At 42.4% G+C, this 270,402-nt stretch overlaps 9 protein-coding genes across 16 annotated transcripts; 4 read left to right on the top strand and 5 right to left on the bottom strand.

Annotated features, from left to right (window-relative positions):
• Positions 1-11,362: 11,362 nt before the first annotated feature.
• Positions 11,363-19,836, top strand: serbp1a (SERPINE1 mRNA binding protein 1a). Of its 3 annotated transcripts, none has more exons than XM_029254971.1 (8): positions 11,363-11,735; positions 13,079-13,343; positions 13,823-13,963; positions 14,053-14,121; positions 15,096-15,170; positions 15,280-15,454; positions 15,990-16,169; positions 16,286-19,836. In XM_029254971.1, the coding sequence occupies exons 1-8, from the start codon at positions 11,462-11,464 to the stop codon at positions 16,343-16,345; spliced, it is 1,239 nt and encodes a 412-aa protein (XP_029110804.1). In that variant the 5' UTR covers positions 11,363-11,461; the 3' UTR covers positions 16,346-19,836. The 3 variants fall into 3 exon arrangements, with proteins under 3 accessions (XP_029110804.1, XP_029110803.1, XP_029110802.1); XM_029254970.1 differs by having other exon boundaries at positions 11,364-11,735; positions 13,826-13,966; positions 14,050-14,121; XM_029254969.1 differs by having other exon boundaries at positions 11,364-11,735; positions 13,823-13,966; positions 14,050-14,121.
• A 513-nt stretch (positions 19,837-20,349) lies between these two features.
• On the bottom strand, positions 20,350-35,172 carry LOC108935377 (interleukin-12 receptor subunit beta-2-like). Its single transcript, XM_029254972.1, has 16 exons — positions 35,095-35,172; positions 34,149-34,317; positions 32,934-33,185; positions 32,077-32,191; positions 31,718-31,890; positions 30,888-31,030; positions 28,797-28,938; positions 27,486-27,565; positions 25,412-25,616; positions 25,001-25,186; positions 24,802-24,903; positions 23,043-23,192; positions 22,694-22,831; positions 21,941-22,043; positions 21,387-21,474; positions 20,350-20,842 (listed from the first exon to the last, which is right to left on the bottom strand). The coding sequence occupies exons 2-16, from the start codon at positions 34,228-34,230 to the stop codon at positions 20,384-20,386; spliced, it is 2,418 nt and encodes an 805-aa protein (XP_029110805.1). The 5' UTR covers positions 34,231-34,317; positions 35,095-35,172; the 3' UTR covers positions 20,350-20,383.
• A 2,742-nt stretch (positions 35,173-37,914) lies between these two features.
• il23r (interleukin 23 receptor) lies at positions 37,915-47,385 on the bottom strand. The gene is made up of 17 exons (XM_029254844.1): positions 47,382-47,385; positions 46,591-46,639; positions 46,033-46,313; positions 45,737-45,860; positions 45,467-45,636; positions 45,254-45,390; positions 44,746-44,905; positions 44,524-44,606; positions 43,826-44,030; positions 43,415-43,597; positions 43,206-43,304; positions 42,910-43,065; positions 40,732-41,077; positions 40,627-40,637; positions 40,423-40,510; positions 40,036-40,126; positions 37,915-39,651 (listed from the first exon to the last, which is right to left on the bottom strand). Exons 1-17 carry the CDS (start codon positions 47,383-47,385, stop codon positions 39,091-39,093), a joined length of 2,748 nt encoding a protein of 915 aa, XP_029110677.1. The 3' UTR covers positions 37,915-39,090.
• Positions 47,386-53,476: 6,091 nt separating this feature from the next.
• Positions 53,477-62,250, top strand: LOC108935375 (uncharacterized). Its single transcript, XM_029254843.1, has 9 exons — positions 53,477-53,732; positions 53,946-54,039; positions 54,281-54,444; positions 54,778-54,917; positions 56,121-56,182; positions 59,986-60,139; positions 60,254-60,353; positions 60,453-60,552; positions 61,283-62,250. Exons 1-9 carry the CDS (start codon positions 53,698-53,700, stop codon positions 62,153-62,155), a joined length of 1,722 nt encoding a protein of 573 aa, XP_029110676.1. The 5' UTR covers positions 53,477-53,697; the 3' UTR covers positions 62,156-62,250.
• A 4,999-nt stretch (positions 62,251-67,249) lies between these two features.
• On the bottom strand, positions 67,250-76,661 carry LOC108935318 (mesoderm induction early response protein 1-like). The gene is made up of 13 exons (XM_018753823.2): positions 76,599-76,661; positions 74,111-74,138; positions 73,853-73,998; positions 73,505-73,675; positions 73,267-73,396; positions 72,890-72,948; positions 72,728-72,800; positions 72,405-72,556; positions 71,946-72,027; positions 71,628-71,722; positions 69,673-69,800; positions 68,306-68,433; positions 67,250-68,228 (listed from the first exon to the last, which is right to left on the bottom strand). Exons 3-13 carry the CDS (start codon positions 73,949-73,951, stop codon positions 67,924-67,926), a joined length of 1,422 nt encoding a protein of 473 aa, XP_018609339.1. The 5' UTR covers positions 73,952-73,998; positions 74,111-74,138; positions 76,599-76,661; the 3' UTR covers positions 67,250-67,923.
• A 101-nt stretch (positions 76,662-76,762) lies between these two features.
• On the top strand, positions 76,763-84,607 carry dnai4 (dynein axonemal intermediate chain 4). 2 transcript variants are annotated; one of them, XM_018754141.1, is made up of 17 exons: positions 76,763-76,927; positions 77,152-77,320; positions 77,524-77,705; positions 77,806-77,918; positions 78,382-78,538; positions 79,584-79,723; positions 79,812-79,985; positions 80,108-80,293; positions 80,596-80,762; positions 81,270-81,356; positions 81,535-81,686; positions 82,258-82,415; positions 82,687-82,811; positions 82,955-83,053; positions 83,177-83,403; positions 83,600-83,750; positions 84,482-84,607. In XM_018754141.1, the coding sequence occupies exons 1-17, from the start codon at positions 76,878-76,880 to the stop codon at positions 84,530-84,532; spliced, it is 2,388 nt and encodes a 795-aa protein (XP_018609657.1). In that variant the 5' UTR covers positions 76,763-76,877; the 3' UTR covers positions 84,533-84,607. The 2 variants fall into 2 exon arrangements, with proteins under 2 accessions (XP_018609657.1, XP_018609658.1); XM_018754142.1 differs by having other exon boundaries at positions 83,600-83,829; positions 84,482-84,500.
• A 992-nt stretch (positions 84,608-85,599) lies between these two features.
• LOC108935374 (relaxin-3-like) lies at positions 85,600-88,841 on the top strand. The gene is made up of 2 exons (XM_018753944.2): positions 85,600-85,819; positions 88,227-88,841. Exons 1-2 carry the CDS (start codon positions 85,648-85,650, stop codon positions 88,367-88,369), a joined length of 315 nt encoding a protein of 104 aa, XP_018609460.2. The 5' UTR covers positions 85,600-85,647; the 3' UTR covers positions 88,370-88,841.
• Positions 88,842-89,817: 976 nt separating this feature from the next.
• On the bottom strand, positions 89,818-144,299 carry sgip1a (SH3GL interacting endocytic adaptor 1a). Its single transcript, XM_018754136.2, has 27 exons — positions 143,998-144,299; positions 139,837-139,979; positions 133,902-133,946; positions 113,198-113,261; positions 112,343-112,367; positions 111,671-111,733; positions 110,875-110,929; positions 110,142-110,323; positions 108,060-108,071; positions 106,355-106,366; positions 105,529-105,553; positions 105,348-105,423; positions 105,103-105,185; positions 104,456-104,542; positions 103,998-104,072; positions 103,348-103,878; positions 102,018-102,142; positions 100,771-100,924; positions 99,742-99,801; positions 98,138-98,197; positions 96,985-97,096; positions 95,203-95,358; positions 94,632-94,764; positions 94,047-94,249; positions 93,819-93,883; positions 93,268-93,432; positions 89,818-93,016 (listed from the first exon to the last, which is right to left on the bottom strand). The coding sequence occupies exons 2-27, from the start codon at positions 139,877-139,879 to the stop codon at positions 92,994-92,996; spliced, it is 2,634 nt and encodes an 877-aa protein (XP_018609652.1). The 5' UTR covers positions 139,880-139,979; positions 143,998-144,299; the 3' UTR covers positions 89,818-92,993.
• A 6,901-nt stretch (positions 144,300-151,200) lies between these two features.
• pde4ba (phosphodiesterase 4B, cAMP-specific a) lies at positions 151,201-262,499 on the bottom strand. 5 transcript variants are annotated; one of them, XM_018754080.2, is made up of 18 exons: positions 262,413-262,499; positions 262,161-262,222; positions 237,728-237,823; positions 230,767-231,005; positions 184,637-184,831; positions 183,997-184,033; positions 183,801-183,871; positions 181,243-181,292; positions 166,702-166,814; positions 158,704-158,797; positions 155,844-156,022; positions 155,641-155,739; positions 155,294-155,458; positions 154,890-154,989; positions 154,583-154,737; positions 154,351-154,473; positions 154,056-154,238; positions 151,201-153,926 (listed from the first exon to the last, which is right to left on the bottom strand). In XM_018754080.2, the coding sequence occupies exons 3-18, from the start codon at positions 237,767-237,769 to the stop codon at positions 153,552-153,554; spliced, it is 2,220 nt and encodes a 739-aa protein (XP_018609596.1). In that variant the 5' UTR covers positions 237,770-237,823; positions 262,161-262,222; positions 262,413-262,499; the 3' UTR covers positions 151,201-153,551. The 5 variants fall into 5 exon arrangements, with proteins under 5 accessions (XP_018609596.1, XP_018609597.1, XP_018609598.1 ...); XM_018754081.2 differs by lacking the exon at positions 262,413-262,499 and having other exon boundaries at positions 262,161-262,284; XM_018754082.2 differs by lacking the exons at positions 230,767-231,005; positions 237,728-237,823; positions 262,161-262,222; positions 262,413-262,499 and adding an exon at positions 223,745-224,556.
• Between the last annotated feature and the right edge of the window lie 7,903 nt (positions 262,500-270,402).

Below are 270,402 nucleotides of genomic sequence, written 5' to 3'. Positions count from 1 at the left end.
AAATTTCTGGCCTGGTTATTTTAGTTTGTAGGTTGCACAACACTTCACAAAAGAATCTCTGCTAAAATTAATATTTAATTTCTTTTTTGTTTTTGTCATGAAACAAATTTACTATTTGTTTTTTTGTTTTCTGTTCCTGTTTCCCTCCCAAATCAGTTACAAGTTCTTCATGTGTATTTTAGCACTGGAAGAGAGGCGGTGCATTACTGGAAATTACTAAGTTTAGTTTTTTTAGATATAGGAACAGTTATATAATATTCATAGTTGTACTATGAATAATCTTTATATTTGATATAGAAATTATTCATTTTTATTGTTAACAACCAGTTAAGTACATGGATAGTCGAACTAAGCACCCTGTACATGACAGTACAGTCCATATGTATTGACGTTACACCTGTGTTTATCAAGGAAGTGATGCAAGGCATTTAGCAAATAATGAAACGTGGTATACAGTATATATTTGGGCATCAGCCCTTAAAGTGACTAGTTGTTCCAATAGAAATGACTGTATTCTCTTATTAACTAACATGTAAATTGATCAGTCTGAAATATTTTAAGTAGCTTTGTGCAGTAGGAATGCACTGTAAACTTTGAATCAGTACTTTCTTTTTAATCATTTTTCTGTGTAGTGAATTCAAACACAACCAAGTCCAACACTGACAATGTTGTTCAGGTGGCTTTGAATATAGGTAAATTACATTACACATTTGACCTGTAGTGTAAATGTGCTTCTTTATTTTTATGGATGTGGGAGAGGCTCCTGCCTAGATAAACTATAAACCACAACCTTGGTTTTAATTTTGTGTCTTTCATTGTTCACTCATAGGGCAGTTCAAGTACCTTGCAATAAAAATGATTGTTTTTCATAGTTAATATTGATTATTCTAAGTAGTTTACTCAGCAGTTTAATTCAGATTTCTGGCATCTATACTTTAGTTATTACCGGTTTAAGGTATTCCCCATCGGCAGAGCTATCATCATCTTGGTACTGGTAATGGACCTCTACCTGCTTTAAAACTTTCTATGAGGTCTTTATACATCAGTCAAAGAGATTTAAAACTCTGTCTCTGTCTCATTCCTCTTGTAAATAATTTCAGGACAATTACATGAATGTTCTGCTACTTTAGAACCCCTGGTCACAACTGACAGGTGACAGATCTGAAAATCAGACTGAATCTTCTTCATACTGAAAGTATAGTGTAGTTTACTTAATTCAGTAATAATAATCTTTGGAAAGTTTATTTCCTTCCTAATCCTTTTATATATTTTAAGTTTTGACAGAATCAATATTTTTTTTTATTCCATATTTCAATGTTTTGTGTCCCACTTTTTTAAATTTCACGTTTCAGTTTGAAATATTGTCCACCTTTGTCATTTAATATTCTTACCTATTACAAGAGATACTCATGAGTAAATCAGAAGGCTAATTATAAAACATTTTCATGCCAGTATAGCTCTTGGATGTAATAGAGGTGAACACAGATGTACACCTCTTTCAGTGGATGTAACTGGTGAAGTGTGTGACAGTGAAGTGTAAGGGATAAATAAGGAATATTGTCAATGTATTTTGTTTGTTGAAGAGCAAGTGTTGTAAGTTTGCATGTGCAGATGAAAAATGAGAGTGACACTAATTTAGTGTAATGTGTTTAAGTGTTTTGTTGTTGCTAGGCCTTCTCAATGGTGCACAGTTAGACTGCCATACAGCGGGCACAAAGGTGCAGATCTCTGCTATGCCTCGCTAGCTACCATGCCCTCTGCCCCTGGGTAGCTGTGCCAAGTTAGGATGGGCATCATACTTCAGAGAGGAGAGGCAGGTATGTGTTCTCAGAAAACTGGATGTATATTGACAATTGTATGACATATAATCAATGTGTACATGAAGTACAGAAATAAAGTGAATAGTCTTGTTTTTAGAGGTGAGAAAAAATGTAAGTGTACCAAACATTATTCACAGTGAAATGGATGTCAAAGGGGCCCCTAAATGTAAATATCAATGTAAAAAGCTTATAGCATAGTGGTTAGAGCTACTGCTTTTGGACCCAAAGGTTGTAGGTTCCCTCCTCACCTCTGGGTGGAGTACCCTTGAGCAAGGTACTTAAACTAAATTACCTAGTTGTATAAATGGGTAAATGACTGTAAGCATGTAATAATTGTGACCTTATCATTGTAAGTTGCTTTGGAGAAAAGTGTCAGCTAAATGAATAAATGTAAACAAATTATTTGTATGACTGATAGCCTCTCATTCAGCAAAAAAAAAATCCCAGTTCCACCAACTTTGTTCTGGAAGTCTTGAATAGTGTACAGATTAGTCATTTGATTTGCAGTTCAGCTACCAGCTAAGATCACTTACAGTCCAAATACTAGTTAGTCCCACAGAGCCCTTGACTGCTGAGATTATGTGAAAACTAGCCAAACCCGCAGATTTGGAAGAACAGTACTGCCAACCACAAGACCTGTGTTCACTTTACATATCAGAGCTTTTCTCTTAAAAAAAAGAACAGAATGCCACTCTGAAAAGAGTATTTGCTGGATAGTGAATTTCTGATTTGTCAAACTGCACAAATGAAAGATTTTTAACATATTTTCAGTTTTCAAATAAAAATAACTTTAAACTTAGGTCTCAAATTACATTTTAGATTATTACTAGGAACATAGATTCAGTAATCAGAACTTATTACACTTCTGGGTATGAACAATTAGCCTTTATTACAATTGTATGTTCATTTTAAATGTAACAAATAAAACAGTTTTTGTCTTTTAGCAAAGATGTCAGCAACTTATTTTTTGTTTCATCATGATAAAGGGACTCATAGTCATTGAACTTTTTCTATTTGTATTTAAATAGTACTTAATTAATCTGTCAAAGTAGCATTCTGTCAATTTGTACAGTGATAATTATTTTATAGACCTTATTGATTGTTATGCACTAAACAAAAAGTGATCATTGTTTTGTTTATATTATTTTAATCAAATATGTGATTTATTCAAGCAAATTGTTTTGCTTCAGAATATTGGAATTTGGCTTGATATGCATTGGTCAGAATTTACAAATGACAATAAATGCTTTAAATTATTTTTGTGTTATGGGGTTGTTATTAGTATAAAGCTGAGAAAAAAAAATCAAGGATGTTTTGTTCAGTTGAGTTGCTAGTGTTTTACACATGATTGACATCATGAATCACCCAGAAAATGGGAAGCACAGTGGTGATGGTCACAGACTTCAGCCACTACAGTGTAACCCTTAAGCAATGTATTTACCCAGTTGCTCCAATAAACTGTGCAACAATACAAGTGGGTACATTTATTACTTTTGATACTAGTGTTTAAATAATTAATAGATGCTTGTCCTGGTCAAGGTCTTGGTGAACCAGAGCCTATCCCGGAAGCACTGGGAGCAAGTTAGGGATAGTGTTTGTGTTAATGGATGAAATACTACAGCATAAAACAATCATTCTTTGGACTGTGGGAGGAAACCCAAGCAGAGATGGGGAAAACATCCAAACTTCATGCAGAGTGAGTGGGGATTGAACCCATGTCCTCTTGCCCCATTCAGGTGCCATGAGACAACAGTGCTACTTACTCTACCACCTATTTTAGGTTGCTTGTTAGGTTGAAAATACTGTCCTTTAGGGCATTCATCATATTTGGTATTGAGATTTTGATTTCTACACTTTGTATGGTTAAACGAAAAGAGAAACAAGTCCTTTTATTTTTTGTGTGTGCTCAGAAGCAATAAAAAGCTGTTCTTTTTCTGCTTTCAATATTTTTTTTTTAAAAAAAAAAGAAAACAAATGAAGGCACTGTAATTCACCTTTTGTTTTTCAAATTCAAATGAAAAAATGAATGAATACAACATGCATGGACCGGGCTGGACCATTCTCCTTATGCCTTCCACCTCTCCTGAGGCAAAGGCCACCAACATGTCCTTGGCAGAGTAGACTGGGACCATTAGTGACACAAAACTAGATGGTTCTCTCACACACACACACACACACACACACACACACACACACACACACATACACTTTCTGAACCGCTTGTCCCATATGGAGTCATGGGGAACCGGAGCCTAACCCGGCAACTCAGGGCATGGGCTGGAGGGGAGGGGATGCACCCAAGACGGGACGCCAGTCCGTCGCAAGGCACCCCAAGTGGGACTCAAACCCCAGACCCACCGGAGAGCAGGCCCTGGTTCAACCCACTGCCCCACCACACCCCCCTTAGATGGTTCTCATTTTTGTTATAATGCCTAGTAATGTCACAGAGTACAAGTTTAGGGAGTATGTATGTATTAAATGACAATACCTCTATTTCATTCGGGTAGTAGAGGGTCAAAGTTGCTAGTTTAGTAGTAATTCACAGTATACCTAATATTGTGTAAAGCAAGGAATGTTCTTACGGTTAGAAAGTACTGCATGGGGGAATTGCGCTTAGTGCAGTACAGGTATTTATCTTTTCTTCAACAGGGGCACCATATGTGAACTTTGATGTCTTGAGCACTGAATTCTTGAGAGTGTATTGACGACTGGGCCTTTATAATCATTATTATTATTATTATTATTATTAATCTCATGACCAGTTTATTTCTGGTTTTTGATGTTTCTGAAATACCATGCAACGTCGTATGTAATTTCCTTTTAAAATGGTGTAGTTAATGAAACCAGACAGTAATGTGATTTACATGATGTTCCTTCAGGTTCATTTCCAGTTCAGATCGGTATAAATTCAACACACATCAGTTTTGTGCCCAAGAAAGTTACAAAAACATAGACAAAAATAAGCTTCTAAATGAAGTTTTGTTACAGATAGGCTTGAAAGTGACTAATTCTGAACGTACGATAGTATCCTGGAGGGAGAAAAAAAATCAACACACACCAATCTGTCCAAGTTTCCCTAGAGCCATGAATGCAAAGCTAATGTGTAACACTGTTAGAACACAGTCTATAAGTAAAAGGCATAAGTGAATGCTGTAAATAACAGGTGTAAATAAAAGGTGTAAATTACAGGCGTAAGTAAAAGGCGGAAATAAAAGTTGTAAATAACAGGTGTAAGTGAAACGTGTGAAGTACAGGCGTCAGTGAAGGGCGTAAGGAAAGGGCATAAGAAAAAGGTAAATTGTGTAAATTACAGGTGTAAGGAAAAGGCATACATGAAAGGCGTAGCATTGTTTTAAATGAGATGTTATTCCTTAAATAAAGAAGAAAACATGCAGGCTAGACAGACTCATGACATTGCAAGAACGAGAAAATAAGTGTCGACAACGCAAAATGATTCATTAAACCAAAGAACACAAAACATGTCGGGGAAAATGTAAATCTAAATGTATTAATGATTTTTTATTTACCATTTTGATTATAGAATCATAATGTAGTGTTAAGTGCACCACCTCTCTGTATTAAGTATTTAAACGTAATGTTTAAAAGTATTTAAAAGAATGCACATTTGACTGCTCAAACCTAAAACAGTCCTGCAAGTTGGTCCAACCCTAGACTACAGTTCATGGAAGTGCTTTCAACTCATTTACAATATTAGTACTGTATAGAATTTTTAGTAAATCAAATGGTGCAGAAAAGGCAGTTAAAAATAGACAGACATGTTTGTGTCTTTGATAATTCATAACTTCATTGTTCAAGTATAAGTGTACCATATTCTTGGAGCAACTTGTTCAGAAAACACACAAAATCTTTCCTGCTATCTGGTTCTGTTATTGGAAAGGATCTAATTATTTCACATTATGTTCTATGTACAGTTATACACAACTATGTGTAAGTAACATGCCTTGATCTGACGAAAAAAATAACAGATAATGCTTTGCATGAGATCAGCCTGTTTAATTTAATATCAGTAGTAATTATTTGGAAAAGACAGCACAAATATACGGTTATGTGAAAATTCTTTGAAAAAAGAAAATTTAGCTACCTTGAGATATTCTCCAGTGGAAACTTCACATACAGTTAGAATGTGAGAAGCATAGAAGGTGTTCTGGGCTCTGTTCAGCCACCTCACGGCAATCTTTTCATTGGTAACCCACTTCACCATGGCAATGTAATATTCACTAGAAGGAACAAAAGCCTGACAGTGACTTATGAACTTCTTACATTTAGTCATATCATGTTGGTGTTGATGAACATCCGGGCAAAAGCTGGTTATGTATCTACATTACATTTTACATTTATTCATTGAATAGCTGCTTTTCGCCAAAGTGACAAACTGCATATTTCAGAGCGAAAATAAGGAGTGTATTACAAAGAGTGGCGTTACATACGGTCCAAATATAAATAATCAAAACAGCACAGTTATGGTGTCACATTGTTTTAAAAAAATGTTTGTCCCCTTTCCAATTTTGTTCCACAGCTCTTTAACATTGAATATCACCAGATTTTTTGTCCATTTTAAAAGTACACGAATTGAGCCTGAGAGAGACAATAATACACCAGCGTTGTCTTCATGTCATTTCCTTGGTGTAAACGACCATGAATTTTGCAAACACAGGTATGGAGAGGTTATTGCCCCTTTATTGCCCCTTTATTTTAAAGGGGTATTAGAACCAGCTCTTTGAATGCAGTCAGCTTTTCAACTACTGAAATCCTTGCTGGCAAAGGTCAAGATGACAAACATAAATTCATCAGAAGAATGCCTTTCTAGAGGAAAAAAAGGGGGTCTGAAGCCCATATGTGTAAATGGCACATAAATTTGGTAAAAGTTATGCAAATCGCACAACCACTGCACCTCTACAGAGCAAAAAGAGCCCTTTAAATAGCCTCCCTTTTTTCTTATTGGAAGGACTGAACCATTTCAACCAAAGAGGGTATCAATGATAGACATGAACTCAGTGAAACAGTGAGCTACAGACAGTTCAGTTACAACCAAGCATTAATTTCATTTTCCCTTGTCTAAACATTTCTCATTTGCCTAAAGTATAATGATTAATGAAAACCAGTTCATGACACAATTCCCCAGTAATTTCTTTTGCCACTTCCATCACACTGAACATGGGCCACCCCAGAAGAGGCAGTATTTAAGGCCACCTACAGCAGTGCTTGGGTCTTTTTCCAGGACTGTAGTGACACTACTGGATAAGTGGTAATGTAAGTGTGTTAGTAAAACACAAGCATAACAGGAGGAATTTACTGTGTTGAGTGTTTGTGCAATATGAAGAATGTTGCCAACTCTGTCTGTGTGTTCACCCACTAAGTTAACTAGAATAAAAGAGTAATTTTCCTGCTCACTCTCAACTGGGACAGACCTGCTTTGTCACAAGGTGCCATTAAGGAAAGGATCGGTGGGGGGGGGGTCCCATGTATGCTGCATTCATGTTTTTTAATTGAAAATTTAAAAACAAAATGTGAATTATGATGCCTTCATTTGTTTAAAAATTAAGTGAAAATAAATGAATTTGTTAAAAATGAAAAACTATGAATTAACTGTTTAAAAACTATTTTTTGCTCAATTTAAAGTATGCCTCATTTATAGTTTTGTTCCATCTTATTTTCTGACTTTACCACAAAACGAAATAATTTACTCTTGAACACCCCACACGTAAATGAAGTGAAATCGCGTATAAGCCATCAGTGGCTTCTTCGAACACGCTAGCTCCGCTCCGAGTTATTCATTCAGCAAGGGAGGATGACATGTCCACCAAGAAAATCGGCAGGATTTTTCAGGCGCTACTTCATAATCTCATTACTAAGTGCAGGTGTTAAAAGCACCATGAAGTTCTAGTTTACATTTATTTAACAGATGCTTTTCTCCAACAAACTCTTAGTGTTACCAGCCCACACACCTTTTTCACCGAGGTGACTTACGCTGCTAGATACACTACTTACACTGGGTCACTTATCCATACATCAGTGAAACACACCCTCTTCACACTATGGGTGAACCTGAACAGCATAGCTCTTCTTAAGATTTTGCTGATAGTTATGGGCTCACATGTCACTGCACTATCAATGTTCACACACATGCAACTATCCATTCCCTGACTGCATCTTTCTTTTTACATTTACATCTATTAAGTTAGCAAATGCTTTTTCACCAAAAAGACATACAGCTCAGTGGCACCATCTGAAGAGTGTGTTAATATCATAAAGTATTAAAATGTATCCATAATGAGACCAGAGTCTAGTGTTTTAATTTAGGTGTATATTTGATTTTAACTGGTGGTAGCGTAGTGGTTAGAGCTGTTACCTTTAGACCCAGCTTTGATCCCCACCTCTCGTTGTAGTACCCTTGAGAAAGGTATTTACCCTAAATTGCTCCAGTAAAATTACCCAGCTGTATGAATGGGTAAATAATTGTAAGCTTGTGATACCTGTAACTTTAACATTTAAGTTGCTTTGGAGAAAAAGCATCAGCTAAATTAATAAACGTAACTGTCACTTCTGCAACACAACTAAGAGTATTCCATCCAGTGTCTCATCACTTACCTTTATACTTAAATAGTATGTCTCGCCAGACATCAAACCTGCCTGAAGTAGTCCCCTGTAACACAGTCCCCTGATAAAAGCGGTCTTAACGGATTTTCCAAATTTCAGCCATTGCAGGACAAAAACATGATGTGCAGAGATAAAGAGCAATGCTTCGGCTCAGTCCAATAACCTCGTCTCCAGGCTGTTGGTAACCATAACGAAGAGCCATTAAAATCGTTGACTGTCTGTTTGAAATCGTGGAAGTTTTCACTGGACATCATTGCATCTCACTTTTCCAGTAAGGATCCTCAGAAGTGGCACTCAGTGAGTTCATTGATCTCATGTGAACAGATGTTTTAGAGCTTAGATCATCTGCAGGGAACAGCTGGTGGCAACACTGGATACTTACTTTACCTAGTAATCCAAAAGTTTGAATCCCACTCTGATGGGAGTACCCTCGATCAAGGTGATTACACTGCACCGATGCAGTAAAAAATACCCTGTTGTATTAATGGGTAAATTGTTGTAAACTTGCTTCTAACCTTGTCACCTTGGGGAAAGGCAAACGGTTCACGTAAGTTGGACTGTGATTATTATTCCTGGTGCAGATCATACAAGGTCTTTTATAAGACGTCTTCGTACATTGTTATATTGTTCTGAGAAGTAAATATGTGAACTGATGTTGTGGTTACATTGATATTAATAAACTTCCTACATGAGATGGGTCTGAACGTCTCACATGTGTGGTGTCTTCAAATTACACACACACATTTTCTGAACCACTTGTCCCATACGGGGTCACGGGGAACCGGAGCCTACCCGGCAACTCAGGGCGTAAGGCCGGAGGGGGAGGGGACACACCGAGGACGGGACGCCAGTCCATTGCAAGGCACCCCAAGCGGGACTCGAACCCCAGACCCACCAGAGAGGAGGGCCCGGACCAACCCACTGCACCACCACACCCCGTCTTCAAATTATTTTTAATCAATTACCAAAAAAAGGGTAAGAGATGAACTGAGTACGTTTTAAACAGAACTATACTATACTGCTAACAGACGTGCAACAAGGGCAGAGACGCGACGAGAGGTCATGATGGGTGATCAATACTTGGCTCAGTACCAGGTGCGCAGAAACCGGAGCCGGACGACGGGTCCTCTGTGCCTAAAAATAGGCCGTGTCTGATGAATGAACAAGGTACTATTTCACAGCTCTCTGCACAATTTAGAGGTGAACATGAGGATAAGAAAAAGAAAACTCATGTCTTTCACAATCATAATATTTCTACACATAATGTTCCCGCATGCGAACCTGGAACTAGAGCTACTTACTACATATTTTCAGTACGCAAACTATTGGTTGACTTGAGTAAATGTAGAATCTAAGTGCTGCACATCTACATTATATGATAGAGGACTTCAGCGTCATTAAAGAGGTTATACATGATTAGAAGCTATAGATAAGTTATCGACATTGATTGATACCGTCTGTTAAAATTCTTTGATCTTCATCACTAAGTCTTATTAGGAGCAAGCGTATTTCCTGTAATTTCAGCGTGAGCCTAATTTTATTACGCTTACTTCACGTCACGTGACTTAACTTGATTATGCACTGATTTCCTTCAAAGTGCAGACAACAGGGCTGTAATCGAAGTGGAATCTCACAGGCTCTCCCGCTGAGATCATGATCTCCAGGTTCTCCTGAGAGCCCCTCCAGCCCGTGGGTCTTTGCACCTTTTCGTTTTGTAAAGAGTGCATGATTTGCTCCAAGGAGGACTCGTGCGACATTTCTAAAGTGACGTCGCCGGGATGCGTCCTCGTCGTGTCCAGGTCCTCCTTCGGGTTGCTGAAAGCCCACACCATTACGCAGAAGTACACGAAGAAAGTGACCATCACGAAGCACATGAGCGCGTAGGACTCGATCATGGCTTCTGTCACGGTGGAAGTCATGCCAGGCAGGCTGTCGCTGAGAGTCCGAGCACCAGGTGCGGTCCGAAGCTCCAGTCCGCAGCCGAGCGCCGCAGCTCTTCGGAAAGTTGAGGTGCGCTGAGATCCGTGTGCGAGTGCCGGCAGATCTGTGTCCCATCTGCTCACTCAGCGAACCCAAACCTGCAGAAATACTCTGTGACGCGTTCCCAGCCACCACCTCATGAATGATCCCCATCATCTCGTGTAGCTATAACGCTCCGGTAGTTGGAGTCCGCGATTTGAGCGCAGAGTGAGGAACATCATCATCATCATCATCATCATGTCACCGTCCAAGTAATACGACCTGCCCACTCACAGTGCCCTCTCCTCACGGGTTCAATCACAGCGCAGCTCCTTCTCGGGACACATTTCCAGCAGTTCTCGTAGGCTATAAAAGAGACAACCGTGATTCACTGTATTTAAACAAGTGCGACTGAAGTGACGCTCTGCTGTTACTGATTATTATACGCTGATATATATAGGTTCGGAATAAAATATCATTCAAAGTAATATCTACTTAAGAAACGGAAGAAAGCTTAAGCGGAAAATAATTAACAGCCCAACTATATACTCTCGAGTACGGTATTTTAAACGCAGAGTGTAAAAAAATATAAGTGCGTCTTATACTCCGGGTATTACTCATAGAATCTGCAGTTGCTTATATGTCAAATAATATCCCAGATGAACGACAATTGTGAAGTGTACACACACCCTAACGTGGACATATTAATAATAATAATAATAATAATAATATTTTACAATATTGACCTTTATGTAGCTTTTCTTTAACAAAACGTACATGTTAATCAACTTTACAGTCGTTTACCCATTTTTGTACAGCACAACAACCTGTAAACGGCAAAACACACCGTGTTTAGCGGAGTTCTCCACCGTGCCCGAACCACGTGCCTCATGCGCCACTCTCTACGCAACACCCCACGCGGCGCCTGGGATCTCAGGACCCGGATGCTCATCACGCCGGAAGAGACGCGACTCCCTTTCCCGGCCATCTTGTGGCAGCAGCAGACAGGCGGTTCGCCTCGGCCTCGTAGAATCGGAGGAGAATCCTGCTGAAGGGGCGCCATCATGCCCGGACATCTGCAAGAAGGTTTTGGCTGCGTCGTAACCAATCGGTTCGACCAGCTATTCGACGATGAAAACGACCCGTTCGAGTTGCTGAAGGAGGCGGAGAGCAAGAAGAAGGTCGCGGCAGCAGCAGCCGCCGCCGGTGGTGGTGCCGCCGCCAAGACCGCGGCTCAGGCTGCCAAGCAACTGAAGAAGGAGTCGCAAAAGGACAGAAAGAACCCGCTCCTGGACAAGAAAGAGGAGACGCAGGCGCCGGTAGCTCTGAAGAAGGAAGGTGAGGTGGCTCCTCCCGCAGGTCGCTGCGCCATGTGTGTCTGGGACCGTGCAGGTGGTGCTCAGCCGTGCAGTCCATGGGCCGTGGCATGAGGTCGGGTGTAGGTTCCGCGTGAAGTCTTGGTACGAGAAATGCGTCGCGCTCTGGCTGCATATGGATATGCAACGTTAAACACTCGCTGGCTGGCTTAGTTTGAAATCGGGAGAGCTGCCTTCTTATATCTTTTTTTGTGGTGATGTGATGATCCGCGGCGCGCTCCTCAGGAAACGACGGTCTTTCTCTCGTCTGTGGAACTTTGAGACAATGGTGCCCCTGGAGTGAGCACGACCCACGGCTCCGAGGACAGAGAGAGAGAGAGAGAAGATGGCTCCTCCAGAGCCGCGTTATCGCCGGGCTTCGACACCACCACGCCTCGTGTCGTGGTGAGGCAGGGCAGGATAATCAGCCCCCTCACAGGCCTCTCACTGTATTAACGATATCGTCGCGATAGATATGCGGGCGCTCTCTCTGGGCGTCACGGCTCTCCAAGTGCGTACCTGGATGGAACTCGCAGCGCGGAGAAGTGAAGTCGCTCTCTATTCGCAGGCTTCGAGCTCTAGTGCCTCTCGCTCCTGTCCAGTGTGACGTTCACTTGCGGTGAACTCGCCCTTTTTTTTTTTTTTTTTTTTTGCTTTGGCGGGTTGGTGCGCGCGCGCGTGCCGTGCTCGTGCACCTGTTACGCCTCGTCAGTCTCCGCCTGTAAGGTTGGACGGGAGCGCGTGGGACGACAAGTTTTCGGCGGAGTGTCTGTACGGCTCGGGGGGGGGATCTCGGCATAGTGGAAGTTTTAACTATGAAGGGAAGTGGGGCTGCACGACCCCCCCCCCCCCAGCGCTGCTGACCTACATGCGCACATGTGGGTCTATTTATAGTTATCTCCCCTAGGCTCAAAGTGCCCTCAGTGTCCCCTCCTGACCAGGACTGGTCAAGCAGTAAAAGTGGACGTTCACTTTGTTAGGAACAGCAGCAGACAGCTCTGCTTCTTCCAGTTAAAGCACGTTATGATGTTAGGGTTTTTTTATGCCAGGATGCTTAGTCATTTACATGATTTTTCTCCAGCTAGGTCATTTTCACTCATGCAAAGTCCAGTTAGTAAAATATCTACATATGAGTCTTTATTATATTGTTGAGTATTATATTGTTAACAAATCCGTTTAGTTTGTACTTAATACCTGGAGCTGAGTCTGGTAAACTTTGCATCTGTAATGCTGGGGAAGTTATGTTACAACTGAGTATGTGTTTTAAATCTAAACCTACGTTTCATAACATTCATGACATTTAGTGTTCTGTTCTTTGTTTTCCAGGCATCCGGAGAGTAGGCCGAAAGCCTGAGCAGCAGCAGCAGCCGCCGCCACCGCAGCAGCAGCAGCAGTCTGGCTCCCACCAGGGGCAATCTGGCTCCCACCAGGGGCAATCTGGCTCCCACCAGGGGCAGTCTGGCTCCCAGCTGGGTGGTCAAGGCGAGGGTCGGCCTGGGGACAGGAGACCAGACCGGAGACCACCTCGTGAGCGGCGCTTGGACAAGCCTGCTGAGGACAAGCCTGAGGGTGGCGAATTCTCTGTGGAGAAGTGAGTGACTTTGGACATGAAGGTCTTTTTTTGTTAAAGAAAATTGAGTTTTTCTTCCACTGCTGATCTGCATTAACATAAGTAAAGGACATGAGTAACAGAGTTTTATGTACCTTATGGCATTAGGGTTTCTGCTTTGGTGGAGTCCAGTTCCATACTTTAGCAGTGTTTTTAGTCTAAATGAAGTCGTCTTTCTCCTTGGATTGAGTTGCTATTGTTGCAGATAAATGTATATTGACATTCTGATTGCAAATGTGCGAGTACTTGGTACACACATTTACCTTTCAGTTTCTTATGGTTTGCCATGGGCTGGTGTGTGACAGAAATAGAAACATGAGGGGAGGAAAAGGACAGTTAGCTTTCAGGGCTTTGGGTGGCTGGAGTCCTGTGATATGCAGGGTCATTTTTCTGATGGTCACAAGTGATATGTGGGTTGGTGTTCAGCTTGTGTGGTGCTTAGTGTTCCTCTTCCATGCCAGCAGGTCCACAGGAGAAAGGCCGCCACGAGGACGTGGCAGCGGCCGAGGAGGTCGTGGTGGCCGTGGGCGAGGACTGGGCAGAAGTGATGGCTTTGACTCCCGCGGAAAGCGTGAATTCGACAGACACAGTGGCAGCGACCGGTCGTAAGGGCTTTTCTGATAAGGTCTGCAGTCTTCTCACATCTGGCATGTTCCACCAGACTAATTGTTTGTATGCTGTTTTGCAGCAGCCTGAAAGCAGAGGAGAAGCGTGGTGGGAGTGGATCCCACAACTGGGGCACTGTAAAGGATGAGTTGAGGTTGGTCATCTGGAGGAGTGCATGCTGCATCAAAATTGACAGTGCTCATGAACCCTGTTACCATCGCAATCAAATTTTATTTTTTAATGAGACTGTTTGCACTTGTGATTGATTTCCACGTGAACTACTGGGATAGAGTATTTTGCTGTCTGTCGGCTGCCCATAGCAAAAAAGGTAATCTGAATATAGTGTTAACATTGAGTTAAAAGTTTGAGCAGTTTTAACCAAGTCTCTGTTACATTGCAGTTGTACCATGTTGTATTCATGAGTCAGTCTGACACTGTGTACCAACATGTTAAGCTAATATGGGTGTGAAGTGTATTACATGTATTCATTTAGCAGATGCTTTTCTCCAAAGCAATGTACATCACACAAAGTCTTGCAGCAAAACTACACATGGATAGTGATCCTCCACATAAATATTGAAAAAAGTTAGTCGATCATTCTCTCGTTTAATGTAATTCAGTGCTTACTCCAAACTATAAGTATTTAAACCAGAATTTCAAAGTTATATTTAAACTTTTTATATTTTTTTGACAGTGAACAAGGAAACATGAAGTACATTAGCTCAGCAGTGTATTGAAAACAGTAGTACCAGGAGGCAACAAACACATAGTAGATGTATGCACCAGTGTATTGTAAGAGGATATGTATTGGCATTGTATTTTGTTCAAAATATTGCAGGTACTGTAATCATGAAAGACAGTATTTCAATGAATGTTTTTATACTTTATGAAAGCATCCTATTATGTTGCCTTTTGCATCCCTCTGGTGTAAATGTCTTATAACATTTGGTCATAAAGAACACCATATCTACAAAACATATTGTGAGATGTCCTGTAATTGTGAACTTTTGTACCAATGTACAGTTTTGCCTTCAGAAAATTTACAATAGTACTTTGGATGCAGAAGGTGAACTATCAGATGTACCTTTTCATTTCTTGATTGTTGTGTACACCGTTTTGAACCTACAGTGACCTTGATCAATCCGCTATTACGGAGGAAACCCACGAAGGCGAAGATCATCCTCCTGCTGATTCCGAAAACAAGTATGTGATGATATCCCCCCAGAGGCCGGTGCTGTTTTCAAAGCACTGTTTCTAAATGTCATTTGTGAACATTTTATATAGTTTGTCTAAATCCTTACTTGTTTTGCAGGGAGAATGAAGCTGAGGAGGTAAAAGAAGGACCCAAGGAGATGACCCTGGATGAATGGAAAGCCATGCAGGACAAGGAGCGGGCCAAGGTGGAGTTCAACATCCGCAAAGCCAATGAGGGTGCTGACGGCCAGTGGAAGAAAGGATATGTGCTGCACAAGTCCAAGAGTGAAGATGTAAGTTTGGAATTTTATTCTTCACACTGCTGTTTTAGTGACAATTTTTTGTTTGTGTTAAAGATATTTGCATGTATTCAAAATGTAATTTGCTCTTATATTCATCACCTTTTTATGGTATGATTTTTAAAATTTTCAAAGGGTTTGTTTGGCAAGGCTCCCAAGATTCAACCCCCCCCGTATAGCATAACTTATTCTACTTTACTACTTGCTGCTAAGGGAATGCTCTGTTTGGCCCATCATTAATAAAATTTACATGCCCTCTTCAACAGCCAGTCTAAAATTACAGCATTTCTTAATGACATTTATAAAGCACTCTAGCTTGTCTCTGGGGATAGCGGGATGGTATCAAATTGTGTATCGCTCAGTGATGAGATGCAAGTGATGTCAAATATAAGTTGGTTTAAAGATCATAGTTGTTAATTATCAGAAGAGTTAATTTTCAAATTTTTAATAGTCTGGGGAAGTACCTTTTTTAAAGACAAAGGCTTTCCTCTAACTCTTCTCATGTTCTCATTTATGGATGCTCTTGTAGGCCCATGTAGATGATGCAGCTGCAGACCATCACTTCCGAAAGCCGGCCAATGACATCACATCCCAACTGGAGATCAACTTTGGAGACTTGGGCCGCCCAGGACGTGGCCGTGGCGGACCCCGTGGTGGAAGGGGTGGGCGTGGTAGCAGCAGGCCAGTGCGTGGGGGCAGATCTGATAAGGTATTCATTAATTCATCTTTCCTGGAGCTTTTTGAATACGCTGTGGAATTCTGTAATCTCATGCATACAGCTCATGTTTCTCAGCTACATGATAACATGGTCTTTCCCCCCCATAGCCTGGTGGCGTGTCTGCACCTGATGTGGATGACCCTGAGGCTTTTCCTGCCCTGACCTAAGAAGGGTCAGCTGTCATCAGCCAAACCTTAAGACCCCTGCCACCCGGGTTCTCCTCTACATGGCTTGCATGCTAATGGATCCTTCAGCTACAAATGAAAAACAAATGGAAGACTGTCATCCATACCATTCACACTTATGGACTGAAAACAATTTTAAAAAGGAAAAAATCGAAAGGACTACTTGCTGCTCTCAAGCAAACTATTGATCAAGGTTTTGTATTTAGAAACATGGTAGCAGGGATGCTTTCATACAGTATTTTTTTCAGAGATTATGCATTCTTCATAAATACTTTTTGTATTGCTGCTTAAAATTATGCCTTTCCAAATATAGGTGTGAAGAGTAAATGTTAGTTCATGGTGTCCCGTTGCTTGGTTTCTTCCCTCGTAATTCAAAATACATCTTCAGTATGAACAGTTGAGGGTTGTCCGCCACTCAAAAAATACTACCAAATATAGGGTTTAAGCAGTTATTTGGCAAGATGCAAGTCTTACTTTTGAGTACAGTACTGTTTTTTTGTACAGTTTTTTTAATTGGGACTTGAAGTGTACATCACATTCAGTTTATGAAGATATTGATGTGGTATTTTCATAGGCTGTTGGTAGATACCTCTGGTTTTATTTTATTTGGTTGGACCACTTTGTCCAAGTGGGTGTGTGTTTGTTCCCTGGCCTGATGAACACTTGACTTTTGAATGGTTTGTGGTGGATTATCCTTTGGATTTGGCTATTCATTCTTGGGGGTCAGGGGTAGACTACAGGTTTTAGCTTTTCATTTTGACCTGTGTTAGTTTTTTCTGTTTATAAAAAAAAATCAAAACTTAAAAATGGTCTACTTGCTGGTATTTTTTCTGCAGCAGTACTACTGCATAATTTTTCTGAAAGAAATGCATAATTAAATGTGGAACAGGTACTACAGAATGTATGAATTCTAACCCTGCTAATAGAATACTTTTGTCCATATTTGATTGACTTTCAGTATGTAGTGTGAATTTTAACACAACACGGGAAAAGTTAAAATATGGCCATAATCACACTGAAGCTTTTTATTTAGTGTTGGAAAGTCGCTGGCGATGAACACAACTTACTCCTGCGGATTTTTCTTCTGTACAACTGTTGGGTCCAGACAGGTTTGGGGTTTTGACTTAAAGCCCATTTTTTGCAAACATCCCTGTTCTAATAAATTGCTTAGAGGTGTTAATTTCCTGCCTCAGGCAGAGAGTAGTGTGGAATAATTTCCATTTCATTTGTGGTGCAAAAGTTGGGAGTGACCCCCTGTAAATAATTTATGCTCACTAATTGTATTAGATTTGTCTTGGTTTTCACCACTACTTCCGTGCATGGTTAACCAAGGTATTTTCATACTACTGCCTTTGTTATAAAAAGGCACATTACTTCAGGTTATTTTGTGCACTCTGGGTTTTCCTTAGAAAAGTTTTGGACATGTGATTTACCAGCTGTTTCCTTCAAGTCCTGTGCCTTAATGCTTTTAAGCAAAATTTATTTTGAAAATATTAACATTCAATATGTCTTCATGCTACAGGAACAAGCAGTTTTATTAATATTCAAGTGAGAAATACTGCTTTAGTTGAATAAGATGTTAAAGAAGCTATGTTTCATGTTGGGTGGTTTTTAGTTCACCTATAAAAACAAGAACTATTCCAAGTATGTGCTGGTTATCTCAAGCAGCACTGAATTATTAAAGGAGGCCTCTTTATAGTTTTCTATAAACTGGCTCCTCCATGTACAGTTGGCACTGGAAGTGTGTTCAGAACTTCAGAGCCACTTTTACCCCAAGACACCATGAATAAAAGCTTAATATAGCTGTCTTGTCATTCACTCTTGAGTTGCACATTGCTTTGGACAAAAATGTCTGCTAAACAAATAAATATGATTTGGTCATCAGTTAGGTAAATTGAGCTAGAATACCAGTTGTAGCCTGTAAACTGGAATTGTGCAAAATTTATCAGATCCCACACATACTCAATGTGTGCCTTTTAGAGAGGAAACAGATTGCATTTGCTTCCCTACTGGGATTTTAGAGACTATAACCCTGAAGAAAGTGTCCCATTATTGTGTGAAAAAACATTTTTGAAAACGTGTAGCTTGAGCATATAAAGAGACATTATGGTAAAGATGGAGTGTGAATCACAGGTCTTTTTGGGTGTTAGTGATGTGATAATACAGTACGAATATGGTATACTGTGAGTATAAAAAATTGAATCCTGCCAGAGTTGTTCAGTCAGTTTAATTATAAGTTAGTGATGATGTTGGATGGTCAAATTATATTCTAATGTTATGAGCTGTACATTTACAGAATTGATACTTAGTCAAACACCTAGAAAACAACCACAAATCAATATGAGTGAAGGGTAACTTCGTGGTGGCACAAACCCAGAACTTTACATGCCGATAGAGCTTGATGGTTTAATTAAAATTGAGCTTTCAAAGGAATATGCAGAGGTGTCAATGGGCAGAAGTTTTCTGGAAAGGAACACATTGTTAGGTTTTTCCTTTCCTTGTGTAGTAGCTCTCCACAGCATGGGAATACTGTGTCCTTAGCAGCCACTTTCGTCTGTCGTCAATACACCTTTCAGAGCTGGAGTGGAATGTTTTGGCCATCCTAAAGTTCACATTCTGCCCCAGAGCAGTGAGAGCTCTGCTGGTCACCTCTTATTTTTCACTCATGTGTAATGTGTGATTTTGAGAGATTGTGAAATCATAATGCATAAATTTTTACATTTGGTTATATGTCTAAAATCATCTGACATTGCAGTTGCTCTATTGTGAGCTTCAGATATGGGCCACCAGAGCAATCAAAAGTAGCCATTTGCTACTTTGCTCTTTTACTGGAACTTAGTGCTAATAAACGTTAGTAGCGATGTTGAAGAGATCTGTGCTTTCCATTATACCCTACTGTGATTTAATTGGTCCAAGTAATGGTTTATTTCTGTTCTAAATAGTAGCGCTGAATTTTCTCTTTCTGTACGATTACAGCTGTGGGTTGAGCATTTTCGTTTAAGGCTAAAACATAAGTGGCGTTAAAAGATGTGGGTACAGTCCACCCTTACAAAGATAATGCATTCCTAAAAAACCTTTCATAAGGTGAATTCTCATAACTCAGATGTATTTACCATGAGTTCCAATGGTGAAAATCCTCAGCCCCAAAACTGACTTTAATAGTTAAACTGCCTTATGTTGTAACTAATGTTATCTTTAATGATAGTGCAGAAAAGCCGTGAACTCATCCTCATTCAGGTCAGTATACTTGGCTAAGGAATGATGAGATATGGTGAGAGTAGAGTGGGGAAGTGGAGATGCCATAATGCAGACATTATTAAAACACAAGGCAGCAAGAGGGTACAGCCAGTGAGGATTAATGTAGAAAAATGCCCCATGCAGTAAGTCCATGTGCCTTAGACAGGGCTGGTGCTCACCGCAGGACTGACACATACAGTACGGTTTATGGTTTGCAAAACCTAAACTAGCCAAAACTAAACGTACAACATAAAATCCTCCTGATGTAAAAGTACTTGTAACAAATGGTGCAATTCCACAATTATTTCCCCAATAGCCAAGACAGACATACACATCTTGAAAATATAAATTAAAACTGTTCAATTTATAGTCCAGTTCCTAGAAGGAGCCCCAGACTATCACATGCTGTAATATGATACTCTGTGTTTATGCATTAATCCAAACGGACAGCAGGGTTATTACATGAAGCTCCTTGTAGAGTTGCCATCTCGAACCCTGAATGGATGTATCTTGGGCAATGAGGGCATGAACTGTCAGAAACGTCAGAACGAGCCCAGAAAAGGTTCTGCTGCAAAACTGTGAGCACACAGGCTGCCATGTAATGTGTTTGACACCAAGGGCTGTTTAGTGTTTGAATGCTTACTTAAGAGTCCATTAAAGGTTCAATGGTACGTGACGTCCGTGTGGTGGCCTCATTCGGGGTAACCTGCAAATGTGAGAGACAAACTAAGGCAAGTTCGTCAGAAAGGACGACACGGTGAAGAGCACATAAGTGGGTTCTACTCAATCCAGATTGCTCCAGTCAACCTTCACAACATCAAGAGTCAGTTTTCCCTCAAATGGCACTAAAGGTCCTGAGAAGGGGCTGGAGAAGCTGGGGAAGAAGTCAACAATCTGGCCTTGCTCTAACTCCTCACTGTCCTGCTCCAGCAGCCCATGGGAGGAAATGTAATCAGGAGTCATATCTGTGCTTTTGGACGCCTCGATCCCGTCTGAACTATCCGATTCTTGAGAGAAGCTTTTAATATAGGGGCGCGCTGGCTGAACTTTGTAGAGTGTCCGCTGCTGGAAACCAGTCCAGCTGTTTTCCACTGAAGGCAAAAAAGTGCCATTACATCCACCTGACTTCCCTATGGAGTCTTCCCAGATGTCTTGAATTTCTTGTATCTCCACGGTCTCGGGTTCCTCGTCACTCAGGATAGAACTGTTGAGATCTAAATTATGCTTCAGCATCATCTGACCCTAATGAAACAGAAATATGAACTCATTAAAAAGACCGTTTCTCTTCACTAAAACCGCTTGTTTTTATTCATTGAGAGGTAAACCAACCATTTCCCGACTCAATAACCAGGTGAACATAAGGTGAGTGCACTGACTCTTTTGTGCTAATAAGTATCTAGACTGTCTCCATTTTTACATCTTTGTAGCTACACCTTAGACTGAGTTATGGTCATTAAGATTAATGATAATTTGTCACTTAGCTGATAGATTTATCCAGAGTAAAATGGCATTACCCATTTGCACAGCTTGCTCATTTTAGTAATCTTTTTGCTAAAAAAGACTAGAGGAGTATTGGGCACAATCTTCCTTGATTCAAACTTGTTGCTTTTGGATTTCATGTTTTGTGCCCTGCAAGGTTTTATGGCTTTCCTTTCCATATCAAGACACTGAGACAAAGTGTTAAGAATGTGATAAACAACAAATGCGTTTCGTTTCCAGTACCAGCCCACCTTCCTGAAAGAACTGGACACAAAGTAGGTGTGTGCTTAGTGCTGGACACAGATACCTTGTATGATTTGCATTCCTTAGCCCACGTACTATTAGCAGGGTCGGGAACAGCATCCGGCAGAAGGCAGTAACAGCATGTGGACACTCTGTCAAAAGCCAGAAACACAGTTCTGTGAAGCACTCTGAAGTTACAGTAAATTCACTGAGCACTTGCCAAAAAAAAAAATTCTTTACCGATGCCTGGACAATTTCGGTGGTCATTGACGTTCGGCATAGTGTTTAGTTGTGGCATAGTAATCTGTGTTATGACATCGACTGTGTGACCTCATCTGTGTCTCTTTTGGTATAAACAAGTTGTTCTATTTAGATTTCAATCAAAAAAAATATTCAGCTGACCATGGTGTGACCTAGCTCTGAAAACTGCTGAAACTTGCTGATGGCCCATGGGTGACTGCTGTAGTCACAGAACATTATAATCTGGGTTCAGTGAAGAATTAGAAAGGTTAGCACTGCCTGGAGATCATGCTCCAAGGATACTGTTTTAAAGTATGTGTCTTATTCTTTCCTCATGTTCTCTGTGTGTGAGTGATAAGCGCCAGAGATCAGCTTTACCTGTGGCGCACGGAGGAGGCATGTAACAGGCACCCCAGAGCCAGTAGCACCAGGCCCAGGCAGCTGAACTTGACAAACACCAAATCCTCCTTGTGGTCAACCTCTGTAAAACACACAAGTAATCTTTTCTGCAAGCAGGCCTACACACACACAGGCTGAAACCGCTTGTCCCAAGCAGGGTTGTGGCAAACCGGAGCCTAACCCAGCAACACAGGGCGTAGGGCTGGAGTGGGAGGGGAACACACCCAGGATGGGATGCCAGTCCATCACAAGGCACCCCAAGCAGGACTCGAACCCTACACCTGCCAGAAAGCAGGACCCAGCCAAACCCATTGGGGCACCGTGCCCCTACGATAAAGCTGAAAATACGCACGCACGCACACCATCTGAAACCGCTTGTCCCATGCGGGGTCGCAGGGAGCCAGAGCCTAACCCGGCAGCACAGGGCGTAAGGCTGGAGGGGGTGGGGACGACATCCAGGACAGGACGCCAGTCTGTTGCAAGGCACCCCCAGCAGGACTCGAACCCCAGACCCACCAGAGAGTAGGACCCGGTCAAATCCATTGCGCCACCATGCCCCCAGCAGGCCTATAATAAAGCTGAAAACAGGCAGGCCCATTTTTGAAATTTCTCACGTGTCACTGGGTTTTTCAGTGGCTTTTCACTTTCAGCGACCAGGGAGAACAACCAACAGATCTGCATCGCATGTGAACTGCCTGCCTTTGTGGTCTTCCCAAGACGACGTGACCTTACCCTGCGAGGAGATGAAAAAGACCTTATCGTCCCCCGGGGGGCCCTCGCCCATAGCCGTCCTTCCTGTGATGAACAGTCTGTAGTCTCCAAATGACAAACCACTGATGGTATACCTTCTCTTAGAGATACCTATTGGGCCTGGAACAGAAAACATCAACGGATGATGAAAGCCACAGCTTCCTGTACATTTTCTCCCACAACAACGCATTTTGCTACCATGTTTATTCATTGATTTCATATGCTTTTTATATACAGCATTAATGGTGTTCTTTCAAGAATGACAGCTACTTGCAGAATAGACTTAATATGTGTATGGAAATTCTTCTGGGAGGAGTTTTTGACACCTCACCATACTGTTTTGTTTTCTCTCTTAGTCCGGTGACATAGATGCTGTAGCTCTTCAGGCAGCCTCTCCGATGCTCCCATGGGATCCAGCTCCAGGTTACAGTCACGCTGTGGCCGTTCACCTCTAAGCTGGGGGTTGGGCCTAAAGTTGGAGCTGCATATAACAGACCACATCAGTCCTACAGTCAGCCTCAAGGACCTGGCAATGGACTGCTATCAAACCTCTACATCTGATACGGAAAAATGCTCCCCAAGTTTTGTTTGACTTGCCGAAACGTTCGCGTGTGTCTCCTCTACTCGTTTCTCCGCACTGGCTTCCCATAGCTGCCCGGATCAAATTTAAGGCCCTGGTTATTGCTTACAAATGCATCAATAGAACTGCTCCTAGCTATTTACAAGACTTGATCAACTGCTACACCCTGTCCAAACCGCTTTGCTCTTCTACTTCTGTCCGCTTAGTGGTCTCGCGCACGACAAGTAAAGCGCAGAGGTTCTCGGTTCTGGCTCCGTTATGGTGGAATGACCCCCCCCCCCCGACTGAGAACTGCTGAAACCCTGTCCACATTTAAAAAGGGTCTGAAAACTCACCTCTTCCAGACTCACTTTGCCCATGATCTCTTAAGGTCATGTAAGGTGTAAATGTTCATGCACCATAACTTTATGATCCTGTCAGGATAAGCTTTTACATAGCTGCTACTCCTACATTGTACATAAACATTTGTGTATCTTAAAAAAAAAATTGTAGGAAGGTGATCAGGATTCGCTTATTCTGAGTTTTACGCAGCTACTTATGTGATGAACACTGATGCATATAGTGCAAAGAAACAAACTTTATTTAAGAATCACACGTCTGCAACAATATCTCTTTCTCCTAATGTTATGCACAAATTGTATTTTCTCTGAGATGTACGTCGCTTTGCAGAAAACACACACACGTCTGAAAGCACTTGTCCCCAGCACGAGCATGTAATCAAACACAGTCACACCACCCACCCACCCACACCGTCTGAAACCGATTGTCCCATACAGGGTCGCGGGAAACCAGAGCCTAACCCGGCAACACAGAGCGCAAGGCTGAAGGGGGAGGGGACACACCCAGGACAGGACGCCAGTCGGTCGCAAGACACCCCAAGCAGGACTCGAATTCCAGACCCACCAGGGAGCAGGCCCTAGCCAAACCCGCTGCGCCACTGCGCCCCCCTCCCTTTAGAGAAAAGCATCTGCTAAATGAATAAATGTACATGTGAATGCTGGAAAACAACTACACACACACACACACACACACACACACACACTTTCAGAACCACTTGTCCCCATACAGGGGCGCGGGGAACCGGAGCCTACCCGGTAACACAGGGCGTAAGGCCGGAGGGGGAGGAGACACACCCAGGACAGGACACTAGTCCATCACAAGGCACTCCAAGCAGGACTCAAACCCCAGACCCACCAGAGAGCAGGACTGTGGTCCAACCCACTGCAACACTGCACCCCCCTTGGAAAACAACTACACACACACACACACACACACATTATCAGAACCGCTTGTCCCATACGGGGTCACGGGAAACCAGAGCCTACCCAGCAACTCAGGGCGTAAGGCTGGAGAGAGGGAGGGGACACACCTAGGACGGGACGCCAGTCCGTCACAAGGCACCCCAAGCAGGACTCAAACCCCAGACCCACCAGAGAGCAGGACTGTGGTCCAACCCACTGCAACACTGCACCCCCCTTGGAAAACAACTACTTAAATCTAAATTTCTTACCTGACTGCCAGGAGTAGGCCTCTGTGAAGTTTGTCCCCCTCATCCCATGCTCATACAAGGCATGGACAGCGACACGGTAGCACTCAAATGGCTGAATGTTTTCTTCAAAGCAGACATGGGAAAACGGAAGAGTAGTTTGAGATGGGATCTCCATGTCCATCTTTCAGGTCTGGGGGGGTGGCTGGTGCACTGTACTTACCTGTGATGACGGTTCCCAGTTGACCAGGAGCTGTCCTTTTCCATCGGACGACTCCTCTGCTTCCTTCAGCCGACTGCCACTCTACAAGGTACCCCTTCACCCTTCTAGCAGTGGCAGGTTCCTTCCAGAAGATGGCGATGCTGTGGTTACTCAGGGGTTGGCAGACTACATTCTGAGGGGGTTCAGCTAAGAAGAGACACAGTAGGCTGTTACTGTTACTCTGTTGGCCAAAACAGAAAATAAATGTAAAATGTAACAATCCAAGAAAACCCACTGAAGTATAGCTGCATCACAGCTTCACACAAGAACAGTGTTCACGTCACTGCTTGTATCTCCGCTAACAAGAGAGCAAAGCGCGGATGTGGAAAACGAGGGCATCTCAATCACACGGAGGTCACGTGGCACCAATACCTCTTTGGTGGGACACGAAAAGGTGGGAGAGGGGGGAGCGGCCCTTGGCGTTGTAAGCAAACACAGTGATGTTGCAGGATGAACAGGGGACAGAAAAGCCAGCGCTGTTGTTTGTGGCGTACTCTGCAATTCCCCTTCCTGAAGAGTCCTCAACCATCATCTCGTACCCCAGGATTCTCCCTCTTGCTTCGGACTCACTGAGCTCCTGCAGGCCATTGATGTGGGATGCAACAGTGAGCTTGTGTATGACGTGTTCAGAAGTACTACAGAAAAATTTATTTAAGCAAAAATAATCATCGTATCTGCTGTTGATATCCAAAGGCTGGATCCCGGAAGCATAGACCACATTGCACTGTACACCCTGGATCCCTTGATGAGACTCCACACATTCATTCACTGACATACACAGAGTAAGGGCAATTTAGAATCACTAATTCACCTGAAACACATGCCCTATGACTGTGAGAGGAAATGAGAGCACCTGGTGGAAACCCATATGAACGCAAGCTGAGAAGGCTGACACTTGAGTTGGATTTGAACCCACATCCAAACCAATAGCCCGAGCGCTGTGAAGCACCAGCGCTGCTTGCTGCATCACCGTCCACTATTCCTAATAGATTGTGACCGTTGTTTCATTTAAGTATTTTTAGTGAAAACTTTGCTTTAAAATTTGTTATGAACCTAATTAACACTTCATTTTAAACATAGATGTATATTTAAGCACACATGTTTATTTGGTGAGAGCTGGTAGCGTAGTGCTTACTGCTGTGAGCAAAGTACACACACACACACACACACATTTTCAGAACCGCTTGTCCCTTACGGGGTCACGGGGAACCGGAGCCTACCCGGCAACACAGGGCGTAAGGCCGGAGGGGGAAGGGGACACACCCAGGACGGGACGCCAGTCCGCCGCAAGGCACCCCAAGCGGGACTTGAACCCCAGACCCACCGGAGAGCAGGACTGCAGTCCAACCCACTGCACCACCGCACCCCCTGTGAGCAAAGTATTTAACCAAAATTGCTGCAGTAAAATTACCTACCTCTATAAATAAATAATTATATGTCACTTTAGGGGAAAAAGCATCAGCTAAACGTAAAATGTAAGCAATTATTTGTTGAAAAGCCTGTGACAGAGCTTCATGTTGTTCATGACAGTAAAACTGTCATTCCATAGCTGCAGTTCTACAGTTTCGTTCAGGCACTAGGATGAGGTCAAGGTCCTGGACACATTTCACCTTTGTGTCCCACTGTGGAGGTGCGAAGGCCCGTGGAATGGACCTTGGGGGGCGTGGCCTCATTCATTTCTTCTAAGCAGGTCTTCATTTCTTTGTCTTAGGGCAAAGTGAAACTTTTAACTGTTTCGCTTTGGTTTCAATATCACACATAATTGTTTATGATGCTGTTACACCCCTTCAGCGAATGGGCAACTTTAAGTGACAGACGCTGGGTGGTTTGACACTTAGCTTAGAGGGTCACTGGAGAAATAGCTCCTGAAAGCAAGCTTTTGATGCTGGATATGAATGTGTCTGCCCACCCCCAACCCCGATTCAGATATTTTACAATGGGTTTTTCCACTACGGGTCACGGTTGTTGTGTGACAGCATACAGGCTGTCAGATTGTGTGAGATTCTACTTGCAGATGCAGGTACAGGAATGCAGGATTTCATCTGTCTGCGTTATTTAACCTTTATTTACCTCACTCCTTTGTTCAACGTGGCTTACTACGTTAGATAATCACGGTTATACAGATTTACTCATTTACACAGCACTGTCTTCTTACTGCATACATTCTAGATGAATACTTTGATGAAGAGTACTATGGCAAGAGAGGGTTTCAACCCAGGTACCTTCACATTGTGAGCGACCAACCCTAAGTACTACTACTGCTGGGAAAGCTACTGGAGTCTACTGGGATGGATCCAGCTATAGACAAACAGACAGATAGATTCAACAGAAAAAGTTCACTACTTCGACTGCAATGATTTGGTATTTATTGCAAAATATATTTTTTTCACTAATCAAATGCTAACATTGTTATAGGTCAATGTAGAGTTAAGACACAAGTACTTGCCTTCCAGAGAACAGTAACTAACTTCTCCTCCGAGCCCCCAGATTTCTCAATGTACCAGACGTCCAGATTAGTCTGTGGTGCTGCAACAGAGAAGGACAATGAAACCATACAGAAAGGACTCTTTGACCCTGTGTTTGTCCTGTGCGATTTAAAGGATATGCCTGTTGCGTTAAAGTGTCACAGCAATCATCTATTGTTGAGACAAATTCTGCAACCCTTTGCAACAGCCAGTCACCTAAAACCACACAGATTTGAGATGTCACTGCAAACGACACCCTCAAAACTCAACCACGCAATCATGGGTATGAACAGAGACCAGAATCTAGCAGTTGAAGGCAGCAGCAACATAACGCACTTTATAATGAAGCTTTATAATAATTCTTTAGTAAATTTTACAAAAGCCTGAGCAACTGCACGCGAGGCATATCCGTTACGCAATGCCTGCTGGACCATAGTGTATGACTCCAACTTTACTCTACAGTCATATCGCCCACAATGTGTTAAAAACAAGCTAGTGTGGCCCACGCAAACCCAAAACGTATGCAAGAGATGTTGCCTCGAGAGACATGCTCTCAGGTATATTGGCTTGTGGTAAATTCACAGCAAAGTCAATGAAGCTGCTTTCAGCTCCACTCCTACAGCTGCTGCAGCTTTTTTTTCCACATTATGCATATGTGGAAAAAAATTATATATCCTCCATATTTAGAGAAATGTTCTGAATGTTTCTAGTAGAATCCATGTGCTAAAAATCCTGTAAACTGTTTATTTTCCAGGGGGTTTAACCTCCTGATTTTGACTTTCTACATGCACATCATATGAACTTGTATGTTCTTTTGATAGCAATAAACCACAAGTGCTCAGCAGAGTGCATTCAGGGTTGTTTCATGACATCAGAAGTCACACATGGTGCCTTAAACACGCAGAGCAAATTATCCACTTTGCACTACTGAACTGCCTAGAATCAATTTGAATACATCAGTATTTTAAAACTACATGACAGTCTATTTATGATGGCAGTTAAGTATTCTATAAAATATGTATTCCTATACTCATAGTTCATTTTAAAGTGATTGAAACATACCACAAAAATGATAAATGCTAATCAAATTCAGCTGACTTAGCTTAAATATAAACATACAGTAAGTCATTATAAACACTTATTTTTTCACTCTTTGCATTTGCTGCAATACATTGTTTTTTTCCACTCTTTGGTTTATTTTTATTTCTTCTTTCCTAGTCCCCACCCTTACACTGTACCGGGTAAATGATGCATCTTGATCCCACATCAAAGCATGAGCGATTTAGAGATACCTTCTTCATCGGTGCTGCTGGATATGCCAGTGCTCCACTCACTCCACAGTCCTTGGGTAGGGCTCAACTTGCACTTGGCCTGGAAGTCATACTTTGTAAAGGGCTGCAGACCAGAAATACTGTAATTTTTCTGCGTTTTTTCCTGTCAAGAGACAATAAACAGTTCCTTGTCAAAATACACTAAACGGTTCATTCTGAGTTAAGAAATCTACAGGTCAATATCCAGACTCAGCACTGCGCACCAATCCCTCACACGACAATGACAAATGGCTATTTCATAGAAAGGGCTTATAAATCAACACAATGGTGTCTTTGCCAATTATGCAGTCATTCTGTTTCCAATCCCGACAATGACAGAACCGACAGTGTAACCAGACACGTATGCAGCCAACCTCTCGCAGGGGATTCCCAACAACACAACTCTCATCTCCGGTAATTGGTTTAGAACAGTCATTCAGCACCACAGGAACAAAATAAATAGAAAATAAACATTTGTGGGAACATTTAAGAAAATTATCAAACACAGTGAATTCATTTAAATAATTAATTACTATGGCAACAAATAAATAAACAAATCCAGAAACTTAATTCTTAGTGCAAGGAAACATGGGACAACAACTTCCTATCAAACTGACAACTTCAATCAGTTACAATCATCAATTTACAGTATGTCAGTCCAGTATCACTACGGAAACATCAGAATTCCACCTCTGACTGTATAGCCTTGAGCAAGGTACTTACCCTAAATTTCTCTCATAAAATTACTCAGCTGTATAAATTGGTAAATAACTGTAAGTCACTTCAGAGAAAAAGTGTCAGCTAAATGAATAACTGTGAATGTAATTATTTATCTGATGCTTTTTTCCAAAGCAACTTAGAATGTTAAGCTGCTTACAATTTGTTACCCATTTATGCAGCAAGATCATTTTTACTAAAGCAATGCCGAGTAAGTACCTTGCCCAAGGGTACTACAGCAGGAGTGGGATTCAAACCCAGGTCTTGTGAGTCCTCACACCAATAATCTATAAACACGTGACTCTCAAGGTTCATGCGAAACTTTTTTTAATTAGTGGTTTTACAAAAAAAAGAAACTGATGAGGAAAATCTGGATGACATACCCTTCTAATGCCAAGGAAGGTTTTAATAAAAGGTGACGAGGACACCGTCCCTCCTTCCTTTGTGCTGCTGCAGCCACCCACGTGTGCCACAGTAACTTAAACAGCTTTAATAAGATGAGTACCCCTACACCAGTATACATCTTGTGATCAAATGAAGATCATCTGCCCTCATACATTTGTTTGTAGCACGTCATAGTATAACAGCTCAGTGTCTGCGCGTTTTGCAGAGTAGTAAAAGCACTGATCTCAGGAACTTTATCTCCATCATGAGCATTCATGAGCCAAAGTATCAATCTTCCTCTGTCCATTTTGCCATGTACTATGTCTTACACCCTATGCTTACAGGGTAAACTCCAGACCACCACAATCCTGCAGTGAACAAGCAGTTACACTAACAATGAATGAATAAGCATATCACTAAAAGGCAAGCTAGAAATAATAACTGTTATAATAAAAAATTGGACATTTTAATTGTTATGCATAAAACTACCTTTTACTTTGGGATTAATTAATTAACTTTTGGTGACACATTTTTCATCCACGAACAGATTTTTTCCAGAATAATATAATGTTAATTTGACCACCTCAGAAACAGAATTGCTCTAACAGTATCATTTTGCAGAACTACTTAACCTCAATAAGCAATGAATATGTGTTTTTTAAATGGTACGTGGTATGTTGTTGATATTAGTGTGAAAAGGTTCACAGAACAACTTAGATGCAGAGTTTGAAGCTCTAGGTACTTCCTCTTTTTACTGTCTGCAAACTCTCAGTTAAGATTTATATTTAGTCATCAGACAACGAAAGCTCATCAAGCAGTGAAAAAACATTCTAAAGCTGCATTCTAACACTACAAATTAAAGGCCACTCAGCCTGATCATTTTGATGTTTAATTACTAAAATGTTTTTTATTTGTCTTCTAGTCCCCATGCTTTTTCTTCTTTCTGTTTCCTACAAGGCATTCTTTGGTTACCATGAAGGGGTGTGTGGTCCAGTTTCCGTGCCATGGTCGGTGTCGGACCTGCAGCAGCTGTGCACCGGTTTCAATGGACCAGTACAGGACACACTGCCAAGAGGAACAGTGGACTCGCATGATGTTTGGGGGCATTGGCTTCACTGAAAACACACATATGCAAGGCACAAAATTAGGAGGGTGACAGCAAATATCAGAGGATTCAAGCAGTAACAACAGAATAGGGCAGAGTGTAGTCAGGTAGAAAGGTATTTATCCTGAATTGCCCCCTAAAAAATGACGGAGCTGTATAAATGAGCAAAATATAAAATTAAGTAAAATAAACCTAACACTGTAAGTTGCTTTGAAAGGGTGTCAGCTAAAGTAATAGTGAAATAATAATTAAACTGAAGTAATAATCAAATGAGTCTGCGTGTTAATCGAAAAATATCAGAATAAAAATTATTACATTTATTTATTTATTTATTCATTTAGCTGATGCTTTTCTCCGAAGCGATTTACAATGTTAAGCTACCTACAATTATTTACCAGTTTGTACAGCTGGGTAATTTTATTGGAGCCATTTAGTGTAAGTTCCTCGCTCAAAAGGACTACAGCTCTAGGTGAGATAATAATAATAATACTTATAACAATATTACTACTACTACTAATGATAATAATAATAATAATAATAATAATAATAATGGACAAGCGGTTTCGGCCAGTGTGTGTGTGTGTGTGTGTGTGTGTGTGTGTGTGTGTGTGTGTGTGTGTGTGTGTGTATTTCAATGATATAATCATATCAAAGTGTTATTTTAGAGGTCCCGGGGTGTTTGCTCCACTGCACCTACCTATGTCAATGAGTGTGAAATTCAAAGTTGGAGAGACAGCTGTTCCCAGTTTGTTTGATGCATTGACCCATACAGAGTAAGAGGACTGCAGCCCAAAAATAGGGAATGTCACAGAGCCGGAGCCAGGGAAAGAGACAGGTGTCGCCGTGCCATGATCTCCATGTGCCTTGACCCTACAACCAAACCAGTTATAATGTGTTTTCCACCATTTCTTGAGCTTTGTAACAGCACTCCAACTAGTGCAAATTGGTTTACCCTTAATGTGAATCATCTCCATTACTCTCCCCATGGTTTTCTGTAAAAATTACCAACTAAAAATTACAGCTCATCCTAGATCATTTTGCCTTCTTGATACTCACCATAACTTTGATAAGGTTCCAATATATGTTTCCCTTCCACTTCTCCACGTACATGTTATATTCCCAAACTGTCCTTTCTGGATACAGTTTAATTTATAGGGTACATCTGGTGGGTCTATAGGACAACAAGAGGCATACTTAAGGAGCGACATATACATACATGCACACATGACTGTAAGAAACAGATGTGCTCGGTGTGGAATGGCAGGTGTTTCACAGATGTCTGCTACTGGGAAACAAGTACTCAGCCACTCTTCTGTTAAAATTCAATATTATAAGCACATCTAGTTGTACACACACAGAACCAGTCAAAAGTGAGAGTGCACTTGTCTTTTCCATGAGGTGTAGTTATCAAGTTCGAGCTGGAAATCAGTTGTAATGTCTTCCCAGCTCCTACACCATTTCCAAGAGATGTAGGACACTTGTGGGTGACTTTGATTTGACTTCTGTTCAGTTTGTCTCACATAAGAATTGACCAGGTTGCCCAGATGAACTTGCACTTTTGACTGCTACTGTGTATTTGATAAAGCAGTGCCAAAAACAATTTTCTTAAAAAAAAAAGTAATTATTTTCATTAACCGCTGCCTTTTAATGAAGGTTTATACCACACATGATACTCTGACATTTTCATAATACCACAAACAATAATCTATGGGATTTTTTTATAATATCACACAAAGTAATCTCCGACAGTCTGAAGATTTATCACCTAGTAATGAAACCATACGTTTCCTTTTAGCATGTTTTTTTCTCATTTATTTACAGAAACGCAAACCGAGTCTATAAGTAAGTGTTTTTGGAAGGAGACCCGTCACGCTGCCACGCCGTTCGTGTCACGTCACACGTGCGCTACTCACGTCCCGCCAGCAGGTCCAGTCCGCAGGGCTCGGAGCAGCAGCTGGACTTACACGTGTACGTCTGGTTCTCCGTGATCGCCCTCACGTGCACGGCGATGCTCGTCGAGTTGTGCTTCCAGGCGTCGTACACCTGCTTCCGGTCCCTGTAGATGGAATGCTGGCACTGCTCCTTGAAGAAGCAGTACACAATGAAGGAGGAACCGAGCCGGACCACTGGACCCGCGTCAGACACCGTGAAACACGGCTTGCCTACTGGAAAAATGGTAGAAATACATATGAATACATATAAAAGCGTTACATACATAGAAAAGTAAACAGAAACGGCTGCACCATATATGCGCGTGCAGCAAAGTGGCGCTTCAAGGTGTTTCCTCAGGGGCTTCAGACGTTGGGCGTTGAAAGCCAAATTCGCCTCATACTATGAGTCATAGTTAGCCAACCTATTATCTAGATTTTTGACATTCCATTAAAATACCAAAAAAACCTCTTTCCCTTCACAGAATTATTTGGAAATCAGGGCTTTTTCTTTTCATTTATTTCTCGTAAATTTGTGACAGTTGGTGTGGACAGGACGAGGTACGGTAAGATAAGGAATACAGTAGCAAGGTAAATATGTCTTAAGAAATTCATTTGACTTTTTAAAAAGTATACAAATAGCACAACAGACTGGGACACAAAGTGGATTACACCAATAAAGACAACCGAGAAACTGAGGACACGTATTAATAAGTCGAGTACAAGTGCGAAACAGGAGCAGTATATTTAGCAACAACAGTGGTGGAACGTAGTTCTCAGGTAACGAGATTTCTCAAAATAAAAGAGACATGGCATGATGCAGGTCAAACTAAATTTTGCAGTGTAAGTTACTCCGACATTTGAGTGAACCACACGGAGAGGGAAACAGAGGGAGCTGTGTGTGTGACACTGTGTGTGTGGACCGAAGCGATCATGAGGTGCATTAATTTTCTTGCCAAATATTTATTTTAATTTTACCCAAGAAATAATATTAGCATACATTCGGTAGCCTCGGGGATGCGGTGCAGTAAGTAACGCCACGCATTGCAGACAAAATTTTTTCCGTGTTTATTTTGCAAGAACGAACTTCAGCGTAACCGGGAATTTCCTTCACCTCGAGAGAAGTAAGTCAATCAATCATGATGTGCTCGGGATATGAGCGTGGCGAGCGCGCGGCCAGGAGGAGGAGGGCTCGCGTACCTGCCATCGCCGCGCAGCGCAGCAGCAGGGTGACCGTCACGAGGGCGAGGCGCGCGCCCACTCCGCGGACACCACCAGGCATCGGTCCTCCGGGCTCCTCGCCTTACTCCCGCATTACTCCTCCGTTACTGCTTCTGGGTGGTGGCCATGTGTGGCATGTCCCGAGTCACTGGCAACATCAATGAAAAGCACACAATTTTTTTCCCCAATCCAATCAATGGTCCTGTTTTAGAAATGGAACTTTGCCATCTCGTTCTAATCACTGCAGGTGCTGTACGCTTAAACCACTGGTTCAACCAGTACTACTGAAGTGATACAGAGTAAGAACACCTAACTGAAAAGCATCGGCGATCGCAGTAGTAAGCTGCAACTTGGTGCTACTTTACTGTTGGGGAATTAATCGTGGGTTTAGTTATGAGGGAGCGCAGTTAAAATATAAATCAGAAATGTAAAAAAAAACTAAAGTAGCAGTAGTTTAAAACACGTCGTCATTTAGTTGACACCTCGTTCTCATCTCGATCCAACAGGTAAAACCAACAAAGCGTGTCCGGTTACCAAGATAGATAGATAGCCATCTACTACCTTCACACGTCTCTGAAGTTTTGACACCACGGACGTGTATGCATGCATAAAAATAAAACTAGCCTAGTGCAGTGACAAATCTCTCTGCACCTACTCTGCTCACGGTTTAGGCGCGCGCGCGTACGCACGCACGCACACACTTGTGACTTTCCCGTAAATCTACACCCAACAGCACAAAATCGTGCGCACATGGTGGGATATCCCAGATCAGATGTTAACTTCGAGCCAAGTATTGACTATTGTAGGGTTCGCAGAGAAGTGGACTGAGTCGCCCGTTTTCTGTGTGCCTGCGCGTGTGTGTGTGTGTGTGTGTGTGTGAGACACAACGAGAGTCCGGCCCGAATAAGCGCATCATCGCACTTACCGTCCCGGACGCAGACGCACAGCTCCCGTTCTCACACTCGGGCTTGTACAGTGTGTGAAGCAGTCGCCTGCCCTGCAGCACTCATAGCTTGCAGAGGTGTGACTCGTGACTGTGTGTGTGCGCGTGTGCAGCACACGACGTCGCTTGTTCACCTACTAAAGTGGAAGTAAGACGTGCCTGGGGACCTGAGAGCATGAGTTTGCTTTTCTCTTCCCCTGCCCGTGGACGCTGCCACAGTCAAGTCACGAGCAATTCTTCTCTGTCTGCTTACGTGCATTTTTGTCATGAAATTCTGAAGCGAAATGAAACAACACTTAGCTCGAGCACAAACATTCCTCTACTAGTGGGGTGCTGTCCTGTCCTCGTCAGGCCACATCCGCCTGAAAGTATGAAGTGGGCGAAATAAAGTTTATCCCTGCATTGTGCTTGCTTTATTTCATGATTGCGATTAAGTAAAGGTGTCTGTATATATGCATTGCGGGAAGTCAGCAGGATATGGAGTAAGAAGGCCTTTGCTTAAGGCAACTTGCTATGGTGGGTAACATGGTGGTACAGCAGGTAGCGCTGGCGCGTCACAGCGCCTGGACGTGTGTTTGTGCATGGGTTTGAGTCCGGCTCAGTCTGTGTGGAGTTTGCATGTTGTTTCCATGTTCACATACCTTTCTCCCCCTGATCCAAAAGCATGTCCAGTAGCCATAACATTTCAGATGAACTGGTGACCTTAAAATTGCCAGTTATGTGTATGAATCCCCTCCAATGTGCTGGTGCTCCATTCAAAGTGTTCCTTGTCTCACACCCTATATGTCTGAAACTGTATGAATATGCAATAACACACCCATCGATAAGTGGCTACTCTTACTGTATCAACACAGGGTTAAGCACACTGGTCAAGCAACAGCAGGGATTTGAGCATGGAACCTTCATACTGCTGCTACCCCCCATTGTCCTAGATGGTGTTTGGGGAGGGATTGGAGAGCTGGCAGTTTGGTGTTTCCCAATGTCATTAAATTAGTGTTAAGGAACAAGCTTTACATTCTCTGGGGTAAATTAAATAAAATTTTGGTAGGAGGTCATCAGGATTCATCTATCCTGCGTTTTATGCACCAACTTGATCGATGAACATCGGTGCATCAAGTGGAATGTAACAGATTAGGTTTGCTTAAGAATCACATGTCTGCAGCCATGTCTCTTTCTCTTAATGTAATGCACAAATTGTATTTTTGCTGAGATGTACGTCGCTTTGGAGAAAAGCATCTGCTAAACGAATAAATGTAAATGTAAATGATAATGCAGTTGAAACAGCTGCTACCTTTTTGGATCTGAAGGTTGTAGCTTCAAATCCTACCTGCTGCTGTAGCACTTATGAGCAAGGAAGTGACCCTAAGCTTCTCCACTTAAAATTACCTGGCTGTATAAATGGGCAAATAATTGTAGGTAGCGTTAGCAATTCAAGTTGCTTTGGAGAAAAGTGCCAGATAAGTGTAAATCAAACGTGCAGCTGAGAAAATGATCGGTGGGGAGTAGATGCTGCATTTCAGAGCCAGGCCATGCCAGGAAAATATGTCCCACATTCCACCAGAATGAGTCTAAATATCTTCCTTGGCTTATAAAGTTCCTTAGCCTGCACGAGCTCCTGACTTCTGTTTTTAGTTGCTCTCTATTTCCACCATTTTATCTACACGTATACATGTCACTGTTGCTGCTTGATAATGATAACTTCTTTATCTGTTATTTGCCGTTGGGTCACTGTCCTAATGGATGTTTCTGCTACAAAACAGAATGTAACCAGTAACAGGGCAGTACAGTACACAGGTTGCTCACATGGTGATTGCCACAGCTACCACACATGAATCATTTCTTCCTTCTCTTATTACGTTATTTACTTACTTTCGGTTGCATAAATCCACGGTGACTTATATACCTGCTCATTTATCCATGTATACTTGTTAAAGAGTACAGCTATAGATTCCTTTGCCTGGCTGCACCACAGCAAGGGCCAGCCTAGGACATGAAGGATAATCTTTAAGGTTGCAAGTTTGTAACTGTGTGTATTATTCTATCTGTTACTCTCTGCTGCCTTATGCATGTAAACAGCATAGTGATGTAAGGCATACAGCATCCAGGTTTCAGTCCCAGGAGGGGCCCTTCTGTTGTACACTTAACAAAGCTTTACCATACACTGCTCCTTTAGCATATTCCACTGTGTTAATGGGTGAACATTATGAATTGCTTTCAGTAAAAGCAGCAGCTGTGAAATAAAGCAATCATAATATTAACAAAACATCCTAGTATCTAGGAAGTCTACACACACACACCATCTGAAACCACTTGTCCCATTCGGGGTCACGGGGAGCCAGAGCCTAACCTGGCAACACAGGGCGTAGGGCTGGAGGGGGACACACCCAGGACAGGACAGGATGGGACGCCAGTCCGTCGCAAGGCACCCCAAGCAGTACTTGAACCCCAGACCCACCAGAGAGCAGGCCCTGGCCAAACCCGCTGCACCACCGCACCCCCTTCTCCACTGAAAACTGAACTGTTTATTACAGTGGATATTTGATGAAATAATGGAGGTAAAGCCTTTATTGTACAATGTAACAGTAGTGTCATTCTTTACATTTGTAATGAAATTACTTAAAATTAAACTGTTCAATACACAGTTTGATTGCTCAATTTAGTAAATTAGAACATAGCACTTTAGTCATTTTAGTTGAAAAAGTCCTAAAATACTCTATTAATATTTATATTTTCCTTTCACAGTCAAATAGTTTTCTGCTATGAAAACCTTTTTTGAAAATAATTTTTTTACGGCACAAAGTATACAGCAGCTGTGAGAACCGTGTGACATTTCAGACATTTCAGAAGTATGAGTGTTTTCTCACTTGATCACATGACCCCATTATTGAAGGACAGTATTTAAGGGCTTCAAGTGCAGCATGTTTGGCAGGACAAATGATCTGAACTCACCTGAAGTTTTAGCAGCTAGCAGCCTAAAGGGAAGTGAAAGGGGTATTTTGCAGGAGCTATGAAAACAGACATGCTGTGCATGCATAACTACAAAGAAGGTTGTGAAAAGACTGGTTGTTGCTAGAAACTATTATTCTGGATCACTGAGTCATAACCAGGCAAATAATAGTTTCCTCTGATACATACCAGGGAGCATTTGTTAGAAAGCATAAAAATTAAATGTTGTGGAAAAAATGCAGTATGCATAGAGAAGGCAGACAGGTGAGGATTAATCATTTCCAGAAAAAAACCTCTGAGTTTCTTTGCACCTGTTTCTTTCCAGTAATCTTACAGATAAACTGAAACATTGTGAATATGAATGAAGGATTTGTCTCTGGCTATACAGTAATCAACTAACTCAGCGTGTTCCAGATGTTTTAGGGGAGCAGCAGGGATTTTCGATTGAGATACGAGTTGCTGTCCATGTAATGCATTGAATGCAGGGATGCAGCAGATGCTGCAGATCTAAAAGGGCATGATGGAATATTGTATTTACCAATGTTTATGGAGTACATACTGACCACAGCTGAGTTCTTGCAATGTACTGACTTTATATCCAGTACAGCTGACTTTGAGGTGTGTGGCTAGTTTTGAAAATTTTAAAAACAGAAATAGCAGAAGTGAAACTCTTCAGCTGTCTTTTCATTTTTCATATAGAGTAGAGACCACCATATTAAAACAGTATTAAAATGTCGAAATGGAACAATGTTCCGTAAACACGCTGTCAGGTTCTGTTACTGATAATCTGTACAATCCAGTGATAGGAAGATGACAAATGTTAAAGCAGTTATCATATATGATTGTTTAACAATCATAATATTTTATCCCTTTTAAATAGGGCTAATGCTAAAAATAGTCTTAAAACGACACATTTAGTGGACTGAGGGGATATCCTCAGTTTTGGTGCAAAATACATCACGCTTCCTTGGACTTCATTGGTTCGCACGTGGGCAGCCGAAGATCTCTTATATCTCCAACTGTGATTATGTCTCAGCTGTGGTCTTCTGTGCCAAATAGTCCTTGAGGAAAATAAGAGGTGGACCCTGCTGGCTTTAGTTTAAGACCCATCAGACAGCTCACCAGATCATCTGGCAACAGCGTCTGCCCATATCTCGTTTCTTCCAAGAAGCTGTTAAAATCTACTAGGCTTTCTTGTTTAGGGGCTAGAGCCCTCTCATCACTGGGGTTCAAGGTGGGCCTGATCCTTGTGCGCAGGCCTGGACTGCACCTGTCCTCACTCACACCCCAGGGCCAGTGTCTCTGGAACTCAGGAGTCTCCATATCACATATTAGGTCTCCTGTGATAAGGCTGTCTTCTGATTCAAGAATATCTTCCTCTGGGGTAAATGGGGTAATCTGGGGTTTGTATCCAGAGTCCTGATACAGAACCACTTTTTCCTGTAATGTGGTCTCAGCTACTCCTTTGTCACAGCTGCTTTCCCTGGATACAGTGCTGTGCAAACGGGTCTGCTCAGATGTTGGGACGTCCTTCACAGGAGTGATGGGTGGGTCGCTGTATACTGACGAGCAAGAAGAATATGAATAATTTTCCTGTGAATAAAAAACATAGTTTGATTATATTAGAATGTAATGCCGCTGTTGTATGTGATTTATAATAACTGTGGGATATACTCATTGGTATACCAGTGCTATTATTGTATTTTAACCTTCCAGCCTTTCTCCCTATTTAGTCATATTCAGTTAGTCTTATACTGTTTTCATCAACTCCAGGAAACATGAGCAAATTTGTGTTTCCTGGTCCTCCTCATCATTTCATCACAGATGGCTAGTGGGGCACAGTAAAGACCTCATTTGACCTTGGCTGTAAACCTGTAGTTTACAGAGAAGCATCCGAGGAGGCCCATCGGAAGCTTATTTGTGTTGAGTGGAAAAGCTAGAAGGTTTTCCTCTTTCCATTTGAAGTTATTCATTTACCTGCAGCATTCTGGTCACGTTGCTGTTTTCAACTTTGGGAAATTTTTCAAAAAGCCACCGAGGTCCCAGATTTATACATGTCATTTTAACCCTGTGAGGTAAAAAAAATTGTTATAACCATTAAAAAAATGCAAATAATCACATAATCAATTATTTATACAAAACACAAGCAAGTAAAGGAGAAAATGCCATCACTGGTCTTTAATTTAGTTCTATTAAAAGTAATCATGTCTTATTCCATATTTTCTTTATTTCTGGATACTTTGCAATGTTTTCATTAGGTCATTTACCCATTTTAATTTTGTGTTAAAAAGACAGTAAGAAATTTGGTCATTGTGTCAAGAAAGCTGTACTGGTGTATATATATATTATTAAAAAATGGATTACCTTCTTCTAAAACATTTCCAGTACATCAAGTTTGCCAAAATGAACAGAGGGATAGTGATGGCAAGACAAACTTTAATACTAAAGCCACCTGCAGAAAAACAGATATGATCAGAAGAGAAGAGACTGAAACAGTATTAATTTCTCAGTAACGTTTACGCGATTATGCAATGAATTGACAGTTTTCTGGTTTCTTTTGAAAATGACCTAATGAGTAGCTGTGATCAAACATAGAGAAATACAAGACTTGTACATAACTTTCATAAAATGTCAAAAGAATCCATTCATCGTGGTTAGATATGGGTGGTGAGCAAATACCAAGTTTGTACCCCAGTGCTTGTTCTCCATGTTCTCATGGGTGTATGTAGACAAATCGTGTTTGACGAAAGAAAGAGATGATCCAAGCACATAAGGTCATCATGTATGGAGTTTGTATGCCAGCAAATGTTCATTGACAGATTTTCAGAGGAGACAGGCGGGGTGAATAGCTGACCTTCAGGAGAGTCCTGGAGATAACCTGGTAGGCCTGGGCACTGGTAGAGGACCCCCTCTCCTTCTGGACCTTCTCCAGCTGAGTTTGAAGCTGAGACGTGAAGGACGAAGCTGGTGGCTGGCTTGTCAAGCCACCTTTGTCCAGCTTGAGGACCTTCGAAAGTCACTAAAAGGACAAGATAGTTTTTGCACTTTTGGATTGACTTTAAGGGAACTTTTTGCTTGAGGACTTTCTAATGAATATTTGTCTTGTCGAGTTTTAAAACCCAATGGCTTGTAAATGTCTGCGCAAGGGTAGTGAAAGCAGGTAACACTTTGGCTGATGACCAAGAATGTCACACACACGCACATCGACTGAAACTGCTTGTCCCGAGCAGGGTTGTGACAAGCCAGAGCCTAACCCAGCAGCACAGGGCGCAAGGCTGGAGGGGACACACCCAGGACAGGACGCCAGTTCATTGCAAGGAACCCCAAGCAGGATTCGAACCCCAGACCCACCAGAGAGCGAGCAGGCACAGGCCAAACCCGCTGCAACACTGTGCCCCCTGTTTACGAAGTATGTCACTGAATGTCAAATACAAATGTTACGAATGTTTGAGTTACAATGTTCCAAGCATTGTCCCATTCTCATATTTTTTTTTAATTTTAAGGTTGAAGTTAATAAGAAAATTGAAGTTTAACACTGAGACTGCCTACAGTTCCATCCAGTGTACACCCTGCCTATGCTTGTTGCCTATTACTCGTGAATAAATAGAGTAACGTCTGTACTATGAAGCTTTCATGAAATGTAACTTTGTAGTAAAAGTGACATAGAATTTATGAACAAATGGAATTACGAAGAGGAATATGTACACCATAAGTAGCTTGTTAAAAATTAGTTATAAACACAACTGAACTTGAAAGTAGGGTGTTCAAAAGAACTTGTTGATGTTCTGTTGCTGTCTTTCCTTCCTGTTGGGTTAATTATAGATTCCTTCAGTGTCTGTGACCCAGCTCAGTGCAGGTGCTTGTTATTCAGAGAAGTTATTTTCCCTCTTGTTATACACCAGTTCATATTGCAATCAAACTCCTCTGACTTCACCTAAGAGACCACAAGGTGTTTGGAACAGCATGTTATCGCAATGAAGGAAAAAATAATATGCAAATAAGGCAAAACACATTCAGATGTGGTAAAAGGTTATATAAGTTACAGTAAGTAGGTAGCACAGTCTTTAAAGAACAGCAATTGTGAGAAAAGGCAGCAAATTCAGATTGTGTTGTACCGGTCAGTAGGTATTTAGTCTAAATTTCTCCAGTGCATCTATAGCCTTTTATAAAGAAATTCACTCACACACACACACACACACACACACACACACACAGTCTACAACCACTTACCCCAAGTAGAGGTCACAGCAAGTCGGAGCCTAACCCGGCAACACAGGGCACAAGGTCAGAGGGGATGGGGACACGCCCCAGACAGGGTACCACTCCACCACAGGGCACCCCAAGCAAGATTCAAACCCCAGACCCACCACAAAGCAGGCCCTGGCCAAACCCGCTGCATCACCGCACCCCCTAAAGAAATTCAAGCTCTGCCCTTTTCAAAATAGGACCAGGCCTAACCAGTGTACTGTTTATGGTCTTATAGAGCTTGAACTTAGAATCTTTTAGCAATGTAGGGTTGTTGAGGTCTCCACAAAGGGAGCTTCATTGCACATTGTATCAAGAAAGAAAACCCACCCTTATACCACGGTAACACTGGGTGTATATTGCTCCTCTTGTGATTCAAAACGGGAGGGGAACTGAGTTACTGGAACCAGAATGCACAGTTTCAGTAAATAATAATAATCCTTTTTCAGGTTTTGCACGGTTGCAACAAGTGCAGGTAAGCAGACTGAAGCATTCTGAGGGATTCGTTTGACTAAGAAAGCACAGTGTGAGCGTGCACACGCTTCCCATGCGTCTCTTTCTCTCTGACACAGAAAAGCTACATAGAGCCAGCTTGTGTTTTCTCACCCTTTTGAAGGTGTTGCCCACTGGCGCACTTCCTGATGTGCACAGTGTAATTTGCGATGAAGCCTCTCTGCTGGTGCAGCTCCAGCTCTTCCCAGCGGATTAGTATGCGGCTTTCTTCAGCTGCTTTGATCGATACTTTAGGCCCAGAGAGCGGTGCTGGAAAAGGGTGCAAGTTGTGGGAACTCAATGAATCAACACGAACAGCTTGGTTGCTGTTAAATGTGTAGATGACGGTGGAGTTTGTGAAATGATGCCTGACGGATTGTGTCACTGCGATCATAGACTGCTGAACTTACGTTCCTCTTTAGAGTATACCCAGGCAGAGACGGGATAGGAAGAACCGCTTGACGTTACTGAGTACAAGGAGATGTGAAACCTGAAGCCAGGCTTCAAACCTGCAACATCCAATCAGTATTGTTTAAGTTTTTCCACCGTTTCTTGTTCTTAAAGACATATTATACCATATTGTATTGGTTATTTTCTGTTGACATGCTTTTGTTCTCACCTTCGATGTATGTAGAGTTCTGTTCAGCTGGTAACCTCTTCCATTGCAGGTCCAGAGAAGTGCTCTGCCATTGGGCTATATAGCAGACTATTGATGCAGACTTGTCAGCGTGCACGACCCACGCTAAGAACACGCCGTTGTTACCTGCGGGAGCCAGTCGTGACACCTGAGGACCTGGCAAACCTGCAAAGAACGAAACCCCTGTGAGTAGCACGCTACGCCGCACCGAGTGCCGTATGAATGATGCAACTGGAAAAATCATCGCCTTCATCAAGTCTCAGGTTCATACTTTACTCTTTTAAGTTCATTTTAATGTGCACGGACAGCTGCAGAACTTCCAGGGCCATGTTCATACTCATTTCTTTTGGACTAAAAACTCTCTTGATTACATGGGCAAAGTATGGAGATCACCTGTCTGTCTGAGGGTCAGGGCTGATGGCGGAGAGCTTCCTGCAGATGTGACAGCGGAGACGAGAAGAGCGTTCACTCCACGGGGCAGCTTTATGGTGCACTCCGTGACATTCGCTGCGCAGCTCACTGTCTTCTTCAGCCCGTGCTGTTCATACATAAGCTTGTAACACACCAAGACCCCACTGTATTCTTCATAAGCTAGGGGCTGCACAACAGAAACATGCCGAAAAAAATCAGTCATTGCAGGTTTTTTTTCATATTCCCGAAACATCTGTTCCTTCAGTTGAATTTCGCTGTATTAACATTACTGACCTTTGCCATCTGCAGCATTCGGTGACATCATAAAGCTTGCACAGTCACCAGAAAGGAACAACATTGCCTTTCACCAGAGGGCGCACTGTGATCAACCTGAGCTTTTTCTCCGGCGATCGACGTTAGACCGCAAGTAGAGCAGCTAAGTAGGGCAACATTTTCTACACCCATTTAATGTGGTGAGCTTCTGAACTTCACTGCAGATGTGACTGTTTCGAAACAGCTATAAAACTCACGGTTTGTCTAGACATTCTCAAAAGTATGATTTGATACTAATTGCAGCGGCTATAACGTGAAGCCAATACTTTAATCAAGCTATAGGCTGCTATGTGCTTATTTCTATAGAAACTAACAATGCTTTCAAAGACAAGTAGTGAAACTGTTACCTTCCATAATACGGTCACATTTTGCACCCGCTTGTCCTGAGTGCTTTCAAGTATTCGCCATACATCCAGTTTTCTAGAAGGAGCTGCACACGGGAAATGTCAGAAAAGAAAAGTATTACATAACAAAAAAAAAAGCACATGGGTTTTTTGTAACAGAGAGCAGGCACAGAAAATGGTATTTTTGGTCTGTATAAAAATTGTCCATTATTATGGCTGTGGTACCAATTCCAGGGCTCATCCTCTGCACAGCTGGACTCCACAGGCTGCATTTAGGCCTTTCTCCTTGAGTGCAGCTCTGAATCTGGAACTCGTACTGGGTCTGAGGCTGGAGTCCATCCAGTATCAACTCCCCTCTGCTGGCGTCAGAGCCATTCCTGTCATCCTGTACAACACACCCATATCATTAATCCCAAGTGAGCATATATCTCCTAGACCTGTAAATTCTCAAAGTCTTTCAGAACATACAGTGCTCAAACACAGCAGCAACACAAGCTGTATTTGTAAACTCAGAATACTTCAGCCTAGATCCAGTAGGTCCATTTCTGGGAAATATTTACCTAGTTAGTTTTATACTGTGAGAAATTCCTGTATACGTTGGTTGCTGCTTCTTCTTTTGTGGTGTAAATTGCTTAAGGTTTATGCAGCTGCTCTAATCTGTGAATGTCTGCTGCCATAAAGGACACTGTGATTTTGCTATTTAGAAGTATCTAAAACGTTGCTCGAGGCTTACCCAAGATGTCATTCCATCTCTGGTTACTCCAAGTCTAACTTTTCCCAGCATCACAGATGGTTCAGAACTCTGCCAGCGCAATACAGCTGAATTATTCTTGAAGTCTACGCTGATGATTTTAGGGGTGCTGGGTATTTCTAAAACAAGGAATAACGGAAGATTAGATGCAAGTAATGGTGTGAGCAGTATTAATCCTAAAAACACTGAACCCACCTACATCCTTGGCTGACAGCAGGAATGTGTCGGAGACAGATTCTCCAAGTCCGTTACGAGCTGTCACATCCACAGCGCACTCCCCGCTCACACCAAAGACGGACCATGGGACGTGGAGCTGAGCTGCATCATGGCTCCTCTCATGAAAGTTGTAGGTTCTGTTTTCACTGCTGGTTTGAGAGGGTCCCATTTTTGTTAGTAGTAGCAAAAGCCCAGATGAAAATTGGTGGCTGCCTTTTGTGGAACGTAAAAGCATTACATTGGTCTTACTTTTTAAACGTCACATTGTAGCTGGTGGGTATGTGAGTTTCTTTCCCTTTGTCCCAGATACAGCTCATGTTCTCTGAGTCCCTTGGGCCAAAGCATCTGAAGTTGGTCGGTTTATCCGGAGGATCTATGGAAAAAGGCTATGTTACCAGTTCTGGAATGTCAAGAGAAATCCTTCCATGCTGAAGCCTTTAATACTTTGTTGCGCAAGTTTACTGTAAAACACCACGGCTGAGGGACAGGAACTTGAGGATTTCTTACAATCCCCTTTTGGAAACAGTACTGCCTTTCTGACTTACAGCCGGATCGGAAGTTCTTCCCACAGACGGTCCGCTTGTGGCCATCCTCGCTGACTATGCATTTCAGCTCCAGTGTGGGTGTCCTGATGTCGGTCAAGTGGAGCATCACCGCAGAGCAGTTGAGCACCTTCAGGGGCGTTTGGGCCAACTGGTTGAGGTACACAGAGAAGTGTCTTCCACAGCGCTCCTTTTCTGAGCGGCAGAGCACATTCAGGTCCGAGCCCATCAAAACAATGGGGCCAGCATCCACCTGGAGCACTCCTGCACACGTGATGCTAATACTACCTGAGGGGAGATACAGGGTCTTTCAGTCAGGCAGCATTGCAACATGCATGTTTCTCAATGGTTACAGAAGTGTTACATGTGTCACTGCATTATATTTTGCAACTGAAAAAAATTTTAGTGATGCTGTAATTATCAGTTATGGTGCAATTCTGTGAATTGAAAATAAAAGGTGTCATATGCGCAAATTCCAAATACTCGTTTCAGTTTAATTTTAGCAGTATAATTACTCAGATTTATCTTACAATTTTTACAATAACATTAATATTGACTTACGTCCAGTTTTCCAGTAAAGGAGGCAGACAAACACCATCACCCAGAATTTCTTAAAGAAATCCATTTCTTTACTTTTAAGACATCATTTGGCTGTCCATGTGTGAAAGACAAAAAAAAAAAAAAACATGTTGCTGACATTTTTCCCTGCTTAATCTGACAGTCTTTCTGACAGACACACACATTTCTTTAGATACTTTATTTAGGACTTCTCACCGATTCTCAGTAAAATCCAATTCCATGAAACGATAAAATGTAACTTTTAATTTAGGGTTAAATGGCATTTAATTCATATTCTGTACGTTTTAGAATTTACTGTATTTACTATACAAAAATGTCCCACAGAAGTAACTAAATCTATACAAATCTATGCTAAAATCAGTGGCCAATCAAACAATCTAAAACCGAAAGATTTCTCTTTATCTGAGACATTGACAAAAATGATGGCAAATGCATAAAAAGATAATATCAAAGTTAATAGAACCAAAAAACTGACTCAACATTAAAGGAAATTTCATTTGTTAACTTTCTGAGATGTCATACAAAGGGCAATTTGTAGCAACCTAACACGTTGTTTCATATTTTGCCCTCAAAGTTAATTTGAATAGCCAGCGAAAAGTCAAGCGAGTCAGCTGTGAGTCAAATACTGAATTCACAGCGGTAGTTTGAGCACGATGCTGATAGTGACAAAGATGATAAGAGTGTAATCATGGTAAATGTGGAAGATCTGATGATATTTGAGGATGCAACTATTTGTCCAAACACTAAAAATCGGAAGTGCTGAAATTTCATACCCATAAGTAACAGCCCCAGTTCGAGCACTACATCATCTAAAACTCTTGTTTCCTCACATTGTCTCATTTAAAACATTTTACATCTTGACTTTATTTCGTCTTGGAGGCTACTGACCTACATTGCAGGGTTGTGAGCATAAATTGAAAGTGAGACTCAATCTTCAACTCAGTGTCCTACATTGTCAAACATCTTTTTGACCACAAGTTGAGCTGAGGGCAACCTGCTTTCAAGTTATGCTCTATCCATGTTTAACAAATACAAACAGGAATACTGAGATTTTTACAAAACAAAAGATGACTAGAGTACTCTAATGTAGAAGTCACTGTTAAAAACTATATTTAATTCTACAACCAGCAGATACAACATACAGTAGTTTGAGCAAAGACAGACACACAAACTCTGTGAAGAAGGGCTACCGCTTCGGCGTGTTCAACATTTGGTCCTTGTTCTGGTGTCCACATGCCATGATCTCAAAGAACTGTACCGAAAACCTTCTCCTCAATGAATGATGCTGCCTTGAGTCATAGCTCTCTTTGGAATTCTGCATAATTTAGGTAATATTGTGAAGACAACTGAAGAGCTGGCTTCTACTAAGAGAGTCTAGAAAAGAAGTTAAAAGCAGTACTGTGATCAGAATGAAGGTACAGATTTCGATTTACCAAAGTTAATTGAGATATTAAAGCATAAGAAAACCCCTTTAAATGTAACACCAAGAAAATAGTGATTAAGACACTGGAAAAGTTAAATTTACTACAGTAAAAAATACATATAAGCGCTAACAGAAAAAATGTGTCGGATTGTTCAAGTTTTTACGCGTATAAGAGAAATTTGAGTTTATATACATGATCTACTGCATTGAATGGTGAAATAATGAGAGTGAGACTGTTACCTTGTTCTTTCCATGTGCTTCCCTCCAGAGTTTGTACTCATGTGAACGCAACGCTACAGAAGTCAGCTCTGATAAGCTGCCCCAATTTCCTTATGCTTAGTTTCCTTCGCCAAGGCTGTGGGGAAAGTCCCACTAGATCAAAGATACTGAAATAATTGCACTTTTCGGACCACTGAATGAAAAATGAAAAAAAATTTCATGTCAGCTTCATATTCCGAGGAGCAAAGAAACTCACATTATGAGTGTTTGTTCAAAAATGTAAGCTATTTCAGGTCAGAGGTGCCTTACTGAAGCATACACGAAGACAACGGGACATTAATAGTTTTGGGCTGAATTTGTAACTCTTGCTGTAACGGTAAAACATTGCCAATGGATGTGGACAAATTCTGTAGAACACTGAGATAGGACAGGGGTCTCGGAGGTTATAGGAAACCCTTAGTAAGAGCGTTAAGTCAAGTACTCAAAATCATGAGTGCAAATAATTCTTTCACTTCACATAAGTGGACTTCTGGATTGAGGGAGACCTTAAGGGACCACTAAAAATCAGGGCTTACCGGTGTTCTGGAATATGAACCAACAGTACATCACACGGTTTTTTTATACAGGAAAGGGTTCCTACTATCAATACATATAAGAAAAGGCAGAAACAGCAATGCTGTAAAAGTGTTGTTACAAGCTTACAGGAACCTATTGCTTCTCTGAATTACCGACAGGTGCAGAATACTCCACTTGATCCGAGAAGAATCATGGCAAATAAAATCCATTCGGTGAGGCAGTATCTCTCTCCACATTTCAAAAAACCTGGTTTTGATAGTGACCATGACATGCGGTGAGAAGAACAAATGTAAAAAGTTAGACATTACAGAATCTCAAAACTTAGTTTTTCATCTCGCACACTTCATAAAAATTTGCTTCAGATGAGATTCACAAGTAACAGAAAAGAAAAAAAAATGCATGTAGAGTATAAATAGGATACAAAAGAGCTCACTTAGGGTTTTGTCAGATGTAAGTACCAGACAAAAACAGCTTTCGTCTAAAATCTATTCAAGTCCACCAAATTCAAGAAGTGAAAGTGAGCAGAAGTCACTTGCACAAGAACCTTCTTAATGGATGTTCCACCTGGAGACTCTTGTGTTACTACAGTGCTTCACAGAACTTGTACAGTAAAAGTACAGGCCATGGGATGGGATCACTTCATTTGTCCTCACCAAGACAGAAACCCTTTGTTATTTTGGAGCTCAGGGTCTGTCTAGTCGGCAAAGAGCCACTCTTGTTGCGTTTTGCAGCGTTTCGCTTCACAAAATCAACAGCTCGTGGCTAAAGCTGTTAACATTTCACAGCAGGCCATAGAGGGATTTATTGCACTTTTAGGCTTTCATTCGATTCAGCTGAAGCAGTGGTTACAGTACGAATGCATTTCACACCTCTAACACACCAAGGAAATGTGTGAATGTGTAGGAACCACGCAACCACAAAACAAAACAAACACGAGCATTAGAAGGATATATCTCATTTATTGCTGCATTTATTGCCAAAAAAGTTTTGGAATCCAACACCCTTGTTCAGTTGCTGGCCACAACTATATTTACCATTAATTTTTATGAATTTTTTGACCAACTACAAATTAATTTATTATGTCATTATGAGTTATTTTGACTACATGTATGACTCTGTCATTTATTGCAGAAAAAGTATGTTTTTCTTATTCGGTTAATGTGCAAGTTCTTGATTTACTGGATCAGTTACTTTTTTATCAATGCATCTGGTTCAGCTGACTCATATAGGTTGTCTTTTGTCACTTTTTTCCATGTGGTCTATAACCTTTTCGTTTATTAAATAGGGTAAAAGGTTTAAGTATTCTGAAAAGGACTACTTGAAAAACAGCAAGAGATAGTTACAACATTCCCCTGAAAAAATATACTTTTGTTAGTATACGAAATTAAATGCAAAAGTTTATGTACGTTTAGGAATTGTGTCAAACAAGACTTTGAAGTGTTTTTTTGTCATGACTTCCTGTGCTCGGAAAAACAAAATCAATTATCAGAGAGGTATTGCTCTGCTTTGATGTGGGTGAAGTTGCACTTATCATTTACAGCCATATCAACTTTTTAAAAACGTTAAAATACGCAGATAGTGAGGAATAAATGAAGACTCATCTTAACCTTTCAGCTAAATACATATTGAAGTCGATTTAAAATCTTTAAGATCTTTGCAAACCGATAAGATCTATATCGCTGCATCAGATACAAAAACATTGCATGCACCAGTTACAGAATGCCGTAGAAAAACTTCTGACCGTCACTCATTCTCTATGTATAACCTCCTGTTCTGCTGCAGGGTCACAGTGGTCGGGAGCCGATCCTGGAAAAATAGAGAGCTAGAATAGGTAGGGTACATCCCAGACGGGACACCAGTGTGCTGCATGGTAGCCACACACACACTCATACATGCACACACTACAAGCACGTTAAACTTGCCGATCAAACAGAAATACACACCTGTGGACTGAAACGGATTCAAACCTGAGATCAGTCACACAGTGCACTATTCACACATCTTCACTACCCACTGCACTGGTTTTCTGCCCCTCACTTGTGATTATTCGCAGTTCAGTTTTTTCAACATGTAATTCAAGTACATAAAGTGATATAAGAATAGGCCATTAAATCAAACGGGAGGAATGCTTGAATTTAACATAAATAGCATTTCATTCTATATTAATTAAAACACACAGTGTATGACATGGGGGGTGTGGTGGCGCAGTGGTTAGGAGTGGGTCCTGCTCTCCGGCAGGTCTGGGATTCAAGTCCCGCTTGGGGTGCCTTGTGATGGACTGGTGTTCCGTCCTGGGTGTGTCCCCTCCCCCTCCAGCCTTATGCCTTGTGTTGCCGGATTAGGCTCCAGCTCCCCGCAACCCCGTATGGGACAAGCGGTTCAGGTAGTGTGTGTGTGTGAGACATTTGAAAGACACAGCAGATATAGCTTTCCTCACCTTAACACTTATTCATTTAGCCAAGGCTTTTCTCCAAAGCGACTTCCGATGGACACCATGTAGTACATTTACATTTATTAATTTTGCAAATGTTAAGGTACTGACAATTATTTACCCATTTATACAGCTGGGTAATTTTATTCACCTTATTCACCCAAGGTAACTTACACTGCTAGATACACTACTTACAATGAGTCACTCATCCATTCACCAGTAAAACACGCTTTCTCTGTGTCACTCACTACAGCTACGAGTCACCGATCCACCTGGGAGGAAACCAGAGCACCCGGAAGAAACTCACACAGACCTGGGGTGAACATATAAACTTTACACAGGCTGATTTGGGAATGAACCAACGTCTTCTCACACCACCTAGATTACGTGCCACCCTCCAGTCTTCCTTCCTCAGTCTATCACTATTTACCTGTCTCAGCCATAGCAATCCCAGAGCACAGCGTGACCATATGTGAAATACCCCACAAGAACACGTACAAACTTTAACACAAAAACATACAGTAATGACTTCAGTAAATATCAGCATGACTTTTACAGCTACTACTCTAGTTTTACACTGAATGGTGATCCTATCTCAAAAAGCTGAGCAATGTTAGCTGAATAAAATCTGCTGAATCTTAGGAGTAGAGCAGGGCATTCTGGATACAGTTTTATATATTTAGTTTATATTTACACATGTATACTAAATATAGTTTTATACATACGGATACAGGATGAATCTTATACATAAAACACTGATTAAATGTGAAGTGTTAGCTGAATGGTTTCCTCTTTCAGTAAAAATACACTTTCTTTAAAATGGCTTTATTGGTGATGCTTGATAACATTTCACCACAATGAAATTTGGAAAAAAAAAACTGCAAAAGCAATGTGGTCTGTTGACCCCAATTTAAACAAGTTACATATCTTATCAGCAAATGTAATAAACATCTTGTTTGCTTTGATGCTACCGTTTCATATTTTGTGTTATTTCTTATCGTACAGATTATCCTGATTACTTGTTAGTGCTGGTGAACATGGTTCTGCCTTTGGCAAGATGCATGTTATCCAAAATCGTGTTTTTCGTTATGCATGCAACATATTTTGCTTTGGTATGTTGGCTGGATCATCATAATTCTACATTGATGCTGCTACTTGCAGTGTTGTGTGACTGACTGTCAGTGACTGATACTGATGTTTGATCTTCTGAGTGAACTGTTTCCTACCAACTTGCTGCCTAAATGCATGTGGTTGGCAATTCAGCTCAGTGATCAGCCTTTTAGTACATATTTACATTTATTAATTTAGCAGATTCTTTTTTCCAAAGCGATGTACATCTCATAGAAAATAAAATGTGTGCATTACATTAGGAGAAAGAGACCCTTGGATGCAGACGCGTGATTCTTACGTGTTAGTTAGTTTGTTACTTTCCATCATATGAACCAATGTACTTCACATGAGTAGCTGCATAAAGGTTTACAGTGAGAAGTGTAGCAAGGAATTCTAAGACACCTGAAAAAATATTTCCCTGCACCTCCACAACTTTTTAAATAAATAATTAGGTTGATGCTGGAACTATTGTGAGTCCCTAGAATCATCACATCCGCTCAACCGACTACCAACAAACCTTTTGAGACTGAGCTGCTCAAAGAAATTCAGAAATAGGATTTGTTTTCTATCCTTATTTCTGCAAGATTACTCAAAAACACTAGCAACTGACTACAAAATCAAATTTAAATGATTTAAAAACAATAAATTCACTTTCACGTTATTATTTACTGCTAAAAATTACAGTACAGTTTTCATAGTTTGGCTGCCAGTATAAATCACTCCTCACCGCAATCAGTGTGGTTTACATTTTTTAATACGTACGCAACACTGAACAATATTTATAATTGGTGCGCCGTCGACGTGATTACGCAATTTGATTGACAGGTGAGACCACGCCCCCCGTCGCGTCGATCTTCGCGACGGCGACGCATGAATGGCTTTCCTCACCATGCTCAAACGGGGATGGCAACTTATGAACAAATACTTGATCAGGTACCTTATTTAGCACTGTTGTAACAATCGCTTCAACAACATGTCATGTTATGTCAGTTTTCCGCTTCTGTTTCCTACTAATGAGTCATCGTGTCCTGTTGGAATGGTGTCTCCCGTTGCCATGGAGACACGATGACGCCGATTCGTGAACCATCCATTCCATTCTTGCTCTCAGCCGGCAGAGAAAATTAAAATACTGGCGAATAACGATAAACGAAGCAGCCGGTTAAAAATAATAAGCCACGTTCGAGGATTTGGCGGAAATACACATTCACTGCGTTGTTATGTCACAGCAAACAAAATTTTCGTAGTGACTGAGGCAACGACGATCCAACTGACAGCTGTCTAGACCGTGGCTGGATCAGCGAACCTCAGCCTGGCTTATCGTCCAAGACACATGAGTGCGGAAACCGAGGGTGTGTGTAGACAAAGGTAACTATAATCATGTAGCTATAATCTGTTTGCTTGAAACAACTATTTTTAACTGCACTGCTGCCGATGACTCCAAGCTAAGATGTATCATCATGTACTTAAAAGAATTTTCTACGTATTTTTTCCATTCAGATTATACTTCAGTGTTCTATTACTAATTTACTTGTATGTAATATGTGGTTTGTAAATATCTTTGTTCGATGTGTACGGCAGAGTTTTGCAGAAAATAAAAATGGGAGCCAGAATAGTGGATTGGATCGATTTGTTGGACGTTCGTTCTCACAAGGACATTTACCATCATGTATGGGTGAGTGTGAGCTTAGGCAGCAAATGCTTTCTTCTTCTTGCAGTTTTCTGCACCGACATTCTGACTAAATGATGTATTTCTGTCCACCTTAAACTTTGTGAATCGCTCTCGGTTAAAAATAGTCGATATTCCTGGATCATAAAGGTAAACAGTGTAGCAGAGGAAAAAAAAATGTAGTACAGTAGTCATTTAGTGAATTCTTCAATCTACCTTTTGTAAAGGATGTGCCTTTTTATTCCAGGAAAGCCAACACTTGAGTCCCTGGCAGACGAAGAGCTCTGCACTGTGTCCAGATTCAGATGCTTTTGGCCATGAATTGGGCCTTTCCAGGCCGAGGACAGCATTGTCCAAACCCCGTTCTCTGAGCATCAAAGGAGAGCAGGTTCTCTGCAATAAAAAGATCGGGTAACAATTAACTCTCTTTCCATATGATTCAAACACACATTTTCTGCAGTTTTATTTCTTTTAACTGCGACATTCACATTTCTCACAACAATGCATATTTATTCATTAACCTTCATTTAATCAGATGTAAACCTCTATGGCTATCACTTAATTCATTCTTTTCCTACAAAGTGTTTAAACACATATTTAAAAGTGGCCCTAATCATTTTAGACAAACTGCTTGTAAGCAAAACGCACCTGTGTTTTACCAGAGTTTGTGAACAACATGGTTTTACTTTATGCTGATGTGGGTTCCTAAATATCAGAATGAGTGACACCTGCTTTCTGGAACAGGGTAGAAAGGTATGTTTGTCAACCATTGTCCATGAAAAGAAACCTTGACAATAAAGCAGCAAAGGAGGCCAATGACAGCATCAGCCTAGGACCATCCAGCAGACCTGAAGACCAAGCTCTGAGGACAACTCACAGGAAACGTAAGACAACCACCAGTGCTACCTTCATTCATTCATTCATTCATTCATTGCTGAAGAAATGCCCATTGTTTTAATCACTAGGCAATGTATTTTCAAGGTTTGCATTATATGCTCCAGACAAACTTTGATGGCAGATTAGTGCATACTTTAATTAGTAGTGGTTGAAAGCAGAAGAAATGTAGTAATTTATTACCTGTGTAGTTTTCAAGCATATCTGCTGATGTGCAGTTCAGTGCTGTTCATGTGTCTTTATCTGAGTCTCTGCACTGATAAATTTCTGAATTTTCTGTATACAGTAAACTTGTACAGCACTTTGGAGAACTAGAAATAAACAGATTACCACTATTAACTTTGTCAGTTTTGATATGTATCTATAAATATGAAATATGTAAAAGTAAGCTACTTAATTCAGTTCCGTTATTCTTTATTATTTTTAAAATAGCAATAAAATAAATGCTCATAAGTATCAATGTTAGGTCCCTACATGTCTCCCATAATGCACTATAATGTCAAGTTGCTTTAGTCATATTTAATTTCAAACTAACCGATGCTTTACTCAACAGATAATTCAAAAGATTCTGAAGATGGATTTATGGCTATTAAATCAGGAAAACAACAGTTCCTTCAGTCTGAACAATATCCATCTCCAAAGCTCAAGTGGTCTCAAGAGGTATAGTACTATCAAATCTGAATACACTTATTCCTCACACATTGAGGTTAATTTGTTATGTGAAACTATCTTGTTACATGAATTCCTGTTAATTAGCAATAAAATTGGTTCTCAGACAAAAAAGATTACATTAAGTTCAAGTTGTTTTTTTGCCATTCGTTTATATAGCTTGCATATAGTGGAACGAAATGTTGTTTCTCCGAAGACCATGGTGCAACACAGAACAGTAGTACAGGACAATAAATACACAGGACAAGAAAATGGGCTGTAAATTGAAGGCAGTTTGTAATGTATGAAGTCATGCTGGGTTAGCTGCTTGACTGTTCCAGGTGAGCGTTGGGAGGCAGCAGGGTGTTGAGTAATCTGACTGCCTCAGGGAAAAACTGTTGCGGAGTCTGCTGGTGGTGGCACGGATGCTCCTGTACCTCCTGCCAGATGGCGAAGGGCGAAGAGTCCATGAGAGGGGTCATCCACAATACTGGTGGCTTTGCGGATGCTGATCATAGGAGTCCCTCTACCCACCATCTTTTCAGCTCTTCTTACAACTCGCTGTAGGGTCTTGTGGTCGGAGGCTGTGAAGTTCCCGTACCACACGGTGAGACAGCTGGTCAGGATGCTGTCTATCGTCCCTCTGTAGAAGGTGGTGAGGATGGCATGGGGAGTTTGGCTCTCGTCAGCCTCTGTAAGAAATGGAGATGCTGCTGAGCCTTCTTGGCTAGGCAGGTGGTGTTGAGAGTCCTGACTGTGGAGAGTTTTGACTCTCTCCACAGTTGTTCCGTTGATGCGCAGTAGTGAGTGGTCCACTTGGGTCCTCCTGAAGTCGACAATCATCTCTTTAGTCTTGTCAATATTTAGAGATCGATTGTTGTCTTTGCACCATTCTGCAAGCTGGATCACCTCCCCTCTGTATGCTGACTCATCATCATTGCTGATGAGGCCCACAACTGTCGTGTCGTCAGCAAACTTGATGATATGATGTGAACTGTACTTTACAGCACAGTCATGAGTCCGTAGGGTAAACAGCAGTGGACTGAGCACGCAGCCCTGGGGAGCGCCAGTATTCAGTGTGGTGGTGGTGTTGGAGGTGGAGTTTCCGATCCTGATGGACTGCGGTCTAAATTAATTTAAATGCCAAAATAAGAGGTATTTGGATATGCATGACAGATGATAACAATAACGGTAACACACTTCATAATATTTGTAACTAAATATTTCTAGCTTACGGGGCATGGTGGCGTGGCAGGTTCAGCTGGTCCTCCCTGTGTGGCGGGTCTGGGGTTTGAGTCCTGCTTGAGGTGCTTTGCGATGGACTGGCGTCCCCTTCCCCTCCAGCCTTGCGCCCTGTGTTGCCGGGTTAGGCTCCGGTTCATTGCGACCCCACTCACGACAAGCGGTTTCAGCCAGTGTGTGTGTGTGTGTGTGTCTGTGTGTGTGTGTGTGTCTGTGTGTGTGTGTTAATTGTCAGTGTGGCAGGAAGTAGGACACAGTAGTTGAAGTTTTTTATGGAAGAATTGCTACTGGGGTAATAAACTACTTGAAGGAATATGTCTCCATGTTGTTCATCTTAATACACCAGATTCAGCCAGAAAATAGTCTGACACCATTGAGAGACAAAAATTTCATAGATTTGAGACACTAACTGGGAATCTCTGTCAAAAAGGTCTCATACAAATGTGATATACAAGCCCTTCTACAGAATATACTACATGTTGTGGAAATAAAATGATTGTATAAACCAGGAAAAAACGCCTTTGCAGTGAATAATAAGCCTGTCTTTTAAAACAAGGATTTGTTTTTTCTTATGTCGTTGTACTGGTTCTTTGTTGTACGGGACACCATAGTACGAGAGTGGCATGTGTTCCAGGTGTGTGTCAGTCGGACGTTTGGTTGACATTTGTGTTTGCACCCCCTGCAGGCCCCTCAGGTACCATAATGTTTGTTGCTGACTGCAAGAAATGTGTGTATGGAGAAAATAAGAAAATAAGATCAACATTATCCAGAAACACAAACAGTCTTTGATAGATGCTTCTAGACCGTTCTAGTACGTCTAGTGTTTGTGACACTGATGGATCCAAGCCACAAGGTCGTCCTGATGCTGATGCAAATAAGAAGGAACAAAGAACAATACTTTAACACAATCTGCCAGCAGGTCGAAGCTGAACATGTGCGTGGGAAAGTAGCTTTCCAGTGCATCAAGATGCTAAGACAGAAATTTCAGCCAAGAACAGGAATGCTTAAAGATGTTGATGGAAAGATATTGAATGAACCTGAGGAAATTAAAGAACGTTGGAAGAGTTACGCTGAAAATCTTTACTCTAGTGAAGAGGGTGAGGAGCATAATGATCAAGGCCTAATAGAAGAAGAGCCAGAGATTTTGAAAGAAGAGGTGATTGCAGCCATTTATGCCTTATCAAATAACAAATCTCCTGGAGTGGATCAAATACCGATAGAACTCATTAGAGGATCTGATGGAGCCATTGCTGCATTGCCCAAGCTGTGTCAACAAATTTGGAAAGAAAGAAAGTGGCCAACGGACTGGAAAAGATCTGTTTTTATACCGATTTACAAGAAAGGAGACGCCAAGGAATGCAGCAACTACCGGACAATCGCTCTTATTTCTCATGCTAGTAAGATCTTGCTAAAGATAATCCTGCGGTGCTTACAGCCATACGTAGACAGAGAGTTGCCAGAAACTCAAGCAGGATTCAGGAAGGGAAGAGGAACAAGAGATATTATTGCTGACATTCGATGGATACTAGAAAAGAGCAAGGAATAGCAGAAACCTGTCTACCTTTGCTTCATCGACTACAGCAAGGCTTTTGACTGTGTTGATCATAAAAAACTTTGGTCAGCTCTGTCGCAAATGGGAATACCGAAACACATTGTTCAGCTAATAAGAAATCTCTATGATGGTCAACAAGCTACAGATCGAACAGAACATGGGAACACGAGCTGGTTTTCAGTCCAGAAAGGTGTACGACACGGCTGCATTTTATCACCATATTTATTCAATCTGTATGCTGAAACCAGATTTCGAAAGGCTACCTTAGAAGAAGATAACATTGGAATACGTATAGGTGGAAGACTAATAAACAGTCTGAGGTTTGCCGATGACACAACATTGCTGGCCGAATCAAAGGAAGACATGGAGCGTTTGTTGAAGAAACTCAGCAAAGAAAGTCGAAGGATGGGATTAGAACTGAACATGAAGAAAACCAAGATCATGTAAACTGATAACATTGATAAATTCGAGCTTGATAGAGAAGAAATTGAGATCATTTCTAGTATGAATCTTTTGGGAGCACTTGTGAATTCTGATTCGACCAGCACTCAGGAAATATTACGTCGTTTGGCATTGGGCAAGTCGACCATGAAGTCGCTAGACAGAATCTTCAAAAGCAAGGATATCAGACTACAGACAAAGATAAGACTAGCTCAGACTCTCGTATTCTCAGTTGTCAAGTATGGTTGTGAAAGTTGGACTATCCGTTAACATGACTGAAGAAAAATTTATTAATTTGAAATGTGGTGTTGGAGGAGAATTCTGTGTGTGCCATGGACAGCGAGACGAACAAACAAGTCAATCATGGAGGAAATCAAATCGGAAATGCCAGTTGAAGCGCAATTGATGAAGATGTGTTTGTCATATTTCGGTCATATGGTTCAAAGGGCGGGGGGTGTGGTGGCGCAGTGGGTTGGACAGCAGTCCTGCTCTCCGGTGGGTCTGGGGTTCGAGTCCCGCTTGGGGTGCCTTGCGACGGACTGGCGTCCCGTCCTGGGTGTGTTCCCTCCCCCTCTGGCCTTACGCCCTGCGTTGCCGGGTAGGCTCCGGTTCCCCGTGACCCCGTATGGGACAAGCAGTTCTGAAAATGTGTGTGTGTGTGTGTGTGTGTGGTTCGAAGGGAAAGATCACTGGAGAAGGATGTCATGACTGGAAAGATCGAGGGTACAAGGTGCAGAGGAAGACCACCAATGAGATGGATCAATGTAATTACAATGATGACAGGGCGGACACTCGAGGATCTCATCAGACTAGTACAAAATTGAGCCCTTTTTAATTCATTGGTCTATCAAGTCACCAAGATTCAAACTCGAGTCGATGGCACATGACCACATGACCTGAAGATGCAGGGACCTTTGGCCAGAATAAAATCATACGAGGGGAAAGAAATACTAAACTCTTAAAATAATTATAATTGCATTAATGTGTATTATGCATAAGCAGAAAGCAGTGAACATCATTCATTGGCATCATGCTGTTGACCATGTTATTTGTTGCCATGTATTTGTTTTTTAGGTTTTCATCCAAAATGTTGCCCTGAAACCTGTGAAATTTTCCAAGATATTTTTTCATATTTTCAGCTTGTTTACTTTTTTTTTCCATGTATTATTTTTAAGGTGAAGACAGTGCTACCGTTGAATGTGCTGAGCAGAGAGTTTGGCCAGCATTTTGTGCCTGAGGTCCCTGACTACACATACACATCTCTGTGGTGTCCCAGTTCTGAACAGAAGGCTCAGCTTGGTCCTGCCTGGGCACTCACATCTTTTCCAGGTACTCAAGAAGCTGCAGACAAGGTCTTCTCTGTTATCATGATTAGATCATGTACATCCCTTTCTTTCTCCTTCTATTTACAACTGTCTATATTTTGGGTCCCTATATAAACAGAGGAAGAAGAGTTCAGGATGCTTGGATCTGCTGGAAAGAGGGTGGGCCTACAGCTGCAGCCTGAGAATGTGGGTCAGCTTTCAAGTGCAACTTATAGAAGGTATACGAGTCTGTGCAGTGATTAAAAAATAATGAAAAAGGTAAATGCTTGTATTTATTCACAAATAATTCTTTTTTCTGCCTATGTACTCATGGAAAGACCACAGAGGAGCATACTCAAAGAAGAATACTTCAGTGCTGGAAAAGAAGCCATCTCAGACATTCTTCCTTTCAGCATCCCCATTGAACTCTCTCCAGTGGTAAACAGATATTACAAATTTTACTAAATAAATGTTAATTTTGGTTGGTATCTTGTCCAGTTGTTCTAGTTACGGGATCATTTGGTCTGAAACTGACTAAAACAGCTGAGTTTATACTGGATAAACAAAATATTTAATAGGTGTTATGTTTTTCTCCCTATAAAAAGCAACAAAAACTGTTTTCCACAGTACTTGTGTACATGAGATTAAAGGACTTCTAAGACACAAAGCATGTATTACTGGCATCACGTTAAAGTGGTTCAGGTGTGGTTTCAAATCTCGCTCAGTTTCTGTGGTATTTTCATGTTGTCTCCTGGCTTTCATGGGGTGCTCCAGTTTCCTCCCACAGTCTGAAGGCATGTTTCAGGTGAACTGGTGATTCTAAATTGCCCTTATTGTGTATGTGTGTGAGATTTCTCTGTGATGGACTGGCGCCCTGTCTGAAGTGTACTATTTGTCACCTCGTGTATTCCTGGAACAAACTCTGCAGCCTTGCGGTGGACAAGCAGTCATTGATAATCAGTGCATCATTAGAAATCTCCTTTCGTATGACCAAACTTAAAGAATGCAAACTAGAGCACTGTTCCCACAGTGTTTTAAATAAGATTACAAAGTATAGCCAGTAGTCAACTTCTTCATGCTTACAATATGTTCTAACTATACTTAGTAATTCTGCTTTTACTTTAAACAAAAGTTTATGATTGCATGTGATCTCTTTGTGATTTTACAGAGAATCAGCGAGACATTTCCTGCAGTGTATAACATCGATGAACATCAGAGTAAATCATCTGGCAGTTCCAGCTTCTACACTGCTGTAGGGGCCTTGGGCGAGACGAGAGAAAGCAACTCGGCAAGAAGAAACAGCTTTAATTTGCCTGCTCTTCAAATCACCCAGTTAATCCAAAAAAAGCACATGGGAAGAGGGTCCAAAGAGAGGCAGACTGCAGAGAAGGGCCATAGCTATGGAGTGTGTAAAGAATCTGCACTGAAAACAATCATGTCAAGTGCCCACAGAAGAAATATCCAAGCAATATCGACCAAAAAGAAAACATCCAAGCATCCAGATACAGTTGAATCTCCAAAGCAAAACCATCGTCCATCACGGTATTTTGCACCTCCTCTAAAAAAGGCACCCTTGTGTCCCCTTTTAATCCCAAACCAGACCAGCGTTGCTGCTTCGGACATAGGTCCCGTCGCGAATGGAATGAACCCCAGCTACTCCTTTAACAGCAACCATGTTCCAAAACGTTCCAAAGCTTTGCCAGGCTTGCTGAGAAAGAAAATCAGCTGCAAAAACCCAGTGTCCACACTTTCGTCCAGCAAGAGAAACGTTGGTCAAGAGAGGAAGATTCAGTTCTTGTCTATTTCAAAGCCGCTGAAGCTGAACTGTAAAGAAACCAACGACCCCCCGAAGAAGCAGCACCACGAGAAGAAGGAACAACCTCACGCAGAAAAAACTCAGCTGTTTGCGTATGTCCAAATGCCAAAGACGGTGGTTCGAGACCCTTTGGATGTGTATGGGATGAGATTTTTCTTACCCCTGTCCTATGTGTCAGAACGAGAAAGGAACGCCAGTTTACACACGGTCCTCAGATACCACTGACAGTGCTAAGATGGGCCCCATTGCTTTGCACTTGGAGAGGACTCTAAAGTCAAATAGGTGGGGATTGTGTGACAACAGGGAAGGGTATTTATTGTTTTAACATACAGCAGACTATAGACATACCTTTGGCAACGGGCCAAAGGATGTAAAGACTTATGATTGTGTTTTACGGAAAACAAAATGCGTAATTTTTAATCTTTTGATCTAACACATTTTGCTACATTAGGCAACTTTTTTTTTTTTGTATTTAAGATGATTCTGGAGTAGTTTTTGTCTTTAGAATGACTGCTTTCTGCCTAGGACATTTCTTCACTAATCCTGTTGTGGCCTAGTATTGTTGCTCCATTGTGTCATTTCCTCGGCTGTAGTTCGACTCCACTAGATGGAGGTAAGAGTTGTGTGTCACGCTTTTGGGTGGAAGGGCGGCACAGTGGCGCATCGTCTCGACTGCGGGTTCGAATTTGACTCAGTGTGCGTGGATTTCCCGGGTTTCCCCTCGCAGTTCAAAGACGCGTTCGCGACGGCGCAGTTTTCCACTCACGGATTCACTCGTGAGCTCTTACAGTCTTGTCATTAACAAGCAGTGAATCAAGTCATACGTTATAATATATATCTTTCAGGGGAATTAAAGGTTTTATCACTTCAAGCGTTAGGCCATCATTTGTCTTTGCAGTTTTTGTCACTATTTAAAACTTGTAGTGTGAAACTCGTCGTTATTTTGTGAGAAACAGTCACGAGGTTCTCGCGTTACGACGTGCACAGACGTGCACGAGAACTGACGTCACAAATAGGCGCTGCTCGGCTTGCGTGGTGGTCCTCTTTACCAAAGCGCACATTTTGGATTAAATTCCTGTTCCGAAAAGGCCTTTATGGAAAATATGAGGCGACAGCTCATTATTCAAATTTGACGACACAAACTACATTTCCTCATAAGTCCGAATTCCCATAAAAGGAGCCTTTGTTATAAGGCAGAAGGCTGTATGCACGGAATACCTCCACTAGATGGCGGTAAGGAGCTATGTGGAGGTACCGGGCTCGTGTTCGCCTTTGTTGTGCGGCCGGAACTCGCGCCTTTTAAAAAGCGGGACGAGCACCTGGCAGCGGATGCTGATGCTGTGAGGTTTCGGGATGGCGGATCGATCTGTGTCACTGTTCGCCCCGCCGCCGCCTTCTGCGGACTCGGCTCCTTTCTGCCAAAGACTTGTTTTTGATAATACGATAAATGAATAAATAGCTCATTTCTCATGGCGTTCTGACCGCGCACGCGTACGGCGGGCGGAGAAGAAGCTACTGCCACACCTGCTTCTCTGACTTATTATTCAACTCGGACCGGAAACATGCGAAGCCCCAAAAGGACATTTACAAAGTGGAATTTGTCAAGTCCCGTTTAAATAATCCAGGGAGCGACTTTTTTGCCTTACGTAATTAATTCTGCGGAAGAAGAGAGTGACAGATGCATGCCTACAAACATAAGTTTGTAAATATTATTTTTAAATATTTGCAGGTATGCAGGAATGAACTGGACTGGTTTATGGATTCGCAATTCGGTTTGGGATCTTCATTCATTCATTGTACCGTCATTTTAGCATGTTTTTACCATGAACTGCGGTGATACCTTAGGCTTTAACGTATGCGGAAGAAAAAAAAAAGAAAGGACTGTCCGACACTTATATTCGCTGGTTTCCGTCGTCAGTGTTCCTCGGCATTGGCCAGGTAGCTGTCTGTTCTCCTCAGTCTCCGCTAAATAAAGGTTTATATAGAATTGTTGCACTAGTGCCTTGCTGTCCTTCTGCGCATGCGCGTGGGTTTACTCCTTTTTCCTCTTTAACTATAGACACGTGCTTCAGGTGAATAGGACACTAAATAGCTCTTTGTGTGTGAGAGTGCCTTTTGATGGACTGGCGTGCTGCCCAGAGTGTACCCTACTTCGTGCCTTATGCTTCCGGGAGAGGCTCCGGACCCCCGTTACCCTTCACTGGAATCGTGGCTGTTAATGATGGATGGATGGGTGAAATGAATTGTAATGTGAATACATGTGAAAAACTGTCTTTGGAAGTACACGTGGAAGTTTGTGCAGATGCTGGCCATCGTGGCAGCGCTGTGGGTGCTGAAGGCGCTCAGGGTTTTCTCCTTTCCTCACTTCCACCGGACTACACCAGAGAAGGTGAGGTGTCCACGCATTCGCGAGGCTCCTGCTGCAATAGTCCTTATAAAATCCCTCTTTAAATGTACTTTCACAGTGATGACCCTAAAAGGCTGCATCAGTGCAATTGAAATTACACACACATTGTCTGAAACTGCTTGTCCCATCCGGGGTCGCAGTGAACCGGAGCCTAACCGGGCAACACAAGGCGTAAGGCTGGAGGGGGAGGGGACGCACCCAGGGTGGGACGCCAGTCTGTTGCAAGGAGCCACAAGCGGGACTCGAATCCCAGACCCACCCGAGAGCAGGACCTGGTCGAACCCACTGTGCTCCCCCCATTTGAAGGCAACATATTTTAAATTAAGTAGCATACACTTTGGAGCCATGTTTTAACACTGGCCTAAAAGACTATTGGTAGTACTTTCTGGAGTCTCGTATAGAAAGAAGTCAAAATGTCGATTTAATTCTGAATGTTACAGGTATTGGAGCGAGAGACCTCAATCAGAAAATTCTTTGTTTTGTATCAAAAACAAACCTCTTACAATGTAATTGTATTCTAAGATATATTACATTTTAAACATGCTTTATTATTTGCAGATTTAAAGCAGCTAAGCAAAATGAGTGTATTGGATGAGAAGGCCTGTTTTGTTGTTGACGTGCGGCCTGCAGATGATCAGGATGTTCACCTAATGTCCATGCGTTTCTTTCGTTGCAGATATTCCATCCACCTCTTATGTAGGCAATCAAATACCAGGAGTATTTGGAACAAAAGGCTTATATATGATATTTTCAGTTGTATAACCTTTAGAGTGTTTTAGATCACAGGGCAAAAATGTAAGCTCGTGCAGTTTAGTGTTGGCTGCTGAAGAAACAGTTGTGTGACTGTTCACTGGACTTGCTGCTACTTGACCAGCTCGTGCTACTGTAGCCCAAGTGGTGATGTGTGAACTTTACACTGTATTTTCTAGGAGATGTACATCACTTTGGAGAAAAGCATCTGCTATAAATGAGTAAATGTGAATTTGTATGTGGCCGGACCATTTTTCCTTCTTGCCCCAGTTTGCCCATGTTTTACCAAGTGCATTTTCAGGGGGGTGTCATTGCCATGGTTATTCAGTTCTTTATTGAAAACTGCATCTATTATGTGCCTAGCACTCATAGTATTAAGTGATTTGCTTTTGGTGTTAGAATGAGTTAGGAAACATTAGACTGGTGGGCACTGCTTTTCTCGAGCTTCTGTGGATTATACAAGTAGGGTTAACATACAGTTAACATCAGTGACCATCAGGTGGTGTGGGGATTCTTGAGGAGATATGCATATGAAAATGATTCAGCTTGCACTTGGCAGGAACCCCCAGTTTTCTTTAACCATGCTGAAAATAAGTCTGAATGTAACAGTTCAAACCAGAATGGCACTGGAGGGCACTGACTGCGAGGGGGTCTGAGCAAAGAGCGAAGGCTTCTGGATGCTCCACCAGCACCGATTCAGCCAAGAAAGCAGCTATTAGTGGCAGGCTTCACTTAGCATAAATTGACCATATTACTCAGGCCTAGAGATCAGATAGTGGCCAGATTCCCCCCTTGGAGATTTATTCCTTACTGATGCTATTTTTTTTTTTTTTTTTAATGACTCTTCTCCTGCACAAAGTAGTAGGATTATCTCAAGGCAATGCATCCCTACTATGTACCTGTAATGGGGGTAGCAGGTAATACAGAGGTTAGAGCTGCCAGCTTCAGACTGAGAGGTTGCAGGTCCAAATCCCACTACTGTACTTGAGGAATGTACTTACTCTACATCGTTCCTGTAAAAGTAGCTTAGCACTAAGTCACTTTGGAGAAAAGCATCAGTTAAATGAATAAATGTGAATTATAAATAAAGTTAATAGCTGGTATTGTGTATTTGGTGAGTAAAGACAAACGGGGGCAGAACCTGTAACCCAGTGATCTTCCTTCAGAGTAATGTGAAGGAGTCCTTGGATAAATCTTGTCAGTCTGTGCTGCCTGAAGAACCAGTTTCCTTGGAGTTGTTCATGCAACGTCAGCAACCTTGACTGTTGGATTTAGCGACAAGGTTTGTGTATCTTTGAGTTATTCTCTAAATACCATCCCCTGGCAATGTAACAGATTTGAAAAATGGAATGTAGTTCCAACATGTTTTTTTTAAACAGATATTTTTTGCTGAAAATTTTTTTTGAAAACATTTTTGGATATCTAACAAGCTTTGTTTCAAATATGAAAGTTGGAGGTCCTAGGCAGCTATGATTTGAAAATGCACAATTTGAATTTCTATAATTTTGAATGGTGTTTCAAATCAAGACTCATGACAGCCTTTTTTTGAAGAAACTGTTGGACAATGTTTCAATATCTCATTGAAAAAGGGAAAATCAAACAAGGGAAGAGGAAGACAACATTTAAAGCAGTTTGCACCAGATATGTCCAATTAATAAAGGTAAAAAAAAATGGCACTATGAAGCATTTTGGTAGCATACAAAGACCGAAAACTGCACTGTGCAATAAGTGTCATAATTCAGTAATTTGAGAATTAATCAATTACTTACTTTTAAAAAGGGCTTTACAGAATGCCAGTCCTAGATTTTACTACTTTAAAGAAGCAGGAGCATGATACGGCATGATAGAATTCCTCAAAGCACAGACTGTTGTATTTCAGTGTCACGTAAAAATGACAATTTTTAGGGTGTCACTGAACTCCAAAAAGATGCTGACGGTAAGATAAAAACAACTTTGGTGAGTCATAGTTCATGATGGTAATAGTTAATTTATGGGTTTAACAAATGGCCAATTGATTTTTTTTTTTTTTTTTTTAACAGGCAGACAAGGAATGTCAAACTTAATCACATTTTAAAGCTATATTTTAAGACAACTTGAAACTCATAGTCTGGAGTAATAAAAAAAGTGAATTCCAACAGTAAATTCAGTATATGACTCCGGTAATCAAAAGTAAAAACTGTACAAGATCAGAAAAATCAATAAAAAGTCTATACATTTTTGTTTTTATAAAACGTAAATTCAGTCTTTAGATTCTGGAAATATTGTTTGCATTTCAATGGCCCCATGCCCCGGTAATATACAGGACATCACTGATGTCAGTATCACAAACAAACCAGTTTCCCATTGGCTCATTTTTCCTATAAAAACAACCAGGCACAATGTAAGGCCTCATGGAGTCTGATTTCCTATTTGCTCGAATGAAAAATGCTTGCGGTGCAATTCTCTGGTACAAAGAAAAAAGTGCAACACTGTGTCTGTAAAGCTCTGGTACCCCCTTGCACACTGCAAGTGACAACCATTCCGCCGAACATTCACCTGTTTGAGTGGCTTAAACTTAGCTTCTGCCATCATTCAAAAAAATATAAATATTTCACATACAAAAATAGGAGCTGACAATTTGTTACACCAGTAAGAAATGCAATTCTTTAAAATTCTGTTTTCAAAATCGAAAAGACTCAGATTGAGAAGACTTGTGACTTTGGAACGTAGAGAGACGGGAGGCTGGACTGCGCGTGCCCCACACCCTCTGACCCCTCTTTGCTGGTGAGCCCCAGTCTTCTGGAGGCTCCGATACGTTTCGCACATAGTGGGGGTCTCTGCTGCGTGCGAAGGAGTGTCAGTTGCTGTCTGCTTTGCCCGCACTACTGTTGAGAGGGTCGGCCTCACCCTGGGCGCTACTCTCCGTCCTGCGTCTTTTCAGAGGGTTTTCGTAGCAGAGCTCCTCGTGCTTTCTGCTCAGGTCGTTCTGCTCAGATGCACTCCGGTTACCGTGCAATGACTCTGCACTACCACAGCCATTAGTACTGGTGTCTTTGTCTGAAGGAGGATTCTCCTGGGTGTGAACTGGTCCATTTCTCTGCATCTCTTCACTTCCAGCTTCATTCATATCAGACTGGTCTTCCGCAATTCCGTGACTAATGCCTGCGAGGAGAATGGTAACTGGCGTTAGGTGGTCGACTTCAGAGGGGAACCTGTGTCACACGCTGTGCTTCCCTCACCATTCTGGAAGCAGCTGTCGTCTCTCTCGGAGTGACTTGTGCTGCTGTTGGAGGTTGTGGGAGGCGGCGAAGCTGCGCGACTGGAGGCTGCGCTCTCAGTCTCATCCAGAAGCCGGTCCATATAATCCCTGCAAAACAGGAGATCATCCTCAGGTCACCAAGCACAACATTCTGTCTGACCGTACAGTCCACGTTCATAAAATAGGAAGAATGTAAGGAGGAGAAAACTTGCTCAGTGATACGAAACAATCCCCAGACTTCAAAGCTGTTATTTTCACAATGAACATAACTGCCTTAAACCTAAAGCTGTCCAAGCAGTGGAAAATAACATGAGCATCATCAGCTACATTTTTAGATACTTGAAAAGCAGCACTGGGAAGACTGAACAAATAATACATTTTCATTATCATTTTAATGAAAGAATATGATGCAACTTGGTGTCATTTCAATGGCACAATCAAAAAAATGTATCCTTTCTAACAGTGGAAAACAGGGTCAGAGCAGAGTGTCAGGTAGCAGAGGGCCACAGTAATTAGTCTGGACAATGTATAGAATACAGGACTAAAATCCTATAGAAGATTATTTTTTTTGGCAACAGAGGCAGAACGCTTTAGGCAACAATCTAAAGACAGCTTAATTTACTCTAGAGAACCGGTCACTGAAACATGAGATTAAGAATAAGTGCTTAATAAAGAGAAATATGATTTAAAAAAAGAAAAAAAATCTAATGATCAAAAGGCAAAAACATGGCAGGATATCTGAACTCAGTTCATGTCTGTAAAGTTTATTCATGGCTACATTTCGAGAATAATGTGGGACACCACATACTTTCATGGTGTGTTGCTAATATCAGTGTTTCCAGTGTCAAACATTTGCTACTTTGTGTTGCACAATGACAACATTGAATACAGTAAGCAGTAGCATAATACTGAAAAAACTGGTTCAGTACTTTGGTTTCTCACTTTATGAACACATCTGGGATTGGAGTTCTGTTCGTAACTCCATTTATTAAAGACACCAGTATTTGCTTTATTGCCAATCAATAGCTGTGCGCGGAAACACTGGCCGATTTCCATCCGTGACAAAAGTTTCAGACAAACGGTCAGTGAAGAAATACAACTGAATTTTCCCATCAAAACTAAAATGTTTATAACACGAGAAGCTAGTGTACTGTTGTGTGATATAAAATCAACATCCACAAATTTACCAAGTTTATCGTTGAATCACCACGTGATTGTTGAACATATTGACAACTGCAGGCCTAGGGACTGAGTTTTTCCTACAACTTACAACATATTAAAAAAAAATGCAAGTGAAAACCAGATGTGTCAAAGCTATTTCTTCCATTATCAAAACAACGAACTTACGTAACACCTGGGTGAAGATTATACTTCCTTTTTCCAATTCTGGTTTGCTGTGCAAAGAAATCGTAACGCTCAGATTTCTTCCACATGTAATAAAAGGCCACGCATTCTCCAACAGACCTAGTTCTCACCTGGAAACACAGAATTGAATGCATTATATATCTACGAAAACAGGACAATCATGGAAAGAGCATGTTTTACTGCAAAAACAATTCAAGAAAATCACTATAGGCAATAATCAGAGACATTCAATCTGGAATCAGAAATTGCAGTTAACAGAACGCAACTACAGCTTCGCACAAGAGTTCTGCTTCATGGTATCAGTACTAGTGGAACAGTGATTCTCAGACCTTATGCAGTATTCAAATATTTATGGGTAGAGAAGTTTATCTATCAGTACAAAGAAAACTGAAATTCAGAAATTCCAAGTCAAACTATGTACAACTTAAGCCTCCAATAACAATTAAGAGCAATTAAGATGAATTCAATTTGACTAAGCAGTTATAGCTACACAACTTCATAACAATCTTGGATTTCTTTGTCTTCATCTTTCAGCACTTTTTCTTAAGATGTCCCTTTAGCTGCTTGAGGTTCACCGGTGGCTTTGTTTAGATGTACCCCAAAATGTGGATTCTCTAAAAAGTCATTAACACATTAAATAACCATGCAGTAAATTCAGAATAAAACAAATGTCAAACAGAATGTGTCGGAAAATGGCTGTAGTAACACAGGCACTATCTTGTTTGTGATAATCACATTTGTCCACTTTATTTTACAGTTAGTGAAACTTAACAGAATAAATGTTAAATTGATTTATCCAGGTTGAAGGGTGGGAACAATTTTGTGAACTCATGATTAATAAATCTTACACACACACAGGTTGTATTAAGTAAGGCAAAAATTACAACTGGCTGCATGTCTTATGAACACAACTGAAACTGCAAGTCTGTTCATAACTCAACTTGTTCATAAATCCAACATTTTAAAATTACAATGATACAAGCTTAATACAGATGTCACTTGATTTCTTCACCAGTTAGGTTCTAAAAGTCTCACATAAATCTATATTATATAAAAATACATCTGAGTTACATTTAAAAAAAAGCTAATAAACCTTTTTGTCCAAATTCTTATTAAATGCAAATTTTCCACTGTTTCATCCATTAAACATGCAACACAACACAAAGTATAAATACTATAGAACTGAGTTAAATTAATCACATTCCAGAATCCTATTCCGTTTGGGTGTGCACGTTCCCGTCACTGAGACCGGTTGAGATTTTTTTAATTTATAGATGCACGTTCTGAAAATTCATAATTTGAATGTTCTTAAAAGAAAAAGCCATTTTATTTCACAATTAAGGACATTGAATGAGGAAACAAAAATACCATGAGTCCTCAAGTGCTTTTTAAGTAATTTATTCATTTTAATTTTCAAACAATAGCTTGAAGTTTAAACAGCATACACAGGGATTCAAGTTCTAAGACTTATCGCCATGTCACTGTGCTGTGGTTACAAGCCAAGTGCATATCACCAAATGTCATTCAAAATACTCATTTGGACCAATTACATAATCATCAGGCAGCCTGTCATACTATGATGAGCAAATACACATTACTGAACAATCTGGAACCAATAGAAGCTTTTTAGCTTTCTACAGGCCTTTAATTAATGGACAAAAGCAAACTATTTCATGTGCTGACACAGACAAACATTTTGTCATCACATATTCAAAATCCATTGTATGAAACACACTATCAGTGTCCATATGGAACCAGTTAAGTGTATTTGAATAATAGTTTACTGGCCAGACTGTCATAAATGAATGACTGGTTAACGTTATGTTTGGAACAGGAGCTCAAATCTATGCAAAACAAGTCTGGGGCTCTCTTAACACTTGTATGATACTTTTGAAAAACGAAAACCTCTATAACAAAAGAATGAAAATGAACCTTACCTTGTTTGCCTGTATTAAATGAAAATCTTTGCCATAAGCTTTTAGTCCTTGCTCAAAATTTCTGCATTCTTCCTCTGTCCAAACAGACAGTTCCTCTGCAGAAAAGCAACATGTGACTGCTTGACGACTGAAGACCATTTCCATTACATGTATATATTATTACATGTTCAAAAGTGCCCCTACATTTAACACTATTAGGAAATATAGTGAAATCATATTATGCATATTTAACTGTAAATAAAACTGCTGAGAAACATTAATCGAGGCATGTATGCTTTTGATAACAAAATGATTTCCAAAGAAAGGCACAATACCCACCTCTAGCTGCTTTTACATTAAACCGCAGTCGTCTTAATGCTTCATCAGTATCAAAATTGCATTTTACCAACTCATACAGAGCCTAATAAAGAAAGTGTCAAATGTTAACATATGTATTGCAGAACACATTTTAAAATAAACCTTTACCAAAACAAAACTACATCATAAGCTCTAAAAATGTCTGCAATCAAGCAAATGGTATAAGAATGTTATTTTTGTTTTTGAATTCAAGATTTTTTTCTGTATGATCACACACCCTTGTTATTATCCAAAAGTATATACAGTTATCTGTTACACCTGTATTAACTGGCCTTAAAGAAAGCTAAATGTGAATTGGGACAATGTCCGATCAACCCCTACTAAACTTCCATTTTAAGCAACAAGATCGATGTTTCATTTCTTCTGACCCAGGCCTGGAAACGCTGCATGTGACTTGAAGGGTTATGAACCTGGCCATACCTGCTCGTTATCTTTAATATGAGAGCCCTCTGGGATGGCATCCACCCCCTTCTCTTCACCAGTGCGCTTTGAGGCCTCAGTCAGAAACTCCACCACTTTGTCTTCTGGGAGCAAATCTGGATCCCACAATAACTGGTCTTCATTTTCATAAACTGGATTTGAAAACAAGTAAGTGTTCTATAAGACCCAGCACATACAACACACAGACACAAGGACTATTCACACAAGTTTTTTTTTTTTTTTTTTAAAAAAAAGCCCTTTAAATTCTTCAGTTCATTTTAGGAATGTCCCTTAACCACTAATAAATCAGTGGCCTCAATTACCTTTTTCGTTCTCTTTATATCTGCAAAGCCCAGAAGGAGTTTCAGCCTGGTACATAGTGCCCACCATGATTTCCTGAATGACACAAGTGTTTCAGAATTATTCAAGTTAGTTCTGATACATATTTCTATTGCAAATCATGTTCTGCTGCATATTTTTAAAACCTTTTTCCAGTCCTCAGAGGGAATGTAATCTTCATCATCTTCAGATTCATCTTCATTGCCTGGAAATAAAGTTATACAATCAGTGCAAATACTGATCATTTCTGCTGCTGACAGAAGTTAAATGCTAAATATCAACAACTTCATATATTTATTAAAAGTCATGAGTTTCTTTGTTTTTCTCCATTATGAACATGCATTTACATATGAGTCTCACCGAGTATTACACTTTGACAAAGCAACAGCAGCTACAGTGAAACTGGTGAATTTAACATCCATGCAAATAATCACACTTTTAGAACCTTTTCAGTTACACCCCCATGCTATAATTCTCTCTCACTGTAGTACTTTCCCAGCGTTGAGAACAAAAAGCCACATACTCTCAAAGTACTTGCACCTCCTTGGACGGATCAACTCTGCTGTGTCACGAGATGTGGAAAACAAAGTCCGGTCATCAATGGAGGACTGAGTCTCATCCTCCTGTCCAGAGACGTCCTTTGCTTGTTCACCCTGCAGGCGTAGAACACCTCACTGTGAACTATTAGTCACATCAGCTGTAACAGTTGGAAAAGGAGTACCATCAATATCGCACTGTGAGCTGCCAGAGTGCACACAAACCGGGATCCTTTTCAACTCCTCAGTACTTCCGCTATTCTCATCAGTTGCTATGTCATCCACATACTCTTCCTCTTCCTCCCCATCCTCATCATCTTCTTCTGCCTCCTCAGGCGAGCCACCATTTCCATAACCATACATATTTAATAGTTCTTGAATAGGCATTTCACCCTCCTGCAGTGCAATAAACACAGATTCCATGAATTAGCTTTGAACTGGAAAAACACAACTCCTTGGGCATTTAGCATTAACAAATATCTACAAAAAAATCACGGTACACATTCAATTTCTGTTAAATGAAATCTTAAATTTACCGTGATCAACAAGTTTGTGTGAAAAAATGACATTCACCCGAGCAAGATCATCAATCTCAGTGCTAAAGCTGGTTTCTTCTTCAAGGATCTCCTCTTCCTCCAATGTTCGTTCGTCGTCGTATTCGTGAACAAGCATGTCAGCCGAAGGGTCAAACTCCTGGTCATCTGAAGCAGCTGAACCTCCTGATGACGGGAAAACAAACTCAGAAGACGAGACTGGCATCACGAAGCTGAAAATCTTCCTCAAGCAGTACACAAAGTACAGAAAGCCCACAGAATACTAGAGATGTTTTACCTGCTGGGCTTGAACTCCCAAAAGAAGGCTAGAAAGAAAAAAAAATAAGTGAAATTAAAAACGTACACGTGCTATTCCGGCATAATTACAGTTTCAAGAAATAAACTCAAGTTTAAATCGTAGACAGCTGGTGGCACTGAGAAACCTTCAAGCTGTTATGGTATTTTCCTCACTCACGCACCAAGGTAATCGTTCTGCAAAAGTTCAAGGTCTTTTTACTCATCAGCATGTTCATAAGGGCACAATAAATCCACTTATTTCTACTTCACTGGAGTCCAATGAAGGACCATCTCTCACTCTTCGCGCTGTGATTCAGCCAAGATGCACAACACAAGCTTAAATCTTCCCACTACTTGTAGTGAGAACTTCTACATCTGAAAACTAGATTTTACTGTTCGTTATAACATCTTTTTTCTCAGTAAGTGCTACAAGATGACATGTCTAAACACCTTGTTTCTATACTTTTCCCAGAATGTGTCAGACTTGTTGTACATAAGATTTTTATGTGAGTAACAGTAATCTAGTATATACCAGGCTCAACCACACAGTCAATTGTTAACATAAAGGATCGTGGGCAAATATAAGCCCGAAAGATGATGGTAGCTAATTTAGAATTAGTTTATAATAAAATAAACTTTTTTATTAACTAAAAATCTGAACAAGTAATCCCTGCTCGAGCTCATTATCATCTCAGACTCAGATCTCTCTGAGAAAGCGGCTACTCTCACACCAACGGGTGGAATTTTCTCTGGGAAACATGACGTGAAAATTCTGCCATTTTGGCGGAATTCGCTTAAAACATTTCTTCTTATCGAGGCGAAGGACTCAAAAAAAGGAGCACAAACAAAGCCGCGAGGAACTGCACGCTAAAAAAAGGGGCCGTAAAAGTCAAAAAGCGCGCCGAAAACACAGCCACACAAGCTAACGCTACAGTGCGGGACACACCGACACATCAACACAGAAAACGCTCGGGCCTTAACTGCAAACTAAAATAATAATGTCATAGGAAATAAGGAAAAACAATTGCTTGGACAGGTCAGGAGACTCTGAGGAGTGTATTAGTCTCTGGCGGGTAATGCTCCACTGAAGTTTGCCAATGGTACACAAGTTAACTGCAACAACCAAAAAAGTTTAATCCATAACTAAATACATATCGGTGTATCTTTTCCAACAGTTCAGGCGGAACATAAGAGGATTTCAGCTCAAACACCCTACGCCGAGCTGTGTAGCTATGCAGGTCTTCCCTCCTTACCTCCGCCATGTTTGCTCTGTTTAATGGCATCACGTGACGGGTCACCGTCAGGTCCCGGATGAACCCCTTCCACTCCTCCGCGCACTGTCGCCTTGGATACGTATTTCATGACGTCAGCGTCCCACACGGTGATGCCCGTGCACATGGTGACTCATGCCTTGCACTACGGCATTCTATTTCCATGTATTAATTTAGCAAACGCTTTTCTCCAAAGCGACTTCCAATGAACTCTATGTAGTGTTATCAGCCCACACAACTTTATTCACCAAGGACACTTAGACTGCTGGATACACTGCCTTGTGTCACTACATCACTCTCTCTGTCACACACACACACTATGGGTGAACCTGAACACGTCTTTAGACTGTTGGGAGGAAACCCACGCAGACCGAGAGAACAGGAACACTGCACACAGACTGAGCGGGGATCGAACCCACGTCCTTGGCACCACCCAGACGCTATACTCCCCTTGCCACCGTGCCGCTCGATTTACATCAATTGAGAACGCGGGAAAATGATGAAGTTACACATTTCTCATTACATATTAACAAAGCTAAAAAACGTATAAGAAAGTAGGAACGATGGATTATTGAGGCTTTCCGCTGTTTCTGAATTTCTGGTACTTCATAACCTGAGTTCTCAATGATATACCTGCAATCTGATGTAATGAGTCCTTGGCGGATAAAGACATTTTCGGTATGTGTGCTTCTATAGGACGGGAAATACAGTCGGAAAAAAACAGCAACACACCTTGAGAGGAATCATCATGTCAGCGAGTGATCTATTCTGAGACACGTAGCTAGCAGTTTGCTTTCCATCATGCTTAAGGTCTCGGGATACGGCCAGTCATAAGTAGTCTGGACGTGTCAGCAATCGAGTATCACGCTTGTAAGCTGAGCTGGGAGGTTACTTAACTTGACATTTGTGTACGAAAAGGTAAGCGCTCAATAAACAAAAGCTGTCAGGAGGCTCCCAAGCGACGGCGCCGCCAGGATGTCAATATGCTATATGCTGCCACCTGGTGACAGCGCTGGGTACTGCACACTGTACTTTCTCCAAAAAAACTCGAGTAGAACGGAGCGGAAAATACCCACAATGACCCGTATCTTATCAACACTTGTCACTTAAATATTTTCACGGTACGTGAATCGGTTTGTGGACTTCGATCCAAGAACTCTTCTAATCTACAGCGATCTCTCCAGCCTTGTACGACGAGGCTGCCTAAACGTACTTTACCTTCGCGAATTCCACTTTCACGTCGCAAATGAGCCTTAACAGAGACAGCCCCACGCAGGTGAACCGGAGAACACGCGGCGCATGCGCACAGCTCACAATATGCCCGCTGTTGTCGGGTTTTGGTTGCTATAGTAACATCAAACCATCAAATCTGTTGCGGTGTTCGTTAAGAGGAGGCTGCTCTCCGAAGCGGCATAACGCTTAGTTATCCTTCAAATGCTTACTTTGGAATTACTATTCGTATTATTTTGGTCATCTAGCACGTAAAAAACGAGCAGAATGACTCAGAAAACAGCGAGATCGAAGAAACCATCATCTAAAGTGGCCCCGTAAGTCCAAGCAGTCTCTACCCGTTACTCCTCCGCTTTGTTTAATTTTCAGCTGCTGAAAATGAGCATTTATAGCTGATATTTGGACAGCCTCTGGAGCACTTAATGATTTATGTATTCTGTGCGTTTAAGGTACATAAGGGTGCGCAGGGGACCCTTTGTGCCCATCGGTGAGTGTGTAACTGTTCCCTGGACGATTGAGCTCATTTCCCGCGCTGTTTTAGCTCTTCTAGGGCCACCAATGTGTCCACGTCGGGCTTTCTACGTGTCAGTCACAGCAGGACACACAGCAGGAGTATCAATGCCTCCATGAGCCGGAGAAGCTTCAGCCTGGCAGGGGATGGCAGGGTTCTTGAGAAAGCCCCAATGCAGCCTGCTAGAGCCACAGTGAAGGTACTGCGATCAGCCGTGTCAGGGTGGCTTCATGCTACGGTACGGTATAGTCCGGTGGGGTGTGGTACGCTGTGGTACACATCCCGTGTGGTTGGAGGTCATTTGTGTTCCCAAGCTTTCTAGCTGCAGGTGTCACATAGGTACCGTACACCACGTGCAGGTCTTTGGTGCCCCCGAATGACGATACCCCATTTTCTCCCAAGGTGTTTGATGAAAACGGCACAGATGTTACCCCTCAGCCTCTGTACCGCCCGGATCCTGCAGCCGTGCCGCCGAGACAGAGCAAGATCTTAATGGCCCAAGATGTCTCCGGTGCCACTTTTTCGGATTTCTTTTCCAGCGCATTTCATACGACCTACGCAAGCTTCGGAGGACCCTTTACCAGGTGCCACATGCAGTGCATGGGTTCAGCCACATTTCCTATTACACTGTATATGGTCCATTTTGCATTTCTGTGGCTTGACTGAATGTCGTATGAATGCCAGGTCACTGTTTGAAAGCAGCATTGTATCGAAATCAAGCCAATCTACCATGGAGTCACTAAATGAAGAAATTGAAGAGCCATCTTCCAAACGAGAGGGCATCATCAGCCTGTCAGGTTAATAGTCCTTTTCATTGTCTGTCTTGACATGAAACAACAGGTTGTCAACAGCCACATGTGAAGGTGTCTCATCCAGCAAGATCCTTTACACTGCTTTTACATTAATTGCACATTTTCTGGCTGAATGGGGTTAGGGAGCAATGCAGGACCGTGATTTGTTATTCAACTGCTCCAAGCAACAACGTTGTGTCTGCGGCATTTATTACACTAAGAGACACTAAAGAATGGTACTGAATGAAAATGCTGGATAAACCCTGTTAGCCTTTACAGGTTATCAACCAATGACAGTGTTCACACATGTCGGAAGGGCCAAGTGTGAAAGTCATAACACGTACAATACGATTTTACATCATCTTATAGTAGAATGTGTTTTAATGATGCCCAATCTAGATTTAGTTTTCTCTTCAGACAAACTTCGTACGTGCTGCTAAACCTTGTATTTGCAAATTTGTCTGCGTAGATGTACAGGTGAGGAGGGAGGAAGTGAAAGAACCCACCACAGAAGATGTGCTGAATAAGAAAGTGGACATACACTTAACCGAAACAGAGACACTTTGTTTACTGGACATACCGGCAACCTCTGTGTCTGTGGAGTCCGAGGAAGCGGAGATTGTGAAGTTGGTATCGTTACTTTTTTATTACTGACATCTACTATATGCAGTGACTCTGTGGTATTCAGGGCTATATGTGTAATTTAATATACTGTGTGAATAATGGACAGAAGAGCAAAAAAAAAAAAAAGTATAATCTGATCAGTTCATTTTTGAAAAGTTATCAGATTAATTAACCCATAATTGAGGATTAATATCTACACATCTAAAAACAATGACCAAGCAGCTGTGAATTACGTAATGTACTGGCTTCTCAAGTTACAAACACAATTAAGACTGGAAGCCTGTCTGTAACTTAATTTGTTTGTAATTCTAAAGTCATTCTGACCACTAAGTCACAGTCGTTAAAAACTACATAATAGACACCCCTCTGTTTATTCATCCACTGGGTTCTGTAAAACCCTCCAGATAAATATATAATTAAAACACTAACACTAATTGATTCTTCCATTATCAACAGCCACTTGTACAATTCAGGGAGTGGTGGACCAAGACTTATCCCAGAATCATAGCGATACAATGACTGAAAACAGAAACACATTCTCTCCACAAATGGCTATTCACTGCTGCATTCCTTCCGTAATCCTGTGCAGCGAATGAGACGTGAGATGTGAAAACTGTGAACTGTGGGAATTGAACGAAGGTGGTGCTACACCCCTGTTCTGTTCTATTCCATTCTGTCTACAGTCTAAAGGTTGGATGCGAAAAGGCACGCGCGTCACTTATGTTCTCTGACCGAAATGTCAGAAAATAGGTGAAGAAAATGCAGTTAACAGTAAACAGCAAAATACCGATATCCGAAAATTTTAGGAGCCAAATAAGAGAGGAGCCAGTGCACCTTGAAATTATACAAAAATAATACTTAATATGTGACTTCATATTGATGAAAGCGCACTGCAAACCACTTTGAACCTTTACATACCTCTTGCATTAATAATACCAACCCAGTTTGATGATTAGTGTTAGCAGTTTGTCATGTGTGTTTGTTTTACACAAATGCTGATTTGAACGTTCACACCTTCTACCCGTCCAAATGGGCCACCGTCTGAAGGCAGAGGAATGCTGCGTACACAGAGTTGTGCAAGAACAGGATGGGAAACGATAAGTATGTGGAAAGAGCCATGCAGACGTTCAATGGGGCGCCCAAAGCAAAGGAAGTCCAAACCAAGAGCATTACCAAGGTTGATGCAGGTAAACAGAGCATTTATTCCTTTTATTGGTCTCTGCTGCAATTTTTTGTTACATGCCTGATTTTTTTTTAACGGCTAATCCTTTGCAGCAATAACAGCCACCAACTGGGACATATATGACACCCTTTCCGGCACCGGCGTGGAAGGGGTTGTCAGAGAGCCTCCAGAGACAGAAGAGTCAAATCTACTTGACATTATGTCCAACCACAGTCAGGAATCATCCAGAAACCTGGAGAGATCCATGTCTTTCCTAAGTCATACACGTAAAAAAAAAACAAACAAACCCATATTTCATTCAACATTGTGCTGTGTAAATAGATGAATGTAAAATTATACATTTTTAAGGCCTCTTGCCTACAAAAACAGGAAAATTTTTCTCTTCCAGCAAGCTCCTCAAGTTCTCGTACAGAGATGGAGGTTTTTCTTGTGCCAGTTGAGGATGCACCCGCCCCTGAGGTCATTCTTTATTCGGAAAAGTTTCAACAAGATTTGCTCGTGATGGAAAAGGTTGTTCTACAGAACATATTTCAGCCCAAACTTGCTGCCTACAGGCAACTCCCTATCCTGAAAGGTAACATGCTTTTATAATCAAATTCATTAAACAATGTTGTTTTTTGGCCAAAGAGACTTTGGATACGACAATGCAAGATAATCTCAATTTCGTTCATATTGATTTGTTCACATTCGTATTTCAATGCCATCCATGCTCATGACTTACTGAATTAAATTGACTCAAGTCACCATGTGCATTGACTGCAGTTGGTCAGTTATGATTGCAACCATTTCAACTGCGGACAGGACTTATCCCTAAAATTCTGTTTTGCACCCATTTGCATTTGAGCTTAACTTTGTCTCGTGTCTCTTATTGTTTAGATCCCGACAGTACGCAGAAACCCAAAGACACAGGCAAGACAGAGAAACAGATACAGAAAACAGAGGACATCCCTAGTTCTCCAGCCCTGGAGCCCCTCTGGTCCTTCACCTGTGAGCTGACTGTGGGCCGAAACGTCAGCAGCATGACCTGGAACAAGATGAATCCGGTGATTGTATCATGCGTCCCGGTCCTGTCTTATGTCCTCTCATGCTCAGTCTTATTCCAGCCTCTGCTGTGCTTCCCAGGTTGCTTGTGTTTAGACCTCCGAAAGAAAACACACACTTTGTGTTAAGAGTGAATAAATGAAATTAAAAAAAAGAAGAAAGTGTCAGGGTGCCATAGTGGGTAGAGCCAATGCTTCACAGTATCAGGGCTGTGTGATTGAACTGATCCACAATCAGTCCGTGTGGAGTTTGCATGTTCACCCAGTGCTCTCCTGCATGCTCTGGTTTCCTTACATAGTCCAGAGACATGTGTTCCAGATGAACTGATAAACGTTTATTGCCCTTAGTCTGCAACTCTCGTCGTTGTGTGACCGTCACCGTGTGTTACTTTGCTGTTTTGCGATAAGCTAAGGGTTGTGTATCTACCACTGAAAGTTGTCTTGCACAAAGGCATCAGCTGAATGCGAGTTAATAATAATAATACCCATATATCTGACTTCTTCTCAAAGGACCTTTTGGCTGTGGGATACGGACATTTTGACTTTGAAGATCAGAAATCAGGGCTTGTTTGCTGCTGGTCTCTCAAGAATCTCAAGGTATAGAATACAGGATCTTTGAATAATTATTGTTCTTTTAAATCGTATTAAGGTTGACAGCATTCAGTCAGTCACTCCTTTTGAACTCGTACAGCAATGATTGCTAATGACATAAACATGAGCCAAGCTTCATCTGATTGCCGGTGCATTGACTTGATGGTTTGGATGCTGGCTGTAGTGGCCCGACCGGATATTCCACTGCGAGAGCGCCGTGACCGCCCTGGACTTCTCTGGACACAATGGCTGCCTACTGGCTGTTGGTATGCACAACGGGAGCATTGCCACGTACAACGTGCAGAGTAAAGAGAAGACGCCCATCACTGACAGCAGGTGGGACACTGCCCATGCGGGAAACATTTTCCTATACTTAAAGCCGTTTTCTGTATATAAAAAATACCATAGTAAATATGATTAAGCATAATGCTCTGAAATCACATTTTCTCACCTTCCATAAGATTTGTTATGCCGTAATGCATAAAAGTAAATTAAAAAAATTAATGTAAAAAGTTGAGCTGGAAAAAAATGAATATTGTATTATTTGTACAATATGGGAGACTATGTTGATGTACTGTATATATTTAATTATAGCAGATGACAAGTTAATATAATGTATTTAAGGCAGAAGCATACATCTTTCCTTCATATAGCTGATATATCAGCCTTTTCATTCTATTGTCTTCTTGCACAGTTACTGGATAACTTTGTTTCACCGACATAAGTAATAATGGAAAAGAAAAAAATTGCTGATGCAGAGACATGCAAACAAAAACATTGCATCCTTTGTGTTTTTCCCTGAAAGCAGAAAGAGCCAGTACAGTAGAAAAGTGAACAGAATGCGGTGCACATTTGTTTTCTTCAGATTGACCTGACCTACAGTGTCCTCTCTGTCTCCTCTCTGAAGCGAATATCCACATAAACACACCGGCCCAGTGTGGCAGGTGAAGTGGGTCAGCCAAGAAAGGGCTCATTCCGAGGAAGAAAAAGGCGAGGCTCTGGTGTCCGTATCTGCAGATGGAAGGATCTGCAAATGGGTCCTTAAGAAAGACCTGGATTGCGTCGGTAAACCTTCATTTTCATGAAATTACATCCTAGATCCAGAAAGTTCTCACTGCAATCAGGGGTTCTGCATCTGAGATGGTATTTACACACTGCACTTTAGCCTCCATCTCTTCATCTAGGTTCAACATCGATAATGTTATTGCGGGTGGTGGGGTTATGAACATTCTAGGTATTGATGCCCAGTGAGCATATATGCATTTATTTAAAAAAATAATGACGATTTCATGTCAATGATTCCAGCTCTTCCACGCTGTACTATTGATTTTTCCAGACCTGATGAAGCTGAAGAGAACCAAGAGTGAGAGAACCAGGAGGCAGCTGGGGGAGAGGGAGCGCAGGAGCGAGCTGGTGATCTGGAGGGAGGTGCCTGGGCTGTGCTTTGACTTCCACCCCGAGGTGAGCCATTGCAGACCCACTTTTGGTATGAGAGGAAAGTCACGCTGCAAGCATGTCACTGCTGCAGTGCACCTGACTCATTGTACACTGCTTTCATTCTTTCTACAGTGTCATCCTATTTCTCACTTTCTGCTGTCTTCTAGGACTCAAACATCTACCTGACAGGCACTGAAGAGGGCTTTATCCACAAGTGCTCATGTTCATACAATGAACAGTATCTGGAGACGTATAAAGAACACAAAGTAGGTGTGATTCATTCCTTGTGTTTCTGCACACTTATTCCATGGGTCTACAGCTTAAATAATCTTATCGGGCAGGACAACAGAAGGTTTTCATCAAACTCACTGGACATGATGCTCTTTTAGGGACCAGTCTACCAGATCACATGGTCCCCATTCAGCCCTGATGTTTTCCTAAGCTGCTCCTCTGACTGGACCATCCAGCTGTGGAGGCAGGACCTACTTGAGCCGGTGCTGGTCTTTACTTCCCCCTGTATGGCAGTATTTGATGTTGCCTGGTCACCCAAGTGGGCCACAGTCTTTGGGGTAGTGACTGAAAAAAGGCTGGAGATATGGGACCTTGGCGCAAGCATGTGAGTGTTCTCACCCAATAACCCTGTCGTACTTACTGGAACAGCAGCTTCTGAAAATGAGAGCTACGTAAATGTACACCCCCATTAACAAGCTATTTTATTTTTTGACTTTTGTTTAAAATGTGCACATCAGTTACAGTTCTGCATCATAAATCTGTTCAACATGTGCACTTAACACCGTTGTATTGCCTTTCAGTTTAGACCCTACCATTGTACAAGATGCCAGGCCTGGGGTAAAACTTACCTCGCTGCAGTTTGCCAGCGAATCAGACTGTATTCTGCTGGGGGACAGCGATGGGCAGGTTGGGGTCTATCAGCTGAATCTGAATCTTGGAGAAGGCACACAGGTGAACAAGACTGAAAACACACAAATGAAATGTTACACTTGACTGCTGCAGACCTTCACAAATGCTAGTAGTGACACAGGTAGTTGGGAGTTTTAATACATCTATTGAGAATCAGATATTTTGTTACCTCTTGTGCAAAAACTGAGACAAAAACTAAATACTAAGTACACATATATGGAGTATTTTCACACTGACTGTATTTATCCATGCACAGGCAGTCCCCCAGGTTACTAACATCCGACTTATGTACAACCCGTAGTTACAAACCACCCCCCCGTAAAGTCTACTATATTAAAAATTCAGAGTTACATACAGTGATTTGTAATAACAAAAGGGCGCTACTTTGCGATGTGCAGGGCACGGGAGCCCGAGATAGGAGAAAGACTTCCTTCTTTTCAGTGGGACCAAGTTGCCGTTAACAGTGTCTCGTGTGTTACTGTATTTGGCTTAAATTTTTTGTTTTTACCATACCTAATGTTCCGACTTACGTACAATTCCAACTTTAAAAACAGATTTAGGAACAGAACTCGTTCGTAATCCGGGGACTGCCTGTACATAGACCCTCACAACACAACTGACAGGAGGTCTTTTAGTGCTGAAACCTTCCACTTTCTGTGCTTTATTCTATTGTGGACATTTGTCATTCATCTTACCGAAAGCAATGAATCACTGTTACCTCTTGTGCAAAAACTGAAACAAAAACTAAATTCACTTCACGTCTCATTTTGCAGGTGGACGTATTAGAAGACATCATCAGATCAACCCTTGCCAGCCAGCTATAGCCAAAATAAAATTCATATGATATTTATGGGATGTGTGTATATTGTGAATCAAGGACAAAAGTGCCTTTTTTCTTTACAGCCAGACTGAGAGTCTCCTTTCAGGAACGAGAATAAATTACATTATAACCTGTCTGGTACTTCCGCGGTCATCTTTATTTTCTTTTTGTATTACATTAAAGTAGTACGTATTTGGATTTCATTCCATAATATTGCACAGTAAAACCTAGAGTTGTCAAGAAACAGATGCCCACCATCCATCAGATCAAAATGCATTGTTCAATTTTACTTTTCAATTAATCATTTTCTTGTCCTGGATCCAAAACAAAGTCTAATTGTGGCCAAAAAAACAAGGGTGGTCAATTTTACAAAAAGGTCTTCAAGAGATATATCTTCCAAAACCCTTGGTTCTGTTTTTAACGGTCCATATTGGCTTATGATGGGCAAGAAGCTGGTGTAAGCTTGATAACCATATTATTCCATTCTGATGGTTATGATGTATGATAGATCGTGGGCATCATTACTGGTTATCAGCAAAAATCAATAACCATAAATCAACAGATGTCAATGTTTCACTCCATACAGACTACCTGACATACACACAGAAACAAACTGAGAATTTATGCACTACATACTTAAACGCCTTTAAAAATGGTATCTCATTTCAATCCACATTTCGGTAATAGCCCATCATTAAAAGATAAGTATCCAAGATTTTTGCCAGAATGTAACAAACCTCCGCAAAGAAAGGTATTGATTTTGTACACACTAGGTTAGTGCTGCATTTCCAGTAAATTTTAAAGGCAGGGTGACTGCAGTAATTCTCTATTCAAACTGATGTGGTTGAACTGCAGTTTAGGGCTGTAAAACACATTATCCGAAGGCAGTTACTTTTGGGATATTTAGATGGAAGTATTAAAAATAATCAGAAACATAAAGCAATTTGGATTGTGTAGGCAGGGCACTCAGAGAAGCTTAAATGGATGCAGCCAATGGGGAGGAGGGGAAGAATGAGTGAGACATGTATATATGGAGGAGAGGAGGACACCAAGCAGGAGGCGAACCTGCCACACTTGGAGAGGAATCAACCGGAGCACTTCAGCCGTTCTCAGGTCACCATGAGGCCGCTGGTGTTGTCTGTGCTGCTGCTGTGTGTGCTGAGCGCAGTGGTCTGGGAGCAGAGCGAAGGGACGGCGGTGAAGCTGTGCGGGCGGGAGTTCATCCGGGCCGTCATCTACACCTGTGGTGCATCAAGGTGGAGGAGGCTTCTCCGGGAGCAAGAGCTCTATGGTCAGTCCATCTCGCTCGCTTCTCTTATTACAATTAGCCACTTTAAGCCACCATGCCAGCAAGGGGTTACGCTGCTTGGCCTTACTTTTTCAAAACATTTCAGATCTTTACCTATTTATATAGTCGACTTTCTAGCAAAGCTTCTTCCTAAGGGTTCTTTAAGGGGTGAACACGTCACGATCATTGTTTGTCGAAGGGTTCTCATGATTATTTAGTTATAACAAAATATGGCTCCGTCACGTAATTAAACTATGACAAAATAAATGATCGTAACAGGTCCTCTGATCAGCTCACTTTCTAAAACACCTTCAGTGTGACACCAGTGACCAAGAGGAATGTAACGAAACTATGTTGCTCAGGGGCAGCAGATATTTCCAAAAAAGTGCATGTTGTCACATTATGAGAACTATGCTTGTTTAGCAAAGCATTTAACTGTAATGTTGAAGGAAAAAATAAAACAAGTATACCTTACAAAACTAAGATAAATGCCTACAGAGCAAGGCTATATACAAACTTAAATCTCCCCCCGCATGTTTACACGAAGAACTAAAACCAAACGAAAAACCAAGACTCTTAGAGCAGAACATAAAACTCAATTCACTGTAAACAGAATGTCCAGATGGACCCTGAGGGTGTTCACTGTAATAACCACCTATGCGGAACACTGTAGTTTCATTTCCCAGCTGCTTTACTGCTGGAACAATTCATCTTGTATAATTTAGGGCAGTCAAACAAGACCAAACCCAACGCAACCAGTGAATATTTGTACATATTGTTCATGCTAGAATAGGTGAGGCTAACGAAAGACGTGAAAGCAAGCCAGTTCAGGTACTCCATGAAAAGATGATGATTATACACCATTAGGGCTATGGACCCCTCCCTGCTCATTCTGCAGTCAGTGTCAGAATAAACGATGAGGCCTCAACATCAGCTCTACAGTACAGCCTTCCACCTCCTGAGATTTGAACCATGGAAAAAACAGAACCTTTAAGGTTTTCTGTGAGCCCTTCTGCCTCCTGTGAAAGAAGCGGTGAGATATGTGCTAGATGACTGAAATACGGAAGTGTCATTTTGAGGTTAAATCTTAATTGACTACAAATATCCATGAATAGGTCCAAATTCATTTTAGACAAGACTTACAACAAGCTGAAGGTAAACGTTTTTAAGTTTGAAACGTTGCAAATTTTCAGTACGACGTTTCTGTGTTCTATTATTGCGGCTCATTTTTATAGACCCATCTGTTCCTGTTATTTCAAGATGTTGCTCTGGAAGATAAGTGGAAGAAGAATGTCTGCATCATTAGATTACTTGACATATTGCTGGTGCCAGACATGCTTAACTAAGAATCCAAAGACAATTACCTTATTTGTTATTGCCGTAAGAATTAAGAGTGAAAACACAGGAATAAATCACAGTTCACATGCCTGTTCCAGAGGGCGATTTAAACCATTGCGCCATCAGTGCCCAGACAGAGCGAACACTACAGTGTAAATGCACAGACCTCGAACTCTAAGAAAAACCCAAATATCTTAATTACAGCCAGGAAAATTCAGAAATAATGCGTTAGTGAATATAACATTATTATAAGAGTGGTTACTGTCCAGCTCATTAGAGGTCAGCCCTGGAAACAGTATAAATTCAATTCAGTTCAATTCAATTCATTTTTATAGAGCGCTCTTCTCACGCAGTGACACGGAGCGCTTTAACATAGGCATAAGGCAAGAAAAACAAATACATCAGATAAGAAACAAAGAAGACAGTTGACTACTGACTATCATAGTATAGTACCTTTATAGAGCTATAAGTATGCCTACTGGCCACGAAAGGAAAGAACAAAAGCTACCAACTGAAAGTCGAGGGAGAAAAAACCTCTGAGGGTCCAAGGGCCAGTGGTTGCCCATCCCTCCTGGGCATTCTCGATTAAGTGATGATAAATACAAAATAATGTTCTGAGAAAAATTTTAGTTGAAATAGACAAGCAGAATAATTTAAGGAATTTCATATCTACAAAATGTTGAGTTAAAACAAGTTCCAGTATGAGGGTTTAATTTAGTCTTGTGTATAAACCTGCTACAGTGTGTGCAGTGGTGCCAGCTCTAAAACATTACTAATTTGTGTTGATTCCCGTAGTTTGCGCACATCCTTACACATCTGAACAAACACAATCTTATTAATAATGATTAATATTCTAACAATGGTTCAGAGAAACAACTGAGAGTATAACAAAAGTTAAAGATGCAAAGAAACAAGCAAAATGAGACAGAAAATTTTGTTCAACATTTCTTTAGACACACCAAAGGTAATGTTTGAGAGATGTATCCCTGGTCTGGTCTGGTCTGTAGTAATGTACAAGCAAGCAGTCAGGATGATCTGTGCTGTGTGTCTGTGACCCATGGCTACTGTGTAGGTGCGGTCAACGAGGATAAGGTCCACTGTGAATCATGCAACAGAACCAGAAGGAATCCAAGCAAGAGGGACTTGAACCACGTGCTCGCTAACATGTGCTGCCAGGTGGGATGTCGCAAGACTGACCTGTCTGTCTTGTGCTGAGGGGATAGAGCACAGCACACCTGTCTACAATGCAAAGTCCCCACTCCCATGGCAGGTCCATTGCCCCACACTGAAGTCAACCTCAGCTTTGAATATATATCAGCAGTTCCATAATGCGTCTTGTATGGTTTGAAAAAAACTGTGTGTTGAATCGAGTGTTAATGCTGCATACATTCCCCACCTCTCTCAGTAAACTTAAATCAAGAGATTTCAGTCTTGAAACAACAGTACAGGCACATTTATGATGTGCACTCACTGTTATTGACACTGTATAATAAATGTTACTGTGTAGTTAAGTGTGCCGTGAAAAGTGTCAAGTGTGTCAAGCTGAGTGGTTTTCATGTCACATTTAATGGATCACTTTATTTAAAATAAAGTCCTTTACCCTAAAAATACACTAAATTCCTCACGTGTCGGGTAAATTTATATGAAAATTTATGGAATATTGATAAATCAGATAATCATGCTTTCAATATTGAACAAGGCAAAGAAAGACAGGTCTACATTACCTACTGGGCTGCAGTTACCCTGCACTGCTCCAGTAACAATACCTCAGCACAAATGGGTAAATCATTGATTATCTAACGTTGCAAGTTACCTAGGACAAAAACTAAAGTTAGTAACAACACAATGCTGTCAGCTGAAAAACTACATATGTGACACAAACTTAACGTAGTCTAGAAATCATTTTACCCCTACGTACGCTGCAGAAGACAAAATTAAACTTTGTCAATATTTCCAAGTTTATTTCAAAGTCAACTGATATTAACATCATAAACAGGTGTTACACAGACTGTTCTGCAAGCTTTTAAAACTTTAGGTTGTTTCTTTGATATAATTTTACAATAAACAATTGCAACAATTGCATATTCAGTATTTGATGGATAAAATAATGCTGAACTTATTTCTATACACAAATATACATATAAAAAGAAACCTATATATTTACAGAAGGTATGATTTATCCTTTACACTAACCTATAATGCAAAACAATATTTATACAGGTGACATTTTTAACTTTTCAGACATCATTCAACAGAAGCCAATTCAATGAAGTCAGATAAATAAATGAAAACTGGAGTTTGTCTTTCAGTTAATCCATAAGGGTTTTAAAATTCAGAAAAATATGACATGATATTGCAATTAATAACATGTTTGTACAAGTAGACAGTATCACTAAAAGTATCAACTTCTTAAGGCTTGGTTATTTGGGAAAAGAGATGTTGAAGACAAGCTCAATGAGCTGTTTAAAGGATAAGTAATGCAAACACCACATTACTTCCCTCCCCAAATAAGCAAAATCAAACAGCTGACAAAATGAATTCCATATTAAACCATTTAATTCCAATATTTTGTTACTCAACTGCAGGAAAAAAAAAAAAAAAACAAAAAAAAAAAAAAAACAAAAAAAAAGTCATATTCCCCAAACTGTAATGTTTGTGTCCTTATTAAATTCAGAAAAATTATGTTGCCAGTAAAAAAGTTTAGCGAAAATAAGTCATTTTAAAATGTGTGGCTTGTTTCACCCATAAATTAAAGCATCAATTTTTAGTAAAATTATTAACATTTAATAAACCATTTAGTAGATTTTAATTAAAACAAGACTTCCAGCATGCATATACCGCTCTCATGTTGTTGGGGTAAATGTTAAATAAAAAAAATAAAATAAAAAAAAAACACAGTGATTTTTCTTAAAACAAACTTCTTTATTTTATTTTGAAAATATTTAGCTTTTATTCACTTAGAAGGCGTTGTCTGAAGCACACATATAACTATAAAACAAATTTTGGTCATCTATTGTATTCACATATTTTTCCCTTCCCATCCCACACAGACCATTGATACATAGAAAATAAAGGTATAGGTTCAAGCATTTATAACTGGGTTCATGCGTGTGTTGGATAATATGCCATCAAGGAATCTGGATTAAACACAATGAGATGAATGGTCTCCAGTGTTCAAAACCTCTAAGACTCTCATTACGATCCATTATGTATCAGGTCTATGACAAACAGTGCTGTTCTCAGGCTTGGTGCATCCAGGTAAATTTCTTATTCCATTGTTCCCCCACCCATATACAACAAATCTTACGTTGCACACTTGAGTTAAAAAAATATCAGAAATAAATAAAAAAAATTAGACATTAGCCTTATACTGTACACAAGTTACCATTCTACACATATAACAAAAAGAATTAAAATATTTATAGCTTTAAGGATTCTAAATTTTTGATACCATTCAACTTCTATTCATATACAGGAGTCACTTTTTACAACAAATCAGTCTCATCAATAAATAAAAATATAATGCCATACTGTACTTTAAGTCTAACACCGCTCTCTGAAAAACGAGGCTATTTGACGATACATGGAAACACCTATGCCCTCTTATGATATAGTACCAATTTAAAATGATAATTCATACATTTTTAGGGAAACCATATTTAAACATTGCAACTAGTAAAATGTATTAACTGTTGAAGCTGCCCATCTACTCAATTATCCCAATTATCCACTTCAAAACAAAAATATAACATTTCAATTAATGGAGAAAACACTTCAGGTTCAGATAATGGACATCTGGTTACCTCAGTTTAGTCACAGTGAACAGCTTATGTTCAAATAACATCTGGAAGAAACACAGTAACATTTAAATTAGCTCTGTTCACAAAAACAAAAGACATGATGCATGTCTTTGGATTTGTTCTGCATAGTGTCCTTCCAGAAATTTGCTGCTTGTTCAAGAAGCTTGCATTAGACTTTCAATCACATGAAAGTACAGTTAGTTATCTTATAAAAATTATGTGGGGGAGAGTTGGTTGAGAGCACATCTCATTAGACAATAGTTTGCTTAGTAAAGAAAGTGCAAAAATCATATGGGCATATGTACCTTGCAGCAATTCTAATTTCAAAATTTCAACTGAAAAAATTCTTATTTCAGTGCAAGGCAAATTCTACTTCAGAAAGAGTATTAGGACTGTATCTATTTTTCTGTGTGGGCCTTAGCAAACCTTCAAAATTAATAATCAATTATTCTACCACCAAGAACAGAAAGGGCATTTATGCTCTCAAGGGAAAATGAGTATCAATAAAAACATGAATCAAGATATTCCAATATGTTTTTCTGTAGGTTGAAATGAAGCGTTTTACAAAATATACAACATACAAGACAGAGGAGAGAGGAAACCTCTGGGAATGCCCAGATGCAACATTTCATAAATTAATAAATACCTCAGTTGAGAAACCCAGGGCAGCAATGCATGTAAAGCTACACCACGCCAGCTGTTCATCAGCGTTAAAAAGACAATTTTACCTAACCAGGATTATCACCGTAAGATGCTAAGACATGAGAGCAGAGAGAATTGCAGTTGATCAGTTTTTGATGAAGGTTCAGTGCACTACCCCACAACTAGCACTAAGCTGCCACCACCCCAGTAATACTAGGGAAACCACAGTGCTTTCTCATTTTATTCATTCTATAAATTTAGCATAACAACAAAGAGAGACAGAAACAAAAAAAAGACCTGAGTGTTATCAAACCTTAAGAGGAGGCGACAGTGAAACAGACTACCTGGTTGACAAAGTGCAAACGCAACGAGCTCAGATTGACCACAAGGGCCAGTGCAGGGAAACCTGGCTGTGCAAAAAGAAAAAGCCATTACTAGTCTCAAAAAGGCTAATGATAGTACTTAACGACAAAGTATAAATTAATGTGTATATTTTAAGCATTCTCTGCTTGCTCCCCAGCAAATTGTTTGTGTGACGCTCTGCTCTATGTGTGGTTACTACATTTACATTTAATTGCCTGTCTTTTAATATTAACTTTTCAAGGTTAATTTATCATCATGGCATTGTTTAAATTCATTTCTTAGCTAGGAGATTTTATGCAATCTGTACTAGATGCATCCAGCATAGGGTTAGGGAGCTCTATTTGTGTGTCCGTGTGTGTGAAGGAAACCAAGAGGAGAGTTCCTGGTAGCTGGACTTCACAGCAATAACACTGATTTTTAATAATCTTAACCCATGTTTCCTTTACTAAACATAATTCTTGTTAATAAAATCAAAAAGCCAATTATTAAAAAAGGTAATAGTACTACATTTGATTTCAGACCCAAAAAAGACTTGAACTAAATGGCATTCTTCTCATGGTCAGTCAGCGCATACCACTGGCTGTACTTATGACTATTTTGTGCCGTGTTCATGAGCAAAAAAGAACCAGTGGATACTAATTTTGAGTAGTTAGGCAGTTGCAGTACAGGGTTTTACTATCACAACACGCTTGGGGAAAGAAGAACAAAGGGGGGGACAAACATTTAAAAAAAAAAAAAAAAAGAAAAAAAGAAAAAAAAAAGTTGCTATCATCATAAAGAAATCCAGTTGTCTAAATGCAACAATACAGATGTTCTGGATTGAATACATATTACAAATACAGTTATAACATCCCAGAACTCTCACAATTCTATATGCAATTTATATACTGTAACACTGATGATTTGGCCACCTTGCCTTCTGTGTGTAATTATAAAGGTTTAAAAGCATTTTTGTTGGTTCCTTTATGTATCTGAAACAAGTGTCACTTCAGATCCAATGTGATAATCTTCTTAGTATTCACCATTACAGCTGGTTAATTGTCAGCCAAGTACTTTCCTGAAAATGGCAAAGGCATTCCCATATAAAAGCATGAATTTTGTGGTAATTTACTCAACATAATCAGTAAAAAGCAAGTCTTTTCTAATACTGAGCTTTAGTCTGTACATGATTATTGTGTCGTAGATTACTTCTTAGGAATTTACTGAACAAAGACATTTTCAGTATAAAAAGGTCAACTCAAACATTTATTCATCTCCAGACACACTCAAATGAGCAGACTTGTATCACATACTCCCTGTCTCACTCACCAGCAGCAAATCTCTTCTTGATGAGAGAAAATCTGTAGCCAGGTCCGACCAGCTCAATGTCACAGCCCGAGAGAGTGCTGCCCTCACTGGTGAACTGCACAGCCAGGGGTGAGGGCTTGCTGGGCCCCTCTGTCAGCTGGAACCTGGCGAGCAGAGACCCCACCCCTGGGGAACAAGATTTGTCTTTCTTCATTTATTAACTAGTAATAATTTGTCTTTCTCCATTTATTAACTAGTAACAGTCTACAAGCAGAATGGGGCAGAACAAAGGGGCGGGGTCTGCCATGAGACAAAGCATTCTCCACACTGGGGTTATGAAGACAAATGAATGATGCATTAAGAAAGCCTACACATATTTGTAAGATATTGTTGGCCATGCTTCAAGCCCTGTGGATTATTCACTGGAGATGAACTTTTGCCAAGTCTTATACTTAGTTATCTGGACAAAACTGCAGAAACCTGCATTGAAAATTTATGTAAACCTACACTGAAAATATAATTTATGGATTGTGTGTTAGAAAAAAAAACATTCTGACACTAGATCAGCATACCTCCATTTTCAGATTTTTGCGAAATATCTGGGATCTTCCATAGGATTCTCTGTTGTTCGGCATTCCTTTAGGAAGTCAAGTAAAACATAATTATCCCAATTGTCCTTTCCAACATTATAAATATTCAACTATTCAAGTGGGACAGAAACTAATAAAGTAAAATAAATATCTGTGCAGTGGATGGCTCGTAATGCTGGTTTTACATTGTTCTGAAATGTAAGTACTCACCAAGCAGCTGGGGGAAGCACTGCCTGGAGTTTGGTCACCCCTCCGTTCACAGGGACCAGAAACTGGACATTGTTGAGCGCAACAGGTGTGGTCATGGCCTCCCCATTGTATTTGTAGTCTATCCTGAGGTCTGTGGAGGTGGGTTCACAACGCCAGCTGACTGCCAGGTTCAAAGGTGTGGCCTGAATGCCCTGTGCAGATACCTGCAAAAACCGCACAAGGCTTCACTGTCCATCACTGCATAAATTTACATTCAATTCAAAAATGTGAAAAATGCACCAAACAAAGTAACATACAATAATTTATGCATTATAAAGTCATTTTTACTCAGGGTAAATACCTCACTCAAGTGTTACAGCTATACATAGTACAACAAGAGGTGGGATTCAAACCTGCACCCATTGAGTGGAAAGCAGCAACTTTTATCACTACACTAACAGCCGCGCATACAACTTCAGTGGTACGCACTGAACTGCTGTAGGTAATGCGGGGGGGCCAACATTAAGATCACTGAAATTAACCTTGGGTTACTCACTTACCTGCAGAATTCCCCTTGGGGTCAAAAAGCCGGCTTTTTGTACTCACCTGATATTTTAACATATCCACATTGTAGTACGTAGCCTGGGGTTTCTGCTCGGCAACTTTTTTCAAATGTATCATCAGATTGGGCATATTCACCCAAAATTCCTTGGAGTTTGGGCTAGACTGTGGGGTGTCACTAAGAAAGGGATAAGAAACATTTTAATTGAACTCTATACATATGTCTTCTAGAAGAAAGGTCATCAAAGGTTTTGGTCAAAATATTCAACTGTTGAAACTTGCAAACAAATAGAAAAAATGTTCAGCAACATCAATGCATGCGTGTGCTTTGCGATTACAATCTGACATACTATTGTCTCACAACGTGTATTTCGCGTGGTACGTTAAAAGGTTAATTAAAACAACGAAAGTTAATAATGATCTTTATAATTAGTGCTGTGACATAAAACTGAATTTTTGCAAGTGTTGCCTTGCAGGAAAAGCAAAAACAGCAGCTAGCGAGTCAGAGTGACAAGGTGAGGTGTGTGTGAATGTGGTGGGAATCAGGGAGGACTCCACTGATGCCGATATATGAGCGGAAGGGAACCATGCAGTGAGTGTGAATGTATGCCTTTACCAGCACAGCAACTGGGGGTTAGGGAGGACGTGTTCCAGCCGGCTGTAGTTTGTTATGCTGAATGTTAGGACGGCTGGGGAGGGGTTATTGGCAAAGTGCCTGGTGATCCCGGCTGGGAAGGACAACACCATCTCCCCAGTGATCTTCACCACGCACCTTGAGAGGGGGAGAGCCAAACAGAAGGTTAGAGACAGTGGGCTGAAGAGGGGGTGTGGCTCACATGACATGTCTCTCTTGTCAGGTAATCTAGGGGAACTCGGGTATTTCCAGTGATGCTGCAAGCTGAGCTGCTCTCTCATGGGGAGTGGTGTCATGGGACTTGCCAACAGTACTAGAAAAAAATTTCTGGGCCAGAACAAAATTTGAATTAAAATATGTATGTTTCTGAAATAAGGCTTAATAAACTTAAAGACTTAATGGGTAATGAAACTGATTTTATTTTTCGTATCTCACAATTCGAACAAGGTTTTACTTGGACAGAAAACTGCCATCACTGAAAATACAGTGCACGGCTAAAACTGTGCAGGACTGTCACAAAAGATAAATATACTAAAGCCATGGACACAGGCTTCCTTCTCACATGAAGTATAATTTATTCCTGAAAATCTGCTTTTGGCACGTATTTCCTCTGGATGCTTCAGTTTCGGGGGTGCGGTGGTGCGGTGGGTTGGACCACAGTCCTGCTCTTCGGTGGGTCTGGGGTTCGAGTCCCGCTTGGAGTGCCTTGTGATGGACTGGCGTCCCGTCCTGGGTGCGTCCCCTCCCCCTCCGGCCTTACGCCCTGTGTTACCGGGTAGGCTCCGGTTCCCTGCGACCCCGTATGGGACAAGCGGTTCTGAAAATGTGTGTGTGTGTGTGTGTGTGTGTGTGTGTGCTTCAGTTTCCTCACACAGTACAGAGCTACATTTTTCAGCTGAAACTGTAGACTCTGAACTGCCCTTAGTGTCTGTTTGTGTCAGTGAACGTGTGTATGATTGCCCTGTGATGGGCTGGAGTCCCGTCAGCATTGTGATCTGTCTAATGCCTTAGTCATCTGGCACAGGCTCCGCACCACCATGACATTGCTTTGGCAAAATGGCTATTGATAATGGATTAATTTTTTTATTGCGTTAACCCATACAACTTTCTTCTTTACTGTAAAGCACTCTGAGAAGCGGCCTTGTATAAAATAAAAACTTTTGTCATAAAACTGCCTAATGAGGAAATTTGTGGAATGCAATTACTGTAATCACTGGTAACCCCTCTCTTCAATTTCTAAAGTGTAAGCCATCCCACATGTGAGTGGGGGGGGGGGGGGGGCTGCTCACAATTTGTGGCACTCGACATCAGGGTTGTATTTTGAAATGAAATTACTGTTCTCGTAAAACATTTCCCGTACGAGGTGGTAACTCCTTATGTGAATTTTGTTACAGATTACACGTGCTCGTATTTGGCCACGTTTGAACAGTTTGACAATACAGTTACCCAGTAGGACAAATTCTAGGCATCAGCTCGACAAACTTTATCAGCCTTGATACTCTTGCCCAGATCATCTTTGTAAATATAAAGCAATTCGGTGAAAGAAAATCAGACTGAACTGTTGTTCAGTTGTGTTACCAACTGGAGTGAAATCCTATGTAACGAGAGCTGGGTGTCCTAGTTTGCCTGGAAGTAGCGTGCGATCAGCTGCCAGCGTGATGTACAACACACACATTTGCTGGTGCTAGTCAAAAGTAAACGATGGGGATAGGTGCTATCACCTAATGTCACCTAGAGGGCAAGTGCAAGCATTTGTGGACATACTTGCCCGGGTCTGCCCCCTTGAAGTAGGCGTTAACGGTCTCCGTGAAGGCCGCTGCCACTGGGAGGGTGTCTTGGGCACCCATGGTGAGTGGGCTTGGTCCTCGGGAGCAGCCTGGAACACAGCAGTATTCATACTCAGTAGCGCTCCCCGATTTCAAAGGCACGTCGCTCCATGTGGCTAGTGAGAGAAGCCTGAGAGACAGAGCACCTTAGTTTGCAAGAATCACAGGGCAAATTCCACACTCTTCCACCAATCCTGAAACAAATGGTCAGTTTACCCTTACCTGCCTCTACTACAGTCTCATTCCCAGTACAATGACTGGGAATCTCTTTTCTTTGCCCCCTTATGTTTAGTGGTATGCCTAACCTTTTATACACAAAACAAATAAATAAAAAAGAATCTGAATTCTGAACTGAGTATCTCCTTGCAATGGAGATGTTTTCAGGTGAGACTAAAGCCAATTCCCCATTTTTAATGATGTCATGTTGCTTTGCTTCCTTGTTGACAGGAACACTACATACTATAAACATAAAAGCCATTTTTTAGGGATATGAAGAGGTACACTCTTACCTCCAAAAGAAACAGAAGCACTGTATAAGAATGAAAAGGTTCAATAACCATTTTCATTCTTTTAAATTATATGAAATCTCAATCACTGGAAACATTGGAATCTTCAGCGTTACAGTTTAGTTTTGAATGGATCTATTATTTCTGAGGTTAGTTTATTAGTCGGTTGACTGTGTGTCAGCTACTTTGTAAAATGAAGCATTTGTAGCAAGTAACTGAAAGGAAGACTGAATAATTTATAAAGTCGTGCAGGACTGGACCATGCAGTTAATAGGGAGTAACTCAGAAAACATCCGAGAACAAAAATAGAAGGTGAAATGAAAAGAATTAAACTGAACCCACAAAGACAAAATAAAGATATTAGTAAAGTCTCAATGAAATGATTTTATCACAGGAGAGCCAACTGCTGTACGAGAAATGAAACTGAAAAAGTGGAAAACAAAAAACTAGTGACCTGCATGGGATGGTGAAAGATAGATTGATGCAGGGCATTATGGCAGGGACAGGGAGGAAAAGGAGGATGAAGAGGGAGGCTTGAGGTAAACAAGCTCAAACGCACGCCATGTGTCTCTGCACTTGACTTACCTTCAAAGGTTAAATAAAACTTTCCTCTGTCAAACCATACCAGGGAAGGCTGGTCATTCTCTGTGTGGAGGGGGAGTTGAAGTGGGCGAGGGGGTGAGGGAGAGAAGGACAACAGTGTGAGTCACACGGCTGGTCTAGCACACGTCACACCGGGTAGGAGCACGCAAGCCATCAGTTAGCAGGGAGAGAGCGCTGGTGGTGGGAGAGGGAAGACACTGGGGGCAGTGGTTGTTCCTCCCTACTAAGTGGAGCCCGGCATCATGGGAGGGAGTCCAGAACAAAACTAGCAGGGCTTGTGAGTCACTGCCCTGCAAGGAGGGCAACCTTGAGCCTGGGCTGGAATAAAGAGCGTTGATGGGTGTGAGGTTGAATTTGTGAGCTTATGCACATCCTCTGCAAGCAGTTCACCCACAAACATGAATGTTTTTATGCTTTTATTAGTTCTAGGTCACACCGCTGCAGGTCTACAGTCACTGTGAACAGGTACATGTGTCCACATGCTGCAGCTCCAAGGAGGACCCAGTCAAAGGTAGAGGCTGCCACAAGATGACAGAGGGGCTCATTCTGCTGAGTTTTTGTTGTATGAAAAGAAGAAGGTGAAAACAGGGGAGAGGTAGTGACAGAGGAGGGAAGGCTGTGCCAGGGTGGACAGTCAGGGGGGAGGTCACTGCTGGAGATGGAACAATGAATGACTGATGTGGGGGGTTTGTGTCCACAGAAGAAACTGTGGAGGGGTTGTCAGGTGTTGAGAGCTGGAAGAGCCTGTGAGGACCTTTGTGGGTATGGATGAATGGTGGAATGGAGTGAACAAATAACCTTTCCCTAAGACAGCTAACTTGTCCAGGAGACATTCACAGCAGAACTGCTTCTAGCATTTCCTTCTCCGTAGAACAAAGCCAAGCCTTAAACTTGGTTTATTTAGGTAATAGCCTTCATGGATCATATCCCCTTCATCTACAGTCTCGCACTCCTGGCAGCAACTTTTAACAAAAGTTAAAAATCACCAACAACAATTCCAGTTTAATGTGAACTTATATTCCCTCCATCTCTGCACTTCGAAAATTTCAATGAAACTATATTTAAGTAATGGTTACTATGGATACTGTGGTTCAAATGAGGACAAAATAACCAGTGTACATTTTAAATTAATTTAAAGCAAAGGATCCAATACCCGTGTGTGACATAGGAGAAGACGTCTCCCATGAGGGGTTGCCCCAGAATTTAATTTGCAACAATTAACTTTTAAGTTCAAGGGGATGTGACTTTTCTGTCATGTTGCTCTATCAGCATAATGTGCTCACAGAAAAAAGGTGGGGAAAATGGAGAGGAAAAAGGAACGCTTGCAGTTGGTCAAGATTTCGTGGTTTTCATGACTTATAGGAGGTGCAGGTGTTGCTGCAACCTCTGGAAGAGAAATCCAAACAGCTTCTGAATGCTGCTTTCCTGCATAGAGACAACAGGATGTGCCGGAGAGGGCGAAATCAAAACGCATCCACAAATGGCCTAAGTACTGCGGGAAGATTATACTGTGGGGGATTCTGCTGGCACTATGGCTCGTGTGAATCTCTGTATCGTTTGCCGTTCCTGGGGTGGACATACTGTACCTGCAGGGGACTGACAGCGCCTCGTTGAGGCAGCCACTTTGCATACAAAAGCGTCATCTTCTGACACCATTGACAAACAGAGCAACCCAAAAAAAAGGAAACACAAAGAAAACAAATGAACCACAACGAAAGTGAGTTAAGAATGAGCAAATGACCACAGTGAAGGTCCTGATAGTTGCAATAATAAAACAAAAATGGAAAATGGAAGGAAAATGTTTAACTATAAGACTGAAGCATGAAATAAAAAGAAAACCAAAAACACTTGAAAATGGGATCGTCTGCAAAAAGTAGCTGTATACTTAACTTCAAAACTGATTTTTATCTTGTTTATTTTCCTTTGGTCCTAGCATTTAAATCAAGAAATATAACTATACTGTCCATATAATAAATTCAGGGTAGAGATTAGAATCATTTCTAAACACACTGCAATTACAAGACAATCTTGGGTGCAATATGTCTTTAAAACACAGGACCAAGTTTCTGGGTAAAAATTAAATATTCAGACTAACTCTGAAACATAATTTTTGGAAATCACATTCAACAACACTACAGGCTGCTGGGATATTACAGTCATGGAATATTATATTGCAGTATTCCCCCCTTTTCCTCAGCCTGCTGGAAACAAACTTGTCATCCTCTGCTCTGACTGAACAGCCTTATGCCACTATGGCAAAAAAATTATAACATATATTAAACATATAGCTTACTTATTAGGTAATTAGGTGTTACTTAGGTATTATTTATTCTGAGTACAGTTTAATAGGAAACAAGGAGTACCATGGTGTTATAAATATAACACCAGAATGAAACTGATGTATCCCTTCTGCTCCTTCCGGATGCTGGGGGGAACACTCAGTGAAATGCTAAAAAGAACCAAAAAATCTCAAATTTGGAAATAACCTACATATTATAGTAATTTTTCCTTGTATATTTTCTAACGTTATGTAAGTTTGAGGAAAATGTTTGATTCTGGGTGGCCAACAACTAACAGAGCAGAACTATGCTAAGATGATGGAAAGGGCTGCAGACCTGACACAGAAATGGCGAGCTCTTTACCAACAGTAGGCGTCGTGGCAGCGCTCAACGAGTTGGTGGACGAAATGGACGAGGTGCTCTCAGCTCGGGCAAGAGGGGCAATGGGTGGGGGGCTCGAGGAGTGAATTGGAGGGCTGAATGGCCGAGTCTAGAGAAAGAGAGGAAATCGGACAATCAACGTGACAATCTTGGGATACCCTTCACTTCATATAAAGTAATGATAATTCATATGTTAATGCTTTCGGATACATTAGGGAGCAGGATGCTGAAAGCAACGCAGCGAGTAGTACTTCCAACTCACAGTGAATAGATAGTGCAAAAGAACATGGGTTCACTTCCTCCTCATTCTATGTTGAGTTTGTCTTTTTTCCCCTGTGTCTGCATGGGTTTCCTCCTGTGCTCCGGTTTCTTCCCGCAGTCCGAAGATATCCAAATTCAGAGAATCGGCCTTTAGAGTGTGAATGGGTGAGTGAATAAATGTGTGTGGCTACCCTGTGATGGACTGGTGTTGTTTCCAAGGCTGAACTCTCCCTAGCCTTCCACCCAGTGCTTCTGGGATAGGCTCCAGTTGACCACGACCCTGTTCAGGACAAGCGACTATTGAAATTTGATTAATATGTTAGCATACAATGTAGGCACTTTCAGCCTGGTGTCCTCTAGATGAGTTACGACTTAGTCACGCTGTAGTGTTTATTTTATTATATGAATAGCATCATGATATTTTAAGCTGAACCATCATCAGTGGGCTCGCTGTACTTTAGTTTTCCTTCAACAAATATTTGCCCTTTGTGTAAGAAGTGAAATACTTCTAAAAAATGTTTTTACCTTAAGCAGAGTAAACACAAATTTCACTATTTCAATTTAACATCTATTTTCATCATATATTAATCAGCTTTTCAAAAACTCAGTAATTAGCAGCTTGATTAATCCAAATAAGGTTCACATTTATTTAGTTTAAGGCATATGAAGGGTTAAACAAAGAAAGGATGTCATTGGGGAAAACAATTATAAAAGTTTACATTTGGTTTCACAAAATTAAAATCCATTAACTCCTCCAACATCAACATCAAGAGGGTGATGTGCGGCATGTGCTCCCTGAAAGCTCAGCCGCAGTAAATTAATTACGAGTTCAGCTGCAACAAAAACAAGAGCACACAGGGGGTCACTGCACCCAGTGTTCAAAGCCCTGATATAATGTAACAATCAGAGAAATTACTCTGGATGAGACAGGACGTGCTTACCACATCCCCAATGCTGGGTTTCCCAGGAGGTAGTTTGGGTCTCGACGGGGGTCTGGGAGGAGGAGGAGGGGGTGTTGCGCTAGTGCCAGAGAGCGGGGTAGAGGGTCGAGCTGGGGAGGACGAGCCTGTAACAGGATGAACAACCCACTGAAAGTCATCCACGTTTCAAGGAGACTTACAAGATACATGTCAAACATGCTGGACTATGCTCTATTTAATAAATGCGAAAAATGAAAAAAGCAGCCAGATTTCTACTGAGAAAGAGCAAATCCAACTCTGTTTTCCCCTCTTTACTGTCAAAACATGGCTTTCATAAAGCATTGTCCATCTCAATGTTCAGTGAAAAAGGATAGGAACTGCAAAACACAAATACAGTTTAAGGCAAAACATGTTTATCCTTTAGTTGAAGATAACTAGTTAGTTGTTTTTGTTATCCATGTATTATGATGAGTATGTTTGTTAAATGTCTGCACAATCAAAGCACTGTTGTATTGTGATTAACTGCTAATGGAAATGGTGAGACTGGCAGTAAGTGTGGCTTCACTGGCGTGTCAGTTCAGCCCACACAGCATGACATCAGAGCCAGGAGGTCCATCTTTTTCGAAGCTCCCTAGATCCGTCTTCAGGTTATTCTGCCATCCTGCCTCGAAGTGGTGCATTCCCATACTCAGACACATGCAGACTCCCCACTGCCCCTACCCTATCATCACTGCATGTCTCATACCAGTGATATTCTGCCAGTGGCTGTGTCGTCAGGGTGGAATCTGTCAGTCACACTTCCTTTGTGCTAATGTAAACCTTGCAGCAGACAGTCGATTTGTTGGTAGGACAATTTCACACAGGCTTGTTCCAATGAAAATACATGACAGCCAGTGTCTGAGGATCATTTCCCTTCGTAACACTCGACGTCTTTTTACAGCTACACTGATGCAAATGATATACTTTTTATACTAGTTCTAATGCACACTAATCATCATACCTCCATGACAACTTTTTTTGCAAATCACTACTGTACTGCTGTATTAAGACAAAGAGACACAATGAGGACAGCTCTGTAGATTTCAGGCCACAGTGGCTCTGCAGGCCACACATCATCTCAAGTGCTTCGGAGAACTGGGCTATGATGTAGCTTAAGAGTACAATGTAAAGTTGAGAACAGAACTGTGTCAAATAAAACCATACAAACAATCAAGAACATGTACAAGAGGTGCATGCTTTCAAATACAAAATACCATGATGCTTGTAATAAGTTTACAGCAAATAAGAAGCAGGCTGAGTTACATATGTATCTAGTTTAATATCACAAGATGGGAAAGCTGGGAAGACTTACCACTGCCTGTTCCAGAATACGGTCCAGGTGAGGACACTACTGCCCTGTAGGTAGGTGGTGGAGGAGGGGGAGGTGTGGCCTTTGGGCCCTGGGACAGTTCTTTCGGTGAGGCCACAGACTCTGCCAGGCCCTCCATAGCCTGCACGACTTCAGAGCTCCTCCGGTTCTCCTCACTAAGGACAAGAGGTGGGGGGATACTACGTGTAGATGGTTGTGCTGGGGGACCAGTGTTTGGGGACAGGTCCGACACCTCCTCTGTAGGGGGCCCGTGAGGGACACAAGGGGGCGAGTCCGGGGGTGGAACAGTAGGAAGAGGAGGAGCTGGTTCTTCTGGAGTGGGTGGTCTTTCAGGTGACTCATCTGTGAAGCTGACCCAATTATTTTCCGTTGTTGTCTCTTTGGGTGTGGGAGCCTTAATGGGACCAAAGATGTTGTCCAGATCAGCCATCGAGGGCTTCTCGGAGGTGGCATCTGGTAGAGCCTCCTGGGAACCTGAGGCTGGCAGTTTTTCACTCTCGCCCTCCAAAATTTCTGCATCCAAAGAGGAACAAGACAATCCTTTATGGTCGGCTGAAAGATGCCGCTAGGTGACAGCCTTATAAGGTGGAGCTGATGGAATGAGGTGGGAAAGAGGGGAGGGAGCTCCTTACCAGAGGAGTCTGTGATGGGGGAGCCACAAACAAGGGATGAGGCTGGGACAATCTTGGGCGGAAGCAGAGGTGGAGCTGCAATGACATTACCGCGAGTATAAAAACTCTCTCATTCTGAGGCTTAGAGTCTGTTGCTCACCAGCTCGACTTATGAGACTTATTGCCAAGCAAAGTTATTGCTCAATGGAGCATATATGGTAAGGGAAGGTTGAAAGCACAGGCAGTGACTTGGGTTAGCAAACACAAGCATTGTAGGGAAAAAAAGATGCTGACCATGAAGAGTAACCATTTTCTAACAACTCACGAAAATGAAGGCTTGAGGGTTATTACTGCGGGGGGGACGGGACGGTAGACAAACATTTGCAGCGTGTTCAATCGAGAGGGAATTCATGAAATGATCTCATGAAGGCTGCGTGCAGGTTAATGAAAGAAGAGACCCCACCAGAATGAAGACTTACTTCCATGAGGAAAGGGTCTTGTCAAAGATGAGTCAGGGTGCGACTCAGAATAAGGTACCCCCCACACGTCAGGTTCATCTATAACCACTATATCAGAAAGAAATAGAGTACGGCAGCATTTACAGCTCCTTTGAATCCTAAATTACCTAAGCGCTGATGTTCATCATACTTACAAATGAAAGAAAGGAAAGTCTCTGTCCAAGTCTTATAAATATAAATAATATACTGTATATATAAATATTATAAAATGTCTTATATTTTAAAAGATATAAAGTAGTTTAGAGCTTGCATTCTTCTAACCTATGGTTATCTAATTCCAAGGCCTAGCGTGACCTCACAAAGAGCCCAGAACATTCACTAAACCTAGCCGCCAGAACTGATTTCCTGAAAACCCTCATATCCTTCACTCTACAATCCTAAATGCCAAAGCACAAATTTATCCTGAGGTGTTACATGTGTATTACTTTTAAAAGCCCCAAGGCAGAGAAACCTAGAGGTGGTGAATTGGCAGAATACATCTCCATATGTCTGACATACCAACAATTTTGACAGAGAAGCATATATCTGAAAATGGACGACGACAAATCCTAACCCTCTGGAAAAAAAAGAAGAGGTTCCTTAATGCATCAAGCAACCGGCAGTTGTACCTTCTGTTTTCTGTGCTTCGAAGGTCGTCTCTAGAGGTGGTCCAAATAAAGCGGTCGCATCTTGTGGTACTGGAACTTTTCTGCTACAGGAATGCCAAAGACCATGCAAAGTGAGTCCTTCCAATTAAAATAAAATAAAAAAAAACCCCAGACTGGAACACTAGAAACATAGTACTGCACTGCTCAAATGGTTTGCTTATCCATTCAGTGCAAGCATAGAAGCAATGACTGGGTGTGATGCTAACCTTGGGGCCTCTGGAGCAGAAGCTATTGTGGGGTTCACTGTAAGCACAGAGCGCCGTGGCCTTGCAACCTCTTCACCTGGGAGAAAATTCACTGTGTTAACTATTAGATACTGAGCTTCTTCAATAACACAAACAGGGAAAAATTTATCAGTATTTGCACTGAGGATAACAAGATACTTACCAGATGCATTTCTTTTCATCAAGCCCTGTAAGAAAAAAAAAGGAATAAATAATAAAAAAAGTATTCAAACCAGCAAGAGCATGATTCCTGCAAAGAATCTCAACACTTCAAAAACATCTGTTACGTAACAAGTCAACTAATGTAAGTGTATATTATCAAGTGGTACCATTCAGCTGTGATAAGCATAAACAATAGCAAGTAAGCCACCAAGCACAGATGCAGTGGCCTTTTTTGGTAACATATTAAACAATGATGCTCAGTCAAATGACCTTACAGTTTACATATATGCTATCAAGTCCATTCAAGAGAGCAAAAAACTGGAAAACATCACTAAAAATAAGTCAACAAAGTGGTCTAGCAGAACAATGTGTTCCATCGTCACTGAAATGAAAAGTTCAAGTGGAAGAAGATAATTCATTTGATTTATTTTTGGCAGCGTTTAACACTTGACTGAAGGAAAAAAAGGCTTGGCACTCAGCATTTCAAAATCGAGGTTGACGCTTGCTACCGAGCAGAACACTTCCACATGGATCACAACGTCAACCGTGTCCTGTTTCTCGGCGTGACAATCTTTGCCATTCCACCTGATTCTCCTGAATGAAGCTTAAGTGTCAGATCAATGAACAGCAGGATCTGAAAGTCGACATTAAAAGCACCGCTTGAGACTCTGCAGCACAGCAAGTAAGTGGACGGAAGGCCCAGCTGACCTCTCACCTTGCACCTTCCCCTTAAGCCCCTTTACTGTACTACTAACAAGCTAAGAGACAGGGGACCGGGGATTCCTTTAGGCACTGACACACAGTGAGCGCCGGCGGAAGCGACTTACCGGGCTACGTCTCTGTGACCAGCAAAAAGGAAGAGAGAAGAGATACCTGGTCAGAGAGTGACAAATCAGTGAAGACCGTACACTGTAACAGGCATCACTCCAGCAGCATTAACGCATAACACACCCACACAATAACTGTCCTGTGTGAGTAGACACACTAGCAAACAGTGCCATTAACATGGAAGAACAACGAAGAAACACCGATTCGAAATACAGAAGCATGTTCTTGGCTTCCAGCAACGCAAAAACCATCCCTACTATATCACTGACAAAATGGGAACTTTCTTACACGTTAGGTCTGTGAAACTGATTTGGTTTGGGCACCGTTCAGAGAGTCCTGATCTCTCAGGATTGTTGCTCCAGTACCCTACCCTCTGGCAGTTCCTGGATCAGCTCCAAGACAAGAACTGAGAGTCCTTTCCAAGCTCCTTTCCCAAGAAATGAATTGCAAACGATTAGGGTGACGTAAGAGGGTTCGCTACTAGCGAGCAACATAATCCCCACGGAGCAGATTGGCTGGCGTTTCTGCACGTCATCACCAGTAGCACATGGCACCAGAACACACACAATCCCTCTGAGCTCTTACTATACCCGTCCCGATTAAATATCCTTGTATCTCACAGCTTGATGTGGACAGGATTCTTATGAAAAAAGACAAAAGGGAAGACTATCTGTTCCAAAGAATTTCATGCACAAATCAATTCATACCTCATGCACACAATGCAGAACTGAGCCAAACCCAGGGACTGAAATCTGACGGCTACAGAGAGTACTTGCTGTAGCAGGTGTCAAGGCACAAGGTCCTCCTCGGTTGTGTTAGAGATATTCTTCAGGTCACCGTTTCATTCACAAACGCACCAGGCCACATTAATGGAACCCAGGTGATCCCGCCTCAGTCGGAATACGATTTGCGGCTTAGATTTAAAACTAAAGGTTACCTTACGCAGCTGAAATTAAATTAAGATCGGCACGCATGCACAAAAAGTAATTAAACCTCAATCTGTTCTGCTACTGTGGAAATAACAGTAGAAGGTGCGTGAATATTCCAAAAGAATCAGAAAATTTTGTTGCCAAAGAACAATAAATACATTAATCATTTTGCCTCAACAGAATAATTCCTCAGTGTATTCATTGTTCTCTGAATCTTAACCTTCACATAGTGAAATAAGTGAAGGTTCACAAAAATATTCTTGCTGTTCTCGCACAGAACAATGGCTTATTGTTTCAGAAACCAGCCGTCTATCTGTTCTTTCAGAAAATGCGCGCACACACACCACCACTTGTCCCGAGTGGGGTCGTGGTGAACCAGAGCCTAACCCGGCAACATAGGGCACAGGGCTGGAGGGGACACACCCAGGACGGGACGCCAGTCCATCGCAAGGTACTCCAAGCAGGACTCAAACCCAAGACCCACCACAGAGCAGGTCCCGGCCAAACCTGCCACGCCGCCACGCCCCACTCAGAGAATGCAGCGTTTTGCAATTGTGGAACTACGTCCATTACTAAAATACCAAGGATTCTTATTGAATGTAATTTCCTGTGAACGTTCTTGTTTACAGAATCTGTCTTGAAAATTCATTTAAGAATAGGACCAGAATATTAAAAGAAATTGACTTAACACTACTATGTCTGCCAATAATACAAAAAGGAAAAATGGCATGCAGACATTGTCCATGCTGCAGAAGCGAAGAAAGTACAGGCTTACCGGACTACTCCTCTAGAAAGGCCAGAGTTTTGAGAGGTAAAGGGAGAGAGAATAAATTCTCCGTTAACTTAGGGGAGAGCTCATCTCATTATTGACCTGTAAAAGCTCTGGGAATACCTAATCATTTGCAACGCTGTGTATGGTAAACAGCAGGCAAGACAGTTTAGCTTGAAATGTTATACTGCCAAATTCTTTAGCTGAAGCCATGAAAAGCTGTGCAAGATGTTGTATGTTTATTCAATGAAAATAAGCACTGAATGCAAGATGGATAAATTTGACAGACTATGTTAAAGCTGCTGATTAAAGTATCTTTATAACCTCGCAACATTGTAACACCATCTTAGCAGTAAACTAATCTGTAGATGTTTAAGTTTCATGATTATATATATATAATGTGTAGAGATATATATATCTATCTCTCTACACACGCACGCACGCACACATATATATAGACGAATTTAACTGTCCAACAGCAGACTATCATAGACACAAGAGTACCGGGCAGTGCTAATGCCAATTTTGCATTTAGGAGCAGTAGGTTATATTTGTTTGCTGTTTGTTTTGTATTCTCTGCAACAACTGAACAAGCAATTTAGCTAATAAAAGCCTTTCACTACGGTGAAAACCCATTGTTGCTCATATAAGAAACTTGTTACCCTTTGCTCTCGTACTTCCAGAGATTTACTGGTCAATCCATCACCATGGTTACCTTCAGCAAGGGCACATTAATGTGGAACAGATCAGACATGTGACTCATGTATAATTCATACAATGGATGCCAGAAGTTACAATGCCTGAGAATTTTAAAAAAATACTTTTTGTATCGGCTAACAAACATGAAGAAACATAAAAAATGCCAGCCACTCTTACGAAGAGGTAATCAAGCCACTTTGAGAAATCACTAATATCAGGTATCAATTTACTACACTTTTTAATCCCTGGCCATGGGCACAACATAGTGAGGCCAGAAAGAGGAAGCTCAGTTCCAGTAGGCTGAATTAATATGCACAATCCTTACAAGAGCTCACATTCTTTAAAATCAGGTATTTTAGGAAACCTGATGCAATAGCAGGCAAAGAGGTTCCTTTCCTAATACAACACTTTAAAAACTGCCAATGAAAAAAGGCAGTGTACAGAAAAGTACAAAAACAACTAAAATTTATGCAGATTTTTTTTTTTTTTTTTTTTTTTTTTAACTACATTGTGTGCCACCAATTTTTGTGTTAAGTTTCCAGCGATTTGAAATGTGTCTTAGAGTTGAACAGCTAGCAAGATGGAGTAAGGTAGCTGGAAATAAAATAACAGTGCTTGTGAGATGGTAATGTGAGGCAGCTGAGCTGAGTGAGGGGGGTGGCATGGAGAAGAGCAGGTGCGTAGTGAGGGTGTGGCATTGCGTGGAAGGTGAGAATGCAGCACCTAAAGGGAGGGACTCGAATGCATAAATGGAGAAATCAGCATGATGTTACAAAGCAAGCAAAATATGTGCAGTGCAGAACCAGTGTAAACCCAATCTCTGCCATTAATCTTTCTATTTTGGTTCACATAGTGGGATGTTCACTGGACCAGACAGCTGCAATTATGTCCTATAAGTCTGAGAGTCAATCCCCCAGGCCTGAAGTCCCATTATCCTCCACACCGCTTCAAACCCATCCAACGTGAAGTCAATCACGAACACCCCTTTTGCCCCATTTCCTTTCTCAGCACAGCCCATCTCCGCCATATCCTCCCCAGCACAGATACATAAGTTTCGTGACTCACAGCTAGGCAAAAACAACAGCTAACTGATCGATATGAAGTGACATCTGGTTTATGTTAAAGTTCGAGCCTGCAAAAGGAAGAACAGGTCTTGAGGCCAATAATATTTTAAAAAGGAAGCACAACTGGAAACAAATGCAAAACTTAACAGGGCTGCGTAGAGCATACAGTAACAACAATGCCAGAACATCCCATATTGCGTCTAATACGAATATAGCAATCATTATGAAAACTAATCAGAGTAAAATGGTAATATGAGTGTGTAGAGCCTACCTGTTACAATGTCTACATAGAAGAAAAAGCACAGGAAATGTTAGCTGGACTCACCAGTGGGGAAGGAGAAAGTGCTATGTTGCCTATGGAGGCTTTGAGCTCATCTACTGAGGGTGCTGTAAAGTTCGCGTTGTCTTTAGGCAAAGGTTTGATCTTGATTTTGAACTTTTTCCGGTGTTCCTCCTCTTCTTCTGACTCACTTGATGAGAAAAAGTGGCTTTTGGCTTTTGGGGAATGTGGATCTTAGTTAAGGACAAAGTCCTTATGTGAAATTTTCACAGTTTGGAAAAAGTTCCAATTATGTATTTCAACTATTCATACAAACAAATTTTCACTTAAGAATCCTAACTGTGCAACAGAAGGACCACCGATTAAACCTTAACTCCCTAACATTTGGTTAGCAGTGTATTTCCTCAGCAAACACACTTACCGGTCAATGACTATAGTAAATAGTCCAATGCCCTATGAAGCCCAAATGATCTTCTAACTCAAGAAGGAGTGTTTTATGGGAAACATTCATGAATCCCTCAAGCCTTTCCAGCTGTTTTCATCAGCAAAAACTTCTATGATGATAATTTACTCACGTTCAAGACTCCCAAGGCTTTGGTTCTATGGTCTCAAGGCTCTTGCTGCAGCTCAGTACAGGTTGTGCTGGTTTGGTTCCAAAGTATATATTTCTTCAAGATATAAAAAATGCAACCAAATTTTGAAGAAAAAATAAAGCTGAAGCAAACTATTTATACAGGTTATATATTTCTGTTCCTACTGCACACATCACTAAGGATATCACCAAGCTCTTCAGGTCTAATACTGTATCCCTCTTCATCCACCTCCGGGGAGTTCTGCAAAAAAGGAAAAAATCCATTATTATGCACACACAAAGAATCAATAAACACTCATCTTTAAGCAATGGAGAGTTTCTTCTTGGCCTCAGAACTGCTGAACCTTTTTGAGTATTCAAGAAGGATCTAAACACAACTTTGTCAGATCCACCTCACTCCTGATCTCCTGAAAGCTGTATCTGTTGCAATCACATTTGTATTTCCTATAAATTCTACAGGCAGCTACGGAAATAATGTGTGCAGACAAAAACAGTAGTATAGGACACATTAACTGTGCTTCAACAATCCATATCACAGATTAATGTTGGTTGGAATAAGAATACCCTTCCTAAATTTAAAGTAGCACAAAAGAGTACTGAGAGTAATTATAAGCATATTCATAAACTATTAAAAGAAACTTGACTGCATTTATATGGCTGTATATCATTATATTTCAGTACATGCAGCATGTAAAAAAAAAAAAAAAAAAAAAAAAAAAAAAAAAAAAAAAAGAATACTGAATAAATAAGACAAAGACACAGCTAGGAATATTTCTATGTATTGGTTGTACAGGCTGCGAGGCCTTAGAAGCCCATCCAGGGTGTATCCTGACTAGCCTAGGGCCATGTACTTCTGGGATAGGCTCTAGACCACCACAGTCCTAACCTGGACAAGCAGTTAATAAGTTAGTGAGTAGTTGTGCAAGACCTTATATACTTTGTGCACTACAGAGTCAGACTAGAAGGAGAACTTGCAACTTACATATCGCTCCCAATCAATTTCTCCATAAAATCCATTTGGAGCCCCATTACTCTTTTTCTGCAGCTGAACAAAAAATAAGCCATAGTAACCAACATTGACAACAATGCAAACCTACTCCAAAGTATGCTAAGAACAATCTACCTTAGTTAGGTACTAACTAAAAAAGGGTAACTAATGGGACACTACAGCCCTTGCAGGCAGTGGTATAGCTACCATATTGCAGGTGTAACTCAAATCATTTTAGTACCGATTCAGTTTCCTGAGGTTCCTGGTAGGTGAAGATCCACAACACAGAAGATGAAAAGACAATGTGATTATCCACTTTATCACATTCAATGTGTGCACTACTACTTACAGAACAGGTTTATGCCATGAAGTCATGTAATGTACACAGAAACAGAGTGATTTTGCAATCAAATCCTGAGATGATTGATTGCAAAAAACATAAAATGATGAAATAAACAGAATTAACAATCAAAAATGTTTCTTCCAACAATTGCTAGTCTTCTATTTATATTAAGGTCACCCATTTAATGTACACAAAATTTCCTAGCTGCAAAGGTATTTCAGACGTGTGGGAGATGTTGTGAAGTGACCATATACAGGTGAATCTCACGCAAGATGAGGCCATTACCTACTTTACAGTACTGTGTGCGCACATGCGACACTTACGCTTCCATCTCTGTCCGGCGATCCTCTGAAAAGCAGAAAAGGAGGCAGGATCATTTTGTTGAGAAGTATACCCCTCTGGCTCACAGTGTAACTGCTGAATACTTATACAATTTTCTCACAACACATTCTCATTACCCATCATCCCACATCTACCCAATGCAAACCAAATGGACAAAATATCCAGTTACATTTCAGTAAAAACAATAAATATTTATATGCAAATACTATGAAACAAATAAACATCTTTATATTGCGTAAAATTCTCATTCAGGTGAGTTATCGATTTTAGAGCACTGACAGCAGGATGGGAAATTACTAAAGAAGTAAATATAACTGATTTTGATCATGGTCTAATGGTCTTCGCAAATCAGAAGTTTTTTTTTTAGGTGTTTTTTCAAAAGAACATGTAAAATGTTAAGAGTCTCTGCCGTGGCTGGTTGTTAGCAATGTGTGGTACAGAAAAACAAAGGGAATGTATTGTATTTTCCAACCGCTGTGGAACCTGTAAGTTAAACCTGTAAGTCTCTGTGTGTGTGAGTGACACAGAAAGTGTGTGTTGCAATGATGTATGGATGAGTGACCCAGTGTAAGTAGTGTATCTAGCAGTGTAAGTCACCTTGCTGAACAAGGTGTGTGGGCTCATAACACTACATGGAGTTCATTGGAAATTGCTTTAGAGAAAAGCGTCTGCTAAGTATGTAAATGTAAACATATTGCAACTGACCAATTCACACACCAGGATAGATGCTGCTAATGATTATAGAGTGTTCTGATAACAGCTGAGGGCTGTGCTTTAAGTTTTCATTACTTTTTCAGCATGAAACAAAGATGCATGCAAATATATCATGGTCTTACGTGGAATCGGTGTCTTTTTCTTTCTTCCGTATCCCAAAGGCCTTCCTGGTGCGTTTTTTCAATCCTACAAAAAGAGGAGAAGGATAAACCAATTGATATTTTTACACAGCCATGCTAAATTATACCGTATAGAAATGCCGAAGTGAAGCAATTTTTTCGCTTCTAAGGAAGGACCCATGATCCACAGTTTGGATGCAGAATGCAAAAGCTGTATACATGCTTCACCGGAAGGAAACACTACGCAAGTATCTATCTACTCAGATGTTCACAACATCCCATGATATTACACCTGGCAATAACCTTTGTTAAATCACTGGGTCCAGTTATGTACAGCAATGTCATTATTACACACTATGCCTTAAATGCAAACCCAGTTTACACTGGGGAAAACCAAAAGAATTTTGTTTTTTGTATGGCACTCTACTTACAGTATATCTTACTATTAAGAGAATTTTAAAACATGTTTATTGTGAGGTCATTAAAGAACAACTAACCAACCAACGTCTACAACTGCTTATCCCGAGTGGGGCTGCGGTGAGCCAGAACCTAACCCAGCAACACAGGGAGCAAGGCCGAAGGGGGAGGGGACACACCCAGGCGGGATGCCAGTCTTTTGCAAGGCACCCCAAGCAGGGCTCGAACCCCAGACCTGCCACACAGCGGGCACTGCCCAAACCTGCTGCACCACCATGCTCCCCCCTTTATTAAAGAACACTACTGTGTAAATGTGAATATTATTATGTAAAAGGATTTAACAAAACAACTCATTAAATAATTTTTTCGCAAACCTGACATTTCATTCTCATTTAACTTTTAATACTTTTCAGTTTTTACCTGGAAAGTCCTTTCATTTTTCAGTACTAAAACTTTCCCAGATCTTTGTTACTGCATCATTTTTTCCTCAATCTGATGTGTATATGGCACCGTTTGACATATTGTTATTGCATCATTTTCACAAAACGTGAACATCATTTTGAAGTAGTGCTTCAGCTGAAAGCTACAAATACTGTATTCTCAAAATTCCTGGATTGCCAGCATCACCAATTGCACCTCAGATGACCATGATGAAATAAAGCAGTAGCATACAGATGAAAAAAATGCTTTTTGTACTAGATGCCTATATTTCTGTAAGAGTCTGAAGGCTCCGAAGGAACTTCTCCACACTCTTAAGAGGCAATACCGACAGAACTTGGAGTACAGACTGTGTTTCTGGCACCTGGCCAGAGTTGAAAAATAAAATTCATTCCAAAGACTGGCACTACTGACGCTGACAAAGCATTATGTCCTTCAGGAAGATGGCATTCAAATGCCTAGCAAAAAATACCCGTGACAGGATTGAAGATTCCCATCTGTATCATGTTTTGACTGGCAATGCCAGGAATCTACAGCATCAGTCAAAGGTCTAAGTGCACTTGCTGGAAATGAGTCCCACCCGCCAACATATTCAGTTGATAAAAAGTTTGAGCTTGAGTTTGAGTAAATCAGATGCCACACCATGGCTTCCCATCTCTTCAGGGCATTTGTGGGTTCCTTTACTTTCACGCTTCTGTACAGTTGGTCCCATAAAGTATTAACCAGGCTACCCAGGAGGACTCAGACTTTTGAATGGTACTGTATATTGCATTTCTGTCTGACAGCACTCTCTTCTTCTTTTGCATATGTTGATGGAACCCAAGACAACAGCGGGACAGCCTGCTACCACCATCCAGATCCAGCTACAAGCAAGACCACAGAGAAGACTTCAGGCAGAGAGATGCTGTAAATGCAGCCCTTACTAGGCCAAACGGGCGCAGCAGAGTAAACCTGCCAATAAACAGACTAACACTAATCACTGGGTTTCACTTATTTCATCTGTGGATGTCACAAACAAACAAGGGTGAGCACTTTGGTTCCAATGCCATTTCAGCCATCACGACATTAATTAGAATATGAATTTACACGCTAATCTATTGGTACAGTGCGCCTGTCTGCTTTGTGTCTACAGTAGATATTGCCTGTAAACAGGCCAGTGAAGATAAAACCTTAGTATGCTGGATGAAACCTGTTTACACCATCATTTTCTATAAACAAATCAAATACTTAAAAACAACAAAAAAAAAACTCATTAGCAGTGGTGTTTCACAGTGCTATACTCAGAAGACTCAGCATTAATTCCATTTGTGATATGGAATTCTAAGCAAATTCAAACGTCTTTAGTGAGAACTAATTAGTGGATATAACTCTGCCTCCAAAGTGAGCTGTTTAATAGCTTCCGTATGAAGAGTGATGGACGTGGTAATATAATTACGGGGTTCTCAAACAGAGTGAAATTTTATTCTGGAGAGACCATGGCAACTTCAATAACAGAGAAACACAAACATAGTGTGAATGGATGAAAGACATACAGTAACCATGGTCTTAATGGACCTGGCTTTCATGTGAGTGTTCCACAGTGGACGTTGCCATCAGCCGCTAAGTATCTCAGTGGTTGAGGCACTGGAAAAAATACTCCGGTATGGCTGATTCACCATTCCACCAAATGTTGTTTTCAAGTAACCGACTTGCAAGCGGCACGTCACAAGATTGGTTCAACGTGTACAGTAACGGGGGAGCGCGCGATGGCGCAGCGGGTTTGGCCGGGTCCCGCTCTCTGGCGGGTCTGGGGTTCAAGTCCCACTTGGGGTGCCTTGTGACGGACTGGCGTCCCATCCTGGGTGTGTCTCCTCCCCGCCCAGCCTTGCGTCCCGTGTTGCCGGGTTAGGCTCCGGCTCGCCGCAACCCCGCTCGGGACAAGCGGCTTCAGCCAGTGTGCGTGTCTATATAGTAACAGGTAGCAAAAGTTTCTGTAGCTTGCCAATATGTCCTTGTCTCCTTAGGAAGCCATTTTGCAAGATAAGTGCACTTCGTTGCCATCCCACTATGACAAGGCCGTAATCTTATTAAAGCACTACGGAGGAGTATGCTGAAGTCACAATCAAAGGCATTAGCACTTTCATGGTGACCCCAAACTACTGCCAACATCTGGGCTGTAGAACTGAACCAAAGAGAACGTATCATGCGTGTTCAGCTGAAGGACTGTACAACAGAGAGCCACACAACAGCAAGCATCTGCTTCAGATGAACTGCAGGTTGCTCTGGAAGCGGGCAGCAGGTGCCGTTGCGCATACAGAGTGGCAAAGCTGCCCTTTCACCACCGCCGTGGCTTATAAAGGATTAAAATGGCTCCAGTGCCAGAATGACTCACTGAGTTGGAGGAAAGCAAAGCAAAGAGGCATATGTCTGTGGTTCGCAGCGACACAAACTCCACTTCCAGTGACTTGTTTCATCAATAACGCTGTGGTGTGGTGTTAGGTACAGTAGCCCACTCCATCTCCAGAATGTTGAGCTGAGTTTAAGGTAAAGAGAAGAAAACCCGAAAAAATTACGTTCCCGCTATTTAGTGGCGACGGGGCAGCAGGTAGCGTAGTGATTAGCTGTTGCCTTCTACTCAGAAGACCCAGGTTCAAACCCCACCTCCTGCTGTAGTACCCTTGAGCGACGCACTGGAAAAGCTGACACTTTTCTCCAAAACACCTTACAATGATTTACCCGTTTACACAGCTGGGCAATTTTTACCAGAGCGATTTAGGGCAAGTACCTTGCTCAAGAGTACTACGGCCGGAGACGGGAAACAAACCTGCGACCTTTGGCTCCAAAGGGAGTAGCTCTAACCACTATACTACCAGCTGTCCCATAACTTCCAGTGCTACTATTCGATTGACAAAAACTAAACTACAATGCGACCTGGCAATATCAAAATAATAGTCACTTCAAGTAGCCAGGTATTGACAGGGGCCACACGCTGGTTCTGGCTCTTGACATGTTGGTCCTGGGGTTCGATTCCAAGTGCAGGACTGGAGTGCTGCAGGCATACAACACTGGTTTTGTTTGCTAAATGAATGCACAATCTGAAAGATGAATTCATACAGCTTTGAGCTTTCAGCTAATGACGCACAATGCAGAGGAACTAGGTCAGCGGAAGAGCTGGCGCTCCAGCCTCGGAAAGGAATGAGCGCGCTTGCGTACAAAAGTTGCGAGATGGGGAGGACGGTCAGCGACGCGACAGCTCTTGGTGTCCGTTTGGAAGGTGCTGAGGTGCACTGGCAGAGCGCCTCTGAGCAGAAGGGTTTGATGCCTCTGGAGACCTGCCGGCCTCCGCTTTTCCAGCTGACATTTACTTGTTGGACTTAACTAGGGGGTTATTACTCCATACACAGCGATAGCGGTATCTTCTCCAACAGAGATATGCACGTAGTTTAGACACATATATTCACGTTAGCACAAATATTCTTATATTAACAAATATTTGTGCTTGCACAACAAAACCCATAATTGCAAATATCAACAGCTATCTAAACCTTAGACAAAAAAAAAAAAAAAAGGGAGCAACACAGAAACTCAGCCCATTCACTCTGTCTGCTCAGAATTAGCAATCCCAGGCAGAGAGCAGGCCAATGAACATGAATACACATGGGTCATCTCAAAACATAACGAAATTAGCAAATTTAATAAAGCACACTAATCTTATAGGGAGCGTGCGGTAATTTGGTTACCAACATTTGATCATTCGCTTCATTTGCTGTGTATCTATGTTTACTGCATGAGAACTAAGTCAGTGAGAGACAGCCAAATGTAGGTTCAAATGTAGAACTGCAGAAACTCCATCTACGTTCAAGAAGGGTCTGAAAACTCACCTTTTCCGGAACCATTTCGCCCAAGATCTCACCAGCTCACGCATGGTCTAAATGTTCATGCACCGTAACTTCATGAGTATCACCAGATAAAGCCTTTTATCAGCCAATACTCCGGCATTGTATAGGCCTGTTTGTGTATCGACAAATCCTGAGTTTTATGCACCTACTCGAACGATGAACCTTGGTGCAGCAAGTGGTAGGTAAACTAGGTTTGCTTGAGAATTTCATGTCTGCAGCTATGTCTTTCTCTTAATGTAATGCATAAATTGCGCTTTTGCTGAGATGTACGTCGCTTTGGACAAAAGCATCTGCTAAATGAATAAATGTAAATGTAGAACAATGTCACAGCAAAGGACACACGATCACTGCAACATTCCCCCCCTTTTTTTTCTTTTTTTTTAACTACATCTTCATTTTTGAGATGATTCACAACAGAAATGAACAAAACCTCCAACAAAAATCATTCTCATACTCCAGCTAAGAAAAAAATATATATATACACATTTCTAAATTAAAGAAAATATATATATACACCACACATCTACATATTATAAATACACACACTACTGTGTGGGAGTATGATTTGCTAGGTTAACACTGGACCTCCAATCCATCCCCTTCCAAAAAGTTTGAATTCTCAGTGTCTCACATTCAATGGGATAAGAAATACATAGTAAGATGGATGTGGCTGTAAACCTCTTTCAGAAACACAGCTGTGACACAGAGGGCGAGGAACTGAGCCACATGTGCACCTTTTCTCCTTTGTTGCTCGCAGGCATTGTTCACATCTCCAACAGGACCCAGCCTGCTGGGCATCTTGATCAATCTGCACACTGGTTTAAATTTCTGCATCTATGTGGACAGTTAAAGTGACCCAAACAGCACTGATAAGGTAAGAGTTTTGAATGATTTAGACAGACTGTGCAGCTAGTGTAAGGGTAATGCTGATGAAGAGAAAGACTGCTAATGCACTTCACTAAACCCAGTGCAAGTTCTGGACAGTTACAAAATACACATAAGAACAGTTATTTAGAAGTGGATGTACATGTAATATGGAAAATTACATTTGATTACATTATATGCAATTAAACAAACTAAATGGGAAAACAAATCCGTCTCAGGCCGGGCCAAAATAGGACTCACTTTCAGCCCGGGAGAACGATGCTGCAGAGAAGCCCTTAGTACCAATAAAGAGAGGAAACAATAACTAATGTAGCTGTCATGCCACCATAGACTAACTGAACAGGCCGTTCCACATCATAAAGCAAACAGTAATGCGCGCGCATACACACACACACACACACACACACACACACACACACACACTGACTGAAACCGCTTGTCCCGAGTGGGGTCGTGGTGAGCTGGAGCCTAACCCGGCAACACAGGACGCAAGGCTAGAGGGGGAGGGGACACACACCCAGGATGGGACGCCAGTCCGCCGCAAGGCACCCCAAGCGGTACTCGAACCCCAGGCCCACCAGAGAGCAGGCCCCGACCAAACCCACTGCACCACTGCACCCCCCAGTAATGCAAACAATAAATAAAATTTAATAAATAAATAAAAATAAAAAAATAAATAAATAAATAAAAACCACTAATGAAAAATCAGCTCATTTCAGCTAGCATTGCACCAAAAACATGCATTCTGTTCCTTACTATTATTCTTCATTTATGGTGCAGTATCAGGACCGGGCTAAGTGCCATGGAGTCAAATTTGACAGACAGCAACCACCCATTTACACATATATTTATTAATTTAGCAGACGCTTTCCTCCAAAGCGACATACAACTCAGTCACAAAAAGTACATTTCACCAACAGACAGATATACAGTTAGAGACACGCTATTCTTCAAGCGGTCAGTTTAAACCTGCCACTTTTGCCAGCTCACATTACACAAGCAGTTGCAAAATAAAAATATTTTTAAACACATAAAGCACCCACATAGTTTTCTCTCTAAGAGAGGCTGCGGCATGTGATTTACTAATGAGATTGATATGATATGTGATTTACTATTGCCTTCGTTATAACTGGAATGCCACGGGAGCAAACGCTCCAAGTCTGCAGTCTCTGAGCTGGATTCGAACCTACATCTGAGCCAACAACTAAGGAGCTTTGAGACACCGGCATTAGCTGCTGTCCCACTGTTAAAACTGAAAATTGCAAATAGTCTTTTTCTAGAAAAGCTGTTTTGGACATCTACTGGTAAGGTAAGTTTCAAGCTGTTTGCATTTCGTCTTTACAGGCTACTTTTGAAATCCGTACAAATACCTTCGACCAGAAAAGGGTCAAAAGTGTTTATACATGTGTATGTATTATACACATTCGTGCATCAGCAGCGAGCGAGCCTCAACCCCACCACGCTCATCTGGAGCTTCGCTGACACATGTGCGCCTTCAGCTGTGATGCTACCGCTTGTAGTGGGAACATTGCGAGCGCATCAAAATTCTCTCAGAGCTGTGACTCCACTCAATTTCACATTTCATATACATACTGTATATGTTGAATTATTTAACAGTGTTAAAGAGCCCCCTGATTTGAGACAGATGCTCAGGCACTAATGTCACAAAAAGGAGCACTGTTACAGTACATACTACTTCTACAAGCGTTTCACACCCTGTTATTCAGACATCATGGAATAACGCTCAAGCGGAAAGAGGAAAAATCACATAAAAGGCAAATCCATGGAACCCTGGAAAAAAAATATTTAGATAATGTGAATCAAATTAGGCACATTTAAGGTTAACGAGGTAGAACTGAGACACATTGCGCTGTTAAAATTTCCTCTGCTGCTATACTTATTAGTCCGAAGAGTTATGCATTGTCATAGTTAAGAAAAACAGTTCTCTACTAATGCTTAAAATAACTGCAGCCTTTCAGTAATTCAGTAACTTCAGTTGCCCCCTGAGGAAAGGACTGTAAAAGCTTAGGTTTTCTTCTTTTGAGGCACAGAAAGTGCTCCTGGCCATAGAAGCAGGGAGAGGGACAATCGGAAAGCTCTCGCTGTGTACTTTTCATACAGAGAAGCTATGGCTCTACATAGAGCTCTGGAAACAGTGGAACGGCAACACTCTTATCATTATGTACAGTACTGAACATGTCAAATCACTGCTTCTCACCTCATGTACATTAGTCACTGACAGTATGACATCTCAATACATTCGGAATCATAGATGGATATGAATAAAGTTATAGATACTATTGGTCACATCATTTAGGTTCACTGACAGTGTAAATAATGCTGCTTGGAGTATTTATTTACTGTTCCATCACTTAGGTTAGAAATCATTTTAAGCGATGATGCGACAAAGCTTTGTATTATAGGCTAAACATTTACTTAGGTAACTCCCGTCAGACCTAGCTATAAAATAATATCAGAAGAATACTGTTGTGGGTAAATATACTGATATATTTCCACTTCTGCAAATATCTTGCAATTTTCTCTTTTTTTTTTTAAAAAAAAAAAAAAAAAAAAAAAAAAAGGGGTGGAAATTGACCAAAGTATTTGGTCTCCACATATGTTGACATCATTGCTAATATTAAAAAAACCTTTGCTTTTATTGATAACTTAATATATCCTTATAAATCTTAAAAAAAATTGTACCAAGTAAATTATTAACACCCCAGACTCAATATTTGGTTGCACAGCCTTTGGTCAAAATAACTACAACCTGTAATAGTGGTATGAAAGTGCTTCCTGTAGTCCATCTTCCACAGTCCTATATTCTTGTAGTCATCAGTGCGCTACCTGTATGTCTCCACTGGTTATTCGGCCCTCTCTTCTTCAGAAAACTATAACTGATTCCACAGATGACAACAGCCCAATGCTTCGAAAATACTAAGAACACGGTACATGGATTCAGTTAATGCTATTTTTAAAGCTTGATGATTCAACAAAGGAGGACATCATACTATAGGGTAATGTTACTTTTTTTGTTTTTAATTTTTTTTTAAGCTTGTCACTGGGTTCAACAATGATGGGTGTTTTGTTTTCCCTCAGCCCAAGCTTACCTATTCATCAAAACACCAAGAGGTCCATCATGCTAATAGAAATTATGCACTGGTTTAAAGATAGGCAGGAGAAACCTGTTAAGGTTGTTGTCGGTCAAAATCTGAGCTTCCCTCATGCTGTGCCACATACTAATTCACAAAATGCATTGTTATAAAAAAAACTTTAATCACTTTAATGTGGCCCAATCTTAAATCCTTCCATTAATTTAAGAAATGAGGAAAAAAAGAAAAAAGCAAACCACAAAAATGTGGCAATGCGCATTGCATTCTGAGATATTTAAATGCAGCAATATTGGTATTAAATAATTAAATTACGGGACGGTGGCACAGTGAGCAGCGCTTCTGTCTCATAGCACCTGGGTGCCGCTCAGCCTGTGTGGAGTTTGCATGTTTCCCCCGTGTCTGTGTGGGTTTCTTCCAGGTGCTCTGGTTTCCTCCCACAGTCCAAAGGCATGCTGTTCAGGTTCTCCCCCAGTGTGAGAGGGGCAGAGAGAGTGTGTTCCACTGATGCATGAATTACTCATTGTAAGTGTATCTAGCAGTGTAAGTCACCTTGGTGAATAAGGTGTGTGAGCTGATAACACTACATAGAGTTCACTGGAAGTCACTTTGGAGAAAAGCATCTACTAAATAAATACATGTAAATATTTGGAAACCTAGGAAAAAACATTTTTTCTTCTCTTGTGCAAACAGCATTTCTGGATTCCTGCTGGCAAAAGCAGCATATTCAACAGCAAACTTCCTTAGCACTACTGGGAATGAGAAATTATGCTAAAACCTCCCATCTGAAATCTCCAGTAGATCTAGCACATTTTAGAAGATTGAGGTGCTTGTCAGTTGCTGTATTTAGGGCATGAATATATGTCACAAGGTCTCGTGCCCCGCTGTGGAAGTGGTAATCCTGACACCAGCCCTCCTTGGAGCGCTATAATAAAATGTTTGTTTTTCCTACTAACCCACATTAACAACAGATTGCTGATACTGTAGTAAACAATCTTCCCACGCCTTAGAAATGTAACGCATTCCTGAAGAACTCTTCATGAGAATTCTCCTAACTCAAAGTAATAATTGCCATTTGTTCTAAAGTAGAATTTTTTTTTTTTTATGTATTCCCAAGCCTCAAAAGTGGCACACATTTGCACTAAAATATCCAAAGAAATGAAAATGGACAGTTACTTCAACAGTTAACATTACCATAACACAACATAGAAGTTTCCCTTTATTAAGTACTCTACAATACTGTAAGGACGTCTACCTGCGTTCCTTCAGCTCTTTTGCAGCTTTTATGTACTGTACACTTAAAGTGTGAGTTTTCTCCAGGTAGTCTGGTGTCCTCCCAAAGTCTAAAGACATGTTTCAGGTGGATCGGCCACTTTAAACTGCGCGTAGTGTGTGAATGTGTGTTTCTATTACACTGCTCTGCTGCTGACAGTGCACATAAAGCCAAAACCCATGTCTAGCACTGACTCCACATAAACCTTATACGATAAGGATAATCTTGCATTTGCACAAAAATTAATAAAACATAAAAATGTTTTCAAAACATATTGTAATTGATTTAAAAACGAAACCATAAAAGCCAATATAGTGAGAATAAATATTCATACAGATGTTCCTTGACTTGGGATTTTTCCACTTTACAATGGTGAGCTGGCAACAGACATTCAGCAGAAACCGTAGTTTTAATGTTGAATTTAATTTTTTTCCCGGGCAAGCAATACTCTTTCGCAATGCTGGGCAGCAGCAGCGATCTGCATCTGCCAGTCTGCCACATGCTTGTGTTTTGTGCATCCATAATGTTACAGAAATGCCCATCTGTGTCTCCTGCTACTGGTGGGAAGAAGAGGAGGAGGGCAATTAACTCTTGAGGAGCAACTCAAGATAACTGCCCAGCGTGAAGGCGGCAAGCCCGTAATGACCATCGGACGCATGCTAGGCTATGATGTTCGGTAGTTAGGTGTGTTAAATACATTTTCAACTTACAAGACATTTGACTTACCCTGGGTTTCGCAGAACGTAACACCACCGTAAGGCGGGGACCACCTGTATAATGCTTTACACTCCACAAGTGTATTTTCAGGTGCGCTGGCAACTCTACATTACCCATAGTCTGTGAATCTGTGCGCATGTGCAAGAGAGAAGGGTTCTGACACTGCACTGCTATTTAAATGTGTAAGTGACTGTAGGGAGTTTACTGCATTGTGGCTAACATTGTAAGTCACCTGGATAAAGACGTCCTCTAAATACCACATCGTTATTACTGTATGGCACTTTGGAGGGGAGCATCTGCCTAATGAATCAATGCAAATGTAAACATTTCGTGCCGCTCAGCATCTGGGAGGCGAGCGAAATGCAAAAATTAATATCTTACAAAATGGAGTAGGGAGTAGGGATATTAAATGAAACCATGTAAAGTTAAATTCTTGTCATTCGAATAGTTATGTTTCAGGGTATGACTGTAATACTCTCTGTAAAATTTGACAAAATAAAAATAGTTGATTCTTTGCTTAGTCTACATAAGACTATTCACCTGGATGTAATATACATTTCTGAGATTCTACAGTTCTGGAGATCTTTGAAAATTATTACACACATGAAGGTCACAGCAATATTCTGTATGCACTGGGTCCCACCATAAATTACATTCTGCATATTGCCTGCAAGACACTGAATGCTTTCTAAATAACTACAAGAAAAATAACTGTATTACAAAGGCTGATGTTTCAAGTTGTTCAATATCCCCATCCTGTATTTTTATCATTACATTTGTCCAAGGTGACTCACAAAGTCAGGGTTGGTGCAATACAGTAAAGCTTTTACGAGCACAAGACAACAATCACGTATGATCTTAAAGGGCTAATACACAATATTAATTTAAAAGGAAGGACAAAAAGAGAGCATTTGTACTTGAATACCCTTAAACATTGTTCAAAACAAACCTACACGGGTGAAGGCAGCTGGTCAAAATTGTTCGTCCAAGTCAAAATTTCAGTGCTCCCCACTGTAGAGTCTACATGTACACTACAGACTACACAAATAATGTTCAATATGAGAGCCAGCAGTCAATGCAGGTAACATTTTTGGAATAAGGACTTTTCAAGTATCACATCAGATCAATTTGTACAGCCAATTCACCTGGTTTCCACTGGTACAAAATACTACATCAATTACGTTACTTCATTTAGCAGACACTTTTCTCCAAAGTGACTTCCAATGAACACAATACAGTGCTGTCAGAACACACCTTATTCACCCAGGGTGACTCACACTGCTATATACACTACTTCAAATGAGTTACTCATCCATACATCAGTGAAACGCTATAGATGACTTAGTCACCAATCCACCTGAAGAGCATGTCTTCGGACTGTGGGAGGAAACCCACATAGAGATGGGGAGAACGTGCAAAATCCACACAGACTGAGCAGGGATTGAACCCACGTCCTCTGTCCCCACCCAGGTGCTGTGAGACAGCGGTGCTACTCGCTGTTCCACCGTGCCACCCAACTGAGAAACACTGTAGAGTAGTGGTATGTCAGCCAACAAGACGAAAATCACTGATAACTCCTTAACTTTGGAACTCTGTCCTTCTGCTTTATGTAACACGTGGTCAAGGAAAACAAAATCTGCACATTATTAAATTGATGTACTGTAAATAAACACATGAACACAAACTGACATTTCTTGAAGAAGGGATATTTAGATCAATGTTGCCTTGATAATATTTAAGGCTAGATAACATAACTAAAAGGGAACTACTTATGCAAAAAGTTCAAATTCTTACACATGTTAACACATGCAGACAAAACTATAAAAATAACTCAATATGTACTGAAAAACTGAACACTGTACGGTACCTTAGACAATTGCTTATCCCTGCAATGTGAGTGCAAGCAATGAGAGCGAGCGGTCGTGCGGAAACACAACCTAAAGCTAAATAAAATCATGTTTTTGACTAAAGCGAACCATGAAACGTCAGAGTCTGAACCGCTTGTCCCAACACAGGGTGTGAGGCTGGAGGGGACACACCCAGGACGGGACGCCAGTCTGTCACAAGGCACCCCAAGCAGGACTTGAACCCAAGACCTACCGGAGAGCAGGACCTGGTCCAACCCACTGCACCACCGCACCCCCCCGAAATGTCATAGTGGAGAAGGAAATTTCCATTAAATGTTGTTGTAAATACAGGTATGCACCACTTTGACATTTCAAGCAGCGACGGACCGCATATACGATGGTGGTCCTGTAAAATTATAACAGACTGAAAAATTCCTATCAAAGAGCGACGTCGTAGCCGTCGTATGGGTTGTACCGCAATGCATCGCTCACATGTTTTAAGCGTGTTTTGTAAACAAACCAACTGTGCTGCCAGACATATGAAAGTATATACGATTTATGTGTAGTACATAATTCATGATGATAAACAACTTTTTTTTACTGTTTATGTATTTACTGTACAGTAGTTTGTTATTTTAGAATGTACTTTCTAAACTTAAAGTTCTGTAACGTATGACAGTACTGTACACTCCATGCTGTACGCTCAATGACGAAGTCGAACTGCAACTGGTTTCACAGAACGTAATCCCGTCTTTAAGTGGCACATACCTGTATTGATAGCCATATTAATATTGACAGGGATGCCTTTACCTCTAAGTCGTGTTTCACTATTAACTGGCAGAAATTAGTTTTGATTGTCACAGCTTTAACTTGAGTCTAACAGTCAGTAGATTCCCTGGCTTGAGACTGGCAGTTAATAAGTATGTAAATTCTTTGGATGTTTTGGCACAGAAATGAGAAATGTTCCTTCATGTGATACAGTTTCTCAAAAATAATCTGTTGAAGAGGTATTAAACCTATCTCTGTGAGATTAGGAATGGTCTTGAATAAATACTGAAGGTGAATGACAAGTCTGTAGTACACAGTTTTGCTTTGTCAGCTTTACTGTGAAGAAAATTTGATTTTGAGAAAATATAAACTCTCTTGGTTTCCTGTATCAGATCTGAATAAGACCAGGTCTTCATAAACCCAGAACTGACTATGCTTCCTGTCAGGTTCCCACTTCACTTAAAAAAAACAAATCAACAAAAGTTGTTGGACATCAGTATAAAAACACAAACACTTTAAGACCACATGCTGAACATTAGGCCATAATCTTCACTGTAAAGGGTTCCAGTTTAATACTAATTCAGAAACATGAAGAATGGACCAAAATGAATGAACAGAACCCCAGTCCTCTAAGAGCAAACCTGGATCCTACCAATTTGTACTTGTCCCAGCAAGCACTTGGTGCAAAGCCCACATATCTTGGTATTCTTGGTATTTAAAGTATGCAGCTTCTGCACATTACAGGAGTTTACAGTTTGTAAATGTCTTCCCAACAGCTGTCATGCGTGTGTAAAACCAACTGTGCCTTGTTTGTGGTATTCAAAGCCATCATGGATACAATGGAAAACCTTCATGTCTTCACGTGGAGAGTAGTACAGGGATGGTACATGCTTGGCAAGTGCTGTAGTTACTACAGTGATGTCGAAAAACTCAAAAGGACCCCTCAGCAGTGAAGTGATGAAAGAAAAATTGTAGATGCGAGAATAAACTCTGGCTTAGAAAGGAGGAACAGCTCAATGTGGGATGAGCTGGATAGTACAGCCAGCCTGCTTTGCTCAAAGCACTCAAAATACTGGTCAGCAGCTACTTGGAGGTCCAGTCAGGCAAAGAGCACAGGCCCAGAATAGGGAGGAAAGGGGATGGACGTGCATCCTGCATATTTCACAAACTGTCAATTGTCTGTTGCACACTATTTTCAAAATTAATGTGTGCTTTATGTGCTCTATGACTTTTCATGTACAGGCTATACTCTTTGTAATTAGCAGATGCACATGATATGATCTGACAAGTTTCCATCCTGAACATGATTCAGAATTTCTTTCCTCTTCAGACAAGTGTACCAGTTCACATGACATGTTGTCAGCAGCACTGCTAGTATCACACTGGGATTTACATAATGACAGTTAGCAGTAGAGGGATTTTACTAGTCATTAGATATTCTTTAAGCGCTTGCTTCAGATGGGATGACAAGTATATTTCCATTGCTTTTTACTGTAAACATACTGTAAAAGCTGAAACAAGTGGCACAAGATTGCACCAGTTTATCCAACTGCAAAATGATGCATTGAACCAGACAGTGAGATCAAGCAGGTCTTTTGTCAGACCCTCTGTCACAGAGCCACGGTGTTGCTCATCACCACTGACGTGGCACGAAGGCAAGCAAACACAATGCTATCGACAGCGATCAATAGCCATTCTGCATGACCCGTGAGCAATGCACAAGGGTGGCGCTTGCCAAGGTACAACCAAGCAAGTGGTCTGCTCCTGGTCAAACCTCTGAGACTGCATTAATCACAACTGAATTTCAAGAAAAAAAATGAATAAAAGAGTTGTGATATAACCGTGTGTGCTGCCCTACTGCCGACTGCATCGGGAGTGTATGGTGACAGCTGCCTGTGCCAGCGTGCCGTAGGCAGGGAACTGCTGGTGTGGATAAATGCATAAATCCACAGTCTATAAAGAACCTGAATTTATGGTGAGAGCTGAAGCAGGTGGAATTAGACAAAAACATGCACATCAAAAAGTGGGGGCACCTATAAAGCCAGTTTTCATGTACAATGAATTATATATGCTGTATAATGCAACATGTAATACTGTGTTTTGAAGAGTCAGATTTAACATCAATAAACTTGTACTAATTGGAGTGGGAACAGAGAACAGTATTTTATCACAGCATACCTAAGGAAAAGGAACTGAGAAATCTTAAAAACAGTTCAAAACTTTACACCAAGCTGAAGAGAAACTTTCTCTGTGACCACTGACAGTAATACGTGTGGGTGCAGGTTTTTCAAATGCATCAAATAAGCTTGTGGGAGTCTTTTACAGAACAACAAGTGTTTAGCTGTCTCAGTGCTGAAACAAACGTTACATATTAATACAGCATTATCTGCATTTAAAGCTCATTCTGAAGTAATGTTATTAATTGTTATATTATTGTACACTATTCTACTTCCCCCCCATTCAAACCTAAAGTTAATAATCTCAAAACATCAATGGACATGGCATTTAGTGTCACCTGTGATACTCCCCCCGGCACTTTAAAGACTGTGGGCACGTTCATCTGTCAAGACAACCACACGTTACATGTGACACCTACAGCTCACCATTCAAGATGACACCGCTTAGACCGAGAACACAGCTATTCATAAACGCTGCCTCAGGAGGATGGCCTTAACGGGCTCAATCTGTCTAAGCTCCCAAATTTTATTACTCACACTTTAAATTCCACGAAAATGGCTGAGCTCTTCTCTGACGGCTGCAAAGCTGGCAAATTCAAATTCCTATTGCGTTGTACAAATATACAGCTTTGTATAAATGCAGTGATAATCAAACATCTGAGGAAAAACATATATATGGGGGGAAAAGGCTTTCAGCTCAACTTAACTCAGTCTCCTTCTGCATTAACTTTGTGTAATGTTTAGCTATTCTCTCTTTCCAGTGCAATTTGCAGTTTCAGTCATCTAGTATAGCTGGATATTATACTTGAGCATTTAGGGTTAATTCCATTTCTCAAGGGTAGAACTGCACGGTTCCCTTCTACGACTGGCAACTGAAAACCAAGTTACAAGGCTCTTCATACGGACTTGTAATCTTCTACTATGCCGACGGATAAAAAGCTAAACCATGGGGGCTCCTGAATGGACAAACTGATGACAATGCTCTTCTCAAACAGACGTCTATAAGAGTCCTACAGGAACAAGTTGGACCCCTGCCAGCTGCCCCTGACTTGTCCCAAAACAGCATGCTGTGTGTATTGCGTGAGCAGGAGTGTGTATTGGAGCAGTGCCCCATTTTTCACAGTATGCAGGAGAGACACTGGAAGCTGCCAAGTGGCATCAATAAAAACAATGGAAATCTATACCAATACTCTATCAGCACATGCAGCAGCAAACTGGATTTACATTCAAAATTCAGTTCTGAGAGCATCTACCATCCATTATTGCCCATGGTGGTAAAGACAAGAAATGAACTGTGTGCACCATAAATAAATTGTGGAGAGAATAAATAAGTAATGAAGTGGAAATTTTTAAACAATCAGAGTTAACCCAATAGCTGGAGGGTTTATCTAAACACCAACAGGAAGTTGTGGAGATGAGCTAAGTAAAAGCAAAACAAGTGGGCAGTTAGGTGCACGCAAGGACTTACCAAGGTATAGTTCAAAGTCTTCAGGCATGTAGCATCAATGAAGCACTTGCATGGTTAAAGCCATAAAACTGGCATGACAGGATGGCTGTGGGCAAACTGAAAGGTTGGCACCAGTATGACAATTGTTAAGGCAACATGAAAAAAAATCAACATCCTGGAAAGCAGTTGAATATATTACAGGACTCCAGGTTCCAGAAGCCCTGTGGTCCTCTGTCAGACTAAATATTTTTATTTCATGAGCCCTCAGCCAATTTTTTTGGACCGCAACACAGGCTTGGGACTCACATGGGCCCTGAAATGGGGCCTGGACTGCCACCATTGCTGCTTCAACAATGCTAAATGCCCAGGCTCAAACAACACCAGACATCCTTTGAGAAACTTTCTTCTCGCTTAGCCAGCACTGGTTTGCATAATGCTGCTGGGACAAACAAGCCACAGCACATGCGAAGACCTTGTCTGTGAAGAGACAAGGACCTTAATCCAAGCCATATGTTTGGAATGAGCATTAAGCTCATGTCCTGCATGAAGCCATGCTCACAGACCTCCACAAGTGTCCTGAGGCACCACCGAGGGAAAATAGCTGCACAAGTAGTGATCTTTAAAAGCCCTTTAACAATATATCTGCATTCTCCATTTCTCTTCTATTACCCGAAGAACACTAATCGTTGTGGAAAGCTGTGATTTGGACTTTGTCAATAAGTACCAATGAGGAGCTTTTCACTAATTCTGCCATACCCAAACATACTTAAACTGCTAAAGGTACACTAAAATATGTTGTTTTTATCACCACTCATGGTACCCATTTGGACCGTGTCATATACCTATTATCATAGTTATCCTTAATTTTTTTTTTTTTTTTTAATTATAAATACACCACTCAAGCCTATGAAACCTATACCTTCCTACAAAACTGTACATGATGATGGTGACTGTTAGGCAAAGGCAAAATCTGCCATTAGAACAAAATGAGGGAAAGGAGATTATGACACAAATCTGAAAGAAAGAGTTTAAAACATACAGCAGAATCGAATTTAGCAGTAACACGGTCTCTGTTGTTGATGAAATGCAATTCTGTAGTCTACAAACATAACTGTCATTCAACCGTTAGGCCTACGTGTCTCCCAAGGAGTACACGCATGGATGCATTTAAACTCTCGGCTTTCCCTGCAGTGTGAAGTTACCCAAATAAAAATTTCAGCCCACCAAAAAGAGACTATATATCAGCGTTGAAAGTCCTCAGAGGCAAAAAGATAACGGGAGCCACACTGCCCAAACTCGTCAAAGGATCACTTGTGCTTTGTTGATAGACTTATACAACATGCTTGTTAAATATCTGTTGTCATTTCTAAATCAGGCCATTATGTAAGACCTGCCTTTCAGATGGTGAAGTGGGTATATGTTGCGTCACAAAGTGATCTCCAGTGGACAGCGACTTGACACAGATGTGACAGTTATGCCGGGGTTTCTCTTCCATCTTGTCCAAACAACAAGGTAAGGCTGGGCCAGCCTTGGGAAAGAAATAGACCAATTCATCCACATCACAACCAATTTCAAGAACACAATGACAGCCTGGGTCCTCTTTGTTCGGGAGAAGTTCATCTTAGTCCTCTGTCAAATCACTGTCACTTCATAACAATAACCCCATTCTTTGCAACAATATGTGTTTCCTCTGGAGCCTTCATCCTACGTGGGGAAATATAATCCAAATGAGTGTGCTGTGTTTAATTACAGATACACATCCAATAAAACAAACCTTACAGAATACATGCATTTCATTTAACAGTTTTAGAGGATGCTCTGATTGTGTTGCATTACAGCATTCAGATATAAGGAAATAGATCATTTGTAAGCAGTTTTTTGTTATTAACTGGGGGCACGTTGGCACAGTGGGTTTGGTCGGGTCCCACTCTCTGGCGGGTCTGGGGTTTGAGTCCTGCTTAGGGTGCCTTGCGACAGACTGGCGTCTTGTCCTGGGTGTGTCCCCTCTCCTTCCAGCCTTGCGCCGTATGTTGCCGGATTAGGTTCCGGTTTGCCACAACCCCGCTCGGGACAAGCGGTTTCAGACAATGCCTGCGTGTGTGTGTGGATTTGCACTTGCACAATTTCAGACTGACTTTTACACACCTGTGTACACTGCACCAGAACCATTAATGTAGACAGTGCAGTTTTGTGCATACCAAGACAGCAGTCTTCTCCCACTCAAACACCAAACATTCTGACTGACAACTCGATGGGCTGCAGGATAACCAGCTACGTCTGCAGCAGCACAGAAAGAAAATCACTAGCCACAGCCAGGCAGAGAAAGATATCGCAGAACACGAAAAATAGAAGCGATTTCAAATTCCAGAATCATTTTCAAGGGGTCATCTCTTTAGTTTACAATGACAACTAAGATGACACTTGTGGAAGGCAGCAGTTACACCCCTAAATGACTCGACTCAACCTTTTGCCATAACAACAATCTTAGGAGTCTTAGGTTAAAAACATCTAACGCCAGACAATTTTTTGCCATGTACTTCATTTCTAATGGCTGCATTAGACTTGAGAAGGCATCCAGGAAAGAGATTAGTTTTCCAATTTTACACTTGACAGTAATCCAGACATCAGAGAAACGTGGTAGGCGCCCCCAGGGAGGCTAATAGGGCCTCACCTCTGTGTCACATGTTATTTTCAGGCACCATGACTGTCACTTTACTGTGTTCAGTTATCTAAGACCTTCTCATGGTATTCCTGGATGGCTGAAAGTCCAAGTCTGATAACATAAATGTTAAGCTGCACATTGCAAGTTAACAATACATGTCAAATCCTTTACAAAGTATGAAGAGACCAGATACACATTGTCAACTTCATGTTTGGAGACTGTAGCACCAAAGAGTCATGCAAAGACACCATTTGATATCGACCGGCTGATATCAGTTTTACCTCTATAACAGATATAAAATATAGTACAGCCAGTAAGATAATATTCGCAGTCACAATGCATTTGAGCTGCTTTCAACAGTACTGTGGCTGCAGAATTGATGTACAATATCATACCCACCACTACAAAACTATCAAAATGTGTGAAACAGCTAATCTATCTTAAATTAGAGCATGTCTTTCGTTGACTTCAGTTAGTACATGAATCTGTAAAGACTAAAATCTGGAATGTTACAGCTGACTAACTAGAGCTGAATAATGTATGTACATCATTCATGTTACATTACTTATGCAAGGAACAAGCATCCAAACACTGCCAGAAATCGCAAAACACTTTACTCTGATAATGTGCAAATACTGTCAAACAAAGCAATTGACATACATGACTAAGTGACAAAAATAATGTTTTTCCAGAGAGAAATCATTTAATTTCAATCTGTCCTGGGTTGTCAAGGGTCACAATGTAAAATAAAAGATCACTCGCCTTATATATGACTTATCAGATACAGTTCCAAATGTAAGTTAGCCAAAACAGTTTCAGAAAGCAACCGTAACACAACTGTTATGAACGCACTGTGCGCACCTCAAACAAAATGAATTCCTACACTCAACCAAGAAACAGAAGCCTCACAGCACAGTGCAACCAAATAAACTTGAACAAAAATGAATTTGCATCACAAAATTAAAGACACTCAAAGAGTTCTGGTCTCATCAGTGAACGATAAAGTCTAAACGTATGTACTCCAAACAGCCAGGCAGTACGGCAGCTGTACGAGCTAGTGAAGGAGAGTGCAAAGTGAAACAGCTTACCTTCCATCATGATTGCAGATTTGCATTCCTCAATCTCCAAGGAGCCTGAAATGACAGCGGGGGGGAAGTGAAACCCTGGTTACCAGATGCTGAGACAGAGCGGACAGACGCTGCTCAAAGCAGAACCTCCGCCCCCCCACCTCCCTGCAGTGCCCCTCCTGATACTGGGACCAGGAGTCTGTTGTTGTTCTGCCCAAGTCCAACTGGGCTGCGGTCTAGGCCATGGATGCAAATGCACCTCTAAGGTACACAATTAAAAGGATGCTGGGGGGGAAAAGCACATCAAAAAAGAAAAGCGCTCCGAAGGAAAGACGTAGATAGAGCGAGAGAGAGAGAGAGAGAGAGAGAGAGAGAGAGAGAGAGAGAGAGAGAGAGAGAGCTTGCAGGGGGAGGGAGGACTGCTGATGTCACATCCTTCCTGAGCCAATCCCCAGAGCACCGTGCTGTGTCACATGGCCACCAGTCTTCATCTCCTGACAGCATTCCCCTTGAGAATAACAAACCAGATTCACAGACACACACAAACACAGTGTAGAACACACCCCTGCATACCTTGTGTAGCTGCACCATGCAGACTCCACAGGAGAACAGGTAAGTAAGATTGATTATTTCCTGCTGCCACAGTAATTATAGCATGTCTGTTAAATGCTCCTGGCTTTTAAATATGTGCAAGGTCTTTGCATAGAAATACACGTTCCCTTGCCTGCTGTGGCTGTGCTGTTCCGTTCCCATCTCAGTGCTCTAAAATGAAATCCACCCCCCCCTCCGCATGCTGGGAATGTGCGGCGAATGCCACAGTAGATGGCTGACATGGTGACTCCACTTTTTTTTTTTTTTTTTGAAATGCGTGTGTGTTTTTGCTGTGCCTGAAGCTCAGCTGCCCAACAGTGCGCCTGCTCCCCTTTCCTCCCCTGCCACTTGGTATAAACATCAATCATGCCTACATCACTCTTGTAGCTGCCATCAACCAACCAGATTGCAGGTGGGCGGAGCCAGCGGTGCTGCTCTCAGGGAGGGTGGGAGGGGGTGCATCAGTGTGAGCAAGAGACCATGATTCCCTAGGGGTGGTTAACAGCAGCTTGGAATAAAGAAATGTGAAAGTAAACAATCTATATACAGTTTCCCACAATTCCACAGGCTTCAAGCAGTGTCACTATGGTTTCCATAAACACGTAGGGGCGGAAGCAGCATTCCTCACACTCAAACAGTAGCAGTTCCAGCTGAGGAATTTAAAAAAAAAAAAAAGGAAAAAAATTACATGTGCTTTTGAGTTCAATTTCCCTACATTTTACTCTTACTGAACACATTATCTTACAATGTGATTTATTCCTTTTCAATATCATGAGTCACACCCATTGACTGTATGTCCAAAATTCTTTTCAGCAGTGCGAGTACCATCTCAACAATTTTTTCATTTAGCTTGAGAAAGAGAAATAAAGGGGGAGGGAAGGGGAGAGAGAGAGAGGGAGCAACAGAGGTGTGCAGTTAATTGTCCATAAGCAGGTGGACTCGCGCCAGGGGAAAGGGGGCTCCATTAGTGCGGCTGAAACAAAGAGATGTTTGTGTCATGGGGTGGGACACTTCAGCCAAGGTTCACACTAACACACAGAAACCTGCACCACACACTCAGCAGTTTTAACGCAAGAACACAGCGAGGATGTGCTTGTACTAAAAGAAATTTCGGCCTAGTGCTGACAACCAGTTTGTTTAAAATTAAAGAAATGAGACGACCTGTATTTGTCTTTAAATTGCATCATGCATCAAAATCCCAGTCAGCCTGACAGCAGTCTTTAATGAAGTGCACATAGTTTAATCTCAAAGAAATGTAAATGTTTTTAAATAAATGTAAGAATTCTTTGTTTAAACATACATTTACATCATTTCAAGATACTGGTGCTTTTACTTATTCTCCTCCTCCGCAGACCATCACACCTTGCTGACAGTGTAACGCAGCCCGTGCTGTCACACCGCTCCATCCAGTACAGTCATTTTGGCTGGTCTGCAGGCACACTGTGTGTCCATGAGAGAGCCTCTGTTCTCCAGCACAAGCCGTGCCCTTTCCAAAGCCCCACCCTCGAGCACGTCCATCACACAAGGTGCCTTCTGCTGTGCTGCTGGGTTGCAGGAGGCCGATTTAGATGACTGAGAGGAGGGGATTTGCTAAATAAAGCCTAATTCTGTAAGCTGCATCCTGGTGAAGGTGCAGCAATGAAAAGCCAGCAGTTCTCCCATAAAAGTATGAACCCTGCAAGCAGTGTCGGCAGAAGCTCCAAGTCTCCTACTTGTGCACCACATGGTCCACATTTTCTGGATGAGATTGGATCAGGAGACCACAGGGAGACCGGGCAGGGAGCTGAAGAGCAAAGTACCGGTGACTTGCAATTGTACATAATCCTGTCCATGTCTCTTCCCCCCCCCCCATCTAAAGCATGGGTTTCAACAACAGATCTAGAGTCGCTTGCCTTCTGAATATATGACAATACATGCTAAACCAAATACTCTCCATCTTCCATCCATGCATCAAATTTTAAAAACCACTTGCCCTAAGCAGAGTTGAGGCAGTCCGGAGCCTATCTCGGAATCAGCGGGAGCAAGACTGAGTAGGGGAACACCTTGGACAGGACGGGAGTCCATTACAGGGTACTCACTTTCATTTTCAATCTAAATTAAAAACATCTTTGTCACTTGTGTAATACCTGCAGTAATAAAAACATTAGCAAATATGTTTCCTTCTTGAGAAACTGCCGAAAGAGTTCATTTCAATTAAAAGAGCTATGCATACAATTGTATTACAGCATTAGGTTTCAAACATTTCAACCACTCAGCAATTATGTAACAATGACATTCATTCAACTTAGACTTGATATTAACTAACGCTCTTTTGCTGGAGTTTTACAACTGAACAAATAAAGGGAATAATCTTGCTTCATAGCTAATGTAAAAGCACATACAAACAAATTTCCAATTTTGCAAGCATACGTTAAGCCTATACATATATTTTCTAAAAGGCAAATCAGAAGGTATCACTATAGAAATTACAGTAACCACATCATATGTGAAATCCCTTTAAAAGTGATACGAAGCAAAATAATTTTAGTGAGTTGCTTTAAAATCCTTGCAACTTTTATACGAAAGCAACAGAAATCAAGTATGCCTACCATGGCACATGAAAGCATCCCCAGGGTTACACTACAAAGAGCTATAGCTCAAGTATATATAAAAAATATCTCCATGACTACAGTACAAAAATAAATCTCAATAAAGACGGTACGCAAGGACAAATCTCTATGACTCAAGCGAACAGTGTCAACACTATGGTATCCAGAGAGTTTAAAAAACTCCAGTATTTTTGTACTTGGTGAGCATGGTGTAGACAGGCTGCTTGAGAAATAAATATGAACACTGCCTGTTCTCACCAGAACAATACATTTACAGCATTCTCATTTATAGCATCTGATACATTTGCTGCAACACATTTAAATACAGTCACAATATGTAGTTAACAGCGCAACATTAGCCATAATGGGGCACTTACAGGATCCTTGTGCTAAACCATAGTAAACCCCGGGCTCTCTGATGGAACTGACTCATTTATATAGAGGGTGTACATTGCAATATGTTTAATGACACAATAGAGCACAACACTTCTTTACGATGCTTCTCAGCAGTCTCGCAAAAACAAAGCAAGTGAAGCAGCCCTGAGAGGCGAGCGGAAGGCCCTCTGGCAAGATACACTGTACAGACAGTTCACATACTGTCAGCTCATCAGATTAAAGACACACACACACACACACACACACACACACACACACACACACACACATTTTCAGAACCGCTTGTCCCATACGGGGTGGCGGGGAACCGGAGCCTACCCGGTGACACAGGGCGTAAGGCCGGAGGGGGAGGGGACATACCCAGGACGGGACGCCAGTCCATCGCAAGGCACCCCAAGCGGGACTCGAACCCCAGACCCACCGGAAAGCAGGACTGTGGTCCAACCCACTGCGCCACTGCACCCCCCAGATTAAAGACACTCATCTCACATTCACCTTATACCACAGGAATTATCACTACAGCAGAGATAAAGAGGGTACTAGTGACAAGCGAATTCTCTCTATATATATCATATACACATACATATATATATTATATATAGACACATGCACCACAGCAACCCCAAATAGCATTCGAGCCCAAAGAATATATAATATCCATGTTATGTGGGCTGGTATAATGGCATAGCAGGCAGCACAGGTGTCTCACAGCTCCTGGGCTGTATGATTGGACATGGAATTGTTTGCATCTTCTCCTTGTGTTTGCGTGAATTCCCTCCAAGGACTTCAGTTCCCTCAAGTCTAAAGACACGTATATCTGTTGAATTGGTAACTCTGAATTGCTGTTCATTTTCTAATGTACATTCCAGGAAAATGACTCTGTACTCTGGTTTATGCCCTGTACCTTTGAGATCAGGCTCCGAATCAGGATGGATATCATTAAAAAAAAAAAAAAACAAACAAAAAAAGTGAGTATCTATAACAGTAACCAAGCACCTACAAGAACAAGAACTGAGTATATTTAGCAAAGCTGCACTGTCCAATGAACACACTGATAATCTTCACCCCGAAAACAGCAAGCACTTGCACATTGGTCAACATTTTTCAGACTGCTGGTACATTAACATTTCCTAAGCTAACATTCAGTTTCAGCCAGATTTCAAGACCGATAACTAGTCACTCTACTTACTGCTCCAGTGTAGAAACACTATACTGAGCTTCACATTCAATATACACAGTTCATTATAACCATTTCATATGGTTACGAGTTAGGGTTAGCAGGGTTTAACACAGGGGTGGACAGTTGTAAGGCAAACTGGTTTTTACTCTACTGCAGCTCTTAATTGCTTTGTAGAAGTAACTGCTTCGGTAAACTGTTTCAGACAATTTTATAATAAATATAATGGATTTTAATGCATTGAGTTAACACTTGAGTTTCCTTCCGTGATATACAGAAACCTATGGTAATTTTCTTTTTCTTGTAGAAATTTCTCCTCCTCAACGTACACATATTTATACATATTTCTGTAAAACAATTAACTGCCAGCTTCGCAGATTCCAAAAATGCCACTACATGGATATGGTTTCGGTTGGTCGTTGGTGATGTTTGTCAATAATTTGCGACTCCTATTTTGTATTTAAAATCCACCAGAAAAAAAAAAGGAAATTATACTCCCAAAAATGAATGCACTCATATGAAGGAATTCCTAAAATAAATTCATATTTGACTGCCACTTATTGGTTGAGCAATTTATAATTAATCACATTTCCAACAATTCTATTACAGTTCACCAGTGATGTTCGCAAATCTAAAAGGCGCGTGTGTGAAATACACACACACACACACACACACACCACACATACACACGGTGTAAACAAACACCAAGAAACAAACAAACTGCTGAAATTCTATGGCAGTACAGAACACTTGCAGTTCGACAAAACAGCCAACAGGTGGAGCTCTGCTCACACACCAGTGCAACGAGCTCATGGCAGAGAAAGGAAAAGCAGGTTGCAGGGAAATGTAGATGTGTGAGCCCACAGAAGGCCCATCTCCAGTGCAGCATTTTCACAGTACCGCACTGAGCTGCAGACAAAATAGCCTGCACACACATGCACAGAAAAAGACTAGCATCGTGCCCAGCTTTACCACCTCTATAACACTGTGTGCACATGGAAGGAAGAAGATAAGATTTGTCTCATCTCTTGATATTGTGTTACCTTCCTTTTGAGTGAAAAATGATCAGCCACTGCAGCACTTTACTCCAGTATCCTGGGAGGAATAGAGATGTGCTGCTGTGACATTGAAATGGTGCAGGCAAGCACACGGACAGCACAGGTATGGCAAACTGACCGAAACAATGCAAAATTACCCCTCTTACCTGCAACAATGCGAAACCAGCCAGTGCACAGCTCCTCCGCCATTTACAGCTAAATCCATGGAGTGGAGCTCATCTCAGGCAATCGTGAGCAGCAGAGACAAGCAGAGGAGCAGCACGGCCAAAGCGCACCAGTGACAGGGAGCCTGCAGGTAGAGAGAGAGAGGAAGGGAACGGGAACGCTGACTCCCTCTCCTCTTGCAAAGGCACGCACACACACAGGATATGCAGAGATACAGCAATGTGGAAGAAATCATGCCGGGAACTGCATCTGAAGGTGACTCTGCTGCTCCCTGATGGAGTGGTCTGGTATATGTGCTCAATGGAGGGCAAAGGCATTGGTGACAGAGCAGTGCGCTGAAGCTTGTCAAAGCATAAGGGCGTTAGAGCAGAAGACGGGGTTGAGAACCCACAGCATCAGGGTGCACAAAGCAGGGAACGGAGAAAGGGAACCTGGGATGGAACAAGAAGCAAGGAGAAGAAATACAGCAAGGCTGTAAGAAATGCTGCTGTACACAGAGCAGGGAATTGAGGAAGGGAGCAGGGAAAAGCACATGTCGCACAGACTGGTACACATCACTGGGAATACAGCAAGACTCCAAGAAGGGAGAGGTGCAGGACTAGGCCACATAGCTCAGCACCAGAAAGCGGTGAAAGAGCAGAAAGAACATACTGGAAACCACACAGAGCAATAGATCTGAGCTTGTAAGTAAAGGTAAGCAGGAAGGTTTAGAATTCGCAGCCAGTCACAATCTGGTGCATTGTAATTTATTCACTGATTTGGTTAGCTGACTTTTCATTTCTTTCGCCAAATTACAGTGTTAGGGTTGTCAACGGAGCTACAATTATTTATCTGGATAAGGGTGAGAACCTGCTCAAGGGTACTACGGCAGGAGCAGGGATGTAAACTTGGGTCCTTTGAACAGAGGGAAAAGTACAAACTTGGATCCCATCCCCCAACCAGTCTGTTTTCACACCAGATGAATGAGTGGAAAGATGCTGTATTGGGGTTTCAGGTATGCAAATCAGGTTGTCCTCATTATCGCAGTCAATTCATTATTCACAGCGTTCTGAGCTAATTGGTGCCTGTGAAGGACACAGCTCTGCTTCTTCTTACTTCCACAGGTCAAAGAAAGTAGGGCTACGTTTCAGCCGAATGCATGACTCGTCTCTCTGGTGCACAACTGCACTGCCATGTTTATTACCATGTTGTGACCAACAACATTAATTACGCCACAGGAGTCACGCAAAGTGGTGCATGTATAAAGCTGAAGAACAAATCACAACTTGACGAAATTTTGTCACAAAAAGACAAAGAAATCCATTGATATGAACCGCAGTCTACATAAACTAACACTACTCCACCCAAAATATCTCGGACAAAAAATGTTCAGAATCCAAGCCAAAAATCAGTAATAGTGGTACCCTCCAGAATTATGTGACTAGCACGTCTCATAAAATATTTTAAGTTGCCTTGGACAAAGTCTTCAGCTGAAAGCTAATAATATCTCTGCCAAGTGCCTTCTTTCCATCAGAAAGCAAAGCAGATGCAGTTGAAAATATATAACACAATAAAAGTATGTGAATGGTGGTGGTGCTTTACTGGGTAACTGCCAGCAAAAGGAGATCACACTGCTGGCTGGGCCCTCCACTCCAGACCACCGTTATGTAATAAGGTGTAATTACGCTGTGTGAGAAATAACTGGCACCGTTTCTCTGTAGGCAGGCACTGAGCTGACCACACTTTCTTGGCTCTCCACTACAGCAGTATCGCCCTGGGAGCCGTCAGGTGCCAGCAGTCAGAGCAGTCAGACATCTCCAACATAGGCTACATGTCTAGCCTGCAGTCCAGCAAGTGGGCCATCAGTTTGGCAGAGGTGCTTAATGAAGCACTTAGTCCATGCCCTAATATTACCCAGGTGGGAATCGAGGATTTGTCTGAAAAGCTAAATTGGAGGGAAATCCAAAGGTTTTCTAGAGTGTTGACTAGTTATGCTTAATTACTTAATGTTATGGTAATTAAGACAAGGCTAGGTATCCCACATCAGTATATGTCAACAATTAGATCACAAGTTTTCCAAGTTATTTTTTGCCCATATTTTTCCTTTTAATCCTGATAAGTGGTAGAATTAAAGCAAAAACCCTAAAACCATCAATCATGTTTATCTGACAACTCTAAAAATAGCAACATACTGTATAAGTCAAAAGTCTAACTGAACAATCTAAGCACAGAAAATGTAATCTAAGTGTAACAGAAAAACATTTCACATGTCGCAACTAATTAAGCACATAATAAATGCACTAAAACACTTCATATTTTATGTGCTTATTGCTCAACTCTGGTAAGATGTAACTGAGGCAAATCACATTAAATAATGAGTGGACCGTATCACTTGCTCTTCTTAAAAATACCCAACAGAGGACACCAGTGAGCTATGAATCTAACACCACGATTTCAAAGCCTGACAATGTGTGTACTGTACCATAATATGAAATCTGTTATGCATTCATGTGACACTAAAGGAAAATGTTGATTTTACTATGTTGATGACAATGATTCCAGCATAAAGGTACAAATATCAGAAAATGTAACTTTTCTCAGAAAAAATTTCTATATTTTAGGACCAAGATGGTTGAAACAAATGTTATGTAAAACATTTTTGATGTGCAGATATTTTACTTAAAATACGCTATCATGAAGCGAACTTCTAATTGTACTAACAAATGCTTAACATTATATAACAATCCTTGCATTCTTTTTAAAAAATAGTTACAAATAATTCAGGACATTTACTTGTAAACTGCTTAAAAATAGAAACATGAATACATATTTCAGTCTATTAGAATTTAGTAAAGAGAATATAGTTCGTCTTCTACACTGCATAACAGATGTATGCATCTTTTCACAATAACAGGACAGTAAATGCCAACACTACATTTACATTTACGCACTGGGCAAGTACTTTTCTCAAAGCTGTCCGAAGAACCGAGAAACACACGGTCACTACCGATACTACACACGGTTTTGGAGTGTTGAGAAGGATGGAGGGGAGCCCCAAAGACAGGGCTTTCGAGAGCCTTCTCGAATGATGGAAGGGATAATAGAGGGCAAATCTGCTACACGTTGACTACAAAGATTTTTTCCCCCCCAATTTCCTTATCAAATGCACAAAAATGGAAAAGTGGAATATACTTCCCACAGCATTTCTAACAGCCTTCGCCGGCAGCATGAAACTTCCTTACAGCTACAAAACTTCCCTGTGTTTAACGGGAAAGGTTTGTTTGCACAGTAGAGGTTTGCCCCAAACAAACTCATGCTGGGCTGAGTATGTGTGCACTTGTCTTAGGACAGAGCCAACATAAGACAGAAGTGGGAATTAATAAGAGTAAACACCCGGAACAGCATATGCCTAACTGAGGAACACAAACACGGTAATTAACCCCAGGCCTTCATGAGTCTGCCCGCAGACAAGCTCGGGTCTCTGTATGAAACACAACGTAGGCTCTCTGATAAAAGCACCACTCTATCAGTCCTGTAAATCTATTACAGTATCACTGGATACTTTATGAGGGCCGCAAATTGACTGTTGTTCCAAGAGACGAGCAAATAAAGAGCACATACTGACAGACAAGACAAAGGACGTCATGATTGCTTACAGTAAAGCGCCTGTCTGACCCTTCTTTTTAAGTGCTTAAACCAGCTGACACAGCATTTGCTCATCAGATTCGAAAACTGGTCCCACGGAGAATTTGAATCGCACGAGCCCTAAAACCAGAGCAAGATGCCACACAACACGTATGACAGCAAAATGTCCACACCGTTTATTGTGACACACTACCGGCTGTTGTGACCATGTTCCCACACTACTTCACTGACTGCACTTCTCTGAGTTAAAGCTGTATTTTATATGCGTACATACAAATCCACAACAACATAAACAATAAGGTGCCAAAAACTTAAAGGCAGACAGAGCTTAGAAACTGCTGAAGACGCCTGCCAACGATTGTATAAAGTACTTAGAAAACATTTAACATTTTGGTTACAGGACTGTTAGTGCTATTTTGTTCCGCAAAATGTTTACCACATAATACAACAGAATAACTCTACGCTACGAGGGAACACAACGGTTACCTGAAAAAGACAGCGTGGCATATTCTGCGTACCTTTGCAGGAACTCACGGGGTTGCCCTAATGGCCTGAAGTGACAGCAGAAGGGACCGCGGGCTGAAGCGCTCCTGCTGCAGGACTGGTCGGCTCCACAGAAGATCAATGACCTTGTTTACAAGTTTGTGTCCTTGTTTGTGGCACCGCTGTCCATTTGCTCTGCTATTCTGACACCAGTACCACATTATGCAAATTTCAGTCCTACTACACTGGATTTCAGTCTTGCACTTTGCTCACAATAATCGATGGATGACGATCGGCTGCATTTACACAACACCCAGTCAAAACAAAGCTTAAAAATTTTAAAAAAAGAAAAAAGCCACACAGTCACAAAAAGTTACACAAGATTATTATTATTAATCCATTTAGCTGACACTTTTCTTAGTGTTCTTCATATGTGTTCTTTTAATTAAGACAAATCTTGCTATTTCCCAGACTGTACATTCAAGGCAAATTACTGTAAATAAGTTTTTATATAATGGGTATTTTCTCCTCAGGTTATTTAACTTAAGTCCACACAAAAAAATAAAGTTTAAAACACACATTTAAGATTATAACTTCTTTTAAAAATTCTGTCAAATGCATAAAAATAAGAAGGCAGCAGGGCATTAGAAACCTCTGCTATTTTTAAGATGAAGCACAAAAGGCTGTGCTTCCTCTGGTTTATTTCCTCAGCTGTGATCTTTCATAGACTGACTCTTGGTGTCCTTTCATCTATAAAAGTGCATAAACTTTTAACAGCTGCTACATTTACACAAGTGCGTGTGTGTTCCTGCACACAGACTGTGATTACACACTTCTCGGCAACTCTTCGGAGATGTCTTTCAAGTCTAACTTTTCAAAGTTGAAGAAAAGTCCAAAATGTTAAAGCAGCTATCAACCATTAAGAATTTCCAATATTGCTCATAGCTAATAGAAATAATCGTTACACATTTGTGCCATATTATTCTCATCGGCAGCTACTGTTGACAATATACTGGTAATACATACCATGGACATAGAGCAAAATTATGTTATCATTTAAGATACAAACATTATGTACATAACTGAGGTGAGAACTCAAAAATAAACTACGGGGGTATTTTTTTTTTTTTTACATTCAAGGGGAGCGACCGCATACAAATCACTGTGCTGTCTCATCTCTCAGTTCAAACATGCTTCATTTGTGTGATGCTCCCGTCCATCGTCTCCTTCCACTCCCTTTGCAATTTTTTGCACTGTTCTTCACTGTACTGACCAACTGTATTTTTTTTTGCTGCTAATTAGCATGTTTTAATCTATAGCATTAATACTGTAATATATTTTGTTTTTGGGGGGTGCGGTGGCACAGTGGGTTGGACCACAGTCCTGCTCTCCGGTGGGTCTGGGGTTCGAGTCCCGCTTGGGGTGCCTTGGGACGGACTGGCGTCCCGTCCTGGGTGTGTCCCCTTCCCCCTCCGGCCTTACGCCCTGTGTTACCGGGTTGGCTCCGGTTCCCCGCGACCCCCTATGGGACAAGCGGTTCTGAAAATGTGTGTGTGTGTATTTTGTTTTTTTACTGTGTTCATCGTTTTTTGTAGGTAGCTTTGTGTTCTGTTTTATGTAGCACCATAGTCCTGGAGGAATGTTATTTCGTTTCACTGTACACTGTACCAGGTGTATACGGTTGAAATGACAGTAAAGCCACTTTGACTTCGATACCCATTTACTCTTTGCAATGTTAAGTCTGTACACAAAGGTACTTACGATTATTTACCCATTTATAGAGCTGGATCATTTTTTAGTAGGTACATAATCAAGGGTACTACAGAAGGGGCTGGGAATCAAACCCTGGTCCTTCAAATGCAAGGCAGAAGCTTCCATCTCATTCCCCACTATGGTACCTCTGCTCCAGTGATGTGATGTGTGATGTAGGGACTTGTCTGTCTGCCTGTCCAAAGAGAGTAAGGTACCAACTTGGAACCTTCTGACGCATTAGCATTTCACAAACAAAGCTGTCATCACTACATCTTCTGCCAGAGATGCGCTGATAATCACGGCCAATTCGAAAAAAACGAGGAAGTCCCTTCGGCCTCCTCTCGCAGCTAAACTGGGTCCAGGAAGCAGTCTCCCTGTATGAAGGCACAGAGGGCCGCCTGCAGGTCTCCCTCTCCGTGGAACGTTCTAGACAGTAATACCTGTTAGTCACTAATGCAGTCGAGTGTCATAATGCAGTTTTCACAATTCCTTCCCGCCGAGTCAAAATGCTGCAGGTTAATTCCTCTCCACAAGCGAAAGACATGATCAGAGAAGCGCCGTTACATCGTATGCGGAACGGGTCTCCCGTTCACATTCTCACCACAGAGCGCCGAAGGGGAAACGTCCTTCTCGAAGAGCACCAGCAGTTTTTCGAGCGGCAAACTATTCTGGGCAGGAGACTCGCCATTGGTCCACCGTCGAAGCAGCGCGCGCAACTCCAAAACTTTCCCTCGAACACCTACGCAACTTTCCCTGTGCTGTTGGACTTTGCATTCAAACACAGGCGGGCAGTTCAATAACGCAGCCACCGGATACCCGATAAAACGTTGCTCCAGACAGGATGCATTCCCCCTAAATACCTGAAAAAAGGCACACTAGTAAACGGTTAGTGAGGTAAACATTAAGGCTGAAATTCAGCGCAGGTTTCGAGCAAAAGGGGATTGTAATTGTTGATTTGTGCTCTGTGACACAGGGTGGTTAGAGTCGAGAGTGTGTCCTCAGACTCTCAGTACGCAAAGCAAGAACGTAGTCATGATTATTATTAGGCTGGGATGAACCCCCTACCAAACTTTAACTAGGCTTCGTCGTGCTCCCGTTTGCACACATTCGAGCTGAGCAGATGTGCACTTTACACCTTCCCCAGGTCCGTGTCTATCACAGCCGGACGAAGCTGAAACACACACATTGCCACTGCCGCCTGTACTAACTCTGGCGTCACGTCATGGGCGCACAAACACGACACACACACACACACACCCAAAGTCAGTGCAGTAAAGGTAACGTTGAAACACCGGTATTTTCCTGTTTTTTGCTTCGTTAAAGAAAAAAAAAAAAGCCAACCGCTATCACATCACAACACGGCTTTAATTTGCTTAAGTAAAGTCCGTCTGGACGTTACAAATGACTGACGAAAAAAAAAAAACGCTGCCGGCGCAGCAGCTGCACACATTTTTTTCTGTGTTGTATTTTGTCTACAGTCTAGTCTAGCTACATAAATGCACGCGTTTTGTTTGTTTGTATTAGTCCCCGTCTCAACAACCTTGGTTTTAGGGAACTACTGTATAAAAGATCCGTGTGACAGTCAGTGAGTGACTGCTGTTCGCAGCGCGCGCCTCCACTCCCTCAACTACGATTCCCACCTGTGTGAGAGCTTTCCAGACGCCGTCAAAAATAAGGTAAAACCAATGCAATGTTGTTTTTTTTTTGTTTTTTTTTTTTACTGTTTGTAATTATTAGATTGTCCTAAGGCTATGTCACTGGTTGTCTTGACTTGTGGTGTTTAATTTTTTTGGTGTTATTATATTTGAATTTGGAATGTTCTAATAACTTTATATAATTTATTGAGCTTAAAATGGGGGGAACAAACGCATATTCACCTGGGGCTCCAGTCGCGCGCCCCCTTCACAGCAGTACTTTTTTTTAAATACCGCGTCACACTCGGAATGAGAGCCGTCCGCCCGCCCGCGTGCGTGCGTGCACCCTGTGAAGCGCGCCTCTCGGGAGCCCTCGCGCCCTTTCCGTTCCCGGAAACGGGCTCTCGCGAGGGACCGTTTCCAGCGCGGCCGCATTCGCCGCATTCCGATGGAGGAGACAAGCACGTGGTGGCGCGTCCGCGCGCGCCAGTGACACGGTCTAGGGTTGTCATAGTGACGAAAGCTTCGACTGCGTACAGTTCTATGTGGTACAGTACGCTACAATACAGATACAAACTAATGGCGCAGAGAAACTGCAGTTTGGTACCAGCGGGGCCGAACAGGGCTCACACACACACAGCACTGGGGGGCACATTGATGATTGCACTGGAACATTGAGGGTTCAAATCCCATCTCCTGCTGCAATACCCTCCTCGAGCCTGGCACTCGGCCTAAATTGCTCCAGTCAGAAAGTCACACACAGGTATAATTAAATGGGTACAGCTGCCGGCGGTGTAATGGTTAGAGCTACTACCCTTGGACCAGGCCACAGGTTCGATTCCCTCATCTGGTTATACTACCCTTGAACGAGGTACTTACTGTAAATTGCTCAGCTGTATAATGGGTAAATAATTGTAAATTGCTTTGGATAAAAGCATCAGCTAAATGAATAAAGTGGTAAAAAGTTGTAGTTCACTGTTGCTTTAAATGAATTATTGGTGGTAATAATAATAATAATAATAATAATTAATAATAAAACTAAAAGGATAACATTAGTATAAATGGGTAAATAACTGTAGGTAGTTTGACATTGTTTGCTCTTTTGGAGAAAAGACTCAGCTAAAGGGGTAAATGTATGTATTTATTCGTGTGACTGAATTACTGTAACTGGCAGTGACATGTGCACAGAGTTAAGTGCTTTATCCGAAAGGAAAGAGAAGCAAGGCGTGTTGCTTGTGTTAAAAACGTATGGCAGCACGGCCCCAGCTGTGCGTCGTACGTACACACACACACACACACACACACACACACACACACGCGCGCACAGAGTGCGGCCCAGTAGGTCCTCTGGACTTATGTGTGGGCTCCCGCAGGCTCCACTCTGACTGGCAGCAAAGCTGGGTTGGCTGAGGCCAGCTGTTTGCTCGTCCACAGCATCAGGAACCGCTGGAGTTCCGCTGGGACGCGCTCCGATGGTGTCCCCGATGACAGGTCGACCGACATGTCCGCGTCTCACTTTCAGGGACTGGGTTCAAGTGGCGCCGTGTTGCGGTGCACCTCAGGCATAGCTGAGAAGACTGTTGAGTGATGCGTGTTTCCCGCGATGTACTGTGACATTCCTGAGAACGGGCAATAGGCCGTTCCGAATCATGACCGTAACATCACATCGGCACGCTGGCACATGTGCTGTGGGCAGGCCGGGGGCGCTCCACTGACCTAAAACAAATGCCTGCTGAACGCTGATTTGCTAGCCTGCATGCGCGCACACACGGGCGCACAGGCACGCAGGCACGCACACAGCTCCAACAGGACGTGCACAGGTTTTGTGTATTTTGGAAGTGGCCATAATGAGAGAAACACACCCTGCAGTGAAAAACTGCCCAGCCGTCCAGACTCAGTTCGCCCGTGATCTCTTAAGTTAATGTAAGGTGTAAATGTTCATGCGCTGTAACTTTTTAAGATCATGCCTGGATAAACCTTTACGCAGCTGCTCCTGTAATGTAATGCAAATATTTATATGTATCTCTGGAAAAAAAATAAAAAATTACTAGGAAGGTATTGTGGATATTCTGATAAACCTTTATGCAGCTACTCATGTGATGAACATTGGTCCACATGGTGGGAAGTAACAAACTAACTACGTCGCTTTGGAAAAACATGTCTGCTGAATGAGTAAATGTAAAATGCACTAGACTTGACACGACTTGTAGCACTACGATTTCAGTGCAGTGAAAAACGCAAGCGGGATGTACCACACACAACATTGTGTTGCCATGACAATGTTCCCTCTGGGCTGTGCTTGGGTTTCACCAGCCTGCTGTGTACTTTCTCAGTGGCTCCATCTGCTGTTCCTAGAGAGCATTTTTCCCCCTGTGCACCACAGATGGGGTAAAATTCTGTGCTTGCCCTGTGATGGACTGGCATCCCATCTAGGGTGTACCTTGCCTTGCACCCCATCCTTCCAGGATGGACTCTGAGAATGGAGGGGGGGGGGGTGCCTATCCATGTCTAGATCCAGACAGCAGAACACAGGAGCAGCAGGTAGGTGAGCGAGGCTACAGCATTCTGAAGGAGACGAGTCCCCAGGGTTTGAGCATGAATTTTAAGTGATCAATTCCTCTACTGCTTCCTCCAAACGCTAAACCCATACATGCAGAGCTGCTCGTCCATGTAAACTGTCGTATATCAAGGCAGCGTGTGCTGTGGGATCTGGTAGGAAGTCAAACTCCTTGAGATGCAGGGGGGACCACACACAAACATTTATACACAATGACCATAACTGAACTCCAGGAGGGAGCCATAGCCACTATAATCCTGGACAGAAACTTATCCTGCGAAGTCTGCTGGTTCAGGGTACGAGACGCGTTCCTGTAGCCTCAAACAAGCTATGTGACCCCAGTACTGGAGCAGCACATACAGGCTAAAATGTACAGTGGTCTGCCTATACAGCAGACATGCTTTCATCCTCTTAGCTCACAAAGAGTGTAGACTTGCTGACACCTGCAGAATCTAAGATATGTGTGAAGAATACAATTAATTTGCTGGTTTAATTATAAAAATACAGTTACATTTATTCATTTAGCTGATGCTTTTCTCCAAAGTGACTTACAATGTTAAGCTACAATTATTATCGATTTATACAAGTGTGTAATTCTACTGGAGCAATTTAAGGTAAGTACCTTGCTCAAGCATACTACAGCTGGAGGTGAGATTCAAAACTGTGACTTCTGGGTCCAAATGCAGCATTTAGACCCAAAAGTCATGGGTTTGAATCCATACTGACTGACTGACTGATTGCTTTATTAATATTGTACCAGTACCGTAGCTCCAACATTTGGCACAGACTCCTGCCAGACAGAAGAACGTAGCATGTCCGTTCTGGAATGGTTTACCATAGACCCCCCCTTGTCCCCTTGCTGGACCTCTGCGGTGACCGATAGTTAGCGTGTACAAAAAAAGACTAAAAAAGAAACCCCAGGCAACAGAAGTCTGTTCATGCTTTCTCTTTAATCACTTCATAGAAAAAGTATAAGATTTTATTGAACACAATATACAATACTATACCATACATTGTGTGAAACATTAAATATTCACCTGAAACAATGCAGTATTAAGACATACAAACCCAATGGGCATGCAGATTGGGCTAATTCTGGTTAACCATTCGGACACAGTTTGGACCAAAAGCTTTTACAAATGCAGTGTTGTACTGAAGAGGGGGCGTGGTGGGTTGGACCGGGTCCTGCTCTCTGGTGGGTCTGGGGTTCGAGTCCCGCTTGGGGTGCCTTGCGACGGACTGGCGTCCCGTCCTGGGTGTGTCCCCTCCCCCTCTGGCCTTACGCCCTGTGTTACCGGGTAGGCTCCGGTTCCCTGTGACCCCGGATGGGACAAGTGGTTCAGAATGTGTGCGTGTGTTGTACTGACAACTGGGGTGGCTAAACCACTGGTTCCGCAACATCAGCGTGAGAATTACGGAAGGTCTCGTGATATCTCTGTTAAATTTCATGGTAACGGCCGTCAGTTGCTAGAGCAATTGCACTGTGTCACCAGTATGTCACATTTAAAGTGTTTTCAAATAGTTGGGCAATTAAGTGAGTTTCTGACCTCCGGCTTCCTATATTGAGCGTTCCACGTTTGGGTACGTGTCGCGTGGCTCTACAAGTCAGAAAACACAAATCTTAAACTGGTGCTTACCAGATTTCCAACCCTCTCCTAACACCCATGGATTGAGTATGTCTCTTTCAGCAACTGTTCAGGACATTGAATTTTTGTGCGATACATATAAAAACAAACAGAACAATATTTCACTGAATAAAAATACTTAACCCCAGAGCCTTCTAACACATCAGCACCACCCGCTGCAGGTGATGCTAGTGCATATAAATAGTAATCAATTTACAGTGAACACTATTGTATTTACAAATTAATGTAATAAATACACTGTTATAAACAGCAAAGGACAAAGCAGAGTTCAGTTGCAAAGTGGAAGGATGGACTCTAAGATGTTTATGTTGCAATGACAGTAGGACAGGACTGAAACAAACATACATTCATACAAAACACACTCTCAGTCATTAAAAATATAGGCATACAAAGCAGTTAGAGCTGTGAAGCAACATGTCTTACTGACAAGTTATATTAAGCTGACAGTGCACTACACTGTATTTTCAGTACCTCTGTGCATGACAACAGACTCAGGAGAGGAGTGATTTATATTTTTGGTGAAATAATTTCATAACAAAGCTGTCATGAGGGGGAAAAAGAGGTCTGTCGCAAAATTCCAACCCATTACCGACACGTAACGCTTCCATCTCACTGGTCATTTTTGGTAGTGTTTTAGCAGGGTTTCACTCGTCTCACTGATCTTCACAGATGTGTAGCTCTGTGTCGGGCAATCAAATCTTGATGGTGTGAATCCAAGACAACGTGCCACATGCAGAAGGTGGTCATTTGTCCACATGTTCAAAGAAACAAATGGCCTTGGCTTTGGAGCTGCGCTGTCTTTCAAATCATGTACAAGGCCATGTTTTTCAGTCGACTTCCTTTCCCAAAATATTTATTTTACCACTTTCATTAATTCGATATTTTCTTGTACTTTGACAGTAGCTGGAGGTACGGAGATCTGGGAAGACTCGCACTACAAATGCTAGTTAAAAGGGATCACTTGAGCTTATTGGAGCGATATGTAGCACCACTTTATACAGAACAAACAGCAGATTCTCGATGTGAATCAAAGTCACCTGTTACTGCCAGGTCTTTTACTGAAATGACTGAAATTACCCAGCCAAGCTTTTAGCTTCCACTTTTTATAATCTTGAGTTCCTTCATCATCAAGATTTGAATGCTGGAATTATTATAGGCAAGATGAGGGACCATGAGGAGAAGATTGTTTTCTTCATTAAAATATGTACAGATAAAATAATGAAACGAGTCAGTAATTTGCAGCACTATGTAATGTACAGGCAGCATGTCTTGAACGTACTTTGTATACTACACACAAAAATATTCAGAGAAGAAAAATCCTCATTCCCACTTGAATGTAGTGATTAATGTACACAGGAAAAAATAGTCTCTCATGGGGATGTTTTTCTGTGATGGTGAATAGTCCGGTGTTCTGATATTGCCCAGTATCAGTTATTAGGAAGACTCTGTATTCTCTCTTCATTTGAGATACAAAAGGATTCTGCTGATGACTTCTTTGTGTAGAAAAGACGTCTGATTTACATATAAAGTGAGTTCAATAAATAAAAAACAAAAAAAATTCAAAGAGAGTTGTAAAAAAGGCACACAGTCCTCAGACAAATGTTACAGAAAAAGTAAACCATTTTCTTTACAAATACCTTTTCCTCAGCAGTTCATGACATCTTGGTTGAAAAAAGTCACTTGGTACAAAAATCTCTCAGTAGTGCCTGTGCCATGGTGCCTGACCAGTGTGCGTTCCCAGCCGGCCAAAATCCTTCACGTCTTCGCATGGCAAGTCAAATCGGCGTTTACCTGAAAGCTCCATCAACGTTTAGGACAAAAACATCCAACCTCTGAACGTCTGGCTCCAAAAGCAGGTGCACTGGAGGCCTGGCCATCTGTGGCCAAAAGTCAGCCCCGAGGCTAATCTAAGCAGGACTACAGGATTTCTCCTGGCAAAACAAAAAAAAATCTGCGAATGCCAAGCCCCTCTGTGGAGGTGGTTTCTCTAGGACGGGGGCCTATGTGTCCACAGGCGAGGCATCCTGCGTGATGATCTCGATGTGCGTGGGCTCTGTGGGCTCCTCGGTATCCTGGCTGTCGAAGAAGTCGAGTGGGGAGTGTGCCTCGCCTGTGCTGTCATCGCACTGGCTGTGCTCATCCTTCTCCGTGCCCTCTGAGTCTTCCTCCTCTAATGTAAGCTCGAACTGGAACTTGTCGCCACCACCGTGGCTGTCCTTGCTTGGCTCGTAGGGTGGAGACGGGCTCTGTGGGATCATACTCTGGTACCAGTTCCTGTTGTCCTCAAGCGTGTCCAGAATGTCCTGTGCATCCGGGTGCACCAGATCCGCCCACGTCTCCCACAGTGGATGCACGATGTAGTCTATGAAGCCCACCTGCAAAGCCAACACGAGCACATTCCTCAGCACTCTGGAACACATTCGTTTGAATCGCTCATTAATTTTCTTTCGACTAAGGAGGGATGATACACCCCAACGTACAGCTGTATAAAGAGAGATGTTTACCTGGGATTTCTCCACAGAAGCAGTGTGCTTGTCGCACATGGGGCTAATCTCCATGCCCCTCTCGCGCTCCTTGTCTCCCTGGTGGAAGAACTCCTCCATGATACGATCCGTCCACTGCCGGTACAGCTCCAGAGACTTGGTGGGGTTGCTGAGGTCTGCACAGTGTACCATGTTGCGGAGAACCTGATGGTTGCCCAAAGCAGGTAACAATAAGATTAATGAGAAAGGCCAGGTGGCACCTGAAGATGGTCCCCCTTACTGTTCCTAAATGAAAGGCAATAGAATCAGGCTGTACCTGTATCCTGTCTGTGTAGTTGTCCAGTAACAACACTCCAGAACTTGTCACCTTCTTAGTCTCTACCATGGTCTTCAGATCTGCAAGCAGGCTCATGTGCTTGGACATGTCAGTTGCCAGCACCTGGGAGGTCACAGAAATGCTTATTAACCAGGGCCTTGGCTAAGGGATAGCCACTCTCAACACTGGCTGTGGTTAATAGGGATATAAACCAGGTGAACAAGTCACGTACCATGTCAATGACCATCTTCCTGAGGGACTGACGCTGCTTTTTGCTCAGGTTCTGGAAGATGTCACAGTTCTCCTCTTGCAGCAGCTTGAAGCCTACAGCAAGGTGGTGGTTCTCCAGTACTGACTCATCGTTGTACATGAGGGCCAGCTCAGAGTCTGAAAACAAAGAGCAGCCTGGTGAGGGCCTCCAGCATAGCCAGCCCAGGGGAGGTAACACCTCTTATTTAGGTGCAAATGAACACACTGGGGCTGAGGAATGCATGAGAAAGGCAACTGTCGACAGGGGTGGGAGTCAAGAGGACACTCACTGGTGTTGATTAAAAACTGGTTAGAGACTCCAGGGTGGTCCACGTCATGAATTGCAGCAGCAAATATTGCAGCAAGGATCTCAAGGTCAGAAAATACAGCCTGCAGTTGCAGAAGGTAGAATGAAAAAATGTTTTATGTTTCTAATGGTGCTTATAAACACTATTAGGACACAGAGTGGATGGTGAATGCTATATTTTACAGAACTGCAATGCTTAGAAAGTGTCATGTCCAGATGAATAAACATACTAGGTATATGGCTTAGAAAACCTGCCCATACAGAGTGCACTTTTTATGAACACAGCACTAAAAGGCAAGGTTGGCGAAACTGAATGATATCTAGCAATAAAACATATGCTGTACATTGTAATAAGGGTGAAGGCTACATATGGTGAGATGTGCTTACATCCAGAGCAGGTGTAGACAGTAAAATGTGGGTGGACTGAGCCACATCAGCAGCATGCAGGCTGTTGTGGTAGCCCACGTCTGCGTGGTAGTGGTCCTCTAACGTCATCATGTACGTCACAAACGTGTCTGCAGGTATCTTGAACGTCTTCAACAAGTCTCTTTCCTGAGAGTTGAAATGCAATTAATTAGAGGAACTGCAAAATTAAAAAATAATATGCATTAAGAAACTGGTAAATACTGACTTAGCATGTAAGTGAAATTAGGGAAAATGTGTTTGACTGAATATATTTATTTTGGAATGGGAATACATTCCATTATTGGAACTGAAATGAACAGTTTGCTTACCTGAAATATGGCATACATGATGCAGGTTAGCGGTCTGCTCTGGGAATATTCGGACACAGTAAAAATGTTGAGGCCCCACTTGTTGAGGTCCTCCAGCTCCTGCAAAAGACAGGAGAGAGGGTTTGAAGTCTTGGGTTTGAAAAACCTATACGGTGACTCCGGCACAGTTACACTCGGAGGAGCTGAAGGTGGCAAGTTCCCACCTTGGAGAGGAGGTCCTCTTTATCAGTCTTGACCCCAAAGCGGTAGACACTGCAGTTGGAGAGGTTCGGTCCATGTGTCACCTTCTTGACCCCGCTGATCTGCGTCATCAGCTGCTGCTTCTTCTTCTTCTCCCGGGTCTTGGGCGTAGGGGATGGGATTTCCACGTCATTCTGCTTGTCTGTTGGAGTGAGCAGACATGGCCATTGAGTTATGTACTTCATTGAAAAAGCACATTTATCAAATCCTGTGAACTGTAAACAATGTCTCAGAGTGCCAACTAGCCACGGTGTCTGGGCATTTGTTAACTCCAAATGACGCATGAAGTTCAAATTTTGACTGTGCTGTGACCCTTCCGCAGTCGACCAACAATGATAACTGACCTTTATTTTCTTGCACCTAACAAAGCCTGCCTTCCTCTCTAAAGCTGTTCAGTGGATTGAGTGCAAAAAAATTTAATAAATAGCGTATCACATTAGGGAGTTCAGCCTCCTCCTTGTTATTGTTACATACACCAGGAAACAAGGGCCTTTTGTTTTAAAATCAGATTTTTCATCTCCCATTTCCCTAAGTGACGTCAATGATTTGTCGCTGGATAAAAACCATAACAGCCTACACCTGCACAAGCGCAACTGAGAAAATAATTCTTCACTCAGCAAGTACAGTCATGGAGCGCTCTTCTACTTCTCAATAAAAGCAAGTCCTTATGTATGAACAATGGTGTCTTCAGTACACTGCAAGATTTCAGGCTGCATTAGGTTTCATGTATGACGTCAGCCATTGAAACTCCCATTCACTAGTTGGCCGTTGCATCTGAAAAGTATGTTTCTCTGGGAACAATATGGTGCGAATCTGTGTCCGTCGTGACACAGCTGCGGCTGAGATGCACGCGCTTTCTGCAATGAGTCCATTCTTCAAGCCCTGGTTAAAATGTCTAGTACAAAAGTCCCTCCGCAGGGTTACTCCATTATCTCTACCGTAATTCAGGTAATGGGCATTTTTATCCCCCCGTCAGTGAAAGCATCACCGCTATAGCGCGCGGCACCGTGGCAGTAAAGACAGATCTCAGAGCAGAGTTTGGGATGGGGAAGTGGGCTAGCTGTTACAATTATCTCTAGTGGACCTTGGTATCTGTGAGGGAATAAGGATGTGTTCTTGGTCTTTCAGTTGTATTGCAGCAACAATTATAGAGAAATGCTCCACGTCATGTCAAGTAGGGAGTGTGTGATCACCGCGGTATGCAACGCAACATGGTGTGACCAGTGTTGTGCCTTTCCACACGTGCGTCCCGGTAGAGTGTCCTGTCCCTTGGGCATGCATCCCACCCATCTACCGCACTCCTGACTCCTGAATTATTAACCTGATTTTCTCACTTGTCTTCCATGACCCAGATGCAGACGGAACTGTTGTGCTCCTGAAAATGGCTGCTGAATTTCCTCTGCCTACATCATGTGGGGGTGCATAGCACTAGTGTCAGGGTGGGCCTCTTTAAAAGGCATTAATGTGTCCATAGCTTAGTGAAAACGGAGTAACACAGAACAAAGACCTGTTGTCAAGGAGATACTAAGTTATGTCTCATGCCAAAGGTGAAAACTTTATGACCTAGCCCCTTTGGAACTGAGCAGTCTAGACAAAACCAGTATTTTAAACAAACACATTTTTACATCATGTTATCACAAAACAATAGGGAGAGTAAGTGATGCCCCTGTAGTCAGACACTGAGCATCTCCATGGCTAGGTATTTCTTCCCTGGACAGGGGAAAAGGCACCCATCTGTCGCCTTAGCAGGCAGCGACTTGCTAAAGCAGGAACATGGAAAACGGGCAACCTGCGACTGCCTAGTGTGAGCCGCGTGCAAGTCACAGAATGCATGTGACTGGATTCCCACAAGGGGAATCACGGCGCTTGTGTGGTTTAATGAATAAAACCATGAGCACCCCCAGGCTCTCTGTGTGCGCATGCGCCATCACCAGCCTCTCCCCCCCCCAGCCCCTTTCTCGAGTTCTGCAGAGGAGAGGAGCTCCGCAACCAGATGCGAGCGGACTAAAGCCCTGGCGCAGATGCGGTCTCTGTGGAGCTCACCACCAGACCTCACCAAGTTCTCCATCTCCCCACAGGATGATGCGCCACAGGTTCTCTCACACCTAGTCACGACAATGTGCAGGAAGCCCTGGCAGACAGATTCACCAGTAAGATGACTAATGGCGGAGGGATAAAAGTGAGAGTAGGGGGTGGAGGTATCCAGCTCACTGAGCTGTCAGTCACCAGGCAGATAACATGATGCATGAAGTGCGCAGCCACTGATACAGGGGAGAGACTGATTTGACCCAACCAAGACGCCGTTGGTACAACCAAAAGACTGAATCGGTTTTTTCCCCATCCCCTAAAGCTACACTTGTCCTGGGTCAACACAGCAGGCAAAGTGTATTTCACCAGACTCACTGTAAATGCACCACTCAATAACTACCACAAAATTCCAATTCTAACAAAGGCATACATACACCGAGATCAATAAGCCTAAAGAGAATGTTTTTTTTTTTTTTTATAAGTAATGTAAAGGTAATACAAATGTAAAGAAGAGACCAATGAACCACATTTTTTTTTCTTGAGCTTCTGGGCACACACTGCAGTGGCACAATCTACCATTTCCTGTCCTGTGTGAAAGCACATCAAGACTGGAACCGACAAGGAAAAAGAAGAACTTGGGAAGGATGCTTGCATAGCGAGGAAGTTCCTTCAATGGGCATATTTGCTCCCGGTAAGGGGCAGCAACCCAGGGCCCACTACAGCTATGAAAACACTGGTGTACGGCAGTCTGAGGCTCGCTCAGCTCCCAGCCACCCGGCCCCCAGGCGTAGTTACCGAGGAAGGTGTTGGAGATGAACTCGGACACCTGGTTGCCGGAGCGGCTCATCTCCGACAGATGCGTCAGCTCCCGGTTCAGCATTCTTTTGAACTGGAAAATATGACAAAAAAAAGCACAACGTCAGCCATTGTACAATTATGGAGTCCCCTTGACCCCAAAAGTAATAACAGAAATAATTCTTGTAGTCTTTAAATTACTGGTAACTGCACTTCTGCTGTAGCTGAAGGGCTTTAAGTGACCTGAGTCCAAATCATATCCAGCTCAGGACTGTTACATACAATACATGTACAGTTGTCTTCATTTACCTACGTGCGTGAATAACACACTCAGTATAAATTACATGCAGACAGACACTAACAATGCACGCAAAACTTATTTACAGTTAGTCTCATGTCACAGGTCCTAAACGAGTATCTCACATTACCCTGGAACATCATTGACAAGGGTAAGTCATGTAAGAAAAGGGAGATGTCTACGCTTGGCATAGATGCCCCCGAAGAGCATCTGTAGAGCTGCAATCACAGAGTCATTGCAAATGAGCTCAAGATGGAGCTTCTGCAGTGCAAACGTACAGTAAACCGCATCCTGCAGCCCCTACTGTACGGACGCCCCCGTAGCAGCACTGCAGCCCAATTGCGACACCAGGTCCTCTCCATCGTGCACGAAGACCCTGCTGTACACACCTTAATGTAACCCCAGGACACCGAGAGCAGGTAGTTTGCCTCAGGCATTTTGGACCCCGTTGTAGCAAAAGCCTGCAGCTCTCCTTGCAGGAACAAAAAGCAGAGGACGAGATCCCGTGGATGGAATTCCTTGCGTTACACTGCCACCCCCCCCTTCCTCCGCTCCTGTCCGCTCCAAAGATCAGTGGCGCGCAAAGCAGCCGTACGCATTCAGCTCCCTGCTGCCATCCATGTCCGCGGCAGGGCCGTGCTGCAGCGAGAGGGCCGGTGAAGACGAAGGAGCTGGGAATCGAAGCAGGAGCGACGGTTGGAGAAGGACTGAGAGAGAGAGAGAGAGAGAGGGAGGGAGGGAGTCCGCGCGTCTCCGCTGGCAGAAGGGGGGGCTTCCTCGCCTGGATTAGCCTCGTTCTAACAAGCGCTATGCTGCAGCTCTCCCATCCCCCGCCAGCCTGCCAGCCACAGCTATGCGTGAACCGCAAAGGACGATGTGATGGATAATGGAGGAAGTCCCCCTACTTACTTATGTAAGGCAAGCTCAGGATCCCCCTTTCCCTTCACTGACCCACAATGGCAACCCCCTTTATATGTACAGAAATTTTTTTCCTGCTTGTAATTGAAAAGAAATCATTATATAGCTTTGCTGATGCTTCATCATTTTATTGCATTTTTGATTTTTTTTTTTCTTTTTTTAATAAAGATAAAGCTTGCCAAATCGTGACTAACACAGAAGTGGAAAAATCTGCATCTTGTACTTTCTCGTGTCCATTAGATGCGTGGGTTTGTCCTTTCATTCCCTCTGTACTTTCATGCTTGTTACAGGCTAAGATCTGGAATCGGTGCCTGTTCATTATGTGGATTCCCAACTGAGAGATTTCGTCCGGCTATTTATAGCGGAAGGGGTCCCTGTGTTTTTGGGGAGTCTGCTATTTTCTCTGGTGGACAGCTGAGAATAATTGCATCTCTCCCCATCGATGCAGCTCTCTCCAGGAACACTGGAACGCCATAGCAACAGCATCACGTGATCTGCTGCTGCTGCTGCTGCTGCTGACTCGGTGAGGTTTCCCCACCAAAACGCACACAATGACTCTGGATTCGCTACCACTGGAATACCCCCAACACAACACTGAATCTGCGGTCACAAAAAATCGTGGAGGCACTGTGTGTCATCTTTGTTCAGTGCTATTCCTTACAGTGTTGCCACTACATCCCAATAACCAAGCACACAAGATTCAACTGCTCCTCACTGTGGTACATCACAAACCACAGAAACAATGTCTAGGGATCTATTTACCGTTCGGTGTTATTATTTATATTCTAAATTATCCAGTCAGAACTGCGCTGCTCTAAAATAGCCCAGATATTTTTGGAATACAGGTTGCTTTTTGCAAATCCAAACCCCACATTTGGGGGGTGCAGCAGTAAACAAAGCCTCCCGGGAGCCTTCCATCAGGGTGAGAAGCCTCGTATGTGGAATGTAGAGTGGGAGATCAAAGCACTGGAGAAAAGAGAGGATGATCCCTTTACTGTGGAAAGGCCTCCTTATATAACGCCGCATTCAAAAAAAAAAAGGAAAAAGAACGTAGCAGACAATGTGAGAAGGCACAGTGAAGCAAGCAGCACCCACTGATGGAGCTCAGCCCCATTCCCCATGCACACAGTAGTTCTCCATCTGCCACACGCTGACGTTCCGGAGATCTGGTTTCACCTCATCGACGCATCTTTTCGTGGGAACTCCTAGCGCGCTACTGGAACAAACTTTTCTCTCTGAGTTTTATTCTGCCGTAAAAGACACTGCAGGTATTTGAAGCAAAACCAATGTGTCTGTGTTTTAGGATAGATGCTTCAGCGAGGGAGTTATGGCGAGGGGGTTAAGTCACTGGCGCACGATGACCGAAATGCCACGTGAGGCCCGGTCCGCTCCAGTGAGCAGAGCTCAGCAAGAAAGCGCTCACAAAAAGGTGAATGGCCACTCCGTCTCATTCTGTAAACCCCTAGCTGCACGTGGAGGCGGACTCGGCCGCGGAGCCGGCCGTGTCATCGGGGGTGGAAGATAGCGGGGAGAGAGAAGGCTCGTGATTTGCTTCACAGGAACGGTGGAAAGAATGAAAAGCCCTACCGTGCAGAATAATTACTTACACAAGATTAAGTGTGAGTGGTTCTGAGGCCTGAGGGACAGAAGGTACAGTGTGAACTCATATGTAGCGTGTACAGGTTGGGGGTGTTTCAGGATGGTATTGTCCCAAACACACTGCTGATACTCTTTTTAATGACTGTGTTAAGCATATATTGACATTCTGGTTTGATTTGTTATCTGCATAAGCACACATACACTTGCTGAAACCACTTGTCCCAAGCACGGTCACAGGAAGCCAGAGCCTAACCCGGCAACACAGGGCATAAGGCTGGAGGGGGAGGGGACACACCCAGGACGCGATGCCGGTCTATCACAAGGCACCCCAAGCGGGACTCAAACCCCAGACCCACCAAAGAGTACAACCAGGCCAAACCCACTGCGCTACCACACCCCCAAGAACAAACCTTCAACACAATTTAAGTTATGACGCTGGTCCTTGATGCTCTTATTACTATTATTAGTTCTGCCCCATATGGGCCTAGTGGGAGGACAAGCGAATGTTTTTAGTTTAAACCATTTGAAAGAGATCTGAGAAGTTGCTGTATAGAACCAATAATGTAAAATCTGTGGAGAAATGAGCAACTTCACTCTACTCCATTAGTGCCTCAGTCAGTAACGGTCTTAATAAGGTGGTCCAAAGACGTGCTTAAGAGGTCCCAGTATAAGTGTGCCCTTAAGTTGGGAGAAGGTTGCTAATTACATTTAGCGCTGCAGAAATATACTTAGGCTCACCCAGATGCCAGGGGTCATATTCCAGGGTGAGATGAGTTATTTAGATGGGACACAAGGTCAGATGGTCAAATATCAATTTGTGTGCTGTCTCAAAAGTACTGATGTCTGATATGTCCTCAGTTTTCCGGGACATTTACACCTCGTACATACCCTTGTACACCGAAATGTACATTTACACCTCAAACCTGGTGCGCAAATGTACGTATAATAGTGGTATAGTACATTCAAAGACAGAAAGCGACTTTTTATTAATACGTGTGGTACGCTGTTGCAGTATGACCTCATGTTACAATATTGGTTCTCTAGAACAGATCAGCAGGGCCCAGGGGCAAATACAGTGTAAGATTGTTGCGCATAACGCTGCAGATTTGTTGCAAGCCGTTAACGCACATAGAGAAATCCCCGTGTGGCCAACGTGGACACTGATAGAATGTTAGTTCCGTGTATAACGCTATTCTTGGGGAACAGCATCGTTTGCCTTCCGACTTCCTCTCAAGTGATTCAGAGCTACATCAGTCTTCCTCTCTACGAAACGGTACGCAGGTGTGACATCACCGAATTGAGCAATCACTCACCAAGAATGCCAGTACCCGCCAGCATAGTCACGGCTCGGCTCAGCGCTTCCTCTTTCGCTGAAATGAATCGCCTCTTTACTTGTATTGGCCACCCAGCAAGAGCTACTTAATCCACACAGCCTTTATAAAACACAATGAGATGAGTGCGATTGTGGGATTTCTGAATTACTGTTTGTCAGTTAATTATTTAGATATTTTTACCTGCACCACTGTGATGGGTCAGATGTGATGCAGTAGAATTAAATATTAACACTACTCACGAGCCTATCCCAGAAGTACTGAGAGTGAGGCTGAATAGGGTACACCCTGGACGGAACATCAGTCCATCACAAGAGAGCCACACACACACACACACACCATGGGGAATTTAGGATAATCAGTTCATCTGAAATGCATGTTGTTAGATTACAGGAGGAAAGACGCACACAGATGGAGCGAACGTGCAAATGACACACAGACCGAGCTGGATCTGAACCTAGACCCACAGGTGCTTTGAAGTGACAGCACTACCCCGATGTGCCAACATACCACCCCGTTAACATTATTTCTGCTTTAAACTTTAACCACAGATATAATCTGCCGGTGCTTGTCATCGCAAGAGAACAGCAATACGCTCTTCTCTGTGCTGGATCGCCAAGTTTGGCAGAACATCCGTTGTGAGGGAGTTGAGGAGTCATTCAACTTTTCAAACTGCTCCAAAGCCTTTGCTAAATGATGGGCTAAAATAAATACCAGCACGCCCAGCCTTATCAGCAAAGCTAAGGACAAAGCACCGTGACCGCTCAACAGAGGAGTGCAGACAGACCGTCCCAGTCCAGCGCTGCTCAAGCAGAACATACACACACACACACACACACACACACACGCAGTCCCTGCGACAGACACTACATTGCTAATTGCTCACAAAGTGCCCAAACTTTAGAGAAGAAAGAAGAGGTGCAGCTCACCTGTTTCCAGTAATCACTTATCTTGACATTGTTGTCTTTCTTTTCTAGGACAGTGACTCCCATGGTTGTTCGGCCACCCGGAGCGTAGCGTTCTTTAAGAGCTCGCGGCCGCCTGCCTGTTCTGCTCTGGACTGCTCTGCTCTGTCATGAGCCGGCTGAGAAATGCGAAGGCGCTGCACTGCCGCCTGGTTTACGTGTCCCGGTATGACTGTGCTCTGACTGTAAAGCTGCAGGCCACGCCCTCCCCCAGGCTGGCATCGCGCCTCCGGCTCGCAAGCCTCGTCTTTGTTTCTTAACTTGCTTTACCGCCAACCTACAAGCCCCTCTTGTCCTTCCCCCAAGGATGACGGCCACAGCGAAATCCCTCCCGGTGAATACACTCTGTTCCCAGTCCGTAGACCTTGCTTGCGCCACAGAATCACACCTTACAAACAAATTTCAACTTCGGTAAAACCAGACCCAAGTGACTTGCATTCTGCAGGGATGTCACCTGTGATAAAGAGACGATTCATGTGCATTTGGGCACGTTTCTGGAAGACGGTACGCCTCTCTGCCCCCACATGACCCTTCTAGTCTTGAGGGGTTGATACAACTGGAAACCAACGCCCTCCGTCGCCAGGGAGCAAACCTTCTTCAGGTCCAAATTTCCATCGTCTACACACGCTTGCAACAGTCCACGTGTCTGAACAAGAAACGCTCGCTTTGTTGCACGCGTTCAATGTACTCCCATAAAAACTGCCAATAAAACCGAGGATTAAGAATGTGCAAAACAACTGAATGCTCCACTTGCAAAAATTTTCTCATTTTATTTAAAACGAACCATGGCTCATCACATAGCGTAGTAGCTGGAGACATGAAATTGCTATCAAAATTCCCAGGTTTAAATCCCCACTCTCACTGTAATAACCTCGATCTGGGCACTTACGCTGCCTCTGTAAAAAATGCCGAAACGTATGAACGGGTAAATAATTTTAAGTAGCTTAGTGCGCATATCTAACATTGTTAAGTTGTTTTGGAGAAAAGTGTGCTCTAAATAAATGAATGTACTTTTATCAGCTAATAATAAAACTGCGGAAGATCACGGCGAATAAACGCAAGCAGCAGAAGCGGCAAAGAAGCAACCGTTAACTTTAAAAAGCGCAAAACATTAAGATGTACATCAGGCATCCTCTGTCGGGTCTTTCGCTGTTTATCTTAAGGAAACGATGGCACTGTCCTCCTGCAAGAGGAGCCAGAACAGAGGTTTTCAAGGGTGCTGGTATGCCATGTGCCGCTCTCTGTGGCAATGAAAAGCGGATCCTGATACAGTACAGTTACAGTAGTCAAATAAGCCGCTGATACAATGGGCCTTTTCAGCACTAACTGACTGGATCAGCGAGAAGACACGCTAAACAAACGGGGACTAGATGAGCGTCCCTGCAACCCAAGGCCATAATTACAGCCCTGAGACCTAGAAAACATTAATCGGACACATGGACTCCTTTGCATCGAGTTGTCGCAGTCGGTCCGAACAACGTGAAAATTGTCGAACGTGTAATCCCCTAACGTGCATCAGAAGGGCCCCTCCTTTTGCGGCGAGCTCCGAGGGGCCTGAAGAGGAAACGTCCCTACAGGAAGCACGCTCCATGTCAAGCCACGCTGACCACGTGTCTGTCCATTGTCCAGCCGCCGGTGGCCGCGGGAGCCTTGTGACGTCAGCAATTAGGGAGAGAGAGGGAAAACAGCCAGAGAGTCGTGCCCTTTTCTATTTGTACCATTGTAGTTTGGCGGAACAAGGATCAGGAAGGAGACAGGAAATTTGAGTCACACTTTAAACAGCTGTGGCTGGCCTTCTCCCTGTCTGCAGAGTGTAGCTCAAGCCAGGAACCAGTGTCTCCTGCTGCCTGTGCGGTCCTGATCACTCACCCGCCCGTCTGCCCTTCGTATACACTGTGCTAGGCACCAGATAGCGTTACAGCAACCTGTACTCAGTTGTCCACTCTTTGGCTAATTTCTGAATTCCTTTATTTATTTCACCCGTTTCTTTGCACTTTTACAGTTTCGTACCGTCTTTTCTGCAGAGTACCTTTAAAGAAGTTTATGCAGTTCATCGCACATCAATCATTTGTACCGAACTCCAGGGTTTTAGTGTCCCGTTGGTTTAAATGTGCACCAGCTTGTCACAATTAATTCCACACCTCCATTTTCTTAGTCTTTTAAATTCAGTTAAATGTATACCAATTTGTTAGATTTAGCCCCAGTTTCATTTTCTCATGGTCATGAATGCAGTTAAAAGCCTACTGACCGGAAGTATCGGGCTCCAGAGTTTCATTTTAACACAAAATGTTATGTAATGAATTTTTTCCAAGTTCCTCTAAAATCAGCTGCTAATACTTCTAGTTTTTGTGATGAACGCCACGTTATGGATTTGCTTGTTAGACCAGCAGTAATTTGAAGCCATAATCTCAGAATCTAGGGATAAGGGTTGGGGTCCTGTCATAGCTTAACTTCTGCAGTGCTCTTACTGCATATTCCTCAGAAATAACACCGCACAAACAACACGACTGCTGGGGCAATTAAAAATACAAATGTGCAATAAAAAAGGAAGCACCGCCTCTATGTATCCATGACTTCTTCACATGGTCCAAGACAAATATGCCAACTCAACGGCTACACATTGACAGCACAAGCAATTCTGCAAATGCTCTTGTGTCCGTTCCCTGCTGCTGCCATGGTGAAGTTCTAATATTTCATCCGATATTTACACTGCTGTTAATGATGACATTAAAAAATATTCCTCGAAGTGACAGATGAAGAACAGCAGTTCAGTAACTTAGTGATCAGTAACACTTTTCAGTTTATTGTATCGCGTATAACTGATTACAGCTTGAGCTGTGCTTTTCACTCATTTGCCAATAGTAACCAACATGAGGAGGGCTCTTACCTTGTTAGAAGCCATGTCACTAACAGAGCGGTACGTCTGGATAGTCTCCAGCTGGTCCAAGCACCAGTCCAGCTCATCCATGGTCTCCATGGCGAGTTTCTGGTAGGAGTCCTCTGCGAACACACATACGGGCATGTAGTCAGGCTTGCGCGGCTCCATGCCGCATCCGAGTGCCACGCCGCAGAGTGGCCCGCAGACCTCCTTCATCATGGGCACAGAGTATCACTTTCATTCAGTGTGCGGAGAAAGCGTCTGGCTGCTTGCTGCTCACAGCCTTTCACTCACTCAGACACACACAGGGACACACACGCCCCCGCCCTCTCCTAGTCAGTACAGCCTCTTGGCTTTTGTCAGCCGTGATGTCAATGAGGCTCCGTTTCAGGAGCGAGTAGGAGGGGCCAGCCCCCGCTTGACCTCGGTTGCCCTCAGGCATCTACTTAAACATGGGGTTTTGAAGCAGGAAGAGTGTGCCATTTTCCCCAAGAGGAGGGAGTTTGTGTTGTTATATGATACATTGCTCTTATCGACTCTGTTCGCGCTTCCTGTTTGACACCAAGACAATACCAGTTCACTTTTGGGGGCGCTTGCCAAGTAAAGGCTGATCAATCAGCTGACCCCTGCACTCTATGCTAGGAGGGTTTTCATAGTAAATTCCTAAAATCCACGCCATCCTTTTTCACGCTGCCAAGCCGAATGAGACGCGAGACGTTTGCCGTGACGAGTCATCTTCAGAAAAACACTGTGTTTGCACTGCCTACATGAGAGAAGGGATTCATTCTGCCACTGGAGGCCCAGGCTTCTGCCAAATACATCAAATCCTGCTTCTCAGGCCTGAACACAGGGCTGCCAAACACTGCCATGGGTTCCTAGCCAAAGCAAGTCAGAAGTCTCAGATGCATCCGTTGGATTGTAAGTCATTCATAGAGTGGAAAACATTTAAAGAGAAATGTGGTACACATCACCCCTGACTATCTAAGCATTACAATTCATCCCTGTTCACTCAGAGGAAAAGGTCTCATTGAAAGTTTACACTGGTAAACAGCTTCAAGGTATGGCCCCTTTCATCTGGCTGGACAGTGCATAGCTTTGCATAAGTGTGGTTTAAACAGCATTATTCAACTACTATGCAAGCTGGTGCTTGGCACTGACATCACAGCATCTTGGTTTGGAGGGATAGCGAACAGTCCAGTGAGCTGGTGCACCGCACACGCGTAAGAAGAGGGTTTTCCAGTGCTCCCTGTGGACGACTGCCACTCATGTGGCCACTGGAAAAGAGCCCAGGCCAGGAAATATCCTGTAGTAGTAAACGGAAGGTCCGCCTGTCCAACCACAGCCCAGACTGGGGCCAGGCAATGGCCCTTTACAGTTATTTATTAAGCTGATGCTTTCCTTCAAAGCGACCTACTGCATTATACAGCGGAATAATTTTCACTGGAACACTTTAGGGTAAGTACCGTGCTCAAGGGTACTACAGAAGGAGGCGGGATTCAAACCCGGGTCGTTTGAATGCAATGCAGCAGCCCTAATCATTACACCACCCGCTACTCTTTTCACCCTCGCCCCAGGGACCCACTCTCCAGCAAAAGGAGACTTATACTGATGCATCTAGGAGCCACTAGGAAGGGCAGAAACAACAAGTCGAGAGCAGCCTGAGAACATCTTGCATTTGATACGCCACTTCCTCCACCTTGGGCTCAGAGGTGGTTAGAGGAAAAGTGGAAGGGGGGGGCATGTTCAGTTTCATTACAGCTAAGCAAGCTTTCACAGCGTCACAGAAAAACCACAATGCAGTGCTGCAGTGCCCTGGAGCAGTCGGCATGACTAAACAGGCATGCTGTCAGGCCAACTTCTGTCATTGCCACTGCACTTCTTCTTGCAAAAAACACTGCCCCGTCGCCCAAATCATCGCAAATAAGGGTGATCCCGGCTCCCTTTAAATCGGAACAGAATTACTGGGTGCAAGGCAAATGCATGGTGCAACCAGAGAAATTCATGCTGCTCCCAGCCATCCTCTGTTGACAGACAGCTCGCAAAGACATCAAGAAATAAAGAATTCACAGCACCTGCAGTGTGACCATGAAAGAAGATTCTTACACAGAAATGACACTGGAACATAGCTACATAAAACACATAAACACTAGAATGTGATTGCACAAAAGATGTGCAGAATATATTTCTAGTATGAATGGATGGTACTTACTGCCTTCACGAATAAGAGCTTAGCTAATTTTACAAGTGAAGACTACAAAAGGGTTTTATGAATGGTGTAAGGGAAATCACAAAAGCTTGTTTGAAGCAAATGAGGTTAAACACTTTAACAGAGAAACCGGAGAAGGAATCGTATTTCAGACTTTGGCTCAAACGCTGGAGTTGAAGGTGTTTCTACATGTAACTGTTTAAGGGGAAAAGTCAATAGGTTTTAAATGTCCCGAGTCCCCTGCACAAGGCCAGCATTCAGTGGAAAAGGAACCCTGCGTTTGACCTCCGCACCAAACCATACATATTCATCTAGCTCTTAGTCAGATAACATATGACCTTTTTCACACTCAACACAGGACAGAACACTTCCGTAACTGTGTTTCTCATCTCTTGAGAAAACTCACAGAAACCATGAGGGTCCCTCACAGTGAAACACAGAAGAGGCAACTGGAAAAGATGAGTATTCATTATTGATGAAACTCAAGTCGGGTACACTAAGAACTAATGTTAGTCTACTAAATTTTGTTTGACAAAAACCAGCATTACATTTGAATTCCTTTCTCCTGCCTATATGCAAAGCCCAGCATGTACTCCCTAGTGTCTCTAGCCCGATCTCCCTGTGGCAGCATCACCATACACCATTCTTTTGTTTTGTGGTGGCAAGTGCTCAGTTTTGGGAGTGTTTGAATAAAAACAACTAATAGACTGTCCTTGACATGCATGAGAAAGGGATGGAAGAACTCTGGGTTTCATCCTATAGCGCAATGTTCCCAATGACACATCCCTCTCTGCTGAGCAATGACCCCTGACTGAACCAGGAGAGTCCATTTGAGATGGATGGTGGGAGACAGAAACACTTCACAGATACACTTTCTTTACCCAAGCGCAAGGACACACCACCCAAAATTCCAGCAAAAAAGGTGCATCGACAGAAAAGTCGGAAAATAACATCAACATCATTTATAAGCTGGACGGTCCTGTGGGGCCACAAGCAGTCCAAGACAGAATGTTCTTTGTCATCTCACCTGGCTTGAACTGTCAGACAACTAGCAAGATAATTGAAAGCCCTCAATGGAGGCCTTGTCAGAGGGACATGTTGTTGGCCCCTCAAAGCCTTACTCGCACAGATAAGGGCATTTTAAAACTCCTGTTAAATTTGTCTCATCTTTAAAGCAAAGGAATGTGGTCTGTTGACTTAGCTGAACTGCAGCCCCAGGAACTTCTCTTCGACAGTAACAGCTTCTGGCTATTGCTATTGTCACAATGGTTCAATTAAAACTCGTACGTCACAGCTGCTGAGAAAACACAACCAAACTTAACTCTGTTTTTCTGCCTTCTTGTTGGGCAGGTACTACTACATGTTGAGAGTGATGGTTAACAAAAGGCTTCCTGAAGAGCAAGGAATTTCCTTCAAGGTGAGGCCAGTTTTGGGTTTCGACAAAAAGCAGGACTTTCAAACTCAAAAGAGCCTTTAATTTCCATACCATAAACACTTGAAACACGTATATATAGATATTTTCTGCCAGGTTTACACAGAGGCTCAGTCTTTCCAAATATCAAAACAAAAGTAGTTCTCTGTTTTCTTCTCTCCTCCTCACCCGTTTGAATGCATCTGCCCCACACCAAACCGCTTTTTGGCAGTGAAGCACTTTGGGGATGGGCAGCAGTCTGCTTTATGGCTGTGCTGACGTCAATGGCATAATTCAAATACTTACTGGGGTGCATGCTTCCAGCTTTCACAGTCTGCTTAATGATCAGGCAGAACCTGACCCAGACTCTGCTCTCGTCAGAAGAAAACGCACAAAAACAAAAGGGGCCACTTTGAATCTGGTCACCCACCGATTCATAAAATGATTTCATGCAGGCAGAATTTATTATACGCAAGATTTGGAAATTTAATATTTTTCCTTATCATGCTGGAATGTGGCCTGGTAAACAATTCTAAACAGTACTAACTGGAACTTGTTCATCCCCTAATAAGATGCTGTCATCAGTCTGTTTTGTTTTTGATAATTAGGTCCTTTTTTATGCTTCTCACACTTTTAACCTCATATTTCTTCTCTGGGATTTTTTTCCCTAATCAAAGAAAGAAATATATTTTTGAGGGTTCATTTGGACCTGTCATGCCCAGTTGATAATGGTAGTGGCATTTAGCCTGGAATCAGTGAACAGCAGATGGATACAGGCCAGTGGGCCGTGACCAGGGTCATGTTTATTAGAAAGACCTGATCACTGTGCTGGGCACTGTAGGTTGACAAACTCTGAGCAAGCTTGTTCCAACCGGACAACACCTCTGAAAGGGGTGCAAGAGAACACAAATTAAATTAACAATTAAATTAAACATCTAACTGCCAAGAAAAACCTGAATCTGCACCTGCATAATATTCTGTGGTGGTCTTGTCAAAGTGCAGTAAAAATGCACCAGCATTTAACAGTTCAAGACATTACATAACATGGCTCTTCAAAAACTTGGGCAGGGTGCCTATTGTCCTTTGTTTCATTAGATACTAAGCTCCATCTGCATTTTTTTTTAAAGAGCTTATTTACACCAGTGCCAAGTAGTAATCACATCACTTATTCTCCATTTATGGAAGTTTCTAAAGAGTCCTCAGCAAGGATGGGTTCTTCACTAGTAACTGACAGAGCCAGTTAGTTTCTTATTGACATATCCCAACACCTTTAAAAGATCATTTGTTTTGTTTATGAGCTTTTTTGTTTTAGAAGCGTTGGCAGATTTTTAACAGTGCTCAGAAAAAAGGTTTCAAAGATGTTTATAATTAGCGACTTAAGAGACAGGATGGAGACGTGGGCAGTGTCAGAACGAGAAGTCTAGTATTTACACTGTAAATAAAGTCCCGATATCACCAAAGAGGTGCTAGGTGGATGACTCCACCGTAGGCTTTTACGGTCAGTACTTTCCCTTTGATACGAAAATGGATTAAATCCAGACTACACCCACTATACATCTACATATCACACAGACAAATGAAAGAACACCAGTTTGTATTGGCATATCCTCAACTTGTAATGGTCATTCACCTTCATTCCTTCAAAGCAAGAAATGGACTAATACCCTTAACTGATGTTTACGTGCCAGTCAACGTTATCATAGCCATTTATCTTTTAGTAAACCTGGCTAGATAAAATTGTTTGAGTCATGCCACTACTCTCCCATACATTACAGGAAAGTCCCGCAAAACAAAGGAGGTATAGCCAGTGTCCTACAGAGAAATTACTGTCTTAAAATCTGACATATATGGACCTGTAAACATTAAAATCAGGAGAGCTGTTATTACAACACACTGACAAAGTTACGGAACAGGAAAAAGCAATTTGAAGTGGTTATGGAGATTTATAAAGTACAACCCCATTTCCAAAAAAATTGGAACACTATGTAACATGCAAATAAAAATAGAAAGCAGTGATTTGTAAATGCTCTTTTACCCAAATTTACCTGAAAACAGGACAAAGACAACATTTTTATTGTTGTACCTCAAACTTAAAATAAATTTGTAAATATAGGTTAATTCTGATTATGATGCCAAGGGGGCACAGTGGCGCAGCAGGTTTGGCCTGTGCTTGCTCTCTGGTGGGTCTGGGGTTCGAGTTGCGCTTGGGGTGCGCCTTGCTGCGGACTGGTGTCTCGTCCTGGGTGTGTCCCCTCCCCCTTCAGCCTTACGCCCTGTATTGCCGGGTTAGGCTCTGGCTCGCCGTGACCCCACGCGGGACAAGTGGTTTCAGACAATGTGTGTAAGAGTGTGTATTTACCAGTGGAACGTGTAAAAAAAACTGTTTAGAACTTTCCACCGATAAATAAGTGACTAGGCAACAGGTGATGCTATCACAATTGGGCATAAAAGGAGCATCCAAGAAAGCCTTGGTTGTTTTCAAGTTTGTTTGTGGGGTTGTAGTAACAACCAAAATGTGAGTATAGTATGCTACAAGAACCCTGCGATGAACTGGCATCCCATTCAGGGTGTACTCCTCTTTGCCTTGCACCCAGTGATTCTGGGATAGGCTCCGCACTGCTGCAACCCTGACCAGGACAAGCAGTTAACAGGTGTGTGTGTGTGTGTGTGTGTGTGTGTGTGTGCGTGTGTGTGCGCGTGAGTGAGTACAGTACAAGAAGGCATTGTTTCTCCATGTATTTCTGAAGGACTCCTTACTCTTGGCCTTTGCTCACATTCTGGTAATGGCTGACAAGCATGCTGGTTTTCCAATTCTGTTTAACACATAACTTTATGGAAAACATCTTCAGTCAAGGTTTGTAGACAGAAATGAATGCACAGTAGTCACAGAGCAACAAGACAAAAAAATCCTGAGACACCATTGTTAATGTAACGGCAAAAGTGTGTTTATTCCCAGGGTGTGGTGTGTCAGTACAAGATGCTTATGGGTCCTTGACTGAACAGATGTAACACATGGTATGGTTGAACTGTTGTACAGATTTGGCACCACTGTGTTTTTTAAACAATTGAAAAAATTGAGATGTTTACTGAAGGAATTCATATGTAAGTGCAGGCTGGGATTTTAATCTAAAACTGTTAGTTGTTGTGACCCATTACACCATGTACTATCCTTGCTACATTATAATTTACATATTTTACAGTTGTTGATGGTCAAGAATGTTTAGAGTGACTTAAAGTGTCTGACCAAAATTGAATGTTCATAAACCAACAAAAGAATTTTTTGGAAAGGAGATGAATAAAGACAAGTGGGTGAAATATTGTAGATGAAATTTGGAGAATTCTTAGTGGTTTATCTTCAAAGTTGAAAGCAATTCAATGTACAGCACAAGAACCATTGTCCTGCGGAAGAAGGAAAAACATGCTTTCCTGCTTCTCTAAAGTACGGCCCCCTGCCTTAGGAGCACCCCACTCTCATCGGAGACGGAACTCCACACAAAACATTACTCTGTGGGCTGCACCCGTCTCCAAGACCTTGGGCAAATAAACAAAACAACTGTTTTGGATCGGCACTGCAGAAGGGGAAAAGTTTTGAGATGAAGTTGCGATATTCCACAGCTCCGCAAGCACTAAATTCTGGAGTCCTGTGTCCTCGTCCTCTTTTAAGACTTGGCACCAACAGCGCAGTATGTCCACTGTGATACATATGCTGATAAAGGGTTACACAATCCTGACAGCACTGCTGTCCTGTTTTACTGCCTTTACATAAGATTTTTTTTTTTATTTTAGCAGATCAGTTGCTAATGCTTCACTGCCAAACTGGATTCTGTGGTTAAACTGGGCATAAAATGGAACAAAAGTTGATATAATTCCACATACAATGGAAGGTGGACATAGGATTGAAAGGGGTTTGTGTTGTTTCTGCGGTGACAGGCTGGTAGTAAAATTAGGTGTCAAGAGCGAATAGTAGGGAGTGAGTAGGAATTGCCAAGGGTATGTCCTTAGTGTGTGCGTTACTCTTTCTAGAGGGTTTGTTCAGTCTGACGCCCACAGTGCTGTGCCCAGGAACGGGGGTGATGTTTAGACAGGCCAAAGCATTGCCGAGCAAGCCGGAAGCAGACTGTGATGACTGGGAATAATTTGATCGTTGTTTGGTCCCTATCCAGGAGATAATGCGTCAGCAGATTTAGCTCATGAATTAAGGATTATGGTTGACACTGTCACCTGGTGACAATAAAAGGCTACTTTCAGGTGTCAGCCCTATCATTACGAGGTCTCTAATACTTTGTATCAGAAAACAACCTCTGGGTAACCCCTGTGACCCTCACAAGTCAATACACAAAGGGTTACTGTACATTAGAACAAGTTATACAACATTTCTATACTGAGAGAAAGAAACATCGTGGATGTCTGGGCCACCTGCATGTCTCACCACTGTCTACCTGTGTCAGCTCTGAAACTGGCCAAGACACAGAGTTGAATGCCCAAGGTCAGACAGGTTGACCAGGTATGCAGCGTATTTCTAGATTTGTCATGTAAATGTGGGCTTGCTGTGCAGCAGTGTGGTTCCCTTTGGAGGTTTCCCAGTCCAAGCATAGCCTATCCCAGCTTAGGTTGTTTGGCAAGAAAGGAATACACAGTTGTTTAGCTTACGACAAAGCAAAATCAGAATAACATAGTCATTTTGTCCCATGATCAGAGACATGATCAAAGGCAAAGTTATACTCAGTCAACACTGGTGACAGCTGATGGAATCAGTCATCTGAACAGAGAGGGAAGTAAAAAAAAGGCAAAGACTGCAAACAGCACTTATACACCTCAACTCATCGCAAAATACGAAAGATGCAAAACATGGGAAATACCATGACAAATCCTTTTGTGTATGTGAAGAGACAGCCCTTCCCTTTCTTTGTTTGGATAACACGCAGCATGATGAGTTGTTTGCTACGGCATGTGTGGGCAATGACGTACGGTAGGCGACTTAGTCATCCGGCCCTTTAGTGTTGGCCAGCAGAATCCACAGGTTCCATGCCAAGTTCAGGCAGCTTCCCTGGCCCTCGGACAGTGTGTGCACGTGTTTGAGATAATGGGGGGAAGTGACTGTCTTCAACAGAAATGGTTCTCATCTTTACACAAATTTTTTTCGTTTTGGCCACTGTACTGTCTAATAAACTGAGCATTGTGTCAAACAGCACTGCCATACAAAGAGCTCCACAGTCAAAATATCACACACCGTCACAGTGCTCTCGACACAATGACCTCCACATGTAGATGTTAACACAGAGCTCCACACTCCAACATTGACATTTATTTGTTTAGCTGAAAATTTTCTCTAAGGCAAATTACAATTATTTACCCATTTATACTGTATGGCTGGGCAATTTTTATTGGAGTAGTTTTAGGGTAAGTACCTTGATGACAGGTGCTACAGCTGAAGGTGGGATTCAAACCTGCGACCTTTGCGTTTAAAGGCAGCGGCTTATGTACATGTCCACACAATGATCTTTACACTGTATCATATACATGATCCACGTGTAATGATCCGGCTATATCCATTCATGGAATAATTTATACAATGGGCCTCCAAATACAGCTACACAACGAACTCCCTGAAAAGAGATCCTACAAAGAACTTGCACGACCTGCTCTACATGTGGAGTTTTTTCTTCGGCTCAGCCAGACCTCTGCTTTTAAAAACGTTTTGTAGAAATTGTTTCTTCTTTTCAATGGTGCCCCAATCAGATGGAAAGACAATGGATACAGTCTCCATGAAAACAGAAAACAAAAACAATCACAACCATGCCATAGTGTGACCTGTACCTCCGCTCCAGCATGGGACAATGTCGAGGACCAGAAACTTCTGGAGCAACAATATGGCCTTGCAAGACAAAGGAATACACACACACACACACACATTTTCAGAACCGCTTGTCCCTTACGGGGTCACGGGGAACCGGAGCCTACCCGGTAACACAGGGCGTAAGGCCAGAGGGGGAGGGGACACACCCAGGACGGGACGCCAGTCCATCGCAAGGCACCCCAAGCGGGACTTGAACCCCAGACTCACTAGAGAGCAGGACTGCGGTCCAACCCACTGCGCCACAAAGGAATACCAACTGGCAAATAAATCTGCTACAGACAGAATGAAAAACAGAATCTGACTCAAGATAACTCAAGATATGATCATGTTACACTCAAAGTCATTGACTACTACAGTAAATGCAGATTCAACTGAGTAAATGTGAAGCAAAACCTGCTAATTCTGTAAATGCGAAGATTTGCACTGCTCCACCACTGGCAGCACTGGATGGATCCAGAAAGTATGAAGTGTAAATAGCTTACTCATCTCTTTGCTTAGTTGGCTTCTTCATTTTGCAACTATGAACATCACTTATAAATGAGAATTATTAAGTACCCTTTGCAAAAGCAGTACAAGCCAGTCATTCTAAGGGACCTTTAGACTGATAAACACCAAACAGAGGGGCCCTTCAAAGGTTTATTTTATTACCTGCAGTAATGGGATCTCAGTGTTTTACATGCAAAGCTTTTTGAGTCTGCAAGTATACATTTAATAAAAAAGGGATAAGGAACTCTGACCTGACACAAAACAGGAAGTAGATGTAATATTATACTCTGTGGAACCATTCAGTAAAACTTCCATCCAGCAATTCCATCTCAAGTACAAGGTGTGGTGAACTAAAGACTTTTGTCTTTTCTTTCGCTGTGGCCTGTGCGGTTGGAGAATCCACTCCTGAAACCAGCTGCACAAAGGAAAATATCAAAGGCACAAAGCTTTCCTGGTGGCTGAAGATCCAAACGGCACCAGCTGTCATGACTATGTTGACTAGGTTCCAAGCACTCCTCATGCACTCGCTAATACTCGGCCACATCTGCAAAAGCCAGGGCCACTGTTGTTGCTATGGAGCCTCAAACAACCACTGGCATCGGCACCCTTATTGTCACTAATCGGAATCTCTGACCACTCGTGTCAAGTGCTCAGCCAGACACAAACAAGAAGAAAGGAGAATATCATCCCGAAAACAGGTAAATAGGAGCAGACAATTAGAGCAGCGGCACTGATAGCTTTGCACGTACACACAACTGCGGGCTTGTGAAAGGCAAGCCCACATGCCAATGTGCCCCAGTGCTGGCTCTGCTCATACTGGTTTCAACACAGGTCACTATAACACTGGAGAGCTCCTGGAAATGACACACATGGCATTGCTGCCTTACTTCCGCAAGGCACAGTCATAGAAAGTATAACCTTCTACATACAATCACTGAAATTTAACTGCAGTATTAATCTAGTGCCACTAGTTGATAAGTTGCGATTACTTAACTGAGTGAGGAACACTACATTCCCCCCTCAACACATAGGCCTAAAAGAATAATCAACTAAGTAAAAAAGTTTCAAGTAAAAATAAAAACAACATCAAACTATTTTATAAGCGCTGTACTACAGCAGAATAAGACAAATGTTATACAGGTAGAAATAAAGAGCTAAAGTTTTCATTTATAATTTCTATAAGCAATTCACATATCAAGCTGCGTGCACAGAAATACATTCAAAGTCCTGCAGATGTAAAGAACTTTAACTTATTTTACCCTCCACTCAGATATACTGCATAGAATATGTTATTCACTGTAATGATAGAAATGGATTTTCAAGGTGTAATCAAAGAAACTCTTCAGATTAAACAATTACTATAACTTCTCTTAAACACTACTGGGGAAGACAGGGGTGCATCTCATGGCACCACTGCTGTGGTTCCTGCCAGACAGCAGAAAAACGCTGGAAGAAAGCTCCTCTAAGAGGCTGCGCCTTTGCATCATATTCCAGTGAAGCTGAGAATGTCAGAAACGTTTCCACTGGGGTAAGTGTGGAAATTTCTCACATTTCACCCCATCTGATCCCATCAACATATCTTATCACATTCCACAATGGTGAAACCACAATCATATGCTATTTATTTGAATCCACCTGATGCCGTAGACTGCTGCTGACCGTTTCCTTGCTGTCATGCTGGCCGGAGCCCTCTTTTACCTATATGTTTACAATCAAAACATGAGTTGGCATTTGTTTAGTGTCATTCTTCTGAGTTCCGAGACCTGTCTCAATCACTGAAGCTGAACAGAGGACGTACAGAGCCAAGATGCTGATGTTACAGATATGTGGTACTATACACAGAACAGGTGCTCCTGACTTGGGTCCATACACACAGCTACACGCAAGCCCATATCATGCCACATACACATACAGACAAACACTAACATCCTGAGCGTCATGCAGATATGGGGGTTATAATAGGCCAACACCGTATATTCCCAACACATCATCCTACTGGTAGCTGGTGCACTTGCTTGTAAAAAACATCGTCTGGCTTGTCCGGTGGGACTACGCCAGTGACAGAAAAACAGGAAAAATCTGCGCTCTGTTTCCTACCAGTTAACCCCGTCCGACTGACAAGGAGGACAAAGAGGGCAGGAAGTCTGCTCTTCTCTTCGCTCATTGTCCTTATTGCCCTAGACAATGAGAAGGGCTTAATTACATCAGAAAACTTTCATCACCAAGTGGGCCTTACAAAGCTTTGGGTTCTGAAAAAGACTTGAGGACAGCAATGATCTCACTAAGTGTGAATTAAGCATCTAATTAAAACAAAACCATGGACCCTTATGAGGCAAAAACACAAGATGAGCATAGAAAATTAGCCTTATTAGGCTGACAGTGGACTGTTGCTACGTATGCACTGAAAGTTCATTCATCCAGGTGTCTGAACCTAAAATCCGGCACGTGAGCATGTCAGACAGCAAAACAGCCATCAGCAGGAGGGGCAGATTTCAGGAAGTACTATTATTTTGCTTTGAACATATTCTGAGTATATAATTACTGTATAAAGCTGTTTTCCTTGTTCCGTTTTCAAGAACTGCCACATTCTATCAGAAAATATTACGATCTAGTTATGTAATGCACATGCCAACATAGCTGTAACACCGCACTGGTAATTTTCCAAGAATGCTGCCCTTTGTATAGGGGAAGTGACAATGACAGCGTTTTGGCGTGAAACCCACAGATTAAACTGCCGGTGCATTTTAATCCTCTGTTTACCATCACCTGACCTGCTCTCTTTTTCCTGCACAGGATGCTGCTCTCTGTCCATCTGCATTCAGAGGAAGTCAACAAAACCCGCAACGTGGGCGACCTGACGTCAGCGAGCGGCCGGTAGCAGCAGACAGGAACACCCCCTCCACGTATCGCTCACACAATGCACCCCAGAGTTCTGTTGGTGCATATTTACATTTATTAATTTCACAGATAATTTTTTCCAAAGCGACTTCCAGTGAACACTCTGTAGTGTTATCAGTCCACACCTTATTCACCCAAGGTGACTTACACTACACACTGCTTACAATGAGTCACTCATCCATACACAAGAGAAACACTCTTTGTCTGACACTCACACACTATGGACGATTTTCACAGTCACAAATCCATCAGCAGGTCTTTGAACTGTGGGAGGAAACCACAGCACTCGGAGAAAACCCACACAGACACAGGGAGAACATGCAAGCTCCACACAGATTGAGGGGGGGGGGCTCAAACCCATGTTCTTTTGCTTCACCCAGGCACTGCGAGACAGCGATGCTACTCACTATGCCACCGTGCCGTCCTTGCAGACCCCCTATTGCACAGTGAAACCTGTACCACACTAGAGCTGGCCAGCAGTGAGTCCCATAGACAGCAATGTTGGACATGCAAAATAGGCTGCAGGATGGGCTCAACATTATGCTCACATGCCTCACTCACACTCAAACCGCAGTATGATCCGTGATCAAGTCCTGGAGAGGAAACTCAAAGTTAAGCAACACAAACCTGTGTGCGGCTTTCATTCTCACATCCTGAGTGTCATAAAGATATGCTTCTGATACAAAAGATGTTACATAGAAACAATTTTTTAATGGAAAGAAAATCACCAGAAACATTCCTGGTGGTGCTTAAAAGATGTGTCATTATGTGAAGTGGTGGCCACTGACATGTAAATTCTAAGTGGACGAGGTGATAATCGACAGTTGTTGGATTTGATATTTATTCTTATTTATTATCATAATTGCAGCGTATTATGTACTTAACTGCAGTGTTTTACCTCAAGCAAAATCGTAACAGCCTTACGCCCTGTATTGCCGGGTTAGGCTCCGACTTGCCATGACCCCGTTTGGGACAAGCTGCTTCAGCAAATGTGTGTGTGTGTGTGTGTGTGTGTGTGTGTGTGTGTGTGTGTGTGTGTGTGTGTGTGTAAAAATCATAAAATCTAAAGTACTGAAGACTTAGACCCAAGTTAAGAATGTTGGATTTGAACATAAGTCTTTTCCATCCGTCACAAGGTTAATGCCTAATCCCATCTGGCTAAATTTGAAGAGCAGTTGCCAGTGTTTAATTCAACATTTTAAGAGCTCTTCAGAACTGTGCGGTGAACCACTCTGTGCCTGCGTATGACGTCCGTTCTTCCTTTGAAAGCCCAGAAAGTGCTAAAGCGGGCAGTGTTGGCACCCGCCAATGGACCATTTCCTCTTGTCTCCTTCGGAGAGAGGAAGTGTAAAGAGGGGCAGGCAGCACCCCAATGGTGACACGGTAGGCCCCCATCGCAGATCAGCGATTAGGGAGGTTTCTGTGCTAAAATGTGAGCGCTGACACGTAGAGAGCTCCAGCATAATCTGAAAAGGCATATGTGCACATGCGCACGCACAAACACACACACATGCACCTGTATCAAACACATCTGCAAAGAGTTAACCTATTAAGCACACAGGCTGCTTAATGCTTTGATAAAACACACGTGAGGAGATACAGGCCCCCCTTGCATTGTTCAAATGCACTTAAGCCAGGTACTTGACAATTCCTGGAGGACTGTGGGAACTGTGAAAGGCTGGGGAGGCTTACCACTTAGGCAGACCCTGGTGACAGCTGGCTGGCTGGCTGCAGGGGACCTCCTGCAAGGACAGGCAGGAAAAAACAAGGGTTATGGTAATGGCTGTGGTGTACGATGAAAAAAGTCTTTGATTACATCAGCCCACAGGGTCGGCTTTTCTGTGAACTGACAATTGATAAATGAATTTAAAAGAAAGCGTACATTTTAACCTGTCTGCATCATCTGTGGGTTTTGCACTCCTACCACAGCCACTCATACGCACACACACACACACATGCGCAAAGACATTCACACACACACATACCAGACCGCAGCTTTTCCTTGAATCAGTTTTCGTTGAATTCCAGCTTTCGCTTATCTTAACGCTGATCTCAGGTCAATGTATGCACGCATGTCCGACCTTCCGAAGTGCAACCAAAGTCTGTATTTGCTTACTTAATATAACTGGTATATTGCTGCTGCTGAGACTGGGAGTAAGTGTTTCCCCCTTCTACATATTGCTATTGGAAGCTACATGTATACAATGGAAAAGCTAAATATAATCATTGTGCATTGTTTTTCTAACAGTTTTAATATTTAAAAGGATGAGTTCTTAGTACCTTGTACCTGAAAGGAGAAAACCAAGGGTAAAGAAAAAAAGTAATAGTAAAAAAAGTAAAATAAATACTATCTCTGTCATGCTGCATGGATTCTTTTGCAATTATTTTCCTTTATTTTTAGTCTAATGATGATAAATATGTGTATGACTGCAGTGGATTCATTAGCATAACAAAAGGGGGACATGACCCCGCCAATATTCAAGAAAGCCTAAAGTCTCCCAGCATTTATATATAATTCAAAGCACTCCTGATCATTCTTGTCTCACACACACACACACACACACTGTCTAAAGCTACTTGTCCCAAGTGGGGTCACAGCAAACCGGAGTCTAACCCCCAACACAGGGTGTAAGGCTGGAGGGGGAAGGGACACACCCAGTCCGTCACAAGGCACCCCAAGCGGGACTCGAACCCTAGACCCACCAGAGAGCAGGACCCGGTCAAACCCGCTGTGCCACCACACCCCCCTTTGATCATTTTTGACCCTCCTTATATCTCAGAAGCTGTTATGTCACCCAATACAGTACTGTAAGTGAAGAACTTTAAACAGAGTTTTTATTTTGGACCGTTAAAACCCTTCTCAAATCTCCAGCTGTCAGTTTCACTGCCTCTGTGTTGTGTGATACCTAGTGAGGCAAGAAACAGTCCAGTTTTGGGCCAGCTTCTGAGGCTAAGAGTTGCCTTAGTCATTACACTTTTGTGCAATGCACTTTGTGCAATTTGTTGCAACACAGAAGAAAAAAACGTTCCCAGGAGGAACACTTCTATGGAATTCTGCTGAAACAAATTCGACCTCTGTTGAACATATTCTATGTTTACAGTGGCAGTAAATTTTCATAAACCAGCTTAGATGCTGATAAAATGTGACCTGAAAACAATGCCTTGGAGACGGAAGCATTTTGTTTGCTTGTGCTGAAAAAGTGCTGTGTTTCTCCCTCTTGTGGCCATTGTTTCAAGTGGCCTCAGTTTCAGCACTGATGCACACAAATGGAGGTGCACCTTACAAACATTTACCTTTCACATTCTCAGCTTTATACAGGCACACACACACATGCATTTTCAGAACTGCTTGTCCCATACGGGGTCATGGGGAACCGGAGCCTACCCGGTAACACAGGGCGTAAGGCCAGAGGGGGACACACCCAGGACGGGACGCCAGTCCGCCACAAGGCACCCCAAGCGGGACTCGAACCCCAGACCCACCGGAGAGCAGGACTGCGGCCCAACCCACTGCGCCACCGCCCCTCCCTTGATGCAGGCAAATTTAAAAATTTTATTTGCATGGATGAACAATGTTTCTCAATGCACTGCCCGCAAACCTAATTTGCAGCGAGCTACATCAACCCTCTCCTGGGTGACCTATGATACCCTGGAGACCCACTGAGCATCTCAGTGACAGAAAGTGTAAAAAGAGTAGAAAAGGGTCTGGACACTGCTTGTTAGTTTCTGTGGAACAGTATAGTGTATGTTGGTGGTAAAAGTCTTATTTGTACAAATCTCACACACACTTCCTCAAACCGCTCATCCTGAGCAGAGCCATGGCAAACCGAAGCCTAACCTGGCGATACAGGCCAAAGGGCTTGAGGAAGAGGGTACACACCGAGGACAGGACGCCAATCCATCAGAGGGTACCCCAAGTGGGACTCGAACCCCAGACTCACCAGAGAGCAGGACCCAGCAAAACCCACTGTGCTGCTGTGCCACCACACCCCTCCTTGTATAACTCAGCACAATATATTTTGTAATGTTTTTCTTATATGTTTCTGTTATTATTCCCATTTGATCTGTTATTGTTCCATGTAAGGACAATCTTATGGCACCTTATCTCACAAGCTTGATATGGTGAACATTTTCTATGTAATTTTTGGCCTACGTGTCACATCAATCCCACAAAGCCTGCATAAGTTTTAACTCGACTGTATACTAAAACATGGGATCATCAAATAAAATGCATTCACACGGGCACTTACTTGTTGGAGGCACATTGTACGTTGGTGAGAACTGTGAAGTTGTTTCTTACGCTTCGAAGGCTAGCAAGTACCTGGTGAAAAGGAGCATAAAGGTATCTAAAACATTTTACACAGTCTTTTCAAACACATTTTTAACACTGTATTATATAGAATTTTTTTTTACAATTCTGTGATGTTTCTGGTTTGTTTTATTTACCTGAGCAAAAGGCGTTACTATCAGGTCATCCCCATGTCTGTAGATAAAAGGCAGGAAAATGAATCAGTTGAGCGATGCAGAGAAAACATTTGAGTATGAAATTAAGCCATGACCAAACACCACGAAAACAGGTTACTTTCATAGAATCATTTTAAATTACAAGACAAATTTTATGAACCCAAAGCGCATAAAATTTCTTTGCCCCAAAAACATCTGCTCTCCTAGTTATTGAACCAGCTTATTAAATTTGCATTAGCTAATGTCTAGGGAGAAAATGCACTCACGCAACAGAGGACAGACACACCACAGTAATCATGGTCTTGAAGGCATTAAGCAGTAAATCACAAGCTCTACAGGCATATCACAGTGTACGTTTCCAGTGTACACTTCCAGTTAACCTGAAGAAGAGGAATGCCAGCTCCATAACAGTTCGAGGCAAATATACTTTTCCTTTGTTCTCTCTTTACAGAAGGTAAATGAAGGGGTGAACATAGTTCTGTCCTTACAGTAAGTTGCACAGTTTAAACTTATTGCTAATATTTAATCTGAAAGGATAGACTGGAGCTGCTTGCCATCTTGAGAAACTGCTACAATGGGAACACTGGACGGGCTGATGGCCATGAGAAAGTTATGGGCTTACAGCTCAGAGGCGATGGAGGAGTTGCGAGACATGGACTTGGGCGAGAGGTCGTAGTCACTGTCGGAGCGGTACAAGAAGGACTCGCGGCGCTGGCTGTGACTGGGGAAGTTGGCGTGAAGCACCAGGCCGGACCCCGGGGAGGCCTGGGGGTCCAGGGGGCTGCAGCCGGCAGACGGCCCATTCTCCACATCGAAGCTGCAACACAGAGGCACACAGAGGCCCTTTAGCGCGAGAAGGGAGGCACTTTACAGAGCTACAATACACATTCACGGTGTCATGAAAGCAGCTGCTTCAGACTCTGAGTCACATTCAACATTTGAGCAGCCATCTGAGGGGCATAAAAAAGAGCACACAAGTCCCTCACAGGAGACAAACAGTCACAGCAGTTTTCTCCAAATTTAATTACAGTGGTTTTCCTTAACTTTATCATTAAAGCAAACCTCCACGCTGGCAAAGTATTCAAGAATCACTGCAGCGGTGTTTCCACACTTACGGCAAACAATAAAGAGATTGTCCGCAAAACCAAGGGTAACCGGACTGCTAAAAGGGACTGGTACTGCTTCTATAACACGTAAAAAGTAAATACAGGAGCTACAGTGCTTCACTGCTCAGTGTGCACCGCTTGGACACTTGGTCTGACCTTTCCGGGTGAGGCTCCCTTCACCAGTATCAGTTCCTAGTGGGACTCGCTCCCAGTACTTCCCAGGTTCGATCCCCACCTCCAGCTGAAGTACTCTTGAGCAAGGTACTTGCCCTAAATTGCACCAGTACAAAATTACCCAGCTGTATAAATAGACAAATAATACTATGCACCAATACGTGAACTCTGTGTAAAAAAAAAAAAAAGAAGTGGAAATGCAAAATTTCAAATTTCTAACTTACATTTATATTTACTCACTTACAGTGTTAAGCTCCATACAATGCTTTACCCAGTTAAAGCAGTTTGACAATTTTTTTTACTTGAGCAATTAAGGCTAAGTACATTGCTCAAGGGTATTATGGCAGAAGGGGAAATTCTTACGTTAAATTGGCAATTAACAGACTGTTATATTCCGTACTGTTGAAATACTGACAGCCAACACATCTGCAGTATTGGCAGGTGAAAACTGTGAAAGCTTCAGGCTGAAATGCAGAAGAGTAGCCATCCCAAAGCGGAGAATGCTTGGTGCATTACCTATACAGCCGGTAGTTCGACCACCAGTAAGTCACATGATGTAGCCAGTGTTTCAAACCAAAAAGCAGCGATGGTGTGACCACACAGAAGCCACGTGGCTCAGTCACCACCTGCAATATGACTGGGCTTCTCTTCGCTGCTGTATCCCGACAACTGTCCCATCTCCAGTTGTTTGGGTACAGGACAATATGAGAAGTGCTTCCAGGTCAAACACTGTGAGTATTGATTTCAATGGGGCCAGCAGGCAGTGTAGGCGTTAGGCTCATCCTCATACAGTCCAAGGACTTGGGTTTGAACCCCTGCTCCCTCACATCAGCAAGGAACTTACCGTGAATTGCTCCATTAAAATGACTCAACTGTATGAAAGGGTAAAATAACTAACTTGGTACACAAGCTAAAATTCCAAGTCACTGTGGACCAAAGGCACCAAAAAATTTATATTAGTGAATTAATTCATATTACCAGCAGACTTGCTGTGTGTAAAATAATAAACAGGAAGTAAGATACGAAGAAAAAGCCATTTTGATCAATAGACCTTAAAGAGTAGAAAGGCTCATGTCATGTGAAAGAAACACAAGGAGCACAATTTTACTGAGGACCAACACAGAGAAGCTCAGGTTTTATGAAAAGAGACAAAGAAAGGGAATTTTTTTGCTCTCAAAGGTCAAGGCTCATAATAACCCCATCTTAACAATTATCACGCACAATTCAGTGTATAGTAACACTTTGAAATAAATTTTTAAGTCTCGCTGACAGCTTGGATCAGAGACAACACTGAGGATTTGATCCAGACGGGTACTGCTTTTGTACAGCTGGGAATCTAGTAAGCAAACAGAAAATAAAAATAATACCGGATATTTGTGTACTTTTTTGCCAAAGACCTGTTTCCATAAAATTTAGAGAGGACCTCAAAAAGTGTGCAACACCAAACAACCAACCACAAAATGTTATTATCAGCCTTTCCTCTTGAATCCCCTGTGAAAAAGAACATTTATTTTGAACGAACGGGAAATATTTATCTCGTATGTTACACAAATGCATGCCAAATCCCAATATTTAATGAATTAAAAATGTGATTTCTCGGATGAAGCAAATAGAGGATTATATCATTTGATGGGAAGGCCTGACAGGATTTGTTACACTTGGCATTGCAGTTCAGAAGGTTATGATGTCACAAGGGTCTGCGACGGATCCCGCAGGGGAAACACGTGGCCAGTTTCTCAGCATACGGGTCGGAGGGCACGCTTGGTCTGCGGAACTCATCAGGAGAGTGAGTGCCGAATCTCAGCGTGGCCATTAACCACAGGCACAGGACACCGTAACCCATCCAACACACTGTGCAACATACCAGCAGCTGCAGCATGTCAGATCAAGAGTGTTGTCAGCTCTACAGTTGCAACATCGGAGGTTAAGGCAGGAATGCGTGCTAGCTGCTGTGAGAACTTGAATGGACCATGCCTGTTGGCTGGACTTAGAGGGGGCCACTATAGTACAGAAGCTTTTACCTGATCCTAACACAGTGTAAAAGACATTCACTCAGTGGTGTTTCTGTAAATGAGGGGGGCATGGTGGTGTGGTGGCGCACTGGGTTGGACTGGGTCCTGCTCTCCAGTGGGTCTGGGGGTCGAGTCCTACTTGGGGTGCCTTGCGGCGGACTGGCGCCCTGTCCTGGGTATGTCCCTACGCCCTGAGTTGCCGGGTAGGCTCTGGTTCTATGGGACAAGTGGTTCAGATAATGTGTGTGTGTGTGTGTGTAAATGACCTGTTTTTTTCAGAACGCAACCTGACTGCAGGCAGCGCTTCCAACTTCCCCAAAGCTTGAAGAATGTGGCTTTGCTGTAAGCCGGACCTTCTCCGGGTCGCACACTCAGCAAACTGGAGCCAAATGTCAGCTTGTGGAGGGAAGCACTTCCACAGCCGTGTTGGCTTCAGCCAACTGTTGTAAATCACAGACAGCCGAAAAAAGCACCAGACAGAATGCAGTTCTCATCTCGGAGCATTTCTGACAAAATCCACGGTCAGTATGCGGTCTCTAACTGACCCTGGGAGCATTTACCCTGTTGGGACTTTCCTGTAGAGATGGTCACTGAAACTCCACAGCCCAGAGTGATCACTTGGTGCTTGGGATGTGAATGTTGAGCTCTGAACCTGAGTCGAACCCAGCAAGGCAGCGGGTGTGCAGGGCAGTGGGGGAAAGTCCAAGACTCTTGTCTCCGAGGATGATCCACGATCACAGTGGGATGAACCCTGACCTTGCACTCCAAACAACAGGCCCATGTGGGAAAACAATGCGCACGGGGGATCTGCCTGCAGCCCGTAGCCCTCAGGGATTTACATTCAAACCAAACAAGTAGGTGGAGCGAGGCCGCCATGCTGCCGCAGCCCATTACAAGGCCGTTATTAGAAACCCTGCTCTCATAATTCAGTGGGAAAGAAGTCGGCAAGTCGTTACCCTGACACACAGCGAGCCCCATCCTTGTGCTTTTTGTAAAGGTTACTCTGCCCTAAAAGGCGCTAGCGAGAGGGGAGAGAATTCCCCAATGAAATGCACTACATGGGTTGAACAAAAACAACTAAAAAAGATTCATAACGTGGAGCCAAGAAGCCATTTGGTGGAAGTATCTGAGCCAGAGACTTGGTGGAGCTTACAATATAAACACGTATTCCCACAAAGAGCCACAGACAGCAGTTGGCGAGCCCATGGAGCAGCAGAGGACACCGGTTTCAGATCCCTGCTCGCAAAGTGTAACACCATCTCAGCTCAGAGATACATGGAGGAGGAGCAAGGGGTGTATGACAGCAAGGAGCATCAGGGATTCTTCTGCCTTTTACTAGAGTTGTAATAAAAAGAGAGATTCTCTTACAGGCACTATTAGAATAAACAGAACACAAACTGCACTTTAAATGACATTCCACATGTTGCTAAACCAGGCTTCAGAATATTTTCCATGACATTCTCTGGACTCCAGGACTGCATAGCTTTCCTCTCACCGCTGTGTGTATGTGTGTGTTTCTCAGAGAGAGAGAGAGAGAGAGAGAGAGAGAGAGACTGGCTGCATGGATTTGGGTTGTCTTTCCATCTGGATGGCATGTACAAACCAGCTCAACTGTAAAAACCACCTCTTTATACCTTTATTTCACTCACTTGCAATTACTGTGACTACTACATACCTTTACGATATACTTATTTCATCCATTCACCTACTATTGATGTATGTGGTGGTCTGGAGTCTATCACACAAGCACAGGGCCCAAGGCTAGGAATATTACACAGTGGACTGGATTCCAGTCCATCACAGGGCAATCACATTCACCATGGGCAATTCGGAGTCCTCAACAGCTGAAACCCATGTCTTTGGATTCTGGGAGGAATCCAGAGAACTCAGATGACAAAGAATGGGACCCATATCCAATTCCACAGTGCAGGTGCTATGAGGCTCTAGCACTACCCACTGCAGCACTGTGCCATCATTCCTATGACAACAAATTTGAATAAACACAGTTACTTATCAACTTTCTTCAATAACTCCAGAACTATCGCGGCTACTGTACTTTACATCACTCATCTATAGTCACAACTACTATACACTGTTTTTCACGAAATCTCCAATTTTATTTTAACCATAGTTAAGGCAATTTTAAGCAGAAGGCTGCTGGATTAAGCCAAACTCCCGCTGCTGCTGTAGCGCCCATGAGAAAGGTACTTACCCTGAATTAATACAGCAATATCCCTGAGCTCTATAAATGGGTCAGATACTGTAAGTTGCTCTGGGTAAAAAGCATCATCTAAGCAAGTAATTACAGTATTGTGAAAAATTGTCCATTGTGTACTGAATGCGTTACTGAAATTCATCCCTGTGACTGCAACTCATCCAGAGAGCAGGCTCAGCCCATACGCTTACACTTATCTGTTTCAGAACCTGAGGCCCACAACCACAAGGGGGAGAGGAGCAGCACGCTGACAGTGCTCGTGCTGTAACAGCTCTTACATGAACCATCCATCCATCCATTTTCTGGGTCGCTTAGTCCTTCTAGGGTCGCGGTGGCAATTGGGAGAGCAGAGAAGCCCAGACATCCCTGTCCTTGCGACTTCTTCCAGCTCAACCCGGGGGATCCCCAGCCGCTCCCAGGCCAACTGGGAGATATAATCTCTCCAGTGGGTCCTGGGCTGACCTCGGGGTCTCGTCCCAGTTGGCCATGCCTGGTATACCTCCAAAGGGAGGTGACCAGGGTGCATCCTTACCAGATCAACTGGCTCCTCTCAATGCGAAGGAGTAGCGGCTTTACTCTAAGTTAGTTCCTCCTGGATGGCCAAACTCTTCACCCTGTCACGGAGAGTGACTCCCACCACCCTGCGGAGAAAACTCATTTCAGCCGCTTGTATCCGCGATCTTATTCTTTATGGTCATTACCCAGAGTCCATGACCATAGGTGAGGGTAGGGACATAGAAATAGAGAGCTTTGCTTTGTGGCTCAGCTCCCCCCTTCACCACTACAGTCCGGTACAGTGTTATTGTTGCCGCTGCTCCCAGTCCACAGCCGAACTCACGCTCCCTTCTCCCCTCACTCGTGAACAAGACTCCAAGATACTTAAACTCCTCCACCTGGGACAAATTCTCTCCCCTTACCTGAAGGGGGCATGCCATCCATTTCTGTGAGAGAACCATGGACTCAGACTTAGAGGTGCTGATCCTCATATCAACCGCTTCACACTTGGCTGCAAACTGTTCCAGTGCGTGCTGGAGGCATCCATGTGACGGTGCCAGAAGGACATCATCCGCAAAAAGCAGAGACATCACCTTCCAGCTCCCACACAGAATGCCCTCCTGACCTTCGCTCTGCCTCGATATCTTGTCCATGAAAACCACAAACAGGAGTGGGGACAAGGCAAAACCTTAGCGGAGTCCAACACGCACATTAAACGGGCTTGACGTAATGCCAAGTGTGCGGACACAGCTCTCACTCCGTGTATACAGAGGCCGAATGGCCCGCAATAGTGGCCCCACCACCCCATACTCCCAAAGCACCTCCCACAGAATTTATCAGAGGACACAGTCATAGGCCTTCTGCAAGTCCACAAAACACATGTAGACTGGATTAGCGAACTCACATGCTCCATCAATTATCTGAGAGAGGGTAAAAAGCTGGCGCAGTGTTCCATGGCCAAGACAGAATCCGCATTGTCCCTCTTCCATCTGAGGCGCCTCCTTTCCAGCACCCTGGCATAGACTTTCCCTGGGAAGCTGAGAGGTATGATACCCCGATAGTTGGCACATACTCTCCGGTCCCCTTTCTTAAAGACAGGGACCACTACAGTTTGCCAATCTAGAGGCACTGTCCCTGAGGTCCATGCAACACTGCAGAGGCATGTCAGCCATGACAGCCCCACAACATCCAGGGCCTTAAGGAGTGCCGGGTAAATCTCATCCACCCCCAGTGCATTACCACTGTGGAGCTTTCTAACTACCTCAGTGACTTCCACCAGGGAAATGGACTCTGACACCTGGAAGCCTCTGGCTCTGACTCCTGTAAGGGATGTATATTTCTCGGGTTTAGGAGTTCCTCAAAGTGCTCCTTCCACCTCCTGACAATGTCCTCATTTGAGGTCAAAGATTCGCCACTTTTGCTGAGCACAGCTTGAGTGAAGCTCCTACAACCCCTCCTGAGCTGCCGGATGGTTCTCCAGAACCTCTTTGAGGACGACCAAAAGTCATTTTCCATGGCCTCTCCAAACTCCTCCCATGCTCCAGATTCTGCTTCTGCAACCGCAGCCACTGTCGCCTTTTTTGCCTGCCTGTACCTTTTTGCTGAGCCAAGAGTCCCCAGAGCCAACCAGACCCTAAAGGCTTCCTTCTTCAGCTCTACAGCTTCCCTTACCACCGGTCTGCATCAACGGGTTCTTGGGTTGCCGCCGTGACTGGCACCAACAAGCTTTTGGCCACAGCTGCGCCTGGCTGCTACCACAATGGAGGTTTTGGACCCTGTTCCAGTGAGTGAGGGTATGCGCTTAGGCCTACCGGGTCTGTCCGTCAGTTTTCTCTGCCATCTGATCCAGCTCACCACCAGATGGTGATCGGTTAACAGCTCAACACCTCTCTTTACCTGAGTGTCCAGAACATGTGGTCTCAAGTCAGATGAAACGACTACAAAGTCGATCATTGATCTTTGGCCCAAGGAGCTCTGGTACCAAGAACACTTTTATGAGCATCCTTGTGTTTGAACATCGTGTGTTACAGACAAACCATGGCGAGCACAGAAGTCCAATAAGATTTCACCATTCGGGTTTAGATGGGGCAAGCCATTCCACTCAATCACCCCACTCCAGATTTCTCAGTCACTGCCAACGTGAGCGTTGAAGTCCCCCAGCAGGACTATGGCGTCTGTAGGTGGGGCCCTGTCCAGAACCCCACCCACTCTCTCCAAGAAGGTAAAATACCCTGAACTGCTGTTTGGTGCACAAGCACACACGAGAGAGTTTTCCTCTCTGCGACGTTAAGTAGCACTGAGGTAACCATCTCATCTACCGGGACAAACTCCAACTGTCTGGCAGCCAGCCGGGGGCTTGTGAGTATCCCCACACCCACCCGGCGCCTCTCACCCTGCGCAACTCCTAAGTAGGAGAGAGACCACGCCCTATCGAGGAGTTTGGTTCCAGAGCCAACACTGTAAGTGGAGGTAACCCCAACTATATCTAGTTGGTATCTCTCAACCTCCTGCACCAGTTCCACATCCTTTCCCCCAAGTGACGTTACATTCCATGTCCCAAGAGCCAGTTTCTGCCGCCAGGGTCCTTGACACCATGCGCCACCCTGCCCCCTCCTGTTGCCTGAAAGGCATTGTACTCGACCTTCACGCTGGACCTTGCGGGTGGTGGGCCCACATGGCCATGAACCATCCTACAGTTCAAATATTTGACTTTTGTGTCATATGACAACTCCATTTCAGTGGGAGATTATCTCTGCTCGAGTTCTGTGAGTGACATCAACACGCCCTTCATCAGAACTGCTGCAAAGTAATCGAAACACACATACACACACATACAGACAAACAGAACCTTTACATAACTTCCACCAAGCACAAGTTCTGCCTCCGAGCGTGGCCGCATAAAACTGTTTCTCAACGAAGTGTGACATTGCGTGAAGAATCGGAGAAATCACTTACTGTGGGTAATGTGTACTTCACTGTGGGGAACCATGTGGTGTAGTAGTTTGTGCTGTTGTCTTATCCTTAAGGTTTTGGGTTCAAACCCCACTCCTGCGGTAATACCCTTCATTTAAAATATCTGCCCTGAATTTAAACACTAAGAACATCTTCTTGTGTAAATCGGTAAATCGTTGATCATCTAACACTGTACGTCACCCTGAACAAAGCAGTCAGGTAAATAAAGGATGAGTTCATTGGTGTAAACTATGAATATTCCTTGCATTATAAACTTGGAGCAGAATGACTTTTGTTCGTCTCGTTTTTCAAAAACTGCCCAAGTACGTTATGTACATGATTGTGTACATGCAAAAAATATGCGGCACATGGAACGTGCATAATTATACTGATGCTTAAATTCACATATTTGTTACAATATTACCACTATACATGCTAAACAAAAGTACAACTCAAAATTAAATGCAAATTATTTTAAAAAGAACATTTGCACATGTCACACAGTACACCCTGTGATTCTTCCCTCCTGGCTCAAGAAAATTAAGGAGTAACACTAAGAAATGTTTCACAGCATAAACACTATTATTTACTCATTAACTCCCGACTGCCTTGCAAACCTGGTAGTAGTAATAATGAAAATGTGCCATTGCTTTGTGCTGGAGATGTGGTGTTACGAGGAGTGGGACAGACGGCCTGCGTTCTGACCTTGCGCTCGAAGAGTGAACCCTCTTGATAACGTCTTCACTGAAGTCGAAGTGAATTCTGCTCCTGTGGCAGGGAGACTTGAGAAACATTGCCCCTGGACAGCTTGGCAGCACGCACTCCTGCCGCCGCACGCACCTCACTCACAGCAGCAACAAATCCCCTGGATGAGAGTGGCGTCCCCAGCTGGACAGCGACCGGGGCTGCTGGGCAGATACGGCCTGGACTTCAGGGAACGGACTCGGCTCCTGGAGCACAGCTGCTGCCCGTCCCGGGACGCACTCACGCAATCACAGACACACACAGAGTGCTGACCTCTGGGCGGGGGGACTCCACTGACTCTCACTTTAATAAAAGAACCTGACACCAACAACATCTGAAGTTCATAAACATCAAAGCTGCTTGGCACTCTGTTTATTAAAAAAAGGTCTGTTTTTTCAAATTTTATGATCCTTACAAATGTTTTAAATAAAACACACACACACACACACACACACACACAACAGCTAGATTAATACATGCTCACATCTGGCAGACACACAGATGCCAGTATTATCCGTGCTCTTGTAGCAGCTAGACTGGATCTTGTTTGGCTCCTTATTATAGCAGAATATGAAATGAAATACACCAGTGTACTGGCTGAGTTTCTCATTTGTACACACACAGAATAATAAACACTCTGTCATGACTGGCCTTCGATCTTATGAGAAGTTTTTCTTCTGGAAAAATCCCAGCTCTGAGTGTCCAGAAACATCCGACACAGCTATTGTTTGTCATTCTATCCTGCAACTACGCTCTATAAACAAATCAAATCAGTTTAAAGAATCTAAAACTGTACAACAAGCAAACTACAAAAACACACAGTTTGAACAACAAGTTAATGAAGTCTCCAAGATGACAGAAAGGAGGCCGGGAAATGCAGCTCCCTCCGATGCAAGGCGTGCGAAAGCGGAGGCCTCTAATCCAAAGTGCACGGGCATTTCGGAACCAAAAACCGCTATACAGTGGTACGGTGCGCTTTCGGACCTGTAGGAGCCCGTATGGTGAGTGCGAGTCAGTGTGAGTGTTTCAGTGTAACTGTGAAGTGTGTCTGTGTGTCATTGTGTGTAACTGCTGAGGTCAAGATGGCGAGTCAGAGAGTCTTGTACAGGTGCTCTGGACACTGCTGACAGACCAAAAGGCCTCGCATCACCTGCACAGTGCCAGGCCCGAGTGCCCCACTAGTGGGGAGCATTGCCCAAATGGGTGCCACAATAACTGTTTGCTGTGCCAGGCTCAGGGGGTGCGGTGGTGCAGTGGGTTGGACCGGGTCCTGCTTTCCAGTGGGTCTGGGGTTCGAGTCCTGCTTGGGGTGCCTTGTGGTGGACTGGTGCCCCGTCCTGGGTGTGTCCCCTCCCCCTCTGGCCTTATGCCCTGTGTTGCCGGGTAGGCTCCGGTTCCCTGTGACCCTGTATGGGATAAGCAGTTTGGAAAGTGTGTGTGTGTGTGTGTGTGCCAGGCTCCTTCCTGTTGTTACATGGTAAAACTAAGTGCACAGACTCTGCCAGTGAAACAAACTGTCTCAGGGCAAGATTGTCCATACTGGAGTACCATGCTCAGTGCTTGATCCTCTTGGTCGGACCATGGATTAAAGCGCCAGCATAAGGATCGTGCTGGACCCTTTCCCAGAAGCACCTGTCACACTCCTTCACTCACACACACTACAGGCAATTTCAAGACACAATGTTTGGACTGTGGGATGAAGCCCATGCACACATGGGAAGGATGTTCACACTGTATACAGACAAGGGGAATTCAAGCCATGCGTGAATCTATAGCTGCAGAGCCGAATGGCACCAGCGCAATCAGCTGCATCACCCACAAAGTGCCAGCATTGTCACCACATTCGCAAAAACCTCCTGAGGTTTCCGCCTACAGTGATTTCTGTTTCTCACAGCTGCTTTGCTTTACTTTAAGAGTGCATTGCTTTTGAAGACCCAGCAAACTTCAAGACAGTTGAGGTCTCTCAGGATTCTTTCTGCAAGAGATGCTTCCTTGCTGCACCATAAAACCTGAAACAAGAGTGAGGCCCAGCGCCTCTCCGTAACCGGACCCTTTTCTGTGTACTGTAACATAGGGGATAAGCAGCAGCGCTGATTTGAAGGTTTTGATTACTACGCATATTTGACGATGTGGAGTATTTTGAATTTAATGAAGCAGCAGGGTGCTGTGTAGGAGCTCAAATTAATGCTTTCAATAATTTAGAGCAGAGAGGAAGAGGAGCAGAAGGCCGTGGAAGGGCAGGCCGCTGGGACAGCTCATCGCATTCCTCTTTAATTACAGCCATTAGCGCGAGTAAGAGGCATGTCTCAGGAACAGGCAAGCGACAAAAAAGCGAGGCAAAGGAAGTGCTATTTTTGGAAAGAAACACAAAACCCATTACAGTCAATACAAGCTGATGGCTGACAGCAATTTTGTGGTTTGTAATGTTCAGGGAGCTCCACAAGGTGGCAGATCAACACCGTCCACACGACAGCAAAGGTGGCCTGAATGAGGCCAGTGCAACTTAGCGTAGTATTTTAATGGCATGGGAAAAGAGCAAAACATACCACAAAAGGTGTCTTCGACTAGAATCAACTCAGTTCTAAGAATCAGTTCAGGGTTTTATTTACATTTATCTGACCCTTTTCTCTAAAACAGCTTACAATGTCGACACACCTACGATTTACTCGTTTACAGATGGGTAACTTTACTAGAGTAATTCAGAGAATATACCTCGCTCAAGGGTACTACAGGTGGAGGTGAGAGTGGGTTCAAAGGCAGCAGCTGTAACTACTACACTATCAGCTGTCCTGATATTACTGTCTGCTGAAAGGGATTTGGATTAAACATGAACTTTAATAATACTTAACTTACAAATACATGTAACTTCTTGTCATGGGTCTTCTCGCTGCCTTACACAGCTGCTTGCCTGCTGTCCTTGCGCTCATCCACAAGTCTAACCACAAGTCCCCAGCCTCGCACACGGCACACCTGTCCTGAGCGGCACGTCGCACTACTTGCCACCCGGAGCTGGGAGGGCTCAAATCCTGGGGCTCATCCCTCGCATCCAAGATGTACAGCACCTCTCATTGGTTGTAGAAGAACAGGATGGGGGAAATGGCATATTTGTGAACTCACGGGGGCTCACTGGTGGTTAAACACATCACATGAACTCAGAACCACCCATTCCAGTCCCACAAGTGCTCCTGCTGTACTATCCCCAATCTAGATCCTTATTTTTAAGTGCATTAGTAAAAATACCCAGATGTCAACAGATAAAATCTCAAGTCATTTTGGATAAATACATGAGGTAAGACACAAAACCATTTTATCAAAATGTTAATATTAGAGACAGGGAGCCAAGGAAACCCTGGGATGTACAAACTCTGTGGTTTCCTCCTCTGGGAATACAGGTGAATGAGCATTTTGCACCCTTGGAGCATCTGGTGTTTTGGTGCAAGAAGATCCTCCTCTTACTGGACTGCCACTTGAACACAGGTAAAGAAGATATCTGCTCATAGGGAAGGTGGGTTTTAATGATGGGTTGTAAACACCTTAACAAAAACCATTCAACAACCACTCTGGTATTGTGCCGGGTCGATGCACATAGCTCCCGTTTGGCTGATGAGGAGCTCTGATTGTACTGTCACTGTGTTTGAGTAAGAAAAACCGGTTCTCATGCATTCAAGACTGCAGATAAAAGCAAGCAGCATTACATTTATTCAATCAGCTGACACTTTTCTCCAAAGTACCTTATACTATTAAGGAACTAACATTTGTTTAACCATTTATACAGATGGGTAATTTTACTGGAATAATTTTAGGGTAAGTATCTTGCTCAAGGGTACTACAGCAGGAGGGGAGGATCAAACCTGGGATCTTTGGACCCAAAGGGAGTAACTTAAATCACTGCACTACCAGTTGTCCCTCTCTTTACAAGAAAATGATAACCAGCAACTTGTGTGTGATCCTTTAAAGGGTCACTAAGTTTCATGCAAAGCAAGATGGCCTTAGTGTAAAACACAGTGTGCAGCTTTGGATGTGATGAATGCTGCGCAGAACCCATCCCAGGACCAAAGAACACCACATCCCACAACAGTGAACTGAGGGCTTCACACAAAATGTCCAGCTTGGTTAAGATAGCTGCTACATATTAGGAAAAGTTAGTCTACATGCAGCTTTTACCTTTTTCATTTTTATGAGTAGGAACGAACCAAACCTTCACTCAGTCTGGGTCTGTTAGTTGTAGTATTTCAATAGAACAATGGTGGCACTGTCAAGCAGCGCTGGTGGACTGATTTTAGCTGCAGGTCCAGCAAGACCCAATAGAGCAATTCCAACCTGCAGTTTTGGATTGTGCCCGGGCATCAGTGCTCAATTCCAGGAGTACTGCTTTCTCTCAGCGTCTGAGTGGCAGAACTGGGTCTTGACGTCATGGATGGGGGGGCTCCAGACGAGAGCCTGGCAAACAGCCTTTTGCAAACCCAACCCTGCATGTGTGATACTGGTGCACACCACTAGATGGCACTACCCCCCAGAGTGGGTACAGAGTGGAGGGTGGCCCTTCTCCAAACACGATGCAGGGCAACCCGTTCAAACCTCAGCTTGAGGTGACACAGAATCCTATATACCGTACTGTGTTGTACGTGGAAAACGGGAAAAGTGGAACAACTGTTAATGCTAACACATGCTGCCTGTTGTCACATTTCAAAGATGTCTGCCTGCTTGCACTCCGCTTTGATTCCGAAAACACACAAGGTCCTGGTGGGACAGAGGAAGCACTAAGAAAGGAGGCGAGCCAAGGAGCAGCTCCGCTTCCCAGCAGCCACACTGTTTTCAGCAGATCACAGGAGCGCAGAGCGAAGTGTGATGGTTGAGAAGACTCACTTCAGAGCGCAGAGTGTGCCGAGTGTGCCCACCCTCTAAGCCGAGGACAAATATAAAGTGTCCATGTCCTAAGAGCATATACAGTCATACATGTCTCCTTATATGTGTGTTAAAACTTGTAGCTTTTCCCCGAGACCTCTCACCTTTTGTTCCCAGCAGAAGAACATTTTTCCTGTACACATCCCCGAGGTTCTTGCCAGATGCCAACAAAGGGAAGCATAACTGATGTCATAGAAATTCCTGTGTTCCATGTGCTCCGGGTGGACTCCTACATACCAGCCAGCCAGTGAACGCTGAAGGACTGGCTGAAGCTCAGGACACCAGCAGCCGTCATGCTGGACTGAGGAGCGCTCCGGAGCAAATGATGACAAGGACAAGCTCATCACCATCAATTTCGCTTCGGCTTTGATAATGCGTCAGTTCCAGCCAGGCGGTGTGATATCTCTGCAATGAGTGGGATGGTGGCCAGGAGTGTACAGTCAGACACAGCAATACTCCTGTGACATCCCGTCTTCTTACATTAACTCTGCCACATTTTTAAAGACTTCCCAAGTCAAGGTGAAGACCGGTAAGCTGAGGGAACACGATGCTGAATGGCACCTGGAAACACACAGAACGTGTGGTTCCAAAAGTGACGCTAAAGTGACAGCAACCCCCCCACCCCAGCCAAGCCAGTGAACATACACCTGTGGTGTGTACTGTGGTCCTTCCACTACCCAGCAAATCCTCAAGCTGAACACTTTTGCTGTAGGATGTACAGGACGGTCCTCACCAGTTGTGAGCTGGGGTCCAGCTGTGTGGGGGGTCCTGAATTGCGCTCTATAGAACTGCCCCAAAGTTACTGACATGGCACCACAGTGACGCAGTCAACACACTCTCTGTGTGGAAAGATGGGGAGTGCCCTGTATGCAAAAGGCTGCCGGCTGCTGCAGACAAACAGAGAGCCCTTCAAATGCTCATAGGTGTGTCGTTCCCGAGGGTGAACAGCATAATACTTACAAAACGTCACAAACGGGCCTTCTGCCGAGCGCCATTCCCAGGAGAGACTGTACCCTTTCCAAACTACAACGCTACATATGCCGCTTATTGTAATTGCCACAATACCATGGTGTCAACAACTCCCCAGGGAGAATCTGCAGCTGGCGAGACCCTAAAGTGCAGCAGAGTGCCACAGCGCTGTTGTTGGTCAATATTCTCAAAGCACGAGGTGCCAATGGCAAGGGCTAAAATTAGAGTAAGTAAAATTAGAAGCGGTTGCACAGTGTGAAGATGCATGCTGGACATGATGAAAAGGAAAGGAATACGATTCTTTCTGCAGATTTCTGGTGGCTCAACACTGCAACTGCGTCACTGCACATGTGACAGGGACGATTAAGCCCTGAAGTGACTGCATCAGCTGAATCAATAAGGTGTATGCCGAGAGACACACACACACACACACACACAGAGCGATTCTACTCAGAAGCTGAGCAGAAGGTACAGTGAGTGCAGTAAGAACCCTGCTGTCAAACGTCATGCACTTTGACCCAGCATCCATTTCCCAATGTAAAGAAAAGGTTTCACCAGTGAGTTACTCCTACTAATACCTGCCCCGCAGCTCCAGGATGAAAAGGGATTGAAGGCCCTGCATGGGCAGATAAAAGCACCCTTCACCATGCCATAAATTACACCAAGAATGCTGTGTGTGTCGGGGGGCTGAAACTGCTTTGTTTCATCTGTCAAAACTCTGACGCAGACCGGATACTCTGTTATACATATACTATTAGACCCTCTCAAAGAACAGCTGGAGCATCTGCTGTCACACTCCGATGTGCATCTGTGCGCGAAGCCGCACGAAACACTCGAAGAAGGCACGCAAGACATTCTTCCACACAGAGGAAGTGCAAGTAAGAAAAAAAACAGGAATGGTTTTCGTGCAGAGCATCTGAACATCCGCCAAGTGCTACTTACTGTGCGCACTGATGTCAGCAGCATCTTAAAAGACATGCATAATTGAAAGAGCTCCGGTGAATACAGTAGACATGTACGAATGGCACCATATGGTCTGCACTTTCCATGCCTTCTAAATATTACAGTACACTCTGAGCAGACCTCTTTGCATTCGGCACCCTCAGTTACACACGCGTCTTTTCAGCAAACTGGTATTATCATCCCTCTCTGCCGAGCTGAAGGCTAGCCTTTGCGGCCATGGCAACCAGATTTGTGACACTGCCCCCTTAGTCATTTAGGTGTCTCTCTGAGAAGTCTCAAGGATCTTCCATGACATGTGCCATGCTGTGGTTTCCCTTAGATGTCACCGGGGGAATCCAATGCCTCTTTTTCACACTAATACATCTCCTCTGGAATATTCTGCAGTGAAGTTTACCTGGGAAATATTTGTATCTTAAAAAAAAAAGCATGATGTACTTAATTCAGATGTGCTACGCAAGGTGAAAGACTCACTTAAAGTACACTCTCATGGAAAAGATTCTGAAAGACAGAAAGTGCAAACTAATTCACTGCAGCAAAACATGTCTAATAAAAAATGAATCACAGCAGTGCATGGAGAAGTAATTTGTTGTGGCTCATGGATATGACAGTTCTTCATATCATTTTTTTGGTAAGTGACATGATTACAGGCAATAACTCAAAGTTAAAATGTGATTGTTACGGATGCAGTCGCCATATGAATCAAGGAATAACTTGTGTGAGCTGGCTTGCAATACGGAGCACAAACGAGCCAGTGTTCTTTGTGAAGGAGATGGATCTCAGAGTGCCGGCCACAGGACAGCATTCAGCACTGTCTGGTAACACTAACTGGGTGAGGAAACACATTTTCAACCAAATGAGGTTAACAAGACCAGGCTCACCTCGGGGTCAGGAGCCCTGGCTAATGTGCGCCGCTGGCCGTGACCGGTTTTTGTCTCAGCTGCGCTCTTACATTTACATTTATTCATTTTGTGGATGCTTTTGTCCAAAGCGATGTACATCTCAAATAATTTATACATTACATTAAGAGACATAGCTGCAGACATGTAAGTCTCAAGTAATTAATTGTTTACATTTACTTGACACTTTTCTTCAAAGAAACCTGTTAAGGTATTTACAATTACATACCCATTTATACAGCTGGGTAATTTTACTGGAGAAACTTAAGAGTAAGTACCTTGCTCAAGGGTACTACAGCAGGGGCTGGGGATCAAACATGTAACCTTTGGATCCAAAGGCAGCAGATCTAACCACCACACAACCAGCTGATTGTGGAGGTGTGATAAGAATTTTGGTCAAATGCAATGCAGCACAAATCACATTTAAACCAAATGCTTTTTTTTAACATCTATCATTTTTCAACAGTGTTAAACTGAACTAGCATTAAGTGAGGAACAACCTGCCTACTACTGGAAATGTATATGTAAAGATGCTTCAGCAAGTTTTTTATTTGCTCCTCAAAGAAAAAGCTTAAAAATCAATGACTTCTAAAACCATGTTAGTCCTTTAACAAGAGTGCTAAAGGACTAATAAACAAAACTAAATGAAAAACTAAAACAGTTTTATAAAGAACTATAAAGAACAGTTTTCTCAGCAACAGGTTAACTGGAATATATCTGCACCTACAGGTAGGTGAAACAGGATCAGACACAGTCCAGGGGGACATAGTGCTATGGAGATCGGGAAGTAGTATCATTGTCATTTGTCAAAAATCGAAGTATAGGATGTGATGGTCTTCTATGGCTTCGTACAACAAGTCAGCCAAAATTCAGCACAGATGACTGCCAGGTATTGGGCTGATACATAATAATGACCATTTCCCTACTTTACATTATGGATTTTTTGTACGTAAAACAGTTCCACATGTGCAAATGGGTTGGTAATCAACTGAATTTTAAACTTTTTTTGCAAAAGAGGCCTCCGCTGAACACTTACATCCTCGCTCTCATTGACTATAAGTTACAGTGGTCCAAGTACTGGCGACGTAAATCCAACCATTATCCGGGAAGTAAAACAATGAGAGAAACCAGAAAAGCTGGTGAGCTGCAGATTACCCCTGTGACTTAGTGGATGTTGCCAGCAGGGGTAAATGTCAATGACGGCAGCAACGGGTTTTTACGTGGAGCCGCGCGTGTCTGTTGGCCGCATGTACACGTGCAGCATGTTTGCGCTGTGTGACGTTCCTATTTGACGTTCTTGCGTGATTCTTTTCCGTCTCGCTCCAACTCGCATCCTTAAAGCCTGCGTTGTTCCGCCGTGTCATGTGCCCACATTACCCGGGGTACAGACTCTGAATTTGTGTAGAGCATTGTATTGGCTTGTGATATCAGTTTGTTCTCCTGCACTGGCTCTCCGTCCCTTAGGAAGATAAAAGGCTTCTAAATATACCCAAGGTGGGCGTGGCCGGCTGAGCGAGGCGTAACACCTCATTTACATGCACATCGAGCGCAAGTAGAAAAAAGATAACAAAATGTTATCCTAGGACAAAGTGGATTCACCGACCAGCCTTTTCCCCCATCGATTCCATATGCTCACGAATGCACATGCAGTGTGCCAGTGGCTCTCCTTACATGTCTGCCAGCTCTTCGTGATTTCAGAGGGGTGGGCTTCTCCCCGGCGCTGCTCCCTGTCGATGATTTTGCCCTTTCCTGCTCTCCTCTGCGCTGACATAATTAACAGAAGCGTAGACAAGTATATAAAATGTTGTTAAACACAGTTCTTGGGCCATCGGTGGACAGCTACCCTCCATTACACATTACGCCTGTATTAACTCCAAAAACATTGTCGTTCTGTAAATTATTGGCCGGCTTTCAGAGCTGATGCTGAAATATGAACTTTTACAATGAACCTGAAAAGGTTTGTAATTCACCTTTCGGTAGAACTCAAGACACGTCCTAAACACAGATGAAGGTCATTTCTAAAGCACTTGCAGGCCCTGAAGATCCACACAGTGAATCTGTTTGGTGAAATATTAGATGGCCATGCTCTGAAACTGGTGCACTTGGCACCAAAAGGCCCAACACGACAGTACAGTCCACTTCAGATTGCTCACAGATGAATCACTCTCTTCATAATCCTAGCATTCGCAAAACAAAGGGCTCTTACTTTCATAATTCATCTTTGAAAACATTCATCTGTTCTCTCGCTCACGTTAAGTTAGCTGGACGGCACCTGTTCAGTTAGACTTTTGCGCGACAAAATATTATTGCGACATGTCCATCGTGATCTTCATTTTCTGGATTGGTTTGGATTTATTTAGTCTTCTAGAATATGCAAAATGACATTAAATTTACTGTTTCCATGTGGTTGTCTCCAGAATTTCTCTTCATCTGCTACAGGCCACTGATACTAGTATTCTCAGTGCTAAACACTGAACTCTACAAACCTAGTACGAATGGATGCCTAAGAACACCCACATACTCACAATGACCAGTGAAAAATCAAAATCATTTTGTCAAAACTATACATACATACATATATATGTATATGCATATGGTATACATAAAAAAAAAAAATATATATATAAATATAATATTTTTATATATTTTTTTTAAATCCCCAGCATTTAAGAGGTAAAAACCCTTTTAATGAGTCTAGGTAAGGAGCCTAGGACACCCACACCGAGGCACCTGGGTAGCTCAGCAGGCTGAAGTGCGCCATCCCAGGTGTAAGCTGTCCCGCAGCTCACATGAACGACAAGACTGAACTGGGTCACCTGACACTTTTCAATCTGTCCGACACAGTATTTCAGGTTACATGTTCACTAGCTCCTCTCACTCGCTGCCGTGTGTCACCATTAAAACTGGAACTAGGTGCTCTGCAAGCCACTCTGTGCCCCACCAGTGTTACCTGGTAATCAAAGAAATATTTGTTTCTCCATCTGACAGGAAATGTGTCATGAGTTCGATCTTAAGTTTGGTCATTTCTGCTTCACACTTGAGCTCTGCAGTTTCATGGCACATGTGCTGCTCTTACTTACAGGATTGCTTATCTGCGGGAGAGCTGGGGCAAACAGAGAGCCAAATGTTCTGCTCGGTTCCAGAATTTTGTGGCTGAATCTGCAAGCAAGGCTGAAATCAAAGCGCTCTGAGAAATTATGACGTGACCCTACAGAATAGTCCGCAGACTCGGAATGTGGTTAAAATGTGAAAAGTGCAGAACTGTCAGATGGGTGCCTGTACAATGACACCAGAAAACCTGTCTTCTCTCATGACACCACAGATAACTTAATCACACATATGTTCTTTTTCAGTGAAACTGGCTGTCGGCACAACCTCACGGAAACACACAACCTTTGTGACGGGACACAACTGGAGGGGAAAAGAACCCCTTTCAGAGGAGAGATCCTAAAAGCAGCACTGCTCAAGGATAACTGGACAAACACTCCAGGAACATCAGCTGTTCCTTATTTTCTCCAAAAAAACACTCATGGGCACTACAGCCAGTCATCGTTTGGCAGCGTAAACATCCAATGCAATGAAACGCCACCAACCTGGCATTCTGGGAATATGTTTTCAGTTATACTAAACTTAAAAAACAAGCTTCACCCTTACAGAAAGAAGAGAAAAATCACTTCAGCTTTTCACAATATATGTAATGTAAAATAGTAATAAATGAAAAATACACTACAAAAAACTACTTCTTGCAGATGTTGCAGGCAAATTTTTTTTTAATTTGTTCGTATAAATGGGCGAAAAAGTCATGCAGCACCTTTCGGGTTCTGCGTGACAGGGGTGTCTGCCCAGGAACGAGCTGTCCTGAAGAGCAGCCGGAGTCTCCTGCCACCGCAGACGTGGACGCAGATGGTGGCGGTTTGCATGGCCTGGCCTTCACGCCGTGCCAGTGCTGGCACACAAAGAACCATCACTGGGATTTTTTACTACACCCTCTCTGATACTGCGGAATAACATGTGGACCAAAACTGGGGGCCCTCCATTTCCGTCTTAGTCCATCCTGGCTGATGGCATCAATCAGGCTTAGAAGAAGGAAAGCCGTTTCTCTGGTAACTGTAGTCACTGATGTCTTGCCAGAAAAGTGTGCATTAAAATAAATAATGGCAGTGGAAAACTTTTTCTTGCTCGAGGTATTTACTGCAGATTTAAGTTCCTTTTACACTGAAATCAAATGTTTTAGGCTATGAAAAACATCAGGGAGCCCTCTTTAATGTCAAACTTTTAACGTGTTATAAACTTAGGGCTGAGCACTGATTCATTCAATTTGCAATGTCAGTGGACAATAACAATTTACATTTATTTATTTATCAGACACTTTTCTCCAAAGTGACTTCCAATGAACTCTATGTAATGTTATCAGTCCATACCTTATTCACCAAGGTGATTTACACTGCTAGATAAACTATTTACAACAGGTCACTCATCCATACATCAGTGGAACACACTCTCTCTGTTTGTGTGTCACACACTATGGGTAAATCTGAACAGCATGTTTTTGGACTGTGGGAGGAAACCCACACAGACATAGGGAGAACATGCAAACTCTACACAAACTGAACGGAGATCGACCCATGTTCTCTCACACCACCCAGGTGCTGTGAGACAGCAGCACTGCTTGCTGTGCCATCCTGCTGTCCCAAAAATGATTACATTTAGCTGATGCTTTTCTCCAAAGCCATTTACAGTGTTAAGGTTACAATTCTTTACCCATTTATACAGCTGGGTAATTTTACTAGCGCAATTTAGGGTATGTACCTTGCTCAAGGGTACTGCAGGCAAGGGGGAATCAAACCTGCAACATTTGGACCCAAAGGCATTAGCTCTAACCACTATGCAACCAGCTATCCTGGATCAAGGGCAAAACGTATCAGTGGAATTTCATTCCAGCAGCAGTCTATATATTCCAAATTTAAAACTTTCAGGTTGGACTTTCTGGGTTGTCAGTCTCGTGCTCTGAAAATGTCTTACTTCGCACTGGCTGATCAGATTACCCAATTAACATCACAAAACATGCACAACTAAATAAACACCTTATTATAATTCTAAAATTAGGATCTAGAAAATCCCAAAAACAGAGCACAAACACTTCACATTGGTGTCTATACCACTGTCCTCATTATATTCAGTCTTAACAAGCCAATATATATATAATTGTGAGAAAACTGGCATCCCTGATTATCTGAATCAAGTCAATTTGGCCTTTATGCAAAGACATCAATTGCAGTTCAAGGGGCCACTGTTGCTGTGCTATGCCTGTCCACGGTCCATTTAGATGGAGTGTCTGCCACTTGGTGTATCTGGGTCCGGGGAGGATGTGTTACACCCCCCACAGGGAAGAAATGCTGTCAGCCTGTCTGACATGAACAGGCGAAATATCCGCATCCAGTCAACGTGTTGCCATTTTGCTTTTCAATTAATACTATGGCTAAAGCAATGAAACATTTACGTGGTTATGACGGCAGGGTCCCAGAGTGTTGCCGACCACAGGGACACAGTGAGCGTTTGCTACTGCGACACACTCAGACAAACCGAGTCGGCACATGTCTGGTTCAGACCGAGAGGTGGGCTGCGATTAATGGTCTGGATAGCGTGCCGAATTGCCGGGTGCTGGGAGCGCTTGCCGCGGCGGCTCAATAGACGCCACTTCAAATGTCACAACACGACGGGAAACATCAGCGCTGTGTGCACGAGCGTGAGCAGAACTTGCTTCAGAGGCCGGCAGCAAAGATCCCCAGTACCATCTGTGAAATGTGCGGGGCGAAGCTGCAGCGCGGGATCAGCGAATATCTGACTGGACAGGGAACTGAGCTGGATCGGACAGATTGCGCCGAAATGAGCCCCGGTTTTACTGAGCTTCCCTTTCCCATCAGCTGCGCTGACGTCTAGAATTCCACCCCGCAGAGCAGCTCGTGTGCTCTTACAGTTTCACTGTGCAAATGCACGGATTTAGCCATTGGATTGAACAAGCTCAGCAGAAAATTAGCATATCATGGTGTCTTTTAAACAATCTGAGCTGCTTGTTTGTTTGTTGTTTGAAACATGCCTCCCTGAATTAATACCAGCTGAATACTGAAGAAAGAAAGCTGAGCAACAATCTTCTCTTTTTTTTAGACAAAAACAAACCCAGATGGAGAGAATTTCTGATGTAAATCTGAAGTCCGACTAGAAAAGAACTGAACATTCAGCGCAAGACAACCAACCTGGAACAAACAAACATGAGGCTAAAACAGATGGCATCAGAATCTTGTACCATGTCTAACACTGATGTACTCCAGACAAACAGAAAAACAGGGCTATATACTCCTTACATTTTAACAGTGATCTGAAAAACTCCAGCTTAAGACAGCACCTGTGCAAGATTCCCTGACAAACTAATTACTGTACACCACAAAATTAAAGCCAAGGCTTAATGAACATCAAATCCAAACAGAGTACACAAACTGAGGAGATCTATGCCATGTACATGACTGCTCATGGGTTTGTCAAAACAGAAGAAATCCACAGAAATTCAAAGAATCATGAAATGGTTGGGATAGTAAAGCCAAACCATGAGGAAGAGTCAAAAAGAATCTACAGCATTAAAAACTTGGTGAAATGAAAGTTAGTGCGGATACTTTTCCTGATTTCTCCTTGTAAATATTATGCAAAGTCCGAGATGCGGGAATGTGAGCAAAGCCTCGGTGGCCCAAACTCCATCTGTGTGTAAACAGAGTACTGCCCTTGTGTGCTCCTTGGTACATGTCAATGAGCTGGTCACCAAGGCCATTAACTCAAACTCTCCCTTCTGACAATGTCAACCAGAGATGTACTAATATGTGAAACCACAGAGCACCATCATTAAATCTGTTGTGTAGAGATTTAAAAAGTGTCTTTTACAGTTGGATGACTGCATGTGGGTTTTTCTCTAGGACTTTTCAAGCACCTAGTGTAGAATCAGATGATCACATGGTCACAAGGTCAAGAGGTCCGGAGCGCACAAATGTTCATTTCTGTATCGAAAAATCCTAAAATCCACAGAGATTCTGGTTAGAAGTTTGAGTCAGTCTATGTACTAATTCGAAACAATTGCAAAAACTGTATTTTCACAAAAATAAGTCACTACTCAGGTAATGCCCATTATTTGCCCCAACCACAACTTGCTCCAACAGCCAGATCAACCGTACAATGAATGACTTTATAGAAGACAGTACTGCCTACAATGACTTTACACTTACTGATTAATATTTTTATATTACTTTACATTATTCCGTATATACAGGCCTCACTCAAAGTGAGCGCTCATTCGACGAGAAATTACTGTTATTATTATGGTGAACTGATCTATCACTCGAGGAAAGTATTCTAAACATTTATTAATCAATGGATGAAATAAAAACAAAAGACATTTCTTTGGCATACTATATGGTTTTGAGCACTATTTTTTAGCAGTTATCACTTAAGAGATTATCTAGCTGGAAGGTTGAGCCAGCTTTGCCAGAGGTCTGTGCTATATTCAAGACAAAGGGAAGCCCAAGGGGGAGTCCTCTTCAATAATGTACACTGTCAGTGGCAAGCAGACAAGAAGAAAGCCCTCTACTTGCTCTGAATTAGTGATGACTACACGGTGTACTTTTGTTTCAGACATTTCAAAAACAAGCAATCAGCAGTCAGACAGCGAGGGTGGCGGTGGGGAACGTACACATAGATAAATTGGCTGAGGAAAAGCCTCAGAAACGCGACAGAGGGCATGTTAGCAGAAGAGGTGTGGGAGGATGAGGCATGGAGGGGAGAAATCGAATTAGCGGAGTCGTGAGCAACCACATTGCGGGCGAGGCCGGCCAGACGGCGCGAGGAGAGCGGCAGCATGAGCGATGGGTCCCAGTGAACAGAGCCCTGTCAAAAGGGGTGAGGAGGATCAGTTAAGATACAGCAGGGCCTTGCTGCACATTTCCTGTGCCTCCTCCTCCCAGTGGTGGACCAGTTGGGGATGGGCTCACAAGCCTGACCCTAAAGCATGAGTGAAATTAATGTTTCTCAAGTGACATTTGATGTTACCTATTCTCAACTCTTTGACTTGGCTGCTTGGTTCCAGTTAACATTCATTAATTTTATGGATGCTTTTGTCCAAAGTGACTTACAGTACAATTTTAACAGTCTAACAGTACATAGGTACACACACACACACACACACACACACACACACACACATTGTCTGAAACCGCTTGTCCTAAGCAGGGTCACAGCAAGCTGGAGCCTAACCCGGCAGCACAGGGCGTAAGGCCGGAGTGGGAGGGGACGCATCCCAGACGCAAGGCACCCCAAGCAGGACTCAAACCCCAGACCCACCGGAGAGCAGGACCTGGCTAAGCCCGTCACGCCACCGCACCACCTAGGTACAGTGAGTCAATAAAATAAACCATCAACAGAAACACTCACTCTAAGTACAGTTCAGTAAGTGAGGCCTTGCTTCATACAGGAAGCCCCAGCAATTCCAAACAACTAGGAGAAAAATGTCACCAACAAGCACAGCGCCAAGGCACGGCTTTGTTTGCGATCACAGACCCCACGAAGCAAACAAGTGCCCTACCGCTCCTCGGATCAAATTTCTTTCCAGTCTGTCTTCCAACTGGCAGACCATGCCTGTCCTGGCTGTCATGCAATCACATGCAAAATTAATGCTAGCAGGATGGTGGCTGAGCTACTCGGTCGATAGGAGCTGGCGAGGTCTACAATAACAGTGAAACTTCTGTAAAACTTCCACGCAAGCACAAAACCACTAGCTGTAGTGGGTCACACCCTATTGTTAAATAGCAGCAATGTTAGGATGAGTGCTTAAACAGTCACTTAGAGTGCAGTGAGGCACATTCACATCGCAGCCCTTTCCACCTGAAACAATCTCTTGACTGAGCTCATGGAGTGTAGAGGCAGGACAGCTTTTTGCAATATCGACACAGATGGATGAGTTTGTGACACAGCATGCAGCCCCTCTGTGTGACAGCCTCACTGTAGGCATGGCACAGCACTGGGACCATTTCTGCGTCGGAGCGGATCGCATCACACCTCTGCGCCCAGCAAACCGGCAGCTGCACACTCGACAGAGCCTTGACACCCGAGAGAAGGGAGCCGACATGTCTGTAGTGATGCTGACGGCAGGAGTCACGTCCCCCTCCCGCTTCCACGCATTTTACACCTTCTCCCATCATTTTACACTAGTTTGGGAGAAGCTAATTTGGGTCCATTGTGTAAATACTGAAACACACATTTTGTGCAAATACATGCGAACATTTAAAATAGTGCTAGTTTCTACTAGGAACAAAGCAAACTTGCCCCAACTGTTCTCCATCCTTGTGGGCTTTATCCATCTTCTTGAATCCCAGCAACTTAAATCATTTTGAAACAAGATAGTAGTGTAACACCCTCACACCTAAAATTTCATAGAGGTCCCCCAGGCAATGTCCCAATGCACGTCTTATTCCTTTACCACTGAATATTACTGAAGTAAAATATCTGTGTCACATACATTGCATGCTGCTATGAATAAATACATAAATAAATGAAGCCCAAACAGTCAGCATTCCTTCCTGAATAATTCCCAAGCAGAGGACAGACTCAGCATGCTGCAAGATTTATTCATCTCAGAGTCATCATAAGCTACAGGATTTAATCATCTTAAAGTCCTTCTGTGATCACAAGACATGTTTTCTTCTCCTTTCCTCTGTATTCAGCCACAGGGTGCTCACTGAAAAGCTGCATAACAGCAAATATCACCTTAACCTGACTGAGAATATTTACCCATCTTTCTACTACAAAGGTACAAAGGTGATGCACTGAAAATTCCTTATTGTGAGCTACATGTGGATTGCGGGATCACTTGAGAATGGCCTTCAGAAGAGGCCAAGCTATTAATGAAACAAAACTTAAAACTACTTCCCCATCTATCCATGCCATGCATTCATGTTAAATTAAAATTGTGTTATAATAAGTGAGTTTGTTTACATAGCATAATATACAATAGTTCAAAATTTTCAACAGAAATTGTGTGGTCAATAAGAAGACCCATCTGCACGGATGTTGTGGCTCACTCAACATTTCAGTTGTTTCCTGTTTTAAACAATTTGTCATTGTCACATGTAAATGTTTTTCTTGACAACACTTGCCAATAATGATAAAAGGTTCATATCTGAAGTGCATATCTGAAAAAAAAAAAAGACTCAGATCACAAGGAACCTTAAGTAACAAGGAGCATTTGTTTTATTTTTTGCAGGTTCCAGCATCACAGTGCTTCTTTGAAAGACCTGCAGTAAATTTGGTCTTTTGTGCCATTACTGGCAGCTTGTTAAAATATCTTTCTAAGGGAAACGCAATAATGGGATCAATTTGCTGAGATTACATGGTTAGGCAAAGGGAAAGTACGCAACTGATGACCATGAAGGATTTCACAGGGGAAGACATTTCGGCAATTAGGCATCTTAATGAAAAGAACATTTCTAACACGATCCTCAAAGGTGAATGTACATGGAAGACACCACAATACTTTAGGTCCAATAGGTCCTTAATGTCTGTTCTCATCACAGCAAAAAGCACTATAAGCAACATCGAAGATAAGCACACTTTCAGCACTTTAACATAGTACCAAGGGCATTTTTCAAAATTAGAATTTAAAAAGGATTAAATTTATAAAGGTGGGTTATTAACTACTACACAGTGTTTCATAGCTCTACTTACTATAACCACGTGTAAAGTTACATGCCAGGAAAGAGCTGTATTTTTCATTAGTAAACCCTCTGCCATCAGCATGTTGGATTCCAAATACCACTGTGTGGGCCAACTTGGACAGTAAAGATCCTGTTGCGTCAGTAGTGGTTTTGGGGTCAGTGAAGCAATTAAACTAAGGAAGGTTTACACACATTCCGATCGCTTTGTGAATTACGTATCCTAACTACGACATACATGCTATCAGAAATGTTGCTTTTTTTTTTTGAATATGGCTCTTAGGGGGTTTCAGTCCCATTCTGCCAAGCTGTTGATCTGTATCTGAAACAGACTGAAAAAGACTTTGGTACCTGCTAGCTGCTACAGAACAAGTACAACTGAACATCTCATTGACGAAGTCTTTAAATGTCCCATGTAGGAATCAGGTTATATGAAAGACTTTTAAAAGGCTGCTTAAAGCAGTGTTTGAAACATTTTTTTTTTTTACTGAGCTGCAGTGTATTTCAGAGTAACACTGTAATAGCACTGTACCTGTATTATCAGAGGCCTCCACAGAGGAGTTGACAGCATTTGTTTTCCCCGTGTGTTTTGCTGTTAAGTCCTGATGAGGGTGAGGGAACAGGAGGTTGACACAAAGTTAGGAGATCTGTGCCAGTTTAGTGCTCCGGTGCCTATCCTTGTAGTTGCCCAAAGGTCTTTTGCAACACATGATTTGTGCCGGTGCTCCAAAGCTGCCTGCTGGATTCACAAGCAAGCAGCTGGTGGGCTAAACCCAGACCAGTCTGAGAGTGACCTCCTCACAGCCTGGGTGGCACAATGCCCTTCACTCGGGCCCCACATTTGGTCCGGCTTAGCTGATGTAGGCCCATCAGAGCAATCCTCAGCCTGGAGCAGGAAAGCAGGCAGATCCTGTCATTAGTTAACCCTGCTCTTCAGCCTCATCCGTCCTTTCTGCCAGTTCCCCTTGTCACCACCGATGCTATCATCATGGAAAAAGGGAAACTAATTGCACACAGGCTGGAGGGCAAGCCATCTGTCAGGAGATGTCACTTCAGTCTTTTGTTTTCTTTTCCATCAAGATGATTTCCAAAACAGGCCTCATCCGCTTGCCTGCTGTGGTCTGCCCATGCGTATTTAGAAATAAGTAACCATTCGGCATTATCATAAACACCTGTCAAACATGAAAGTAAGTGTAGCTGAAAACAAAAACACTCATGAATGTAATCAAATGCACTTTCAATGCAGATCGTTTGCTTCGCAGTACAATAGGGTAAGCGATATGACGGACTGTATAAGAAAGGTAACGACTAGGGGCTCTTGCTTCCCGATGGAAAAGAGTGTCAGTCGTTTATGACTCTGAAGTTCCAGCCTCCAGGTAGGTCGGTATCCCGCAAGTCCCCACTTGAGCATGTTTCAAAATTCACTGCCACGTATATAGACATTGTGCTTCTGAACTGGGTGTGTCACAGTTATCTCTCTGGTGACACACAAGTTTCATGAAAAACAGTCATAAGCCCCTACTGCTCCACAACTTAATTTTGGACTTCCAGCGTTCATACGGTACAGAGCTCACAGATAAAGAGGATATTACACCATAACTGTAGCGTGAAATGTAATACACTAACTCTAGCTTTTACATTCAAGGACAAAAAGGGATAAGAAATATTCTGGGTGTCAGTTTCATTTAAAGCTGTCCTGTGACTTCACTGATGTTACTTCATAACCAAAAGAAAGAAAAGCTGCTAAGGTTTGCATTCATCTCCTCAAAAATCAATGATTCATAATTAAAGTGTCGGAACAGTGTCAAAGGAATGCAGACTTTAAGAACCAGCGTTTAAATTATACATCTGGAGGTATTTTTATCCTCATGAAAACACTGGGCTGTACTTTTCCTCCTTCATGAATAAGTACTGGCGGACGTCCTCAAACAAACGAACATTATCAGCCAACTTCTGGGAAACTGTCACAGTAGCAGCAGCCAAAATGTTTAAAGGATAAGACGCAACAATTCCGTATCGCTAAGGCCGAAAATCCACCCATCCCAGACCTAAAAATAATTCAAATTCTCTAGGTAAATTTTTTCATCGCTGACCCGCAACAGAGCAGTTTATGGTGTCTAATGAAACTGGCCAGGCCCGTGAGGTGCTGGAGAACGGAAAATTTGTAGGTGCTTTTAATAATCAGGCTGTTGTGAACACATTCAGCAACTGAGTAACAAAAAAACATCACATTTTCAAACAGGTCAGGAAGGTCAATACTGGCCTATAAATTGAAAGGACAGAAAGCCATTAGCAGAAAAGCAAAGGGTGCTATTGGGTAAAAAAGGCCAGGGCCGCAGAATGAGTATTTGTCCCGTCAATAGCTGGACTTGATCAAGCCAGGCTGCAAGACCCAAAGCCTGCTTTTCAGCCGCTACCTGGCCCTGTACAGACTGCTCACCTGTTTCAGTCAAGGAACATCTTCTGGCCCAGTCAATTAATCTTCTGCAATGACAGTTAAGCGTGATGCAGAACACACTTAAAATACTTCATTTTTTTTCTTCTAAATCCGTAGATCGAGACGATCCATACGTAACAGAGGTACAGGATGCAAAACAGTGAGGTGCACCCATTTTAAGGTATAAATGGAAGAATAATATTTTTTCAAACAAATGTTGACAGCTTACTTGAGTCCTGTGTGTGATGGGGAGGGGGCATGTTATATTGCCCACAATGCCACACGGGAGAGTCATGCCAGTTCTAACGTAGATGTTTGATGTTGAAATTGCAGCCCATGGTCTTCCATAAAACTATAACAGTAAGCGCTTCACATTTGAAAGCAGAATGCCACAAAAATATGAATTCCAAATTACAGATAGAATTCCATTAAGAAAACAACTACTGTGACTCAGAGGAAGAAAGAGGATAACTTTCTTGGTTTGACAGTAGCATAATACTGAAGAACTCCTATCTGCAGTACCAGTTAACAGTCATTCCCAATATTACTAAGTCCATTTGTATTAAAAATTTGTATAGAATATTGACTGAAACAGGAACCATCCATAAACCAACACTGATGAATTCTGACAAACAGAAGAAAACAGGGATGCCCATAAAATTAAATTACCAAATCATCCATTCGTAAAGCAGGTACCTTGAAGCTTAAAAATGAAGACCCTGAACTGACTAAATCTTGCTAAAATAGTTTCAAAGCTGAAACTGCAACTAAACCCAGCTGGTCTATACCAGTTTATTGCTCTAAAAGCTTAAGTATAGTATAATTAGGCAAGCACTCTCAGCTGGGACTGGATTTGTTGTTTCCAAGTAAATTAAAAGTGAAGGTAAATCACGCATGTGTTTCCAACACAGGCCTAATTACACTTTATTTTTGGAGGCTCAAGCACCAGTTGGAATAATCTGTGGGTTGGTGAGCATTTATTAAACTTTCTAATATTCTAAAAAAACAGACCACATACATCTATTTGTGGTTGAGGGCGCAACGCCTACACTGTCCTTGCTTCTCCCATTAAAAGAGACCAGAGATTACAGTGATTTTTCTGTCATATGATGAAAAGTGCTAATAAGGAAATAAATAACATAACTGTCTGACCCTTGTATGATGTGTACTCTTGTACAATAAAACATTATAGCCCAATGTCCTTAGATGGGAACTTGTCTTCATCAGTGCAAATTGTGTAAGCACATAACATTTTCAATGGACATCAAGACTGCATATTCAACCTTATAAAGACACAAACTTGCTGCAAAGACAGTGGAAATAATTTTCATTACTAAAAGTCTGCAGAGGTTCAAGGTTGTTTATACATATGCATCGATTTACATAACTTTGCATGTGACCCCAACTCTTGCCACAAACCATGATGAATATTTTAATTTTTTTTTTTTATACATTTGATGAGAATCCAGGTACATGTTGAGAGCCCAAATGTAGTTAAGCAGCGCTGAGTTCAAACAGTGCTTTAAGGTGAAATGCTTCCAGTTATTATGACCAGCCAAAAGCGGTACCCCCTACTGATTCCTTCTCTCTAACACACACAGTGTGAACTTCCTTTAGCAGACATACCTAAGCAGCATTTCTCTGCTTTGGCCTCTGCTGTGAATATAGCCAAGGTTATCTCAGGGTTAGTCATCTATATGGGCTTCAGCTTCATATGCATTTATAAACTACTTAACAGATTACAAGCTTAGTTTTTTCAGCAGCAAAAACCAAACGTGGATGCTCATCTTCATCATCTGTTCCCTAATAGTTTGGGATACTGTGTAGAGAGGGCATTTTCACTTTGGCTAAAATTAAATGTAGTTGAGATGAAATCACATAATGTGTGTTGCCAGGGATGTCAATATCACTGAAACAGAAAGATGTATTTCTCACAATTACATTCCTGTATTTTCATACACACACACTATATAGTATGCGTGTGTGTATGTATATATGTGTATATACATATATATATATATAGACATACATTGGATGTACGTATAGCTTCTTTACTTATAGCCAAGAAAAAATATTTTCAGTTTCAGTGGCAATTAGCTACAATAATCCTCTTGGTAGGAGCTAGTTAATTTACATCTGTACCCACAGATCTCACATGCTGGACTTAATCTCAATTTTTCATGGTTATCACACTACAGATATTGTGTTAAAGAGATAAAAGTAAGAACAAAGGGACCAGTTGTCTGACGCATGTGAACAAAGTGACATGGCTATAAACATGACAATGGGTTGCGGTTTTTCAGGCCGATGGGAAGATGGAGAGTTGCGAGCACTGTTGGCCAAAACAAAGCATCTTCTGTTAGATGAATGATACAATCTACTAGGTTAAAGAAGCAGAAGCTTAACCTTGTGATTTTTCGACGTAACACAGTAAATGAACTCCTATTGTGACCTCAAAAAAGTGTTTTTGTGAGGTTAATACTCTGGTGCATACAATATTTTCAGAATAACAAATTTCACTTCAGGCAATATCCTCATTTCACAGTGCAAACTGTAATCAATTGTCACATCAGAATTAAAACACTGGCTGTTCTCCAAAATGAAACATATCAATCTCTAATTCTAACAGTGAGTTTCCTTGCACCATGGACCTTGGCAGGCCAGACTCAAGACTAAGTTATGAAATTACTTTAACCATATGTTGGAAAAGTCAATCACATGAGTTCAAGAGAAAACCCACCTAGGACAAGACCCCCTCAGGACCAATTATTAACAAAATGTTAATTCTTCTGATTATTTGTAGTTTATGAACACTTCTCTGAGTTGTAACATACAACATTTATTATATAATGACACTGAAATAAGGAAGGCATTGTAAGTATTGTAGCATACATTAATACTTGGATTATGAATGTACAGCTCACTGTTTTACAACATAAAATTATTTGTACAATTATAAAGAAAGCATAATTAAAGAAACAACATGTCTTTGAAAAATAAAAAAGCAATATTAAAAACATCATTGAGTGTTTAGGTTTATTTAAATTTCATTTACTACCACTTGATGCTGTGTTCTACACCATTTAGAAAAGAACTAACAGAGAAAGACTGCAATATTTTATAGGATTACTTCAGTATTAAATTACTTAATTTATATTTTTCCTCCAACTATAATGGTATTAAATTGCATTAAATGCAAAAAACTGAAAAAAAAAAAAAAAAAGGCGCTTTTGTCATTTTTTTATTTGATTAAGAAGGTCTTGTCCTACTTTGTGTTTCAAATGAGGGGGATTTGTCCTGGGGGCTCTTTGTCTGGACCCCCTAATCACATACAGTGTAAAAAAAATTTTTTTTGTTACAGTAATAACAATGAGTGGCACAATGATGCAACATGTACCACTGGTGCATCACACACTGCTTAGGCAGTGGGTTTGGATGTGGGTTCAACTCTAACTCTGTGAAGATTGCATGTTGCTGCTTGTATTCATCTTTAGGTGCTCTGGCTTCCTCCCAAAATTCAAAAGCATATGTTTCACGTGAACTGGTGACTCTGAATTTAATTTTCCATAGTGTGTGTATGTGTATGATTGCCCTGTGATGGGCTACTGACCTATCCAGGGTGTACCCTGTCTCATCTCTTGTGCTCCCAAGACAGGCTCCAGACCACTGCAACTCTGCAAGGGACAAGCACTTATCGACAGAGAATTGATGGATAAGTGAAGTGATTAGATTCTGAGACATTTCATTCTGCATCTGCAACACAATAACATGACTAAGAGTATAACTGAAAAGTCACTCCACTGTATGCTTGTAGCTGCATGTTGACATAATCATTTGTTTCATTATTTAACAACAAAGTCACTTATCCCCTATTGAGAATCCATTCCATTACAACTGGACTGCCCTAGAGCCTTTGACCAGGACCTGAAGCATGGATGCTGGCCCAATTTCTGATGGAAATTTTCCCCTTTCCAGTTCAGTAAATAACAGAACCAAAAGTCAGTGAGCCTAACCTTGCTCTTGGGAAATAAACTGGATCAGGGACAATGAGAAATGACAGAATTACTCCAACATCAGAATACATACAATCGACTTTAAGCATGATATCCCAGGATGGATTGCATCTACTAGAATGTGGAGTTCATGTGGCACCGTTCTTCAAAAGCTTGTTGCCCTTGCAGAATTTTCTATCGACTTGTCAAATCAAACTCAATTGTTTGAGCAAAGCAGATCAAACACTTTTAAGGCATTTTTGTTCACAGACCAGGATACTAAAACACACCTTTAAATAAGTGAGCACCGTGTTCAAGGCTGTACAATAATTATAATAGAGCTGCCATACAGTAGAGAAGAGAATACAGGACAGGCTGGAGGACTATGTGTTGAAATGGTGCAAATCTGAGAAGACTTGCTTCTAGAAAGTGTTAATGCTTAATTTTTTAAGATGTCATATGAATCACACATATCACTTAAAATATTATTTTCACATAACTGGCAGCTTGGAGATAAATTAAACGTTTGACGCATATAGCCATTTCAAGCCAAATGATATACTGTATTTCACTGAACTACACACACACACAGTCTGAACCGCTTGTCCCATAAGGGGTCACGGGGAGCCAGAGCCTAACCCAGCAACTCAGGGAACAAGGCGGGAGGGGGAGGGGACACACCCAGGATGGCATGCCACTCCATTGCAAGACACCCCAAGCAGGACTCAAACCCCAGACCCACCAGAGAGCAGGACCCGGTCCAACCCACTGCGCCACCGTGCCCCCCACTTTCACTGAACTATGAAAAAATAAATATTAAAAAATATTTTAATATCATATAAATTAAAACATGGATATTTTAATATTTTTAAAAAATTATTAGAAATATAAAAAAATTTAAAATGGCATACTCAGACTGAAAACTTACTGTTCCTACGCGATAACTGTCATTTGGTGAAAAAAAAATTCCATAATCATCCATATTCTACAATGTGAAACATTATAGGAGGGACAGCTTTCTCACAGCAGAGACGCTTGATAAATCATACTGCAACATACTGCTTAATGTTCCGTTTGGTATAAATCCCCCCTGTGGCACATCCGCCGCCCCAACCCCCCGGATTTATTCCCAAACTGGAAATGAAAAGAACGGCAGAAAGAGGCTTTCTTTAGAGACGTCTTCCACTCCACTGCCTGATTTTCCTTCTTATGCCACTCATGCGGCACTTCTTTACTCAAGTGTCCCCTCTGCGAGCCACCTGGCACAGGAGCCGCAGAAGAACGGGAGCACTGGCCTAGGTCAGAGTGAACATAGGACAACTGGATATATTCTAGAAACTCTGTATGACGCCACCCGAGCAACAAGTGATGGCGAGATACTCCAGATGCACCCAGTCCCCAGGATCTTTTAAAGGCATTTCAAACCATTAACACTCAGTAATTTTTTATTTAAAGGCTGTCTAAATAAGAATCGTTTGGACTAGAAGGAGGATTGCACACATATGTAACCTGAATCTGCAAATGGAGGGAGAAACATTGCTCTTTTACAAAAAGCAATGGAAAAATTTAAACAACTCGAAGTAACTCCAGGGCCAACACATGTCAAATAAACAAATTCAGATAAGGTGCGAAAGTAGAATGTTTGTTAAAAAAAAAAAAATCTAAAGAATAACAGAGTGAGTACAGGAAAACTGCGAGGTTCTACAGGGCTGTCGCTGACAGCTGCCTCACGTTTTTCGTTAGTTTTAAAGATCAACAGACAGGACATCAGTCTTGAGAGGAGAGAGCATTGCTCCTAAAATCAAGGAGTGCTAACTAAAGACAAGCACGGTTATGAAGTTCATCCCATCAAAGTATGACACATGTCCTCTTCCACCAAAATGCCATCACCAGGTCATCGATTCTCGCACAATATGGTAGCAGACAAGTCTTATAGAGCCAACAAAATAAGCTGCAATAAGCACATATCAACTTCTGAGCTGATGTTATGAAAAACTATAGTAACCAGTATAATATAAGCAATAACACACAATGAGAAATAAAAGCTCTTTCAATCTGGACTAACAGACACACACACACACACATTTTCAGAACCGCTTGTCCCTCACGGGGTCACGGGGAACCGGAGCCAACCCGGCAACACAGGGCGTAAGGCCGGAGGGGGAGGGGACACACCCAGGACGGGACGCCAGTCCATCGCAAGGCACCCCAAGCGGGACTCGAACCCCAGACCCACCGGAGAGCAGGACTGCGGTCCAACCCACTGCGCCACCGCACCCCCGACTAACAGACAATTTCAGTGAAATGAAGAAAAGCAGGTGAATCATCAGCTGATGTCTTGAATCTAACTGAATATGGTTAAAATAAACACATCATGCATTTTGGCTAAACTACCTTCAGGGAGCTACATCATCAGCAAACGCTGACGGTTGTGCCTTTAAATGCTGAAACAGCAGTGTTAAATTACAAGTCGATTTGCTGCTTTGTTCAGTATTACTTGGATATGCACTGTTGAATGTTTTGTGTTTATAGTGTTCAGATCACCATTCATAGCAACGTGAGAACTTCCATAAGAAAAAGATCATGTAATTTTCTGTGTGGTGTTTTCATTTTACGCTTCATATATTAATCAGCTAATTTTGAAAGCATTTAAAAAGTAGACAGCTAATGCTTCATGGTTCGACCATTGCAATGATTACCGAGTCTGAGGTTACAAAGTTCGAGGTCAAATTTATACTTTCTGACCTCAAAATCTATGTTGTTGTGCTACACAGTACACTACTAAGTGTGCATTTTCCTGTTAGATTGGGAACATGTCTAAATGGAGAGTAATAAGAAGGGCTCATTGTGCTGAAGTACGTGTGGCAACAGCGAAAGGGCACAGTCAGCAGAATGACAACTCAGGAACAAATGACAAATAACTGAACAGAAAAGAATAAATCAGTGGCAGGGTTAAAAACTGCTGGACCACCAGACAGGACTAATATTTTTAAAGGATTTACCTGGAATAGCCCTGGGTGGTAATATGGGAAGGCTAGTAGTGAAGTGGTTAGAGCAAAAAAAGATGGCATGTTCAATTCCCACCTCCAGCTGTAGTACCCTTGAGTAAGGTACTTACCCTAAAATGCTCCCGTAAAGTTATTCAGCTGTTTAAATGGGTAAATAATTGTAAGTAGCTTAACTTTGTAAGTCGCCCTGGAGAAAAGCGTCCGCTAAATGAATAAATGTAAAAGTAATGGTTGTGGGGTCCTGAAAGCGCCACTGTCACTTACTCAATCCTCATGAGATGCAGAGAATCTGTCAATACACACACACACACACACACACACACACACACACACACACACACACACACACACACACATTTTCAGAACCGCTTGTCCCATACAAGGCGTATGGCTGGAGGGGGAGGGGACGCACCCAGGACGGGACGCCAGTCCAACACAAGGCACTCCAAGCGGGACTCGAACCCCAGACCCACTGGAGAGCAGGACCCGGTCCAACCCACTGCACCACCGCACCCCCCTTCTGTCAATACAATGTCCTGATAAAGAGCTCACAGGTCAGGCAGAGAAGGTCCTGATGAATGGCCTTGTGCATGTGTTCAACAGGGCACCTGTGTGTGTCCAAAAGCACAGGTGTGAGACCATGTCCACCGAGGAAGCTGCGTGTCCAGCAACTGCACCTTGTATCCACATCCGAGGCAAGCGTTGAAACATAAAGATCGATGGCAATATTTAAAAATTAAGTTGCATTTCAACAATCATAGACCTCATTTACTCACAAAGGATAGGACCCTGGTACAGATGTGTATCTGCAAATGCACGTACACTTTTTAAAACAAACACACAGAAACTTGCCTGCATTATGACAGTTGACCTCTGTGAGGGCAAATGAATGGTACCAGTGTTTATACAAAGGAGCGTCGAGTGTTCAAGTAACATAACGCCAGGAGTTTTAGGTAACCGAACATCAATTCGCTTCTCTTGTTTATTTTAGCAGGCAATGACCCCAAGGTAATGCAACAAACAAAAGCCCAAAACCTCGAAAGAATAAAAGCGTTTTTGAGAAACATCACGAGCTGACTGATCCTATTTTTACACATTTGTGTGATCGCCAATTCAGCCCCCCATTTCTGATCTGTTAGATCTGACGCGTGGAACCAAAAAGGAAGCCAGCACTTCTGAGCACCACCACAGTAAGAATAACTACTGTTTTGCAAATGTATTTGAATTGTAATAAGGGGTTTCATTAGCCAAATGTGCTGCATTTTGAAATCGAGGTCTGTTCAAACAATTCTGTCCAGCATTAAAGGATGTATGATTAACGAACAGCTGATAATTAAGATCAAAAATTCATATATTAATATTAATGCCAATACTTCAGTTACTTTACATAATAAATGTGAGCCTTGCATGAGAAAAGCAAAAAGAAGGTTGTGTAGGATATTAGGTCATTTAAATGAGACATTTCTCAGAAGGTGGAACTTTTCTGTTGCTTCATCAGAAGCAAAAGTTTTTTCAAGCATGCTATGATGGATGAAATATATACACCTATGCAATATGTGATGCTTTCACAAGCACAGTTGAACAGGAATAAACAAAAAAATATGTAAATATGCTAAAAGGAGCTGGAATAATGTGTTATTGTCAGAACTATTACCCCTTGACACCTTCTCAGTGGATATAGTGATAGCATATATCTCTTATCTATCTCTTATCTCAAAGTACTTTAAACACACCGAGCCATCCAGCTGTGTCAAATGAGATAAAACTGTGAGCCATAATAAAGGATTGCAGCAGCAAACATTGTTGACACTGTGAAGAGCATCTCTGTCTGTGATACACCGTTGACTCCTTGGATCTCTCCCCCAAGACCGTGTCAGATGCTGTCAAACCCAAGAACCCATGCGGACGCGTGCAGACACAAAGTGGTGTCGGATGCTTCTGAGAATTACTGAGCAGCCCAGAATGGGGACAACCGGGTTATTGTGTCCTCGAGAGAACGGAATTGCCACAGTCTACAGCCTGCTGGTGTACAGGGTGCTACTTCACCATGCCCTAGTGTTAAGACTGGTCTCCTCAACTGGCCTTGAGCAGCACACCCCCCCCACTCTGACCCTTACCAGGTATGTGCCACGGTGAAACGCCGTCGCTGGCGGATGCTCTTGTTTACCATCATCTTTCTGAAGAGGCGCGGTGAGCTGCGCGGGGAAATCTTGGGCGACGTGCTCCGCTTCCCTGCTGATTTGAGAGGCTCCAGTTCCAGGTGCATGTGCTCCCTGAAGGTGCGGACGCAGAGCTCCGCATCAGGGGCGACCAGCTCATTGGGAGCAGCCTCTCGGACAGACATGCTGGTCTTGTCCGGCACAGCACGGCACGGCTTCCTTCTCGCTTCTGGTCCTCTTATGGCAGTGCTGAGGGTTCTCGCACAGCTCAGCGCTTGCTGATCAACACCCGGGTCCCGCTCCTGCTGAGCAGACGTTTGGAGGAAAAGCTTTTCAGAGCATCGTCACACTCCCCCCAAGAAAAACAGCCTGGGTTCTCCGGCTTGCTCACTCTCGCTCTCTCTCTCTCCCTCTGTGTCTTCTTCTGTGTTAGCAGCCTCCTGTTGGGTATGTTATGTTGGTTAAGAGCACACCAGCACTCCCTGAATTCATTCAGCACCAGGAATAGCCCTCATGAAATATCCTTCCAGCTCGGAGTTGAACACACCCCTCATCTGGCTGCCCCCCCCAAGACAGCATGGGGCAGAGAGGTCCGTCTTCCTCACACAAAGGTTACAAACACACTGACGGGTCGCCTTCCACAAGCTGGGTGAGAACCAGAAAGCACAGCTGTACAGCAGCTAGTCAAGGCATGGATGATTGCTCATTGAAAAAAACATTTCTCAAGTGTGTACACTGACAGAGTGGCAGAAGGCTCCGCCCCTGCTGCACACTGATTGGCTGCAGGTCTTTTTGACGACAGGGAGCAGCATCCTGTGACATCTGTGGGTGACGGTGTAGCCACGGCTGAATTCTGATACGTGGTGACCTTTAGCAGCTTGCACCCATTCAGGTGACAGAAGAAAACTATCAGGGCAAACAAAGGCAGTCGAACTCTACACTCTGCATGCGATACACAAGAGGAAACAGACGGGACAAGCATTTTGTTCGTGTGTGCAAAGAAAAGACAAGAGATCATCTAGAAATCAGAATTTATCTGTGTCATCAATGTAAGAAACAGAATGGGGCAAAATATTTCAGTCAGAAACAGGTTCAAAGTTCATCCCAAAATCATAGCAAACATTGCCTCCCATAAAAAAGAAGTATGTCTGCATATCGAAAGAAAAACAAGGTACATGGTGAGAGTTGCTTCCATAAAATGGGGTGAGATGCTGCAATGACCACCTACGATTCACAACCCACAACATAGAGCGACACAATTTTTCCAGAAGCGATAGATTCCACTATTTGCAGGAATTCTTACCGTGGCAAGGGGGACCAAGGTGGACACAGGGTCCATGGCACACGACTTCGGTTCCAACGATAATCTTGATGACCCCGGTCAGACTAACATTTCCATGCAAAAAGTAAATCACTGGGGGTGTGTTTTTTGCACATGTGACTTTAAGGAGTAAGTGTTGCAATAAATTCCTTGGTATTTGTGGTAGACCAACTACACAAATATTCCGGGTGGGTTGCCAAACATTTCCATGCAACTGTTTCACACATAACCTTGCAAGGCATTCTGCTGTTTATGTATTTATGTGGCTAGGCAGATGCTTCGCTCTAAGGTGAGAATGACATTTCTGACTAGAAAAGCATAGCATGCAATTTGCATGTCTTCATCCACCGTCCTCTGCGATGTATAGCACAAAATGCTACGATTCTTTGCAAACATTCACAGACTGAGGCCCAGAAAGAATGTTATGACAAAGAATACGGCGAGTGACAAGCATCTGGAAAGACGTCCTGTTCCCAAGTGCAGTAGCAGATAAATGCTTGTTCTCAAAGCACGGGACAATCCTGAAAATGACAATTCATCTGTCTCTTGTTCTGAGGGCAACATGACAAACAATTAGGCTCACAAAGACAGCGGAGACTCGTTTTTTCTTCGCGTTTGTCTCCAAGTTTTTTTGTTGTTCGATAGACCGTGACGCAAATACTGCGGGGTCCTATGTCTTCCTAGGCTTTGTGCGGAGCAGGAGTGTTGATTTCAACAACGACAGACAGCTCGAACTCCCACGTGGTTCTGCTGCCTCGGGCCCCGGCTACATTATTGAACCCACGGCAGGGGGTGACAGCAAGCACCGCCTGCCAGTGGCATTCAAGCACAGGATCGTAGATCAATTAGCACGACAGCGGGTGCCGAGACATATCAGTCATTCTCAGCATCACAGTTCCTTCACTTAAACCAAGAAATATATGTAAGGAAATTTTCCAGCACAGGCTAAGGCTAGCAAATGGTGGAGAAAGATGGAAACTAAACTTGGGCTAAGAGCAGGAGGAGGCAGGAGCTGCATGATGGACAGCTGTCAAGGTCCTGCCCCTACCCTAATGGAATGACCGTTAACTGCACACACTTGAGGGAAATTTTGAAGGACTTAAAAGCAGCTGGCCTGAGGACTGAGGATGAAGGCTTGAAGGGTATGGTTTGTTTTATTGCTGGCTTTGCCTCAAAGGGATCTCTTTTTGGTTTAACGTAAAACCGGTTTTTGTTGGCAAACCTGCTGTCCGGTGCCTAAATCTTGCCCATGTTGCTTCATCCGCTCCACAACCGGCCACAGGCAATCAACCTTGGTCTCTGCCTCAGTTTACTCTGCAGACTTGTAAACCGGGTGCAATGACAAGGTGACATGTGCACACAAAGCAGTCTGATCCAGGGCACGTAGACACGCCACGCTGTGGTCTCAGTTTACTCAAACAATACTCCTGTAAAAAGCAAATACCCAGAATGTGTACAACAAGCAGCAGCTGGACAGTCAAGCATTTAAAGATAAGAACATTGTGGCTGATTTAAAACAGGTCCTTCATACAATAACAATTCGAGATGGAATCCACCATGGTGCCTGCAGTGATGCACAGTTAACACTGGCAAAAGGAACACTAAAAAGGTCTGGCTGACCTTGAACTGACCTAGTAGCCCAGCCAGAGATTTTATTTGTCATGTGGCATCATGTAATGCTACACATGTGCAAAGAACTGCGTCTGGGACATGGTATGAAAACAACGAAATTAGGACGGCTGCAGAGTTAAAGCAGCCGCTGTAAGTGACAGTGGTTTAACCAAGGTCAGAATATCTATCTTAGAAGAGTAATTATACTCTATAAGTAGCCTGGAGTAAATCATACCAGGCAGAATAAAATTTTAAAAAATTCTTGCTTATGTCAAACCTAAAGGTGTCCTAGATATAGAAAAAAATTAACCCCAAAAATAACTGTCCTGGCTTATTTTTCCCTGCAAATGTTAAAATCTATCGCTTCGGGGCCAAAAATGTTACTGAAAAGGAAAACATGAAAGAAAATGAATAATGAAGAACTGTAGTACTGTATTACAGTACCTTCATCTGCATCCAGAGCAGCAGAAGCAGCACCATGGGACTATGTCAAGAAACAGAGCAAGAGAGGCGGGTCTAGATGGCACTCTTACATTTACATTTATTTATTTATCAGACGATTTTCTCCAAAGCGACTTCCAATGAACTCTATGTAGTGTTATGAACCCACACACCTTATTCACCAAGGTGACTTACACTGCTAGATACACTACTTACAATGGGTCACTCATCCATACATCAGTGGAACGCACTCTCTTTCTGTCACTCACACACTATGGGGGAACTTGAACAACACGTCTTTGGACTGTGGGAGGAAACCGGAGCACCCGGAGGAAACACACGCAGACACAGGGAGAACATGCAAACTCCACACGGACTGAGCGGGGATCGAACCCACATCCTCTCACACTACCCAGGTGCTATGAGACAGCATGGCAGGCTGGAAGAAATGCAACCAGGCACAACTCTTCAAGCACAGGGAGGGCATAGGCTTTTCAACGGCCATCACCTCAGAGCTGACTAGAGTGGAAGGAGGGCAGCACGTCACCCTGAAGGAGTCAGTATAGAAGGCAGCTGCAAGGCAACATGCCGTTTGCGGTGTACAGCGGCGTGCCATCGGAAGCAGAGCACAATCAGAAATGCACATGGCCTTGTTGCTAAGCAGTGGCTGAGTCCCATTTTGACCTGAACAAACAGGGGCAATTTTAACACCAAGACCTACCACCTTGCCCATGTGGAGGTTTCTCCCTTGAGACAGGAACACATAGGTAACTATATAAATAATGGCAGATCTCTGGTGTAACTGGTTTAAGAAACCAGCCCTATGCCCTGTAGGTGGCAGAACCTGTGCAGTGACCTGGAACAAGGACAGCTACTAATAACCTCAAGAATATAGATACTTAACCTGAATGTGGTTGTATGACCAAATACACCAGAAACCACACATTTTTCCTCTGGACAAGTCTATCTACAACAGTAACTAAACCAGTCATTACACAGCCTAAAGAACTATGTAGTGCAGTAACACTGCTCAGTGACCAAAACGAAATGTTATGTGCATCTTTCTGAAGTGAAATAAAACGAGATATCCAAAAACTTACAGTACGTCTCTTCAACAAATGTGCTGCAATGATCTGACACGACAAGCTTTCTACCATAAATTAAGATGTCTTGCTAACTCATTTTACCATAAATAAAAGAGCTGTAAGTCGCTCATTTCATCAAAACCTCACCTCATCAATGACACCGCCCTCTTCTGGTTGATTATTGTTACAATTATCAGGACAGATTTGAGGCAGCTGCCTGACACTTCCTCATACAAGCGAGGCTAATTTTTAATGCATATCTATTTACACAGCATAAAACTGAAAAATAACAACAGCGTACTTAACGACTGATGAAGACGCAATCACCACATGAGTCCGTCAAATGGGCCTCATTAACCTTGTGGCACCGTTGCTTGGTCCCAATGGGTTTGTGGTCAGTCATGCCCTTAAAGATCTCTGGCTGCTGAGGCTGCTGGGATGCACACTTGAACAGATGACACTGATGAGCACACAGCCAGTTCAGGGCAATGGCCATCTTTACCTGCACAGGTAACAGCTGGACCTGCCCCACAAAATTCACCTCATTAAATAGAAAACCTGAACTGCAAAACCAGGAGGAGGCATCAAGCATCATTACACATATTCCACAGTTACAAATGTGAATTACACTGGGAGCACTCTGGCAGCAGCAGGTAGCATAGCATTTACAGACATGGACTTGATACCCGAAAGGCACCAGTTCAAGAAATTGAAAGTATTTAGTCTGAATTTCTCTAGTAAAATAACCTGGTGCACAAAAGGGTCTCTTAGAACAAAAGCATCAACTATTCAATTCAATTTATTTTTATAGAGCGCTGTTCTGAACAAGGTGAAACAGAACGCTGAACAAAGATCAAACAGTAAAAATCAAGTGCAACAATAATAAGAAAAATAAGAATAATAACTCTCAAGGCAGCGGTGCAAAAGCCCCCTTGCTGATTGTGAATTGCAGTGAACCATGTTTGGCCAGTAAAACACAGACACTGCAGTTACCTTAAGGAATGGCCACACTGTGCTGTTACCCTGGTTTTACATAAGTGTTCTATCTTTTCTGATAAGAACATGTACTACTCACGTTCATGTTCTAAAAACAGACATTTCATATCCATGCCATAGAAACTCTAATTTAGACGATATGTTCCTGCCTTTCATCTGCAAACCAAACACGGCTTTGAATGTTTTGTCTGCATATTGAGCTGGTGGAAGTGTGTGCAGCTCAGAACCTCGTGCCACATGGGTCCACAGGGAGCATGGAAAGCAACGCAGCATGACAGAGATCCTCTTCCACTTGGGCATGTTCATGTGATGAAGGGTTTATTCTATAACTCAAACTCCTTATGTTAAGAAATACGGAAAACAAGCGATTAAATGAAGTGGAAATGCAATTAAATGGAAAATAACCTCTTAGGTGCAGAATCTGTCAACAGCAATTTCTAATTTGATGCCCATATATTTAATTATCATACTATTTAACAAAAGAAACTGATGTTGTCTAAAAGCACACCTTCAAGCTTACATTTGTCTACAGTTCTTCAGGGCTACATACTGTAACAACTTCCTCTACTTCGAAATTTCTTAGAAATCTCATTGTTGTTACGGGTACTGTACAATTCCCATGGTTAGGGACTCATTCCTATGTCAGCTGTAGTATGAATTTCTTAAAATGTGAATTAAAAGCATGCTTATTTCATATACGCACTTATTTTATGTTTTGAACTTATTTGTAATTAATATTTTACACCCTGTTTAAGATTTGACAAATAATTAGCATAATCTACATGTATGACATCATCCTCTATGTACTAATGACCGAAAACCTTTCCCCAGGTGTTTACGATCCACCAAAAATGAACTTTCTTGTCACGCACAGCATCCCCTTAGCACATGCTGACCTGTCAGATATTCATGTAAGTGGAGTTTCTTACCCAAGAGAGCATCAGAGTCCCCTGAACAAAGTGTTCTACCTGACTCACTTGTGTGCAAATGCATGTCTCTGGCTTACATCTCATCTGCCACATGTCAGTTTGTACAATTACATTAGTTTTTTACAATAGTAAATTAAGCATGATGCTCCAATCTCCTTTAACTGCATCATCATAAGCGCCTGTTAATTTTCCAAATGCTCGGCAGATGCATAAACCTTAAAAACTATTAGTGACATCAAAGCAACTTGTTGATGAAAGTCTGATCTGCGCTGTTCTCTTAAATTGAAAAGTAAACATTGGCTTAACAGGCAGACTCCAGTTATTAAGAGACTGTTGTTTGTAAACTTCAATGTCCATTGGGATCACAGTAACATACCATCTGTTTGAATGTAGTGAAGCTCTTAAAAGAATATAAAACAGATAAATTAACCTCCTTGACTGAGAGACTGAGGGATGAGTTTTCAGCTTAGAGAACTAAAACCTGTTCTGTCTGCAGTGACTCAGGTTGTTTTCCCTGTTGATAACAGCACTTATTGACAGAAGACACTCGGTCCAGTTCATCAGAAAGCAGGAGGAAGTAGACGCTTATATCCTTACCCCTCGGGGTCCACAGGCGTGATGTCTATGCGTGGTGGGGCGATGAAGGGCAGCGTAGTGGGTCGCGGGATGAAGTCTTCATCAGGAGTGCGTGGCCTCTCCATCTGCCTCCAGGACAATGGGGGCAACTGCAGGTTTCCCGAGTAACGCCTACGCCCCCTGCGCAAATCCACGCCCAGGGTGCAAGTGTGGGGGGCAAAGGATTCCGTTGGGCTGCAATCTGCAGCATCTTTGCCATCCTGGGGAAGCAAGAGGACAGTTTATACCGAGAAGTTTTTTACAATTTGAAGGCATCAAATAATAGGACAACTATAAATGATGTATTGGTTTCCAGTGGAAGAAAATTCTGACACGCAGAGAATGCCATCCTGTATTGATTCATCGGAAAATGCATGTATCAGCTCAAATTGCAATTCCTATCCAAAACTATTGATTATTTTGTAAAGGATTCATGGATCACAGCACAAAGCCCTGAGTTAACTTGGAAATGTGTTATCATGCGGTTCCTCAACATCTTATATTACGATTAATTTTTGCTGTGACAAAGGGGCCTTAAGGTTGTCTCATTTCTGAACACCTCTACATTATGAATCATTTGAATATACTCAAACAAGCAAGATTTTAGTATGAATCAACTCTTTACAATGTGTATTCCACACCACCGTCTTGCACTTCACGAAATCAAAGTGCACTTCATGACCACTAGCAGCACAACTTGAATCTATGAAATGTACACTAGAGGGAGTCATAAGCCTTGGATACATGTCCAGCATTACAATAGTGGTGGCCTCAGTTTGCACGGTTAAAACAGGAAACCCAAACACATTCAACACCTGATCGAAGAGAAGATGGAGCAACACACACTGACCAACAAGGGATGTCCTGGTCATACTGTCATGTGTAACTTTCCCATGTAAAATAAGCTGCTTGTTGAAAAAAGAGCCAGAGGTACAGCTTTTGAAACAAACACTGGTTGTGTGTTACTCTGGTAACACTCAGATACTGTGGTGGTGGCACTGTGTATTATTGTGCATTTGATGTACACTATTAGGTGCATGCCGGGGGGTGTGGTGGTGCAGCAGGTTCAGCTGGTGGCTGCTGTCTGGTAGGTCTGGGGTTCGAGCCCTGGTTGGGGTGCCTTCCAATGGACGGGTGTTCTGTCCTGGGTGCGTTCCCTCCCCCTTGGCCTTGCATCCTGTGCTGCAGGGTAGGCTCTGGCTTACCACAACCCCGCACGGGACAAGCAGCTGACAATGACATGACATGATGCAATGGACATGCAATTGATTATTGACCATTAAGTTCAAGAAAGGCCTTCACACACTACCAGCTTGAGGTGGACATTTATATTTATTCACTTAGCTGACACTTTTCTCCAAAGCAGCTCACAATGTTAAGCTAACTACATTTACTTAGCCATTTGTACACCTGGGTAAATTTTACTGGAGGTACACACAATTACATTGCCTTTCATCCACCACTTGTGCAATGCAGAGTAACAGTCGTCTGCAACCTATCCTGAAAGCAAAGGAAATGAGGCAGTGTACACCTCACACAGGATGCAGGGTGTGCACGCACACACACAGATACACCACTGCTATCTGTTGTGCCACCTGGAAGAAGAAAAAAACCCTTGATGTCAATGCAATGATCCTAAATGCATGGTTAACATGATAAATGTTGCATCCTTCAGAGAGCAGCACACCTGCACCTGAACAGAGCAGTGAAGATTTGTGAACCTCCCCTTTACAAGAGGGAGTTGTGAAAGCAAACAGCAAGTACAGTAGCCATCAGCATGGGTGCATTCAACAGACGTTGGTCTTTTTAAAGGAAACAATTCAAGGCCTAACTGTACAAACCACTCAGGTCCTCCCCCCTTGGGTGGGCTCACCTAAGCCAGGCGAGAAAGAGAGCTGGAAGTGCAAGGACTTTCTGTTAGTGCTGATGGGGAGACAGGGGCAGAAAGGGGGGTTAAAGTGACATGGACAGAGGCAAGGGTTTACAATGGTGGGCAGATGACCATGGTACACATGTAACAGGGGAACCAGGAGAGACTGGTGTTAGTCTGGATGCACTCTGAATTGAGCCACTGGATGTGTATGAGTGGGAGGAGACAGTGTGCCCGTGTTCTGTAAGAATGCTGCCTGTTTTACATACTGAAAAAGCAGCAAGGACACTCAGACAACATATGTAAGCACAAGTACACACACAAAGAGTCAAAGACACTTCATGGAAATAACTGCCTTCAGTGTACAGAATAGACAGGACCAATACACAAGCAGGGGATGTTAGAGACGTGCAAACAAAACAGTCTGTGTATCACTGATTGCACCAACCCTGAAAACAGAGCAGACACCCAAAAAAGACCTCAATCACTCAGAACTCAATCAACCCCTGTATTATACATACACCCAGCATAAATATGTTGTCCCTATTGCAGTGGACGGAGCAATTTCATGTTTCAAAATTTGCATAATTTTCATTTACTTTAGGAATTGGACATATGGATCACAAAATATCAATATGCATTAGCCTAATATATAGACAACAAATGGTAAAATTTACCGGTAGAAAATGAGGAGGACCTACTGAGTGTTCATCTCATTTCACAGCATCCAGACACACAGGGGATTCTTCCCACTGCTCAATCACAAGGAGCAGCAGTACCGTGGGATTTCTCTCCAATTACCATCACTGGTATCCAATTACTTCCTCGTTGTTCCCCCAGAATGCACTCAGTTGTACTAGCTACACTGTCACGCTGTGATAGCCTGCTTGCAGCATTCACCTCTTCGCATCCCGGAGAATCGCAGAGCGTGCTGCTCGGCTTTGCTTACTGGTGTTTCCACCGTCACAAGCAACGAACTGGCCTGAATGAGCCCGAATGAACAGTCCTGAGCAATCCATGTCATTCAGCACAGAAGACAGCCTTTTTGAAAATTTCTCAAATAAAAAAAATCCTCCTACATTTAAGATTATTCATTTAACAAATTAGAGTACGGCAACAACAAAAAACGGAACCGCCAACATCGCAATGACGACAAAAGCACTGAATTGCCGCAAGGTCACAAATCACAACTGTATTGGACAGATGCTTTTCCCCTTTTCCAGCTACATACTTTTCCCACAATTTCTTCCCGAACTTGCAGAGAGAGGCAAACTGAGGACTATTTTCCTCCGAAGAGAAAGGCCAGAGGCCCTGCAGCACCAGTGGTCAGTGTTACACTGGGACATGCCATCAGCCTGCAAACTACTGCATTGTTCCACACACACTTGCGCAGGCTTGTACTGGTCACACAAGGAAATACAACGTACTAGGAACAGCATTGAGGCGCCATCTGGAGCTCAGTCAAATCCAGCAGACCACAAAGAGGACTGGTTGGCACTCGTGACATAGCACTGAGAGGAAGTTCAGAGCACAGGCAAATTCTCGTTCACCTATTATTTCAACAACATCAGTGGTGCTCCAGCAGGCAATATCATTAAAATACATTTTACAGCTAGAAGTTTTTCATGGGACCATGAAATCATTACATACTACCTTGATGACGATCATGGTACACGGAGGTTTGCTTTATCTCCTTCCATGTTAAAAACTATTTTATATACAATATACATATTGAGGGGGCGCGGTGGCGCAGTGGGTCTGGGGTCCTGCTCTCTGGTGGGTCTGGGGTTCGAGTCCCACTTTGGATGCCTTGCGACGGACTGGCGTCCCGTCCTGGGTATGTCCTTATGCCCTGAGTTGCTGGGTTAGGCTCTGGTTCCCTGCGACCCCGTCTGGGACAAGCGGTTCTGGAAGTGTGTGTGTGTGTGTGTGTATTTATACACCTAATGGTATTGAGGTGCAACACATATTATATGTATGTATATTTTAATCTAACTTTTATTCATTGTTTTTTTTGTTGTTCTTTCTGTTGCTGGTTTCTGAGGGTTGCCACACAAAATTTCATTGTATTGTATACAATAAGGGGGTGCGGTGGCGCAGTGGGTTGGACCGGGTCCTCCTCTCCCGTGGGTCTGGGGTTTGAGTCCCGCTTGGGGTGCCTTGCGGCGGACTGGCGTCCTGTCCTGGGTGTGTCCCCTCCCCCTCTGGCCTTACGTCCTGAGTTGCCGGGTTAGGCTCCGCGACCCCGTATGGGACGAGCGGTTCAGAAAATGTGTGTGTGTGTATACAATGAAAAGAAAGTATCTTAATATTTTCACCACTTTTTTTCTAAGCATAAGGGCATCAGTGTAATTCTTACATGTTTCCGCCACTGATAATAATCAATGATTACCTGCTGGCAGGAGCAAAAGCCCACACACCTTTGTCCATTATCAGGACAGGGGTCAGGGAGCACAGCCCTGAGCATTTTGCATGAAGAATAAAAATGTTTTAGAACGCATACAGCTGTGGCCAGGCTGCTGCTAGCAATGTTTGTTGGCTGCTGCGTGGGCTTGCATTATCTGGAGATCTCGTTTATGTGATTTATGAGCCTGAATTGCGTCGTGATGAAAGCAGCCTTCAACCGCACTTCAGAAAGGCTTAGTCGTTCAATCTGCACCTAAGGCGATGGCAGGATCAAACCTCTTCCAGGCAAACCAATCAAACACTGCTTTATCCACTTTGTTTGTGGAGTTTTTCATATGTATTACTTACTGACTGCTTGTTCACTGACTGTACAGATCAGACCACAGGAAAAGGAGCAGATGTTGACAATGAGGTCTTGCAACAACTTTTGTCAAATTTATAGTATTTCTGAGGTGGCATTTGAGCATTTTCATCTAATTTGATGTCCACTTCTGAAAAAAAAACACTGTTTAAATCACATAAAGTAAGGTTTTCAGTCTGAATATGTTGTCATTATTAAATCTGACTGCTACATAAGTCACAATAAATTAGAAATTTTCAGATTTCCAACAACATTCACTAATTTCACTGGCAGAAGCAGCTGAAATGAAAGATTTTTTCAACCAAACGTATGAAAAAGCATCAAGAGGCTTTAGTAATGTGTAGTAACTCAAAACCAATAACACGGAGCTGCCAGGAGCCAAACGTCACAGCTCACTTGGGCCATCTAACAACATGTCCAGGGGATTACTGATGCAGAGTACTAGAAACCAAACAAAGCTGTACATCAGTCATTACCATTGTAATCCCTAAATAATTCACCCTACTGCCAAGCCTTTGGAAACATGCTACTCCAAGTCCTTAGTGACTCTGGAAAACAATCAGATTTTAGAAAGGACCAATTTGTAAGTGTTAGTAGTGTTATAGAGATCACCTGCCTTGTATATTTATTCCAGCCACAGCACATACTAGAAGTGACCTCATACACACAAACACTGAGGCACTGTGGTAAAGCTAGGTTGATAGGGGAAGGGACTGAGGTTGGTGGACGGTTTGTCCCAGACAGCCCAAGCTTTGGGGTTTACAAGAGCAACCCAATCACAAAACGATTACGCAGAGAGTTGGGGTTGCCATGGCAACCCTCCGGCTGCACATACTTCAAAAGAAGAGCTTGAGTATCGTGGTATAAGAATGGCAAATAAAAAAGGAACAAATGTTTCTCTCCCGACTGCCAAAGTCATTCCTCTCCAATTTTTGCAGTCATCGAAAATACAAGTTCTAGGAGGATGCACTCCTGAGGTTGATAAACATTTGCAGAAGAACAGAAGGGGATTAACCCTGCAACAAAGAAAATATATACACATAAAAATACATCAAAATGACCTTCCACTGATAGAATCAATTGATAGAAAATGGTATAACAAATAAGACATGTTTAAATTGCACAAGACAGTGTAGGTCAGTCCATGCCAATGCCACTTGAAGAAGACAGAAAAAGTTTTAACTGCAATGTAGAGCAACTGTTTTTTTTCAGGTTCCTGAGTGGAGGTCATCACAGTCACCCATCCAGCCAAGCCTCCATGAGGGTCCCCTCACACTACCTGAGAACATAAACTTCACAATAGTACCTTCAATATTCTAAAGTCCAATGACCCCCAGAAATCAACACAGTACTCCCTGAAAAAGCCCTTCACTGGAATCCTGCTCCAATGTTCTTTTTGATTTTGCACTGGATCTTCATGTTTGGTTTATTAATCTAGCAAAGAATGAATAATTCAGAAAAACACAGTTGTGCTGCTGACCCAGATGGCGTATTCATTCACAAACACGCTATTGCACACACTCACTCAGACATACAACATATACATACGTATAATCTGAGAGTACGAGAAGTGAGCTGGAATTTGGCTCTCCTGTCAGACTAACTGTAGGGCTTAGTTTGAGAAGAGACCCATGGTCAGAGTAGGAGCCAGGGCACGAATGAGATCATGTGAATACTGAGATGCAAAATATGTAGTGCTGGGACTAGTGGAGAGACCAGGGACCTGATAGAACTCAGATGAGGTAAAAGATGGGAAAGCGTGATGGGAAGAGGGAAATGCATACTGTCAGTGCTGAAGGTATCAAGAATCTGAGAGTGAAGTGGAGCCATTCAAAGCAGATTCTAAGGATGAAATGGAACCATTAAAGGCTGAAGCTGTGAGTACATTAGAGTTCTTCAAAGCTGAAGTTGAGGATGAACTGGGACTATTCAAAGTAGAAGCTGGGGATGACTTGGAACTGTTCAGAACTGAGTTAATCAGGAAGATGTGAGTAAAGTGGATTTTGGAAGTGAAATAAGTAAAAAGCTGAAATGATCTTAATGATGAGGTGAGCAGAAAGCTGTCAAACTTGTCTAATGACACATACTTCACCTTAAACAGACCTTCTTCATGGAACTGTGCCTCATCAGAGCCCACTTTGCTTAGTATTTTTGGAGGTCTATGGTTCATTTAGCAGAGGACAGTATCTATATGTCCTTTACTTCACTATGTACTTCAGAGTACTTCCTAGGTACACCTCATCTGGAGTGGGAGTGGACAGCAGACAGAGGGAGATGGCATGGCAGAGGGAGATGGCATGGCTCACGTTGTTGGGGGTCACCATCAGCACGCTTCTGCTCTTCCTCATCTTCTGTGCGGTGATCCTCTAGGCTTCTCAGTGTGACTAAACCCACCGGGACACCTATGGAACATATATACATGAGATTTAAAACTGGAACAGATGAAAATGGTTAACCCTCTCCAGGCAGACGTTGCAACATAGCATCAGTTGGTACAGATTTTTCCAACTGCTAGTATTAATTTGGCCCAGAGAGGGTTAACAAAATGCTCTACATGTAAAAAAATCAAATGACATTAATTAAAATTATGATCATAAAGTTCTGAACTAACCGCAATCTTAAAACTTAACAGGTTTAGCAGTAATTGAAAAAAGATCATCTACTTATACCTTCCAATAAATTACTGACTTGCATGTCACTTTGGGGAAAAGAATCTGTTAAATGAATAAATGTAAATGTTAATGTAAATACACTGAGTACTAATATAAATAAAAATATAGACTGCAAACTGTTAGGTAAGTACCTGGATAGTAGATCTACGAATTAGCTTTACTCAGTCAGTAGGTAATGTGAAAGTTTGCCAGATGGTCAGTGTTTTGTTCAGGACATCAAAAGCAGATGGTATCAAGCAATGACTTGAAAACAAATTAAATAATTACTTTATTGCAACTTTCTAAATATTGTGTAACTTAAGCTATTTAAGTGATATTCCATGGGTGATTCTGACATTTAATTTCAGGTTAAAAAAACAGTTTATGTGAATAGATAGCTAGCTAGATACCCAACAGATGAACAGCGACAGAGCAATTTCCTGTAACAGGTTAACTTCAGCTGGATGTGGATTTCACATCCTCAAAAGTTACACTTAACATTAAATTTCAAAGGTAAAATAAGCTTACAGTAATAGTACAATGTTAACAGAAAATTTGTCAAAATGAAAGAAAATTTACCTCAAAAAATACTTTTGTGTACTGCCCTCACTCATAGTTACTTCCTTGTTTACAAGCACATAAAATAAGCATATTAATATTAACTTACTGTAGTGCCCCCCTATGCAGGTAATATTGGAAACAGGATCAAGGTTTTAAGAAAAAGCTCTTTATAAACCACATACATCACATTTCAATTATCATCTTGACAAAGACACCCCCAGACAGTACAAAGTAGTCACTGAAGACCAGAAAGTTCCCCCAGGCCTCTCTAAGCTCCCCTACTCGACACAATGGTTAGGAGGTCACCCCTTAAACCCCCCAGAATTCCCCAGTGGCAAACTAAGCATAAGCAACATAACAACCAGTCAGAAAGGAACACAGGACTACATTCAGGAATAGACACAAACACCAACTATTTACATTAATCTACATCAGCCCCCCTCAGCACCATTACAGTACTAAACAATACCTTTGCAAACTTTATAGAACTGTGTCCTAAAATCAGATGTTCAGTCAAAACAATCCAGCAATTATGAGCAAATTCAAATACATGTATACTAGAACAAAAACATTTTTACAGTATTTTGGCTGCAGAGGGCATAGCTCATAGAATTAAAATTCAAATCCCACCTCCTGCCATAGTAACCGTGAGCATGGCCCTTACCTTTAAATGATAACAATCCTGTCCCGTATAAATGAGAAAATCATTTCAAGTAGCTTCACATTGCAAGCTGCTTTAGAGACAAGTATTATGAGCTAAAGTAAAAAGAGGTCCAGTGATTACTCTTTCAGGTTGCAGTTCCTGGCCCTCTTGTCACTTCTCTTAAGCAACCTTACTATAAATACCCTGTAGCATCAAAGGGTAAATTGTTGTAAAGTGTGATTGTTAATGTGTTACATAAAAAATAAATGAAAGATAGTGTGTGACATGTGCATATTCATGAGCTTAGACTGAATATGATGCCACTAATTTTCACCCTATACCAATCTGCTTGGCAACTCTTCTGTTGTTCTACATCAAGGGGAACACTGCGATTGACAGCTAAAAATGGCCAATGAAATCCGCAGAAGAAGTCAGCTGACTGGAAGAAGGTGTTGCTATTGGTTCATAGTACAAGGAACTTGATTGGTTTGAAGGAGAAAATGTTAAACATGAAATGTTCTCAAGTAATGTGAAAAAGGTCACAAGAATGCCCGAGTCAGTGTGTGTGTGTTTACAAAAGTACTCCGGAAATTTAAGAACAAGAGACAAAACATAGCTTGTTTCTACCCAGCAAAACTGAAATCCAGATAACCCTAACACAAAAGAATATTTCCTCTAATTTATTATCTTATTGAAACTTTAATACAGCTGTTCTAGCTACAGAGATGTTAATTAATGTTAGCCATTTAACATTAGCTGTCCAGCAAACTTACATGAAATTTATGTAGTTTTTACAGAGGTCTGCTAGCTAACATGATTCTAATCTATCTTTTAAATTAATTACCACAACCTGACTATTTATTGTGAGGTTCTAAGTATATTTTAGTGCTGTTATTTGCAATTACTGAGTCAACAACTTGGTGCTAAGAAGGTGGGGTTTGTGTACTAAGCTTGTTACAGTTATTTACCAGTTATATAGCTGGTGAATTTTAATGGGAGCAGTTAACAGGTGCAATCTAGTTCAAGAGTATAATACAGTAGGTATAGGGATTTAAGCCCCAATTCTCTTACTGAAACTCAGGGCTCAAACCACTACGCCAACTACTACATCCATGGCTAAAGTTAGGGTTTCTTGTGCTGTGCCATTTAAGTAATGTGCCCATCCACTGTCAATGACATCTGAGCATGTACTTGGGTACAATCATTTCTGCAACTATGGAAGTTTTCATAACGCAAATTTGGTAATACACTATTGGTAAATGAACAATGTCAGTATAACGCCCAACATGTTTACATATTGCAACACTGAGTATAGTAGCTGAACGCAAATTAACAAGCTGAACACAGCAACCCACCGGAGGAATACACATGGTAGCACAGTGTGTATGTGTGCTTGCACACACAACTGTGCATTTCTATGCATACAAATGACTCTCATTTCTCCCAAATACTTTGTTTTGGAAGTTTTGATTGCGGGGTTCTTTTGAATTTTCCTGTTATTTTCACAAAATATTTTTTATTACCAAAATTGAACAAGCATGGTAGCACGAATGTGCCTAAGAAGAGTGCTGGTGATAAAATTTTGATAGTGAATATAAAAGAAAAGCTTTAAAACTTAAAGAAAAGCTTTATGATATAAAGCATTCTGAACAAAATTAAAGAATATGAAATCTTTTGCACAACTGGCAAAAAGGAGTCAATATTACATTCAAGCTATGAAAACATTTTTCAATGTAAAGTCCTATATCTTCTTTACTATTTGAAGTAATACAAAGCAAAGACTGAGTCACAATTGAGCTGCATAAATAACAACAGACTGAAGAGAAAACATAAGTTTGAAAAGCTTCAAATTGCTGAGACTACAGTTAGCCTTCTTTCGATTTTCCACTTCCAATAAATTAAAAAGCACTACCATAAACACGCTAATGTCAATAGGAACTTTAGTGTTTGTCCATGGAGCAAATATATTGAACAACTAGCCCATTTATTATTCATGATCTTTAATAATATGTATGCGCTTTCATAACAGTAATGGTCCCATTTTGAAAGCCCTGTAATAATACATTCCTGATAATTTTCTTCAGTACTGAAAATAACATTGGTTTTTAGAACCGACAGCCTGTTTTGTAACAATATCCTAGTGTTTATCTTAGTTCTTGTCTGCCTAATGTTATTTTGGTCTCCTCATCTGTGATTCTTCCTAGTGAAAGGATTTTGTCTGTTTATTAAGTATTGTATCATGCTGTACTCTGGATTCAGATGAGGCAAAGAAGATTGCACGAACACCTTTCATTATGAACGCCTACTGGAACACCGGCACACAGAGAGAAGGATAGGCGCAAACACAAGGAAATAATGCTCACTGTCCGGGGACCCCTTTTCCTCAAGGATCTTCACCTCAAGTCAGCCTTCCCAGCCTGCTTAGCACCTCTCAAGCTTTCCTCCTCTCCTCATGCTGGCCAACAGCCACTCACCCCCTTATATTCCCAGTGAGCCCCACAGCAGTTGAACAACTAACCCATATTTTGCCCACAATTCTCAACCAGTCACAACGAACCCATTTTCCCGCTACAACATGACACTGCTCAGTAACGTAGGTCGTTACTGTCATGCCCCCCACGGCTGCGCAACAGGGAACACCTGCTTCGAATTAGCAAGCACAAGCTTAAAAAGGGGCTGCGGAACACAGCCCGATGCGGAACCTTGTTCAGCCTTGTTGATCACTTGCGCTCCTAGTCTTGCACCCCGATCTTCGTTCCTCGCCCTGCTCCACGCTCCTCGCCCTGCTCCTCGTCTCCGACTCACTGGTTTGCCTGTTCACTCGCCTGTTTCTTGGATTATGGTTCTTGGATTTGCCCCTTTGGATTCTGTTTGTACATCGGTGACCCTGTTCCCTGACAATGTCTACTGAACCGCCCCTTGACCAAGCTTCCTGTGCCCCGCACTTGGGTCCGACGCAACCGCGCCGGGGGAATAGCATGACAGTTACAGTATGAATTAAACATAAAAGAACAAGGGTAAAGAAAGTAGGACAAGGGAAGCACAAAATAGACAGGCAAATACTTTCCATTTCTTTATGCAACTAGACATTAAGTAGTTTTGCTGTAGGGAGTGTACAACATCAAGGCTCTTATTGAGGCCTGAAATTTCAGGATGCTGGTGACAAGTCACACAGAACCAATGGCTGCAGGAAACTAAATAATAAAATAATAAAATACAGAAAAGAATTAAAGGCACGTTCACATTAGCCATAATCATATTACCACAAAGATTTGCTGTTGTTTATGCATGTTATAATCTCTGTGGATCTCATCACCATTTATCACATTCTTATGAAAACTGGTACTAAGTCAATACATGGGGTTACACATCAATGTTTACTATGAATAACATTTTATCTGATTAAGTACTTGACTCACAGATATGTGTCTGTTTTGATATTCTGCCTAGAGGAAGGTGTTATGCAGGGATTTGCTATCGTCAGCCCTTATCCTCAATCCCTAGTAAGTTGTTGAAAAAGAGCTTCCAATTAAAATTATAATGTCTCATAGTATTCACTACTGGGAAGTACTACATACATAGCTAAGAAAGAGCTTGAAACCTAATTATACATGGTGCACAGTGTGCACTGCATTTCATGTGTGACATTTCATGTGTGACTTTTATGCTCTTCAAAACCTGATTTTCCACACAATAATTATAACTGAATTCTTGCTGAGTACTTAAAAGAAACTACTGGGATCATTTAAAAATAAGGTGAATTCATACCTGTGAGAACTCATTTTAGCATGGAAATCATATATTTTTCCACACAGCATGTTAGGTAATTTGAAACATATGTTAGGTGTCAATTAAACAGCTTTCATTAAAAAAAGAAAAAACACTGCAATATTCCAGGAGCACAACAAGAGTCAACTTGAAAACACTACTGACACATTTGTCTTTCTTCAACTGGTACATTTAGCAGAACAAATCATGTCAGTCAGGCATGCAGTATGTACCTACTCAGCTATTTCAAAGCACAGGATGAGAAGTACATGAAAAAAGTTTGTCACTTAACATTCACCTTCACTGCTCTATACTGTTTAATACAGCTCTTTGACAAGAATCTCAGTTAAGGTCATTTTGTCATAAACACAGGAGGGTTCATATATCACCAGTCTTACTATGTCCATTATACCATTAATTATTTGTAGTATTGACCTGTTAACTCCACAAGAATGACAATACAAAGATATTTTGATTAAGTGTGAAATGATCAGAAATTTCTGTAGTAATTAATATATAGCCAATTATCTATTTTTCTGATGCTCTTGTTCAGAGCTCTGTGTCACTGGGTGAGAAGAGTGCTCTATAAAAATAAATTGAAATTTATCTATATTTAGGTGAACAAGAAAAACACAAGTCAGTGAAAAAGACAAAATTCTTTAAGAACAAATATTTATGAGGTTAAAAATTAAGTACAAAGTACACTGACAGTCAAAGTAAAAAAAATGACATTGCATGGCTGTAATAGAAAAGGATAATATAATAGTTTTATCAATAACACTCCAGGCATCAGAATATATCAGGTAATTCTACCTTTTTCCCCTGTCACATAAAAAATTCTCACACACACACACACACACACGGGGTCGCAGGGAACCGGAGCCAACCCGGTAACACAGGGCATAAGGCCGGAGGGGGAGGGGACACACCCAGGACAGGACGTCAGTCCGTCACAAGGCACCTCAAGCAGGACTCGAATCCCAGACCCACCGGAGAGCAGGACTGTGGTCCAACCCACTGTACCACCGCACCCCTCATAAAAAATTCTCCACATATAATTAAAACAATTTTTTAGACAGGATTAAAAGGAATTGTTTCCAAGTGACGTTGTCACCTCTGTCGTCACTGCCATTATGATATAAAACTGGGATTAGAAAAAAATAAAATCTGTGTTACATAAATATAATACTGAAGGTAATCTTCAATAAATGTATCTTTTATGTTTAAATGTCACTGCAGGCTCATAATAGCTAACATGGAGCACCTTGGACTCTCTAGAAACTGGGAGTGATAAGTGAAGTGCTGAGGATCTGGATACCTGAGAGCTGTGGGACTCACATGAAGAGAGTTAATGTGGAAGCATTTCCAACTAACAGAATGAAACACCTCCAATAAGACAAATAAAGACAGCAGTTCTGGCATAAAAATGGAAAAATGTCTGCACACTTACAGTACTGCTAAACATGCATGGCAAAGTGGTTACAACTTCCTGACCTCAATGCCATGGTGCCACAGAGTCAGGTCTGAACAGATTCTCTTAATAAAAATTCTGACAGAGGATAAAGCTTTGTTAAACTGGTATGCTGTAATACACACTGGATTCATTAACTTGCTGTTTAGTTCACGACAGAAATACATTCACTTTCTAAGCTTTAGAGAAAATACGCAGAAGAGATATATGGGTGATCTTTAAAAGAATAAACATTTAATCTCAAAACCCTTGTAAATACCATAAAAATGTATAATTCTCTCTATTATTGCCCACAGTTTCAAAGACACACAACTGTTCTGTCAAAAAAAATGTATGAACAAATGTATCTGGATTAATCTACACTACCATTCCTTGATGGCATTCCTGTATGGTTGGAATGTGGATATCAACCTTGATCCCAGATTTAATTTGGAAGTACCAACTGAATACGAGACAAAAAATTACAGCATCAGTAGGATAAAGCAGTGAAGCATTAATATCTCCTTTCTACTGTTATTTTTTTCAATAATCTTGACTCAGCATGAACAGTGTGTTGTACATAACCCTAACCATCAGTGGAGATGATTCTTATTAGAGACTTTCCCTTGTTTGCAGGCTGTCGTGCAGCTTTAGTATCAACTGCACATCAACAGTGACTCAAGAACAAGCCACGCTGACATGAAAATAGGAATCGGACTCTGTATTAGAAAGTAGGCGGTGAACTTCACAATGAAGTTACTTAATAACCACATCACATAAACAGGAAGAAATCTTGTGCACAAGGTCAGGCTGGGATATTATTGTGTAACCATCATTGTTCCTCAGGATTTTTAGAACAAACAGGAATAGTGAGAACAGTAGTTTCATTTTGAAAGCTGTTCTCACTTTGAAACTCACTTCGAAGCAATCATTTTTTACAGCATCTCAACTGCTTCTGTCCTCGCTTTGGTACAATTTCATTTGGCTGTGGGAGGAACTGTAATGGCACAACAGTATTCTCTAAACCATTTAGTGTATCTAGGCAATAAAGTACATCTAGGCAATCTAGGTAAACTATTTAATCCTGCTATCACCGATATATTAAGCTTTCCCAAGACAGCATAATGCCCATTAGGATGTTCCATACAACAACTTTAAATAATAAACTTGTTCTGGAAATGACTGTTCAGATTTTGCGCGAATGAAGCTACATCAGTTTACTTAATACTTCTGACTCCAAGGTCCTTCCCTTTGTTTTGCAATAAATACTGTAGTTAAGACCATGCGATACAGTCAAAAGAGGGCAATGACTTCTTTTGCTTGACCCACACATCTCTTCATACTAAGTAATTATTATTACAAAAACAAAACACAACAGACTAAGAACACTTTAAAAAGCTTATTCAGTTCACCAAACTCCTGAATTATGGTTCACTATAAGCTTCCCAGACAATGCATCATAAATGTCCAAACTATACAATCAGTAGCAGATATAACAGCTACTTTTAGACCAAGATAAAACAATGCCGGGAAGTGTCTGAGGTTTATGGAGTTTGGCTCTACCCATTTTCTCTGTGTAGGTTCTCCTGGGTTTCCTTTGTTTTTTCCACACTTTTGAAAATCACTACATCCAGGACCCAAACATCTACCTGTGGGTCTGCAGTTTTTTTGTAACCTTTTGAGGATATTCTTTGAGGAAAACCTCTCAACAGCCTGCAATAAAAAACTCAGAATGAACTGAGAATGAACTAGACAACCCGTGTAACCAATAAATAAATGGCCATACGATGAAAGAAAGAATTCACCAGAAAACTTTGGATTTGGTGGAAGTAGTTCATAAATGGGCTCCTCTATTATCCTTTATGTTCCCTTTTGATGATTAATTGACAAAATAACAGTTTTAACAGTTCTGGTTTTACACATGCACTACATAAGCACAGCAACTATTGTGCATGCGTTTATCCTACAACATCCTAGTTCTGTCCGCAGTCTACTATTTATTCCTGACACAGACTCTAGAACACTATGGTCTTCACTGTACATGAAGTTACTGGAAATGGATGGAGACGATGCTTCTTGTTAATACACTGGTTCGCCTACTGCAGCGTGTCCTGTTGAGAAGAACAGCCTTTGTGTTTGCTGTGCAAAGCAAACACAGAGGCTGTTCTTTCGAACACCTCAGGGCTCTGCCTTGTTCTTATCAATCAGGATACATAACTTTACATGACATTCATAATCAAATGATCTTTCTCCAGGCACATTTATTATCGCTTATATAAGGACATATTTGAAAGCACATATTTGTTTAAAAATCAGATAATTCTGTTGATAGAAGAACAAACTAAAATTAAACTAAATTGGGTCTAACAGTCAATAAATCTTCGCACTCTTCAAATGAAAACGTGTCAATATGGCACAGTTATTGTGCTTGCTTCTTAAATATAACCTTGGGTGAATTAATGCCAGAATCAATATGCTTAAGCTAAATGCTTGCATTCATCTGAATCGGTCTCAGTTAAGTGGAAGAATGCAAGGACCTTCAGTATATTTCACAACTGAAGATCTCTGTATAAGAGGCTTTAAACAACACACACACACACACACACACACACACACACACACACACACACATTTTCAGAAGCGCTTGTCCCATACAGGGTCACGGGAACCGGAGCCTACCCGGTAACACAGGGCGTAAGGCCGGAGGGGGAGGGGACACACCCAGGACGGGACGCCAGTCCATCACAAGGCACCCCAAGCAGGACTTGAACCCCAGACCCACTGGAGAGCAGGACTGTGGTCCAACCCACTGCGCCACCGCACCCCCTGTGCTTTAAACAATAGCTTTTTGAAAAAATATCACTGCGAAGTATGCATTTTAATTTCAAAGTGTCCTTATATAAATAGGAAAAGACAATTTCCCATGAATACAGTGAGCCATGAGCCGTTAGTACAGAATACACAAGCAATAATGCACCAATAACCTTTCACAGCCACAGATTTTCCACGTAGAGGATTATTCAACATGAAGAAAGTGATCATCTGTACACAAATTTTCCTTACAACCCACACTGCACCTCCTTGTGCACCATCTCCATGACTCCTGAACCACGCAGTCATCTGATATCGTCTTCTATGCCATACAGTAGAGGTGGCCCTAGGACAGATCTAACCTCTCACAGGTCAACAAGGTCAGCTCATTTTTCCCAGGGGGAACCACAGCAGCCAGATCCACAAACCTAGGGGACCTCTAGTGATTCCTTGACAAGTCTTAAAGGGCGATAAACACAGTAATGCAACAGAATAATAGCGCTCCCCATAATATTAGAGCTCTGAACATCACCACAGGGTAGGATGTTATATTGTTTCTTAGTGAGTGTAAACAAGGACTACATGGTCTGTAGAATACCTCACAATACTATATAACATCATTGCAGCAACCCTGACATAAAAACAAATCATTTTCTAATGAATGCTCTTAATCTCCTCCAAACATTCTGCAATTATTCCAAAGAGGACATTGTGTTTCCACTTTCTTAGTGTCAGGAGGGCAATTTAAACATATACGCGAGGAACATTATGCACAAGCTCTCCACCTAGGTGTCCGCTGTGTGGGATACCTCTATGGGGTTACGTTGCCAACTGGATAAAGCAAACAAACAAGAGAGTCTCCTCTGGGTCCTCTGAGGAGCACCCAGGGGGACTCTCGATGTTCCGTTTTTCAGTCCCCCAAGGCCACTGAATCTGGAGCGCGAAGAAAGCTGGCCATCAGTAACGATTTACATTATCTGTGATGGAGCATCAATGCTGTTACTGTACATGTCAGATCCAATCCATCTGAAATGGTGGATGTAGGGTGTGAATGCTGTGGAAAATAGCCAGATTAAGTTCGTTTTGATGTTCGGTGTTTGAAAAAAGTGAATTTTTGGGCTTTTTCATCTCCAGTCCATGGATTTCTTTCTGCAGGTCCTGCTTTTTCATTTCTAATTGGGAAAGAATTACAGGAGAAAAAATGAACTCTGCAACAATAAAGCTTTGGCCACAAACAAGTGTACCTTTGCACATAAGATCAATACATGCTAAGATTTCTGTGGGACTCCTCAGAGTACAGTCAGAAAATTCTGGCAGCAATTTCCAGCATATTTTGTTACATTTTTTGCTGGCCAAACTCGGAGCGATACTCTCTCGTGATGCTGGGCAGCGACAACGATCTGCATCTCCAAGTCTGTCACGTACTGGTGTGTATTAGGTGTATTAAATGTATTTTCGACTTATGATGGGTTTCAGGGAACATAACCCCATTGTAAATCGGGGACCACCTGTACTCCATTTCCTACCTTTCCTCACCTCAGTGCAAGCTCTTGCAACCTTTGGATCACGTGAGTCCCTGCACTGTAGCACATCCTTTGCCTGTGTCACACTGAACTCCCCCTTTAGGCTCCCAAAAGGGTAAGTTAGGTTGTTTTTCTGACCATACAAGGCAATGCGGCTCAAGCTTTAAGACACGGCAAGCCACCTGTGAAAGTGGCAGTATATCTTTCTCTTGAATGGCACAGCAGTCAATACTGGGATTTCGTAAATCAGAAGCGGCAAGAAAACTCTCAGCAGGTTGCCATACCGATTTACCCATGCTTTAAACTTACTTCAAAGCCCTGACTTATTCACTGCTGCTAGCCACCCTTCCAAACTCTTTGCAAGCACACACACACGCTGACTGAAACAGCTTGTCCCAAGTGGGGTCACGGCAAACCAGAGCCTAACCCGGCAGCACGGGGTGCAGGGCTGGAGGAGGAGGGGACACACACATAACAGGATGCCAATCCAACACAAAGCACCCCAAGCGGAACTTGAACCCCAGACCCGCGAGAGAGCAGGACCCAGCCAAACCCGCTGCACCACTGCGCCCCCTCACCTGAATTACCACTGTATGAATAAAAAACTACTCAGGTTACTTTGATTCAAGCTATGCTTTTTAATAATCTGAACCATTAGCAATGCTACCATCTTAAATGTGGATGTAAGGTTATTCCTGTTCTAAAAGCTTATTGAAAAAACTGAATTAATATTTCCTAGGGCTGGAACTCAGCTCCAGACAAACTGTTAACACATTTGACTCTCGTAACATGGAAAGAAACTTTTTAAGACTTACTCACACTCAATATTGTCCTCAGTGATCCCCCATTAGTTTCCAATATTGGTGAATAAATCTGGACAAAACAGTGAGCTCTGACTGGTCTACAATAATTTCTGATTGGTTTAACAACACAGAATGTGCAAACCTTGCTCCTGCCATTGCTCTATTACCCTAAATCAATAGACTGATCCTGAGCTTCATCAGTATAAATGGTTAAAAGCTGTTTTAGATGAATGTGTAAAATTAATGATTTGGAGACTTTGATTTCTCCACGGATCACAAACTGAGGGGTTATGACAGCTGACACTAGATTGTGAAATCCACAGAGGGAAATGGCTAAAAGTGAAGAAGTGTTGCCTTTAGTTCAAGGTTAAAGTCACTTGATTTGTTTTGGGAGAAACAGTGGCTGACAGCAAAAAATAACTAATGAAATCTAAAGTCAGCTAACAGAGAAATGGTGGTACTATAGGCTTGCAGTAAAAGTGACTTCAAGGGTTTTAAAAAACAAAAACACAAATTGCAGAACATTCATAATGAAAAGGGTATTATAGAAATTAAAGTGAGTATAAGTACTCTTTTTAAAGGATACTGTTGCTAAAACTTCTGAAAAAAAAAACCTCCACAAATGTACTTAAGCACAAGTAACGGACAACATGTAACTTGTTATTACCTACCTTGGATTAAGTGTGATTTCCACAAGGCCATATGATGTTCCAGCCTATGTTAACCAGACAAGCAGTGCTTGCAGAAGAATGTTATCGTTATTTGTAACAGCTGCATTTTTGTTCATCCATCAAGGAAGCACAAAACGCACATACTACCTAGGAAGCAAACATGGGAAATAATGCATGACTGGTTTAAAAAAGTTATTTTTATACACAAGCTAAATCCTTTTTAGATGATGCATGCAATCATGAATGAAATTAATAAAAACAATGTTAGTTAAAATTTATTATCTGAAAAAAAATGATTAGTGGCCTACAGTTGTAACAGTCCTTCTGGAAATGGCCTGTCAAGATCAATTGCGTCTTGGTCTGCTTGGAGCAATACTTCAGAAACGCTAGTTCAGTTTCATTATAATGCCAGTTACATGTAACTGTATGTCCTTAAAAACTGTAAAACACTGTCATGGTGAACAGTGGGCATGGAGTAAGCTGGAACCAAGTGTAGGGTTGTTTATTCGGTAATAAAGGACTAGGCTTGTTCTTGTGGTCGTGGACAGGCGAATGGTCAGTCGATCAGCGAGATGGACAGAGGCAAGGATCTGATATTGTGGTTGAGGGCAAAAGGTGAGCAGTTGTAACTAAGGAGACGTGGAGCAGGACTAGGGGATGATGAGGAACAGGACATAGAATGGGCAAAGCCAGGCAGGGTTTGAGACCGCAGAGGGGACGGAGGCTCCACAACTGGGCAGTGGTGGAGTGGTGGAGGCATGGTCATGACAAACACACAACTTTCTAGAGATTTTGGATCTAATTGGGCCATTTGGGTGTAGATTACGTTGCCTTCCACTGACCGAAAATTGCACGCAGAATCTATAAAGATCACCGCTTTGCAAAACAACAGACACGATGGAAGTGGGTGAACTGTAATGTTAAGTAGCCCTAAGGTAAGGTCATCAAAAGTTTAATCAAAACACATGATGGCTCTGTGCACAGAAAGTATATGAATCAGAGACAGATCATATTTATTTGTCCTGAAAAAAGTCCTTTGTACACTTACGTAATATATTTGATCTTTTATACTGAAAAAAGTACAGCCAGGCACCATGTTGATAAAATGTCACTACTATGTATTATGTATGATTAAATAAACCCAATGCCATTATGTTGCACAACGGTGAAAAAAATGAACTTTATTCCATTTAACTGTCTTAGCAGGATTTACTGAACTTGCCACTTGAATTATGACTAACTGAAATTCACCTCTTATCCATGCACATATGGCACATTTATTTTAAACAGCATGACACATTTATATAACACTGTGTACGTATGAAGGGTTCTCACAGAAATACCCCCCTCCTTTCTCAAATGTGTTTATATAAAGGTAACTCATTCTGGCCATCAGCCAGAAAGGCCCACATCAAGGCTATGTCAAATCGCTCACACACCTGAATGTAGACTCACTATGGGCAGCTGTGTTTAAGAGGAAACAACAAAAGCCTATTCAACAGCTGTGGTGCACCATTAAATGAAGAATTCAGTGACTGTTTTGCTGTGCTTTGGCTTAATCTGAGCTGTCCTAACAGGTGCTAAGCATAGTAAATAGAAGAGAAAATGGATATCCACAAGCCTAACATAAATAGCCACAATTGATGCCCTAATACATCATACACCTATCAACAGCCTGTGAAGTGCTGCCCATTTAAATCTCAAATTAGTGTTGAAACAGCGCATACTACCTAAATATTTAAAGAGCACATTTCTTTTGTATATTTTAATAATATGGCCAAGTTAAGGAGGAGAAAACCAGCACCTTCTGCTCTGATGACTTCACAGTGTGTGTGCCTGGACTACCCTGTTCTACACACCGGCTTCAAGAATTTGTCCACTACACTGTCCTCCTCAAACCAAGAATGTCCTTGCAGCGGATGTCTGTCTTTTATTCGGTCCTTGTTTTTGCTAAATGAAGCTTAGACAATCTGAGAGCACAAAACAAAATACACCAAAAAGCAAAACTGAAATTATGATAAGATCCAACCCTAACTTTTCAATGAATCAGGACCTCACTACTCTTCAGACTCGCTGAACTCACGTGGGCATTGTAAAATGTTCTTGAAATAGTATGGGACTAAAAGCGACTTCTAGCCACTATCCACTTGTTCTGTTACTTGACAGATGATGAATACTGCAGATTTTCTGCACACACTTCACTCAACTGGAAATTTATAATTAGTCAGTAATAAAACAATTACACGAGGGTAAGCACTCCTCACACACTGAACATCAGTTAGGCACCATTTTGAATTGTATCCATTATGTAGATGCCCTTATTAAAAGGGACATATTTTCATTTCTTTGACAAAGTCAATGAAGCATTATTGATAAAATTGAAATGAAGAGCACATAATTCTACTCAACGCTTGCATCTTTATTCTGGGAGCTGAAGAACCCTTAGAAGAGGCAAGCCTTCATTCTGGACCTCTCACATGTACTGTTGGTTACATAAGCACCACACATTTCCATTAATCAAGAACAACATGACATTTGATTAACCACACAGAATTGATTTGCACTGCCACAACTGTCTAGGCCACAAAAGCTAAACACTTATTTACGTGAGAAACTGTCTGCAATGTGTGCTACTGATCATCTCCCTTTTCATAACAAAGCTGCAGAGGTCAATACTAAAGCTGTTTACTGCAACACAATTAAAAAACTATTTCAGTTTCAACCAGGCAGGACACATTGCAGTTTTTCATGCCCTGCCAGCTTGTAACAGAAATTCTGTAGCTCAAAAGTAAGCAGTAATTTCTGCTGGGACTCTGTACATGAAAAGCACTGTGATGTACAGAACAAACACAATTTACCTCAACAGCTGTAATAAGAACACTTGTATAAAACACACCTCAAGAAGTAAATAATTTATTTACAAAAAAAAAAAAAGATTATGCTACCCGTTGCAGACTCAATTCTCATTATGCAACTGGTTTCAATTTGGTTTATTCATCCTACTATTTACTTCAGAAAAGTGTTTCATTTTTCCATGCTGTTACGCTAAGACAAATGTGAGAATTAAATATGACAGCTCAAAATGAGACATATTGAGAAATACAGAATAAAAAAAATTTTTAAAAGTAAATATGATTCTTCATTTTTCAGGTTTAGCCCGTTTACTTGTTTGTTTGCCCAGCTAACCCTAACCCTAATGTAATACACTGCTGGGATTTTTGTTGGTATTTTACTGTTAAATCTAAAAATTTCTGGAGGAAATAAAGCAGTTATTTACAATGCATAACGAACCACACTTGAAAGCATAGCTTTATGTAAAGGCACTTAAAAAGATGCTTATCTGTCAGGGGAAGAATGTTTCAGTTTCAGCTTTAACAGCATAGCAAGAATAGTAACAACAATAAGCTCAGAGTAGATTTCCAAAATTACCTGAAAAATATCATTAACCGTTATTTACCCAAGATGAAAAAAGAAATTGTGGTTTGTATATTAAGCTACCTACAATTATTTACCCATGTTTGCAACTGGACGTTTTTAACGGAACAAATCAGGGTAAACACCTTGATTGGGGTTCTATGGTTTCTTCAATTACCCGCTCTCTGTTGATAATATATGAAAAATGTTATTTTTATTTTACAATAAATCTGAGTACATAATTCTCCCTTCTAATTAACAATAAGGTTTACCACCAAATTAGCATAAAACTAAACTAAATGTAAACAACTGCAAAAACAGATCAATGCACTTCAGTATCGATATGCGTGCTGCACTGCACATATGAAGGGGCAGAAAGAGCAGAGGGGTCACTCAGCTCCTGCGTCACCATGCAGAGGAGCAATCTGCCCTACAGGCACACACTGCCGCCAGGCCAAGAATAGTCCAGCCTGATGCCCCAGAAAGGAGGAATGAATTAACAGTCATCATCAGACTCAGCTTCGGGCTATCCCTCTGAGAAAGGTTACTGTACTCCCAAGATCCAGGAAGGACACAATGAATGTTATACTAACCCTAAAAACACTGTAAATATCATGGGGCTGCAATTATAAATAAAGCATTACTGAGACCAGCATTTAAGCACCTCAGGACTGCCCAGACTTGCATTAGCTCTTTGTCTGCCAGAGCTGTATAATCCTTTGAAAGTGCACTGGCCAACGACGGTGAATATTTCACGTAAGAGCATCCTTTACAAGATGGTCAGATAATAAGTAGATGCTACTTTTATAACAAAGTTGCAAGAAAATTGCAAGGAAAATATTTCAGGATGGCACTTTTCAAAATGCCACTAGTAATAGTTTAGATGCTTTTAAACTTGTGATCCTGAAAGACATACATTTTATTCTATGTTTGATGTAAAAATGAATTGGGTGAGAGCATGTAGAAAATTAAACTTTAAAAAGTAGACTTCTTTAAAACTGGCATGGACACTGGACATGTAATAATGACAAGCAAACTCAAATAGCCAGCAGGCTGTCAAGCCATCCAAGGTATTATATCTTATACTTTATATCTTGATGCTTTCTGGGTAAAGTCTGTGTATATCTACACAACAACATCTCGGTGAGAACAAAGCAGACTACTGAGACAAATGCTTTATACTGTTAACATGCAGGCAAAATGTAAAATATAATATAACGGGATACACACATTTTCAGAACCACTTGTCCCATACCTAATAAATATACAGAGATAATAAAACTAACCATGCATGTGCACTGGTTTGCTGAGCTATGGTTATGAACATTAAGGATAACGTATGCTTGACGTCTTTAAATGCCATTTCAACAGGAATGGAGACGTAGAACCACTGTAAATACTACAAATGCACATGTCAATTCAAGTTAGATCCTAGCTAGAAATAATTCGATGGACAGTAAAGTGAAATGTATTTTTTTCTCATTCTATATTCAACAGAGGTGACATCTAGAAGGTAAAAAGTTCTTGAAAAGAGTGCACTGCAAGAGTTTAACAAACTTAGTTTAACAAACTTAGCATCTAATTGCCCATTAAACACACAATAGTTACAATTACATCTCTTTCCTTTCAAAGACACTGCATAGAAATGTATCGCTTAGGCGTCACTGGCAAGGGCCTTGCAGACATGCAGAAGACAGTTATCGTATTGTGGTTCTGAAAGCACAGTTAAACTCATGACCCCACTCAAGCCTTGTTTCTTCACAATCCCATCCATTTTTATCAGACTACCATTGTGAAAGAGAACCTCGCATCAGCATGTTAAAGACAAGGCTAAGAGCTAAGAAAAATGTGTTTACCTGTCTAATCTTTGTCGAACTCTCCTAGCTGTGGGCCACTCTCCTTTGTGAGTTTTGCTGCTTTTCACTTCATCTCTCCAGCAGCACAGTATGGCCAAAGGTAGCCACCAGTACACAGCGACGGTACTTTAAAAGAGCTGCACATCAAAGGTCTACCGAGACAACAGCAGGGGCCTGTTCCTCCAGTGATGGATGACAGGGCCCCTGTGTGTCAAACCCACAGTGGGAAAACAGGGATAACAGCAACACGGTGTCTCTAGGAAGCAGAACAGCACTTCATTAAAGAAGCCTTCGTACTGGAGTACACTGGGACTCACTTTGAAGTCTTGCTCAGACACGATCATAAAAAACACAAATGGGCTGAGACTAGGATTGGCATTTACGGGATTGTGTTATACATCTAAAGTTTATGAAGTCATCATGCAGGTACTCTACTTCTGAAAAAAAGACATGCATTCTTGTACATGTTGACCCATTCTGTGAGACTAAACAACCTGTTAGTCGTGTGGAGGGAAAAATAACATCGAGACACAGGCATATCCATGCATAACGTCTTTAAAGCATGAAATGAAAAAAGTATCTGTTCAGTCTATATAGCAATTTTAGTAATGGAAACTTAATTCTTAGAACACACATACAGTGGAAAAAGCAAAAGGTCAGAATTAAGCAGCTATGAAAAGATGGGGCAACAGGTTCCGTAGTCTTTAGAATTCTACAGAATCTACTTGAAGGACATCAGTTTGAAACCCCCTTCTGCTGTTGGACTCTCGATCAAGGCATTTAACCTGAACTGACACAGTAAGAATACCTTGCTCTATAAACAGGTGAATACTTGTGAGTAGCTTGCTGTGCAATCCTAATAGTATAAGGTTGCCTTGGACAAAGGGACCAGCTAAATAAAGGTTAATGGTAATATTGTCAGCAGCAGAGGATCCCTTCTTACAATGTAACAATACTTATTATCGCTTTAATTGAGGCTGAATTGAACTATATCCCGTGTCTGAAAAGAACATCAGAGGCTTTCTGAGCAAATGGCCCTTAAAATTAGAAATGTACTTATTTTACTCACGCTTTTACCCATTATAGAGCTGGGTAATTTTTACCGTATCAATTCAAGGCAAGTTCCTTGCTCAAGCGTCTTACAGTAGGAGGTGGAAACCAAACCTGGGCCCTTTGAGTGGAACATGGCAGCTTCAACCATTACACTACCTGCTGCCCCTTCATTAAATTGTAGGTATGCAAAGCTTAGAAAGTAGACTGCTAATCCACATAACATCAAATGTATAAAACTCTAATATGAAATGTTCCACAGTTCTTCAAAAAATCAGAGGAGCCATCAGGTTCAACAGTATCTGAGCTATTCTCACAACAACGTTGACATGTTTTTAATTCATACACTTTGTGTGCACATCATTTTGAAAATGCACAAAACTGACAAGACACAGAACAGTCAGTCAGTCTGTCCGTCAGTCACACAGGACTAAATGTCAACTGATACTGGCCTGCTCATCTAAAGCGACTTGTGATTCTTCCTTTTTTCCAAACTCATTCTCTATCCACCTGACTTTGGCTTTGATCTGCCATGCCTTCCACAGAGCAACTACTTTATTCTCTTTACCTGTCCTGGAGCCAGACACAGAGCAGTCCCTAAATCACACAGGTCCCAAAATAAAACACAGCAGTAATAAGAGGTAACAAACTGCACTCCAGAGATCACCTGCCAATCTGACACATAGCAGGATTTGCCAAGTCTCTGGCACACACTCCCCATCCCTGATTCACAGCATGCACACTCTTCCCCAAACCCATTACACCTCTTACTCACCCCACAGTCCATGACACACACTGCCCTATCTCGGTTGACAACACTCACTGCTCTCCCTCAGTCAATGACACACTCCCTTCACCCCATCCCGGACACTGCCAGGTGCAGCACTCTTACAAGCTTACTGACTTATGAAGACGAATTTAAATCGGAAAATTTAATTTCTCAATATAACTTTAAAATATATAACTAGATACAATGAACAGAAATTGCAAAACACCACTGTTTAAAATGCTACTTAATGCATATTTCCCCAAATCTTATTGAAGTGTAAAATTCTAAATTAAATATTATAACTGCTGAAGCTTTTTACAGCAACAGTTCTGAACAAAATTAGACTATTTCAACCATCCATGCAAGGCCGCTCAAAGATTAATTTTATCTAACGCTAGTAAAAACCTGAAAAACTGATCAGATTTGTTTGGATCATGTTTAGAGAGCCTGACTACAATGAAAATAGGAGCAACCACAGTTATAACAGTGTGTGAGTTGTGGAAAAACATCCCACACGTGCAACCAGTGGGCTATCTGTGTTCTCTCTCATTGCTTTCATACTACCAACAGACCAACACACCCTGTGGGTCCAGTGCTTTGCACCTTCCACACGCCAAGCATGGTCACGTGTTCGGCAGTCTACCCTCATCAGAGATGCAATCAATACTGTAGTGTGCACCACTGTCCTGCGTGTGGAATTGACCATTTTAGCACTTCCCTGTTCAAGCCTCATCAGATTTCAATGTAAAAAGTTACATAAGAATCACTCTAGCAAATCAGGTACAGAAATTGAAAAAATAGCAATGAAAAAGTTGTGATTGTTTGTAGAACCTTAAAACATTTCAAGGTGTCAGTTCAATAAAAACTGATTTCAACTCATTACTGGTTTCACAACTAAAACGTTTTAAAAAGCACATACAAAGGGTGAGCAAAATTTTCAAAACACTTAACCAGATATGAAGAAACAATTATCTAATGTATCAGTCTAGAGAAAAATGAGGAGGAAAGCTACCTCAGCACAAGCTTTTGCCTTTCAAAACAGCTTCAATTCTTTGTAGAAAGTGATCATACAAGTCTGGAACTGTGCATAGGGACATATTAACCTATAGTGACATTTTAAAAAAGCCTCCCCTTATACTCTGCACTTCTTCACATGTTCCAGAACATCATATGGGGCTGAATGATGTTCAGATTTGGCATTTAGGGAGGCTGTGCAAGACATCTACTTTTCTCCTGGTGTTCATGAATCCCAAATTTGTATAGCTGTTTGCATATGGGCTTTATTATGTTAGAACACAGGAATACTGCAAGAATAGTTTTTACCTCACAGAACATGCCTTGTCATCAGAAATGGCTTCAGATTGCTTTGTTTTTATAGGAACCGCACAGAGAAATGATCAGATACAATGACCATCAAGATACACTTACCTATGATTAAAGATTCATTCCCATGGCCACAAAAAAATCTTGGTTAAGCCTTTCTTTGGTCTTCTTCAGACATAAGGTGAAGGGCAAGCAGAGCAAAAGACAACTCTTAGACCATATGACTCTAACCTAAGGAGTCCATTACTCAGTCCAGGTTATGAGTTTCTGTATATTTGTCTCAGATAAAAGCAGTTTCCAAACAGGAGCCCTACCATAAACACCAGTTTAGGTCCTTTGTTACACTCGCAACACAGTTTTTGTTCACAAAGGGTCACAGCAATGTCACTTCGTTCTATGACAATTTTTGAGGCCATGTTTTGTGGTTTTTAGCAACTATCCTTTTAAGCATCCATCTAATACCTTTCACTGACATTTGACTTGTGACCACAGTTTCTGTGTTTAAACGTCGTTTCTGCATGTTTAGCATGTTTTGTCATGATTCACAACACATTTCCCCTTGAATAATTTTGCAGTTTTGGGTCTGATGCCCTTGCAATACAGACACCACACTTGCCCTCTTTCAGACTCACCTGTGTCCGGTTTCTTTAGAAACTCGGGTCTTGAATTATAATATGAGTGATCTTAACATGAGTTATCTGTGCAGCTGTGCAGCTTTAACACAAAGATTTAGTTACTTCAGTGCACAACCCATTTCGTGTGATTTTTCTGATATTTCCTCCACCCTACATTGATATGTGACATTCCGTGGGCCTCCCACATTTCAGCCTGTTTCCACTTGTCAGGATCTAATGTCCATTCCGGTCATGCCTGGGGTCCGTTCTCACTTCTCGGCTCAGAAGGGTGGGTTCGGCTTGCGTAACAGGAGAACCTAGAGAACATCTCTGTGTCCGTCACTCGGCCCGCTTGGCATCTCCATCCCCTGCGGTACTAGTGAGCATCGCCCCTGCCATTTCTCAGAGCTCTTCAGCAGAAGAACAGGGCTCCTGCTTGGGGCCTGTGAGAGACGAGGTTCAAGAGCTTTGCTCCTCCGCTGGGTTGTGCTGGTAAATATTTATAACTTGGCTTTACCATCTGTGATTCAGTCTGTCCAGACGCTGGCAATTGCTTAATCATAATAACACACGGAGCTATTTTTTTCACAGCACTTGTTTCAAAGCGGGGCACAATACACACACACATTTTCAGAACCGCTTGTCCCATACAGGGTTGCGGGGAACCGGAGCCTACCCGGTGACACAGGGCGTAAGGCCGGAGGGGGAGGGGACACACCCAGGACGGGATGCCAGTCCGTCGCAAGGCACCCCAAGCGGGACTCGAACCCCAGACCCACGGGAGAGCAGGACTGCGGTCCAACCCACTGCGGCGGGGCACAATATTAATTCATAATGTTGTACGGATATTAATGAAATTAAACAGTTTTCATTAATGTTAAATAAATAGTACGAGTGATAACTTACAGATAATGTCCTATTTTCTGTTTCTGTGACAAATTTAAAGCTATTTTAGATTAGAGGCTTACTCCACAGAACTGAAAATGACGCTTCTTGTAAGACAGAGATGACCGGACACCAAAAAAGCTGCCTGATTCTAAGGGCATCTTTGCTCTTCCCACGCTTAGACTTTGATGATTTCCTTAATTTAAGGAAAAGTGCAGCTCAAACTGTTACGATAATATCGATATAATTGTCGTCTATTTGCGCACAGCAGCAAGACTCATTTCCAAAAAACCAAGCACACTTCACTTGCACTGCTGATTCCTACCTGAATAAAAGCAGTCCAGATTTTTGAGATATGAGAAAACTATTAATTTAACTGTATTTCTTCTGGAAAATACCTGTTTCCCTGTGACCTCATGTACCTCATACTACTAGGCTGAAGTGAAATGCGCGGATGAGGCAACCCAGCTCGAATTATTAATATTTAACTGCACAAAACACGGTAGGAATCATGAGGACAACTCGAAAAGTCTATACTTTTAATCCGCACCCAATATTATGTCACTTCCCACTTAAATATTACCTCAGAATGTTACTTTTTCTGTTGTGCTACGCTTCAGTTACGATCTCGGATGACTCGCGTTTCAGACAATCATGCCTGGCTGTTCTATCAACGTCATCACACCAAATGGGCAAATAACTGATTCTGTCAAATAAAAACTCGCCTTTCCGTTTCAAAAAATAACCATGCAGTAGTAATAATGTGCGCACCGGCAGTTCTATCAAGAAGCGCGACGCCTGACAAACGAAACGCCACAGAGAGAGAAGGCGGGACGGCGACAGCTGAGCAGAGGGACGAGCGAGCGACTCCGCTCAACATTCACTTTGCTGCGTTTTCTCAACAGCGACTTAGAACTATTCACCCGTTTATTCGGCGGGGTAATTTCACGGGAGCAGCAAGTTAACACAACTACCTCGCTCAATGGTATTACGCTGGGATTCAAACCTGAATCCCAGCTAGAAGGACAGTAGCTGGTACTAACTCTGTCACGACGAGCTCAGAGCGCCTCACACACCGCAGCTCACACACTCCTCGGGCGAGTGAACAGAGCTTCCCTCCCTGCGACACTATCAGCCGGAGACACGTCCACTGGTGTTGCGGGACACGCTAGTAAAGCGCCCAGCGAAGTAACGTACTGGGAAAGTGCAAAAGGAAGTGGCAGCTGGCGCTTGAAACGGTGCGAAAAGCCACATGGCAGCATTTTTGTTTCTGCGCAAGGTGTCTTAGCCTCATACCTCCCACAGCAGTTATTCAGTGTGCGAACGTGACACTTCAAAACCGCTGATACGACAGTGATAACGTTTTTATTAAAGCTTTGAAATCATTCACCAGGACTCGGTGAAAAACGCGGTAAAATCACCGTCGGTGAATAGTGCTTAGTGGGCTACGACGTCGTCCTGTATTTTCTGAACAGGTCCGTCGTTAAATTCTCCCAGATTATTCCCAAACAAAATATTTTGTAGTATTCCTACCTGACCCTCGATCATGTTCATCCAAGAACTGTAATTACAGTGTAATTAATTATAACTTCGTGACAGAAATGAGGAAAAGGGAAAAGTAGCACAAACACGAGCTGCGGCTACTTAGTTTCCGCCAACTTGATGATCTATTTCTTGAACTCTTTTCTCTATCTACTATGTCCATCGTGGCCCGACGGCGAAGTCCGTGAAGCCACATTTACAGCAAAAATGTGAAGAGATCCGTGACTCACGGCACCCCCTGCGTGTGCTCGTTCACGCGGTCGGTGGAATCCCGAACCCCACGGAGACACACAAACAAGGTCTGATCCACAGGCGGCACGAGGACAAAACAAAAGCCACTCGAACCACATGATCCAAACCAACGGTCCTTAATTACACACGATAAAACGGCACCGCCACGCTTACCTCTCGGCAGCGAATCCGCTTCAGTTATTTGTAATCATCATGGACATCTTCACGTGCAGCATCTGGGAAATGCAAAAAAATATAGTAATAAACGAGAAAAGTGGTGAATCGATCGTTCGCGGCTCCTATTGTTACTGCGGGTCACCGCGCTGTGTGTCACCGTGTGCGCGCGCCCGCCTGTTCCCACAGTCCCATGTGTAGCTACCTACCCCCAGCGGAGAACCACCCCCCCCTCCCGAACCCAGCTCTTACCCTGCTCCGCTCCTCCGTCCCGCTGCTCATCCCGATCTCCACGGATGCTCGTTCGCTCCCTTCCTCCGCGGAGGACCCGTGTCAGCGGACCCACGGCTGACGCCAGCGCGACGAAGTGGTCACCCCACGCAGATAACAGCGATTAATATCGCAGCGATGATCACGGCGCTCGGCTTCCTCGCTGCAGGAGGAGTTACTTACGGGCTGATCTCGGTGGACGATCTGACACACATCCGCCCCGCTCCTGCTGGAATATGAGCGGAATATAACTGGAATACGAGTGGAATATGAGCGAACACTGCCGCGAGCGTCGCGCACACGGCTCCCCTTCTCCTCTTTTTCTCTTCTTTTCCGCTGAGGCTCCACTCTGATGGTCTCATGGTCCCGTTCTCTCAAGGAACAACGCCCGTCCTTCTCTGTTATCTTCTCCAACATCACATGATGCTCGTATCACAGAGCAGCAGCAATAATAATAATAATAATAGTAATAATGATAATAATAAGTATTACACATATAATATATAATTATGCACTTAGTTTCAGTGAGGTATCTAGAAATCTAGATATTGTATTAGATTACAGCTTTTGGCCTTTGGTTTTTACCCTAATTTAGTATTAATAACGTGTCTCGTGCAGGGGGTGCGGTGGCGCAGTGGGTTGGACCACAGTCCTGCTCTCTGGTGGGTCGGGGGTTCGAGTCCCGCTTTGGGGTGCCCTGCGACGGACTGGCGGTGCGTCCCCTGGCCCTACGCCCTGTGTTACCGGGTAGGCTCCGATTCCCTGCCACCCCGTATGGGATAAGCGGTTCAGAAAGTGTGTGTTTCCTGGTCTTCACTGAGGGGGAAAAAAAAAAAAAAACGTCTCAGCACTTACGCATTGTTTAGGATAAAGTCTTTTCTCTTTTAACCCATTCAAATTAATATTAACTATCAAACATCAGATGCAATACAACTAAATGTGAAATCAGAGCAAGGACAAAAGTAGGAGAAACTATCTGGTGCAAGCCTTTCTTTACTAGCATCTGAGAGTTCAGTGCAGGTGGATCCTTCATCAAAACAACCACAAGACATTCAGGTTTGAATCTCCCCTCTTGCTGCAGTACCCTTCACCAAGATACTTTACACCAAAATGTTTAAAATGAGTAAAAAATATTCCGCTGTGTAAAGCACCCAGAGAACTTGAAAAAAGCCCTATATTCTGAAGCAATGTTCATTATTTTTTCTTGCACCTAGTTCAACTCCAGTTGTCACCATCCGTATGAGTGGAGAAAAATCAGCAGCCCCAAGCCAACAATCAGCCTGTAGGAAACTACTCATTTTCTGCTGGATGGCAGCAGTTTTGGACACTGCAGGCTGAACACATTTTACAAAAAAGCAAAACCTTGCTTTGCTTTAAAGGCTACCTGGTTTGATCCCACCTGGAACTAAATGTTAAATATCCTAGTAGCCCAAGTGCCAGGCACCATGACTCACACCAGGGAGCTGTGGGTGTTTAGAGAGGCAGAGAATGGCTGGTTCGCACTGGTGTGAAAGGCACCGCAAGATCTGCTGTGCAGGGCGTACGCAAGTGTAGGAGAGTGTCGGAAACCTACACACAGTATAGGTTAACACAATTAGCAAACGCAATCTGACAAATTATCTTTTTTCCTTCTGAGGTCCTATTCAACTTAGTATAGTATAGAGTATTTCAAATCTATCACCTGTGTTCATGGCACAAATTTTATTAGAATTACATGAGGCGAAAAATAGAAAGCTACATATGTGCTGTGGGTGAACTCTCTCTCTGAAGAGCAGGTCAGACAGGGTTGTAGTAGCTGGGCAATGACACAACCCACACACACACTGTCTGAAGCCACTTGTCTCAAGGCTGGAGGGGGAGGGGACACACCCAGGATGAGACGCCAGTCCGTTGCAAGGCATACCAAGCGGGACTCGATCGCCAGACCCACCACAGAGCAGGATTCGGCCAAACCCGCTGGACCACTGCGCCCCCCATGACCCAACCCACCACTCCTTTTCCTTTGGATGAACTGTACTTTATGGGTTCTTCAGTTTCCATTGTTGTGGCCATCATTTTATAATCTCCGAGAAGCATTTAGGACAAATGTGTTGCCTAAGCTTGTTACCGAGCACAAGGCAGAATGTCTCATCCTTCTGCTTCTCATCCTTTCAAAATCGATGAATTCCCAGCACTGATTGAGCACAGTGAGGTGCAAAGCGAGTCAGATTTGAGCAAAGAGTCTACAGTGACACAATAAGTGCAACCCCTTCTCCCCAGGCTGGCACCGTCGGGTCACGTGGTCGCAGTCACATGAAGAGCCGCTTTCATGAGCGCCCTAGCCGAGTGGCTCCCTTCCAGACGAGGGCTGTCGACTACGCCAGATGTGCGCTAACTTTGTGCGCTTTAGTGACCTCAAGATATGAGTCACTGTTTGATGCCCAGAGCACTGTGTACTGTAATTATTCCATGTACTCTTTTAGGATGAGATTTCAACCCCGTTCAGGCATTCGGGCCCGTACCAAATTGAATTTTAACCATTTTCTCATTTTCTAGTATTTAAATGTTCCTCCTGCTCTGAACTGCATTATGCGTACAGGTCATATGGCACTAAATGTATTTATTATCTATCAGCTTGTGAGGAATTCAAATCTGGGAGAAACAAGTTTGTGTTGGACCCACAGAACAGCTGTAGCTGGACTTTGGCAAAACAATAGTTGACCAAGAGCACCTTAGGCAAGGTGTGACCATTTCATCATGATGGAATATGCTGAAGACATAACTTGCTTACTGCTTGTGAGTTTGTGTGTGTGTGTGTGTGTGTGTGTGTGTGTGTGTGTGTGAGTGCGCGCGCATGTAATTTCAGCCTTCCAATCTAGCTGAACATCCAGCCCTTGGGGTATGTCCTGGACCCCACGCACCTGGTAAAAATCCATGGAAACCTAATACTATGGGACAGTTAACTTGAATGTAAATGTTATTAGAGGGGCGGCTCTGGTTGCTCCTTTGAAAACAGTGTTAACACAGGCCTGAGGCAAAGTGTCGGCCTCCTCTCAGCAATGCCAAAGCTCGCTCGAGATGCAGGAAGGACAAGGCCAGTAATTACAACACAGTGCTGTGGATGTGAAGAAAACAGTACGGAAGCAGTGGATAAAAATAACTGAAATGTAACAGCCAGCGTTAAAATGTTTTTTGTTTGGATATATTAAATGACAAAGAGCATTAATGAGCAACGATCTTACGCGAAATGAAAAAATCCATGCAATGTGTGCAGAAACCCTGAGAGATTTATTCCAGAAATTCCCTTGAAATGTGTTGCATTTACAAGTACTAAGCAAGGTTGCCTTGAAGGGAAGATTTATAGCCATTTTTGTTTTGTGTTTTGTGTTTGTGATTGCTTTAATGAGCAATGGTAGAAAAAATGACAATGAGTTACTCTCACAGGTGTTATATTAAGCTTGGGAAAATAAGGGATGTCATTATTATGAAGCAGCAATAGTGGGTGAAAACACCATAAAACTGCGAGGAGCGTGCGTTGGTAGACACTGTGAGGTGACACAGAGGAGCACTGATTGACAAATGTGGGCGGTGAGAACCCTGTCTCCATGAACACTGTCTGAAGTGAACTTTTCGCAAGGTTGAACTGGAACCGAACGGCGCATTTCACTTATGCAGCACTGCCTTGCCCGCTTGTGGGTTCACGTCTATACAGAGCATAGCGGTGCGGTCAGATGAGAGAGATTTGAGAGGTGTGAGTCTTGGCTTGAGGGGTCACTGTTCAGCATGGTCTTCATGAATTAGTGTGTGTATGTGTGGTGATGATCCACAGATCACCGAGGCCTTCCTCCAGTAGTGGGAGATTCTAACAGTTCTAGAAGTGCATGGAATACGTCTTCACCTCTGTTGGCTCGGTCTGATCATTCCATTATAAGGGGGCTGCGTTAAGGATTTATGGCAGATCGGTACATTACTGTCATCTATACCCAGCTTCATCCCTGCAGGAAGGGAGGTCTTTCAGAAAGATGACTCACCAGCCCACAGGGCAAGTGTTCTCAGCAGGTGGTTTGAGGAGCCTTTGGATCAAGTTGGCCATTATCCACTCTTGTCTCAGTCAAGCAATCTTGGAGGAGTTTTGCGCAAGAGGAAGAACTAAATTGCTCTGTATAGTAGATCTAGGCAAGGAACAACATTCCAGAACATTCCATGCCTCCTTCCTCTGCTGTACGCAGTGGGCCAAGTGCATTCATTAGTCCGTTTCCCCCTTTGACTTAAATTAAAAAATGAATAGAGACAGTCAGTGTAATGATTTCGCATGCAACATTAATCACATTACATTGTTATTAACATTATTCACAAAATGGACAGGGCTTTAGCAAGTCTGTTGTTCTTCTAATATTCCACGGTACTTTTGAACAGCATCACAATAATGAGCCTGCCACACATCTCAGGTCCACATTGCTGTGGCGAGGGATTGTTGCCAGGAATCTTCTGTTCAAAGCGGAATTCAAATTCATTCATTGTTAAAGTAGCCCAGCCTTAATTAGGAAGGAAAACCATCTGGTCATCTTTCAAAGGGTGATGGGAGACTGCTTCCACAAACAAACACACACACACACACACACACACACACACACACACACACACACACACACACACACACAAACATACAAACAGCTTCTTTCCACCCCATGAAGCTGCAGATCAGGTAAACCAAGCTGCCACACAGCTTGATGGTGGAAAGCATGCGCATCTCTCTAGGCATGCCAATTACCCATCTGTACGGGATTCCTTCTTAAAATCTGAATGGCCTTGCTGCCATTCGGAATCAGTGCTGAATGATAATGAAGAGGCGTCTTTCAAGTTACTGGTATTCCAGCTTCATATATTTTTATTTTTTGACTGTGGTAATTTTCACAGTACAGCATATAGTACAGAGCCCCATCTGTCATGTGTGTTATGTCGTCTTAAAGACAAGGTCCACATGTCAAAATGTTTCTTTAAGCTGTTGCTTGGCAACACTATTTTTACGAGAGATACGGATCTTAAAACAATGGAAGTTTGCTTTATTGCATTTCTTCGCTGACCTGCTAACCATGTGTTCCCAGTCACTGCTAATTAAAAGACAAACTGACCTATGGAGAAGTTATTGCACAACATCTAATCTGTTGATAACTAACACTTGCGCTAATGAAGCAAGGAGATAAACCGGAGTCCCCCCGGTGATAATAACTGCCCTTGTAAAATCACCCTGTTTTTTTTTTTTTTTCCAAAATAATCAAGAGAGTCTAAATATTTCAACATGACAGAGCAGGGTACCAAAGGCATTGCCTTCACCTGCTCACAGTTTTTCAGTATCCATCAAAGGGATACCCTGCTCCTATTAATGAACAAATTTACCAGAGCATATTATAAACCCAGGTAAATGACAGATGGTGACTTTATCCCATTGAGTCAGGAAAGGGGCCAGATCAGTTCGTTTTGGAAGTGACCAGTGTCCTTTGTGCCATGAGTAGACAGACTTCGCCTTTTTTAGGACCTGTAGCCCATGTATGCAGTGTTTGTGCCTGTGGCTCCTACTATCGTAACACTCCAGTTGCTCTGCTGATGGTGAGCAGTCAGAGGAGGTGGCCTTGGATGAAGAATACACTGCTCATCATGGTCTGCCTCTGGAAAAGATATAACCAGAGGGAACAGAGATGGTCCTTGTGTAGCTTTTTCCACTAGCTTTGAGGTAACTGTGCTTTACTACAATTAAATACCTTTCACAGATTTGAAATAACATGGTCCTTCCACGGGCTTCAGTTATCAGCCTTCAGATTTCATCTTCCACTGCTCTAGCTGGTGCTTTTCCAACTCACCATACTGAGCACATTCTCAGCTGATCTCACTGCTATAGCCACTGGAGACTTTTCTTCTTTTCCACTCTGAGCACTCGTTTTCCTTACCTGTTCCTTTCTTTGGAAGGTAGACTTTACTAAATTGCCTTTATATGGCACCCGCACCTACAAATACACACACACACACATACACACACAGTCTGAAATCACTTATACCAAGCAGGGTCACGGTGACCTGGAGCCCAACCCGGCAACACAGGGCACGAGGCTGGAAGGGGAGGGGACACACCCAGGAAGGGACGCCAGTCCATCACAAGGCACCCCAAGCAGGACTTGAACTCCAGACCCACCAGAGAGCAGAATCCAGTCAAACCTGCTGCACCACTGCACCCCCCCTCGCCTACAAATAATAAAGGACAATATGCAAACCTCACATAACAGGCAAACAAACCTGCAAAGCAGACGCTCCATAAATCATCGCTGTACAGTGTCACTGAAAAACTTCATCTGTAGCAGCTTAGGGTCTATTTTACATATAATAAAGGCTTCTCAAGTTTCCATTGCTTACATAGATGTTTATAGACTTAATAGAATTCAAAGTGAGGAGCACATCAGTTCTGCGTGTTTTAGACTGCAGTGACAGAATCTGTTACTATAATTATGGGTCTAATAATCTCATAAATAGTTGATTCAGGCTTTAGCTCCATGAAATACAATACTGAGGATGATTAGCTCCAAGTATGAAACTAATGAATGTTTCACTGGCTGATTTGAGAGTACATGGCACAGTTTGGAGGAACTACTGGGAGAAGGATTATCTAGAAAATTCCATAGGTATACCACAAATGAGGAGATTTTAGCTCAGGAAAGATACATGTAATCATAAATAAGTTACAGCACCTCTGGGGCAGCGGGTAGTGTTGAGGTTAGAGCTCTTGGCTTTAGACTCAGACATCACAGGTTTGAATCCCACCCCTTTCTGCAGAATCCTTGATTAAGACACGTACCTTTAACTGCTCTAGTTTAAAAGAGCAAGGATCTGTGTAAGTGGTGTAAACAACTGCAAGTAGCTCACTGCTCTAAGCTGCTCTGGAGGAAAGTGTAAGCTAAATAAAAATGAATTTCAAGCACACACAGTCTGAAACCGCTTGTCCCGAGCGGGGTCGCGGCGGCGCAGGGATGGAAGGGGAGGGGACGCACCCCAGATGCGATGCCGGTCTGTCGCAGGGCATCCCAAGCAGAACTCGAACCCCGGACCCACCAGAGAGCGGGACCCGGCCAAGCCCCCCATGCCACCGCACCCCTCCTTGAATTTCAAGCAGAGGAGTGTAAAATATGTTGGCATGTCAGTTTTGTGTTTGGAAAATTAAATCAGCCAAGTATGATGAGCCAGAATCAGCCCGCAACCAAGTACTGGTCAGTACATGAAGCACAGCAGTAAAGTCCAGTAAACTCAGAATGAATGAAGCCCAGTGGAAAATAACATCATTTGCTTGTCTCTGAACAAGTGAAATTTGAAAGCCCTGCAATGCAAATGTGTTATCATCATGTAAAGCAGTTCCCCTTCCCAGATGCTTAAAGAACATGCAAATGTGTCAGTGCAGATAGTCTGGATTGCCGGGATATAATTTTACAGCAAAGCATGATATGAACAACACAACAAAGCTTGCGCTGATTTTAAAACTGTTTAGGTACTGTTTTTGCTTTTTGTCAACCAACACAGCACTACCACAGGTGTACTTGGGTCTCATTTGTGAAGTCTACCACAGCTGTTTGAGTATGAAGTGAGAATCCCTGTTTCTAGAAGTTGGAAGATGCTAATATTAAATATTTGCTTAGTTTTCACATAACTGTCCTCCATCATAGATCCATATTAAGTCAAGGTGTGTGGTGGGTGAGACATTGGTGTTACTATTCCTTGTTCCAAAAACTGTGGAAAAACAAGATAGGAATACCCATCCCAAGGGGTGTGGATAATTTTTTTAGATCCAGTGTATATATATATGCCTAGGACACCAGTGACGATACTCAGAAACCAGCATTTTACACGCTGCACATTGTCAACGTTCAGTTACTGATCAGGATTTGCTTCTTTGTCGCTGTCTGCATTTCCAGTAAATTCACAAATGATGGATATACCATCGAGTGAAATCCAA

This window comes from Scleropages formosus, chromosome 9 (assembly GCF_900964775.1).
Source record: "Scleropages formosus chromosome 9, fSclFor1.1, whole genome shotgun sequence".
Taxonomy (NCBI): Eukaryota; Metazoa; Chordata; class Actinopteri; order Osteoglossiformes; family Osteoglossidae; genus Scleropages; species Scleropages formosus.
This window is presented reverse-complemented; position numbering and strand designations above follow the sequence as displayed.

Coding starts and splice junctions, on each gene's coding strand:
- serbp1a (XM_029254969.1), top strand. CDS start 11,462: ATGCCCGGACATCTGCAAGAAGGTTTTGGCTGCGTCGTAACCAATCGG. Junction 13,344..13,822: donor GGCGAATTCTCTGTGGAGAA/GTGAGTGACTTT, acceptor CTTCCATGCCAG/CAGGTCCACAGGAGAAAGGC. Junction 13,967..14,049: donor CACAGTGGCAGCGACCGGTC/GTAAGGGCTTTT, acceptor GCTGTTTTGCAG/CAGCCTGAAAGCAGAGGAGA.
- LOC108935377 (XM_029254972.1), bottom strand. CDS start 34,230: ATGCCTGGTGGTGTCCGCGGAGTGGGCGCGCGCCTCGCCCTCGTGACG. Junction 28,939..30,887: donor GGACCACACACCCCTTCATG/GTAACCAAAGAA, acceptor GTCTCTTGACAG/GAAAAAACGCAGAAAAATTA. Junction 27,566..28,796: donor CAGCAGCACCGATGAAGAAG/GTATCTCTAAAT, acceptor TCTCTGTTGCAG/CACCACAGACTAATCTGGAC.
- il23r (XM_029254844.1), bottom strand. Junction 43,305..43,414: donor GAACTCTACATACATCGAAG/GTGAGAACAAAA, acceptor TGGATGTTGCAG/GTTTGAAGCCTGGCTTCAGG. Junction 41,078..42,909: donor TGGGCAACACCTTCAAAAGG/GTGAGAAAACAC, acceptor TTGTCCTTTTAG/TGACTTTCGAAGGTCCTCAA.
- LOC108935375 (XM_029254843.1), top strand. CDS start 53,698: ATGAGTGCGGAAACCGAGGGTGTGTGTAGACAAAG. Junction 53,733..53,945: donor GAGGGTGTGTGTAGACAAAG/GTAACTATAATC, acceptor TGTGTACGGCAG/AGTTTTGCAGAAAATAAAAA. Junction 60,553..61,282: donor CCATTGAACTCTCTCCAGTG/GTAAACAGATAT, acceptor GTGATTTTACAG/AGAATCAGCGAGACATTTCC.
- LOC108935318 (XM_018753823.2), bottom strand. CDS start 73,951: ATGCTTGTTCACGAATACGACGACGAACGAACATTGGAGGAAGAGGAG. Junction 68,434..69,672: donor AATCTTCACCCAGGTGTTAC/GTAAGTTCGTTG, acceptor CCTGTTTTGCAG/GGATTATATGGACCGGCTTC. Junction 68,229..68,305: donor CGACAGCTGCTTCCAGAATG/GTGAGGGAAGCA, acceptor TTCTCCTCGCAG/GCATTAGTCACGGAATTGCG.
- dnai4 (XM_018754141.1), top strand. CDS start 76,878: ATGACTCAGAAAACAGCGAGATCGAAGAAACCATCATCTAAAGTGGCC. Junction 77,706..77,805: donor TTCGGAGGACCCTTTACCAG/GTGCCACATGCA, acceptor TATGAATGCCAG/GTCACTGTTTGAAAGCAGCA. Junction 77,919..78,381: donor GGGCATCATCAGCCTGTCAG/GTTAATAGTCCT, acceptor TTGTCTGCGTAG/ATGTACAGGTGAGGAGGGAG.
- LOC108935374 (XM_018753944.2), top strand. CDS start 85,648: ATGAGGCCGCTGGTGTTGTCTGTGCTGCTGCTGTGTGTGCTGAGCGCA. Junction 85,820..88,226: donor CCGGGAGCAAGAGCTCTATG/GTCAGTCCATCT, acceptor GCTACTGTGTAG/GTGCGGTCAACGAGGATAAG.
- sgip1a (XM_018754136.2), bottom strand. CDS start 139,879: ATGGCGGAGGAGCTGTGCACTGGCTGGTTTCGCATTGTTGCAG. Junction 110,324..110,874: donor TAGACCTGAAGAGCTTGGTG/ATATCCTTAGTG, acceptor ACTAAGATCCAC/ATTCCCCAAAAGCCAAAAGC. Junction 100,925..102,017: donor AACCCAGCATTGGGGATGTG/GTAAGCACGTCC, acceptor CTCTTTCTCTAG/ACTCGGCCATTCAGCCCTCC.
- pde4ba (XM_018754080.2), bottom strand. CDS start 237,769: ATGAGGAAGAGCAGAAGCGTGCTGATGGTGACCCCCAACAAC. Junction 231,006..237,727: donor TGATGGTGACCCCCAACAAC/GTGAGCCATGCC, acceptor TTGCTTCCCCAG/GATGGCAAAGATGCTGCAGA. Junction 153,927..154,055: donor CTTCTGTGGAGAAATCCCAG/GTAAACATCTCT, acceptor TTGGCTTTGCAG/GTGGGCTTCATAGACTACAT.